This window comes from Sparus aurata, chromosome 9 (assembly GCF_900880675.1).
Source record: "Sparus aurata chromosome 9, fSpaAur1.1, whole genome shotgun sequence".
NCBI lineage: Eukaryota > Metazoa > Chordata > Actinopteri > Spariformes > Sparidae > Sparus > Sparus aurata.
In genome coordinates this window covers 23,845,053-24,062,733 of record NC_044195.1, presented here as the reverse complement: position 1 = coordinate 24,062,733, position 217,681 = coordinate 23,845,053, and the positions used below count along the sequence as shown (strand labels likewise).

Genomic DNA, 217,681 nt, shown 5'->3' with positions numbered 1-217,681 from the left:
TAAGCCTCCAGAAAGTTTGATGAATTCATTAATGAATTTTCTTATTTGTGCTTGCGTCATTTCTAGGTCTATTTCTAACAGTGGTTTTTAAAATTAAATTGAGATGTACTAGCAATAACACCAAAGCAAAGATTTTATCTGAGAGAGCCAGAAAAAGCAGCATAAAAGAAACAGTAATTGGAAATGTGACTGAATAACAAGACATTAAATTAGATAAAAAGAACAAAAGGGCTACCTGAAGAAGAGAGAGAGGGATGATGTCATTTAGAGCAATAAATCTTGGCCCATTTACTGCGGATTATGGCCAGCCTGGAAACCAGTCATCGTCGTTACTCACATTAGACTAAGTGCTCCACTTCTCAGGATCGAGGAGGGGAAAAAAGGCACGGAGGGAGAAATGGATGGGAAGGCCAGACATTTACTGTTGCACCCTGAGCTCATATGAGGGATGGGCTGGGCGGAGAGTCTCCACCCACCCGCCAGCGACATCCTTGCTCCTGTCCTTTATCCCTTAAGAGCCTATATCATAGGAAACTCTGTAAAACTAGTCTTCAGGTTATTATTCATAGTTTATTTGTCAGCTTTTGAAATCCAGTTTTGTTGCTTGACAGTTACAAGCGTGGTTTAGTCATGAAGCAAATGGCGGCTACTTAAGAGCTAAGCATAGTCGTTGCTATATCAGCATCAGCCCTGTCAGAACCGGAGAACATATTTTAATGAAAGAATAGTGAAGAACGTCACTGAAGGCTTCTCTGCATGCAACCGGCTTCAGTAACAGTTAGATTCCTCTGGTGGTAGCGCTCTACTGTTCATGTGATTGGTGGAAGTTAGCGTCTGATGGACGGTGATAGACAAGATGTTTCGTTTATCACCTGCCAAGCGTTTCGTGGAACTTCCTGCCCTTTTGCCTTGCCAGTTGCTGGCGATGCCTTTTTCCAGATGGTTCTGTGTAACAAACACACTCTGGCACGTCAGGTCACCCACAGTCCTGTGCACTGCAAGATGTAAGTCACACCCACTGAGCCACCAAGAGAGCGCAGAAAGACAACAGCTCACTGGCATCGATCAAAATTGCATACCTTGTCGGACGGACCAATGAGCAAGAGGGTCATAGCTTGAGACGCAAAATTTTGACAAAGTTATATGTCCCAATTGTGTTCTTACTGCGTGCAACAGTTTGTACTAAAAGTTAATAAGTGTGTTAAGGCTACACTGCACTCAAGTTCATTCTTTATTCAACTCAGAGAACCATGATTACAGAGGTAACCTTCTGACACGCAGACAACCTTGTCTTGAACTCGTCGAGTTCGGTCAGACAACTTTGAGCAGCGTCGAGCTCTTTCCTCCGAGAACTACTGTTACATATGTAACCTTACATGTTCACCCAGGTAACTCTGGCACTGTTCTATACCTTCCTCTGCCATTAGTGACAAAAAACAACGTATGAGTCAGTCTCACTCTCAGGCTTCTTATAATTCTATAAGCACAGTAAGCTGATTGATGTGTGACATGTACATCTTCACCATGTTACATAATACACCATCAGCTTTTGTTTCTTTGCTTGTGTAACTACCTTTTTGTGGTCAATTTATTTTTCATTGCATACACACACTCACACACACACACACACAGCCCCTCTGGCCCCGGGGTACATTTTATTAATGCTGGCAATGCTGTTGACAGGAGCGTAAATTATCAGAGGACTTATTAGAGCCGGAACTACGGCAAGAATATTATATCAAACTGAGACTAGGAACACAGACGTGTAACTGCAATATAGTTTAACTTCATTGTGTTCATTTTACATGTCATTTTGTAAATGATTCATCACAGAAATAGTTTTTGCTTCATACAAAATAAAGCTATAAGAAGAAACACTCTACCGACAATTGAAGTGTTGATAGAAAATACAGGCTATTTTTAATTTAATCATCCATATTTCTTTTTATTTTTCCCATTCATTTCTTCCTTTAGCATCTGCCTCGTCCACACAGTGGCCAATTTTTTTTGAAGACTATGCTACAAACACCTTCAAAATAAGGACGATCATTTTACTTTCTAATTCTTCTGATATCACGTTCTGCCTTTTCAGTCATTATTCTTGTGCCGAGAGAGAAAAGTTGTTCTCCTTCCTTTGGGTTTCAAAGGAGCTCAGATCTGTGTCATTAGCAGTCTGTGTTCAGTCTCAAGTGGGTTTCTTATTAGACAGTTAGCCACAACAAAAACACAGACAGAGAGAACTCTTCCTGACAATTAAACACTTTCCCTTGTGGTCCAACCTGCTGCATCATTTATTCTATAAAAAAAACACAGATTTCTCTACTCTGTAACATTTTTAATTGGCATTTTCTGATTGAAGTAATGTATCAAAGTAATCACATCTGAACCTTGTAAACATGAAAATTAGACTCTGCATTGTTCTCAGGGTTGATAATATCTAATATGTCTCTTCCAAAAGCAGGTTTATTTCCGAGAGAGTAATGAAATTACTCGTGTCATAAGGGGATCTGGATGTACTCCGGACAATACCTTTGGACAGGTACAGTTAGAACCGGGATAATAAACCATGGATAATATCAACTGGCTATAACTGAGTTAGCTCGAGCCATATTGATGTGCGACATCCTTTATTATAGTCGTGCGCCGTGCCACTTCTATACGCAGCCTTTTAAGATCCTTAGGTATAATTTGCAACAGTCGCAGCGAACAGCAAAAGATCTGGATTAAAGACAACACGTTTCCTGCATTGGATTATGAGGAGACTGAACATGTGGGTGAAGTAAACACTTTAAAGCTTGTTTGTTCAGGTGATATCTTGTTTGTCTTCATTTCTCAAGATCCAATCACTCATCAGAACAAATTTGCAAACATCACTGCGATGCTGACTCATACGCTTATTGATTCACTCACTCAGCTGATCAGCTTTAGAGAGGAGTTGATTAGGAAAGAGTGTGACAGGGTTGTGACTCAGGCTTTACAGTGACTGTTATGGTTGGAGTCATGTCGTCGTTTCCTGTTTTATTTTGCAGTTCTGCCCTCATGTGTCATGTTTTGCTTTTCATTTCCTCCCTTTGTCCCTTTGTCCCTTTTTGCTTCTCACCTGTGTTATGTAGGTTATCACCCCCCTGTCTATTTAGGCCCTTGTCTTCCCCTCTCTCTTTGTCAGTTCGTCTGTTCTGTTATGCCCTTGTGTTCCCAATCTTCCATTGTGTGATTGTGGCTTTTCGTCCCTGATTCATCGCATTGTTTTTTGCATGACTTATTTGACTTGTAATTCGCTGTTTTGGTTGTATTTGTTTTGCTTTTGGGTTCACTCTTGTTGTTTTGTATTTTGCATTTTATGGATTTGGATTTTTGTTATTAAAGCTCGCTTTTTTATTGAGTTACTTGTCTTCCTGTGTTTGAAGCACCTAGACATGCAAAGATAGTTGCTAAATAGGCGGACATATATAAGTCATTCGAGATATTCTACCAAAGCAGAGGCACCAGAGGCATGATTTTAATCGTTTGGTTCCAACTCGGAAAACCTTGTTCAATACCTGGACAGAAAATTAAAATCAACAAAAGCGATTTGTTACTAATCACAGCAGCATATTAATGTTAGGTGGAAGTAACCAGTAAAGTAATTTATTTACTGTTTTAATGGGATAACTAGAAACCGTGACTATTTCTCAGAATGATACAGGACTGAATAAATAATAATTGAATATATGTGATATTTGTTGAAACAATATGATATTAAGCTCAACAACATATTCACTACTCACACATAACTATTATATATTAGAAGGTTTTATGTGCACAATCATCAATCATGCAGACTGTGTGTAGGATGTATTGACGAGCCTGTCTGGTGTATGTTTCTGGACTTGTCTCTTCTTCGCCATATCAAGCCTTCAGCTGTCAGACCCACTGGAACTCTTCTCTTGTACTCTTTGACTTCTCTTTTGTTTTTCTTTGAGATCAGAAAAGAGCATGTCCCAAGGTATTCAGACCTTTGGTTTGGCCAACAGAACAATGGATAATGGAGCTCTTATTATTTGAAAATTAAAGGCATGAAAGGCAGTTTTTTTTTACATTTGCCATTTTTCAAAGAGAACAGTTTGCTCCTTTAGTACAGCCTCCACCTGGAAGCATTCCAGGAAAGCAATCAAGCAATTTTTTTGTTTTGTTTTGACAAACCACAGGCATTTTCATTTGTGAAGCCAAATCAATTGTTCTTTCTAATCTGTTTTTCCCCTGGTTGTGACACACACAAAATAAATGTTCTTGACAGATGACTGAAGCAGCATATTCCAAACATGACTTGATGTGATTGACAGAGTTCTCCTGCACATTTGACTGATACATTGCACCCATTGATTTCCTATCGATGTAACACTGTGAGGAAAGACCACCTCGACAACAACATATATCACGGGAGGCGTATGTGTGTGTGTGTGTGTGTGTGTGTGTGTGTGTGTTTGTGTGTGTCTGTGTGTCTGTGTGTGCTCACACACGTTTGCACATTTCCCAAAAGGTTAAACCCGTCTAGAAATTTTCTTCTTCGGTCCTCTTTGCTAAGTTTTGCTGCCACTTTTGAATTCACTACCATCAGGTATCCAGTAAAATGTCAATTGCAGTTATTCAGAATACTTATGGAAAATTACTATTGGCATTATGGACTATAATTCAGCTGCACTTCTTTCTTTTGACAGACTCTGCAGCCTTTCGTATTACTACTGCACTCATTGATTGCTGCGGGGGCTGCCTATGTATTGAACTGCAGTAAGTAATGAAAATGGTGTGTGTCAACTGTTGGTGCTCCTATTGATCCCATCAGTGGTAAGTAGCTTGGTTCCAATTAGGCCCTAATAGGCCTGAGGGAGAGGAGACAAACCAGATTCTGATTGTAAGACACTGTATGAAGTCTGAAGTTAAACTGTATTTATACATATATATAAATTACCTTTAAAAAAGAAAATGTTGCAAATGTTCCCTGAATAAACCTCAACAAAAACTAAAGAAATACTTTCCCTTCAACACATTTGACATTACCATTTCCCAATAAGTCAGTAGCTGCATTTAGATGGTGCCTGATATTCGGAATACGATCACAAGCAGAATAAAAGAAAAATAATGCATGACGCAACAATCACATTGCGCATGTCACACAGCTGGTCTGCTTAAACTGGCTGTTGCATTTAAAACCTCAAACCCTATTAATCCCATCCCACCATAAACAGTTCGAAAATCGAAAATTGGAATGATTTAAACTGGAATGAAGAAATACTGTACATGTAAACATGGCTCGTGTAATGAGCAAGGTGAAATAAACTGAGCTGCTTTACTCTGACAGCCAATCATTAAATCTAAAGTCTAAAGTGAAAATAATCCCGCTCTTGGGACAATACAGACAATTTATCTTATTATTTATGTGTCACGTTAGTCACAATGCAGAATCGATGATAATCAACTCCTGTTTCCTCTCTTTTGTCGCCGGTTTATACCTCCATTCACAGCCGCCTAAAGCTCGTTTCTCCTCCTTGTTAAAGAGCCGACAGGAGCTGACTCGCGTCACAGCACTGCTAACGTAATCAACTGATCACACACAAATTATATTATGCCACAGTTTGAGGGCTTGGGGGGGGGGGTCCTTGAGAGTGATTTAGTTAATGTCTGGACTTACCATGACTGTTGAGTGGGGGAAGGAGCTGCAGCCTTGAAGCCACATTAGACACATACAGTTAGAGTGTGAAGAACAAGGCTGTGCATGTGTGTTAAATGTGCGTGTGTGTTTGTGTCCACCTGTAAATCAGGTTTCTGCTTCACTGCTGCTGCACATCTGCCTCCTCCAGCAGCACCTCCTTTGAAACAAAGCAAAAAAGTAAATAAATTTTAAAAAAAAACATCCAAGCCTGAGATAAAAAGACAGAAGCTGGCAGGTGAAATGATGCTCCTACATTAATATGGAAGAAATCAAAGACAAGTTTCATCTCAAACTGAAGCTGTCAATTCCCATTTACTAACACATTCACTTGGCATGGACAGACGGATGATTCTTTATTCAGGCTCCACTTTGATGGGACTGATGAATAGCAAAATAAATGATTTATCCCATTTGAAATGATAATTTCATGCGGTTTATGTAAAAATGCCCAGTTGTGCCATTTTAGAGCGAAAAGTAAGCCTTTCAATCCACTCCACCCCACCGCTACTGATTTATTTATATGTCTTTTACTAGACCCCATAAATTCACTTTAGATTGAGATAACCTACATTTACATTTACATTTAGGGCATTTAGCAGACGCTTTTGTCCAAACAGACTTACAGTAATTCATACATACATTCATACACTGATGGAGGTAGCTGCCATGAAAGGTGCTGACCAGCACATCAGGAGCAGTTTGGGGTTCAGTTTCTTGCCCAAGGACACTTCGACATGTAGACCAGGGGAATCAAACCGGCAACCTTCTGATAACGTCACGCCAATAGCCTTTTTTTTTCCTGAAATGCACCTAACATGTGATTAAAGTGGCTATAATCTATATTTCTATACCACGAATAATTTATTCATCTTGAATGCATGTTTGATGCTATAATATCACATTAATAAAAAAAACACTTTAACTTAGAGGTTAGTTTGGAGAACTAATGTACCTGTTGGGGCCCAGAAATGACAGCTTGAGTTTTTGTCGCTGTCGGTTCGAGAATAAAAAGCTAACACAACAACACTGAACATAAAATGAGCCCAGCAAAATCATCAAATAGGCTAGATGATCATGTTTAACAATATCTCCTTACGTATATATGTTGAATTTCCAGTTGAAAATGACAACAGCAATAAACAAGTTTGGTGTTTTTACACATCTCCATACTGCAAACCAGCTGTCAGTTTTCTACCTGGAAGTAGGTAGTAACAAGTGTTGTTGTTAGCGCAGTGTCACAGAGGTTTGGTCGAAAATACAATAGAATATTTACAACCAAGACAAAATTGATCAGTTTTGGTATCAGTCAAACTGTATCTGTATTGTTTTTACCCCCCAGCTGCAGGGCACTTGTTGCCACAGGCAGGATGTGTTTCTGATTAGAAGTGATACCAGCTGCCGGTTAACAGGCTAACAGGGTAGAAACATTTATCCGGCTAACAAAGCCCTGGCAGGGCCCCTGTCCTCCACTCCGCTCGCCTTAATGCTTCACGACACTGTCATTTAAAGATGACATATGATAGGAGCGGGCTTCAGCTTGCCAATATCCCCCGTCGTCACACAAACACACACACACACACACACACATAGCTGCTGAGGAGGCAACGCAGAGAGGCAGAGATAGATGAGCAGCTGCTGTGTGTGTGTGTGTGTGTGTGTGTGTAGGTGCGTGTGCGTGTGTGTGTGTGTGTGTGTGTGTGTGTGTGCATGTGTGTGTGTGTTACCCACTGTAGTCTTGGTTATTTATTTGATTATTTTTTCCAGTTTTACATCTGTCATGAATCAAGAGGATTGGTTCGGTGTTCCTCTGGATATTGGCCATCTTCTCTATTTAACTATGTGTGTGTGTGTGTGTGTGTGTGTGTGTGTTTGTGTGTGTGCATGCGCAAACGTGTCTGTGCGCCAAACCAGCAACATGATGACTACAACAGAATACGGTATGTATGTGCCTCGGTGATTCCCATGGTCCCAAAAGTGATCTCTAATTGAACTGACACATTACTTATTAACTAATCAATTAATAATTGATTAATTAACAAGAGAAAGTGAGTCCATTGGCACAACAAACCTAATTATAGTACACAGCATAAAGAGCATACTGTAGTGTTACCATAGATAGATAGATAGATAGATAAAACACCAAAAGCATGTTTTTCTAGACAAAAATAGTCTAATTTCTTATTTTTTCCTTTTTCATGTTTTGAGTGTAGCTTGGGGGAGTAAAGATGTAGAGCACTGAGTACTGTGATGTTTTTGTACAATGACATTAATGTCATCTTATACTGTGGTGAGCCAGAGGGCCCTCCTCCAAGGACAGGCAAAAGGTTATAGATGTAACTATAGTTCTCTGAGGGACCTGACTATTTTCTCCAGTCAGTCACATTTCTATTGCGACTCAGTGCTCGTACATATGGAGTATTTAACTGAATAGAGAGATGCATTTATAACAATACAAAACTTGTGTTTTAATGCAGAGACTTAGTATCAGGTCATGTTTTTTCCACCCTGACACGACAAAACAAACATTTGTAGTGACAATGAGGTCGACTGTGAATGCAGTTTATTACGACCCACATTTTGTGTTTCTTGTTAAATGGCAACCTCTTGTGACTGTAGTAATTATTAGAGCAGCAAAGGAGGTCTTTAATTAGTCAAAGCTGAGTTATTTTATCTTCAGTGTCACACACTGAAGCTGCGTACGTGGGTATACAAGTAACAATTTACTTTAAGGAGAACTACAATATTTCCCTGAACCTAAGGACTTCATGTCGAAACCAAACCAAACTGTGAGTGTATGACAGTGTGCCACTGGTACCCTTCAACAGTCATTTTGTGTTTGGAGACGCTAACGATCTACTTCTTCAGTCACTGAGGTATGAGGACGTGTTGCCCTCCCTGATAAATGCCCACGTCTTGTCGACTCTACCACCCCAGTTTGTAACACAGGCTTTCTATTCTTTCCAACTAACATCTTTTCGGATAAAGTTAACTTTTCAAACTTTGGGTTGCTATATTTTGCTGCCGAATACATTTGTTGCAAAAGAAATCTAAGTATGCTAACACATCTTTACCGCTCTGTTTAGGGGCCATCCACATTGAAACGCTTTTGTGTGCAAATGCACGTTTTGCATTGTTTTGGCCAGCTTCTATTTTATGAGGACATTTTTCCATTGGTTACAACAGGCCTATTGATTTTGTAAGTGCATTCAACCAGGGAATATTCATGCGTTCCCTAAGTGATGTCTCCCATAATGTAATTGCTCCAAATATCTACCAGGAAAAGAGTTCCTTGTTTATGTGGAGAAAAAAAAAAGCCAGTGTGCATCTTGAGCTGCACTAATTGGACTGTTGTCATGACTGAATTAAACGAGCATCAGTGTTTTACGTAGAATTATGTTAGATGTTTAACGTGTGGTTATAAAAGTGATGCTGTTCTGTATTTAGTACAACTGGCACAAATACCTGAGATAAAGATAACGCGTGGACGCAGTTGTATATTTCACAAACTACTGTTTTTCAGATTTACTGCTGCTGTTCCGATTCATGTGTCCCTCCACTCTGTGCAGGAAGCAGCAGAGGGAAATCAGATTACCTGTTCTGAATGGGGAAAGATAATTAAATCTAACATGAGCTAACCCACTTACCAATTTAATGCCACTGTTACGGATTGGGACACCCTTTCCAAATGCAGAGGAATGGCTCTTAAATTGAGATCAATAAAATGTAAATCGCATTGTTTTAGGTTTTTATATTTTTTTCCTTTAATACAATTGCATTCACATGCGTATTTTATAAGTTTGATGCTGGGAAATTGTGATGGGTGAACTCTTTGTGAACACATGAAATGAATATGTATTATGTTCTATAGAAGAAGTCGTTCTGCTCTCTGCTACGAAACGCCGCCTTTCTTCTTCTCTCTCTGCATGTTTCTGTGCGCTCAATTTCTGTCAGAGTCACTGAAGTGCATCATCTGTGTCATGACAGAGGTAAGGTTTTGGTTCGGGGCAGCGAGAGTGCACAGCTAAATGGATAAAGCCCTGAAGACTGTGCCCAAGCTGGGAAAACAACACACACACAAACACACACAAGGTCTGAGACATCAGGTTTCTGAGTGACAGAGGCACAACACACCAGTAGTTTCAAAAGGACTGTCTGCTCTAGATACAAAAGCTGACCCAGAAGGGAGGCTGATGCAGTGGCACACAATTTGCATGACCATCGCTGACTGAGAAGGACGCCGTTAAACTGTTTGTGTAGTAGACAGTCTAAATATGGTGCATGTAGAGGATAACAAAGGTCTTTATGGCAATTATTTAATCACACGGTAATCTTTTTAATGTAAATGTAGTTACCAAAAGGATCTTATATAGACAAATAAGATGAAAAGTCCAAAGAACAGCTGGTAGCAACTGTTGGAGGCTGCACTTTTCATTACAATATTGGTGTATTGAAGTTTTGTTGTTGTTTATATCGTTAATATTGTTCTTACTTACTTTATCATTACTGTTTTAATTGATGTTCTCTATTTGTGCTATCCCTTTGCTGCTGTAATAATGCAAATCTCCCTGTTGTAGGACTATCTCACCCAACCTTACAGATATGGACAAAATGAACCAAATTATGAAAATGTTGCTAATATCTGAAGCTTACTAGTTGTGGGACTAAAAGTTCAAAGTTATTTCTCAATCATTTGTGTTTCTAAAAGTTTCTAGAAAAATCTAATTCATTTCTCATCTTTAAAAAAGAAATATTATTAGCTTGCTAATTCTTGAAAGGAAATGCTATCAGTTACCAGTACATTACTTATTAATTTAAATATAATACTCATCCTAAACCTGTCAAAGGTGCCCAACTCCAAAGGCGTCATGTTAAGTAAATTTTTCACCTTTAACAGCTTCAACATCATGTTGATGGTTCAGTGTCTTGTAACAGGGTGAATGGTGTCTCTGTCTCAGCCACCCCGCCCTCCTATCACTTGTTTTTACACTATGTATCTTCAGTGAGAGGGTCAGATCACAGCGTTACACACATGTTTACTTCAACACTTTTCAACACGTCACAATGTCATGACACAAGCTGATTGCATCAGTGACGGACAGCCATTCACATTAAAACAGAAACCTGTGGGGCAGCTGACTGCGTACATTACTGTAAATACTGAACCGTACATTAAAATACATTTCTAGATTAGCTGTAATTTTAAGAGATTGTGCTGCGAGTCACTGCAGCCTACACACAGATAATTGGCTCTTAACTGAATCCTCAGTATGTGCCGACAGCTAAACTCAATTAGTGATTCACCATCTCACTGTCTGATATTTTGCACAATGAGAAACTAGACAAAGATTTTAGAAATCGCCCGCTCGTGCAGCACAGACAGACAGAATGTGTTATAAATGTCACAATTAGCATGCAACCTTGACCAGGAAGGGTTTGGTGATTCTTCATCTTTCAGTCCACTTAAATGTTTTTCTTGCATTGATTCATGGACAAAGAGCGGGTCTAAAGAAAACAACAGGAGAAGAGAAGAGAAAGAGGGGGAGCGTGCATCCATTGACCCGTTCTTTAAATAGGAAGGATCTGAAGAGAGCGCTTTCCATCAATCTTCCAAATCGTGACATTTTGAACATATAAACAAGTCTGAACATGAACACTTCCAAGTCAAGTCAGTCTGTGGGACAGTGACGATAATGAATGAATACACCATTCAGTAATATGTCTATATCTAATCTTTGTTAATATCTTTTCTACATGCAGCAGGTGATGTGAATGACATCAGTACCAGAGATGCAGTAACAGTGTATAGTAACTCTTTCTGCAAAATGAAATGGGTTCCTCGAAGGAGGCGGAGAGGCTATTTGTCTCTAAGTCCAAACAAGCTGAATCTAAGTAGGAGATCGATACTGATACCTTTAGGCTGCTAACTGCTCCACTAATATATTATTGATGTCTGGGTCTGACTGGATTGAATTTGGGCTGCACACAGCAGTTCATCTTGATCAGCGCACGCAGGGGAGATGCACCAAGAATTCCCCTGGAAATGTGTATATGATGCTCATAAAGCGGCAAAAACAGAAAGGTATTACATGTTAGAGGAGCTTTCAGGGTGAGTAATGATGGAGGTTACAGGGCAGGATTGAAAAAGGCCATCACAGACTTTTGGTTTCATTTGTCTGATTTGCGATGTAGAGGCTGCTGAGAATGCTTACCCGAGGCCTCGGGGTGAGCGGAGCCACTTATCACTTACTGGTCACTCCGTCTTTGACCTCGCTAACCTGGTTAGTGGTTTTCCTGGTCATCAGCGATCACAGATCGGAGATAGTATGAAACAAAGCTTGTATGTCAAGCAGAAGATTTGCCAAACAGCTTGTATTCATAGGTCCTGTGTGCCAAGATACTGAAAATATAAAGAGCTGACTGAAGCACACACTGTGGCAAACTCAATAACTTTTTTAGAAGGGCCAGATATAAGATACTGGAATTATTTTATTTGACAGAACATTTGGTTTATTGATCGCTGCTGGGAAGTTTAAGTCTCTGAAAGAAAACTAGTCTCATCTATTTGGTACAACATGGACATGATTATAGTTTCTCATTATTAATATATATTATATTGGAGGTAGAGAAATACAAACCTAAATATGCAATATTTAAGATCTGAATCTAGATTCGGAACAGAAAGGCTGCAGCATTTTAGCAGAGTCACCGCTAATTGCTGCCAACTCTGCTGCTGCTGTTAGCTAGTGTGCTTGGTTAGCCATGCATCTTGCGGTCCAGACTGGGAGCTCAGAGCATGGGGGAGTCTTGGTGTTTACATGGCTAGCACAGAAGCTTTGGAACAGACAGGCTGGAGCTAACTGGTTAGCATGCCAACTTCGGCAGATATCTCAGCGACACAATACAATCATGTCATGATGCTAAAATTGCCATTTTTCACATACATATTGTACCTATAATTTGGTCTATAAAGTAAAAAGAGAAGATGCATATTCAAATTTAACTAGGTTTTTTGAATCTTAAGCTACTTTTCTCTCCAGTAATTGCTAAATCCCCTAATAAACCCATAATTTCTGTACATTCCAAATTTAACTGTAGCAACATGCTGTTGTCGAAGCACAGAGGCATCAGACGCCGTCCTCCGTTCAGCCCATCTGGAGCTCCTCGAGAAGGTCACACTGTAATTGCTGTTTCTGCCCTCCTCCGCCTGAATGTGCTAACTGTTCATTATTTACACCTCACCGTGGACTAAAGGGTTCAGCGGTGCTCTGAGGATCGGTCTTCTCAAAAATCTGCTTCAATCCGCTCAGTGAGTGTTTCCAACAAAAAGACATATCACAACTGATGGATTACCAATTAGAATTCATTAACTTCCCTCGTTTCCCCGTCTCTCTCCCTCTGCAGTGCTCTGGAGCTGTTGTAATTCCACTAATGGAGTGCCTACCATTCAGGGCCATTTTTCTGACAGTGACCGATGCTGCTTAATTGCTGAAAAAAATACAGAGTGGTTCCTAGCTGCTGTTAAATACGGCATAACTGTAGCTACAGAGAGGTGCAGGAGCTCTCGTCACGATAACCGAGACGTGTTAGGCTTAAGCACGTCCTGTTAGAAGTCACATGGGGGCCATATTAAATGCTGAACCAGGTCTTTTTCTATTTCTCATGAACAAAATGAGAAGCCATTATTTTTGCAGAGCTGTACACTTTAGCACTTGGTTAATGAAGAATTGCATTTCATAGTACAGCAAAAAAAAAAAAAACTTTTAAAAAAGAAAAAAAAAGAACTTTGTGTGAATATAAAGCCATGTTTTCACTGCAGATACTTTTCCAGGGAACCAGGAACTGTGAGGAGGAAATGAGTGCATGTCTTCCAGAGGGTCAAAAAATAAGTTCTGGGGATATTATTTTTTCCGTGCTCTGAGGGTAGTACTTAACGGGAACTTTTGGAACCAGCGCAGAAATTTTCTGATTAGTCGAGGTATTGCATAATTTATTTTGGCACCATTTTTAAAGATCTGCTGCTGCAAACCGTGCTAGTTTTTTTGACACGAAATGAGGAGTTATCAATGCAATACCATCTCCTGTTACCACAAAAACCTAAATAAAATGGGAGTGGGAGTGGAAAATTTACTTTGAAGAGCAAAAAGAAAAAAAAGAAAATCTCTGCTGCCATTTCCAGTAAGGCAACATCTGACTATCACAATATAAATCATGTGTTTTCTGTTTAAAAGGTACAAACATAGGCAGATAGGGAATCTTAGTAAACGCACCGACCTCCAGCTAATGGCTGATTTGTACTTCATTTATTTACACGAGAGGAGATAATAACATGCCTTTGTGATATCAGCAGAAATATGCAACAAGTAATCAGTGTTAGGCAAATTAGTTGCAGGCCGCTATCAGCTTACTCATCATTAGTCATCAGAGATCCTGAAATACTGCCCCAATAAAGTCTCTTATCTTCAATTTTACTGTATTAGTTATTATTTCTTATAATACCACAAACAAGTGGATCCTAATTGTCCTGGTAGTTCTTCCAAGAAAGTTTCAGACCCAAAACCAACTGCAAAATCACAGCAACAACCAATCTTTAATTTAATTTGGGGTTAAGTTTGCTTACATAATTCTTGGATACAAATTTTATACAGTGACTACATTGCTGCCTCTCTCTTCTTTTGCGCTGAAAAGATCGAAGACCGAATAGTTTGAATATACATAGATACATGATCAGACTGACTGCACCTCGCGTTTGGTTCATCTTTATTATCTCATCAGTTAATTAAATTGCCGAACGATAAATGATACGGAAACCGCTGCCGCATTGCTGATTGCAGCATTTTTAATGTAAGGGTAACTTTATAGTTTTACTGAGAGTGCTGAGCTTGTCTGAACCGACTGTATTACTGTACCACACAGTGTGTATGCACTGCTGTAGTTACGTGTGTGTGTGTGTGTGTGTGTGTGTGTGTGTGTGTGTGCTAAAGACCAGGGCTGAGCTGAGGCTGTTGGCCAGCACTTCCATTAGGTCTGATTGAAATTGAGGCAGTGCAGATGAAATACATCTAGTTAAGAGTCTTCCTCCGTACACACACACACACACACATACACACACAGTTACAGGCCAATGGTTACAGGCCACCGCTCCACCAGACTGATGATGAATGACAAGGAGCAGGGGAGAAAGGAAAAGATGGAGAGAAAAGAAGCGTGAGAGGGAGAGACAGAGCGAGGGAGGAGGCAGTATTTCAGTCACACTTAGCAAATGGCTGTCAGTGGCGAATCCAGATGCTTCATCACTCTGTAAACCGTCAGCTGCTGTGTTGTATCTCCGCTGCTGCTAATGAAATCAGCACCGGCCTGCTTTACGTGCGTGGGTGTGTCTGTGTGTGCATGTACGTGTTGGGTTGTGTTTTTTTTTTTTTTTAAGGAGCATGCATTAAACAGCGCTGTCATTTCAGGGGCTGCCTCACTAGGCTGAGTGAATGTGTGCATTAGCTTCCATTGTGACTGCACAAGAGAGTAATGTACAACGGGCCAGCACTGAAAAATAACAGGATCCATTTATGGTCTTTAAAGAAGCAAATCTGCAACAGCTAGTCCAGTCAATACAAACCCCTAGCACAGCTCAAAAATTGGACAGCATGAGAAACAAGTATAGGAAACTCTCCTCATCTTCCGTTTGTTTGTCATGTAAAACAGGTTCGGTGTTTTGCTCGATCGCTGCCATTTCACCTGGTTAAAGAAGCAAATGACAAATTAGAACGTTTTAGGTTGAATTAGGAATGAGGACGTCTTCTTCCAACAGAGCTGTCTACATCTGCATCTGAAAAGCGGCCGGAAACGTCTCTGCTCAGATTATATATTCAATTTTAGCATAACATAACACGTGAGCCCCTTTTAGCAACGCATACCGCTACTTCCATGACATTACTGAGATGGATGCATGTTGCAAAGTGCTGTTCCAATGTCTGAAAATATGTAATGACAAATGATCTCAAAGCACCACTTGCTTTAAATGAACCACATGTCATAGTCAAGGCTGAACTTCAAGAATGAGTATTAACACACAAGGGGAATCTATATACTCTGTAGTCTTGTAAATACATTGTATATCCCAATTCCTTCAGTAAACAAGAATTGCTGTTGTCCTGCAACAAAACATAAAATAAAAGAAAAGAGTGATGCTGAACATTAAATCATGTCAACAAACTATCGGACAAGCAATTTGTGGAAGCATTTTTGACTTCATGCCATTAGATGGAAGAATTGTGGATAAAAGCCAGATGTGACTGCCTCACAGTAACATTCACACAGCAACAATGTCGGAGTCGCCTGTTTGCTCGTTACTCAAGTGAATAGAAGAGCAATTCTCACCCCATTGATTTTTATATCTCTCTTCAGCTGTCACTGAAAAGCAGAAAAGCCCCAAAAAAGAAAATTAATGAAAAAACAACAAGAAGAAAGCAGTCACCATGAACACAACGTCAGGCTGAAACAAACTGACCATCTAGTCGGTTTATTTGGCCACAAAGCTTCATAACCTCCGCAACAGGAGGATTCAGTGCTGTCCAACTTGAAACCTGGGAGTCCATTATGTGAAAAGTATAAAACATAAATGCCGTTAAAACAGCAGAAACTCCCAAATTCAGATTATCAGCAAAGTTCTTGGGCCAGGGGTTATTGGTCTAACAACTTCTTGGAGAAAAGGGCCACAACAACCTTTTTTCAACTCTGCCACTGGAGGAAACAAAAATCTGTGAATCTACAACATCTGCGCAGGATGTGCGAAATGTGCTGTAGCATGAAGAAGAGGAGGGCAGGAGAGGGCACTGATGGGGGGGAGGAAGAGGAGGAAGAGGAAGACTGTTGTAATCAAGGCTGAGCGCTACTCGAAGTGCAGACGGATGCAGGTTGCGCCTGTGGTCCTTGATGAAGTGCTGTTCTCCTGCTGAGCCGCCAAACTATTTATACACAAACCACCGACAGCCTGTGGGCACGGAAGAGAAAACTGCTACACTTACTGCTCTTTCTCCTTAATCAGTCGATGCATCACCTCGGCCCCTCTGTACCCGAAACTCAGCAACAACAAAAAATACCAATCAAAAACAAATGATGCCAGTCTTTGGCTGTCACTGGATGTTATTGCCTCTTTTGTGGCGGACCCTGCCGCAAAAAGTCGGAACAACCGGAGAGTGAGATCAGCGCTGAGATCAAAGGTCAACTATGCAGCTTGGATTCATCAGATCAGAAGCCCTGCTGACAGGACGCGACTCTGACATCATCAATAATAGAGGAGCATCAGGATGGGGCCTCCACATGGGCACGCACAGATACACAATGACGGCAGGGTGCTGTTTATCCCCCTACAGAGGTGTGGCAGCGATGGGAGAGGGGTCAACCACATGTTTGCAAATGTATAAAATAAAAAATGCATCCAGCCTGATGAAAAGAAAATGTATATATTAATGATACACAACCTCTGACAGATTACCCTACCTTCAGAATATGACATGCAGACTTTATTAACCATTAACCTATTATGTTCAGAGCCAGCTCTATTAACAGCAGCTCCGAACATAATGGCACATTCTGTCATCTCTCGGAAGCATGAGCTTCGGTTATTTATTAGAAGAAAAGAAAAAAACACACACTCAGGGTCCGCAGTGAAAAGAACAATCTGAGAGGTTCAATTCCTTCATTAATGCATTAAAATGTCAAAGCTATATGTTAAAATGTCAAACCTATTAATGGTACTGCCAGTCCACGGAGGTAAAATGTCAGGTAGAAAACAATGCAGTGAACAAAATAAGGGGTGAAGCAGTGTAAAAGCTGAGAAAAAATGTAAAGATCTTATGTAAGAATCATTCAAACTAATGCAATTACCAATGTTTGACGAAGGCAGGTGAAAATGTATAATTACTACACAGGGATTTGGATAGCCCTAATAATGAAAAGTGTGAGGGAATTTAAAAAAACAGTATGTTACACTGAGGAATGACTGAAAAAGTTGGTATACTGACAGTCGATATGTGTATTTGCCTTCATATGTACTGGGTATTTGTACCCACAGTTGAATTCCTGTTGGTCAACAATCTATGACTCCATCTTTCTCGGCCTCTGCAGCGGCACCTCTGAGAGGCTTCAATCACACTGTAGGGGGTCGGTGACATAACCACTCTACCACTCCATCCCCAAAGTCACCTTTCACTGATTGGGTGGGAGGTCAAGTGTAGTGGAGTGGAGGAGGAGACGGGGAATGTAGGCTGGAGAGGACTTCCACTTCACTGTACCCCTCAGTACAGTGTTTCTGCGACTATGCTGATTAATGAATCAATGAATGGCTGAGACCAGAGGCGTGTCCAGAATGGGGGCCTGGGGTGGCACTGGTCAACACAGCCCATCACAAAACAACGTCTTTACGCTTTGTTTTTCTGTGCAAATTGAACAAATGAGATTCCGCAGGTTAATAAGTGAGCTTTTGTAAGCTTTGGACAGAGACAGGCTAGCTTTATTTTGTGTCTCAAATTTTTGTGCTAAGCGAAGCTAACCAGCGTTGAGTCTCCAATGTCCAATTCCATTGGGATTTTTGGGACATAATCTAGTGGGTCTGCTGAGGCTTGCAGGAACTTCTTTTGCTGTCTTAAAGCAAAACTCTTGCCAAAAATGCAACCTAGGCTTTTTGTTAGAAAAACTTTCCTTTTAGTAAACTCTGTGTACACAAACAATGTTCTCAATGCTCGTGTTCATGTGTAGAGACCCTGGTGATACTACAAGCAAAGTTTCATGTTGTGTCGAGCCTTCTTAGTGTTTTAAAAATAGTGATTTTGATGCTAGCGTAAGAGTGCCCCAGCACTCCATTGAAAATGAGCTTGCCCGAAAACGAAACTACGGTAAATCTTAAAAGTGCCTCTTTCTTCGTAATTATGCTTTTACACGAAGGTTTGACTCATATTCAATCACAAAAAAAGCCTAGGTTGCATTTTGGCGAGAGTTTCGCTTCAACTATTTATTTTTCACACGCACATAAAGCCTATGGAAACAATATCAAAGCATGCATTCAGCTCTTTTCAACATTTATGCAAGGCTGTTTTTTCACAGCAGAAGTTTGTCACCATAGGACATTTACAGCTTTGGTCCTGCAGCTATAGATATCCCTCTGATGTCACTTCTTAGCCATGAAAAAAGACAATGATGACACTCAGCGGTGCAGCAGAGGGTGACTCTGCAGAGATCCAGTGTTTGCATTAGTGTAGACTGGCATAAATCTTTTCACATGTTTTTTTTTAAACAGATAATTGCCTTTATATAAGCTGTTTATGATGATCATCATTTTTGCTAGATTTACATAGCAAAATATACAACACGTGTTTGCATTTTAAGTACACAGTCGAAGGAGCCTGCCAGATATTCCTTCATAACTTAAATCAGAGAGATGAGGTGAGAGAGAGAGAGAGAGAGAGAGAGAGACGGGCAGGAAAGAGGTGAAATGTGGAGACTGTTGAAGCAAAGCTAGCAGGAGAAAGTGAGAGAGGGACAGAAATAAAGAGAAAGAGAGAAGCATGAAAGAGTGTCTCCTCCTGATAGACCCAGCTAGGCTATTCATTACTCCCTGAACGCCAGCCAGTGTCAGTTATATTACTGCAAAGCCGTCCCTGACTGACGGCCACGAGTGGGGGGAGAAAAATGGCTGCAAAATGCTGCTCGATGCCCTGGGAGAAAACAAGGGAGGGGCCGTGATGGATGGGTGTGTTTGACCCAGGCGGAGCGGAAGGCAGAGATGGGTCTCTTCCAGAAGAGACAGGGAGTCGGCAGAGCCCCTGCCCCTCTGCCCAGAGCACCCCAGCCTTGTCAGGATGAGAGGCATCTCGCTAAGCTGCCTCCGTCAGTGCTTCTATCACTCGTGTCAAAACAGATGCTCTCCATATTCAGCGGATAAAACTGGACCTCACGTGACGGGAATACAGAAGCACAGCCAGGCCATCAATTGAGTTTGTGACAGGCCTGATGTCAGCATGAGGGCAGATACTTCCCCACCTCCCTATAGCAGTCCCAAAAAACAACATCATGTTAGCATCAGACAGCTTTGGGGTGATTTTATGCCCCATATGGCCTTCACACACTGTAAAAAAAAAACAAAAAAAAAAACAGAAAACAGTCAGTTGGTTTTTCTCAGCTGCACTGTCTGCAGCCATCCTATCAAACTCAATTATCATGCTGGGTCATCAAATGTGTTTCATCTTCATTAAAGGGACAGCACCCACAATCAAAGTAGTGCTATTTGTCTATGTAGATTATTTTGGAATGAGCTGCAGAGTTTTGGAGCTATCGGCTGTGGAGATGTCTTCTCATGATTATACAATCCAAAGACTTTGTTGTGAGCAGTTTCATGTAGGAACTGTTTTCTCTCTACCAACAGAAAGAAAATAGGTGATTTGGGGGTGAACTGTCCCTTTAACACATATATGATGTCACTGAGAAGTTTACATCTAACTCTGATGTGTTAATGCACAGTTCACAGGAAAGACACACTACTACGTCTCTGCCACATACACACACTATATCCAAGCTACTCCTTCTCCTATGATCTTGTAAATCATTGTATCATTGGATATTAAGTATGCACGGACAAGAGTTTGATCAAAACCTTACATCTTATGATACTGAGATTGTTTATGCAATGGTTGTGAACAGGCCATTACCATCTACATTTGACAACAAAAATATAATAATTTTCTGATACATGAGCTGTAGATTTTCAGGTAAATACACCGACCTCTTCTGCCTCGCTCCCAAGCCACTCACCCTCTCACTCTCAGATAACATGTGAGAAGCGTGAATTGTTAGTTTCATTCGTTGGTTTAAAGATCAAATATTCAAGTTTCAAGGAAGGTAATTGTCCCGCTCCAATTAACACCAAAGAAATTAACATATATGCTAATATTTTAGTGTAGATCAGTGGTGTCAAAGTGATCCAGTAAAGGGCCGTGTGGCTGCAGGTTTTCATTCCAAATGAAAACCTGCAAGCCACACGGCCCTTTACTGATCAGGTGTGTTCTACCTGGTGTAGATAATGGAAAACCTTGTGTGGCTTTGTGTGTTTATCGTTTTACTGTCAGTGAATTAGCCCTTTGAGTCAGAGGTAATATGGCTATACTTTCATTAGGCTCCAGTTGTCAGATGTAAACGATAAAATATAATGCCTATTCATCAGTGTAACACTTCTACTTATAACATATTTCATGTATTATCTGAGCTAATATTCCCTGTGGCAATGTGCCATAGTGCTTATTTTTCCCTCACTCTTTTACATTTAGATGCTGAGACATACTGGTCTATAAACCAGCTCCCATGAAACCGGTTAAAGGTGCAGTTTGACCTTTTCATCGCTCAGTTCTGACACATGCTGGAGGCCCTCAGACATCAGGTCATGCAGAGTGTGGTTGATAATTTTTTTTTCCTCCAAGTAACGCTAGAATGTAGATGGTCAGGTGTGTGATGCAAGTATAGTGGTTTAATACTGTTTGCTTGTTAGTTAGTAGCTGGGAACAGCCAGGTCTCCGAAAGGTGTCAGTTTAACCATATTATTTTTCATTTCCAAAATAAAAACAGATGATATATTTGTATCTGACGGCTCAATGTTTTTCAGTACAGTTCACATGTGTACAGTTTGCAAGGGACTGAAAAGGAAAGCATGCAACAACAGCAACAAAAAAAATGTGTTTCATGTTTATATCCTGTTGTGACGTAAATCAATCTGACGTCACTTGGTTGACGTTTGCGGAAGCAGGTCGCTGCTTTAGCCTGCTAACTCAAAACCAAAACAGAGGGGATGATTTCGTGTTAAACCTAAAAAAAAATCGGAAATAATTTCACATATCGCTTTAATTCTGTCCGGTCGACTTACCGGTTATCTCACTGTGTTTGTCAGACGACTGTGGAGCAGCTGAACACCGCTTGAGATGGAGGTAACGTTAAAGGTTCAGGGTCGAGGAGTTAGCTTTAGCTAGTCAGCCGCAACTTAGTACTACGTGTATGGCATCTTCATGTTAGCTAGTAATATAATGCTCTGTTGTTTGCAATTTCGGCGCTAAGCTGCTCGCGTTTAATTGTAAGTGGACTTTGAAACAGGGCTGGCAACACGAACAGCCCTCAGCAGGTCCAGTTACATATTATGCGCTATTATCACCGAAACTCACTCTTAACCCTGGTATTTAAATACTCTGAATGTCCACAATACGTTAGCGGCACTTGGTAATACATAAAGCTATATTTTCATGTGACAACATACGTATATCAACCATGTTACTATAGCATTCCGAATTTGATTAACACTGCTCGTCTCCTCCATCCAGTGCACTCGTGTAGTGTTGACACAGGGAAAGACTTGACTTTGTTTAAGCATACATTTAAATTAAAATACTTGCAGTTGGTTTATATGTGCCGAATTGAAGAGTGGCTCCTAATAAAACAATACATGTTTTTAAACATGTCCTGTCAACAATTTACTTTTGCTGGTAAGCAGAGAAACAGTAAATGTGTGGTTTTTCAAAGGAAATTCTGTGCTGACTGACTTTAATCAAGCTAAAGTCACGCTGTTAGATAAGAACAAATGCATACATCACAGTGTTTTTTGGTTATTATTATTATGATGAAACCTTCATTTAATTGGGTAAGTCAAATAACATTCAAATGACAAAATATGTTTTTTAAAGAAAACTTGGCTAAGATAGCTGCAATAGGCGTGCAGTGTTCGAAAAACATCCATGCAATCATTAAAAACACATTTAACACACTGGTCTGGTTTGTTACAATCTGCACCTTGTTAGATTTGTCATTTCTTCTTATTCCCTTTCACTGAAACAGGACCCTGGTGGAACCGGAGCGGAGTCCGTGGCTCAGTCACCAGGGGGTGCAGCCAAATCAAAGGTAGTGCACATCTACAAGCGCTCAAGGAGTCTTTTAAGATCTATATGTGTCTAAAATTGTATAAACATGATACATTGTTAGATATGTTTTGGTACGGATTAATGTACCTCCCTTTTCCTTGTATTTTATTTTCAGCTGGACACGCTGTCCAAAGATGACCTTATCAAGTTTGCAAAGAAACAGATGGCTGGCATGCAGAAGATGAAGAGCAAATATGCAGGTAGCTTAGAATGTACAAAAGCTTGTGTTTGCGTTGGAGTCTTTTGCTCTGTGGTCCATTTGGGTAAGAGTATGTAACATTATTTCCCTTCACAGATTTGGAAAAAGAAGTTGCATCACTCAAACAGCAATCCCAAAACCATAACAGCAGTTCAGATGACTCTGCTCTGATACAGGTTTGTTTACCTCATTATATTTCAGCTGTAAATATTCCTCTGTTAACATGCTGTAATTCATTTCCATACTGAATCATGCAAATCATGTGGGTGTTTGTGTGTGTGTAATAGGAGCTGACTGAAAGGATGGATGCCTTACTGCTGGAGAAGGCTGAAACTCAGCAAAGTCTTACACTGTCTCGTAAAGATCTAGAGAGGACTAAGCAGCAAGCCAAGGTGAAATACATCACATATACTGAATGAGGTGTAACACTGGATAACTGGCCAAATTGTCATATCACACATAACTGTTATTTTGTGCAGGATGATCTGGCAGCACTGCAAGGAGAGCTTGACCGTGTAATAGAAGATCACCAAAAGAAGATTGAGAGCCTAGAGAGCAGCATTGAGGAATCCAACAACAAACACCAAGAAGAAGTGGCTTATTTCCAGAACTTACTGAAGGAGCGAGAAGAAAGTGACAGGCAGAGGGAGAGTGAAAGAGAGAGGGAGCGCCTGGCTGAACGTGAGAGTGCAAAAGAGGGCGCAGAAGGAGTTCGCATTCGCTTAGAATCTCAGCTGGAAACTCTCCGAGCCGAACTTGAAGCGACCCAAGAGGGAAAATCTAGGGAGATTGTTGAGCTGCAGGAGAGCCACCAAAGGATGTTGACAGAGGCCCAGCAGGAAGTGGAGAACCTGAAGGAGGAGCTGGCCCAGAAGAGTCTGCAGCATGAGGAGGAAATGAGGGCTCTGGAGGAGGACTGTGAAATTGAGAGGGACAGACTCCTGTTGCTCCATGAGGAACTGACTGAGCAGCTCGCACTCAAAGGTAAAACTCAATCATGTAGACTTGAGAGTCTGGAAATGTTTTGTTTAGGTATCTTAAAAGTGCTTGATGGTTACTCTTAAGAAGCTTTTTGTGAAGCCTGGTGTGTGTATGTATTTACATCATCGATTAGATGGAAATTAAAACGACTTTTTCAGCTAACATCATCTATATTTTTGCAGACAGTTACCTGCAGGATGTGCAGGAGGAAGAGGAGGAACCCCCCCGTGGGTCGGGGATCGCCAAAATGCTGGAGTTGTCTGGTTGTAGCCAGGTTGACTCCAGCCATGGTGATCCAGAGGAGACAGAGACTGGGAGACTGAGAGCAGCCTTTGAAGAACTTCAAGCCCAGACCACCATGTTGCAGGACGAGCTCACCCTGCTCAGTAATGTGAAGGGGGAACTCGAGGCAGAGCTGGAGAGGATCAAGGAGGAGTTCCAGTTGGAGAGAGAAGAGCTGGAGTTCAAAATCAATGAATTGCAGATGAACCGAGAAGGCGCTCCCAATGATGCAGCCGTAACGCTGGACCCAGACCAACAGGAAGCACACAGAGATGCAGAAGAGACCCTCCCTTGTGAGTCCAAAGAGTCAGCAATCAGTTCTGAGGACCATTCGAATCAAGAGGAGCTGAGGGCCCAGTGTGAGACCTTGACCAGAGAGAGAGATTCTGCTCTGGCTGAGTGTCAGCACATGAGGGACATCCTGCAAGGTTTTGAGACGGAGCTGGGTGAGAAGACAAAAGATTTTGTTCAGCAGTACGAAGCCATGAAGGAGCAGGGGGCTAATAATGTACGGGAGCTCCAGGAGAAGATGGAACAACTGAACCAGGAGAGGGAGGAGCTGTTGGAGAGGATGAGAGAGGTTACAGAGGAGAAAAACAATCTAAAGCTGAAGCTTGAAGTTTCAGCTGGTGAGGACCAGAAACTCCAATCTTCTGTTGAGGAACAAACAACTTTAGCCTGTGAGCTGAAACAATCTGTCGAAGAACTGACCAGGCAGAATGAGGAGATCCTCTCCCGACTGCAGATGAGGGAAAAAGCAACTCAAGACCTGGAAGAGATGGTCAACACACTGACTGAAGAGCGAGACAAAACACTTTCCCAGCTTCAGCTCAGAGAAGAGGAAATGCAGAAGCTGGACAATGACAGAGCGAATGAGATTGAGAGGCAAGGAAAGGAGGCACTTTTGCAAAAAGCGGAGAAAGAGAAGGAGTTGAAAAGCCTAGAGGATGAAGTACAACATCTCAAACAGGAGAAGGAGCACCTAAAAGAGGAGGTGGACAGAAGGCAGGAGTCGCTTTCTGCCTTAGAGCTGACTATCAAAGACCTCTCCACAGAAAAGACTGACCTCCATCAGAAATTACAAGAGGCATCCTCTGAGCTCTCCAAAGCCCAGGAAATGGGGGAGATATTGGGCTCCAAGCTGGCAGCATTAGAGGCTCAGCTAGAGCAGGAAACATCTGAAAAAAATCACCTCGAGGTGAAGTTGAATTCATTGGCAGAGGAGGCAGAGCAGGCTCGCACCGCCATCAGAGCTCTGGAGGAAAATCAATCCGAAGCACTCAGAAACTCCAACGAAGAAGTCAAGGAGCTCCAAGCACATGTAGATGAGCTGGAAAAGGAAAGGAGCCTGTTGAGGAGTAGTCTTGAGGAGGCTCAAGGGGTAACAACATCAGAGGAGGTGCAGAAGGAGCTCCAGGCTCGTATCGCAGACCTGGAACAGGAGAGGAACATGTTGAGAAACAACCTGGAGGAGGTGGTGAAGGATACCGAAGGGCTGCAGAAAGACCTGGAGGATATGAAGGCAGTCAATGAGAGGATTAATGAAGAGAACAAGAAACTGCAGGCTCACATCTCTCTGGTGAGTGAGGAGAAAGAAGAGAAAGAGGAGAAGGATAAGGGGGAAATGGAGGGTGACATGGAGAAGGAGAGAAGAGAGCTCCAAGAACAGCTGACGGAGAAGGAGTCACTCATATCTCAGATGAGGAGCGAGATGGCAGCTCTTCAGGTGAGTGGAGCTCCTGATGTGTCAGGTTCTTCAGTGAATTTCACATTTAAGGTTGTCCTGATGAGGGATTAGCCAATATTTTTTTTCAGGGCGGATAGTCATTATGATTATTTTTGGAGCTAATAAACACTTGCAGTAAAAATACAATTCTGAAGTCAAAGTTTAGAATAAGTGTTGGAATGAGAGTATATCTGATTTTCTCTTCTCTACATTTTGGAGCCAATTATTGTACTTTTACCCCCCCCCCCCCCCCCCCCCCCCCCATTAATTTGAACGTTAACTTTAGTCAAGAGTTACTTTACAGAGTTAGGTTATTCATTAATTTCATCAACAATCAGTCAAAATTCTTTAAAGAAAATGTTGAATATTTGATCCAGTAATTGACCAAGCCCATTCCTAGTCCTGATTATTATTATTGATCATAGATACTGCTTCATCTTATTAACAATGAATTGTGACTGACCATCATTTTCTATGATGCTGTCTCAGTTTATTGACAAAATAATCTGTAGATTAATTGACAGATAATTAAATGTGTTTTCCAGCTCTAAAGGTATTGCACTTCTAATTTTCTCTGAATTGGAGAAGAGGTTTATGTATTGACTCTACTTAAAATGAAACTCTGGAGAAGAAAAACAAGTTCTTCTATATTTTGGGGGAATGTTTCTCTCATGGAAATGAAGAAAATGTTGAATAAACCAACAAAACACTTAATTTAAAAAAACAGTGGTGATTGACATGCAATGGAAGTGGCCTTTTTTCTCCTGTTTGCTGATTTTTCATCCTCCTACTTTTTTCTTTTTAACTTTCACAACAGTCTGCTGCCCAGTCTGCTTCCTCTGAGGGAAATGCCGCCAGTGAGACCAAAGACAAAATAGGTATTAAAGTTATTTTGCTAAATATATGGACCTTCAAAAACGGATTTAATTTGAATGCTCTTTAAAGCAGGTGATAAATTATAGATGCTCGATTCAGACCACGTTAACTGCTTCTCCCTTCAGCTCTACTGGAGAAAGAACACAAAGAGAAGGATGAGAAGATGAACAAAATCAAGGCAGTGGCCATCAAAGCAAAGAAGGAGCTGGACATCAGCAAGAAAGAGGTAAAGTAAATAGTTACCTGTTAATATAAGTTTGCTATCCTTTTATTTAACAACATGAAAATGTAATGATAATAAATACACAGGGATTTATGTTACAGTGGTTAAACCATTAGAACAGAACAGAACAGATGTTGATTCTCTTTAATGGTAGTAGGGAGTAGCAACTGTGCACACATTAATGTTTTATTTGGTTTTCTTCCAGGTTGCAACCCTCAAGGAGGAAGTAGAAACACTGAAAGCACAGAGGGAGAAAGTGAACAGCTCTATGAAGGATATCATTCATGGAGCTGAAGGCTACAAGGTAAGAGACACATTGTCCTGTTTATGTTCTGTTATATTTGTAATTCAGAAAGACTTTTATGTCAAGGAGTTGTTTATTTTGAGTAAGTGAACTGATGGGTAAAACCTGCTTTAACACACTTATGTGTTGGTACTGTATGAATCGTATGACTTATTCATATTGACCTGTGTGAAAATTTAAAACATGCAATATAGGACATGTGGATTTTTTAAAGTTGTGTTCTCTACAGCGGGAGCAAGAAACCACTATTCTAATAAAGTAAAAAGTAATTAGTAAATTACTCTATGAAGCAGTGATTATGAACTTTTATTTGCACAATGCGAAAGATTCATTACACAAGGCATTACGGATTTAGAGTTTGTGTGGTATTTTAGTGCATTGAGGATTTTAAGTAGGGTGTGAAGACAGTATGGGCGTGTCTCTGTTTTACATATTTATGAAAATGGCAGAACTGAACCATTAGATTTTCCTCTAAAGCGGAGCCCAACATAAGCTGAGACTTTTGATAGTTATACATCTGATTAATTGAATGCATTCCTAATGTGTTGCTAATTGGCAAGTGGAAACTGCTCACTCTGCAACAGACTCTTTGCCATGATGTCGCTCCCAGAAGTCTCCATAAACAGCCCCCAGACTGCACTTTGCTTTACGACTGTGTCTCCATTAGGGGAAGGAACCAGTCTGTTGTGCCTAATGAGAGTTTTGTCCCACGCTCTAATGTAAATGCAGCCAATATCTAAGATGCATAGTGTTTACCTTCACTGAGCTGTTCAGCCGGCTTCCAGTAATGAATGAATGTGTGCGTCTGTGTGTGTATATTTGTTTAGAACCTGCAGATAGATTACGACACGCAGATAGAGCAACTGCATAAGGAGCGAGAGAAGGTGGAGGCGGCGGAGAGACAGATTGCTGAGCTGACCAGTCGACTCAGCAGTGCCGTCACACAGGTAACACAGACACACACTCAATCACACACGCCCACACGTTACCTCTAACAAACACACACACCGCTCTCGCCCTCCAGTAAATCTGCGTAGTGCCACTTTGTTCGGCCATACATCTCACCAATACTTCTCGCATAACTCAGTTTCCCTCTGATTTACAGAGAGTCATTTCAGCCAGCGACACTTTACCCAGCTATGCTTGACAGCCCGGCTCCCACAAATAGCCCATCAGATGTGACTGGGTGAGCTGGGGAGAAATTTTGTTTATATATATACACTCCTCTCCCCGAGCTCATAACTGCTTCTTTCCAATGAAAGAACAACAGGCAGGTAAATGGAGCGGAGTATAGCTTCCATCTGCTGCGTGCTAGTGCTACACCATTTTCTGAGACTGGGGTTTATTCTTGTGTGCGATCATGGGTCTCAAGGGGGGAGCAGGCGGACTGAAAGCTAGTTGGAAATCTCAGAGTACGTCTGGATGTCTCTGTTTACCAATCATAGTTTCAGTGTTTGGCTGACAGATGATGGGACGAAACTGCTGCTGCTGCTGCTGGTTCAGTGTTCCTTATGGAGAAAGCCCTCAGAGGCTGCTGCTGTCAGTTTTGCATGAATGACTTTCAAATATACCACGTGTGTTGCCTACATGTGAACGTTCAGGTGAAAACCTTGAATCTGAATTGAGTAAAAAAGCTCTCTCTTGGGATCATTTAATATTCTCAATGAAACCTACCGAAGGGTGTCAAATCAAAGAAAAGAATAAACAGGAAGTGTCTTAGTATAGAGTCAGGATTCTACAGAGCTTCAGTATTCTTCCTTTTTGATACTTTACTGGAGGAATGAACCATACTAACGCAAGAACATATCTAACATTAATGCATTAAAATGTCTAAGATGAGTTCTGTTCTTGCCAAAATAATCCCAACAATGTTTAAACCCAATTTTCAACCCATTATTCAATTATGCGTTATATGTAGTTCATCTGTAGCTATAACTTTTGGGTAAACGCAAGATGATTGGTTACAGAGTAAGTCAGTGAATATGACTAAACATAACACGAATAAAACTTTAAAACATCATCTCGTCCTAGCAGTAGTAGTTGTTTAACAATGTAGAGTGTAACTCCTGCGATCCCTCACGTCTTTTGTTTTGTTTTGACTGAGAGACCCTAGTGACAGAAATTAGATATTGTATGTTAAAGTTAATTAATTAAAAAGCGCATAAAGCATCAGAGAAAATCACAGCTACATGATTTGAATTTTATCATTTAATGTTTAATGTTATGGAGATGGTGGAGAGCATTGTCTTATTCATTGGATTGTAGTTTGTAACTTGCTTCAAAGTTACAGGCTCATTTTAGTTTACCTGAAGAGTTTTTGTTTAAGATGCTCATGGGACCCTTCACCTGCCCGAGGAAAGGCAGATAATTTTTCACTTATATGATATGAGAGTCAAAACCTTGCCACTGTATAGATGTCATAATAATCGTTAAATCCCATTTTCTCTCTATTGGTAAACATCGAGACGTTGCCATCTTGGAGATGTACGTTTATGACATGATGGGATGGTAACACGGAGTATTTCTGTTTTTGCAGAACGAGGCAGTGAGGAGTGAGAAGGAGGACCTGCTGGCTGGTATAGAAACTGTGAGGAACACAGTGAGGCAGCTGGAAACCCAAAACCAGGAGCTGCAACGGCAGTCCGGCAGTCTGGAGAGAGACCTGGTGGCTGAGAGAGCTATGAAAGAGCAGAAGATCAAGGTAAGAATAAGGAGCGGTGGATACTCAGTATTACTGTTGTGTATTTATTGGAGGTCGTACTATTACACTCTTTGTTTTGTATTTTAGAGCTGATCTTGTAGTTGAACCACACACAGCAGGTGAAACTGGTTCTTTTAGAAATGCTTTAGGTATCCTCACATCCGACTTAACCACACTTAAGACTAAAACTGCTGTACGCTTCTAAAGATTGATGAAATAATATGAAAAATACAGTATATACATTAAAAACCCCTTTGTGTGTGTGTGTGTGTGTGTGTGTGTTGTGTGTTTGTTTTCTTGCTTCTCTAGGACTTGTCATCTGCCATGAAGGAGGTAGAAGAGCTGACAGCCCAGCTCTGCAAGCAGCAGCAGCAGTCTCAGCAGACTGCCCAGGAGCTTGAGCAACTACGCAAGGTACACACACACACTCACACTCACACTCACACACTCACACACTCACACACACACACAGTTTCTCAGACTCTAGTGTCTCAGAGGGCCTGTCCACTCAAGCGACTGGGCCGGTGATGGCTGCCCTGCAGCTACAGCAGCACCTCTCACTGAGACAGAGAGCAGTTCTAGCCCACAGCACAGGAGCTGCTGTTTGTTTTCCATTAGTGGAGACCTACAGAGTACAGCAGTGTACGTGGGATCAGCCAGGAGGTCTGACCCTGTCATGTGTCCACATTGTTAGTACAGCCCTTCAAACATGCTATTATTGAGGCTGATCTTGGAATTTTTGCAAAAACAAAAAAAAAAACACCTGTGATGACACTTTTGTGCTTTTCTTTTTTTTGGCAAAGATCCGAGAAATGTTATAAAAGAAAAGTGATAAAGATATACGTATACTCAGAAAATGTATCGAAGATGAACATTATTATTGGATTATTGTCAAACATAATGATATTATTATATACATGATAATGGTCAAACTTCACTGGAATGAGATCTTTTGAAACTGTAAAATTTGTAAAAAGAATTTGGCGCTTTTAAAGGTCAGGTCCTGAACTGCTATGAAAACCACTACAGTCCCCTTCTCATCAGTCACACACCCAGTTACAAAGGGAGAAGTTTTTTAAAAAACATGTCACAATTTTAATGTTTCTTAGCTAAATATATATTAAGCATGGCACCGGCTAATTGTAAACTAATTCGGCTCTGTACATGTATTATTGTGTAAAAATATTTTACGCAGGATAAAATGGGCTTTGAAATGTCGACAAGATAAAGTCAGTCTTTCTTTTTTTGGGCCTAAAAGTTTTAGATAATTGAGCTTTGTTTTAGCTTTGTTATCCATAATACTGCAGCACGTTTACTCTGCCTGTAGGAGGCGCAGCAGAGCTCTCTGCTGGACATGGAGATGGCCGACTACGAACGCCTGGTCAAAGAACTCAATGCCAAACTTGTAGAGAGAGACGAGTCTGCTGAGGAGTTAAAGGCCCAGATAAACACACTGAACCAGAAGGAGGACACGCTCAAACAGGAGATTGGTACGTGTGAGACATTCATGTACAATGTACATATGGTCCCCATTCACTGATGGTAAATATTTATTATTTCTTCACAAGCCGGATAATTTACTGGCGTGTAACTACACGGCCCTTTGTTGCATTTTCTGTCTTTCTACATGTTTGTTGTTTCTCTACAGTTTCAAGCATTGTAATTAAAGAAAAATGCTGAGAAAACTCGTTAACCTTAAAGCTTTCCAGTATGTATTTCACCTAAACCATTTTATTTGCCTGTTTTGTTTGTGTGTGTGGGTGTGTATTTGTGTGTCCAGAGTCTTTGAAGTCGCAGCTGGACCAGGGGGAGGAGAAGACCTCCAAGATCAAACAGATGCTGGTGAAGACCAAAAAAGACTTGGCCGATGCCAAGAAACAGGTCTGCTTCTGTGTGTCTTTGTGTGTGTCTGTGTGTGTTTGTAACCTCATCCCGCAGAATTTCCTATTACTGTGTGTAACATAGCTGCCTGATGAATGTAAATAGTGTTACGCAACCATGTGTGGGAATGATTGTAGGGGAGGCCTTGAACATGCTGTGAATAGTTAATCTTAATTTGTTTGTGTTGCCCTGTTTGAGTACATGGGTATATCCATTTACATTTTGTGTGTGTGTGTGTGTGTACGTGCAGGAAAGCTCCCTCATGATGCAGCAGGCGTCTCTGAAAGGAGAGCTGGAGGGCAACCAACAGCAGCTAGAAAGCTCAAAGGTAACGCAGCCAAAGCTTTCTAGGAAAAACAGTCTTTTAATGAAATATGTAGTTGTACAAAATCAACATTACAGTTCTACATGAGTCACATATTAAAGTGTCCATGAACGTGTTTGATCATTCAGATCGAGCTGTGTGAGCTGACAGCAGAGCGGCATCGTCTGCAGGAGCAGCTGAGGTCTGCGTTGGAACAGCAACAAAGAACCAGCAGCTCCCTGCAGCAGCGAATCAACAGTCTACAGCAGGAGAGAGACACTGCTCAGGTACACACACACACACAGACACACACACATACACACACACACACACACACCTACAAACATTTTTCACACACTGAGCAGCTCCACCAAAATGAGACAGGAGTAAAGTGCGATGCTAAAGAGCACATCAGCTGTAGTATTTGAGGCGCTGAAACTACAGGAGACACTTTCAGCTATTTTAATTATTTATCTCTAAATTATGTTTGATTAATAACTTCATTTTACAGTGTCAAAGAAATTTGAAAAAAAGCTTATTTCATCTTCCAAGTGCCCAAGGTGACAACCTCTAATTGCTTGTGTGCTTTGACCAACAGTTAAAAATCCAAAGGGATTTGATATACAGCGATATGCAGGAGAGAAAACCTGTGAATTTGCATAATCAGAGAAGTTGAAACCAGCATGTTGATGCTTGATAAGAACAATTAGGGAAAAACACAAAAAAGGGAATATGATTTACAGCCGTAAGATTATATGATGCACTATTTGAACCATTATTGGCAAAAAAGTTAAATTTAAGACCTTCACCATCAAAACAAGGTTACACTTAAGTATTCTTCATTATGTGACGACTACAACCTGCTCACCTTTCACTGTCAAACTCTTTTGCAGTTCAATTTCCTCCTTTCAGTGAGCAGAAACATTTTATGATCTACAGTAAATGTGTGCAGTGTTTCTCACTGTGCATCTCTGCTTAATCTGTGTGCTGATTCCAGGCTGAGCTCATGGCAACAACTGGTGAGTTCGAGAGCTACAAGGTGCGAGTCCACAATGTTCTCAAACAGCAGAAGAGCAAAACCAATTCCCAGAGTGATGGAGAGACTGGTAAATTAGAGAGGTAAGGACACTACCTGTATGACACACATGGAATATCAGAACTGGGATAACGCATGACAGATATATACACAGAGGGTGAGCAAAATTGAAAGTATATTGAGGTAGTCTGATTAACAGTTTGTGTCAGTCGACACTGTAAGAATGTTATGTGAACATAATGAATATGTGGTGTGTGTTGCAGGGAGCACTTGTCCTCTCAGGTGGACCAGCTGAGGTCCAGGCTGGCAGAGAGCCATCAGAGCCTCCAGAGCAGCACAGCCGAGCTGCAGCAGCTCCAGAATGAACACGACACTCTGCTGGAGAGACACAACAAGATCCTCCAGGAAACCATCAGCAAGGAGGCCGAGCTCCGAGAGAGGTGAGCTGGCTTTACGGTGTCTTCTTTAGAATTTACCATACGAAAATGCCCCTAACAATTTGCTGGACCACAAAGTGACATAGTTAAAAGTCTTGTTTTGTCTCGCCAGCAATCCCGAACCCCAAAATATTTGCATTGCTATTACGTTACTATGATGTAAGACCAAGAAGAGCAGATAAATGGACTTACATCCAACCGATGTTTGCATGAAATATGTTGTAGGTGCTTTGCTGACTGATATTCGATCAATCAACTTAGTATTGCAGCTTCACTCTGAATTCTTCCTCTAACTCCACCTCCAGGCTACTGTCAGTGCAGTCAGAAAACATGACTCTGCGGTCAGACCTGTCTCAGGCTCAGGCTGACTTGTCCTCCCAGGTGGACACCCAGCGCCAGACCTACAGGGAGCAGCTGAGAAAGCTACAGGATGACCACCGGGGCACTGTGGAGACCCTGCAGAGCCAGCTGACCCGCGTCGAGGAGCAGCTCTTCAACCTGCAGAGCCAGAACAGTAAGCATGGAGACGAACTACAAACGTTATGGTGATACAGAGATCCGTCAGAGTATCAAGTGTTAAAGAGAACTGAAGTTTTCTATCTTGTTTACTGTGTTTTTCTGAGAGGAATGATGGGTGAAATGGTTTGTTTATCAGAAGAGCAGCACTGGAAGCTCCTTCATCACCTCCCACACAGCTGTCCTCTGGAGTCAAACAGCAAATACACACATAGTAATGACGAGGAAAGGAAAGTGTGTGTGTGTGTGTGTGTGTGTGTGTGTGTGTGTGTGTGTGTGTGTGTGTGTGTCTCTTCTCTGTCACTTCATTATGGCCAGGTGTTGGCGAGGCTCCTCAGCTCCGTTCCCGCCTCTCAGTGGGGCAAACAGCTCACTGTGGCATCTGGAGAGGCTCATCATTAGTGGCTCAGACATGCACGCCAGGAGTCGCCCGATGAACTCAGCCAATATTACTGAAAGTCACATTTGAGCATTTTTCACCACAATATTTGAATTTAATGAAAGAAGAGTTGAACGTCAGTGTGTTTACTGGCCCCATAAGGCAGGCTGTTCATAAAGCTGCTGGACCCTGGACAACCTTCACTGGCATCGTATATGTTTTTTATGAATCAACTGTGAGAAACGGTAAAATTGATCTATGTTCTTTGACATGTTTTGCCCCATTTAATATTTAATCCAAACAATCAAACAGAACATTAACACAAACCATAAATATTAATTCTGAAAACGGCCTTTTACAAGAAACCGGCTGCTGTTCGCTCTCTTGCTCTGTGTCCAGGAAATTAATTTCATCTATGAATCAGTGCTGTCTTTAACCCTACAGCTTGATTTATCCTGACTCTGTCCTCCTGAGTGGTGAGCCTGTAACAGATTTGATAGATATGATCTGTGCAAATCCTAAAGCTCTCTATAACCAGGATTGTTGTGTCAGGAGAAGGATAAGAAGCTTCCTGCTGGCCTCGAGCCTTCAGGAAGCCATAGGCCTAATTGTTAATTATTCTGAATTGATCAGACTAATAAAATAAAAATGCAGTGACACACGGGGAATAAAACATGTACATGCTTGAGTAAGAATTCAGCGTCTTGCTCTTTTCACTCGGCTGCATGGGGAGAGGAGGTAGAGTACCAGACTGGAGGTGGGAAGGCGAGGGGATTGGTTTAGAGTTTGGTCCTTGGCTTCAGTTTCAGGTCCATTAATCACAATATTTTCTTTTGTCCGCCCACTCTCTCGAGCACCTCACCCTTCGCTTTACACTTGTTCTCATTGTTATTGCCAGTTGAATTGGGTTATACCAGAGTGTGTCTGGTGCCCCCTCATGTCCCAATGATGTAGGACTCAAGGAATGGTGTAAGATTATGTTGAGATACTGTTGAGTGTGGTCAGGGATTGCACTGCTTCAGCATGGAGAGTCCAGAGATGCTGACAAAATGTATTTGGATTTGTCTTTGTTATTTATTTAGCTTTCGAATCCCTCAACCTGAGAAATACCAGGCAAAAAAACTAATTCTGTACAAATTAAAGGTGCCCTCCTCATCAGATAAACAACCACATAGGACAAGTCTGTGGAGGTAGAATGGTAATAGTTGAAACTTAAACTTTAACCTTGGTGTGAAATGATCAAATCAGATTGACAGTTAATATTTTTAGCTATAATTATATTAAATTTTTTTATTATATTTTATTAGCTCCACCGAGAAGGTTAGGTTTTGTTTAAGTTTGTTGTTTGGTTTGTCAGCAAGATTACACAAAAGCTACAGAATGGATTCTGACAAAACTTGAATGGAGGTTGTGTTTCGGCCCAGAGTAGAACCCATTAGGTAAACATCTATCTCTTTAATAAACTATTTTCTGGGGGGTTTTTATGTTTGCATTAATCTTTGTTATTCTTTCAGGTTCAGTGGTGGTCCAGTCCAGCCGTAAGTCCCTGGCGTCAGACCCCCAGCGCAGAAACACAGATCAGAACTCGGCGGGGCTGGGACTAATGGTCCTCAGTGACCTCCAGTCTATGGCCAGGGAGGAAGGCGAGGGTATGGAGACCACTGAGACTGAGAGCCCCTCTCCTGTTCTTACACCCCTGCCCTCTCTGGAGCATCTTCTCATGTCACCAGACCCCAAACAAGGTGTGTTAGACGGAAGAAGTGCACCTTGTAACAGTTACTTTATGAAAGCAGCATGTACAGTGTTTCACCTGTCTCAAAAGTCAAAACAAGACGATCAAAATGAATGTTGGTTACTCATCCGCTTGCCATTTTTGTTTGGGTCAATTAATGGAGATTCAGAAAGAGGCCAGAATAAAACCTCATTATACATAATTTACTTATCTAGTTTTGTAGAAACAAGAAAGTAGACTTTTTTTTAAAAAAGTTTTTAATTATTTTTGACTGTGACTTATTGTGATCAAGACATGATTCCTTCCACGTCTTCCCCTCTGATTTTCACACAACATGATCATTTAACTTGCATACGACTTTGGTTTGGTCTGTAGAACCATTTGTGTGGACTGTGGAGCCAACCAAAGAAGAGCTGAGTCAAAAGCTGAGCACAGCCACCCGCAGTATGGAGCACATGAACAGCCTGCTGCACGAAACTGAGGCCACCAACGCTGTTCTCATGGAGCAGATTACCGTATGTATAAGCACACAAGTACACACACACACACACACATCCAAGCAGAAAGTACAGAGATGACAACCAGTTTAATTTCAAAGTTAATTAATTCAGATCCTTGATACTTGTAGACTTTATATAACTCATTGTATTTATTCTGACAGTATCAACAGCAGGGGTACGCCATGTTTGATTATGGGCATAAATTAAATGAAATAAGTCCATATTCGATCTGATAGAATTTGTTTGGCAGTCATGGAAAATCACATCTAGAGAAGCACAGATGAATCAATTAATATATTAGTTGTCAACTCTTAAATTAATTGCCCCTTACTTTGATGATTGATTAATCAGTGAGAGTATTCTTTAAGGGGTAAAAGTCAAAATGATCTGATTCCTGCTTCTCAAATGCGAGTATTTTCTGGTTGTGTTCTTCCTCTATGACACCAAACTGAATATCTTTAATTCCTGGAAAAAAAAAAAAAAAAAAACATTTTCGGACGTCTTCTCAGGCTTTGTGAAACATTAATGAACACCCTTAACCATTTTCAACAACAAAATTAATCCTTACAGTTGCGGCCCTGATCGCATGTGTGAGCAAATGTTCTTTGGTGTCAACACAGTTATGGCAAATAACTCAAACTGGTCTGTAAGCCCCAACAGTGATATCAAACAGCCTTGCGTTGTTCACAGTCCCCTCTTTGTCCAGAAGAAAGTAGAACCTGTGTCCTTTGACCCTGAGTGGGATGAACGAGGGAGACTCCTGTCTGTGAGCGTGACAGGCCACCTGGGACAGCGGGACTGTTAATTTGCGGCCTCGGCGGGGTCCCAAAGGTGACTGTGTGCACACTGTCACCATCCGCCCACCTTTGTGTAGAACCACCTGGCTGACAGAGCGCCGGCAAAACAGCAGCCCGAGCCCGGCTATCCCTCCTCCTATCGCCAGGCATCCCAGCGTGAAGCCGTACCTCCAGGTGTTGGAGCCCAGGTTCATCTCAAAGCTCCACAGCCCAGCCAGCCCGGTGGTGGTGGTGGGGGACACCTTGGCTTTCCCTGTCCCTGCAGCGCCCCCTGTGTCTCTGAGCTCAGTGAAGGCGAAGTGGCCCATGTACGTCCAGAAGATAAACTGTCCGCCGCAGAAGACCGAGAGGAGCCGGAAGAAGCGGGTCCTGTCGTGCTCGAACAGGGTGACGTCTCTGGAGAGCTGTGCGGCGGTGCAGAGGCTGCGGCGGGCAGCCAGCTGTGTGTGAGCGGCACCGAGGCGGCAGGTCGGGAGGAATAGCCTGCCGAATAAACCTGCTGCACATGTAACCCGGTTAGCAGTGCTGAACATGCTCGATGCAGTCTGTGAAGAGGCATTTTGAAAGACTTTCTGCTGAACATTCACGAGTCGGAACTGTCTGGAGTAACACTCCAGTGCCCCGCGTAACAAACGCTGTAAACCCATGTTTACACGACGAGAAATGTCTTAAATAGAATCACTGCTATCTGACCACAGAACTACGATAATATACGCGTGGAAGTCGTTTTCATAACTCGGGTATTAACGCTTCTCTCCCAACACTCCAGGGCGCTGCTCCACAGAGGGCGCCGCCATATTGTTTTGTGTGACGTAGGCGTCGAGTTACGGAAAGCAGCGCTGACCAAAATGACTCGTCGCTCGTGCAAACCCAATAAAACAATTTATTTTGTGTGTATTATTATTCTGTCCTGTTTTTTCTCTCACCAATAACAGCTAACGTTCTTATAAATAATGAGTGCCAACTGTACTACAAAAATTAAGCTGTCCAGTAAATACTGCTTCAGTTATAATCAATTTAGTGATTCATACAAAAAATATTCAATGTAATAAACATTCTATAAAAGACATAATCTCTGACTACAAGAATACAGGTGTTGGAGCAACAGTGTTGACACTCATCTCGCTTTATAGAGAATCTAACATTTGCAAAATGAATGAGAACATTCTATTAACTGAAAGTCTGTGAGGAAAACATTTCCTTTTATATCCCAGTGCTTGAGGGACACAAAAAATGTCCTTGATCTTAAACTGACCATGTTTAACTTTGTAAAATGATCAGTTATCCTTGTCATGGCATTCATTACCTCCACCTTGCCTGACATTAGTCTATTACTTACCTGTTGACTAAATCCTATATCCTGTTCTCAGTATTCACAGAGATTTAGTGTGTAAGCATGAAGTAACTTTAACAACTCCTCAGGTTTTTATGTAAATTGATTGTATGTGCTCCCTGCTAGTTGCTGAAGAGTGAAATACGCCGATTGGAGAGAAACCATGAGAGGGAGAAGAGCGTGGCCAACCTGGAGTATCTGAAGAACGTCCTGCTGCAGTTCATCTTCCTGCGATCTGGCAGCGAGAGGCAGGCGCTTCTGCCCGTCATCCACACAATGCTGCAGCTCAGTCCAGAAGAGAAGAGCAAACTGGCTGCCATTGCACAAGGTATTGTTTGATTGAAATGTTCTGCTTTGTGACTCACTACAGAACTTTTGCAGTGTACTCAAATATTGTTAAAAAGGTTTATTATATAGCTATAAATAAAATACACACAAAATATGTCAATACAGGTTAAAATCAATCTGAGCTCTGACCAAACTGCTTATAAACCCATGTTTTGTAACAGTAATATCCTTGTAGTGATAGTAGATCTACCATTAAATCTTTTAGATATATCACAATTGTCTGTATGTATTTGTCAGTAAATGCAGATCACTTTATTTACCAGTCAACCCGCTAGTGTGTCGCTTCTTCTGTTCCTACACAAATCAAATTTTTTTCTCTCTCAAGGTTATTGAGGTGCCACACCACATACTGCCAATAATATCTACATCATTTCTAACCAGATGTTCTTTGGTCTCCTTTGTGCAGGTGAGGAAGAGGGTTCCGGGACTCGAGGCTCAGGCTGGTCCTCCTATCTCCACAGCTGGTCGGGGATCAGATAGACCTGATGGTCAACCAATCCAACAAAACAATCAGAGGAGAAAGGGGGAGGATAAGATGTTACTGGGCCTTTTTCTGTGAAAACCTATACTTAGCAGTGATGCTTCACTTTCAGATAAGAGGTAAAAGTTCGAGGTTAACAGGGGCATTTACAAACATTTTCCAGGACACAGTTGAAGGGACCAAGGAATGTATCAGAAAGGAAATAAGAAGTGGGAGACACAACCAAAACATTTGACATGAAAATTGTTTTGAATTTGCAGTGCAATAGTTAGATAAGTCTCTTAACAATTAATATAAACTGTGAGAAATTTCTGTCTTCCTTACTTTTACTATCAACACACGTATTTATAACAGCATTTACTGGACATGAGGGTAATGCGTCCTTAAAGTGGAACCCATTAAAAGGCATTAGCACTATGAATTTATCATTTGTATATCGTGGTATATTCACACCGTATAATGCACAATAATGTGCAAAAATTGTAGGAGGAGGTTTTAATCAAGGGAATAACTTCTTCATTAGTGGCATTATATCACTTTCAGACTGATTATTTCTCAAGATTTTACTTCTAATGGGCTTGTACTGTGTGGCACAGTACTCTTCAAGAACCACACTAGAGTTTTAGATCTTTGGGTACAAATCACATATTCTTTGCATTTTTTTCAACAGTTTTCGAGATTTTCAATTGTTTTTACTTCCTTAGAGGCAGCCAGTTTTACTTGAAACTCACTCAATACATCAGAGTTAACATCGTCTCTGCTTTTATTTTTTGTTAGAGAAAAGACATTAAGAACCTGGGGAATTCTAGTAATTTGTAATAATTGTCGAGGACTTCTGTGATCTTAATCCAGTGCAAATCCGCCATGTCCATGACTTGTGAAGGAAAACTGTCATCATGTATTACCCACCATATGTCACGTGATAATATTAGTCTTGTGCGAATAGGCATGCTTTTGTAGTGATTTGGAGTTGTATTTAATTTTTTAAAACCTCAGTTTTCTGTTGTTAGAAAACTGAATGCTCGTGAAATTAAATCATGGCTCACAACATGTTTAACAGCCAGCTTTTTAACAGCTGTGCTTTGAGATTGGCTAAATTGACATTTAAAAGCGATGACTGTTAAGGTTGAGAGCCACCAAACGTTGTTATATTGAAATACAGCCACAAAGCATCTTTATCCAGATCTTAAAAGCTGCAAACACATGCAGTAAATAAAATAAAAAAAAACAGGTTTCCTGTATGTCTGTCATTATCTTAATTCAAGTACAAATAAGTGCATTTCTACATTCTCAGGTTCACCTGACCAACATGACTGACAGAACATCATCATAATATCATATTTATACTTTTTCGGATTGATTTTGCAGTCGTTCACTAATGCTTCACATTCTGCAATCAGAAGTGGTTTCTTTACATTTTAGTTTATCATATCCTCTAACAGTGGTTGCATAGTGACTCTGTTCAGGTTACTGTGTACTTTGTTGTCATTGTTTGTTGTGGTTGTTCTGGCTTAATACAAAATGGTTATTTTAATGCTTTCTATGTCTGTTTTGGTAAATACATTCTGGTTCCGTCAGCTGTTGTGCTGCTGTTTAATCACTGGATATGAAAGATTTGTATGCAGCTTTATCTGCTCAGCTGGCTTTTTGAAGGTCGGTCTCCGTGACAAGCAAGCACATCCAACCCTGCTGAAGTGTCCTTGAGCAAGACTCCCTATCAGACCCCTGGGTGCCTGACTGTGACCTCTGACCTCTCAGCGTGCAGAGGTCCCCCTCCGCGTAAATCACACATCCATCCTCGTTACACACATTTTTGCTCACATCGTACCAATGAAGACTAACTGGCTCATTATTTTTCTCATTCTGCCGGCAGCTTTTTTGTGATTCCTTCAGCGTGAGTGAATGTATTTGTATCTAAGGCTTTTATATTTATGGCGGTTAATGTTGGGAGAAGCTGTGAGAGATTACTGTAACTTTAAAATCTTGTTCTGTTAACTGGTTCAACTTATTTTTAGTTCAGTTCTTGATTTTTTTTGTGTGTTTGTTTGATTGATTTTTGGTTATTTTCAACTGTAAACTAAAATAAAGTCAACAGGGATGAAAATGTGTCTGATTACTTTACATGTCCATTTATTATAATTCATTTTGACATGAAACTTTGCATCTAAAGGTCAGTTTAAACCTCACAATTGGACCTTTTAAGTGAATTGAAATATCAAGATAAACATAAGAGCACAGCTAATAGTTTTTCAGTCCTTGGTTTTATTTCTCTGACATCAGAGTTTCTCATTTCTAGTCTCAATCCGTTTTGAAATGTGCATTGACACATCCAGAGTTTCTATGCAGTTGTGCATTTCTTTCCCTCTCTGTGAAAGCCCCCATCCCACTTGAAGGAGGGGAAGGGGCAGAGGGGCTTTCCTTTTAAGGACATATATGTGGTTTCCAGTAGCATGACGCAGGCAGGGGAGGAAACAACAAATAATAGCCACTTGAAGGAAAGGTAAACATGTTATTATCTACTGCTACTTCCACAGGGAAGTGGGCAGCAGCACTATCATTAACACCTGGCTGTTATATGATGTGTTTCTACCTACTGTTATTATTGTTATTAGTTTTAATCATCTATTATCTGCCTGTAGTAGAGAAGAGTAGTAGTCACAGGTAAATTCTTTCCTTCACTGCGTCTGTCATAACCTGTGGACAGTTTTTATGAAGTTCTTGATGTGGGTGAGGTTTCTTCACGTCACCCGCTCGCCATGTTGAACATCTGTATAGTTTCCGGCGACTAGAATATGAAAAAAATATAAGTCAGACTTTCCACAAATTCTGACCTGATGCTTCACATGTTAGTGAAGAGGAGCGTTCGCAGGATGCAGCAGCAGCCTCCTGCATCACTTTAATGATAAATAAGCAGTAGATAGAAACTCGTCTCGCTCCGGGCTCGCAGGGCGGGTCCTGCAGTTTTTCTGGCTGTAAAAACCGAAGTTGTAATCCTCCAGCGGCGATGGAAGCTCACTCACACACACACACACACTGAACGAGAAGCTGCCACACATTCACACAACAACAGTAAACAAGCGCCACGACCTTCAGAATAAAAGCACACACTTGTTTTATACAGTCTGCGAAACATGAATAAAAATGAAATTAGTGACATTAGACAGCAGGTTAACAGTTTTTTGTCAACAACTTCAACATTATTATTTCATCGTGTAGAACGAAATTAGTAAATTAAATATTGAAGGAAAGACAAAAAGCTTGGATTAAAAATGTTATAGATTCATGTTAAAATGTCTTCTGTGGAAAAAGCCTATTGTTTGAGTCACTCATGTGTTATCATTGTTCAGAACTGACCTCTGCAGATACAGTATACATATTGTATACACTGTACTGTATGTTAAATTGAGGAAGTTGTGTGCATGTCATGCAAATTCAAGGTTTGTTACACACATAATACGTAAATAATAATCGATAATACAATAAAGTGGTGGGAGGTTTAAGATTGGAGATTCAAGTGTTAGAATCAGGAGAATAAAACAAAGCATTAGAAATGAGCTATAGCATAGAAAAAAGTATTTAAGAGCAGCACAAAATGAATGGAATGGCCATAGGCCTACGACTATGAATGGAAAACCAAAATCATATTTACAAGGATGGCACAGTAATGTGTGTATACATAGACCTGCACAGGTACGCAATATCTGTGAAAATAAGTATATCTGCACTTCAACATTTTGTGCACAGCACACCCTTTTTTGTTTTTAAAATACTATTTTTTATGTTTATATTCTTTGTCCTTTTTATATATTATACATTTATACATAAACATCAGTGATGGTATGTAACTAAATACATGTACCGAAGTACCGTACTGTTTCACTCCCTACATATATTTTAATTTTTTTAGTTACTAGTTATTTCTAGATCGCCTGCTGTATTAGAGCAAATTAAGTGTATTTTTGAATTGATTTATTTTGTGAAAAATCAGATCAAAGAAAACTCAGATGCTTTTTATTGGATCCCATAATCAGCCTAGTGTACAATATTTACATACATGTAAATGTTTGATCTACTTCTACTTGTCATTTTGATACTTAATTACATGTGTTACCAGAATTTACTTACAGTACTTAGTCAGTATGTCAGTAAAAGTCTCAAAGTATCTCATATGTATTTCTTGTATTAGTTTGCCATCAAGTTGTAACAACAGCATGATGTTTCATTCAATATTTAGATGTTTCAATTAATTTTATCTAGTCAGTATTATAATTCAATTTTGTTTTTATTGTGTTTTTTTTTTTAAATTAAAATTCCACAGTTGAACTGAACTTGTTTCAGTGCACTTTAAAGAATCAGCTGCATGGTTTTACTTTGAAAGTGGTGAGCGGAAGTGGTCTCTTCCGTTGACGGTGTTGTCGGTTGGTGAGCCGAGGCGAGGCCCGCTTTCGCCATTCTGCTCGCTGTGTGGAGCTCAACACTGGGCGGCCGCACATCCCAGACTGTACCACATCTGGACATCTGCAGCCTGAAGTCAGAAAAAACACAAGTCCGGTCCGGGACAGAAGCGGCGAGATGCTCGGCATTACGGAAATGACTAATGGGTGAGTGATAAGTTTAGAAGTGTTTTCCTAATGGAGACATTTCTTTTTTTTCCTGATGAGTTGGGAAGTTGACAGATTTTCGCTGGAAGAAGAAAAAAAAAAAAAAAACGCAGCCCCGGTATGTTCCATTCTCTCATGGGTTAGTCAGTCCAGTCATGACAAAACCTCGTTTAAAAACCTTCCACATTAATGTTGCCATTCATTTACAAAAGCTAGCTATTTTGAAACCGAAAAATTGGTTTTGATAGGGAAAAGTTAACGCACTAATTAGCTTCGTGTAGCTAATGTACTTTAATGCTGCTTCAATCTCAACTTGGTCACTTTAGCTGCTCGCTAGCGACCTCCACCGTGTTATTATGTTATTAACAGATACTTTTGGATGCTAAACTAGTGTATTTCCAGAAGTAAACAACGTTTTCTTGATGTTTGTGCTGTTTGTGAAACGTACCTAACGCTGTCCAAACTGTCAGTGAGCGTATGTTAAAATGACAGAAATGTTGAATGGAGTTTGGTCTGTCAAGTTTAGCTACATTGAAATTACCAGTTTCCTTTGCTGTATGTGATTATCACCATGGCTCACATAGTACCCATGTGCCTCACAGCATGGCCTGCAGGTCTGAATATAATATAATATAAGTTACTGTTATTGTTGTTTCTAAATATGCAACAGCTGTTTTACGGATCATTGCTGTAGCACAAAATGTCAGTTTTAGCTAGTCAGCAACTGACAGCTAGCCTGGTCAAAAAGCTGCTCATCTGTTAAGTTAAAAGAACTAGAACATGGAGATACTTTTGTTAAACTGAATTTATCATCTTTTTATAATAATTATAAAGACTTTTTTTAAGACTTGGTCAAATCTCTCCATGAAGTGTATTGGAGGATGCAAACTTGATTTATTTTGATTTGCCATCTGAGATTAGTGAGTTTCTCATTTACTGTATATGCCATGTTGTATTATTCAAATTCAGTAATACTCTGATTCATTTGGTTATTTATCTTACTAATGCTACTGCTATCTAATTATCCCTCATCTCCTGGAAGGTAGCTTTTCATATGATATGGTTTCCTCCTGGTTTCGTTGGCCCACGCCAATTATCGGGGCCGATATTCAGCATTTTCTCATTATCAGTTTCAGTGATTTTTCTGTCTGATTGCTGTTAAAATCATAAAAAATGCACTGCTTTGGCCCTGATGCAACATCCTCACAGTGTCCCACCAACAACAATATCTGATTGATAACACATAACAATTTATAGCCTATAAACACTGAATGATCTGAATTTGTAGAGTACCTAGTAACTAAATGTATCAAATAACTGTTGTTGGGAGGAAGTATAAAGGAGCAGAAAATGGAAATACTCAAGTAAAGTACGTGAAAATTAAATGAAACAACCCAGAAATATAGTAAACTTAGCCTCTGTGTGTTGATAGATGTGGATGTGCAGAATGTTCTCTGTCATGAGGTTCTTAGTTAATGCTTCAGAGCTGATATTGTTTTCCTTTTTTCTCATGAACATATTTGTGATAAATCCACAGTTGTTTCAACATTATCTCTCAGTCGTATTAGATGATAATGATAATGAACTGCATTGGATTTCAGAACTTCTTCCTCACACATTTGTTAATAGAACCATACATGTTAATAGAGTCCAAATGATAGCCTGCTTGATATGAGGATATATCAGAAACTGAAGATATTGGGATATCGGCCCATACACACAAATCTTTCATAATGCACTGCAAATGTGGTTATCAAACACTTGTAACAAAGATATGTAATGGCAGCAGGATATTTTGGGGGTAAGCAATACACTTTATTGTCTAAAATGACATCAGTACAATACAAAACAAAATGTTTCATTTGCCACATTTCGGAAAATATATACAGTATACCTGATACTGATTTTATCATCTGGGCCTTAAATTGTTAACCAGTGTGCTAATTTAATTTCAGAGTTAAGATAAACAAATTTACCTCTAATATTTGCTTTCTTAAATTTCCATGCGTTTGATAACGTCCACCAAACAAATAATTGATTTAGCAGGTTTTCTGGCATCATTTCCATAAAAAGAATAATCCTAAGAAATATTCACAAACTCAATTTCGGAAGATTCCTCCGCTGAATATTGTACCAGACGGCTAACCACAGTAATTGCAGAGTTTTAATGTTAAAAGCCAAAATAACTTTGAGGCAGCTTAATATATTTGTGTCAACCTACACTCACACAGTAGACAGAAGTGACAGAATGCAGTGTAGTCATGAGAGAGACATTTTTAAAGAGGATGTTCCTCCATTTTCTCCAGATCAGCCTCCTCCCTACAGAGGAATGTCCACACAAGTTCACTGGACAGTAGTTATTGCTTTCTAACCCACTTCCTGACCATCCGTTCCCCGGGGACTGCTATTCAGAGCAGTGTTTTTTCCATCAGTGTGAATGCTACTGTGTGCACTGCACGGTTAATTATGGCTTGGGATGAATCTGGCTTTTATAAAGCACTCTGGACACTAAAAGCTGTATGAGGGCAAGTCTTTAAAGGCCCGAGGATTGCTGCATTCCCAGCGCATTACATTTTTATCTGACTCCACACTCTGTTGATACAACTGGAGCTTAGAAGAATGTCCCCGTCTCCAGTGTGGACTTGTCCTTGTTTGGAAGAGTGGTGAGCTTGTGTGGTGCAGGACTGGGAGTCTTTGCGCTGACTTGATGCATGTGGTGTGAAGTGTGGGTGTGAAGTGTTTATTGCATCTCACACACAGTGTAACCTGACGCTACACAGACCTTTAACATGAGGAATAATGGTCTTCTATAGTAGTTGAAATTATTGAGGTTTCATTTGAGGATGTGGATGTTGTGTGATCTTATGCTCTGGAAGCACAACATAGGCCTACGACTATCTTCACAGTAAAATGGATTTATTGTGAGGCAGACTCAGGAAGTCTTTTGTTGGTATCAATAGCAGCTTTGTGTGTCAACATGCTGTTGGTGCATACTACAGCAAATGCAGGAGCATAACGGAAAACAATAAAGCTTCCGGCTCTGACATTGCTGTTTGAGTGATATAATTACTGCTTTAATTGATAAATAAACTCATCTTTTTGCACAAGTAAGTGCCTCATATGCATGTGTTGGTATCACAGGTTTCAAAAATATGACTTCCTATTCATTCATATGAGATACTAAGTCATAATGTTCACTTGCTAGTTAGAAAACTATTTTTCATGTGTATTTTTTTTTTAAGGGTCGTTGCCAAAGATGGCTTTATGCCCAGTACACTGCTTAATGTCTGGGTCATCGTCTCCAAAAGTCTCAGTTTGTGCCCATCCACATTAAAGCGTAACTGTAGAGTTTTCAAACTACAACAAAGTCAGTAGCATTTCCAAAGGTTTCCTTTTTAGGGCTCCTAAAACGCTGGAGTAGGGTGGAAACCAGGTGTAAACCTAGCAAAAGCTATTTGTTCTAGTGTGAATGTAGCCTCTACAGCAATAACCATCTGTATGCACCACGAGAAGAAGTTAGAAGTTCAGTATCTTGCCGAGGGACAATTCAAGATGTAGGCTGCGGGGGCTGGGGATTAAACTACCTCTTGTGCCACAGTCGCCCTGATAGTAGCACACTAATGACAGACAAATGTTTCACTGATGCAGAAGGAAGTATGGAACAACAGGCTGTACAATGGTCCTCTCATCGTACAGCAGTTCCTCCATTGCTCTTTGTGTGCGTGTGTGTGTGTGATTGTGAGTGTAAAGGCACACTTTTATATCTATTTTAAGACACCTACATTATGTTTCCTTCATCTATATGACCAGAAAAGTCGGTCTGCTGTGTTGTAGGAGGATTTAACTGACTCATCTATCTGCAAAAGTTGCCTCACCCTTCTTATAAACAGTGAAGCTGTAAGAAAAAAAGAAAAACAGACAATTCTGGACTTGCATAAAATCATCCACAGTCTGTTATGTCAATGTAATAAAAGAAAATATGCACTTGATTCTTTTTATACTGCAGCTAGTTTGTACTGTATTTAAATGATAATTCTGCTTTCTAAGCCTGTGACCACTTTACAGTTTGCTGTGTTTTATTAACATACAGTCTTTTTTTGCATCAGCCAGTTTCTCTAACATTTTGTATCATGTTTTGTTAACAACACAGTTGCACAACTGTTGTCAGAGAGTTGCATTAAGACCTAGTGTTGCATAGTTCAAGGCACACCCACAATTATGTTGGATCATCCACACAGCCAATATAATATGTCAGTAAGTCAGTGTGGTTGGTAGGTTTGGCTTTTCACCTCCATTATGGCAGCTAGAGTGACAACCTTTACATGGCAGGTCTATGAGAACGCCTTGATTATCCATTCAGTCTGGTCACTGAAGGCTTCCAGGAAGTTCCTGCACCTCCTCGCACCTCCGTAGTCCTTCCTCCTCTTCCCTGCACCACCTTTGATCTCCTTCAGTCTGACCCCAACTCCATCCTGACCAACTGTCATGCAGCCAAAAAGCCTGAACCACACACACAGTGCTATAAGTACCTGTGTATGCTAGCTTTACATCTGCCCAGCCCTCAAAAACACACATACTGGCACATAGGCACAAGTGGACACAAATATTCACACACAGACACACACACACGCGCCACTGCAAACAGGAAGTGATGTGGCCATGCAGACTGAGATAACTGCAGGAGAAGTGTTTGCAGTGACAGCAAACGGACTTTTGCAACAACTGAAATATCCTCACTGCAGTTTGACACGAAACGTTGGTAAGATGAATTAATATTGCTGTTGTAACTGTTTGCAACTGTTTGCAACTAGGTGCCATCACTAACTTAATGTTGACGTGCAAGCCATGGTCTGTGTTTCTTTACAGACCTGCACATGATCTTAACATATCAGTGTACCTTTGGATGTTTTAAAAGCAAGTCAGCTTGATATCAGTGGTGTTTTATTGCATAAATTCTAGCTTTGTGGCTTGTGGCATATTTGGGCTGCAGTGTATGTACATGTTTGTATACTTCTTCATTTGTGTGATGCCAAGATTCCTATTAATTTGATGATAAATAGATCCAATGCAAAATGGGATACTTAAGTAGAGGAAAAGAATGGATACAATGTTTTAATTAAACCTATCATGCTCAGAGCATATTTAGAAAATTATCTTTTTTTATTGTGTCAGTATGGAGAATGCTACTATGCTGATCTAGGTGCAAAAGAAAATAATCCCACCATCAACTGTACATATAGTGTGGAATACATTTGAATCATCTCAGCATTTTAGCTGTGCACCAGATAAATGAGTAGAATAACTGTTGTACCAATTTTATCCACACAGTGGCAGTGCACACATGTGGCTGAGAGGTCGGTTGTGAAGTTTCCTGGGGCTTGTAGGAAATGTCTGCTCATTTTTAATGAAGTGTGTGTGTGTGTGTGTGTGTGTGTGTGTGTGTGTGTGTGTGTGTGTGTGTAGGATGAGTCATTTTTATTGGTTGTAAAAAGACAGCTCTCTCAGCACATCTATACCAGTACAGAATGTTTGCTGCATGCATCTTTAAGGCATATCATAAAGGATTTATTGCTTGTTATGTTGCAGGATCTTTTGCTCTTTGTAAACACTAAACTATTAAAAGGGGCAGTAGGCATTTCTGGAGAAAGGAACCTACTTTAAGTGGGTCATGAGTGGTGATTGAGAGGGATTTTTTTTGTAAGTCAGTAGTTTCACACACACAGGTTTTACTTTGGCGGGCCAAGCAGGTATCTTCGATGCCACATTTTAGCACTTTTTGCTTTTATTTTTTGTCCGACTGAGAAAACACAGAGAGAAAGATAAAACCGATTATTGAGATGCACCTCTGCCTGCTATTTGAAGGTGCCCTTACAAGCTTGTAAGTGCACCTGGTCATTGCAATGTTATTCTCTACCATGTTGATTTGGAGAGTTTCGACAGGCTACATAAATAACGACAAGCTTCCACCACATGTGCCTCACCTGCTGTTGTGAAAGTGTGGTCAGGGGTGAAAAAATCCAAAATGCAAGTTGTTCTTTTTTTCAGGCGACCTCATAAAACATCCTGCTGACGAAGAAAGTCAACAGGGCAGATACAAACTGGAGAATTAAAGCAAGACTGTGTAAGATGTAGTTGATATTTGAGTCTCATTCTCAGGTACATGGCCGTTCTGTGGGAAACACAGTTATTTTTTTAGGAGAATCATGGATAATATACCATTAAAGCCAAACACAATAATAGTTTTTAAATCCAACTGTGGTTGATGTGCCATTAAACACTTTGAACAGTGTTATCATTCTCATTTACATTTCAATGATATGAAATTAACCAAATTTGACTGAAATGCATATCTCTGACGGACAGATTTTTTTAGGTATGCTGATATAAACCCCTAAAACTATGACTCATCATGAATGCTCTGGCATACTCAGACACGTCAGCCCTCCGTGACCCTGCTGCAGCTGCTCCAGGATCAGATATTGAAGTTCAGCATTCACATTTTACGCTTCTGTGTTCGTCAAACCCATGTGGAATGCTGAACAGGTCAAGGCAAGCTGCTGAGGGTGAATCTGCAGAGTGTGAGCTGTTCACAAGGCACATAACTGTCAGTAGACATTTACAAGAGACATGATTTCTCTCAGGGGTTATTCTACTCACAGCTATTTAACACCCAACCTTCCCACCTTCATGGTATCTGTAAAGACAGGTACACGGGTGAACTAAACGAGCAGTGTCAGAATTAACCTGTGCATCAGTTGCGTCTTCTGTTTCACAGCGCTGTTTCTTCTGTGGACGATTGTTGACTTTGTTTGTTTGGTTTCACGGCCTCTGACTAATCTTTTCACTGCTTTATTGGTGTTACAGAGAAGCAACTTTCAGCTCCATCTGAAAATGTGCATTTGATGTGTTTGGTGTCTGTCGAGGAGGATCTCTTGTTCCCACGTAACATTGCAATGAATAATTCATAGATTGACATTTCCCCCATTTTCAATAGTTTGTTGTTTCTGCTGGGAAATAATTTCACAGTTTACAATGATGGAGCTCAAGTGGTGTCTACTTGAAACTTGAGAATATGACTCCATAGTGGGTGGCATTGTTCGGAAGAGTTCATCTTTACTCAGTCTCTGTTCCCAGCCTCCTAAACATGCTGTTGTTGGGACTGAAATGTGTCGACTAGAAGTTTTTGTTTTTCCTTTTTTACCCCTGTGCTTTTTAAAACACTGTTATTAGTCCTGGATAAGAATGAGTGATGACTGATGAGACACTGGAACATCAGGTTACTCAGTGCTTTATGATATGTGCCAGCTTTCCTTGAGGCTAAACACAATAATTGAAACTGTATGTTACACTTCAATTACATGAAATGCTATACTAATTCTAGTGTGACCTGCACTTTGGATAAAGATTTTAGCTGCGAACACTGGCTAGAGCTGCAACGATTTGTCATTCGGCAAACTTTTTTGATAAACATTTTCATTTTTCTAGAAAAAGGTGTCAAACTTTTGATTCAATATCCAGGTTTGCTGTGTTTCTGTATTCTCTGATAAAATAAGGAGTCTTTGGGCTTTTGGTTGGACAATAGAACCAATTTGAAGGTGTCACTTTCTGCTCTTTAATGTGATTTTTCCATTTTTTTTCTTACATTTACAGACTAATCCATTCAAAAATTAATCATGGAAATATTCAGGAGATAAGTCAATAATCAAAATAACTGTGTCTAATAATTGTAGCATGTTGTGTCATTATATATTTTGTTGCATATGTTTTGGACACGTCATTATATAAATGTGAAACAAGTTTTATATAAACATTATAAAACCTCTTTTATGAACATTTATATGAACATTTAACCCTTGTTTTCCCAATCCGTGTAAATACATTTTTGTTGTGTTTGTTTTTGCGCATAGCAATTCAGACTAATCTAATTTTCAGTGTAATCTGCTGGTTAATATTTACTATGATCTTTAATATTTACTTTTATCCTTTTGTCCTTTCTTTCTTTTTTTTCACTTGACCAGTTTCAATAATGACATTATCAGATTATCATAAATATATTATTTAATCCTATCACACATATCCTATTAATCATTTTTGCCGACCTCGATATTGCCTTGTTGCATTTCCATGCAGCCCAAGAGTCTACTTTATCTATTGTTTTGGTTGTGTAATTTGGTTTGGTTTATTTTACTGATGTTTTATTTGTTCAGGATTATTTTAACAATTCAATTCAACAATTATTGAAAGTTCCAATTTCAATGTCTGAATATTATACGCTATGCTGTATTACAATATTATTGTCACATCAGTGGCATAAAATGGTCTTAAAATAGCAGTGATATATCATTCATCACAATTATCCCTGACAGGAGTATCATCATGAATATAGGTATTAAAATATCAACTTTGGTTTGAGCCTCAAACAGCCGGTATCATTCTGGCTCTGATGCTGACCTCACCTGAGGGTGATTGGTGTGTTTTTATCTTCATTCGTTTTGTACTCTATTGTCTATCTCGTGCTTTTCTAAACAGAGAACCAGAAAGAAGTAGGAGGGAAAGGAGACAGTGGGAGTAAAGGCCAGAAAGGGAAAATGCCTCTCTCTTCTTCTGCGTCTCTTTCTCCTTTCTCTTCCTGAGGCGTTCCCCCTCTACCTGCTGCAGGAGGGGGAGGAGGAGGCGCAAGAAGTATTTGATAGGTGTGCAGGCTGTGAAACCACACCTCTATACGTGTCCTTCCTCAAGGGTGTGAGCCCTGGAGGTGTGTTATTTTGGAGAGAGAGAACGACAGCTAGTATTAACACACACACTTTCATTAGAGTATTGTTTCTGTGGACTGAGTGTTCTCAGCAGACAAGGGGTAGGAAGGAAGGAAGGGAGGGAGAGTGAGAGGCAAAGGGGAGATGAACTCTTTGAGGCTGAAAGAGTTGTCAAACTCAGACTTGTACAGACGAAGACAGGAGAGACCAGACAGCTATGGAAGTCTGGCAGGGGACAGCCTCAGGTGAGTTTGTCTTTGTGAAGCAAATTATTTATGAGACTTAACCGAAAAATGTTGATTCAACCCTACGATAACATCCGCTTATGCCGGGAATTTACCTCTGTTGTGTTGTGGATATTCTGCCCACCATTTTTATGTAAGTCAACCTCAATTTGTAGCAGACAGGGTACACCTTTTAACTAAAATCATCTTTCTAGTAGCCAATATATTTGGTTTTAAATGGCTCCAATAAAAAACAGTATGGCGTTATAATAATGAAGAAATTAACAATTGGATACTTGTAAAACTTGCCTTGCTATTTAACATTTTTCAACAACTTGTTTTATTTCGCCAGCTAAAATATGATTAATTCTCCATTTCCAATGCCCTTATTATTATTGTTAGTCCCATTGAAATAGAGAATATTCTTGTGTGATGATTGTTGAATTTTTAAAGGTCTTGTTTGGGTTGGTTTTGTTACCATTAGCCAGAGGTTATCAGCTTTGTTGTCATTAGCTGGTGCTGACGCTTCTTGAATCATGTAATGAATCAGGGAGGGTTTGTTTGTGTTGAACATTACCAAAGTACATTTGAAGAAAGGCCTCTTTTCTGTGTGTCGTGGAGTGACAAGGATAGATAAGGTGAGATTTGGTGGAGTATTTGATCAGTAAATACTGCAGCTGATGGCTGAATTCCTCTGAGTCGTGTGACCGACACAAGCTCATGACTTCAACAACATGTTCAATAACTTTAGTCACTTTTTGGATGTTCTTTTTCTGTCTTTTACAAATACCTCTCTGTCTCTCCGGTCTCTCTCTCCCTCTGTCAATCTCTCTCTTTGTATGTGTGTGTGTGCGCGTGTGTGTGTGTGTACCTGAAGTGATTAGAGGAATGTAGTAATGTGAGGAATGTAGACAGAAAGAGGAAGCTCTCTCATTAGAGGTGTCCCCAGTCTCCCTCCCTCTCATGCACCGCAACAATAATTTGGTGTCAGGTGGGTTGTTTTATATTGGCTACACACCATGTAGTTTGTTATAAGCACAATCATTGCACCATGTATCATTTAATGAAAATAACTTTTAATAATACATAATATCTGACCATTCAGGGTCCCCATGTGGGGCAAGCAAAGCACAAAACTCAGATATGTATCATCATCACAAACTGTTAGCTATTATGAGTGTAGTATTTACTGAAATCAGAGAATTATTTTATGCAAATATGACTGCAGTATTGGCAAGAGCTAAGAGATTTCTTTGATCAAACCCAGAATTGTATGATTTCTTTCTGCAAAGAGTAGCATCAGTAAATTACAAGACTGCGTTAAACCACAGATGGAGCAGAAAAGCAAGGCATGTGAGAGAGAGACAAAACACTGACACAGTGGGAAAAAGCTTTAAGGGATCAACAAAAATGAGTATGGAAGGAGTCAGAACCAAGGAAACCCCATGAGTGGTAAGAAAGAGAAAATGCATTTTACAATTCTGTTTATAGGAACTTTTTCAGATGAAAATCTGTTACAGTCAAAAATGCGTTCAGTTGCTCAGCTGATAGAGCCTGCACCCTATATACGGAAGCTGTGTCATTGCTGTAGCAGCCAGGGTTGATTCCAAACTGTGGCACTTGTGCTGCATGTTGTCCCCATTTCTCTCCTCAATTACTGTCACTGTTCATCTGTCCTGTCAAATAAAGCAATGAAAAGGCCAGATATCCGCCCGTAGAGTCAGTACAAAATACAGTATTGATGGAAACTAAGAAAACCAGTAGGATATACAGTCCAATGCCATACCTAATTGGTTTGCCTCACATGCTAGGATTAATTGGTGCTTAGCATGAAAACAATTGTGCTGTGGAATAAAAGCCGAAGACGAGGCACAACCGAATATAAGTGAAATGCACCAAGGTTTTTCGTATGTGAAGCAAACCAAATCATGTCCAGTATGTCTTTCACTAGCATAATTTGACAACATTAATGATGTTAATCAGCAGTGTGGGGTTACAGTACATCCGGGGGAACCTGTGAATTAACTCGGTAGCATTGGAAAAAGAAATTGCTGCTAACTTTAAAGCATGGAGAAAGATGTTGTTGTCCTAGTCAGTCCCGTAGAGTTAAGAGTGGAACTGGACCCTTGATTGTTCAGGTCAAACTGGGCATCTGGAACAAAAAGTGCATAACAAAGGAAATGTTAGTCATAAATTATGTTTACACTAAATCAACGTGTGTCACTACGTGTGTGTGTGTGTGTGTGTGTGTGTGTACCTGTGCCTTGCCAGCAGCCCTTATGACTGTGTTGTCATGGTTGCTGTTGACACAGTGCACAAGGGGGAGTGTGGGTGTGTGAACAGGGTGTGTTTGATCTGTTTCTTTTGCCTGAATCTGTTTACCTTGCACTGGTTGAGAGTCGGGGTCTTTTTCAGATATAGTCTGCAGACGGATCTGATCAGCCAAACCAAAGACAAAAACAGAAATATTATATTTTAATTATATGTGGGTCATTTTCACCATGATAACAACTGTGCATATCCTTTTCTATCATCATCTTTTCATGGAATTAGCTTTTATTTGGTCACATATTTAAAATTGCAAGGCAACAAAGGCTCCATGTTGTTTTTAGTCTTTTCTAATGGTTCGTTTAGCGAAGAATGGCAGATGGAAAATGTCATAGAGAAATGCTTGTCAGTGTCATTGGGATAAATACTTCTGACTGTGGGAGACAAGCCCACATGTACTGTTGAGAAGCACTGCAGTAGGTTATATGCACAAAACCCTCTCTGTTAGAAAATTAATGGCTCCATCTCCATAATAGCTACAGAGGTCAGTTCAGTTGGACAGTTTATTTCCTACCTCAGTTTATAAGGCTTTACCACGGGTGACCTGACCTCTAACCTCTCCAGTGATCTTTAATGGCCTGGTGAGGAAGTCTCAAAATCCTGTCCTGCAGAGGGAACACTCCAGAGACACTTTGTCGACTGCTGACAGTTGCTGTAGCCATTTTTAAGCTCAGGTTGGCATTTATATCGTCACTCACACTCTCTCTCTCTCTCTCTCTCTCTCTCTCTCTCTCTCTCTCTCTCTCTCTCTCTCTCTCTCTCTCTCTCTCTCTCTTAGGCATTTAAAACCTCTGCTCCTTTTGCTAAAATATCCAATTAAGCTTTAGTCTTGAGTATTGATCTGCAAGATGACAAAACAGTGTCACAATTCTGCAAAATCCAGTGTGTCAAGGATGCCTCAGTAGCCCATGAATCAAAGACTAGAATGTCACATCATCAAAACATCACTGAAACATCAATGATATCCAGCACACAAAACAAAGATGCCCCTTCCTGCCTTTAATATGACATAGATGGGGCTTAACAATTAATTAAAACATTAGCGAAATCACTTGACCTGTCATTATTGTTCATATTATTTCATCATTTAAAGTGATATTCACTTTCTTTTCTATGATGCTTAACATTTGACGTCAGTGGGAGCCTGAGTCCGTCCAACACTGTCATAACACTGCAAACTGGAAACTACTAACACAGCAGTGTTCGCTGTCCAAGCAGATGTTTTGCTTTGTTTTGTCTTCCTTTAATTTCATTGGAAGAAACCTTCCATGTTGTGCAACTTCCAATGTATCACTGTGTCGCTGCTTTTTGTTAGATGTATCAGTAAGTGAGAGAGATGGGTGTGCTGGAAACTTGCATTGAACAAACACAGGGGATTTCTGTCGGAGTGTTTTTCATTTTTGACTCAGCTGTTTGATGGACTTGAGTAGTTAATTCGAGCCGTTGTAGATGAGCATGGAGGTGAACGGTCGTGCCCTGCCACCCTCAATACCTGAGGGTGGTGAAGCCCCGGACCATGTTACTCATAGGGAGATGAACGTTTACCATCAGAGGCTTCAGAGTGGTGGTGGGGGAGAGGCGGAGGTCCCAGTGTCCAGGTCCCAAAGACGAAAGAGCGATGTCAAAGTCTATAAGTCTATTCTTTCTTTAATGGATGAGCCTTTAACCTGATGGTGGAAGTTTTCTGTCAGAGGCTGCTTCAAAAAGTGATTAGAGCTCCTACTTTGTGACTGAAAGGTTGTTTCTGCATCAAAATGACTTGATTTCACTCTTGGTGGTTATATTTGACAGATTATAGCCCATTTTTACCTGTTGAAATACCTTTAAAGGGCCAGTACAACTGATAAAAGGCAGTGTTTCACCTGCCACAAAGTGATTACACCGCTTACTGTCCCTGTTGAACATTGTTGATGAGCTGCAGTGCCGCTGGGAGCCTCAATCTGATTCATTCAACTCTTAATTTGACCTACATTTAAATATATTTAAATGCTCAATAATGTTCAGTGATTAAGTTTAATCTGTTTTAAATTAAAATCGGAATAATTCACATGTAAATATATTAATCTGGACACAAGAGGGCTAAATAGTTCTTGAGCTCTCATTTTAGGGCGGAACACCCTGCACCATGGCAATGTCTGTAATCAGCAGGAAAATTTGCAAGGGTTTCCTGTTAGGCACCCACCCTGTGTCCATTGTACCCCAGTCACTCAACACTTGTCCCAGTGAAAATCCCAGCAGAGCTCCAGCTAAGGACAGGTGACTTTTCCATAGTCATTGTTCTGGTTTGGATGGTGCCTGGTGAAATATTTGCCTCATTGTGTCATTCATTTCACAACCCAGACAGCCCCTTGATAGAGACTGAATAGTTTAGATAGGGTTTAAAAGTGAGGCTGAATACACTTCACAACAATACACCACTGCTTGTCTTGAAGCAAATTAGAAAAAAGTGGGAACATTTACACACAAACAGTGCAATTTAGATGGGAAAAAAATCACAAGAATGACTTTGGAGGTTAAATGGAGTTTGACTGCACATTTTAGTGGCCACTACTGCGTATTCAAACCCTCACACACACACACACACACACAAACACGCACACACATGTACACTCTCACACACATATACACACACACACACACACACACACACACAGACACAACATGGCAGCTGCCAGCACCTAGTTTGGAGTTGAGGCTCCACTAGGTGTCTATTTGTAGAATGATGGAGTAATGTAGAAGACCGTTATCCTGAAGGACTCAGAGACATGTTTCAGCTGGACAGACACAAACACACACACATACATACACGGACACATACATACACAAGCAGACACACGAACACATACACAGCCATTGCTAGAGGACTTTATTTATTATTTATTGTAAATCCCTCGGTTTTGCAGGATGAACACACAGCAGCTGTTCTCTAATGGAGCGTCTCACATGTTTATCTCACTGGAGTGTATTTCCAGAGCTGGCTTTATGTTGTTTTGATGGTTTGGGAAGTGGTCATTAATTTGAGATGCCAGTTGAGTTTAGCCACATAAAGAGCTATCATTTACCCAAAGGGGACACAGATTTGTGGGTTTAAAGGGAAATCGGAGGCTGAGACCAACATGGGATTTATGGACGATTAACATATCTTCTAATTACAGCTCTAGATAGCTTCAGGAGGATGTTTTAAACTGATATTCAAGCCATTCTGTAGGCTCACATAGCATGTTTCCAGTAGGGCTTGAGTTTTAATCCTGCCAGGTACCATTACTGCCAAAAATAAGCAGTCCATAAACAATGACACGACAAGGGAAATGGTGAACATGTGCAAAGAGCGACCAAGAATTCACCATCTAATCGGTTCAAATTTAGATCCCAACCCTTGTAGTGGTGATCTGTATCCCTGAGACAATATCTGGCTCTAATTTAAGCCGTTGTATGCCTCTGTAAACATACTGCTGAGGGATTTTCTTCTTCCAGTGTATTTATACAATGACTGGAACAAACAGCAATGTGTTCTGCTCCTGTCATTTGGCATCCTAACACTTTAGATTTTCTGCTTTCCTGTGTGACATTCCTATTTTGCGCAATACTGAGTTGGAGCCACGTTGTTATATCTTCCAGAAAGCTGAGAGGTCCAGCTGCTAAACACAAACACACACACGCAGATTAATAGCATGGGTAGATATTTATATTGATGCCCAAAAAAACCCCACTCAGGTTTGTGTTTGTGTGTGATGGCACAGTGACCTCTGGACAGGCGTCAGGGTGGGCTCTTTTATTTTCAGTACCCTACCCAGGAATAGACAGTGAGTGTGATAGGAGGGGAGACTAAGATTGTCTGTCTGTCTGTCTGTCTGTCTGTCTGTCTGTGTGTGTGTGTGTGTGTGTGTGTGTGTGTGTGTGTGTGTGTGTGTGTGTGTGTGTGTGTGTGTGTGTGTGTGTGTGTGTGTGTGTGTGTGTGAAAAAAGGAAAAAGTTGATGTGGGAGTGAGAGAAAGTGGGAGTGTGTGTATGGGAGAGAGAGAGGCAGAGTACTCCCAGCACAGTCTGACCAGGGTTTCGGTGTCCTTTCCATGTGGATTACAGCTCGCACCACTTACTGGATACTGGAGACTTGCGTTGAACAAACACAGGGGATTTCTGTCGGAGTGTTTTTCATTTTTGACTCAGCCGTTTGATGGACTTCAGTAGTTAATTTGGGCCATTGTAAATGAGTATGGAGGTGAACGGTCGTGCCCTGCCACCCTCAATACCTGAGGATGGTGAAGCCCCGGACCATGTTACTCATGGGGAGATGAACGGTTATCATCAGAGGCTTCAGGGTGGTGATGGGGGAGAGGCGGAGGTCCCAGTGTCCAAGTCCCAAAGACGAAAGAGCGATGTCAAAGTCTATAAGGAGTTTTGTGATTTTTATGCTCGCTTGTAAGTATACAGTTTAGAAAACATGGGTTAGAGCACTGTTAGAAGAGGAATCAAATTGTTGGAATTTGCTCCTTAGGCCATGATTATTATTATTGTAATTTTTCTTGCTTTTATGGATGAGGTGTTCCTACTTTTGTGGCATAAAAAGGCTTTACTTAGCAGCCAGTTTTAAACCTTTAACTTGATGGTTGAAGTTTTCTGTCAGAGGCTGCGTAACTCTCAGGGACACACCTTCTCTTTCAGTCATCATTCTCCTTCAAAAAAACATACTTATGAATTATTTCCCCAGAAATACTTAGTAAAATTTATGTATGTGATTGTAAAGTAATTGGAACTGGAATGTGAAAAGATTATTAAAATATCCCAAATAGATAAAAACATAATCAACATAAAATGTTCTCTCTGGCACAGTTAAAAAAAAACCTAAATAAATGTTATAACAATTGGCACATTCTTTAACAGGCTATGTGCTGTAGGCTAAATCCAGTGTTTGCCACTTTTTGTTGGATTGAGTCCAGTGTCATGTCTATATATTGATAAATCAATTATGAAATATCGTGACAGGTCACGATAGGTCATTAAATCTTCAGTGTAGTATCTCTGAGCACGTACAGAACGTAGACTGGGACAGGAGCTGTGGTATGATTTGGTTTTGTGTGTAATTGGTGGATGATCACTGGATTACCATCACAGATTAAAAATAAGACATTCTGGTAATTGACGTGCCAATACATCTGATGACGGTGCCGTGCTGTGTTGATGTTAAGGAATTCGGTCTGTAGGCTCTGAGCTTACTGTAGTGTTACAGAATGTGAAGAATTCTGATATTGTAGGAGCTGGCTTTACCAGCCAGTTTGATTTGCTTAAGCTGCCTTAGGTGCCATGTTTGTGCAGGGATAGCTCCGAGCGCTACAGCAGGGGGTGCACAAGAAGGGCTATTTTCATGCCAAGGGGGGAGTTGTTATGCAAAGTAGAATATGTCAACTGGCATCCCAAGTATGTGCACATGAGAGACAGAAAGGCTAAATATAAATGCTTTATTTGTGACTCATCTAGCCTCATTGTAGACTGCAGGGGACATGGACGTAGGGTCACCTACAGGTTTGTCCACAGGGACATTTTGAGTTTTCCTTCTCAGTGTTGGACACAAAAAGGAAAGAAGATATGGGTGAAGATGTAGTGTCATGAAGACATTGAACCCCCCATGTTTGGTATTTGAACATGTTTTATTTGTCACAGAAAGAAGAGACAGAAAGAGTCTTTGGCAGCTGATATATTCAGATATAAGTGCTGCAACCAAGCATCATTATTGATTAATCTGCCGTATATTGTCAGGATTTATTCATCTGCCAAGGAAGTTTTGTTTTTACCCATGCCCATGTGTTTGTTGGTTTGTCAACAGGATTACACAAAAACTACTGAACAAATTTCCATGAAATCGTATGGAGTATGTTTTTTAGCCCAGAATAGACCCCATTAACTGTCATTGCTGTACACAAACTTGGGCTTTAACTTCTGAGTTGAAGACAATGCAAATGTTCAATGGTCTTGGAGTCTGTATATGCCTAAATCGGCTGGGCTAAATAGTTATGAGTAAGAAAAAGAAGGGGTTGAGTGGAGCAAGAACTTTAAACTTGTCAGTTCTCAAGAAAGACATTTAAGTCAGACGCTAAGTTTTGAGTATTTGGATGGCTATCCGCAATATCTGGGCTCAGGTTTCAATAATATGGACATGAGAGAGAGTCAGTACCTCCAGAAGAAGTAGAGAATGTGCAAAAGAAAGAAAGTGGAGACCAGAAGAGGGAGGGTGGAGGCAACAGAAGGTATCCATAACAGAAGTGACAGACTGCATCCTTTCCATTTGCTGACAACCAGCCTCCATTTATAGTCACAGGCCAGCATGGTGGGGTTAACAGGGCTGGAAGGAGAGTCATATGTGGATTTTTCTTTTTCTTAGGAAACCTGCTCCCAACCTTCTTTCACATCTCTGGTTACAATGCCCTTTTTAAACGTATGTTAAATCCAAAACACATGTTGAGATTTATTTTTTATATTTATATAAAATTGAATGTTCCAATTCAGCCTTAAACTACTGTCGCTTAACTAAGTAAATTTAGCACACTGTTTGGGGAGCTTGGACAAGAGTTTGGAAACATTACCTTTGGCTTGACCCCATAGAACACAACTTACGGTTGATGGGAACCTGGTGAGGGATCATGTCCATCTTCCAATACAGACAACTCCCTCAGAGTAACTGGTCCGTCCAAATCCTCTGTTAGAGTGGGTGTAACAGCAATAAGAGCTGCTAGAATTTGGCATTGCAATAGGTGTTTTAATCAAATAAACCTATTTTGTTTCAGTTGTCCAACTGCTTGTAGGCTTGTCTCTCACTCACGCAGGGTACTAGAGGCAGATAGGAGGGTGGAAATGCCTAAGGGATGTATCACATCCTCTCGTAAATCCTTCGGACAGGGCAGGGCTGTCAGTGTGTGTGATATCAGGCCAGGCAGGGTGTTTTATAGAACAATATGTGTTTGATAAGCTTGTGAGGAGTGGACCCAGATGGAAGCTGGTTTCAATGTAGTTAGTGTTTTAAAGTGTATGCCAGTTACTGTTTTTTTGTAGTACAGATGCTTAAGAGAAACTGAGATGTGATTTGTTAGAATGATGAGTAGTTTAGAGTTATGCCTCTAAAAATGAGGAGTGATGAGCCGTGTGTCTGTGAGTTTTTGGAATTCTGAAAACTAATTAAGTTAATATGAACAGATGGCATCACTCCATTAAAATCCTACATGGTCTTGTCGTGTGTGTGTGTGTGTGTGTGTGTGTGTGTGTGTGTGTGTGTTGCCTGGATACACTTTGGTATTCTGACCTTTCAAACGAAGCAGGGAAGCGAGGATGGTCCAACCATTCCCTCTTCCCTTTCCTTTTCTCTTTTTCCAACATGTCGTCATTAACTTCCACTTTATTTTAGCTACCAAGCAGTCTAATATTATGTGTATCAGCTTTGGAACTTTTGTTATGGGTACAGTTTTGTTCATCGGACAATTTAGTTTTACAGTTGTTACAGATTTTTCTTTGTTATAATCATGGATGTTGTCTAAAGTTCAGCCTAAGCCTGAATGTGAAATAGAAGTAGGGTTGGGCAATGTGACGAAATGTACCATTAGAAATGTCCACTGTGACAGATTCTCCCCTCCCACATTCATCCATCACACTTATAAGTGGTGTGTTTACTAGTAGTATGAAGGGTTCTTGTTTTATTAGTGAATTAAAAAAATGTCATCCATGTGCTGTTACTCACAAATGTGACAGTGAGCAGGAAAAGGGTATAAATACTGTAAATAATTTGAGTAGTAAGTAGTGTTAACATTCGAATCAAATATCAAAACTAATTATCTAAAATGGTTTCAATACTCATTTTTGCCAGTATGGGTACTCCAGTACTAGCTGCGTTTTTTTCTCTCCTGTCTTACAGCAAGTTGACACATGAATGCTGTAGTGCCCACATAGTCCCTCCTTTTACAGAATTAAATTGACTTGGATACTTTTGTGCTTTACACACAGAACTAAAGTCTTGTTATATTTATCTAATAATGAAATACTGAAATTGTATGCCCATACTGTCAGTTTTTCCCTGTGGTTTCAAACATGGGTATATTTTAAGGTATAAGGTATTAAGGTATTGAAGTTAGAAATTCCATTATCGTGACAACACTCCTTGAAGCATCTGCCGTTGCCATGGTACTTACTGTTTAAATCAGATTTTAAAGGAAGGAAACTCAGCAGTCTCAAAACCTGAATACATAACACCCAGCATGGGAGTATTTCTGCTCCGTGTGCACAAATTAAAAGAACCCCCCCCCCCCCAGAGGCGAGTACAATGCCTGATGTCCCCCCTCCTGTCCTCGTGTGTCATTAGACATGTCTGTCATAAGTACAGTGATAACAGTATTTAGGTAAATAATAACTGTAAGTTGGATAGCGGGTGGCATGTTTCTGGGTGTGACCACATACTTGCTCCAGGTTCTGGCACCAGTTCCATTAATGGAAAAAATTATTAGCCGGGGGCCCTGCCCTACTGATATATCACAGATTTTGCAGAGAGGCAGTAAAACAATCCTGAGTGTTTAATTAAGGGCAGGATTGGCTTCATATGTAGTACTGCAGAAACAGTGCAGATTAATAAACGTAAATACAGCTTGTCTCTCAAAAAACAACACAGAGGTTCCACACCTCATTGATCCCCACACCCTGATACAGAGAGCCAAAATACACCTCGAACCAAGACATTATGTGTCTGCCTCCATGTGTTTTCATAGGCTGATAACCTCTTGCATCACATTTTCCCTTCTATCATCTCCCTTCTGCTTTTACTGATTACATGTTCCAACTGTTTTCATGACAGGAGAAACTCTAGAAAATCTATATTTGTGACAGACGTTAAAATATTGGTGTTGTTGCATCCCGAGACAACCCTGTTAGTTTCATGCCTGTAAGTGAACTCTGATCCTGACTCTGATATGTTTTTTCTTTTCAGCAACATGGCCAACGCTCTGGCCAACGCCATGTGTGAGCGCTGCAAGAGTGGTTTTGCCCCGGCTGAGAAGATAGTGAACAGTAACGGGGAACTTTACCACGAGCAGTGCTTTGTGTGTGCCCAGTGTTTCCAACAGTTCCCCGAGGGACTCTTCTATGAGGTAAAAGTTTGTCCTCACCTTTGTTTTCAGTGCGACTTTCATCAGCCAATAAAATGTGCATGATGCTGTAACTGACACACCTGGAGGGTGGATTTCAATAAACATGAGCACCGCACTTTTATAGCCAATATGATTCATTGAAAAAGACCCTGAATGGTTTAGGCATGCTTGTAAAAACACCTTAGCATGCAGCTCCTGTCTGCCATGCTAATATACACTAAATGTAACCACTGTAACACGTCTTTTTAGCTTAAAACGCATTCCAAATGGCAGCGATGGGTCAATGACCGGCTGTCTGTACAGGCAGTTAGATCACTGGTTCGTGCAAGGCTGTTGTTAGTGCACATTCCTCAGACAAAGAATCTAAACACTTGGCCCTGTTGAGGTAAATAAAGAGGAGCGAGCGCAACCTTAATGCAACATTGACTTATTAAAAGCCTGCTTCCAGTAAGCTGCTTGCTCACCAGCCTTGACACAAGGCCAAATGTCTCTCCGGCAGGCTCCGGAGAGCCTTGGTTCAGTCAGTTTATCAAAGAGAAGGTGTCTCCAATGCTGCAATCAATATACATTAAGGGCATTACATTAACCTTTAAGTCCCTGTGAATAAGTCTACTAACCCTTCTTTTTATTTATGTATGACTTGTTGATGTTTTTAGCATCACTGACTTATTATTGAGATATTAATGCTGCATAAGATACTGTCCTATTGGGGCGGGTTGGGTAGAGCTTGCTCCGTGTACAGAGGCCCTGTCCTCACTGCAGCAGCCTAAGTCCGACCCTTGGCCCCCCTTTCTCTCATCCCATTTCCTGTCATAACTCAAGCCGTTCAGTCAAATAAAGCCATGAAAAGGCCCCCAAAAAATGTACACTGTTCCATTGAATCACCTACATTTAAATTATAATGAAATAGGTGATTTAAATGAAAAGAAATAATCGTTTTCTCAATCTAGAAATTCTAAAGAGATGCTTTCTGACATCCTCAGTAGCTGTAGTGTATTATGCAGTGCTTTTGTACAGAAGATGTGAAGCTGTGGTGCACTGATGGCTGTTTGGATAACGACACTGTTTATACAGTGCATGTACTGTAAATAGCTGAGCCTTTACAAACTGGTATTACATGGGGAATTGTGACAAGGGACAAGTGATGTAGATATTTAACCCCATACCTGCATTTTGTGCTGCGCAATCACAGAAAGAGAAGATGAAGAAAATGTTGTACTTGTTATACAGTATGATACCATGTAGGTCATCCATCTTTCAAGGTTTGATTCTTTGTATTGGTCTGAGGCTGCTACTCCAAAATGCTCTGTATGCCGTGTCATCACTGAATATCAAGAAGCAACTCTCAAACAACCCGTTCCTCGAATGTTTTCTGCACTAATTTGATTCAGAACATATAACAGATCTGAATTAGCCGTACCAAGGTAGCACCTAGCCTTCCTGGCATCTACAAAGGCAAACATTACATCATGTCAGACAATTATGTTATTCAAAATCCAAGGCAAAAGGGAACAAAGAAATGACAACAAGCCCTGAAAACAACAGTAAAACTACTAATGAAGCTAATAACAACTCTGAATAAAAGTACCCACACTATATCTAAATAGTCAGTAAAACACTTGAGCTAAGTTAATCATTAACGATCATATTGTCAGATATAATGGAGCCCAACATGTCAGATTTGGAGAGGGGCTGGTGTTACCTGCCACGAGGCATTTCTTAAAACAGTTTTACTAGTTAAATATATCATATCTGATGGAAAACCACTCCTTTTCATTCCTTTGTACACAACATAAATTTTGCCTTGCATTCATTTTTGAGACAGGATGTGAAAAACAACCTCTTGCATGGCTACTGTAATATAGGTTTGGATGGTAGAGTACATTCTTTATACAATTAAATACTTCTCATATAACAGAGCAGAGAAATAACCTTCCTGTCCCTCAATAGTGACCAATGGATGTTATATGCAGTCTGATGATGTTACAGTTCAGAGTGAGTCACGCAACTCTATTCTGGACTGACTTGAATTGTTCCAAGTCTTTATTTGATGCACTTGACCACACTACTGGTCTGTAATCCCGATGACTAAGAACTAATAATTGAACAATGTGAGGAATGCATTGTTGTGGTTGAAATTTAGCACATCTGTTAATAATAGTCAAATCTCTGCAAGATCCATCCACTATCTGCAACGTTTTCTTCCGTCTACTTTGACCACTTCAATCTGCTGTCTGATGTTTAATTATAATTAATTGGAATTAACAAATATATTTAACCCCAAGCAGTTTGGCCCAAAGTTTCACCACCTGCATTCACAAAATAATAACTCACAACAACAGTTCTTACTGTGTGACAGCGGGCAGTTCTGCATTAAGATTCACTTTTTTCCACGAGAAAACCCGATGTTGTTCAGTTATATTGTGTGAATTTACAACTGCGTGCTTTAATCAACTTTGTACAAACCTTTTGAACAGTTTGAAGGCAGGAAATACTGTGAACATGACTTCCAGATGCTGTTCGCTCCCTGCTGCCACCAGTGTGGTGAGTACAGTGAATACCATCCAACCAAGTTTATGCCATTCAAACAATAAATATCCACGCCACTGTTTAAACGAGTTCTCCCCTTTTTTTTCCCCAAGGTGAGTTCATCATTGGGCGTGTGATCAAGGCTATGAACAACAGTTGGCATCCAGACTGTTTCTGCTGTGATATCTGCCAGGCTGTGCTCGCTGATGTTGGATTTGTGAAGAATGCTGGAAGGTCAGTTCCTCTACAACCAGTCACCATCATTCCACCATCATCATTCAGTTTAAGTCTACCTCTAGGAAGGATGATCATGTCTATGATGCTGTTTTATCTGGTATTAATGTTTTTCTACAAACTTTTATGCACCACTGTCATGCACTCATTGATTATCTCTACATCAGTTGTATTACACAGAAAACGTTCTGTTATTGTGCTGTGCAGGGGGAAGGATCCTTGAAGAGCATGTTATCTGTTCATGTATTCCTACTATTTGTCTTTTTATGTCGTTTTCCTCTCATTCTCTCCCATCAGGCACCTGTGTCGTCCATGTCACAATAGAGAGAAAGCCCGGGGCCTTGGCAAGTACATCTGCCAGAAGTGCCACGCCATTATTGAGGAGCAGCCTCTGCTGTTCAAGAACGATCCGTACCACCCTGATCACTTCAACTGCAACAACTGCGGGTAAACATGCGCACACTCAAACCTGAACAGCTGTGTTTTTAGTCCCACATTAGATTTTGTAAAGATAGAGGTCTTTTCATTGCCATGTCTGACTCACACTTTATGTATTAGGCAATCATGATGTTGCAAGGTTTATGCACACCTTGATGTTAGGATCCATTGGCTTGACTATATTGAGATGACATGGACCATCCATGATTACCGTAACATAAACATTTGTTGCAATTCTAATTCAGAAATAAAATCTATATATGATTAAACAAGTGAATAGTCTATGCAGACTTACAACAACATATGTAGCACTTCTGCCACAACAGTGATGGACCAAATGCTGCTCTCTGGTGGACAAACTAAGTAGTGGCACAGTTGTAAGTACACAAATGAGGCATCAGGTGTCTAATTACATGACAATCTGATTTTAAAAAAGTAAGGCCACTGTGTAAAACATAAATAAAACAGAAAGAGCTAATTTTCTAATCATCTTTGAGATGTTACGAAGAGATGTTATTTGTTTTTTCTGCAGTTTTTTTTTTTTTTGAAAAATGTTCGGAATGTTTTACTTACCATAAGCATTATTTTCTGCTAGACAACAACTGCATCAATCACTTACATATGTAGAGACCGTGCTAAGGAATGTGTTTTCGTGTATTTTGAGCTGATCTAGTTGTCTTCACCTCTGTCTCTGCAGTAAGGAGCTGACCTCTGATGCCAGGGAGCTGAAGGGGGAGCTCTACTGTCTGCCCTGCCACGACAAGATGGGCGTCCCCATCTGCGGGGCCTGTAGGAGACCCATCGAGGGCCGGGTGGTCAATGCCATGGGCAAGCAGTGGCATGTGGAGGTGCGATGATAAACTGTGCAACTTCAGACACAACTTTATGTCAACATTGCATTCAAACCCACATTAAGGAGATCAGTGTTCAGTTTGGTATTATATAGTTCCAAGTGGGTTTACAAATGACACAGTGTTTACTGTATGTTCTGTTTGACATGATTTTTATCCTGCGTTCATTCTGATGACTTCATTTTAACATGTGCCATATGTGTGACTCATACTTTTACCAGCTTTATCTCCACAGTTGTTTTTCATCTCCTCCCTGTGTACACCGCTCCTCCAGTTTCTGTCTGCCTCTTTGTTTTTTTTCTCTCTTGAGTCATTCCACCACCTACCTTCCATCTTTCCTTCTGTCTCTACACATTTCATGGTCTTTTTCTTCCCTGTCTTCCCTCCCCCACGTAGCATCATGTGTGCACTGTATGTGAGCGCCCATTTCAGGGCCACCCATTTTATGAGCGAGGTGGTCACGCCTATTGTGAGAGACACTTTGACATGGTGAGGGCATGAAGGTTCGGCCTGACATTGATTGCTGCCCCATGTCTCACTCCTCCCTGCCTCAATACATGGGTTACACTAATATAAGTTCACCAGTTAGTGTCTAGGGCATGATATCTTTACATTGTATTGGCCAGTTTGCCGCAAAGTAAACTCATATTTCATTTTTATATTTTCAACCCAGTTATCTTTTCCTAAATCAAAATGTATGTTATTATTGACGCTTTGGGTTGGTCATCTATCTTACAAAAAAAAAGGATAGGACAGGAGACGAAAAGAAAAGAGGACAAGTTAAGGAAGGGAAAGTAAAATAAATAAAAGAAAAGACAGGAAAAGAAAGGAAAAGACAAAAACGTATGAGTACACTGTAGGTCAAGTTCATGTTCTCACACAGCAGCAAACTATTTGGGATTAAAAAGTTGATTGGGGTGTGTGAGGAGTTATTGTCTGATGTAATTTAATGCTCTGTCAAAGGCTTTTTTTACACTACAAGAATACAGTTATGTGGTAAATTGTCCTTTATATTGCATATAAAGCTAAGTGAAAAGAACATTGAGTATTGGCTGAAAAACTGGCTATATTATTCGCCTTTAAAACCTCATATTGGTGTAACCCTACCCTGTCAAACTCATCCATTACGTCCTCGCACAAGAGGAATCCTCATCCAGCAGTATCAAAAATTAATGGTGATTCCCTCCCATTAATTCCTGACATGTCTGTCTGTATGTCTGGAGGACTGGTGCTGCCTCTTCTGTCCACCATCTCTACTCTGTATTCTGTTTGGACGCAGTAACAGGACATCTCGACTGGTCTGGTCCCACCTGATAATATCTGAGTCAGACTGTGCTGCAGCTGCCTGACTATGATAATGTTACTGACCGCAGGCTGGTGCTAACCATGTGCGCTTGGTTGTGGGTTTGTTTGCAGCATTTTGTGTGTGCTAAGTGTGAGAAACCCTTCCTGGGACACCGTCACTACGAGCGCAAGGGCCTGGCTTACTGTGAAACACACTACAACCAGGTAACACTCAACAGCGTTGGTAATGGTTTTGAATGCACAACATAGAAAAACTATGTATTGAATCTCTCCTCCTCTGGCTCCATTTATAGTACGTACTTGATTTGTGAGGTCTTATTTGCCACAAACATTATATTGCCAAGTAGTGCTGTACCTTATACTGACTTTAAACCTGAACCTAACTCACTGTGATAACCAAATTCCTACATACAACCTACTTCTGCATGGGGCCGCATATACCAAGTACATTTATATTTATGTATGATGCTTGAAAAGAAAAAGAAAAACATATTTGATTTCAGTTGAGTTCAAACTTATTTTGAAAAGGTCTGTTCGTCAGCCTGATAATATGTAAAGTACCTCACTGTTTTGAAACATTTTAGTCTATCCTGTCTTTGAATTGCAAATACAGGCAGGCATTTGAATACAAAAATACAAAAACAAAAGATATAACTATCTTTTTGGATGAATCACACACAGAGATTGTTCTGGTATATATAGGATGCTCCTGGGAGATATTTTACTGTTTTCCTGTGCATCTGTATAGACTACGTACACTACAGTAGTATTAGCAAAATTACACTCTCAAGGGTTTTCCTTATCACTACAATGCCTAGATGCAGCACCTAGGCTGGTTTAGGCACCACCCAGACTGATGATTAATGTAAAATCAATATGGAGAGCACCAAAACTGACTAAACGACCTTTTCCAGATCAAGCTTACCAACCTTTTTGTACAGATACGGTCATAATAATGGACAATAATGTGAAATTGCAAATTTCTCATTGCAAAATCTGAAGGGACCCTCAAATCCCCCTCCAAGTACAGAACATGCACCTATAAAAAAAGAGTAGTTACAGTTATCACCAATCACCACCAAGAAAGTTTTAAGAACTCTAACTAATAGAACAAAGAAAAGGTTCAGGAGTTAAATACATTATTTCTGTAACTTAACATTCTCTGTGTAAACTCTGCTAGACAGGAAATAATGTAATGACTCCACCTAGTGTTGTACTCTACAAAATGCCTCTGTGGCCTGGGCTTGTTTGCATGTTATTTGAACAAGGCATGTTATGAGCCCTTATAAAGACCGTCTGTGCTGCATTGTGTTGCATAATTTCGTAACTCATAAGGCGTGTCAGTGTGTTGCTCACCCTCTGTTTATCTCCTCTCCCTCGTCAGCTGTTTGGAGATGTTTGCTACCACTGCAATCGTGTCATTGAAGGAGATGGTGAGGAAACTTACTTTGATTGATAATACATTATGGCTTATGGGTGGAGTCGTCGTCTGTCACTCATTGTGCAACCCTCCTAACATCAGTGGACTGTAGTTTGATCTGTACATTGTGTGTACATTTTCGTGGCCGTGCCATTGATATGAGATTCTGAATTTCAGACTCAACCAGATATTATTAAATGTAATCATGTGATGATCATCAGTACCTCATGTGACTGTGTTTTCTTCTGTTTTTATCAGTGGTATCTGCCCTTAACAAGGCTTGGTGTGTCAACTGTTTTGCTTGCTCTACCTGCAACACCAAGCTCACCCTCAAGTAAGTAACACACAAGTGTCGAGTTGGATCAATCCAAACATTTTGACCTAGATTATATACACATTTGGTGTTAATTATATTCAGAAATTCACTTGCGAATGGGCCAATTTCTCTCTTTGCTCGTAATTTTTTCTCCTTCATAACTACCTTTTGTCTGTGACTATTTGCCTGTCTGCCTTTCAGTCCTGTTCATGTTCACCTTTCTCTTATAATCTCTGTGGGCCTGTTTCTCCCCCTCTCCTCCTTTTCATCATCCCTCTTCCTTGTCCTCCTCTTGCTCCACTTTTCCTGACCTCTCTCGAACTTTCTTCTCTCCTCCTCCTCCTCCTACCTTTTTGTTTTCCTTCTCATCCTTCTATTTCTTGCCTCCTCTTCTCTTCCCTGTTCTTTCACACCCCTCATCATCCATCTCTCCCTCCTCCCTGCTCTGTCAGGGAAAAGTTTGTGGAGGTGGATCTTAAGCCGGTGTGTAAGCACTGCTACGAACGCCTGCCGGACGACATGAAGCGCCGGCTGGCCAAGCGTGAGCGCGACTCGAAAGAGAAGAAGAAGAAATTGATACCCATGTGTCTGTGATCCTCTCTTTCTCCTTTCTCCTCACTTCCACTACTGTTCCTTTGGTCAGTTTTCATCTTCTTTCCTTTCTGATTTTGATCTTTTGCTTTTTCATTGTCATCCTGTTTCAAACATGCCCCACACAAACTTTGTCCCTCATGTCACTGTTATATCATATAAGCCAAAGGATAAAGGCAAGACATTAATGTGGGGGAGGATGCACAGATTTAACATATTTAAAGGTACATTTCAACCCAAAATCAAAAATATATATTGCTTACCTGTAGCGCTCTTTATTTTGGTGTGAGTTGCAGAGTTCTGGAGATGTCAGCTGTACAAATGTCCGCCTTTTCTTGTATATAGTGGGATGAAATGATACTCAGCTATTCAAACTGAATAGGCTTCAGTAAAAGATGTATCGATGCAAATCAAAGACTTTTGTTTGTAAATCCAAAAGGTTTTTATGTGAATCAAAGAAATATTAGCAAATCCAAAAGTTTTGCTCACAGTAAAGCTTAATCTTGTGGGCTAGACCTACGCTGAAAGGTATAAATACTGTAGGTATGACACATTTCTACAGGCTGTCTGCATAACTGTAGTCTGCTGACTTCCTTTTTCCACCAGTGCGTTCCTAGCAGTTCTCTGTTTGTTGCCACATTGTGTCCCTTTAAGTGACCTAACATTGGAACAGTTCTCAGCCTGAAAACACTCAGGATTAAGGCTGTTATGCTGGTAACCTCTGCTATGCAAACAGGAAAATCAGATCAGTCACCTGGTGAAGGGAATGCGTTGTTTCCTGGGTCTCCCAGCCTGTCTGGACGTAGAGGGTAAAGCCTTAATCATTTCCGGCAGCTTTCTGGCGGCAGCAGTGGAAGTGCCGAGGTCCCACTGGGTTTCACACGTGATCTGGTCCTGCCAGTGATTATCTGCTTTGGGAGGAAATGTCGTCCAGGACAGCTGGGGGGGGGGGGGAGCTTGCTTATCGGCAAGCTCCCAATAACACTGGGAGCTTGCGAGTGTTATTGAAATTAAAGGCATTTAATACAGAAAATAACCACTCAAAATCTCATGGAGGAAGTTTTACCTCTGACAAGACGTCACCACTCTGAAAGGTGTTATGTCTGTCAGAATAAAGTCATAGAGTCACAGAGAGAAATGGACAATCTCTGGATACATGAATGTTTTCATTCAAGCAAGTAGAGTAGTTAATTTGAAAAATTTTAAGAATGTTAAAAAATACCACGTCCGCCTGCACCCAGGTCCACACAAACACAAACCAACTTTTCACCAATTGTGCCTGAAATATGGGCCCTGATTTTATTCTAGCAGTGAACATTTGTTGCATGTCGTCCATTTCTCCACCTTGTTTTTCCCATGTGACCTTTCTGTCTTTTTGTTTTGTTCATCCAGCTAAGAGATCAATAAGTAATCTAAAACACTAGAACTATAACATGAAAAAGGGATACAAAATTTTGTTTTGAATGATTTTTTCCTCTTCATGTATAAAGAAGGCGCGGACAGATATTACTGATGATGTTACGTGTTACTAAAAGTTAAACTCCGCTCAGTTTGTGATGAAGATAATATTGATTGATTGATTTTCTATCATTTATGGTGTCATGCACACAAAGTTCCCCGATCCCCCCATGGGTTTACAAGACACCAAAGTAAAGTTATTTAAAATTGGCATTGTTGCAGACACATACTGAGAAAGATGAAATTTAATTTCTAATTGCAACTCTTTCTTCCACAGGAACAAGTTTGTGGAGTTTGACATGAAGCCAGTGTGTAAGAAGTGCTATGAGAAGTTCCCTCTGGAGCTGAAGAAGAGGCTGAAGAAGCTGTCTGAAACTGTCGCACGGAAGTAAACACACACAGAAATAGATGAGATGCCAAGGTGGCCCAGCAAGTCACATTTTCCAGAATCGCTAACAATCGTATAATATAGCAATTGTTTGTTTCACAAGATTGGTATTTTAAGTTTAGGTCATCATTTCAGCCACGGAGGAGCCTTTCATGGAGCCTGACACTGACGGATGGTCAGTCAGTCAGTAGGTTTAACATTAACCTGTTCAGTGCCTTTTGGTACAAATACTGCACTGCATATTTGTCACATGCTTGCCTTATCTATTAATCTATTTCACTATTAAACTTAAACACAGATGACGATGGTCCAGTGTTTCAAAATGACACAACGAGCTTCAAGAGAATAATAAAACTTGGCCTACAGTGACAGGCTGTTTAACTTTCCCAGACCATTTGTCCTCGGACTCATGTTACTGATACTCTTGTATAATAATGGAGTAAACCAAAAGGAAGTTTGATTGAATGTGTAGGTAAAATCTCTTATACTTCCTGTTTCCATCAACATGTCTTTGTTTTATTAATGTGTATTTCCTTTAATATTATGCAACATAAGTTGCTTAGTTGCTTTATTGACATCATACTGTCACTGCTTCAAAGCTACAGTGATGGACTCAACCATCACCTGTCCTGTTATATGCTGAACTGCCTTGTTACGTTCTATGCATTTTATGTGTGAAACAATCTATGTGTACTGTTTTTTGCAGAGTTACCAGCTTATTAGAATCAATAAATCCCAAGTTTATAACAGTCAGTTTTTGTTTTATCTACTCTAATTCAAGTAAATACATGAGGCCAATGTTACAAACATCTCTCAAAGTCCAATTTAACTCCATAACCACAGTACATCATAAAGATGACTATAAAGATGACGCAACACCTGTAGCTGAACAAAATAAGCCTCACGACAACAGGATTTATTGCATGGCAAATGGTAACTCTGTGCGTTACAACATGACGGCTTGTGGCATGTGCAGAGACCGGATGTGGGAGTAATGTTAGATGGTGGAACATGTGTCTCTGCTGTTTGTAATCCAGAGAAAGTGATCCTCTTAGAGAGGTGTACCGACTTCCTCAAGGCTCAGACCCTATTAGGAAAGAAAGCCAACTGTTGGGAATGAGAAAATGTTTCACTCGAGCAGTATTTTATTGTAGAACGCTTATCTTTGACATAGTAGTTTATTAGAAAAACACATTCCACTATTTCTTGGAGATACAAAGCGTATGTTGGTTTGTGGTGTGAATTTCGCCACACGTGCCACAACATTTCTCGTGTCACTTAGAAGTAAAACTATCCACCAGACTGTTCGTTGTGAAACAGAACTTCAGCTCAACTAAAAATAGTCCAGTGGAGAGTTTTATTTGTGATCTTACTACCTGGGAGACTGAAATGACTCCACACAGACAGACATTGCTCTTATACTGTATTTTATCCTCACAATGCTTGTCAAGAGACTATATTTATTCATGTAAACACACCAAAGTGCATGTTCTAGACTTGAATGGAGAGGGGTTTTTTTGTCATTATATCAAAGATAAGTCTGCAAACTCATCTGAATAAACATGTATGTCTGTGCCACCAGTGTGCATGTAGTCCTCTTTGTTTTCACCTCCTCCACCATTACATGACACCACTTGCAGAGTTAGGGTTTGTTAAGAAAGGAACAAAAATGAGCAACAGAATGTGAAAAAGTTGTTGACATTATGTCAAACACTTTGTATTGTGTTGCCGAGATAGCTTGCAAAGTAGAATGCAAAGTCATTAGCTCCGAGCTGTTTGTTCCAGTAGTATGCAAAACCAACACTCCTGCCGTGAGTGAAGCTCCCAGTACCAGCAGAATCAGGCAATAGGAGTGCTAACTGGACAGTTAGTAGCTAATGGCAGCTAAAGTTAGCAGCATTTGATAGTTACTCTGGTGATTAGGGATCCGTCATATGAGCCTGATGGCTTCTTGACCTCTGCTGACACATCTGTTATTTTTAATCACCTGATTTTATCTAATATGTTTGTGCAAATACAATATATGTACACTGGGCTATGTATACACTACTCAGAATTAGTCAGGGATATTGTGATATTTTAATATTTTGCTTGATTGTTTATTCTGTGACATATTTGAATTTCTATGTTGTGTTGTGTGAATATTTTTGGTCTCCAAAAACAATGCAAAACATTTAATTTGATTATAATGCATATCCATGATGAACATGAATGTATGCACCCATATTCCAATTTCCTTAAATCATTTTGAGTTGTTTATATCGCTTTAAAGGATAAGTTCAACCAAAAATAAAAATTCAGTCATTATCCGCTGACCCCTCTATGCCCATGGGAAGTTGGGGAAAGTTTTGTAGTCAACAAAACATTCCCTGAGCATCATGGGCGAACAGCATTGCAGCATTGTCCTAAACAACTTAAGTAGATGGCTCCATACAGCTTGCCATCCCATACATTTTTTTTAGCGGTGTATACATCCTTCCTTGGAAAAAGTAAATGGGTTGGGAAGATGCTGTGGTACAACTTAAACTGACCCTGATGGGATTTTCCTCTTTCACTTGTATTGTCAATTAATACACAAGTATTAATAAAAAATATAACCAACTAAGGTTGAGATTATGTATGATCAGTGTTACATAAAATGATCATATCAGTACAGGTATTGCAGAGTATCTGAATTATATCATAACATCATTACAAAGAGTGTGTGGTCCAGAGGGTTCACCCCAGCCAACCCACCAATCCTTCAAAATAAAGTGCGTCAGCGTGCGTCAAACGGAATACTCGTATTTCATTGGCAGAGGAGCCTGATTCAAGAACGAACCCTACCCATGTGACCCTCTGCCATTTGACGCCGATGAGACTGCGCAGTAGCATCATGGGGAGTTAACGTTGAGAAGTGACAGTCGTACCGTCAGTTTTTATATATATTGTGATTTCCTGGTATTCAACAGCGCCATAGTCAGTCGTTTTAGAAGTATTTGTTTTCGGGAGCCATGCGACGGAGTAAGGCTGAAGTGGACCGTTACGTTTCCTCAGTACAGACTTCGTCTCCCTCACTCAAAGAGGTAAGTTAAGCCGGCGGCTAAGTTAGCATGTTGCTGCCATCATGTCAGTCCAGCATGTGTCAGTCCAGCCAGTCCCGAGGAGACAACCTGAACACCAGGATCGAATGAGCACTTGTTGTAGTTGATTTTCTTAAGCTGCCCTTTAATCGGTTATCTTTAATTGTATGGTCTGTGTAACCTGTGTTACAACCAGCCCGAGGCTAGCGTCGCCAACGTTAGCTAACCGGCATGATGACGCCTCGTCGTGTCCTCCCCTTTATGTTGGGAAAATGCGCGGCATGGGTTGTTACGGCCAACGGCTAGCCAGTTAGCCATGCTAGGCAGCGTTCACTCAACTATTTCGTCTACTTTTGGCTACAGCTATTACAGCAAACATAAACGTGGAACAACATGGCTTCAAACCCCCTTCCAACCGGAATACGTTCAGTTAACTCATGTATAGTAGCTGCCACCAAACCTCACTTAGAAATAATGTAATTTAGCTTACTTGCCGTCTAGACTATCTGTAAACAGAAATTCAAGGTTCAAGCGAAACACTTTCTGAATCGATGACTGTACTAACGGAGGCCAACAATAATCTCATAAATGTGTGGTTTAGTTGATTTGATTAGTTGATGAGAATGAGACCACTACATTCTAAAGATTTGAAGAGAAGTGCCAGACTCTCAGTTTGGCTATCGTGTTTCTCGATGTGGTAAGGGTGCAAAAGTCATGGTGACTGGGCCACAAGACACCTTGTAAATCTATATTCTCACCGGTAAAGTAACTCAAAGTCAAACATCTGTAAAATAAGTGGAAATGTATCACATTCAAATTGCTTCTAAACTTTGAACTGTCCCATTATTAGATCCTTGTTAAAATTGGGGTAAATGCTTAGGTTACTTGTTTCAATTCCTGGGAACTGAAACAAACACAGAATGTTAAGGAGCCGGCAACTAGAGCTGCATCGATTAATCGGCAACTATTTTGATGACAAATCAATAAGTTTCAGTATTTTTTCAAGGGAAATAAAAATGTAAATATTTGAAAGTATTTTCTGGTTTCTTTACTCGTTAGTGAAAGGAAACTGAGTATCTTCGATTTGTCTACAAAATAAGGCAAATAATTGACAGATTAATCAACACTGATCAGCCCGATCTTCAGAGTAAGAGTTAGCCAAGTACCTTTACGCAAAACCACATACAAGTTAAAACTAAACCTTTCTTTATGTCGCCACTTAACATTTGTGTAGATTCAAATTTCTATTTATCTCGTCACAACACTGTGGGCCTGCCTTGTTTTAGGCACTAAAAACACTTGGTTAGGTTAGGAACATATCATGGTTTGGCTTAGTATAGCTTACTTGTTTTGGTCACTACAAAAACAGCTGCAGACGGTCCACGTTGGTGTGAAAAATGTAAGGCTTTAGTCACCAACAAAACAGCTGGAAATCTTCCTACAGGTCACCTGTTTGGCAGACTTGATGCTTGTAATAACACCACCACCATCCTCTTCATCTCCAAAATGAAAATCGGCTAATATACACATAATGCAAATGTGATATGCCATGTTGAGGACAGATGTCAACCTTGGACATATCTGTGGTTTGCAAAAACATGAACTATTACCATTATATCCGAGCAACTGGGCTACAATAAAATAATAGGTACAGTAGGTGCAGCCCTAAGAACAAGTAGCCTAGTAGAAAATAAACCACAGCCAACAAGTTGGAAACATAATTGTAATCAATAATTTGATTTTTCATGAATGGAGATAATCCTATAACCATGTTGGCTAACATATTGTTAACTTCTACCCTATCAGAACTGTCTGGCAAAATAATAATTCTCAATAAGACATCTAATTAATTAACTTGAAGTGATGTATAAGTATACTTCTGCCTGCTAGCTAACATAACAAGCAAGCTAAAACTTGATAAAAATTGTTAAGAATGTGGTTGATTTGCTAATAATCATTCTTGATGTTTTCATTCTGCAGAAGCCAGTCAAAGGGTTTTTATTCGCTAAATTGTACTTTGAAGCGAAAGAATATGAACTTGCAAAGAGGTAAGCACACAAACTTCCCCGCTGTTGACTGAGTGTGCTACTACTCCTCAAGAGGTCTCAGTTGTACTGATGGCAATCTTGCATTTTTCATGCTATTCCTAGACATGTATCAGAGTATCTCAAAGTCCAGGAGAGGGATCCCAAAGCACACAAATTCCTTGGCCAGCTCTTTGAGAGAGAGGGAGAAATCAACAAGGCAGTAGGATGTTACAAGGTAGGAAGAACACACACACATGTTCTTGAAATCAAAGCTCTTTCAGTGTTTTAAAAAGAAAGTGATCCGAGTCTGCCACAGCTCTGGACTTGCCTTAAACTCCTTATGTTTATTCAGTAACCTAATTTGACTCTAAAACACATGAGTTCACTGAGGTAAAAATAAAGTTTCCATTCTACTCGTCCTTTATTTTCTTGGTGTTGTTTTTGGAGCAGCACTTTGGGTAGATCACCTGTCTGACACTGGTATGTCTGCACTTCTTTGTTTGAATGCAGCGGTCAGTGGACTTGAACCCAGCCCAGAGGGACCTGGTCCTGAAGGTGGCTGAGTTGCTGGTCAGTAAAGAGGAATGTGACAGCAGAGCAGAGTTTTGGGTGGACAAAGCTGCCAAGCTGCTGCCAGGAAATCCTGCAGTCTTCAATCTGAAGGTGAGGCCCATATTTAACCAACAGCTGCCATGTCCCTCACTCTGTCTTACATTAAATTTTGTAATGTTCACTAAGGAGGGGAGAAGCAGATGGATATTAATCAAAGGAGGTATTGATGCCACAGTGACTCTTTGGTCTATCTGTTCCTCTCTGTGCAGGAATGTTTGTTGAGTCGTCAGGGTCAGCAGGGATGGAACCGGTTGTTCGACCTCCTCCAGGCCGAGCTGGCAGCGAGGCCAGCTGACGCTCATGTGAACGTGAAATTGGTTCAGCTGTTCTGTCAGGACGGACGGCTGGATGAAGCCGTTAAACACTGCCTGGCTGTTGAGAAGAGAGGCCTGCTGAGCCGCAGTCTGGACTGGTACAAAGTGGTGCTGCACACACTGCAGGTCAGCTGGGACGGGCGGTAGTGCAGAGTAGATTTTACAAAGCTAGACAAAGATGCATTTTGGGGGCTTTAAACCTAACTCTTTAAATTGATCCCAAAGCATTGGATTATCTTTGTCGCAGGAGTATCTAGCTCAGCCCAGCGTCTCCAGTAATGAGAAGCTGTGTCGACGTCTCCAGAAGGACCTGCTATTGGCCCACTGCAGCCTGCTGAGAATCACACTGTCTGACAGCAGCGTGCAGCCCAGCCTGGATGCCCTTAGGGGGTAGGTCATGCTGAGCTCCTATGGTGTTTGTATACATACACAATGGACACGCTGTATCCAAGAAATCACATCAAATCTTAAACTCCACTGTCTCATGTCCATGTTGTGATGTTGGAGTAATTTTCTTCAAGCTTCAGTTTCTTTTGTGTCTGTGTGTTCTGTGTAGTTTTGATGAAGCTATGCAGTCGCTGAGCGGCGTTGCTGGCCGCCACACAGATGATCTTTGTGAGATGTTTGTAGAGATGAGAGGTCATCTTTATCTGCATGCCGGCACACTGCTGTTGAAGCTGGCTCAGGATCACCAACAGACGTGGAGGGCCGTCATTGACCTGGCTGCCCTGTGCTTTCTGCTGGCGTACCAGGTACTGACTCACCAAGCAGCCGATCAGCTTCTGTTGTCCACAAATGTGATTATTTTGTAGATTATTTCCTGTTTAGTTGTTTTCTTTCCTTTTATATAAATTAAATCTTATTTAAAGTAAGTGACATGATATTACCTTGTACTCAAGCCCTTACTAAACAGAAGCCTTTTGGTTACTGTTTGTTTTGTTTGTCTTTCCACAAGGTCCCCAGACCAAAGGCTAAAGTGACCAAAAGAGACCAGGCAGCCCCACAGCCTCTGGAGCTGCTGGCCAACGACAGACAGAGTCAGGCCGGCCACATGTTGCTGAACCTGAGCACTGATTCAACCACCTTGATCAGAGAGGTTGGTCCATGTGTTCCGTTTCAGTTTGGTTGAAGGTTATAGTGTTTATAACCTGGAGTTAAAAGTGCACATCCATCATACAGCGTCAGAGATAGTCAGCACTGACAAACTGATGTTGAACACAATCATTTAATGTCATCCGTGTGTAGGTGGTGGAGGCGTTTGGGAACCGTAGCGGTCAGGACTCTCTGTTTGAGCTCCTGTTTGGACCACAGGCCTCCACTGGATCGTCCTTTATCGCCAGTGATGACATCCATTCCATTAACACCTCAGCTCCAGAGCTCTCTCAACTGGCCAAATGGGACGCAGGTACAAACTAAAAATCTGCCTGAGTGCTGCAGTAGCATGAAGAGCTCTTCAGTTTTGTTTTGTATTTTGTTTGGGTTTTGTTTTTAAGGTAAACTTTTATTTAACAGTTACATTTGGAATTAGATTAGCACTTGTTTAGGTTAATAAAGTCCTTCTGTATACATAATTGTTTCATCAGCATCAAGTGTTAATATATTATAAACTTAATAACTTACACGGGGTCCTTGAAAAACAGTTTCTGTATGTTTATTTAGGATGTAGGTCTCAGAAGTCTTAAGTTGTCACATAGTTGCAGCCCATATAGCTTCATTCTCTGTTAAAGGTATTGTGACACTTACAACAACTCCTAACAGCTACTCCTGCATTGTAGTAACTTTGTTTCCACCTCCACAGGCTCCATCCTGCTGCACGGTGGTGACCTGCAACATCTGAGCTGGCTGGGCTTACAGTGGACCCTCCTGGCTCAGAGAGCGGCCCTGCGGGACTGGCTGCAGCAGCTTTTCCCTAGACTTACTCTGGAAACTTCCAAACTGGACACAAATGCACCAGAGTCCATCTGCCTGCTGGACCTGGAGGTAAGTGCATAATACCTGCAGTTCTCTCATTTGATAAATGATAATTTTGCTACTTAATTCTTCTATAATTTCTGAATTTAGCATGTCTCTCAAATGTCAAACTCTCTGTCACTTTACTCCATTCAGGTGTTTTTACAAGGTGTGGTGTTCTGTAGCCACTGCCAACTCCAGGAGACGGCGAAGATTAGCAGTGGAGTGAACCAGCAGCAACAGCAGCTCTATGAGCCTCGCTGCCTTCCGCTTCCTCTCCTTCGCCTCTTGACAACCGTCAGACAGAGGGAGTGGTGGGACGCCATCTACAGCCTCATTCACAAACAGGCAGCGTGAGTAAAACTGGAGTTAGTTAGTTATTTAACTATGTCTGATGTCACTGTGAAAAAACTGGAAACTGTGTTCTGAAAGATTACAATATTACTGAGAATACATTGAATGCTGATCAAATGTTTGAAAGTGCGAAAACTCTTCATTTTTCTTAGATCTCATGCTGAGTAGCCACTCAGTGATAGTAACTCGTTCATTTAGGTGTAAATACCCTATATGCCATTTTACTCACTATTGTTTCCTTTTAGGCCTGGTATGTCAGCCAAGCTACGGATGATTGTGCAGCATGGACTGAACACTCTGAGGGCTGGAGAGAAAAATGGGCTCCAACCAGCTTTGGCCATCCACTGGGCTCAGTGTCTCAGCCAGACGGTACACATGCACACACACATGCATATACACAGTGCACGCACACACAGACATCCACAAGCTCAGCATGTGGCCAGCTAGACACAAGAAATTGGGTGTTTTCAATCTTGGTCCTCAGGTGAACAACATGCGTAACTCAAATTCACTCTGAACATGAGCTAAAATTGTAATCACCAACTGAAGCATCGATTTACAGTACACAAGTTCTTGCTTGGATATATTATGCAGTGTAAGTGCTGGACATCAATTACTAGGCAATGTGCAACTTTATGAAATTATTATGGCATAAAGACAAAGGACAACACAGTGAAGAGGTGGACAGCTGTACAGTATGTGATGCATGAATATCAACTTCCCTCATTTAAAACATTATTAAGATGGTTAGATAACGGGGCCAGATCAGTTGTGGGTGGCAGTAGTGCACATGCAGACATTCAGCACGGACAGTAAAATAGCACTTGCATATCTCAGCACCTTGCCAGATCCTGCACAGATACACATGCCTTTCCACCTGCTCCTTTCTATCATTAACTCTACGACTGTTAAATGTGATAAGATTGAGAGGTCCAAATGGCCACATGTGCTGGTTTCTCTGACTATGTGTCTGTTTGTTTCCTGGTAGAATTTGTAGCTGTCTGATCATGTTTATGTTGTCTGACTGCATTAAGCTAGTGTGGCAGGCTGACCTTCTTTCCTTGATGCATGTTTAATAACCCAGGGAGATGGAGTGAACTCTTACTACGACCAGAAGGAGTACATCGGCCGCAGTGTCCACTACTGGAAAGTTGTACTTCCACTGTTGGAAAGGATCAAAAATAGACGCAGTATACCAGAACCGCTTGACCCCCTCTTCATACACTTCCCCTCCAAAGACATTCAGGTTAATACTTTTATCTTGGTTTGCTTTTATTATATGATACTATAAATACTTTATTTTTAAATGTTTTGTTTTCAAGGTAAGAAAAATGCTTGAATGTGAATACAATCCTTGAAAAAGAAGCTTGATTTTCATCATAATCTAGTGTTTAATTTACAGAATCACTCGTATAACCAATCATTTTTTTTTGGCATTTGAAATTAAACGATCCTGTATTCATATTATTTTTTTTTGTGTTTGATCAGCTGGTAAAATTGCATTCATCATAAATAATCAAATATGATAATAAAGGCTTTGAAAGTCTGGATATTGTACCTGGAAAGTCCTTGGTTTCTGGTCTAAAATAGCTATATGGACCCTCCCTTGCCATTTATGTTTTGGGCTTTAATGTGCTTTACATTGTCATGTTTACACCTTGTGGCTTTAATTAGTTTAAATGTCACAGGTTCCAGGTCTTTGACATTTTTAAATCATTAAGTGGTTTTATAGCTCAAATGGCTAAGTACCTGTGATACTATTATGTGTTAAGAATGAAGTATTTAACAAGTATGCGTGTCTGTTCTCCTTCTCAGATTTCTTCTGTTAGGGGCTATGAAGAAGAAGCTAAGATAGCATATGCAGCTCTCCTCGACATAGAGGGCAAGACAGAGGAGGCCATCGCTACCTTGGAAACCATCAACAACATGTCATCCATTTGGCATTTGGCACAGGTAAGCCTTTTGCATAGATGTGCACCTAAGATTACTTTGTGAAGGTTAATAGAGAACCGGTTTATCTCACCCTCCCATTAGTCACATCTAGTGGTCCAACAGTCTTATAAAGAAGGAACGGTATCAGTAATTATCTTCGATCTGTCTTGTTCAGAAAATATAATAAACATTGTGGAAGGTTAGGCTTCTTACAAATACATTTGCCTTCTGTTTTGGGAGTCAGATCAGTTAAAGGGGACACTTCACCATTTTCAATTCAAAGTTGCAGTGTCTTGGAGATATCGGCCGTAGAGATGTCTGCATACTCTTGAATGAAATGGAACAAGATGAGACCCTGTTACCGCTGGTTGCTGACCCGATAATCTACAGGCCTTGTTGTCAGCAGTTTCATGTAGGAACAATTTTCTTTTTACCGAACTACACCCACCAAGCCATATCACCACACAGAAGGAACCCTTCATTTAGGTGGGGTCCTCCTCCCCTCACATCAGCTAGTCAACCTCTTGTTCATGAGTAGAGTCCCGCTGCCTTCTTCACAGTGATATGGTTGGCTGGAGAGAAAATACGTATGACAAATAAACTGCTCACAATAAGGTCTGTGGAGTATTTTGAATAACCCTGTCATGATTTCTGGAAAGGGACATCACTGTTTTTCTTCTTTCCTTTTTTGCCAAACCCAAATCTTAAATGAATAATAGCTCTAGAGGTGATTTTGCAGGAAAGTCTGCCTTTCTTAATAATGCAAGACAATCTCAGATTACCAAAAGAGTGCGAATTAAAACGTTTTAATTGTCTGTACCAGAAAGGGTACTCATTCACTTCTGCTCTATCTTTCGGTGTCTGCTGCCTTGTTACAGGCATTCTCTGAGCTGCTATATGGGGCGACTCCCTAAAAAAACAATATTATCTTGATCAAACTCCATTTAACCTCAAAATTTGTTCTGCTTCCCTTGGCAGATCTACCAGCGGTTATCTGAGGAGGCGACCAACGGAGTTGAGGAGACCCAAGACAGATGTATCACTTTTCTGAGAAAGTTCAGGACATATTTGTCAAAGATCTATAGTGCTAACGCAGATGACATTGACAAGGTAAGCTACATTTCTTGTTGCTCCAAGCAAAGTGAACCTCCAAATATATCAATTGTGATACATTTCTTTACAAAACAAGTTCTGCAGCTGTGTAACTATTTATTTACTGTTGTGTCCCAGCTGCCTGTTTCCATGGAGGAAGTTGTGGATCTCTTGAACGATGTGAACCAGCAGCTAGGGGAGAGTGGGGAGGCCATGGATGAAGAGGAGGAGAAGGAGGAGGAAGTTCGACTAGGACCCACTCACTCCAGCCCTGCTCATCCCACAGACACTTCTGCCAACATATCCCACATTAAGTTTTCCACTCCGTCTCCAAACAAAAGCATCTCTCCTTCAAAAAGACACTTGGTGGGTTCAGGTTATTTGCCATTTGAGATTTTGTAATGTCATCTATATTTTCAGTGTTACCCTGTATTCAGCAAAGAGGTGAACACAAATGAGTGACTTTTTATCATTTCTCTCCCCTGTCGCTAAGATGGCTTCCAAGACGCCACCACATTGGGTGGAGGACCAGAAAAGTCTCCTACAGATGTTGTGTCAGCAAGTTGAAGCTCTCAAGGTCAGAATAAATGATGAAAAAACGAATTTAACTTTAACTTTTATTTTCTATTTTTTCTTTAAAATCTTTTTTTGTTTCAGAACAAAGTTATTGCAATTTATGAGTGCTTAGAATTAAGATTTTGTTTTTATTGATTATTTTTTTTATTAATGATTTTTAATTTCAGACTGCTTCCCACCAACAGCAACACATATTATAGAAGAAAAGACATTAAATGATTAAGTAACAATGGGGAATACCATTATAACAATAAGAACTGTTACAATAATAGTAAGTAATAGAGTGAGTAAGTGAATGGCCAGGAAAAACAAAATCAATCAACAATTAATAAACCTGTTTATTTTTGGCCATAAATGTAAGGTGAAGAGACAAGGGGTTACCATTTTAAACTGGTTACACTTTTAAGGAACTAATGAGTAAGAACAGTGTTTAAAAGAGGAACTTAGTATGGTTTGCCTGTCTTCCTACTAATTATTGGTAAATTATGTTAGAATTAATCAAGTAAAATATGGAGAAGGTGTTTTGGTTTTCAGCAGATTTACTCAGATCATTTCTATAATGAAATGTATGAAGAAAATGGGAAATTACAAATGACCTCTTTGGAGGTAATTACAAGGACTCATTATATATTCTTTATATTCTGTGTAGATGTCAAATCACTCATTAAGTTCCTTGTTTTCCAGAATGAGGTCCATGATCTGAGACACAACTCTTCAGGAAACGCAGGCTCACCTCATCACAAGATGTATGGGGAGAGCTATGGGGCCGAGGGCCTGCAGGAGCCTTTTACCCCAGTCCAGTCCTACCATGGGGCCCCGCTAACAGGTCAGCACACTACATAGACTCAAAGGAGATAAATAGCTCCATATTTTTGTCTATTAAACAGGAATAGTTTATAACCTTAATATAATTGTATCTTTTTGTAGTGGCCACCACAGGCCCGTCTGTGTACTACAACCAGTCTCCAGCTTATAACTCTCAGTATCTTCTGCGCACGGCAGCAAATGTAACCCCCACCAAGGTAACTATCACTGTTTCAACACGTATTTACAGAAATAAAATTGTTCAGATTATACTGACTGACATGGTTTGTTTTTTTTTCCTCTTCACAAAGGGCCCAATGTATGGTATGAACCGTATGCCACCTCAGCCACATATGTACGCCTACCAGCCACCCACTCATACTCCTCCATTGCAGACAGCCCCGCCCTGCATTTACCCTCCCCAAGAACCAGTCTTTGGTGCCCCTCTTCGATTTGAATCACCAGCCACAAGCCTTCTTTCTCCATATAGTGAGGAATATTATGGCCAGGGTGTAACCCAGCAAACCACTAACCCTCCCCTGCCTGAACCTGGCTACTTCACCAAACCGTCCGTAGTCCCTGTTCAGCCTCCAAAGAGCATTGAGGGGAAGCCTGTGGACTTTGGGAAGCTCTCCTTCAGCCAGCAGGCCCCTGCTGAAGTCCCGAAAGTGCCTAGTTTTGGAGCACCAGCAGTCGCCCAGTCAACACCCTCAGCTGCTTTTAAATTCAACTCCAACTTTAAATCCAACGATGGAGATTTTACTTTCCCAGCGTCACAGGCCAAGCACAGTGAAAGTCTGCTTGGTCTTCTTACATCAGACATTCCCACTAAAACAGACCCTGTTCTAGAGAAGTCTCCGGCCAAGGAGCAACTTCCCAGCCAAGCAGGCATCTTCACCTTTGGTACTAAAAGTGCCACTCCCTTCTCTTTTGTTGATTCCACACAGAGCACCGGCACTGGAAGTCTGTTTGGAAAGGTGGAGCAGCCATTTAAATTTGGTGATGTTACAAAGCCAGTGTTTGGACTTGGCAAGACTGCAGCAGAAGAGGAAAGGACAGTGGAGAGCGATAATGACAGCACTCATGTTGAGGAGGATGAGGATGGTCCACACTTTGAACCCATTGTACCTCTACCTGATAAAGTAGATGTGAGAACAGGTGAGGAGGAGGAAGAGGAAATCTTTTGCAACAGGGCAAAGTTGTATAGATTCGACACAGAGACAAAAGAATGGAAGGAGCGGGGAATTGGAAATGTTAAAATCCTAAAACACAGCACTAAAGGGAAGGTCCGCCTCCTAATGAGAAGGGAACAGGTCCTTAAGATCTGTGCAAACCACTACATCACTGCTGACATGCTACTGAAACCGAATGCTGGCTCCGACAAATCCTGGGTCTGGAATGCCATTGATTATGCGGATGAAGAGCCTAAGCCGGAACAGCTGGCCATCCGCTTCAAAACAGTAGATGAGGCATCACTTTTCAAAGACAAGTTTGAGGAAGCCCAGAAAATTGTGCTCAAATCACCAGAAAGGCAGAATCAACCAGAAAAGAAAGAGGATACCCTAAACGTTTCTGAATCACTCGCAGCCCAGTTTGCTCCCAAAGAAGGGGAATGGGACTGCGCTGTTTGCTGTGTAAGAAATAAACCCACAGATGTGCGATGTGCTGCTTGTCAAACTGCAAATCCCAATGCCTCATCCAAGCCTGACATTCAGCCTGTTGTTGAAACCAAAGCAAGTCCCTTTACTTTCAAATTTGGCATTGATTCATCCAAACCCAGTAGCTCTGGCTCTCCATTTACTGGATTTGGTGCTTTTGGAGCTTCTATACCCTCCTCATTCACATTTGGCACCTCAAAACCAGCTGACACTGTAACCAGTGCATTTGGTGGCAGCTTTGTGTCTCAGTTTGGCAAGAAGCCAGGGCAGTGGGACTGTGAGACATGTTCTATAAGAAATGAGGCCAGTGCTGACAGTTGTGTTTCTTGTAATGCTCTTAAAGCCTCACCTAAAACGGCTGCAGTGCCACCAAATGTAGATGCTGCAGTGCAGCCCTCAATATCTGCTGTTGGCTCAGGGTTTGGCGCCCAGTTTATGAAGCAGCCCGGGCAGTGGGACTGTGATGTATGTGAAGTAAGAAATCAGGCCTCTTCCAACAGATGTGTCGCCTGTCAAAACCCCAACCCTGCTGCTAAATCAACAGAGGGGGCTCCAGTAGCATCAAATCTGCCAGCAGTGTCAGATTTTGGGGCTGATTTTGTAAAAAAGGATGGGATGTGGGACTGCAATAACTGCCTGGTCAGAAATGATGCATCAGCTGTTGAATGCATTTCCTGCCATATCCCACATGAACCTTCCTCTTTAGAAGCCATGTTTGGCAAGAAGGATGGAGAATGGGATTGTGATGCTTGTCTGGTGAGAAATGTTGGCTCTGCCAGTAAGTGCGTGGCCTGTATGACACCAAATCCAAATGCTAAAAGCACCACCAGTGCTGCTCCTTCAGCCTCCACCTTCAGTTTTACCTTTGGCACCAAGAGTACATCCAGCCAGCCTGCTGCAACTGGATTTACAATGCCTTTTGACACTGGGAAAACCTTTCAGTTTGGTCAAAGCAAAGATACAAGCTCCGCTGCTTCTTTTAAGTTTGAAGCTCCTCCATCTGGATCTAGTACCACAAGTTCTTCTGCCTTCTCTTTCTCAATGCCCACTCAAGCTGGTGGCTTCAAGTTTGGCTTTCAGGAACCCGCAAAAGAGACCCCCTCAACTGATGATGAACCTCCATCAGGGTCAGCCTCCAGTTTTCTGAAAAGTATAGCTGACAAACACAAGGAGAGTGAAAATGTGTCTACACCCTTAGTTGAACAATCCCAGGAAGAACAAAATCCATTAATTGCTGGTAAAGGCAGTGAATTCAGCTTTGCAGACTTGGCAAAATCCACTGGAGGAGATTTCCAGTTTGGCCAGAAAGATCCCAATTTCCAAGGTTTCTCTGGGGCTGGTGAACAGCTGTTCACATCATTACAGGCAACCCCCACCAAACCCGATGCCTCAAATGAGCTAGAGGACGATGGCATGTATAAAACAGAAGAAAATGATGACATCCAGTTTGAACCAGTAGTCCAGATGCCTGATAAGGTGGACCTGGTGACGGGGGAGGAGGATGAACAAGTTCTTTATTCTCAGCGTGTCAAACTGTTCAGATTTGACTCCTGCAGCAGTCAGTGGAAAGAGCGTGGCGTAGGAGTCCTTAAATTCCTGAAGAACAACTGTAATGGCAGGCTGAGGGTGCTGATGAGACGAGAGCAAGTTCTAAAGGTGTGTGCCAACCACTGGATCACCACCACCATGAATCTGAAGCCCCTGGCAGGCTCAGACAAAGCATGGATTTGGATGGCCAATGACTTCTCTGACGGAGATGCTAAACTTGAACAGCTGGCTGCAAAGTTCAAAACTGCAGAGCTCGCTGAGGAGTTTAAGGAGAAGTTTGAAGAGTGTCAAAGACTTCTCCTGGACATCCCCCTACAAACCCCCCACAAGCTTGTTGACACGGGAAGAACAGCACACCTCATTCAGAAAGCGGAGGAAATGAAGTCTGGTTTGAAAGACCTTAAATTCTTTTTAACAGACGAGAAAACAAAGATCAAAGACGACGACACCCAGGGAGACATCACAGCATCCGGCAATGTTTCAAGCCTTGCAATCAAGCCTCTTGGTGAAACAACTGGCCCCACCTTGGAGTGGGATAACTACGACCTCAGAGAAGAGGCTTTAGATGATACCGCTGACTCCTCAGTCTATGCCTCTCCCATTGCCAGCAGCCCCCTGCGAAAGAACCTTTTCCGCTTTGGGGAGTCCACTGGTGGGTTCAACTTCAGCTTCCAACCTGGCATCAGCCCCTCCAAGTCTCCTGCTAAGCTGAACCAGAGCAGAGCCTCAGTGGGCACTGATGATGAGCAGGATGTAACCCAGGATGAGGAGAGGGATGGCCAGTACTTTGAACCTGTCGTGCCATTGCCTGACCTGGTGGAGATTTCTACCGGAGAGGAGAATGAACAGGTGGTCTTTACTCACAGGGCCAAGCTGTACCGCTATGATAAGGAACTGGGTCAGTGGAAGGAAAGGGGTATTGGAGACCTCAAGCTTTTGCAGAATTATGACACCAAACGAGTGAGGTTGATAATGAGGAGAGACCAGGTGCTTAAGATCTGTGCCAACCACTGGATCTCATCAGCCATGAAGCTGGAGCCTATGAAGGGTGCAGAGAAGGCCTGGGTCTGGAGCGCCTTGGACTTTGCTGAAGAAGGAGAGGGTAATATAGAGCAGCTGGCTGTGAGATTCAAGCTGCAGGACACTGCAAACACATTCAAACAGGTCTTTGAGGAGGCCAAGTTTGCACATGAAAAACAGGAACTCATGAACCCAGTGACATCCAGGGTCGCTACACCTCAAGACGCTGGAGCAACAGGGTCTGCACAGACGGCTCCAACAGTATGTGGGAAGGCAGCCATCGCTGTCCTGGAAGAGACCACAAAGGAACGTACAGAGCTTTCCCCCGATAGTAAGCCATGTGCAGCTGGTTCTCCGGGTCCGGTCAACCCCTCAAAGACAGTGGTGTCACCCCCTAAGTTTGTCTTTGGCTCTGATAGCCTCCAGAGGTTTTTTGGCTCGCCTAAATTTCAGTCTGAGGAGTCTGCATCCAGTTCAAAAGCCAAAGATTCTGGACTTCCTGCCAAGGCTTCACCTGCAGCACCAGCCTTCAAAATCCCAGAGAAAGGTAAAGAAATATCCTAATATAAGTGCCATATATGTCTGATTTTCTGTTTTTTGAATGAGTATCACGACTGTTTTTGTTCATTTGAGTTTTACTTCATTGTCTCGTTTCATCTGCATCTCATTGCTCCTTCATCTTAGCTGACTGAGTCAAGACCCTTCTCAAACATTTCTAGGACAGAATCTCCCCATGTAGCCACTTTATATACGTCATGTTTATATTCTGGTGTTCTGTGCCTATAGTAAAACTGTTTGCAGTATACCAATGTGGTGCACCCTCAGAGTTTAAACACAATTCATTCACAAACAGAGTTTTTCAAATTTTGGCCTTGTTTTCTGATTATGTTACCAGCCTCACAATTAGTTTCTCTTCACTCAACAATCCATCATCCTTTAGGGCTGGATTTTAGGCTTTTCAAAGATAACCCAATGGCTTTTTGGACCAGCACATCAACCACCCAATTTGAACCCCCAGGTACTCTAATCACTGCAGTGTGTGTTAACACTTCTCAGCTGTCACCTGGCTGGCCCTTACTACCTGAAAGAAATAACCTGGATGCACGGAGTGGAAAAAACATTGACGCTAACTTGTTGCATGTCCAGTGTGTGGAGATGCGGTTTTTATTGTACAAATCATTTTAGTATTAGTAGTTAGTATTTATAGTAACACTTAAACGCATAGTATGTGTCTTCTGCCACTAGGGGTCTTTGAATCAAAATCAAACAAAAGAAATGAGCAAAGTGGGACAACGGGAGTCTTCATTGTTGAGCTACCATTGCTAATGAAAATGTGTCTATGCTACCTGGGCAGAAAGGTTCCCAGAAGTTAAATTCACCTTATGTTCAGTCACCTTCATGGACTTCCGTCCTCACCCTCTGATTCTCGGAGATGCTATGACATGCAACCAAAAGAAAACGCAGTTACCTTCAGTAAAATAGCAAAGGTAAAGTCATTTTTAGACAGTTTAATGTGCAAATATTGCACAGTATAATTTGAAATAGTACCAATGTTTCAAGATACAGGTGTCGCGCACAGGAGGAAAAATGCTTCATAATGCAGAATTGAAAATGCAATTTCCTGAAAGTAGTTTTTTTTTTTTTTTTTTAAATGGATAAAATCTAGAGTTTTCTAGTCTGAGATTCTCAAGTAGGTTTAGCTTAAATAAGCAAGGATCCCTGTTATTAAATGTATTGTCTTTCCATATAATTATGTCATGGTAAAATGTTAAAAAATGAACTCATGTTGATATTAAGGGTAACACAATATCACAATATACAACAACCGTGATATTTAAAAAATTAACTATTGATATGTTTGAAAAATACATGTATGATAGTGTCATGTGAATAATCAAATAAGTTAATCTGGTTAACTTTTAATTGTTCTTTTTGTGCACTTTCTTTACAGTTTTGTTTGTTTACTCTCTTGAGAGTAAGTCATTTGCTAAAATAAGAAGTCAGCCACAGTTTAGTTGTTAGTTTTTGCTTTTAACTGTTAATTTTGTCCAAACTAGAGCTCAGCTGATGTATCGGACAGACAATATTGGCCTTTCACAGATATATCATATCAGCATATATGTTGCACAATATGCAGCGATATGAAACATTTATTGATTTGTTTACTTTCAAGTTTATAATTTAATAAGATGCTTGAGGTGATTTATAATTATTGCATTTCAATTGAAGTTTCAGTGCAGTATACCCGAGTATCGGTCGGGCTTCAGTCTAAACTTTATTTCTCCACCTAATGCTCTAATAAAGAGAAAATGTCCTTCAGTTTTTGCATCTAGATTGAAAGACAATCAGAAGATCTCGTGCTGTTTTCACAGGCCATAGGGACTAAATGTTTTTGCTATATTTCTGCAGAATCTTGTGAAAAATTCCACATTCACCAATGTTGGGAAGTTAAAATTGGAATAGGAATGTGGTAATGAGCATTTACAGTAGCATGTTATGAATCAACGGATGTCAAACTAGAGTTTTGTACTGCAACAGGAGACGCATCAGTAAAAGCCTGATGTCTTTTGGAAGGTGAGCTGAGCAGATTCCACAGTGAGCGCTCAACTGTGCGAACGTCACACATGCCATTTTTAGTGCGGGATGTGTAGCAACAGCATGAAATGGAATTCCCCGTCTATTCTGGCATCTGCCAGTGAAGTGCATCTCAGCAATGGCTAATTAGAGTTAAAGCTCAGGTATTTAATCCTGTTTAATGCTACAGTACCATATTTCAAAGAGTCAGTGCAGAGTCGGTCAAAAACACAGATGTTTGCATACAGAAATAGTAATAGAACATGTCTCACATGTTTGTAAATCAGATGCATGCTATTCATTCTGCTGTGCATGACTTGTTTGTGCGTGTGGAACTAACACCTGAATCTATAAAGGGATTAAAGCAGCTTAATTTCTGCTTCCCTTCCGTACCAGCCTGACTCTGTATTGTTCTCCCATCATGTCTGTCGCAGGGCCCCCTCAGGCAGAAGGAGGCAGTGCAGGGTCAGAAGAGGACTCGGAGGTGGAGGTTGTGTATGTCAGGGAACCCACTGCTGAACAGGCAGCTTTAGCCAGGAAACTCCTGCTGCCTCTCACCTTCTTCTGCTACCAGAATGAACCAGGGTACGCCAGCGATGACCAAACTGATGGTGAGACCAAAAGTGGAAAAGTTTGTGTGCTTTAAGTAAACATGGTAACTGGGACCACATAGTAAATGTTCATGTTTTTCTCATTTTGCTAATGTTCTTTTTCCATTGATAGTTTGGTTATTTATTTTTTCTATTAATATTCAATCAGCTCATTTAATGAAACCAGAATATGACCGCATGCGTCTATGTAGAAGGCTGAAAAGGCTCCAAAGTGCTTTTATTAGTGCACAACTTTATCAAAGCGGTCGTTGCCTGCTGCCTGCATGATTGCTGTATGTACATTTGAGATAACCAGCCTGAATTTGAATGTATCGGATATAGGTGTATGGAAAAAAAAAAGAGGTTTCTTTTTTTTTTTTTTTTTTTTTTAGTCACTTTTTAACCAAACCAATGAGAACAAAATGTGATAAAGACAAAAAGGAAAAAAACTGAGAAATTAGACTGCATGAAAAAACAAGTAAACCCCCCAAAAATGCCCTGAATTTGGATTGGTTCTTTGCACTTTATTAAACCAGAAAATAACAAGAAAGTGTTTAAATCAATGGTTTAGATGTATAAAAATTAAAATAAAAACTTTTTAAATTAAAAAATTAAATCCAGATAAATGACACAATGAAGTCAACAAGCTGCATTAATATCTGTAAAGCTGGTTATCACTGCTAAATATTTAAAACATGAACAGTCATTCATGGAATAAACAACAGTCTCTGTTCAAGGTTAAGGGAACTGTTGAATCAACATCTTGTTAATGGCAAAAGAACAAAACAAAATGTGATTTAGGAGTTTTTAAACTTTTTTTTTTTTTTTTTCAGATGAGGACTTTGAGTCGGTGGTAAGAGCCTTGAATGGAAAGCTCTACGCGGATCCTCCTGAGAGAAAAGCTGCAGCCTGTGGTGAAGGTATAGTATTTTATTTCACATACATTTTTAGGGCTGTCGAAAAAATTTCAATTTTTCTCCACCATGTGATGAAAAGTATGTGGACTTAATCAAAAGTAATTTTATCCAGAGTCAGACTGCCAGGTGGTGTGGGAAAAGAAGCCGACACCAGAGGAGGAGGAGAAGGCTAAAAGCCTCCAGCTTCCACCCACCTTCTTCTGCGGCTTGAGCACCACAGACAGCGACACAGACCACGACAAGCAGGAAGACTTTGAGACAGAAGTCCGCAAGGCACAGCGAGACCTGGTAATGGACACACTGTAGATAGTCTCCTGGCATGCTTGTTTAAGTTACTGTCAGTCCGTTTATTCCTGCTGATGTCACTCCTCACAGTGCATTATCACATTATGTTGCTCTTTTTAATATACATTTTTTGGCTTAAGCAGGCAGTTTTTTTGGCTTAACTGAGTTAGTTTAACAGATGTAGTTTTGTGTCATCAAGAGTCCATCAGTATTACTGAAGTTTAATTCCAAACTTCTTTCAGGACGCCGAGTTAAACCAGGCTGAAGAGGCCTCTAGCAGCCATCCTGTAGCCCTTGAGGAGCCGTTGTCGACTCCGTCATCCAGCAGCGTAGAAGCTGCAGATGTACCGCCTGCAGCCGAGGAGCAGACCTCAGACCAGCCAGCAGAGACTCAGACTGAGGCTCAGAGCAGCAGCTCTCCCATTGACCTGTCCACTAAGAAGACCCCAGAGCCAGACTCCACCACTTGGACTGCAGCTGCAGCTCCTACAGCTACAACCACCGGTCAAGGTATATACCATTTCCTGTTCGTTGCTACAGTTGTGTGGGTCAGCAGTGAAACGTTGCATCTGAGAAAAAGCCGTCTTTGTTCAAATGTTCCTGCTAGCTTTATAAACAAATCTCTACAACCTTTAGAGGACCAAAACTACCAAACACAAATAACAAGTCAATCAAATGATCGGAGTGCTTTTATCTATTGCCTCAGATGAATTTATACAGTGTTCATGTTGTTATCTGCTGTAGTCCTGCAGATAGAAATGAGAGGAATAAGAAACTCTACATCTACAAGTATTTATTGATAACTGTGTTCCTCCCACTACAGACTCCTCCGGCTTTGGCTTCAACACATTGGGAGGCTTCTCTTTTGCTGACTTGGCCAAAAACACAGACGGATTTGCATTTGGAACAAACGGTTTGGACATTTTTATTGAGTAGGCTTTTTGACACCCATCGCTAGCAACACATTACGACAACAAAATGACATTTCACTGCATATTTATTGTTTTCCTCTGCTATTAAGACTCTAACTTCTCGTGGGCCAATGCTGGAGCGACAGTATTCGGGCCAGCGGGACCAGCTCCAAAAAACAATGGCGATGAGGAGGGCAGTGATGAAGAGGACGCCGCTAATAATGTGGACATTCACTTTGAGCCAATAGTGTCACTACCAGAGGTACATTTAATGCTTTTTAGACATGAGAGTAAAGTTTAGCAGTTGGCAAACGGAACCTCATCTTTGTGTAATAATTCCTCTCTCAGGTGGAAACGAAGTCCGGAGAGGAGGATGAAGAAATCCTTTTCAAGGAGCGTGCCAAGCTGTACCGATGGGATCGCGACCTGAGCCAGTGGAAGGAGCGAGGCATCGGCGACATCAAGATCATGTTCCACCCAACCAAACATTTCTACCGAATCCTGATGAGAAGAGAGCAGGTGCTGAGAGTCTGTGCCAATCACACGATCTCACAGGCGATGGAACTCAAACCCATGGACGTCTCGGCCAATGCGCTGATCTGGACGGCCACCGACTACTCAGGTACACAGAAGTAGTTTTTCAGGGCAGACATTAGCCAGTTACATTAAAACAGATTACTTTATGATGACCTTTACTGATACTCTTCTCTCCCTCTGTTTTACCAGATGGCGAAGGTGTAGTGGAGCAACTGGCGGCCAAGTTCAAAACGGCTGAGATCGCCGAATCCTTCAAGAAGACGTTCTGTGGGTGTCAGAGTCGCATGGGCAAAAGTGATGGCGATTCGTCATTTGCGTTCTCACCACAGATGTCAAGAGTTCAAGAGCACTCCAGAGACACTAACCCCCGGGTGTTCCTAAAAGTGACAGCCGACGAGGAAACACTGGGCACCATCACCATCGAGCTTTTCTCCCATATCGTCCCCAAGACCGCGGAAAACTTTAGGGCTCTCTGTACCGGCGAGAAAGGCTTCGGACTGCAGAACTCTATCTTCCACAGGGTCATACCATCATTCATGTGCCAGGTGAGGAGATCGAGATGTGAGACGTTATTAAAGCCCTAATGCATTTGTGACAACAGAGCTTGATCTAAATGCAACAAAACAAATAAGATATTTCAGTTTCAGTATCGCTGACTTATTCGCCAGTTTGGACTGACAGTTTGAATAATACATGTCACATGCTGAAAACTATCATGATCATCATCTGCTGTGTAAAGATTTTGAGGATTTCGAAGCCAAAGTGGGGTTCTGGGAGGCCTAACCCCTTTTTAATCCTCAGAAAACAAAGCAGAATAAGTCCCCTACTGTGGCATAAAGTCTAATTTATCACTTTTTATTCCTTCATTCATTTTTTTGCCCCTGAGAGACTCTGTGCATGCCACAGCCCTGTTTGTCAGCCTTTCAATGGTGACTGACTCAGTGCAACCTTCGTGATTGCAACATAGCAGATTTTATAGCCCCTTTCCTTTAAAACTTCTCTCCAGGGCGTCTGAAATGTGTTTGAATACTCTTTCTCTCTCCACCTCTCTGTCCTTCTCTCACTCAATGAGGAGGACGAGGCCCAACAGTACAGCAGCCTGCATGTTTTACAGTGCCAGGAAAAGGTTACGATAACTCAAAAAGTGAAAATTGTGGGAGGAAATAGGAGAGGGTAATGGAAAACTGCTCCCTGAGTTTGCTCTGGTTTAGAGTTGGTTTAGATGACTGCACAAGCATTTAGCACTCATTCACGGAAAATCTATTCTGAACAAAGTTGTAACACTTGAATTTGTTCACAATTATTTTAAAGGAAATACACACTTCACATTGTACCACTCATTCAACTTCATCCTGATGCATCTCCACTGCCTCACTATGATTTTTTTTTGTCCATCTTTGTCGTTGAATCTAAAATGCTTCCTCACATAACTTCTCAGATGGTTTGTTGTTGTAAATCTGTCCCGTTTATCTCAATAGTTTTTTCCAGAAACATGTTCTCTGTGGATAATTGTAATTTATCATACTTGGTTGTGGACAAAAACTGAACGGGACAGTGCTTTAAAAAGCTTTGAGGGGTTTTCTTTTGCATCACAGTTGTACTAATGTGATAAGCAGGTTTCCCAAATTACAAAACAACAGAGCACTACATTGTTGGGTCTCTGTCACAAAATACTCCACACTTAAGATGTTAGTGGGAGAAGATGATTCTCCGAGGCAAATAATACGACATACTTACGTAATCCATGCCGTGATTAGTCCCCAAAGCACTAATTTGATTGATGTTAATGTTGCAGTAGCATTGTCACCAAAACGAGAATTTCTAACTTCTGTACTGCGCCTTGAAAAATGTTGACATTCCATACCCCAGGGAAATATTGTCACAACATTTAGTGCATAAAGTTTTTTAGATTTTATTAACAGATAACAAAGCTTGTATGTGGACTCGTATTTGTCGCATCGCTGGCGGAGAGAAGAGAGAGCGAGAAAACGCAGGTGGTACTGGTGTTTCAATACTGTGGAAAATGAGCATTGAAACCATAATACTCAGAATCGATATGAATCGATATCTTTGACAACCCTCTGGCTGTCTTGGCCGCAGTGTCTTTGTGCTCGTTGGGTGAAGCAGACAGGATGGGTGGTGGAGCAGCAACGGGACGGCCGGCTTGTTTGCTCCACCTAATGAGCCGAGAGACACTCTGGCAAAAGTGGCTCCGGAGAATGAGTGAAGACGTCAGAGTGTTACTGCAGCTTAAACGCAGCTGAAAACAGACATTACCAGAGCATCTGTGTGAGCTAACAGTTTGAGTCGAGCATTCTAGAACAGAACCAACAAAGCCAACCAATCAGAAACGAAGTAGGGCGGGTCTTATGAGAAGGAGTCTGTCTTCTTGAGCAGTATGATTGCGCCCTCTGCTGTTCAGACTAATACAGTGACAAGGAGTGATCGTAGAAGGCATTCATACTGATTTCCCTTGTTAGAGCCATGAACTTAAGGAGCAGTATAGCCACATAGGTTGGGAGATATTGTCACAGTCCCACGATGGTATCGCAACATTGTTTTTATCGCAAAATTCAGTGAATCGTTAAATCTCTAATAATGACTGGATCTCACACAGTATCTCCATGAAGATTACTAACAAGCTCCTCATTGGTCTTTTAGGGTGGTGACATCACCAACAGTGACGGCACAGGAGGCAAGTCGATCTACGGCAACAAGTTTGAGGATGAGAACTTTGATGTTCGGCACACGGGACCGGGCATCCTGTCGATGGCCAACCGTGGGCGCGACACCAACAACTCGCAGTTCTTCATCACCCTGAAGAAAGCCGAACACCTGGACTTCAAACACGTGGCTTTCGGCTGGGTTCAGGACGGCATGGATGTGGTGTTACGGATGGGAGAGCTTGGCACAAAGGGAGGCCCGCCTACGAAGAAGCTCGTCATCACAGACTGTGGACAGCTCTAGCTTTTTAAATGTTAAGATCAAGATCGACAGTTTAGTTTAGGCTCTAAAGTGTAATGACTTTGGGTAATGCGTTCCCTGTGCAGTGTAAACCCTGAATCCATAGTCACAGTAGGCATCTGAGAGTCAAACTCCGATCACAGGACTATTGATTAATACCACTCCTCATAGAAAACCTGGCTCCAATAATCCGGGATTAGAAGTTATTCTGCTGTTTTTATAACACAGTCACAGCTGGGAAGCGTGGTGTAGAATGTGGGAGGAGGCACACGTGGTTGCACTTGGATCTTTATCCTCGTCTGTCAATAAATTCTCCTCATTTGTTTATTTTGTGTGTATAATTGTACATGAACTACTTTTTTAATGTTAATTTTTGTTCTTTTGTTCTTGCATGTGCTGAGTTTGAATGTGCTGTCCCTCTTCATAAGCTCCACTCGGGTATTTTTTCCCCCTTTTCTTTTTTTCTTTTTGTCTTTTTTTTTTTGAAGAAGTCTTAAATATAATTGAAAGATTGTTAATTGAAATACACCTATTGGTTTATAACTGCACCCCTGCCTTTTCTCCAAATGCCGCCTCTGTGTACTTTTCACTGCAGGGCTCCTATAGTGATTTTTCTTTGTGTTAATGGATTTCACAATGTGCAGATAATTGGATTTCCTTCTCAAACACATAAGAATTGAGTCATCTCACCGTGGACGGAGGGTGGCTCGATGATGACGACACACCTGGTTTGGATTTTATGAAGGCGTTTGAATATAGCTTGAGATTATCACCGAGTTGAAATGGTGCTTATTGTACCAAGATTAAATGCTGATGAAAGAGAAATAAAGTTGCTTTACAAGTAAGCAATGTTTGTATGAAAGGTTTTCTTTTGTTCTTGCAGACTATTGAAACGCTACAAACAGGTTGATCGATCACTTTTTATTTTACACAATCTTAAAAGTCTACTTAACATTTTTAATCATGCAGTTCATCCAGAGTATTGTTCATTAATAAATTGATTCATTTCAAAGATTTGGAAGAATTTGCGTTTAACATGTGATTTTCTGAGCTGATTGCAGCAGTTTTTAGCTCAATATATTTACTTTAAAGTCAAATGAATACTTGTATTCTGTAAGGCCACTGTAAGTATTTCACATTTAGTGCCTTCATGTTTGGAAAATATTGGGGAATACATTTTAAAGAAAATGTAACTACATTATTTACTATCAAGCTCTTAAGTGAAGTTATAACTTCAGTATTTCTAATACTGGGAGCAAAATTGTTGCATCGTCAAGTTGGAGACTATGGATACAGTAAGGTTCAACAACATACATATTTAGTTTTTTCCATTACCAATGATAATATCATCTTAAAAGTTTGAGTTAAAAGTTGAATCTTGAAAAATGTCCCTGAATTTCAGAATATCTTAGAATTATCTCTCGGAGTACTAAGCGTGATGTTTCGATCTTCTGATGCTGTGGTCACTTCAGGGTCTGCCTGATCGTGCTTTGGATGCTACTGATCCACTTTCTGAAGAACCAGTTTTAAGCGTTAGACACCTTGATAGCCATGATTTAATGCGAAGGAAGACCCAATTGGACTTCTTGACACTGGCTATATGTACAAATATAAAGTATGTGACACTGGTTTCAAGTTGCTCTCTACAATTTAACACAGCTCTAAGATCAATGTACAGAAAAGAAATAGAAAAAATAGACAACTGAAAACAAAGACAACGGGAACAACAAAGCTAAACAAAGATAAGACGGACACATTTTTTAAAAAAAACAAGTAGTTGTGTGTACATATAAAAACAAAAATGACCATCAGTCTAATGAGAGAAAGTCAAGTCTAAGACAGACAGTAGTACTATAACTTTATATAGAGAGATAGTTAATCTATCATGAGTATTTTTATTACTACTGACTGGTGAAAAGAGTAGTGAATATCTGCCTGCTGCAGAGTTTTGATTTTTCTTGTTTGTTCTCTGTATGTCAGTTTTCATCAGCCTGTTTTGGATTGGATATTCTCATTGGCTACAAGAATGCAGATGAAAGTTGTAATACACCCGAGTCAAATAAATTGCAGACTTTGAGAAACACTCCTAATCGTACGAGTACACAGAAAAAAAAGGACTTCTGAGTAACTAAAAAAAAGTGAGTCTGACAATGAATCTTGTTTTCTTTAAAGCTGCATGAAAAGATGCAAATAATGAACATGTAGATAGATAGATAGATAGATAGATAGATAGATAGATAGATAGATGGTGCAGTACCACTACCGGCCACTACGTCAGAGTGGCAGCAAATGTAATCAAACCCGCAGTGACGTCAGCAGGACGTAAATGCAGCGCCGCGCGGCCGCATCGCTCTTTTCCCTCTCATGTGCTGTTAGGGCGGTAGGCCTCTGCTCTGTCTCTGGAAGATCTCACACCCAACCGGCAAAATGATCATCTACAAGTGCATCATCACCCGTAAGTGACCGCTTTCTTTGTTCTTGTTCACGTTGATATGGGCACTTCGTGGGCCGCGGCGGTGATTTTAGCCGTTATTTTCAGATAACGGCCAGAGTTAACGTTACATTACCGCTAGTCAGTTAACTCGTGATGGCTAACTCCGGAAGCTAGCGCTAGCCCGATGCTAGTAGAGCGAGAGTTAGCGTGATGATGCCGAGGCCTGTTAGCTTTCTCTATTCAGCCATGTCTCGTGTGCCGGTGAGTTATTAAAAGCAGAAAAGGGCGACTCTCGTGTCCTCATGTCTGCGTGTTGAACCGAATAATGACACGCTCTTAGTTTAAGGTGTACGATAGGTGACGGTGGTTGATATACTTGCAGTGTTAGTCATGAGAAAATAACGCGGTATACGTGGCCTGTCGGCATCATGTAGCGGCTAGCTGTATTTATAGCGGATGTCTGACTAGTGAGTTTTTTCCAGAAGCATTAGCATCGCGACGTAGAAAACGTGGCGCCGCTTCTACCGTGTCAGACAAGATGGTTGAGTTGATTCACGTCCAGGCAGGAAACTAAGCCTTCAGTCGAGTGTGTTTTTTCTAAGTTGTAATGGCGCAACAACAGGGCAGGCCTCAGATTTGCTTTGTGTCCATTTAACCCTAACCCTGTGATGTCGCTTTTTTTTCCTCCCACAGAAGATGAGATGTTCTCGGACTCTTTCAAAGTCAAATTGACCGAAGATGGGATGTTTTATGAAGTTGAAGGAAAGGTGAGTTGGTGGGATGTGTGGTCATACTGGGTTGGGTGTTTCTTTCCACATGTTCGGCCTAATAAATGCGAGGTCACAACTGCAGGTACATGTCACTCTGCTCCACCAGCTGTTTTGTTCACCATCGGGCATACTATGTGATTTGAATAAGCCATAGGATGTAGAAGTTTAGGCATAGTGTTTTTTGAATTGCTTGCCAGAGGAGAGATGTTGACACCCAGCAAAGCTACTTCCAAGTAAAAACGCTCCACCTGATGACAATGGAGCTGCTCATAAAGCAATAACATGACAAATCTTCCTCACCCTAAAAAAAAAGTGTGGGACAAGATCACCAAACCGACTTCTGTATCCTCTGGCCATCAGTCACAGGTCTGTCTTGAGTCAAGAGTCCACTGACTGTCGGAACATCGGACACAACTTTTATTGAGTGGCAGGACAGTTCTCTGTCACAGTACTTGGCTTGCCCAACTCTTCTTGTAGTGATGTAAAAGGCGTGGTCTCTACATACCATTCAGAGCAGTCAGTGAGTGTAAATGTGTCCTACACACAAGAAGGAATGGAATCTGGTGAAATGAGTCACGGCCAGACGTTGACAATAAAATTACACCAACGCACTGATGATGATGAGGTGAGGTACAGTTGTATGTTGTCATGTGTTTTTACCTGTCCCCCTGTCAGTCGTTTAGATGTTTGATTTCACCATTTATTACAGATGGCAGCTCATTACACTGGTGACTCTCACGTCGGACTGTGTTTTCATAGAATTTCACTGCATTTTGCGTTTTTTTTTTTTTTTTCAGTATAACAAATATGAACGTTGATCTTTCTGTGCGAACTCATTGAAACAGCTTATTGTGAAGTCACTCAAAGATCCCTCATTCATACTTTTTAGGCTGTAATTATTGGACACAGGTATTTGATTTGTTGCTGCTTTAGCTTCCTTGTTCGCTAAACTTTCAATTCGAGTAGACATATTGATCAGATCAACTAATGCTAAGGGAAAATATCAATACATATACTTGTATACCATCATCTTGTCTGTTCATATTATTTAATATTGTGGAGTAAAAAATCCGATATTGATATGTCGGCTGATGTACACATTTTATACTCTGATCCCTTATAAGTGTTTTTTGCACACTTTGTGATAAAGATGTGTAACGGGCGGGATATTTTGCACTGGAACATTAAACGCTGTCTAAAATGATATAAGTGCACCGGCACAGTAAACTTCTTGGAATGTACTTATTACAATTCACTCCAAGCATCCTGCATTGTGTTCTGTAAGTGGTAGAAAGACTCGCTTAATACAGTTGCCCATTTTAAAGTAGTAAAAGTAATCTCCCCCAGAAATGTTTAAAGATGGCAGCAAATGCTTTTAGGGCTGCTGGAATCAAGTACATTGCTTAACATCATCCTTCCCTCATCATACAGAACGCAGTCCACCAGTCATAAAATTTCATTTTGTATTCACTGGCCATCACTCACACACCTCTGAGCAGAATTGAAAAGGTCTTGTTTCCTGTATAAAAGACGCGTAAACGTCTCACATGTTTGGCCTCGCTTTGCTAGTACAAGCTGCTCTCCCTTTTCAGCCATTTTTCAAACAGACTTAAACCAGCGGTGAGCCCAGCTAACAGTGATGGTAAATGGCACAAACACAACTGTTCTGTGTCCTTACTCTTAACTGTTAAGCTGTGTTATATGTGTGCAAGTCAGTTTGAGGTCAGTTTAACTGCACTTTACCACTGCAATTATTTACAATGATATGGGTTTTTGCAAGCCCCTAAATTGAGTCTGATTGAAATTGCACCAGACTAGTCGGCAAATAATGTATTGTGGAAGAATTGATAAGACGTATAATGTGATGAAACTGGTGATTAACAACCCCATCAGATGTCTTGTACTTTTGAAGGAGAAGCAAGAGGCCTCTTGCGCTTGTCCTCTGGTTTTTATGTCCTATAAAATGTACATGGTTATCCAGCCCAATGTGTCATGTGAAAACACTAAAAAATCTTAAGTTCCTTAGGAGGAGATGACTACTTGTATAAATAAACATTTTTGAAATGCTGTCGATTTGAATCGTGGATGAAGTGAAGCTCATCCCCACACCGTAAAGCCACATTGGTCACAGTCACTACATTTACTGTCATGTGCACAGCTGTCCTCACCTGCCAACTGTGTTTTCTACTCACTGTAATGCAACATAAATTGATGTTTGCTCCACTTGTCTGTCCTCTGTCGTTTCAAATGCATCCAGTGTGTGACCAGAACAGATAATATCGACGATTCTTTACTTGGGGCCAACGCCTCTGCAGAGGAAGCGTCCGAGGGCTGTGAGGACAGCTCTGTCTCTGGGGTCGACATCGTCCTCAACCACAAACTGCAAGAGACAAGCTTTGACAAGAAGGGGTACCAGACCTACATCAAAGGCTACTTTAAGGCGTGAGTAATGATGGCGGTTCACTGTATGTTCAGATTTTAAATACGAGGGCGGATAAATGGAGAGAAAGTTGGACTGGTACATATCCAAACAATACCTCTGGTGTGTCGGATCTAGTATTTAACAATATCACTCCGTTTGCTTGTTCAGTGTTAAGGTGTACCTGGAGGAGCACCATCCAGACAGAGTCCAAGAATTCATGGCTGGCGCACAAGGAGCTCTCAAGAAGGTTCTTGGTCAAATAAAGGACTTCCAGGTAGCTAAACAGAGCTGAGGGACAGTTTCTCACCTCATATAAATGCTCCTAAGTTAAAAGCTAAAGTATTTAAAACCACATTTATCTTGAACTAGTATCTGTTGAAAAAGACGTAATCTGACATGTCTTTGTCTCCCTACAGTTTTTCACAGGCGAGAGCATGAACCCTGACGGCATGGTGGGACTCCTTAACTTCCGGGAGGATGGCATCACACCATACATGCTTTTCTACAAAGATGGTCTGGAGGTTGAGAAATGTGTAAGTACTCAGCTGAGTCATGAAGCAGGTCGATTTTTGTGTGATGCAGCTGTAGACTTATTTGATAAGTCACTGTAGGCAAAGCACATTTGTTAAAAGGAAAAAAGAGGCAGCTTTAGTTGTTAAAACTATGACGGCACATTTTTCATTTTCAAGGTGTACTCAAGCAAGTTGGTATTCAACTTTGATAAAGTTTGCAATAGAGGTGCACAGATTAGAATTTTTTCTTTCTGTAAGGGCTATTATTGATGGCATAGGAAAACTCATTTTATGATCATAATGAATCAAATATATTAATAAATTAAAATATTACAATTTTGCAGCAGATTGATCTAAAAGCCTGCCTCGTCGTCAACTCAAGTAACGACCCCGTCTCTGCTCCGTGTATGTGGTCTCGATTGGTAAAACGCAGACGAGAAGAGAAAGACGTAGGAAAGCCCGTAAAATGATGCCGTGTGTATCTGACCAGCACAGAATCCGGTGTATTGGACACTGACTGGCCATTCATGTCTAAAACCAACCTATTCCTGTCCTGAGAGGTGGATTTCTGCATCCCTAGTGTGCAAGAGACAATTTCCCAATAACAAGTAAAACATTTTAGCAGCATAAAAAAAAAAGACAAATCGCCAAAAACACTTGATACTAAACTTCCCAGAATGCAGTTTTGCACTTGCATGCACTTTTAAGTTGTGCTGTGGAAACTACACGTATCACTTCATAAACTTGAGTTTGAGAAGCGTCTCTGGACATGCAGCACTGAGCAGCTGAAGAAGAGACGGAAAGCTTCAAGTCAGGCGTTTTCTGATGTCTTCAGCTTTTGTTAGACATGACTGAACTTAGTTTGTCATTGTCACAAGAAAACGACATGGTATTACCCACATTATAATTACACTTGGAACACAATGATTTGACATGAGTCATTTACAGGTGTGGCAGTGCCGTAGCCACTAAATGTTAGTGTCTAGATTAATTGTTCACTGCCCCTGTTGTCAGGAGCAGTGACCCTTCCACAGGGCCCATCTGGCGCCCTCCTGGACTGTCCTGCCTCAAACCATACAGCAGTTTTCATACTGCTAACAATGAGTGTATAACACTTGAACACTGACTTAAAAACGAAGCTCTTGAGAGAAATCTGGAGTGCACAGGAAGTTGAAACTGAAGAGATGGTTAGTAGATGTATTTTAATGTGTATTATTCTTTCTTGCAGTAACAAGCTGGAACTTCATCTGCTTCTGAATTGGCTGCTGCTTCCCAAATGGCCCCAAGAGCAGACTGAAGGAGCATTATTTTGCATCATGCCTGAACGGAAACATTCTTGTACAATTTCTTATCACATTACGGCCCCACAGCACCACTCCCAAGGCTGGGTGAATCAAACCTGATTGGTCACTGAATACAGTTTTTAACTTTTTTCTTTTTGGCTTTTGCAGTGTTTGTTTCCCTCCAGGATTGGCCTTGTTTTTGTGATTGAAAATTAAAAGGCAGGACAGCGAGTGAAGCTCTGACTTGAGACATGGTTTTTCTTCTGTCTGCGAACAGTTTTTAGCAATGATCCATACACACACACGTTGACCTCTTCAGACCTCTTTCTGTTTATGGTTCAATGATATTCCATCTGCAATGAAAAGACTTATGGTTTGATTTCAGAATAAAATCTAGTACCACCACATGTCCTGTATGTTTATTGGATGTTGAGCATGTCTAAACTTAAAATTGTAATGTCTGGATCCATTCAGTCACTCTTTGGTTGGCCAGTGTGAGTGAAGTGACTTAAATGAATGAAGAGCAGTCACTTTTATGTGCTGTCGCAGACTTGTCACTGCATTTCATTCACTTGTTGAACTCTGGTATTTAAAGGGCAACGCCACCAATATCGCACCTTGTGTTCATATGTTTTGGGGAGCTTAATTACATGTGAAAAAATAGTATAAAGCCTTTTGTGGCTCCAGATGAAGCTGCATTTAATCAAATGGATTGCTTTTACCAGTGGTGCATTGTGGGAAATGTAGGGAAGAAATCTTGACAGCAGTCTAATGGTCAAGCATTTGACTCCTGGACTCATTGTGGACAAATGATCAATAATGCATACAACAAAATAAGACCCTTTAATCTTTTTTTATGCATAATTGGTGGAATTACCCTTTAAGTGCTGTTTATTTTAAACATAAAACAAATTTAAAGTCAGTTTGAACATTGTTTTTACTGCAAATAACCAAAATCGCTTACTCTGTTGGACTACTACTTTCGATCACACATTCAGAACTAAACTATTAGACACTTGAGGGTGTCATCTTGGGCTTTGGGAAACACTGATCAACTACTCTCACTTTTTGAATTCATTTTAATTTATTCTGTATAGCCCAAACTAATCAATTAAACAATGAAACTAGTTGTTACTTTCAGCACTAGACCAAAAGGACCAAAGTTGAATAAAGCGTTTTTACATAGAACAGATGAAGCCTCGGTACTGTCGGTTCCACATGTGCTTCTCTTCTGACACAAAGATTTATCCAACTGAAAGTTTTTACAGCTTGGGGAAGGATGCAACAAAAGGTCTCTGATGCCAGGTTGGCTGTCAAGGTTGGCAAGATTTATTCAGTGAGGAAGTTCAACATGGACAGACATATCGGCATAAATATGAAGACGTGTCTTGCTCGAGTTCATCAGGCAGCAGGAGCTTCATGTCTTCTGAGTCCAAACATAAACATGTTGAAAGTAAAGTTTGGTCTAAATCAAACAGTTAAAGAATATGCAGAGAAACAAATGTATACATATGAATTATGCCAAACAAAAACATTCCCCAGGAAATAGCTGTGTAAGCGTGATTAAGGTAACAAATACAAAAATGTCTCCAAAAAATGATGAACTCAAAAACATCACACACTACCTGCATGTGTGACAAACTGCATATCTTTTGTGACATTTATACACAAGAAGACAAGTATCTTAACTCTGCTCTTCCTGCGTGAAGAGACTAACATCACTGAACAGTCCTGGTTGGAGGAACCTGCTGGAGCTACGCAGTCTGCATCTCCTCCTCTTCCTCAGCGGACTGGTAGTGTCGGTACTCGGCCTTCAGCTCCCAGGTGCTTTTGTGAGCTCCCTTGTTGTTGTACGTGCCAATTTCCTTCATGATTTCTTTCAGGTAGGTCTGAAGAAACAAACAGAAATGAAATGAAATGAAATGAACAGATTGTGCCAAATGACTGGATTTAGACCAATGTGTTGCATGTTTTTTTTTTTTTACATTAATGGCTACAAAATGCTACCAGGTTCACACTCGGTCACTGCGGTGCACCAGCAGAGATCTTAAAGAAATACTTATTTTTTTGCTTTTATTATATTTATGTCTGCGTTTATGTTAATGTATTATTGCCTCTACAGCAACGACTCTGTGCTGTATAAATAAAGTTAATTACTTTCCTAGGTTTTAGGAATATGCTTATTTACTCCTTGGTAGAGACTTAAGATGAGAGAATTTACACTACTCTTATTTGTCTGTTAAAAACATGGCTTCAGCCAACAAATAGTCTGACATGCAACCCTTTTACAGAGCCAGGTTAGCTGTTCCAGTCATTATGCTAAGCTAACCAAACCATCTCCTGGCTAAAGCCTTGTATTTAAACCCAGGACGTGTAGCTTGTATTTCTACACTTTACACAATCTATATTTGCTGTCAGTACTGTTCAGTTTCACAGTGGACATAAATCTAACACACCTCATGTCTAACACTGAGCAGGGGGGCTGTGACCCCCTCAGTAGTGCTGTATGAGTGGGAACATACTGCTGAACCACCACTGGGTGTCTCTGTTGCGCTTGCACAGACGTGCCCACTCTACCAGATGAATAACAGTTATGCGTTTCAAGACTTTTCATAATGGGCATTTCGGTTACTTTAGTTCAGTTAATTTGAGTGTTAGCCAAGTGCTTTAGGAGAGAAATGATGGTGTGGAGTGTATTGCGGCGTTTGACTCCTACTCAGCCGATGGTTATGCAATCAGATGCAATCAGAGGGAGAGAAGGACCTCAAGGTCTCATCAGCACCTACACATTGCTGTTCTCTGCGAGCTGGAACGAATCCACTGCACTGTATCGATTCATCCCATGTTTGTGTGTGTCTGTGTGAGTGTGTGTGCGTGCGTGCTGGCCCCAAATTTCCGCCACAAAAGACAGTGTGAACAGGCATGAACGTCATGCCGTGGGCGTTTTGTTCAAATTTAACAAAGAAAGGTGGATAGTGGGCAGGTGTATTGTTGTTTTTTTTGGTTTTTCCAGCTATATTGTTACGTGTTTGTTTTACGTGCGTGCGTGCGTGCGTGCGTGTGTGTGTGTGTGTGCGTGTGTGCGTGCATGCTGCTCACCACAGGTTGTTTGGTAATGTCCACCAAGTCTTTAACGTTGTAATATTGGTGCTTCTCAAAGGCAGAGAAGAGCATGTCCAACACGACCTGCCGTTCGGCCCTCACCATCTTCCCCTCGGACTTCTTCTTCTTCTCATGCAGCACCTGAGAATCAAATGGAATATTACTACTGCTGCTGCTGCTACTACCAATATCAATACTAATACTAATGACGCTTGAAATAACACCAAAGTGTGTTCATGATCCAGTGTCACGTCTTATCAGATCTAGTGTCTCTTTATTTCAATTGAAGTCTAAAGCACGTGTGTCCAAAGTCATTTTTTCCTGGGTACAAGTCTAGACAAGTCAGTTTGTTTCAAGTCAAGTCCTTAGTGCAGTCAAGTCTTAAGTCAGTTAACAAATGATGTCACTGAATTATAATTATTGATATTCAGAAACTAGAATGTCTGCCTCACAGTTTTGTGCCACCAGTCAAGTTGCTGTTCCTGAGCTATTGTGTTGAATAACGAGTAGAATATTATGATGTCACAGCGAAGTGGACCTTTGACTTTATTGATATTTAATGTCATCACATCACACAAATGTATTTTATGAGACCTCTGTGAAAACTGTTGCTGAAATTATCATTATCCAATTTGAAGAAATTCCATCCCTTGAGTTATTGCTTTCACAGGAATGGGACTGACGAATCACATCTTTTATTTTCTGACAAGTCAAATGTCACTAAAACAGTGACTTTAGTGCACATATCTGCTTTCTATTAGCAAAATTTGACGCAGGTCAACGTTGCCTTTACCTCAACTTGAAACCTTTTTGTGACAAGCCGGGTCACACTGTCTTTTTAAATCAAATGCACACACAGAGACAAACACACACTCACACACATAGCCTTTTTGTTTCATTAGTCCTCACATTGAAATCGTGGTTGGCCACAGGCTTGAAAACGGTGGTGATGGCTCTCTCCAGCTGCTGTGACAAACGTGGAGACTTGGTGGACTCTTTAATCTGCAGCCTGACACACACACACACACACACACACACACACACACACACACACACACACACACACACACACACACACACACACACACACACACACACACACACACACACACACACGAGAGAAAGTTTGCTTTGTGTTTTTGGAGATCTAACTTGATGCCTGCTGACAGACGTGCCTGTTGGCGTGGAGACAATTGTCAGCACCTAAACTTAAACGAACCAAACAAGTAATGGCAGCTGCCCCGTCCAGACAAATTTATTCTGCTTTCCATTTATTTCTTGTTGCTCATCATTCATTCTTGACACGTCTAGCCATGGCCACAGAACCAGCAGATATTAAGAGCCGAGAACACAGAGTACTGCCATAATTAGCACAATATAGTCGAACGATGAAATGTGTAAAGCTTGTAGATGCATTCAACACTATTTCTATCCCTGCATACTTTTCTTTCTACATTTCTTTGTTGATGAGCCGCATTTCATCCTCCATATGTTAATAAACACAAAAACACAACTGACTGCATCACAAATGAGTACATAACAGGATTAATAATGAGACTTCATGAAGAAAAAACACACACATAACTCTCTCCAGATAAAATACATGATGTGAGTTATATCCAAAGATGGGGCTTTTTTGAATCTGTCATCTGCCAGTGTGTTACATATAATCACTTTATCCACACAAAAGGACCATGTGGTGAAGCTTCCACCAAAACTGTTGAGTTGTGTCCACACACAGACACACGCCTCCATGACAACATAATGTCCTACACATCCTGGAGCCTGCCATGATGGAGAGACATTTGTCAGCTGCCATCCAAATGGGCGATTATAAAACCGGAGTGAAGAGTGAAGCCTTTCTAATACAATTGGACTGGGTTCAGTATGTACTCCACAGTGCATCACAGTACCACCATGAGAATCTCAGCCAAGACGATCAACCAGAAATCTGAAAAAGACGCTCTGTTTGATGCTGACAACAGCAACAGAAAAGTGTCCTTCATGTCTGCCATTAAGGTAAAAACTGATTTCCTGTTTGTGTTTTACTGATTTGATGGCTGACGCAGAAATGGCCTCACTCACTAAAGCAAACTGTGTTGTGGCATGTTGGCCTTGGGTTATACTGTAGCAGTGCATCTGCCACAGTGATGCAGTTGCTATAGCAATACAATCCACTAACTAGCTGGAATAACGGATTACAAAGAAGAGGAGACAGAAACCATTTGCAAAGGCAGAGTGGACTCGAGTGTTTGGTGTAAGCAAATTAACAGTTGCAGCGATGGCTCTGTCAACACGTCGCAACGTCTCCGCTCCTGTTTTAATTCCTGGTGCTCATGAATTAATTCACAACACTAGAACAGATTTTGTGTTGTCCAGGGTTAGAAAAAAACTAATTCAACAGCAGGTTTAAAAAAACAAATGCCCTGAGTGTTTGATGCATTTGTGTGTAGATTTTTTTCAGTGGGTGCAAGTTGAATGGAAAATCACAGTTATGATGATATGTTACAATTGTTAAGTTGTTATCCAGTTTGCAGGGTTTTTTTTTTGTTTGTCTGTTTTCTAAGGGTTTTGCCAGTACCAGTAATAGAAATGCCACCAATAGGTTTGGACCGATTATCAGCCCTGGCCGATTATCAATAAATAGTCTATAAACACTGAAACTGCAAAATAACTAGGAACTAAATGCATCAAATAAATGTAGCTAGAGAAGTAGAGAGAATAACTTCAGGAACATCCATAACATAACATCCATATGAGGTAAGTAGTATACAGCTGTCAAAGTCAACTCTTTAGTCTTACATTGTTATATTCATATGCAATACTATTTTTTCTCTACTATATACTATAAAAAACATACTATAAGTTATATACACTGTATCTTCTAAATACGTCCTAGTGTTTATATCTTTGTTTAACACATCTTTGTCTGTATCATTATTCGTAGCCGACCCAACAATGAGACACAGTGACATTGCACATTCACTGTTTTCTGAGCTCAACAAAAGTTCACTCACTTCTTCAGCTTCATGTAGTTGTCATTGACGACCGGTCTGCATTCAGCTCTGTGCACCACCATCCCCTCCAGACTGATTTCATCTACAACAAAGACAGTGACTCAGCCGCTCAATCATGATTCAGACACATGCACGCAAACACACCGAAAGACAATAAAGACAGGAAGAAAGACAGAAACACTACAGTAAAAGTTTTCATTTTGTTAAACTTCTCGTTTTGCTGTTTTATGATTTTTGCCATTAACCCGACAGACACCCCGCTCTCCCAGGTACATCCGGATTCCCAAGAAGTTGTGACACTGTGTACAACATAACTAAAACAGAATGTGATAATTTGATGATTCTTACTGTCATATTCAACTGAAAACAGTACAAAGGCAAATTGAATGTTTAACCTTATCACTTTAGCTGATTTTTTAAAATGTATTTACACATGATGCAAACAACATGTTTCAAACAAGTTGGGACACAACAACAAAATAAACAGGAAACTGCTCCAAAAACACCTGTTGGGAACGCTCCACAGGTGACAGGTGACAATATCATGATTGGGTATAAGAGGGACATCATCGAAAAGCTAAGTCATTCAAAAGCAAGGATGGGGCGGGGTTCACCGCTTAATGAAAGACTGCATGGAAGAATAGAGAAAGCTGGATGGTGTTAGCTTCTGATAAATGGTTTATCTAACAATAAAACCATTTATCAGCTTTCTTGCACTTGGTGTTAGAGGTTCAGCCATAAAAAACATTTCCCACCTAAACTTAAAAGATGTCAACTTATCAAAATATTAAAAACAAAAATGCAGCAGAATTTCATTTTTTGACACCTCAGATTCATCTTGAGAGCCTTTAGAGGGGTCCTACCCCTCAGTGGAGAACAACTGGACTAAACTGTATAAACTGTATAAAGTAGCTACAACTCCCTCCACCTTTTATTAGTGCCAATAATAAAGTGCTACTTGCACACTGATGCATCAGTATTAAAGTGAACCTCTCGCCACAAAGCAACCGAGGCTTTATTTGTGGTTGAATATGAGTCAAACCTTCGTATAAAAGCATAATTACGATGAAAGAGGCACTTTTAAGATTTACCGTAGGTTCGTTGTCGGGCAAGCTAATTTTCAATGGGGTGCAAGGGCACTTTTACGATAGCATTAAAATCGCTACTTTTAAAACACTAAGAAGGCTCGACACAGCATGAAACTTTGCTCGTAGTATCAACAGGGTCTCTACACATGAACACGAGCATTGAGAACATTGTTTGTGTACACAGAGTTTACTAAAAAGAAGGTTTTTGAACAACTCAGGATAGCAGTAGCACCTCCGGCGCGCCGCCATCATGGCAGACAAAAAGTGTCGATCCCCGAGTGTGACCTAACAGGTAGGAGGTCCACCATTACTATCCTGCCTGTTAGGTCGCACTCGGGGATCGACACTTTTTGTCTGTCTTGACGGCAGAGCGCCGGAGATCCAGCTCCAACGGTGAGTAGTTCCAAAACCATTATTTTAGAAAACTCTGTGTACACAAACAATGTTCTCAATGCTCGTATTCATGAGTAGAGACCCTGGTGATATTTCGAGCAAAGTTTCATGTTTTGTCGAGCCTTCTTAGTGTTTTAAAAATAGCAATTTTGATGCTGGCGTCAGAGAGCCCCTGCACCGCATTGAAAATTATCTTGCCCGAAAACGAAACTAAGGTAAATCTTAAAAGTGCCTCTTTCATCGTAATTATGCTTTTAAACAAAGGTTTGACTCATATTCAATCACAAATAAAGCCTCGGTTGCTCTTTGGCGAGGGTTTCACTTTAACAATTCATGTTACAGTCATGTAATTTCTCTGCAGACTGAGTGCTATACATCTGATACTTTAAGTACATCTAGCTGATAATATGTCTAAAATTGTAATCAGGTATGATTTTTATATACAGGACCTTTAACTAAATATTTTTATACAGTGGTACTGGTTCTTTTCCTTGAGTAACGGATCTGATTAATTCCTCCACCCCTGCCGGTCAGCCTCCATAAACCATTGACAACCCTCCTCTCAATGTGACATTTTTTGAGCTATTTCTGATTTCTAATTTGTTGCATTTATTTTTCAAGCTGTTCTCTCATAAGCCACGTCAGCCAATTATTCAACTGTCCAACACACAACCTTTTTTCCAAAAACCATTCGATGCCTCTTCTACTGCTCTAAAATCAGCACTGGAAGCTGCTTCATTGTGTACTGTCTCTTTTCAAATTTTGAATCGACAATCCAGGAAATGGTGGCATCCAGTTGGTAAGCGTTGGCGTTATTTTGGCAGGAGCTCAGTCTATTGTGCACTGTTGTATGATTTGGTATTGTTTGTATCTGGGCACATGAAAAGGTCTGAGGAGCCGCTACGTTTACCACCCATTGGTTACCAAAACCAGCAGAGAGAGAGACACTCAAATGGCAAATAGAGAGGGAATGTCTACAGAGAGCTGGATATGTCAACAGACTGCGAGGGATAGATACTAAACAGACTGACGGGCCCAGATGACATGTGGAGGAGGGAGAGGTTGTCAAACGTATTTTTACGTTTTCTAACATGTTCCATAAACAGTTAAGGATCCTCAGGTGTGAAATCCTGTAGATTCAGAGTTAGTAAATCCTCCCAGTACAGATGCCAATTCTCTCCCTCGTCCTCACACCTCCGTCACAAACGTCTTTTCCCTTTTTGTCTCTCCCACTTCAACTGTGGGGGAGAAATGTGAAAAAAAGATACAAGAAAACACGTCTCTCCCTCTCACACGTCATCCGAAGCGACGTCAGTTTCTGATGACGCCAACACAGCAGGATCACCTTTCAGTTGGCATCAGCAGCTCTGTGGCGTCTTCAGTTCCATAGTCTGTGTCTACAGATTATGTGATGTACTGTTTTTCAGAGTGTGAACAGATTAAACCACAAATAAAGTTAAAGCTGTTTCACTGCTCAGATGCTGGACGCACATGAGCCCTTTTCATGAGCAAAAGCATTTTTACCTCCGTCGAGGAGGTTATGTGTTCACGTGTGTCCATTTGTTGGTTGGCTGGTATGTCAGCAGGATTACACAAACACTACCGAACGGAGGATCAGCCAGAAAATACACCCCATTAACTTTTGGTGCCATCCAGATAAAGGGATGAATAGAGGAATTGATCTCTACTTTAACATTTTGAGGTAGCATGGTTTTTTTGACATTTTCGTTAAATCATCAGGAAACAATGCATGCAATAATGATTTTCTTTAAAATCAGGTTTATTTTTGCGGCGGTCAGCTGTTGACATCCCTAATAGTAAAGACTCAGTAGTTTGCTGAAACAGCTGGGCACTGTGGCTTCAAGCTAACATTATAGTTAATTGGCTATATGTTTGGGACTATTTTCAATTGTCGATCAATCCCCATTATGTTTATGTCAGTCAAGGACGTCACATTAAATCTGGACTTCGTGAGTTTTGAAGTCAAAAAAGCTCGACTTCCCAGGTAAGATAATGCTCTGTATTGGGCAGCCCATGGAGCATTTGCACTAAAGACTTCCGCCGACTTACTCCCAGTTTAGTGCCCGGGTAACTTGAATGGGGATAAAATAATTTAATCGAGCGGCTCTTCTTGACGTTTCCAAATTGTATTGGACTGAATGGCTCCAGTTATGACACAGAAACAAGTCATTGGAAAATTAATCCTGAGACGCTTCTTTCACAATGCACATTTATGGAATTAAGTATTTTTTGGTCCCCAGTTCATCACATGACAATGTAATGCAATTACACCCTTTGGCCACTACGAAAATGTTTGTGGTATTGATGACAAAAACTACAGTGCCCATACTGATTCAGCAAAGCATCTTATTAGTTAAGTGTTTTCATTACTTTAGTTTTTAGAGCACAGAGAAGTAAAATATACCGTATCAGGCTTAAGCTACAGAGGCAATAATCAAGTCAAAAGGATTAATTAATTGTTGTTGCTTTTTATGAAAAATGGAACTGGTTGGAGACAAAGCTATAAAACATCACCAGCTTCATCTTCAATAGAAACAGCCTTGATGTATTCAGCGTTAGCTAAAGCTGAAGAAATGCAGGTGCAACTATGGCAGTCACCATAGTAACTATCACATGCCACCTGACATCACATGTCATGCACCATCCCATCTAGAGTCCGTCTTTAATCTTGAGCCAACAAACGCTTTGCAGTACGTGTCACAGATCTCACTAATGTTCATCTTTGCCTTTCCAACAAATGGATGCAATTATGTGCAATTATTGGCTGTTGAGTGCCAGAGCACTTGCCAGCAACACGTCTAAAAACACACCCACACACAAGAAACATGTGTACATGCATGCACAAGCCTACTGACTATCCAACACTAACATCCCTGTTGTGCAGTAGTCATGGTCAAGAGGGGTCAAGGCCATACAGAAATAAGCTGCTCTCTCCAGGATTCAGATGAAAAAATCTCCCCGAACATGGAAAGACACATAAAGATAATAGAAGAAGAGAGGATCAGCATGGGATGTTGATTGACCACGGCATGTGTAGCTCAAGGCTTCTGTGTGTGGGAGGAACACTTGAGATAAATAGTAGACTACTGCATGTTGGCTTCACTATAAAACTCTGAAGTGCTAGCTCAATGTTTGGGTCCACATCTTCAGCAGACATTCAGTATCCTAATTCTCCTATGTTCCCATCACTCAGAGCTACAGAAGACCTTATTATGCTCCACTGTAGAGGTCAGAAACTACATTTATCCATGGGCCGTAATCCAAGTCGACACAGTGATAGTTGACTGACAAAAAAAATATTTAGGCTGGATATTTTCACTTTCTTACAACATCTTATTAGCCCATATCAGTGTGAACAGATTTCTAGAAAAAGGGTTATAACTATACACGTCATCAGAATACCTCCACCAAGGGGACAGTCAATGCCAACTACAGAACATACTAATTACCAAGTCCTTATCTAAACATATAAATCAATATAAATTCAGATCCCAGGAAACAAACAAAAATACTCATGTTGAGACTGGATGTAAGAGTCAATATGATGCCTTGGAGCAGTTTGACAGTGGGTACACAGAGTAGAGATGATGGAGTTGGAGAATAATCTGATTCTGTTAAACATGTGAAGGAGGAAATGGTGAGTTATGCTACATGCATCCATTTTCTAAATTCATTATAATTCTAAGGAACAGATGGGAAGCACTGGTGGGCCAGATGTGGCCCGCGGGTCAACAGTTGCAGTTAGGATGAAGAAAAGCGGAGGCTAAAATATTACATCAAATCACAAAAACTTGATCAATGCAGACACATGGTGGATTTCTACTTTGTTGAGCAGCTATTCCTGCTTTCATATATGGATATGTGAGATGCTACAGACACAATGGGCCTCATGCAAAAACATTCCTACTCTTTGATTCTTGAGTGATTTAAGAGAATTTCTCATCTACCATTTTTCTTTTAAAGTATGAGCACAATTTACAACTGATCCATGCAGTCTCCATCGGGTGAACTTCCTTGTGTGAATCAAACAGATAGTTATTAATTTTGGGAAATACAATTCTTGCTGGGGCTTGGGAAGATTGATACCATGCTCATGTCTGTCCTTTAAATTGACTGAACACAGGGGCCTGGTTTTGTCCAAAGTGTAAAAATAATCTGCCACACAGCAGCTCTTCACTGAATACGTGAAAAAATGGTTTCATGGGGGGTTATGCACCAATCCACAACCCTATTGTCACTATGAGGTTGCCAGGCAACCAGCTGAGACACTGTGCATACAAGCGAATAGGCATGTTTCTCAGAATAGTAAAACACAAAGTGTTAAATGCACAATGGCTTTCCAATTTACAGAAATGCTGAACATCTTTTTAAAATCAGCTGCTATAGGTTGTTCATCATGATAGCTTAGGTAAGACAATTTGGATGCCTAGTTATTAAGAAGTCTTACACTAACAGCTGCAGGTCCTGGTCCAGGCTGACATCCTTCATTAACAACTTTCACACATTTCTTTAGCAAATGTGGAAATGTTGACCTGATGGTGTTGAACGCCAGCTGCTAGCTGTGAAGCTCCTCCACCAAAAGATGTTTGGATGTATGTGGCATGATGTCCTTTACATGTGAACAACACCGTGTCAGAGCAGTGACAGCCTATATGCAGTTCACTGCTGACACACACACACACACACACACACACACACACACACACACTCACTCACTCACTCACTCACTTGCTCTCTGCCTGCCAATCATGTCAAACTCTAAATTATAGAGGTCTGAATTTAACACAAATCATGTCAAAACAGCAGCAAACCAGTGCAGACACATGCAAATATATACTGACTCTAGACTGTACAGGGTAATTATCCACAGTAAGAATAAGGCAACTGTTCAGCAATGTCTGCACTACATCAAACACTGGATTTCTACCACTGAGAGTGGACCTCTAAGAGGGGTCATCAAGAACATAAGGATCTATCCAAACTGCACCATAAGACATTTACTATTAAATAGATGAACTCATCGTCTCATGTCTCTATGAGTCACTGTATATTTTTTATGTCACTTTGTTTTCTTCTTCTTCAAGATGCTGTTTTCTGTGTTGATTATTTTGCCATCATTTTTGTTTCTTTGTTTTTCTTTGCTTCTTTCTGTAACACTTCTAAATGGACATTAATAGAAATGTCAAAACACTCCAAACCAAAAAGTTAACTCTGCTGTTTTCTTTTGGGCAACAATGATATTAGCATAAATTACGCCTTTGCGTCATCGAGGCCTATTTCCTTACGTTTATACACCATTATGAAATGAATGTATAAAAAAAGTCAGTAACAAGCCATTACCATTCAAAACAAACCCATATGAAAGAAATCTTCAATTCGTCTCCAAGTTTAACTCTCCAATTAAGACAAAAGAACTGAAGACCAGAAGATGCTGCAGTGAGCCCACAATTTATGGTGGTACCCACAGTGATTTCATGGTGATGCTGCATATTTTCTCTGCAAACACAAAAAACAAGCAGCTAATTAAAATTTGCAATATCTATACATTAAGGTCAAGATAAGACTACAGCATTCAATCAAAAATATTCCAATCTTATTCCTGAGTTTTTTCAATCTATTAATCGGCAGGATTATGGACGGAAAATCAGTAAAAAATAAATAGTGAGACTTGTCTTAACTGTATTTAAGACACTGAAATTCATTGAAAGACATTATGTTTAGCTAATTCACCAAGAAATGTGAAATATGGCGAAGGTAGAGGAAGAGGGAGACTGATGCGAGGGTGAGGAGGTCACTCGTCCACCCCCCACACTCATTTCTTTCTCTCCATCTGCTCTGAGGCCCTTTCCTCAAAGCTCTGACCTTCCTAATGTTAAACACAACAAACAGCTCACCGCCCACCAGGCCTCCATCTACCATCACTGTCTCTGGATGAACTCTCTCTCCACATCTCTGCTTGACCTTATATATCATCCACAAATACAGCAAGCCTACACATACTGTACTGAAGTGAGAGCAATGAATACAAATTTATCAGTCATAGACCTTTATCAGAATGCAACATGGATGCTCCTCTTCTGTAATGTAAAACCATCACAGCTTAACAGATTTTTTCTTTTTGAGGTTAAGTAGCTTTAAGGGTCATTAAGTGTCCGAAAAAAGAATTTCTTTCTTACAAACACGAGGTCCGACCCATTGTATAAGCTGCTTCTGTTCCTGTGCCTCAGGCTGCCCATGTGACCCTGCCTCTCTCTGCTCTGAGATCACTCTCCAATAAGACTTTTTTTTTGGAAGGGTTCAATGCTTTCCCAAAACATCACCCTCTTGCCTCTGATCTCGACTCAGATCTCATTGAAGCCTGGTGACCTCATGGCTGCAATGCCAAATGTGATTTTTTAAGTTTGAGGTGGTCAGGAGTCAGTTAAAAAAAATCTTTAGAAAGACACAGGGCCATGTGCCTAACCACGCATTACACCATTTCCCTAAATTAAACAGGTTTTGACTTTTCAAATGCAACGAGAGCAAGCACACCTCACACGTACTTCAGACCAAATGTAGACATGGTTTTCTTGAGCCAGCTGTATGTGATATGATGGGGTTGAAATGGAAAAATAAAGTGATAGTGGGAATCAAAAAAATAACATTGTTTAGGTTGTTAGCAAACTTTATTGTTGGAGTTCATGGGCAGACAATGCCTTCTAAAGTTTTAAATATGAGCAATGTAAAGTACATCATTACCTTTCTGACAGCCCTGCTGATGACGGTTCACAGGTACATGTGATGAGTTAATGATACGGGGGCTATAAAAAAACATGACAGCTGCTCTGGCCTTGTTGGAAAACCAGTGACAGGTCTAATGACAGGTATGCAAACTGTGTGCGCCGGCATCCATCTGTGGTTTGATAATATGGGTCAACCAAGATGTTTTTTCAGGGCCAATACTGAAACAGATTATTAAGAAACAAGGAAATTGATAACCAATATTCGGAACAAATATTCACTTGCAATGAATATCTAACTCTTGGTGTCAAATTTTAGAGAATGGAATACATCCAGGATTAATTTTGAGGTTTGAGTATTTCCTTTTCAACATTAGCACAACTTGGTCTGAATATGTCAATCTGCCTAAAAATGTGTATGCATATGACTGCACCTCCATCAGCTATAAAATACACAAAAAAGGTCAGATATACTGTCTTTCATCATCTTTCTCCTTTGCACTCACACACAGAAGTGACAGACCCTTATCTACACATGTTGACAACAAGGAAGCAATGGCAGGGAGGGGGAGAAGTCACTGATTGGATCTCCAAATATAATTTTCCATTAGAGCTCATCTCTACCAGGCCCAGAGGCTGCTTCATTAAGGAAATTTAATGATTCCATTCATTAACTTTGAAGTGATTTTCCGATGTCTGCATTCAGCCCACTCGTTTTTGACTTTTAACTAGCACCATCAATATGCAACAAACAAGCTTCAAAGTGCTACTAATGCAGATAAGACTGGTGAGCAATTTAATTATTAGTGGACAGTGCTGGGCTGGCTGTTTGCAGGTTTTTAAAATGGTGATTTATGTGGGTTTAAAAAGGTAAACAGAAAACAGGGTATATTTTAATTTAAAGAGAAAGTTTATCCTTAATCACAAGTGAAGTTTCTTCATTTCCTTGGTTTGTATTGAATGCAGTGTTTCCCAGCGAATTGCATACATTGCGCTGTTGTTGGGTTTGACTAAGTGCAGCAAGGGATTTGCATTTCCACTACGACTGGGCTACCTGCTTGAAGGTATGACTTATGCCAATGGAACACTTGTATCAATTCCTGCAGTCCTAACGATGAATCCCTGCTAACAAAGTGGCTCTGCTAATACAGTTACAAACAAGAGCATGTCTTTCTCTGCAAAACATGTGTGATTGACAGAGTGGAGGGGTTAATCAATAGTTTGCTTTCGATGCTATGCTAAAATGTGTAACCAAATATATCTGGACAGCCCACCCAAGTAAAGTCTATATGTGGGAAACACTGGACTGATTGTAGATCACTATAGATTTTACTACTGTATCTAAGGTACTTTTAAAGTTTTGTATTGAACCTAGCTACTCATATTTTGCACCGACATTAATGATTCACGTCAGTTTGTAACAATCTATGTAGACTATGTGACATTGATGATCCACTGAAACCCAAGGCAAAATGTCAAATATCAAAAATAAAACGCTGATATTTGATTAGCTTGTTCCAATTTGATTAACTTTACCCCCACACACTCCATATAGTAGACAAGACTTCCATAATGAATAAAGCAAGAGATTGACAGCTCTGAGCTCGTACAAGACCCTATTTTAAGTGGTTGCCATGCCAGCTTCACAGCAGTCAGTGACTCCATGTTACACCATAAGCTCTTAGAGCAGCTCTATGAATAATTCATCACCTTTGATAGGAAAGGAGAGTAGCTGCTACCAGCATTTTTGGGAAATGTAATTCAAACATCCTGAGCTGTTAGTTTGATAGAGAGACACAACAGCTGTGACAAACAGATTCTCACCGACTTTGAAGATAATGATTGTCCTCGATGAGCCAATTTTAATGAACAGGAGACAGAAAGCAGGTCAAACCTCCCTCAATCCTCTCCGCTGCATCTTGGCCTCGTTTGCAATTCCAATTGAATGTTGTTGATGATGATGATACCACTAATCAGTTATGATTAGAAAATCTCTGCAGAGAGAGAGGGAGCTGTCACTCTGGGATCTTCTCCCAGATAAACACACATACAAAGAAAGAAAAGCATCATTTCAGCACTCCACATCATTCGTTGCTGCAGTTCAAATCAAGTGTTTCAGTTCAAAAGGATCTTCTGTCATTTCCTTTGCTACACACCTCCATTTACAGCACCAGCTCGAGGTGCAGCTGGTTTTAAATAACCTGTTGAACAAATGTAAAACACCTGTTGCTAGCTGTTGTTTTTGACAAGAAATCTACAATGTGTCACTATTTGATTTTTTGTGTTTGTTGGGGAAAAGTACAGGGGCGAATATTATGATTGTGTCATATTCTAAATTACGATATAAATTGAAGGTTTTCATGGTCAAGAGCTCAGACAAGCATAGATATAGGTACATTAGGTGGTTTGGACCACAGTTTATCAAAGAGCTTTAAGCAACATTTTAATCAAATAATAGATAACAGCAGTGATGGGAATAACAGTGTTAAAATAAACGGTGTTACTAACGGCATTATTGAAGTACAGTGGAAGTAAAGTGGAAGTACAGAGACTACGTTAATCTCCTTGAGGTAAAAGGCAAGAACGTACAAGTGAAGTTTTCATTAACTTAATGTTCTTTTTGTTTTGTTTTTTAATTGTTTTAATCTTTTATGTGGATAGTGGCAAAAAAACCGTTGTTGACACTGTTGATGATGACAGAAGACCAGGTGTGGCTAACGTGAGTCCCGCTAAACAAAAGAGGGACACAGAGCCACACTGTCCAAGCAGCTAATGACGGAATTTTTCATGCTCCAGCTTCACAAGAAACTAGTGACACAGACTGAATTGGAGGTTCTGTGTAGGTACCTGTCTTTGCAGTTCTACTTTATGCAACTGGCTTGTGAAACCAGCTTTTAAGTTTAAATATATTTAAACTTAAAAAAAAGAAAATGTAACGCAATAGTTACTTTCCCTGGTAACTAGTTACTTTTATAGTGGAGTAATTCAGTTTTTCACTTTTTGTGAGAAGTAACTAGTAACTATAACTAAGTAACATGCCCAGTACTGGATAACAGTAAAAACCCTTCAATTCATCCTACTCACCAACTTAAAAGTAAAAGTTGTTCATCAGATTTCCTTTTACTTTAAAATACCCATTCATGAGAGCTCAGGAGGTCTCTGAAGTTGATTAGGAACAGTTTATTTTGGTCATAAATTGGTGCAACACAGAAAAATGAAAGGGAAAAAAAAAAGAATATACAATTTATAATAGTGTAGCGTTATCCTGCTGTACTACTACTAACAGCTGCTACTTTTTAACCTCCAAACCCACATTTCATCTACTTCTTACAAATTCTCTTTGGAGCATTTTGAACTGTAATTCTGGTAAGTTTTATAAATTCTGTCTGAATACAAATCTTCCTTCTGTTTTCATTTGTGTTGCTAAATGAACAGGTGCCTTTATTCCTACATCTGCTTAGTATGAGATCGGTCTGCTGAGAAGAGGTCTCAAGTGTAATCCAAAAGACTGGAAAAAGGCTGGAACATGGGTGCCAAGAGGCTGAATTAACATCAACACTGGTGGCTTGAAGCAGACAATAAGAAGTAATCAAACATTAACTGAACTATGAGGGTTTTCAAGAGGTTATTCTTAAAACCATTCTCTTTGAACTGTCTTTTCATGATGCACATTAAGTTCTGATACTAATGATGTTACTTTATACATCTTGTTCTGCAACCCTATTTTTAACAATAGAGCTAACGCATTTTTTCTTTCATTTTGGGTATGTGTACATGTATATAACCTCCCTTTACTGTACTCTGTGTTATTTATAGTTTAATGATGTTGTGAAGTAGTGTGGAATCATGGGAGTTGTTGCCTGCATTTTTGAACAACCACCATTGCTGCTGAAAATCAAATCAAGCAAAAAATGCTAACAGATGAAGTAATGTATGAAAGGTTACATCGTTACGTTTAGTCACGATAACCAACTTCCTCCTTAACTCTCTCTCTCTTTCTGATGTATCATCTCATGTTTCCACGAACAGCACAGCAACAGGCGACCAAATGAAACACAGGAATATGTGAATAAAATTACTGCAAATCAACATTTTTGATTTACTGGGTTTGAACATTGTTGGAAACATTTCAGATAATGTAACTTACCAACAAAAAAATATATATTACATCGGTGTATTCTTTCCAAGACATTTTATTGTGTTGCATATTTTACATTTAAGTTACATTTTAAGCAAAAAAAGTCACTGATTGCAGCATCTCAAATGAAATATTTCCTTTTTCATCAAGTCTTTCATGCTAATAGACTGGACGCTTCAGGTTTTGTAAAGACGGTTGGACAAAACAAGATATTTGAAGACATTTTATAGACTATAAATGATGAATCAAACTAATAATATGCAGATTAACTATTAAAATAATCATTAGTTGCGTACCGAAACCTTATCTCATCTCATCCTAGTACCCTGTGAATCACATTCAAGGTATTACCTGTCTACATACAACAATATTTTGAAATATTACTATTACTAAAATGTAAACATCCCTGCAAAGGCAGCCCATTGTGTGTGCTGCCCTGCAGTGAAAAATACTGCCACAATCCAGGTATTTTGTCACTGCCAGACTTCTCTGCAAGTGCTGATAAATTATGCAAATCGACTGGCATTGCCTCTCTGGTGTAAAAAAACATCTAAAGTAGGTTACAAACCATCTGGACTGCAATAATTCTACAACAGAATCGTGGTTGGGGTCAGAATTAAGCATAAACATAAATGAATGTGCTGTCAGGCAGTCTGCCTGAGTGGCTGTATATTTTGTACAGTGAGTTTGACGTTGCATTTGTTTTGAGCCATTTTCTACACATTCCCCCAACGGCTCTATATGTTCCCATGAAATGGTGCTTAAAGAAAACACAAGAAAATTGACGGTTAATAGGTGATTCACATGATCAAAGGTGGGCAGACAACTATACATTTTTTTAAAAAAATCCTTAAATCAACATGTAGTAGCTGTAGTAACTCAGCCATGTGATCAGTATGCATTCATTTTTCATTGTACAGTCTCTAATGAGCGGCACTCATACTCATACTCACCCTGGATACATAGAAGGTTTCCCCAAGAAGTTAATACACTTCTCTTACACAAAACTAACGGACTGTGCCACTTATAATACCCCTTACAGACCTAGAACAATTTCTGGGGCGCCCGATACTCCTGTTTTTATTTTGATGTTTCTTTGTTTATTCTACTATTTTAGTGGTCAGCACCAAGTGCCAAAGAGCATCTGATTCAGGAGAACCTTAAATTTAAGTCAAGCCTATTTAGAGTCACAATTTTATATTCGTTTAGTCAAAGAATGGATGGATTAACCTTTTTTGTGTGTGAATTTTTAAAGGCCAGTTTTACTGTGAGCTCTGCATATCTGCAGAAAGTCAGCATATCAAAGTATATGAATAAGATTAGCTGTTCAAAAGTCAACATTTTAGAACATTTTTTTTTCAGCCACTGGCACCTGCCTTGGTCTTTTAGGGTTATACAATAAGCAATAAGTTGCTGTTTTCCTAGAATAACATTCACTTAGCACAGTGTCCAGCACACTGAAGTGTTAGCACGGAGCACTGAAGCTTCAATCGCACACTGTAACCAGCCAGAAACCACAAACATTACACACAAAGACACAGACACACACACAGTGGTGGTACGAGGCATTTGTAGTCAATTACAAGACTCGTGCAGTTCCCTTTAGGGGGCTACAGCCAAAGCGTTAGCCAATTCAAAACCTGTGCTTCATGACCAGACCACCATTCACTGTAATCGGTCCATTTCCTCCACAGGACACGAAAGCCCGTGCACACTCAAGACACAACACACACACACACAACATACACACACACACACACACACACACACACACACACACACACACACACACACACACACACACAAGCTACACAAAATCAATGCACAAGCAACATTTGCCAAAACAGGGGACTGCTTGCTATCTTGTAAGAAAGAAAACAAGATATTTCCATAAATGCCTTCCCTGGTGCATTCATTTACATAAGTAAGACTAGCAGCCGTCTTCTTCCTGTCATAACCAGAGACAAGACAGAAAAAGCCTGCCAGTAAATCCATGAGTCAAACTGGATTCCTTTTCAAGCAGATTCCAGTTCACATCTAACGCTGTGTGGTAAACAGATGGATTTGGCTGCAAAAGGAGTTTCATATTCAGACTCACACGAGCCGAGACAGTTTCACACCACAAAAATTATAGAAGCAACCCCCTCCTCCATCTGGTGAGAGGAGGGTGTGTGTGTGTGTGTGTTAATTGCTAGAGCTCAGCTAGTGCTAATTGCTAGATCTCTGCTCTGTACCTTTTTTTATCAAAGATAATTAGGGAAAGAGAGCAAGAGAAAGAAAGAGCAAGCTCCTGGAGTCCATACTCCTCTGTTGTTTGCTCTGATATTCCCTCTCTCTCCTCCCTGAGAGTGACGCTGTCTACCCACCCACTCCCCTAAAGAGAGAGAGAGAGAGAGACAGAGAGAGAGGAGGGACAGCGAGCAGCACAGAGAGCCAGTCTGTTTCTAGCTCCCAGTTCACTGTAACTGCTCTGCCAGACAGCACTCAGCCATCCACCATCACACACTCTCAAACACATTCACTCTCAGTATACGACAGCTGACAACACCTTTTCGATTTCTCAGCAGCACCACACACTCACACAGCCAGATCAGAAGAGAATAGAAAGACTCGATTTGTGCTGCAAACACACCAGCTCCGAGGAAGCTGGGTCGAGGCTGGAGAGGGTGACTGGAGAATGGAATGGAACCTCAGAAGGATGGAAAGTGAACTGAGGCACATCAACCCGGACCTGCTGCAGCCCAGCAAGAGCTTCAAGAAGCCCTCTTCAGGCACCATCACCATCAATGTAGGGGGGTTCCTGTACACTGCTCACCGGACAACCCTTGCCAAGCACCAGGGTTCCTTTCTGGAAGAGCTGGCGAACGGTAAGAAGCCGGTACAGCACACTGATTCCATGGGCAACCCATTCATCGATAGAGATGGTCCAGTTTTTCGCCATGTGCTCAACTACCTCCGAACCGGAGAGCTCCAGCTGCCTGATGACTTCCGGGAGGCAGGGCTCCTGCGACGAGAGGCTGATTTTTACCGTCTGACTGAACTGGTGGAGGCTGTGGTCGAGTTTGAAAGCCAGAGGGCGGCCCTGCGAGAGGCTGCATTTCTCGAGGTGACGGATAGCCACGAGAGGTCGCAGGGCCTCAAGGTGTACTGCAGCGACTCCATCTTCCTCGACAAGATCAAAGCGCGGCTGGTGCAGATCTCCAAGAGCCGCTTGGACGGCTTTCCGGAAGAATTCGTGGTGTCGTCCAACGTTATCCAATTCCGACACTTCATCAAGTCGGAGCCAGGTTCGCGGCTTGTACTGAAGGAGGACAGCACATTCTTGTGCACACTTGATTGTCTGAAACTAGAGACAGTTATGCTAGCACTGAGATCCGGCTTCAAGCTGGTCACCAGCCTCGACAGCAGCAAAGGCTCTGTGGTGGTGGCTGAGGCACTGCACTTTGTCAAGTAGGATGAAGGAAAAGAGATGAGGAGGAGAGGGGGAGGCAGAAAGGGAAAAAGTAGTGCCTGATTCTATATCCATCTAATGTAAGGTATTGGTTGGGAAATATTGTAACGTGCTGAGCTGTAATGTGTCAGTGGGTAGGAGGAGGAGAACAGGTGGGTTAGATTGTCTCACAGTGTTTATATCTTTAATGCACAATGCTGGCTTTCAAACACAGGATTTGATCAGTACTCGGGTTAGATTGGGTAATTCTACGATTATTAGTAGAGAGGCGTTTTGGCATCAACCTTTACACTGCTTTGAAAGCTAGTATTTATACAATTCAGAATGATCCAGAACAACTTAGCATTTATGATGTGTAACCTGCATCTGATTAAATATCACACCACTCTTTGATATGGAGGGCAAGCGAAGAGCAAATCCTTCCATCGAGAGGCAAAGGGAACAAACTGAGATTCTGAACATCAACAGCTTTATCAGTGGATTTGTCTCTGCACATGAACTGCTTCTGCTGCTTTGTCGGCTGTAATAGCCTTCAAAACAAGCCATGACGTGCACTGTTGTGCCATTCAGCTTTTACTACAACCCGTGCGTGTGTGTGTGCGCGTGTGTGTGTTGCTATACACTGTGTGTGTTGTGCTAAGTTGGTTTAATAGCTTGTGTTGAAGTTTATTAGCCTCTCTGGAGCCTGAAGGAAAAACCACAGCGCATTCATTGTTGTTTTGTATGGATAAACAAACTCCACATCCAAATTAGTCCGAAGAAAAATAAACTCTTCCTCAGATCATGCCAAGATGACAAGTTGAGTTTATGTGCAAAGAAACGTGATTATTGTAAGGGCTTTGAATCTAGCATGATGCATGTGCACTAAATAAACTTTGTGTTTGCTAGTGCTGTGAGCCTCTGTGAAGTCAGTGCCCTAACAATGCCTATTACTTTTCAATGTGAATATTTTACAAATAAAAGTGACACTGAAACTACTGGCAGGGTTTGAAGTGTGTCTGCAAAAGTCGTACAGTTAAATGCCTGAGTCATTGCTTGGTGTGAGAAGCCTGTCAAATGCTGCTTGTAGTAATATTTAGTCTTGAGAAGTTATTATGCACCAATGACAACATCAACATCCCCCACATGGACATACAGTCTGTACAGTGTGCAACTGTTAACCACTGAGCCAGACGGGAGCGTTATTACTGTTAAGTTTCCTGAACATCCTGATACAAATAAATAGTAGAGACACACTGAACTGTCTCTCACTGTCAGCTTTATCAAACTAGAACATTTTCCTTGCATAAAATTAACACTGTTCCATTTCTCTGCATGTGTTAAACACCAATTTCATGTCTGGAAAAATCTAGAAGGTGTGCAAAGAATACAAGGATCACAGGGACAAAATTAACACTATGTACAGCATATTCTGTGCTGTTGCACATATGAGGTGTCAGAACATTATAAGGTGCCATGTTCCTGGGTTTCTGCTCCCTGAATGAAGACATCACGTCAAAACCCACTTTGGATGCCTAATTTTAAAACTGGCCTTAATTCATCAATGCCACTGAAGTATTATCAACTACAGGAACCACTTACGGGCTGTTTGATTTTAGTATTTAACCTCATGATTCTCACTTAACAAAAAAATCTTCATGTACAATTCATCTGTCTCTAATTTGCTGGGTTTACAAGACACTAACTAGCAACATTAGGTTTTAGAATATTCGCATTGGGTGTCCCCAAAAGGTGATGCAGGACATAGAAGAGTGATATTTCTGGCAGCTTCTTAAAGAAGAAACATTTAAATCGAGATCATAAATTAAGAAAATAAACTAGTATATGCAACATACTTACCCTGTATAGCTCTGAGGTTTTTTGAGACTGACAATTGGGTATAACGGGTATACAATGCCTGGCTATATGTTGGGAAAATAAAAAAAGAAAAATCTTACCCAAATTATGTATGGGTTGAAGTTGAACCACACAAGGTGGTGACACCGAAGTCAAAACTACTTTCCGTTTTGGATGGTCCTGCGACTTTTTCTGTTACTGATCCTGTTCTAAAGTAATTATTATCTCATCAGTGACTACAACTTGAGGAAGCATAAACACAGTTATCAACCTTTCCAAATGTTAAAGACCACTTTAACATCAGCTGTAAATGTTCTTTTTGTCAACTCCTAAAACCTCAAGTTCTTACTTAGCTGTAGTGACAGACTTAAACTTGGTGAAACAATGTTTTGCCTGGTGTGGAGTTTGTTTTTAAACTACACTGAAATTTGAACATTTGTGATACTGGGTGCTGATTTTCCTAGTTTATCTCGAGCAAAGAAACTACGCTGAAACAGCTATGGCATACAGTCCACTTACAACAGACTTGGTTTCCACATCCCTAAGACACTATGTAGCTTTTTTTTATATGAACTCAAGACAATGTCCTGAGAATCAGGCTGGCCTTTCACACAAGTTGAGCACAACAGAAGTATGTTGGATTTGTTCCCACCTGCTGGAAATTAGAGATTAAAAAATCAAATTTTTTTCACTGTTGCGATCTGATTCTGATACCTGAATTCAGATATCTACAGATACCAATACTGATGTGTACGGTTACAGTTCATAGAGCTGTGATACCCACACATAAAAGCACGCTGTGGAAATCATGTTTTCTTTCAATTTGTCTGACAGTTTCAGCATCAAACCCTACTGAGAGAAATTCCCAAATCTTGTCGTCTCCAATAATCACACATCTTTATTGCTGTTTCCGTGACTTTCATGATAATTCTTCTTCACCTTTGAATGTCTTTAAACTTCTGGTTTCACAGGAACCTTATGATAAAAAATGCCATCAACATATCCACTTGATTGCTGTGAATTCTCCGGAAAAAGACCTGCTCTATTAACATATGGCCTCAAGTCGGTTTTAATGTGCAGCCCAGCTTATTCGGACATTTGCATTCTGACAGGTAATGTCTGGGTAACTCTCTTACAGGTAATCAGCTTTACAAAAGTAGCAGCATTTTAAATTTGTGAAATTAACCCTACCTCCCACTGAGTCATCCAGCCACAGCTTCACTTCCCCTTCTTTTGTTTTTGTTTGCTGATCCAAAAAATTATCCAATTTGAATTACAGATAGGACACACATCTTTAGTTTGGAATCCACAGTATTTCCAATTACATTTTTTGGGGCAGGGTTAAACGTGCAAGCCAAGTCTTTATGGTACTGAAAGGAAGAAGTGGGTTCGCCATTTTGACTACACATGTATGTGAGGATATTCACTAGTCCGACAGTGGAAATTCACCACGATCAACTGCTCTTGGGTGTTTTTTTCATGATCTGCAATAAAATTGGATATTTTCCCATGGCTGCATCCCTATTGTAAAAAAAATCTCCTCTCACCTGCAACATAATGACAGTAAGTTGAACTGGCTCGCTGCCACTACAGTGCAGCATCTCCACCTGCAGAAGCCTTTGGGGAGCCCTTTCAAACCTCCCAGTTCCAGCATATTTGGTGTGCTGGCCAAAAGTAGGCCAGTCTGTGAGATAAATTCTGCACTTTTCCCTCAAGGAGGACCTCTTTTTTTATTTTTTACTTGCTGCATTGCACTTTGATGTGCATCATTTACTCAAGTAATGTACTTAAATTCCAAAGTCCTTTCTCGTCATGTCACTTTCTACTTCAACTCCACATTTCCACATTTCTCCAGTTTATTTGACATGTTTCCTTTTAATTACTTTCATCTGTTTTTAATAATTTTGAGCTCTGTACAACTGGTCTGACAAAAAAAACCAAACTGTTAAGGTGACCCTTTGGGATCTTTTTAATGGTGACGGCATTTCTCACTAGTTTCAGAATTTTTACAAACTGAACAATCAATCATTTAACATAGAAAAGAATCAGCAAATTTATCCATAAAGAAAATTATTAGCTAATGCACAAGTATAACATTCACGCATTTTTCTGAATTGATTTGACTGTATCATAATTAATCTCCCTTGTTAAGGTGTTGCAGGAATGCCCTGAGCTTATGACAACCTCAGTGAACTAGTTCAGATGAAAGAAAATGAGAACAAAGTTGACTTTCTGTGGGTGGAAGTGTTTTCCCCCCACTGTGATGTGAAATGATTGACTCTAGTTGCTGCTGCTGCTGCTTCGATTTTAACGAGTAAAAAACAAGTATGGTAGGCCACATGCGACAAAATCATTTGATACTCCTATTAGTATTAAAAATATCTTTTCTAAGGCTGCACTATTTCTGCGAGGATTCTGATGTTTAAAATAACAATTTGCCCTATAGACGTTACGATGTTTATTTCGTTTTTTCTTCTTGTTTTTGCCATGAAACAAAATCAGGACAAAAAATCTTGCACACTGTTCATCTGACTTGCAATCAAGTATGCATTTTAATAGTGTTTCGGTATGAAGACCTTCATAAGGTTATTTTCATCCTGATTTAGCTGTCTTGCGCACCTCTCGATCCATAGGTGTGCACAAGTTTTAATCTGTGAATTTGCAAGGAAACAAAGAAATCTTAAATTAAAAATCAAAAGTAATCATACACATTTAAGAAACAACCTTTAACAAAAGATGCAAACTCTTTTGAGCTTGCGACACAACTAGCTACTGAAAAGTAAAACATTTTCAGTACTTACATGTCATCACAAACGGATTTGCAGGGATGCCACAAGCTAGTAACTCATGAATGTGTCACAACAGATAGACATCAGTCACTGCTATCTGTGAAAGTCATCTTATTTGCCAATAGATGGATGCAGTCAACATTTCAAATCTCAGCCAATTGCTATGCTGGCCGATTAATCAATGTATCCCAATCTCTCCCTGAAATAAATTATCAGGGAGATTATGACATAACTAAAGACGTGCTCCTGTGATATATCAATACTCTATCAATACTACAATATCTAGGTTCAGGTCTTTTAAGCTCTTTCAAGCAATGCAAACTGAATAATATATTCAGCGTACCACAAGTCAATAGACTGATTATACTGGGTCACAAAAAAGGCTAACACTAGTGTGCAATGGCTGCACAAGTACAAATAAGCTGCTTTGGCAGTACATGATGCTGCCGGTGCCAAAGCAAATGTGAAGCAGGGATTTGTCAAGATCCATTTATGGAAATGTTTAAATCATTCCAAACACTGAGAAGTATTCATCCCAGCAGAGTGCATTCTTGCTAGAGTGGAAAAGTGGCAAGTCTTTGAAAAACAATTTACAGTGCAATTTACTTAAGAGCTGCCTTGACCACCTTTGAGTCACGGTGCATACCGACAATCAGCCACCTTTGAATGAGCAGCATCTCTCATTTTACCTCTAACTGAGCTCCCCCCCTCCATGGTGACTGACACCATCTGTCGTCAAATGGTCGGACCAGCCGCCACCACCCCCGTCATGACTCATACATCAACACCAACCTCTGACATCAGGCGGACCACATCCACAGCCCACTCCTCTCACACACACCAAACATGCGACGCACATACCCCGGTGTGCGATAAACTAAGTGTGAACACTTCTGAGAGGAAACTGAGTGAACCAGTGCAGTTCAACACCCTGATACTGTCAACAACATCAAACCTGAGGCCTTTTTAATTGGAGAGCAGCACCATGCATTTTTTATGACGATTACTTATTAGTCGCACGGTCAAAGTGATCCACACCTCATCAAAAGACAGCTTTGGATTGGTGGGAGGTAGAGAAAGCAGACAGAGGTGCCTACAGCAGAGAGAAAAGCTCAAATGATGATACTATAATCAAGCGTCTCATCTCAGTCTTTTCACCTGTTGCCAGGCAAACTCAACTCCTACATCATACACTCTCAAGCTGCTCTTTATCTCTGACACACACCCTTTCTGGTCGTGTGGTGCCGCTCAGCCAGAAAATGAGTAACATACCTAAGATTTTTATCTTTAAACTCCAGAAAGAGAGGCAGTGGAAGAGGAGGAGGAAGGGAGAGAGCAACATGGTAATGAAGAGGAGGAGGAGGAGGAGGGGAGAGAGACATGGTGATGAAGAGGAGAAGGAGGGGAAGGTCAGACCCCTTCCACTTCTACTCTCAGCTCAGACAAAAGATGTATCAGCAACCATTATTCAATCACAAAAAAGAGATGAGAAGCAGATACAGAGAGGCTGGCAGGGCACAATGAAATACTGAGATGTTGTTTTTTATGCAATAACATATTTTGCCATTTTAGACTGAAGCTGCCAATAGCTGATGCACCTTACATCTGAACTTCTTCATAGTAAATGATCAAAAACACAAGTGTTTTCCTTAAGAACTGTACTGTTTTCCTGAGGGTGTGAAAGCCTCTGAAATAGCATTTACACTTTAAAACAAGCTTGTGTCTTGGGAATCACTTTGTCTCAGATTTAAGCGAAAACCTTTATTTTTATTCAGAAACAGTCTCCTACTACTGAACTGAGATTGATCCACTTGTTTTCAGTGTTTCAGGCATTTTCTGGAAACAAATACTTAATCTTATGACATCTTCAAATTGGACAGAAAAAGGACATTAGCTATACTTATACTCCCTAAAATTACACTCGTTATAGCATTTTAAAACATCTAGCTCTAGAATAAATGAATTTATAACAGATAGAAACACAAAGGAACAGGAAGAATGGAAGCAGGTTGATCAGAAGGACGAAGATGTAAGGAGGATCTCCAGCAGAGCAGAGGCAGAGACACAGAATGAGGCGGGGGAGGACATCAGAGACAACCTGCCCTCCACCTTCTTACTGTACAGTATGTGTGGAATCACAATCTGCACCATTTGACACACCACCACAACGTGTATGTGTGTACATGTGATGGTGTGAAAGTGAAGTGAATGTATTTATTAAAATCAATACCAATATCAACAGCTTTAAATTGATCTGAATGATTCTGCTCTTATCTTTTAATTTCTGTCTTGGAGGGTGTAAAATAACTCAAATTCAATGTTCAACAGCAGATAAGGTTTATTTCTTTAGATCTGACAGCAGTGCAGATTATCTGGGCATACTGTGCATCTGCAGCATTTGTTTAGCATTAATATGGGCAATTTGTATGTTCTGCCATTTTGTCGCACATACATTTATTCCCGGTATGAATTATCAACCAGGCAAAGCATGAAACAGCTCCCAAAAAATCTAAGATCACCAGTCGTCAGTTGATTATTGGTGATTTGATTTGAATAAAATATCAGCTAATACAGATTTTTGGTTACTTTAGTCTCTAGGCCCTGCTTGTACAATGGGTGTGTGGGTGTGGTTTTGTTTTTATAGTGCTAACATGGTGCCTGTTTCTACTGTGAATTCGGACCCCAATGTCAAACTAAAACTGTATAATTTATCATCCTAATTTTCAAATGCACTGTATTCATTATCTGCTGCTTGGAGTCTTTCTATCAAAACAGATGCCTTTTTTGTTTTTTGCTGCTGCAGCTGCTCAGTCCCAGCTAGCTTTGAAGACAAGAGTCAGGTGCAAAGGCAAACTGTCTGAAGGAATAAACACCCAGAATCTCTGGCGATCGTGAGTTTAGTGAGAGTTGACCTGAATTCAAACACACAGACACAACCTTAGGGCATGTTGTTACTTGCTATCTTAAAATAGAGTTATAATCCTGCAGTTTGATTTACATAAATAAATACAACTAATCCCACGATCAAACTCATTTGGCTGATGAAAACACCCTTAAACAACAACCACTGCTGATAAAATCTATGTGAGCATAAATGTTAACCGACAACGCAATGTTAAAAACAGTGTTGGGGAGACTTAAACTACATGTAGTTTAACTACATAGTTTAACTACAATTTGCTGTCACTTGCTGGTAGTTAAACTACATTCATATTTTGTGCATATATATTCTTTTTTTAAAAAGTCCTATATAATATACATTTTAATCTATTTTTCTTTGATGACAAAGTGGATGAGCTGGAAGCCTTTGTGAAGTCACCAGATGAGTCCCCAGAAAATGCTTTCAAATCTCTATCCAAAATGTCCAAAGTGTTAGTGAAGTTCAACACTGGTGTCCCAGCCAGTGCAGCATGTGAGCGGCTTTTTAGTGTTGGTAAAGATGTTTTTAGTGCCAAACGGAACCGGCTGTCAGATAAAAACTTTGAGAGACTGCTCATGTGTCAACAAGCAATTCTGCCTCGGCATCTAGTTCTAGTGCCTCTGAAGTTCCTGTGATGTTGACCAAAAATGTCAGCTTTGGTTCTTTAAAAAATAAAACTTGAGTTGAGAGGCATATTTCTGCTGGCATGTGAAAGTTTTGTAGGCTATTATATATTGTTTCATATACACCATATGTTGATTTATTTAATGCCAGGTTAAATGGGTATAATGAGTATAAGTAGTTGCTAAAGCTACTTTTTTTAAGCAGTAGCTTTACAAACTACTGCCAGGCTGAACTACATGTAGTTTTACAAGCTACACTTGCAAAGTAAGTTCCCCAACACTGGTTATAAAGTTTTATTCACGCCAAGTTTACACTAATTCGCCGACTTCATTCCTCGCTATCTGACTCTATCCCGGAAATTATAGCAACAGGCGACGAAATGAAATGCCTCATTACTTTGAGTAAGCTTGTTGATTTCTCTGGGTCATCATTTTTACCCTGCATCAGCAGCAGCTGCACTATTTGGACCAGCATGGGGAAATCTGACAGCAGGCAATGCAGCACTTTAATGCTTCTTACGTAAACATATTTATGTTCTTTGATCTCACAAAGAGCTCCTGAAGACAAAAACAAATTATCAGCGGTCTCTAAAGTGGTGAAGTGCATACATGTAACCATGGTTACAAAACAATTTACATAATATACACAATGCTTATACACATATATAAAAAAAGACCATTTCCCAACCAGTTTGCAACGATTTAGATAGAGATACGTTTTTGAATTCATGCTAAAAATCAAATATCTAAAATTGAATTACTATTATAAATGTAAAAGTAAATTATTTTTTAGCAGTCTCAGTTTCAAATGCCGGTAGGAGTATGAAATATTTTTTATTTCCATCAAAATTATGACAACCTGGCTGAAAGAAAACCTGAGGCCACTGAGCTATCATGTAGGAGGTCTGGTTGATTTCTGTTTCTCTGAGCAAACAATGGAGCTGCCATGTGTAGTTGTGCTCTCTGTGCACTGTACTAAATGGGCCACGGGGTACATACACACAGCAAAGATGTGTGAGAGGAAGTGGGAGGTCAATATATATAGCAAACATTTACCCTACAGCTCTCTAAGAGGCTGATCCTGCCAAGTAGTGAGTGGATGTTTAAGAGTATGTGGCTAATTTGCATGTATTTTATAAGGAAGAAAAGATATAGTAGGTACTAGCGAGCTACTGATACATTTTGTTCAATGCTGATCTAGGAATAATTTATTAGTATTCAAGGAGCCGATATACATTTGCAGCAAAAACATCTTGGTATCAAAATTCAGTACCAACTTTTCGAGGGACTTTTCAGTATTTAAATTTTCTGCTGTACGTACTTCCACTCCACTACATTTATTTGAGAAAATTAGTTACTTTGCAGATTCAGAGTGTTGCTAGGCTATTACTCATGACGTGTAACAAATCATATAGTGACAGACAGAGAGACGACAGCTGCATCAGGGATCTTAAAAATGAATTTACTTGATCAGCAATCACAACAAACACAGATAATAGATGCTGAATATAAGCACTAATAATCGGCCAGGCAAATAATCAATGTCTAGTAAGTGCAATCAATAACCAGAACAATCTTTACCACTGTGACTGTTTCTCAAGAGGACATCATCCCTGTAAGGACATAAATTCTGCATTTTCCTTTTTAAATCATGTCTCCTGTCAAACTTGGATATTAACTCGCTGGAAGCTCCTGTAAGTCTCCCACCTACCCACAACTCGACGTACAGTATGCAACATTACTCATAAAACCTGACAGTTTTTTTCCTGCTCCATTTGGGGATTTAAGGACTTGCCTCCAGGGCACACAGCTGAATATGAGCATGACATAGCCAACTCAGGCCTGATTTTGACAATGCAAAACCATCCACTGAAAGCCAGACTAATGGTGGGTGAGCAGCGTATCTGCTTTTATTTTTTTGTGGCTGACTATGGCGAGTTTTGTTACTGTTGAGTAAAATACTCCCACACAACACAAAATGATTTTCTTGCTCAGACATCTCACGCAAAAGTAATACAAACATATGGACTGTGTGACCTGTGTGTGGAGGAACCGCCATCATATCAGATGTGGACAACACTGCTATTATTGCATTTTTAATAAAGAGCTAACATCCAGCCAGCTCATGCGCCGGTCTAACAATAATATGATCCTTTTTTATTCACGTGTCAGCGTCCATGACTCCCTACAGAGGCAAGAGCCGACACTAATCTACCTCTAAAAACCGACTGGTGTAGGTCAGCTGAGCTTCAGGATGTTAAATACAAAAATGGTCTGTTAGAGTAAATTGGATTCCTCATTTGTAATGCAGCAGTGATGGCAGGAAAATACAACAGAGAACAAACCGTACAACTCTCTCTGGCCCAAAAGATTGCTGAAATGTGAGTTGTAACACCAGTTTTGCCTTATGGAATTGCAAATGAAGAGATTTCAGATTAAATTTTAAGAAAAATTGCAGCATTTTTCCATGGTCTATAGTTGTCTTTCCACAGTTAATTTGATTAAATCTCGCCTTGTTTTAAGTCTAATGGGGGGGGGAGGAATTTAAATGCACCTGACAACAACAAAAAACATCAAACTAGAAGAAATACATGTGTTATCTACTGTATTTGCAGTTTAACATAATGGTCTGAGACATAGCTGCAAGGGTCAGAACAGAGACACCTCAACACTTTCCATCTGCAATCAACCACGACTGAAAGAGGTTACTTCCCCCACGTTTTCTCACACTGTACTTTACCATAACCTTTCAGCCTGTCAACAACCTACTGCCAGATCTGACATCGTGTCTACTGGCGACAAAGCATCACGTTTTAGCTCTCCATCATTACTCGGGTTGTCACGTGGCTCTTGTGTGGGAGCACAGCAGGGGTTGGACAAACCTTCATTTTCAAGAAGGGAAAACAGAAATGAGAACGCAGATGATGTCTCTCTAGCTAAACAATTGCTGGCTCACGCTCTTATTTTCACCTTGGGCAACAACAAATATGAATCTCTGAGTAGAATAGCAGGGCCTTGAGTCATGGTGATTCAGCCCTGCTTTACTGTGACTACATGGAAAAACAAATGTGACATTTGCATTTTTGAGACACCTGTGGGGTCTTTTTGAATCCACTTTTTAGACTAATGCGATCAGGTAAAAGCAGCTTTTAAATGCACTGAGAGGTGGGTTCAAATACCCGGAGAGCAGTAACAAGCCATCTTCCTGGCCTCTTTTTATGGGCAATCATGCTCAATCATGCTGGGTAGTGGAAAACTCAACAATCATATGTCCTTTATCCTTTTTCTAGGCGACAGGGGACAGTTTTCTGCCTGTGGTGAAAACACAAGTGACAGCTTCTCTTCCCCACCTCTTCATCGAGCCACCTTTGAACAAGACGCACAAATAAGAGTTTTTTAGATAGTAAAAGGCTGCTGTTTTTAGAGGGGGTGTAATTCTAAAGCTTTACCACAGCTGAATATATTTTTATCCTAGTTATCTATAGTTAATATGATCAATATATCCAGCAAAATGATGTACAGTTTCTATTGCTATCACACAATAAATTACAATATTACATACATTCAGTTTATTAGGTACACCTGGTTAGAGGCTGACTCCATTTGCGTTCTTTTCCAGGTTTTTTTAAAAAAGGAAACTTCCACTCAACTGTTTGCAAAAAAAGGAGAGTGATGAAAAAAAATTAGCTCAGAAGATTTGAGCTTGGAGCTGGAAAATAATGCTCTGTTTCATTTAACAGAATATTATGCAGAATCTGTTGGTTACTATTTGTAAAATAAGATTATTCAAAGTAGCCATTTTAACGAAGGACACACAGAGGGCATCAGTGGTCAAGTGAGCCAAAGAGTAAATGAAGAGAAGACGTGACATTAGTACGAACACCAGTGAATCCGGTAATTAAAATGTATCTTCAGATTGTTTCATAGTACTAATGTTCTACAGCACACTAACAACCCTGCGGGAAGGTGCAGATTTTTCTGTGAATTCAACTAAAGCAGACTCTTTATCCTGTCCGCTGTGGCCGGCTCTCCCCTCAGTGTGTGTGCATACTTCAGCCCCACAACTGGTCAAACGGGCACACAGACCTGCAACTCTTAGTCATGAAGAGGAGAGGAACATTCAATGGGCTAGGGGCAATGTCCTCATGCAGAAACCTACATCTGGATACCTTTTGAAGGGAGGAGGGGAAAATAGCTAAAAAACTTACTTCTTCCAAGATTTGAATTTTATTTTTGGATACATAATGAACAGTACTGGGAGGCTAGAGAATTAGATAAAAAACAAAAAGTTATTGACTTGCCCCAACACTAATGCAGTCTCATACAACAGACCTGCACTAAATCCTAAATAATAAAAACATCTGTGATGTTGCTAGGTTTCGACAGGTATTCAAAAATTTAGAGATCAAATTTGTTATTTCTGACTAATTGTGGTTAAACTCGTGCTTAAGTGGTCATAATCATGCTTATTTTCATGTATGTTAAAAATGTATCTGAAATTTAAACAAATAAAAAACTAATCCAAAATCTGAAAACCAAACACTAGCACATCTACGGCTGCCCCCTGAAAGTTGATGAGCTGTCAGTCAGAGACTAATTTGGTCAGTCAGGGTACAAAACAGGATAAAATATAGAAGCTTACAAAAATGGAAAGGGATAACATCTTAATGAGAATTATATAGAAAGGGAACCATGAATATACTTATATACTGATAAGAGAAGATGGAATTGGGCGGCACCAAATCTTAATCTGGCCTAGGGCCCTAAAATATGTCGCCCTGGCCCTGCTCTGACAGCACTGTCAGGAGCCTGTTAGGATTCTGCAACTTAACTACGAGCTACGAGCTATCAGCAGGGTAGGCCTACAGCCCAATTACATCATCCTGATACACTTGTCTACAAAATATAGTCTCCAGAACCAAAAAGCCTTGTCATGAAAGAACACAAAATCGATCAAAGCTGAATATTCTTGATGGTTAATTCCTTCACCAAATACCCAGTTTGTAGCTCTGATTGTGGGAATCTGTGTGTAAAGGATTGGTCTTTGTTGCAACAGAAAATGTCATCTCATGATGACTGAGGTATGCACACAGTGGACAGATGGTGTCTCAGCGGCGAATTTCCTTTTATAATTATTTCAATACGGATCTGTTGTTCGGAATTTAGCATTATCACAATCACTGTTCGTCAGCATAACAATTCAAGAGCATCACAAACGAAATTGCCCAGAATCATCACAAAACTGTTTCATTGGGCTGCTTTAGTTTTAGCTAGGTGTAACTTAAAGGCAGAAGAGATGAAGCAAGTCTCTCATCATTTCTACAGGCACTATATGTTCAATATTTTCCTTCTAACATAGTTCATTGAGTTGAACAATACAGCTAATAATCTGTACAATGGATAAATACATAAGGGCCTATAAAATTGATGAAATAATAAGAAACAATGCATTCTTTCACTCTTGATGTGTTGTTGCCAGTGTGAATGTGAAGAACTGTATAAACAAGAGAAGAGGAGTTGTTGGAAGAGTGCAGAGCTAATTTCCATAGATAACACACACACACTGCAAAGCAAATGTCAGGGTGGCGAAAAACTCAAACAGTACCTATGGTACTTATGGTGTGAGAAAATATTATTTTCTCCCCATGCAAGAGAACAGAGCGACAGGAGAGAGCTGACAGCTTCAACCAGCTCTGATAACAAGTTTGCACTAGGGGCTTTAGCTCTCTGACAGCAGGAACTCTGAAGCCTCCCATTGGATTAACGTAGGCAGAAAACAGTCTTAACTCCACTAACAAAAACAACAAAACTGCTCTCCTTGACGTCTGCAGCGGAAGCAGTCCAACCATAAAGCTATGAGTGTTCCGCTACCAGTAGAGCGAGAGGGTCTGCTGAAAGCTGGAGATGAACGCCAAAAATTCATATTCATACTGTAGGCCTGAGTCTTTGTGAATGAAGCAGGACATGGTCCTGAAAGCACATGTTGTTAGTGTCGTCTGACTACAAAGTCATGCTTTTTTCAAGAGGTATCCAGTCAAGAGATATTCCTCTTTAAACCCTTAGCGATTCATGAGCCACACTTTTGGAATGAACCTACAAAGCTAAGCCAGCCACACTCCTTCAATAAAACACCTACGACAGTCTGCCCAGGATCCAACAGGAAGAACAGTTCCAATGGTTTTGTACATGATGTTACTACAGAACAAGGATTTGAAATGATAACACATCAGGACAACAGCAGTTTTCCATTTCAAACAAACAGCACAAATATTACTAAATATCCGCTTCATGTATTTAGCCCCATTCCAGACCTCTAAATTGTAGCTGAAGTGGCTAGTCCCTGGTTTGAAAAACAGCTGAGAATTCGTCAGCGGGCTTGAATAGTTGATGACTCTATCAAGCTGTGTGATGGAGCCACATCTTAGGTATAGAGTAGGTGTAGCATTTTTCCATTTACTGTTTTTGGTGATTTTTCTGTCAGACTGCTGATAAAATTATCTAATTTAAAAATGTCATCTCCATCCTCTCACACACTGTACAACCCACAAAAATATCTGATTAGTAACACTTCAAAATGAATAGCCTCCAATGACTGAATAATCTGAATCTCCAGCTAGTAACTGAAGCTATCATATAAATGGAATAGAGAGAAAGTATAAAGTAGCATGAAAATTGAAAACTTTACTCAAGTAAAAGTAGCTGAAACTGTACTTCATTACACTGTTTTCATTGTTTGTTTGTTTATCAATTCTGAAATGTTTGCACCTCTGCCAAACAAAGAAACCATTGATGAACAGAGCATGAACAGATGTGACATTACAGTCAGTTTAGCTGTTGAGGAGTTGTTTGCTCCCAGTGCTGCATGTTGCTTCACTTTGATCAGACCACACAGTCCTAGTGAAGCAGACTAGCGGAGGTTTTGAGTGTTAAGCTCCAACACCTAAGGCACTGATCGCACCAAGACTTGTCGCTAAAGGCACTGCCTCTTGGGGTTGAGTGTGTGACCAAGCGATCAAATGTGATTAATGGAAAAGGCAGTGTTAGTCTGGCCCTTGTACTAAAAAATATCAAGCATTTTAACTTCTAAAAACTTCTAGAGAAACACGACACATGATGTAACAAAGGAGCACACGCCAAATGCGCCATACATACATCTCTAGTGATGTGTCTCTGTTTGATCAGCTGCTGATCAGGATGTATTTTTCTAAACTTAGAGCTTCACTGTTGCCTATTTACGAATACTTAATGTGAAACAGAAATACAAATTTGAAGGGCTTTAATCTTTGCTCACCACTAGCAATGCAACTAACAGAATTTTACTTTTCTTTTACAGACGTGGCTTGCATATTAAAAAAAAAACAAAAAAAACCACATTGAACCTTGTTTTCTATTAACGTCTCTCTCTATACAGATAAGAACATCTGAAATTTAAATTTAAAAACAAATTTGAAATGTCCTTATCATATAAAACAAGGAGTCGATTCACTTGGATGAGTCCATGTCTTTTCCATCTATCAATTAAAGAGGTTAAAACCTTTCACAGAGTAATTCAAAATTAATGCAGACACTGTGGTTTTGGGTTATTCCGAAGGACTGAACGACTGCAAAGTTTAAGTAAAAAGCTTTACAGAGGCAGCTGAAGGAAAAGTCATACTGCAACAGAGTGGTACATTACATCTGGCTTTCTGTTCTCCCCTGCACGCTTCTGTGGCAACTAAGCCTGTTGCTTAGCAACCTCTTAATCAATACCTGGTCCTCGCCAGAACAAAGCAGAACAACGAGAGAGGATATAATGGAGGAACATTTAGCTAGCAGCCTTACAGTACAAAAGCCATGTCAGACACCATTTGTGGGGGTATCAATCACTGATGGTCACCATTAGCAACCTCTGCTATTGTTGGCTCATTGAATATCGGTATAAGAGCGGTGGAGGAATGAATTATACAGAGTCTGAAATGTTTGGATTATAATGATTAGACATCGTGTGACTGGCTGGATTACATATTTCCTGACAAATGGACATAGATTGAGCTGGTCCAGCCCAATTTGGCTGTTCAGTAGGGAAAAAATGCTTTTGCTTTGTTTGGTCAAATTTTTTTTTAAATAGTTCTTAGATTGATAGTGTGCTATTTTAACAGTACCACTGCCATTATGAATCTACATGTCTCAAAAGCAATACAAGGAACCAGTATACATTTCATCTGAGAAACACATTTTTTAGGGTTCGTTTCGTTATAAAAGATCTGCAAGTGGCCCAACTGGCCAGAAAATGGCGCTGTAATTAAAGCCCAAAAACACAATTTCCGTTTGTCTGATTGACTTGAAATTTGACAAAAGTCAAGCTACAGTAAATGTGCTCTACCTAAAGCCTCTTGGTCCATAAAAGTCCACTAAGACAGGTTTTTGTTTTGTTAATTTACATAATGTGAAAAGCAGAAACGCGGCATCTGACTATCAACACCAAATATTGCATACAGCCTTGGATAACTATGTACACAATTCCACTACAAATGAGCCAGATAAGTCGAAAAACATGGCTGCCATTGACCAATAAATCTGAGTAAAAGGCAGACCAAAGCCTTTTGAGCCCAACCCATAGGCAGCACCACTGATGCTACAAAAGTGCACCTGAAAACCAGCTGGACAGAATTTCCACAATGTTTGTGTACACGCACTTGAATCAATCATTAACCAAAATCTTAAGTGCCATAATGACTGGTACATGTGCTGTCAGCTGAAACGCACTTCAGACATTAAAGTTGGCACCATAACTACCAATGATGTGTAAACGCTCCACAAAAAAGAAAAAAAAGATTCCAACAAGCCTTTTGCTGGTTTGATTTCATTAAAGAAGTTATCCTCTCAACTCAAAACTCAAATGACATCTGGAAATTTGGGGCGTATCTTAAAAAAATACAAATACATAATAAAAATACAAAGCAGAGAAGAAGAGAATGTGTTTATTTACCCATTATGTGGTAGTTGTACTGTATTAGAATAGTAGAAATACGAATGTAATTACAGTAGAACTACTTGTTACTTATCTAATACAGTTTTATTTAACTAACATTGTAGAATTTATATGCAAGACTCCGTATGTAAAAAAAGAGCCAATAGTGGTTATAAATTAGACATCTAACTACCTATTAACTGATTTCCTATATTGATTATTAAAATAAATCTAAAATACATATGGGATATCATTGCTTTTCAGTATATTTGGTGATAAAGCAATTACATAATCATTTATTCCAACAGATTTCTCACTTGTAAATCCAATTCTTTTAAAAGCTCTGCTCTGTCCGAGGTGTCAAGAACCACTGAAAATCTGAGTAGGTGTGATACGAAAGTGTGAAAGTGCAAGAGCAGATCAAACCAATGCAAGTGTGTATGTGCAGGTACAGTGGTGTTGGGAGGCTGCTCTGTGTGTGTGCGTGAGTGTTTGTTTAAAAGAGCGAGACTGTGGGAAAATGAGTGGGAGACGGGTGTCATACAATACACCTTCATGTGGGCGAGTGGGGGTGGAGCTCAGCATCGGTCAGGTAAATAGAGACTACACCACCACATCTCAGAGGACATTATCCTACTTCTTGTTTCCAGTGCACTTTCACAGACAAGCGAGCCATCTGGAGCACTGTCAGCTTTAAGAAAAAGAACAGGTTTTTTTACGCCTCCTGAATGGCATGTTTCAACATTCTCAAATACAAGAATATTATACAGGTGATGCTCTCTGACACGGCTTCACCCTGAGTAAGAATTTACTTTTTCACCCTTTAAAAACATAATTTTGGCCAGAGTTATCAGTGCAGTGTCTTTTGAAGTGTAGCTGTTTTTTGGCAGGTAAAAAAAAACCTTGAGGGTAATTGAAAAAAATTACTTGAAAAAGAGAGGCAGAGAAATCCATTATCACATGCAGGAGGTATTAATGCACACACGCAAGTGTGGGTGAAGCTAAAGAGCATGAGGGCGGTGATAGAATGAACTTGTGGCTGTAGGATATAACCTGATGAAGAGAATGCTTCGTTTTTGAATTTTCATTACTGTTCAGGCACAGTTTGCTGATAAAGACACGAAATGTAGCTGATGAGAAATCATCTGTTGTCCTGGCACTGACATACAGAAATTCAAAATTCCTTTCGTTTTGGCTGTAGTTATACACTCAGTTGCCAGTTTTTCTTTTTAAGTAAGCCTGGCTGACATTAATTCAGTTAAATGGATCTTACATTCATGAAGGTTATAATGTTCAGTTTTTGTTTAAACTGTTTTCTAGCAGAACTGATTTGACTGTATTAAACTGAAATTTACATTTATTTTTTACACCAAAATTGGCCTGTAAATGCAATTTATCTAACACAGGTTAACCTGCTAAATGTAGAAGATTAGCCCTTTTCCCACTGCATGTAGACAGTTTTGGCTTTTTTTTTTTATTTGTTTTTTGTCATCACGAACACAGAGGAAAAACAGGGAACAGTAGAAAGCACCAGATCATATATCTCATCAGACTACACCCAGAAGACGTTAAACTTGTTTTAAAAAGTCCTAATCAGTAAAATTTCGAATTAGATACAATCATTTCTTCTGGGGCTGATGATAGAAGGAGTGACACATCTTGCTTCTTTCTCATGTCTGTCGTGAGTTGCACATGCACAGCCCTGATCAGGCAGCTGGCAAGGTTTCGGTGTTGACTAAATGAATTTCAAGCTCTGATTGAACGGAGGCATGAAGAAAAGTACTAACCAGTCAGCATCCTTTACTTCAACACCCAGGTGTAGCGTTTTCATCACAACCAATCAGAGATGAGCTGATAAACACCCGTGACCACTGCAGTCATTGACGTTGAAGTGAATGTAGATTGTACCCTTTCACATTAAAGACAAAAGTCAGATGTGAGGGGATGTTTTGTCCAGTGTAAAGGGGTTTAACATGTTCTGTTATTTAGCCTAAAAGAATTAATATAAAAAGGTTTGACAGAGTAGCCTGTCAGACATTTACAAAATAATCAAAATGGCAACACATGTGAAACTAAACACATTTTGTTAGTTTTGTTCCGGTCACATTGTCGTCACTGTCTCTTGATTGGAACTTAGAGAAAACGCATCTTATCTAATGCTAGACTGTCAAAGGCGGACAGCGAGAGAGGAGACGGGAAGATTTATTATAATAAAAATATTTATTCATTATGTAAAATAAGGATCAATTATAGCCCTTGTACCAAATTTGACTCTTTTTACTCTCCTAATGTGTCATATCGTAACTCTACTTCACAATTAATTCTTTACTCCCGATTAAATTTCTGTCCTACACAGTTCAACACAAGGTTCATTCAACATTTTTAACGAGGACTGCATTATATTCTCTGATTCAAAATTCTGGAGGATATATTTATCCATTATGGGCGAGTAAAGCTGTGCAGGAACTGGGAACTGGTGGGCTGGATAAAAGAAGACTGAAAAAAGAGGTTGAAGGTTCACTTTTAAATATTTCTTTCGATTTGTTTTAATTTCAGAACATCCACAGTAAAAGAAACTCAACCTTAGTGAATGTCATTGTTGTGATGTTTCCCTTGCTACGTGCTGTGCTGCGAACAGAGATAATCTAATTAATGTGTCCCAGGTTTGCCTGTACCTTGTTTTGCCCTCTGCTCAGCCGCTCAATGGGGAAATTATTCTGAAATTATTTCCTGTTTCTCATAATTCCAATTAATGAGGTAGCTGATTAACAACAATTTCCCTTTGCTCCTTGTACAGCTTCACAGTGCTCTCATTTGTAGAAATAGGCCAAAGTTCGCATATCACACATCAAAGACTCCCTACTAGATTGTGACCCTCTTCAAGACCAGGCAACTTGAAACCTAGACAAGAACCTGCTTGCATCGTAGAGAATAAAAAGTGAAAACACAACGATTATTGTATGAAATGGACTCTATATTCACTAAAGATCTGAACCGCCAGAGTTGCACTTAAACACAACAAAATGCCTGCAAACAAAATAAACTTCAGACATGGAAATTCATTTTAACAAAGGACTGCACTGGCATCTGAACCTTACAGTCATTGAAAGGGAATCTAAAGTGGTCGACCACATCAGCCAGATCAATACTTAAAACACTCGAGGCAGAAAACAGGTCATTATCCTGAGCAGAAAAAAAATCTATTGTCACTGTCTGCCACATGAACCAGTTCTAGCACAGAACTCAAAGCATATCTCAGGCGAACTGAGCAGACTACATTTGTCTATTTAACCACTTTTGTTCTGGATCAAAGATGTTCAATTTATATTTATGAATTACTCTGAGCTCTGGGCAGTATAACGCATAACATCATGTTTTTGCTACCATCCTGTCACTCTTGCTCCATTTAGTTTCTCACTTTCCACTTTGGATAGAGTTTTGGTAACTTGCCACACAGTTTAAATTTGTGCATCAAACTAATTGGCCATGACTGGCTCATGTTTTTATACCAAAATCACCCAATTACACACACCCTTAGCAATGACTGAAAATACTGAGAGAAGCGGTTATTTCAGTGTTATTGAGCACCGGCACCCTGGGAGGAACCAAATTGCTTTTGACATTTTACTGATTTGAAAATTGTTCACACCTTTACCGTTGCACTAAATTAAAGTTTTAGCTGAATTAGGAGAACATTTTTTCTCATCTCGTTTCATTCATACCATTTTACTGACATTTGACAATGATTTAAATTTTTCTCTAATTACTCCTTCTATTGTCTTAAAAGAATATCAGGTATGTCATAATGATATGCATTTATACTCTACGAGAAAGTTACAGTCAAACTATGAACACCAGTTCGTAGACGTCTGACCATACAGTTACAGCTATTTTAAATCTCTGGGTCTGATGCAAATCCCTGCAAATCCCTCTGGCTCATGTATATGTATGACACATCATGCCTGGCAGCCGGTGTCCTCCAGAACCCACTCAGAATATCCTCATTAATTTTACAGTGCAATCAATGTAGGATCTATCCCAGCCATTTATTAAAGCAAGAAAAATACAAGAAGTAGGGAAGATTAAATCTGTAATGGCATGCGACACTATCATGTGCTGGTTTTCTCTTTTTGTTGCCTATTAACAGCTCCAGGATGTGTTCCTTTATCAAGTTTAATCAAAACATCTTGTCAGCAGGTAACAAAACATTCTTTATAGGGTATATCAAAACTTTTTGTCAGTTTTAGCAACAACACAAACTCTCTTTTCTAAGGCAAAGCTAATACATTATATTAACATGTAAAGAGAATCACCCAAATTCTAAACTCTGTCTTCTAAAATACCTCGCTCACTTCTCTTGTTTCAGTCTTTAAAATCCAGTTTCAGACATTTGTGCAAAGCCTCATTTTCTGCTCAGCTTCTTTAACCCTACAGCATGAGTCTTAGATTGTATCTGTCTGGAACGTAGACTTTTGTTTAGCTCACAAACCACACTTCCTTGTGGACCGTCAAATGAGTCACATACACAGTCAGATCTATTTCAGTTTGAACCCTTTAGCCACTATCAAACGTGTTTCAGATGAAGTTACCCAGGGAATAATAAAGAAACAGAGAGACAAGCATCTGAGCTGGAGACTGACCTGTGTCACTCTGACTGAAGACAGCCATGGTCTGTCCACCCACTGTGTGCATAGTGAAGGGATGCTCCCTTGGAACCTGCAGTGATGCATCCTTCTCCCCCACAGCACCCAGGGTAGTCAGCTCCTCACTCAGGCTGAAACTTACCTGAGAATCACAGCTGAGTCAAGGCCCTGCTGACTAGTCAGATTAACAGCCAATTGTCTGATTCATCAGACAGGGTCAAATATATGTTAAAATGTATCGATTGCTGTGAGGAAGTTGAGTCAGTGCATCAACAAACAGTGATGGGATGCCAGAAGGCATAAGAAAACAACAGAAGAAAAATATGGCAAATAAGCTGCAAAACAGGCAATATGAATGGGTGAAAACTATCATGTAAAGCTAATTAAAAGTAGGGCTGCACAATATGGTCAAATATCAGGATTGAGATATGATTCCTGATTAGTGGGAACGATCATTTCTGAATCACATTTTTTATTGTAAAAACAAATAATAATAATAATAATAATACTCCTGACAATGTGGCATCTGTTTGGGTCTGTCCTAAACAAACATGCTTCTTACATCTGGAGATTTGTAGACCAGGACATCTCTGCAGCACTAAAAAACCTAATCATAACGCTGTTTGTCACACATTTTACCTTTATCAGCTTCTTCTCATTTTTCCAGTCATGTTACAATCTGCTTACATATGGCCAATAAAAACACTGATTAATACATGTGAATCCCTACAGCTAGTAACACAGTGCCCCTTTAAAATGATGTCTGCATAATTTAAGTTTTTAAGGATAATATTGTGAACTGCATTAATTATGGACAGGATAAGTTAATAGTGATATTAAATTTTCCCTACTGTACAAGCTGTCTCACCTCTGTTTTGCCTTGCTTCCTGTCAAAGATGGATGAGAAAAATAATGATTTTCAGGACAGGATTTTACTACACACACACACACACACACACACACACACACACACACACACTCTAAAGCCTAATGAATGAAAATGTTCATAACATACTTTGCGATGCTTATCTTTCCAACTTCTCCTTTCTCTGTGGCCTTGCCCCATTGCTGTGATAAATACTTGGGAACCTGGTGACGAAAGATGGCACTTCTATTATTAAAATGGCCACTAACGGTTTATACACACACACATACTAACTTAGCATGTTACTGCACCACTGCTTTAAGGATGAACTTTAATCAGACAGTACATTTTTACACTGGTAACCTCAAGTCATGTTCCTAGCTAACGTTAGCTGAATTGATAAAGACCGCTAGCTTAATTAGCAAGGTTTAACGGTTACTTCCGGTGTCTTTGAATGATACACAAACTTATTTGGTCGTAACTCATCATTTAACAACTTTAAAAAGCAACATAATAAAAATGTTTAAATAAAAGTGTATCCTCTCGTTGTGTATCATAACCGGAAGACACCTGTAAAAGCCGCTTGGTTGATCTACCTGGTGTTAGCATATAAAAACAATTGTGTGAGCCCTAAATTTGATAAATTTTATACTCTTTCAGTGGACAAACCTTAACAAGCCACACGCCTTGACTTTGTTTGACTCCAGTTAGATTAACGTCCGCTTTGTCTGACATACTGCGACCTTAATATTGTCGAAACTTTGTATTCTCTCAATATAAACTCACAAAATGCGACTCCACGGCTCAATTTTGTCCAATTTCCGGTTAGTAGAGAGACTACAAAATAAAACGTCCGATTACTTCTGTCAAAATAAAAGTCCGGACGACACAGTAACAGTGACCTGGACAAAATTAATTCATCCATTCACACATGAAGACAACAGACAGTTTTTTAAGCGGGAATGTGTAATAGGATTAACCTTTTATTGTTCAAAAATAGTCAGCAGATGAGTTATACACAGTATTTCTAGTGATGGAATGTAGCTAAGTACATTTAATAAAGTACTGCACAATTTGGAGGTACAAATGGAGGAATATATTGTACTTTTTCATCCACTACATTTATTTGATAACTTTACCCACTGAGCAGAAACATGTCCAAAAGACGTCAATTCAACGTCTTTGCTGAGGTTGAAAAGACTTCCACTGGAGAGCCAGATGTCTTTTTAGTGTTCATTATTGATGTCCAAGTGAAAAACAGATATCTAAAGGACTTATTGTTGTTCAAAATGAAAGTTTTTGTGATGGCAAAATGTTATATCATCCAGCAAAAGCCATAGGATAGATTTTAACTGTGGACCTCAACCTCAGTAGCCCACAAGATTAATTATTTTATCCTGCTGAGCTTTTTATCAGCTTTCATTAATTACCTTGTTTTATTCATCCAACTTTCATCAGGTGGGCAAATATACCAAGGTTGGATGACCAGAAAGTGGTATTTAATCATTTGATAAGTAGCTCACCAGGTAAAGTGCAGGCCTCATATGCAGGAGGCTGAGGCTCAGGGTTCAAATCTACTGTACAGCTTTTGCTGCATGGAATAACATTTTGCCATCATAAAAACTTTAATTTTGAACCACAAAAGTTCTTTGGACGTCCGAGACTGAAGTTTTAGAGAAAAATTTAATTCTGGCTCTCCAGTGGAAGTCTTTTTATGGTCAGAAGAGACGTTGAATTGACGTCTTTTGGATTTGTTTTTGCACTGTGTGTGGTGATCAGTTACTTTGTAGACTACATGCTACATCAGAGCCAAAGTTGAAAAAAAAAGATTTTATGGGCAATAAGAGTTTAAAAAACAAAACAACAACTCTGATTATCAGAATAATGATAATATATAAATCACTTGACCCATAGGATACAGTATATATGTACATGTACATTTGTGTATAATTTACTTATACTTGTACTTGAGATACTTACGTATATTTAATATCAGATACTTTTACTCCAGTACTATTTGTACGGGTGACTTTCACATTTATCAAAGTATTATTTACACATAAAATCTTCACTTTTACTCAAGTCTAACCTTTGGATACTTTTTAGTACATGGCTTATATTTTCGTGCTTCTTTCCCTTTCTGCCTTTGTTCTAATAGCCGCTGCACTGACCCTTGTTTCTTATATAAAATTGCTGTGGGGCAACATTTTTTTTTATTTCTGTATATAGTTGGAAATGTACACAAACACATTTAAGTATGTGCTTCCCAGGTGTTTATTTAATGAAATTACGATGGTTCAGATGCCATCAGCATGTTATGTGAGTTCTTGCAACATCTTATCCAGTGGCAGTTGCATATACTGACTCATTTGAAACTCACTGCAGCTTGATAAATTTGTAATAACTTTCCATTCTTTAGAGAATCATTCATCCTTTAACTGTAGGACAAAACTATTGGAAACAGAGATTACGCAATGATAAAATATGTGGATGTGGTTTTGGGAACTGCAGGCTACCATTTAAAATTGCATGACATCCCATTATTATGACAATCACATAACTGTGTGCAGCAAGTTTGTGGTAGACATTTATAGCTATGATATTCTGCTGTAACACTAATCAGTACTAACATTTACATGACATCCACGGGGCCTTGAGGTGCTGCTTCATTACCTGAACCTGAGGTCTTTTCCAGTCAAAATCTAGCTTTTAGAGCTTCATCATTTCAGCTGATATGTGCATATATATATTTTATTTGTTTGTGTTAAAAAAATGCATTATTTCAGCAGACACACTGCAAAGAGAGGAACAGGAGGTTAAAAGGGGAACCAGCAGCTTGTTTTTGTTAATCAAACTCTGGTGGGCAAATTGATTTTTTGGTGTTGTTATTCCATCTGCTGCCCTCTAACAAATACTGTCATCATAATTTGCATTAAAATAGCTCAATATAACTTCTAAGACTTGAGATAGCCACCCACATCTCAGATTTATTCAGCAAAGTTAAACGAAATTGCACTTCAGTCTGATTACCGGGCCACTAAAGCCGGGGTCAAGCAGGGCCATGAATGCAAAACAGGTCCACACTGTGGCTTTTTTCTAAATGGACTGTAGCCCACAAGCTCGTTTCATTATTAATACTTATGATACCAAACTAGCAGCTTAAAATGGGATCTCACTCTGTGAGAAATTTGCAAATTTATTATATCATCTAATAGATTTCCTGCATCTTTTTAGAGTTTTATTCAAAGATTTATACGATACAGATACAACTGTCACACACAGCCAAAAATGAGCTTACATTTACATTCATATCAGACAAATATAAAACAGAGAGCTGACAAACGAGGCAGTGGCAACAAATCAAAAAGTCAATTTGCACTTACGGTTTATTAAATAGTCACATAAGCAGTTACTGGCAATAGTAAAGTGGTGAAGAAAAAAGATTTTGATTCTAAAAGCCATGGTGCACAATGAAATGAAATGTGTGTCAGCGTTATAATGTGACCCTCAGCAGTACAAACCACCGCTCTAAGTCCTTCATCACTGCTTATCAAGCAACTCATAACATTAAATGGCAGATCATTTCAGACTCAATTTTTGATAGGAACTATAACAATATGCAGCTTTATTGCAGGTTTTTGCTTTTCTAGTTTTGTCTTGTCTCTTCCCCTTGACAATTATCTTGCCTGTGAATTTTGGAGTTGTATGTGTTGATTATTATTTTATTGATTATAAATAATTTGTTCTATCAATAGCTGTCTGGATCTGAATACTAAAGATTTAGAGGTAGTAATACAATTTGATGATGTTTCGTGTTTGTTTTCTATGAAAAAATACAACTCTGATTTATTATATTGATCAAATTGATTTGCATTTATATACTCCTGCCCTTTGACATTTATAATTCTATTAGAAAAAAGGTGTATTGAAATGTATTTCTTTGAATGGAAAGGTTTTTAAACGGAGACTGGTAGCATCACCATGTGGATTGATGAAAAACCTGCATTCTTTTACAGTCTGGCAGCAGGACCGGTCTCCATCCCAACTCAGTATCTGATATCATGATGTGTAAACCTCAAATATTATTTAACATGTTTATTTCAATTAAACATTTCAAATGTCTCATAACGACCATCTCCACACTCTCATACCATCTCCGCCAATAAGGAGAATAAAACATTTATTCTGACTGTATAAAAACATTGTACACCCATTGTGTTACAGTAAATGAGAGTTACTATCCAGCCACAACTGGTACAGCACATGACTGTAGAATTGAAGAAATCAAAATTGAGTCAAAGAACACTGAACTATTTTATTGAAATGTGTTTCTTCATTGCAGTCTTGCTAAACATTTGATTTGATAGCTGCTTTTGAGAACAAGTGAACAGCAGTTTGGAGTTTTTCCCACATCCCTGAAGATCCCGTGGTTTTGTCTGAACCGAGATCATCTTTGGAGGGAGCTTTTCCCATCTCTGAAGTTCATGTTCAGAGTGAAGAGCTGTTTATAAAAGAATGAGAGCAGAGAGAAGCATGGATTATCTTAAAGACAGCATCTTTCTTTCTCATGTAACTGAATACTTTAAACCTTCTCCTTTATCACTGCTTATGATTTGTATGTATTGCCACCTTGTGGACATCTACTAGAACTGGACATGCTGCTACCGGATGAATGAATGAATGTATGAATGAATGAGTGAATGAGTGAATAAGCAAATGCGTGAATGATTGAATGAATGAATGAATGAATAAATGCATGGCCTCAAATTTTACTCTTCTTTTTAATATGCTTCTTTGTGTGGAATTATACTGTGCATACATATGTTGCGGTGATATAAGCTGTGGTCTTACACACAGGGTACTTTGCCACCTTTGTCATCAGGTATGAAGCAGATAGTTTGATTTTTTTGTTGTTTCAGACCAGCTCTTTTCAATGTATCCTCTTCTGCCTTCATTTAAAAAAAAATGTGTATCCTCTGCATATTTGTGACAGACCTGTGTCAAGGATGGAAAAGTCAACTGGATAATTAACACATTTTATCCAGCACTTTAGAATAAGACTAGCCAAACAGCCACTTTGTATTTATGGTCCTCATTGTCTGTAGGACACAGTTACCTTTGCTCTGGTTCCACCATCAGGGTAAAATGCACCCACCAATGGACTGAGGTGTTAAGTTTGCCAAGTATATTTTTGCAAAACCACAATTAAATCTAAAGCTTTATGGTTCTTTTTTTTGCAACTTTAGGTCTGTTATGGTTCAATTTAAATTTTTCTCTTGTCTCAACGCTGCGCCTATGCTCTGGTTGGTTTCAGACTCAACAAAAACACTTAGGCAACGTTAGAAAAACACCATGGTTGGGGAGTAAAATAGAGGTTTTGGTTGCAAAACAAACACGGCTGGAATTTGTCCTGAGTTCTCCTACGTCCAGTGGTGTCAGGCTCACAAATGTTGAAACTCTGTGGTTACTTGTCGAAATATCCAGTAGTCACCTGTAACTCCACCACCGCCCCCTTTTCATCTACTAATGTGAAAGTCACGTTATAAACATGTCATGTGAACGTACTATGACACATTTTGTACAAATGTCAATATTTAGCCTATGAGAGGTGTCTGTGGTTTGCAGAAACAGCTACTGATAACAATATAACCTGGCAACTGTGTTGTGAGGTTAGGACATTAATCGGTACCTCAGAAAATCTCCCTCTTTCTTCGGCCATCACACTATCAGTTAGATGATAACATCAGCGCTAATATCCTTGAGGTTTACAGCCTTTCGTATCACAGTTGCACTATCCACACAGTTTTAAGATTCTTCAAACAGTGGTGTAGTAGAACCAGTGTTCGGCCTTGACGAATGACAGTGACTATAATGCATTTTTTGGATAATAATAGGCAGCAGGGAGTTATGTCAATTGGCACTGGTGTCTGGGTTTGGATCAATATAACTTCCTGTGCCCTAAATGGATCTCTCAGCAGTGGGACTGGGAAAAAAACGAACCTGTGCAACACAAAGATTTCACTCAGAGTGACCAGCCGTCAGCACATTCACATAAAGCGTAACACACACAGAGAACTCTTGTCTACATCAGGACATCAAGACACAGCGTCCAGAGTGTCCCAGCTGCTGGCAGCAGTTTATCAGCATCATTGAAAAGTGTTGAAAGTGTGTGTGTGTCGAACAATGAAGCCTAACTTCCTCTTATTACCCAAGTTTGAAACTCTGTGAAATCCTCTATCAGTCCTCTGCTGGGTGAAAGATTCAGAAACCTCTTTTCATCAGGGATAAAATGAGCTTGGCAGCGACTGGCGAGTGGGTTTTGGCTTTCCTCTCAAGGTCGTCCTCGCTTAGAGGCAGGCATTTTTTTTTTTTTTTTTCCTACGGTCTGGGTATATTTCAGGGGCCAGACTAGGGAGATAACTCAGCCACAAAATGAAATGTCAGCACTCTAAGTCCACTGACAAGCTCTTTAGATGCTAAAAAAACAGTCTCACATTAACACCGTCATATTATTTTGAAAGCCCGCTCAAGCAGTTGCCTGAGCTGAAATGATAATTCCTCCGAAACCTGACACAGTTTGGCATTGATATAATATTAAACATGATTCACATTGTTGCAGTGTCTTCAGTAAGAGCTCGCAGTGAGGGCTGTTTCCATGGCAGCTCCTGGTTGGCAAATACAGTTATCACTTTGAAACAGGACAGGAACAAGAAGAGAACATTTCATCCAGTAAACACAGAGATATTTTGAAAGAGCATAATGACCTGTTGATTACGTCCTGATAGATTTAAATAGAAGTACTGTATATGATACTGGTACTGTGTAATATACCTAATACCTTTAAATGAATTCTTATCCTGCTCACTGGTTGACCAACAATCACAGAAGGTGAATTTCCTGTGAAGAAAAAGGTAAGTTTTTATGTTTACACTGCCTCATTAACATGCCTCTCTATCAACACAGTTGTTTGCACCAAGTAGGAGACACTGATTTTGCTGTGCTGTAGGCAGATGTGTTGTGTTTTGAAGAAAAAAGGACCCAAATGCAAAACACCAAAGCAAGCAGGTGGAAAAACAAAAGGCGAGCTTTTGTAATAAGAAGCTGTGGACCAAAGAAAATTAAGGGAAGACAACAAAGGGCAGGCAACAAAACTGACAAAACAGGCTGGAGCAAATCCAAAAAACTAAAGAGCAGTATCCAGGGCACATACTGTAGAACTCAAACCAATCTGAGGCTTTTTTCCAACAAACTGGCAACCGTTTGCTGACAAAACACGGATACCACATGATACCAACAGCGACAAACCTTGTTACAAACTGTCAGAAATAAACAAAACAATCATTTTGGATCATTTGGCATTTTTTTCAGCAAAAGAGATTTATTCTGCACATTTCTACAAGCTCCGTAGCTCTGTGGAAAAGAAATGATCAATATGAACTGATGACTGATGACTAACTGAAACAGGTCTACACAGAAAATGGCTGGGGGAAAAGACAAAGACAGGAAGTGGGATGTCAAAATAAACATATGGGAATAAAATTCAAAACTAATAAAAACCCAAAACAATGACAAGAAGAGCCTAAATTCTGCATTTAAGCAACATTATGTGGAAAATGGCATTTTGTGCCATTCAGTGACCCCCATAGTTTTCTAACATCACTGTGGTAACTACAAATCCAAGGTCTGTAATGACTTGTCAGATGTAATGTTGGTGTTAACTACAAACAAAACTCATTATGTCATAACAATGTTGTGTGTTGAACACTTGTATTGAAGTAAACATGTATGTAAGTCACCGTGCAGACACAAGTGATGGGGGAGGAGTGGCTGAGACACAGACACCATTCACCTTATTACAAGAAAACTAAACCATCAAAATGATTATATTATGTGGTTATTTCAAGGTAAAAGAAATAGATTAATCCAGGTTCCTCTGGGATGTACTGTATGTCCATGCTAATTTTACAGCATCAGTCTTATCTGATCTCACAGTCGTGCTGCTTTACTTCCTCCCAGAGGTATTCTACTGCAGACTGTGGAGTCTGCTATCATAGAGTGAAGTATCTGTCATGTTCCTGGAGCCATGCTGAGGTGACTAGCACTTTGTAATGTGGCACAATATCAGGCTGGAAGTCCCCACTGAATACACTGCAGGTATACTGCAGGGGACCAAAAAACACTACAGACGCCACATCACCACAGGCAGAGGCCATTAAAAGAAAGACAGATCCAGAAATTATTATTTTTTTAATACCTACAACAAGGACATTTGAGAATGGATGTATCTGATTACGATGAATTCATTCATATAGTCAAGTTGGTGTCTACCTAGATTTTTTTCCTTCTTTCATTTCTTTTTTTAAAAACATATTTTCACATTTCTTACAGATATTCTTGCACGTTTTTCCATTTTATACCTATGTCAAGGATATTACAGAACACATCTTGTCATACAGTTGTCTATATGATTGTGTGTTTAAATGTTTTTCCTATTTTATTGATTTCATGGTTAAATACAATATGTTTATACTGAGTTGCTACCACACAACACCCCGAGCTGGAAGTTTGCTTTTAAGAGTGCTAAGAGTGTTTGTCGATGGAATATGTTTCTTTGTAAAGTTGAATACTCCACAGGATTAATTACCTGGCTTGTATTCATAATGAGACTCTTTGTTTGAGCACTCAGCAAATATTCTTTTTATACACACCTGTACACTAAAGAGAGGCTCCCTCAGGTGGGAGAACTGCTTCTCTGAAGAACTGTGAATAGTTTGTGTGAGGTGGAAGGCCATCTAACAGATTTAGCACCAAGCTGGAACAGTTCCTATATATTTCTACATTCTGCTTGATGTAGACAGACATACCATGGCTGCAAGATTCAGAGACAGGAAGAACTGTCTTCAAGTCTCTCTTAAGATCATGTAAATAAATTAACAGTTTCATATTACTGATGTGTTTGCACCCTTATTTGTGTACATGAAATCTTCTTACTGTCTCACTGTCTCACTGTTTAACAAATACACTCATTGGCCTGATGGGGGTGCTATAACTAAAGGTCTTTTCCTTGCTATATCACAACTTATGGCAGGAAACTTATATTGTTGGTACACTTGATGAAGAAGAAACCTCGCTGATTGCTGCAGTTATTAAAATGCTGGGATCTATATATGTGACTTGCCACTAAATTAGGACGCACACAGATCCTTTAACCAACAAACTGTACAAAAATATTCTCATTATCCGGCCTATCACTCTGCCCATTGTGCTCCCGTTATGGGAAACAATTAATAATCAGGCATCAGTCCATACATATTAAAAGAGCAGCTCATATCTTATATATAAACATATACACACATAGATACATACATGCACACATACATACAGTATATACTTATATACACAAATAGACAGTACATATATGCATATATACACATATACACATATATATTATACATACACACACATAAATACACATTCATACATTCAACACATTCTCTGCTAGAAAAACCTGACAGGTCAAATCAAACCTCATGAAACCAAACCTTGAAAGAAGTAAAAAGTAGCATTAAAAAGAAGTATAAATTCTAGATATTTGTGTACCTGACTCACCAAATTTAGTTACATTCCACTATTGTTTGCATATATGTGAAATTGAAGCAATTGGAAAACCTCAAATCATGTTTTTTTATACCGTGTCTGATCAACAGGATGTTCTTCTACAAGAAAAACGATGACATCATTCGCACAGATATATTCTCAGACACTTATTAGAAACACATCCCCGTGCCTCCTGGCAAACTTTGTTTCTGTCGAATTGAATGTGGGTCCGTGCCATCTTAGATTCTCTCCTCCATTATTGAATACAGTATTTCCAGCAGCTGCTCTCACATTTCCCTTTCACTCATCAGTCGGGCATGCAGATCTAAGGTTACTGCTTTGATTAATTCATCGTGCTCACTGTATGCTCGCCTGTCGATGCAATGATGAATTAATAAACAACCATTTTATGATAACATGGCTTCTTAACATTAAAAGCTGTAACCCAGATTGCATGTTTATGATGAAGGGGTGTTTCACATGTGGAGCCGTTAACGGAACTGTTTAACCTCATTGTTTACCATCATTCCACAGCATATGAAGGAAACACCATGCTGTAATATCACACAGTGTAAATTCATACCTCAAAAAACAGTTGATTCAGTCTCTAGATTTAACAGATGTGACAGTCAGAGATCAGATCTTTATCTACGAAGGCATATTATGCGAGTCAGCTGATTGTTGTACATAAAGAACAAGTCCTTGTGCCTTTACCCTCATTCAGCAAGAAGACCAAAACAAACACTGAAAGGTTATGTATAAGACTATACATTCCTGACCGTGGAGGCCTCCAGGTGACATTTACCTGGAACATATGCAAGGTGTCCTGATGCACAATCTGTCACCAAAACCTGTGATTTTAGTATAAATATTTACGAAAACGGATGCAAGAGAGGAAAAGATGCAACTGCCTCAGTAGATTACAGCTGATATATCTGGACAACAGATGATGTTGTGTTGAAGTGCCTCTGTAAACCTGTGATGAGGTACACAGAAATAGGCCTGTGACTTAATGTGTGACTCATCAAGTATGAACTGGGAAATGTCATGCTTTTATGCTTTCGGCATGCCCTTCAGCAATCCACAAAACTGATTACCCGATCACAAACGTCATCTCGACATGCAAGAACTGCACTTGGATGGAGGATTGAGGTCTAAAAGAAGTTTACTTGGTATCTCGAAGCAATACACATGAGCTGCAGTCGGTGGAGCAGACAAGGTGGATGAGTGGAAGGCAGAAGGCAGGATACAAAAACAGCCTGAAACAGCAAACTTACAGTGGATCAGACAGAAATCAAAGTCCAAACATGTTGTGGTCGTACACTAAGAGACTACTAAGAGAACTAAGACCATCAGCTAAACCAGTATGGAACAAACTGGAAATCAAGACGCTACAAAATAAACAGGAAGTGAAGGTGACTGGGTATTTTTGACTAAATGTTTATATATACCTAAACGCACTTGAATTATGCATTGTAAAAAAGACAAAGGAGAACTGCTCAGAGCTCGGCAAATATATATAACAAATGTATCAACAATGACGGTACAACCACATAAAGAGTCCTCAGAAATATAACAAAACAAAATAAAATGCGTGATTAAAACATATAACAATCCTTGTATTATTGTGCTTAAAAGAAAATCTGGAGCAACGAGTGGCTATACAACACAACAGAGTTTTTCAGTTTTGTTGTAAGCTGGAAACTGAAGAGCGAACTGGTTTTGTAACCTTTTCTCAGCGTAATACTAAAGGCCGTTGGAAAAGGTGACACCACTCAAAATGTTAATTACAGGGACTGCATCTCTCCAGGGGAGCAACTGATGGTCACTTTGGCAACAGGCGAGTTCAAATTAGGCAAGCTTGATCAGGTCAGGGGCTCCACATGGCTAATATTAATCATATTTAGATTTTCTTGACAGACATTGCGATGTGAGCCACGATTCCTGGGGCTGATCATTTTAGCATAGCAATTTCAATTTCTCTGGAAAAGAAAACTATTAAAATCGTCATGAGGTGACATTTGTTGTTGTCTGTATCCCAACATGTGTGTCTTGCGTCTGGAGAACAACTCATCATAATGCTGTTTGTCACACAGTTTAGCTCTCTCAATGAACGGCATCTCCTGTGATTTGAATATTGTGCCCGGCCATATTGCAATTTCAATACATTTTCTATTCATTTTTTTGATACACAAACTTCAAACTTGGACCAAAAATGGACTGAACATGTCAAATTTGACCAGATATCTCCAAAACATTCGAGAAACTAATGACACACCAGAGAAACATCTGTTGTTTGTCCGTTTGCTGGAGAATTTTTGATTGGTGTACCATGGACAGATGTTAGTTTTGGCCGTATTTACAACTAAGTCAGTACAACAACTTGTCACATCTTTGTTAAGCAATTGGGGAGGCCCATTGGTTTAAAAACATTGCTGTTGTTTTTCCAATTTAATACACTTTCATCCACACGTCCCGCCATTTATGTTTGTGAGACTTCACAATATTTCCTCTTTCTTTTTTACAGTAAGGTACGGCCGTGCCAAGTTGGGATTGTGTGGCAAGCAAAACTCATGAATGAAATTGGTGGCCTGGGCATTTAAGCATCTAGTAACCCACACGGTGATTCTTATGCTGTTGGAGGGGGGGCAGCTGTCCAATAAAAATAAAGCCAGCATCTATTCTGGCCTCCATTCAGAGCTGGGAGGCTCAGTGGACACAAGCCCCAGACAGAGACACAGACACGCTGCCCCGCATCACTTGGCATGACCCATGTACTCTGCACGCCCAAAGCCTCTGTTGTTTCAGTAATTTTAGGTTGGTTTCACCACCGTCCTCACCTCTCCGCTCTGACAGGTCTGTCTCTTAACTCAACGACTGCTTTCCATGGCTGATTGTTTGGATCCTAAAAAAACTAAAAATACACCACATACAGTAAACATGTTCATACTGGAGAGTTTCCTTACTTACATAAAAGTACCAACCCACAATCTAGAAATGCTGCATTACAAATGTCGATGTATCGAAAAGTCAATTATAGTAACGATGTTGCAATCACCGGTCAGTGTTAGTTTTACATAATTTATATAGTGTTAAGTACTTACAAGGTGTCATATTTTATAAAGTCATCATACATTTTTCTGCATATTATATGGTAACTACAGCTGACTGTGGGAGTAATGAGTGAGATATTTTCTTCTAAAATGTTACAGTTGTGCTGTCAAAACGGTAAAACTACAGAAATTGAAATACTTGAAATATTCAAAACTGTGCTAACTTGCAATATTTGAACAACTGCTTCATACTTCAGTTCCCACATTGTTTTGTGGAAAGTTCTATTCTTCATGTGAAAAAAAGCACAAATATCATCAATGTTCACAAATGAATATTTGTAATTCACATGTGAAAATGTAAATTTCTTATGGGGAAATTTTCTTTTACTTTATTTTGAGTGAGTTCATATGTCCTGTTTGGTTTCCACATCTGAAAATTCCAATCTACAAAAGGCCAGTCACATAGGAAGGTAATCCATATAAAAGTGTAAACTGTATATGAGGAAATATCCATTCACATGTGTAAAAACAGAAATCTGTGACATTATTTTGTTTAATTTTTTCACATTTGACATTGTCCTAAGGGTAGCACTTACAGCACTTTTCATGGAACAATTTATTCCTCTGATAATCTAAATTGCACATAATAACGTGAACTTTATTCGTCTGGATGAGTGTCTTGTCCGTGCAGCTACACTGAGCAGTACTCCTTGATTGTGTCAACATACTTCACAGATAAACCTGACTCTAATTCAATGAAGAACACCCCTAAAATAAATTGAAATACCTTTTTTTGAAATAGTAAAACATTTTAAAAACACTATATAGAAAGAGAAAATGTAAACATTTGTCACAGTTTTTGTCCCGTGACAGATTGTGTCTTTGTAATTACCGACTGTGAAGCACATACACTGACAGTAAATAGCACATTTTGAATTATGATTTTATTTTGAAAGGAAGAATATTAGCCTTTGTAACCACAATCAATACGGACACTGAGGATTAGGTTTGATCGTCTGGTAGCTACTTCTGCTCATCTAACAACTTCATTCATTTTGCCGCTTTAATCCAAAGTGACTTTCAATTTGATTAGAAATGAAGCGTTCAGTGTCCTGCTCAAAGACTTATAGACAGGAGGAGCTGGGAATTGAACTACCATCCTGGGGATTAATAGCCGACCTACTGTCAGGGCAAAACGCTCCCCTGACTACCTACTTGTTCTTGAATTAAATCACAAACAAACAATATCCAACAGCTTTATAGAGAGCATCCAGTTGTAACTTCTTTAAATGAATAGATTATTATTTCCACTCAGAGCAGAACAGAGTGTTTACAAAATGGAAGCAGAGTCCAGAGGATACAGTCATACAGTACATTGGTCATTATTGTAGGGGCGGCGGCACAATGGTGCTGTGTGTTTTTTTTGTTGTGGAGTGCCAGTGTGATTTAAAGCTGCTGACAGCACCAGACGCTTACACTGCACCGGGCTCCTGCTGCCTCTCGTCCTCTATCATTTGTATCGATGGGTACAGCCCGTCTGCTGGCCTGACAGTCAGATCTCTGCTCCTCTTCTCTCCCTTCCTCGCTCCTCCACCTCCTCCACTAACCTCCGCCGCTCTGGCCTTCCTCTCTGTTTGTTACCTCGACTGGACCTCTCCATGTGTCTCCCTCAGCTGTTCCTCTTCTGTTCAAGGCTTTCACAGACATTCATAAGATACACACACACACACACACACACACACATACACACACACACACACACACACAAAAACTTAACGGAACATCTCAGATTTTTTTGGGATTTTTTTTACTGTAAATATAAAAAAAAAGTGTTTTTTTCTCATTCTAATACTCACAGTGATACAACCCTCTGAAAGGAGCCACTCTGGACACAAGTACTTCTGCGTTCATAACTCAAGCATGTCTTGTTGATCATACCGCTGTACTTGAGTATATTTGTTATTGATTTGATATTTACATTGTGATGTTACTAATTGTACTTGTACACCGTGAATACTCGCAGCTGATGGGGGTTTATGAGTTTGTTCCCTGTAGATAAATCACCTGATGAAAAGATAAGACACATTTTTTTTTAATAGACATATTATCAACATATTATCAATTAAATCCTTTCCTCCTGAGCGTTTGCAGTGGATCGAGCAAAACATCAACATCACAACAACAACATCAGTGTTTCTGAAACAAAGGTAGACAGAGAGCTGCTAGATCTCTCTGCAGACACAGGTGTTAGCCACACTGAAGGATTATTCTACAAACAGGTACTGATGGGGCCTCTCTCTCTCTCTCTCTCTCTCTCTCTCTCTCTCTCTCTCTCTCTCTCCCTCCCTCCCTCTCTCTCTCTCCCTCTCTCTCTCTCCCTCCCTCTCTCTCCACCTCTCTCTCTCATGAGGCTGAGAGAAAAACATACACATGTGTTGGTCTGTAATGTTACCACTCCAGGTCAGTGAACTCTGGTGTTAAATGTCTCCATTTTCTCTGTTCTGGTCATTTCTGATCACCTCTGGATATAAAGATCCTGTTTCTAATTCGAATCCTGTTTATTCATATTTTCTCTTCCCTTCTCTTCTCTCCCTCTTGTAAAAATCCTTATTACAGCACCGCAATCTCCGTGTCAATATCAATGACATTGTCTTTTATGTTGGGGGCAGCAGAATGGTTTAATATTTTAGGGCCTTAACTGGTAAAAAAAAAAAAAAAAAAAAAAGTAAACGCTTTAAAAGTAATGCCAAGAGATCCCCAAAAATGTATCCCCATCCTCTTCAGTTGTTCAGGAGAACGGTGCAACTCTTTTTCTACTGTGAAGCATCAGAATTGTTTTGTGGACTACACACCTTTATCCAACTTTTCATTGTAAATGGGTGAATAGATAACAACTGAATTTTCTTTTTGGGGTGAACTTATCCTCTGATAGCAGGAGGCAGACTCAGCCCTTCACCCGGTTCCTCAGAGATAAAACATCCACCTGAAGATGTCCGAAATTGAAGCTACTGGCTCGATACCCATAAATGCATCATATAATTGTCAGTCACAACAATTCCAAAGTTTTAATCAGTGATGGAAATTAATCAAATAAATGTATGTAATTTAAGTCACAGGTTTTTGTACTTTGGTGGTGTATTTTCATGTTGTACTATTTTCTACTGGAAATTTTCCACTGGAAATATTGTGCTTTTTACTTTTAGATTAGAATATTCATACCAAATATAATAACGACATTGAAACCACGGTGGAAAGTTAATAAGTAGGTATACTTCAGTACAATTCTGAGATACTTGTTCTCTACTTGATTAGCTACCCTTTTGTGCCCCTTTATACTTGCAATCCACTACATTTTGGAGGAAATTATTGCACTTTTTACCCCACTACATTCAATTTGATAACTTGAGTTACTGTTTTTCTTTGCAGATTCCATACACCAGAGCCAACATAGTGTATTCAAACGTAAAATAATGTTTTTTTTTAGATTAAAAAAAAAAAAAAAAAAAAAAAATGTGTCTTAAAATCATGAAAATGCAGAAAATCAGATCTGATAACCAGTAGACACAACTATACTCTAAGACTGTCACTCAAGTACAATTTGTATGGGTGACTTTTATCTATCTATCTATCTATCTATCTATCTATCTATCTATCTATCTATCTATCTATTATCTCATTTGAGGGAGCGCCCCCTCCTCGGCGCTTTCCGGCCTTTTCCGGTGATGTTGATGTTGTGTTCGTCACCGCCTCTCCCAGACTGCTTTATGTCTGGCAGCAGAGACCATGCGCGGTCGCCATATTACGGAGCACCCCTCCCCTTCAGTCCCGTCACAGCACAGAGCCACAGCAGCGGTGCGGGAGGCTACATACTGAACAACGCTACCGCTGGGGAGGACCAGTGATACAGCAAAACCAAGAGCAAAACGAGGACTCAGAGGGATGGATTAAACCTTTGTACGCCGCTGTTAAGTGATTGTATTCGGTTTTACATCTCTGCGCACCGGATAAAAGGTTGCTCCTTTTCATTTTCTTTCCTTTGAGGAGATTCAGCAGCTAAAAACGACTTCACTGTAGTCTGTGTTTAGCTAGCCGGTGATGGAGACTGGCAGCTAGCTAGCTGACGTTACTCCTCTGTCAGGCTAGCATCCAACATAAGGCTAACTTACTCAGCAGCTAGTCCGCTTTCAGTGCGAGCGGCGGTTACAGCACAGCATCTCATTGGGAAACAACACAAAATGTTAGCTCGTGCTTAACAAAGGCGCTTACGGATAACACTGGTAGTTAGCCGGCGAATTACAACTGGCATCAGCTGACGTTAGCTCGCTAGCTACTCAGCAAAGCGGTCGCTAGCCTCTTTTGCCTCGCTAACTGTCACAGGAGAGTCGTGTATGAGAGGCTGTAAATATCGGCACAACTTTGCCTGATATTTGAGAGCAGGCGAGACTTGGTTAGGACATTTATTTTTGATCGTGTTGTCTGTTGAGCGTAGTTTTGTCAAGACGGCGCCGTTAACGAACTGCAACCTTATTGCGTACTGTCAGAGACAAACTACCCCCCGGATTCTCTCGAAATGCATCATCCGGACCCTGCAGGAGACTCTGGCAGTGTTAGAAAGATGGCGCACCCGGCTGTCTTTCACAGAAGGGGTAGCAATACAGGCAGCGGGAGCGGCTCCGCGCTGTCAACGCCGGTCAACCCGGTGGTCAATAACAGCCACGTCCCGGCCGATGATTATCAACCTTCCCTGTTGATTCAGTGCCAACCCCCTGCTGGTTCATCCTCCCCGGGTCCCCATCATATTCCACCCCACAGCCTGAATCTGCATTCCCAGCCCCAGCCCACACAGTCTGCTGGAGCTCAGATAAAAAAGAAGAGTGGTTTCCAGATCACAAGTGTGACTCCGGCACAAATATCTGTGAGTACCAACAACAGTATTGCAGAGGACACAGAGAGCTACGACGACCTGGATGAGTCCCACACAGAGGACCTCTCTTCTTCTGAAATCCTGGATGTGTCCCTCTCCCGAGCTAATGATGTAGTTGGAGCAGAGAGAAGCTCATCAGAGGAGACGCTGAATAATTTCCACGAGGCAGAGACCCCTGGAGCTGTCTCCCCCAACCAGCCCTCACACCCCCATGCCCTGAACCAGGCGCAACAGCACGGTGGGGCCATGGTTAACGGGACTGTGCACCATCAACATCAACATCCTCATCATCCTAACCATGCCCAGGTCTACCCTCTATCCTCTGGGTCTGGGAGCACCCCATCTGCCCTCGCTTCTGGAGCTTTACCTTGTGTCACCCAGAAAATGCCTTCTAATGTGGGGGTCCCTCAAGAGAATGTTTCCCAGGCTGCACCTTCAAGTATTGCCGCTCAGCCTGTGGGGGTTGTGGCCCCAGGATCTGTCCCTGGAATGCACAGCTCTGCTACAGGCACTACAGTTAGCATAGTTAATCCCCAGACCAGCAGTGTTAGTAATGTGAATATGTTGACCTCTGCCAACGTGCCTGTGAGAGGGGGGATCAGCACGAGTGCTAGCAGTAGCAGCGGTGGATTTCCTCTCAATGTGATAAGCAGCAGCAGTGGAGGGAGCATAGGTGGAGGTGGTGCTGCGGCAGCTAACCTTATAACAACCACTAATGTTGGCATGAGCCAGCAACACCAAAACATCAACTCCAACATCACTATGACGACTACGGCTTCTGCTGCTGCTGTTGCTGCTGCTGCTGCTGCTGCTGCTGTCAGTGCCTCTGGAGGGATGGGACTCTCCAGTGGGATCCAGGGAAGACTTGGATCTAATGTGCTGCAGCCTGCGAGTGCCACTGTCACAGCTGTGGCCACAGCTCCTGTACCATCCACTCCTGCTCCAGCCCCTGCAGTGGCTACCACCAGTTCTCGCTTCAGGGTGGTGAAGCTGGACTCTAGCTCTGAGCCCTTTAAGAAGGGCAGATGGACATGCACTGAATTCTATGACAAGGAGAACCCAGCCTCTGCTCCCAGCTCCTCTGCATCTGATGCTGGGTCTCTCAGCATGCGCCAGTTTGTCTCTGAGAGCTTTGCTGGGGCCTCAGAGAGGGAAAGCACAAGTGGTAGCTCTGTCAGTAGCACTATGAGTACATTGAGCCATTATACTGAGAGTGTGTGCAGCGGAGAGACTGGGGGACCCCCAGGGCCCCAGCATGCCCAAGATTACGCCTCCCCTCCTCAGGGCTATCAAGGAATCCTCCCCAGTGGCTTAAGCATGGGAGTGTCTCAACCTCACATGCACCCCCAGGACATCACCCATTCACATGTGAAGACTACTGTGGCCCCCTCGGCTCCCACAAACATTCATTTGCCTGCTGCCATGTCGGGTCACCAGACCACCATTGGACTCACTACACCTGCTTCACACCAGCAGCTCACCTACGCCCAGGCAGTTGCTAATCAACCCACAGGCTCCACACAGGGCCTAGTTGGTGTTCAGCAACAGAAGATGGGCTACGCCCCCATGCCACAGCAGCCATCTGCTACCCCCCAAGCAGCCCCAGTGCAGGTGAGGCAGCAAGAGTATACCCAGACCCACCAAGGTATCCCCCAGGGCGCTGGTTCTCAACCTCTGTCCAACCAGGCTGGATCAGCTCCCTCTGGGCCAGCTAATGGATCAAATCAGATGATGGGGGCCCTGCAGCAGTCACAGGCACTCCTTCACACACAGTCCCAGCAGCCCGCAACCTCCAATATGCCCTCTCACGTTGGAGTACCAGGTCTCGGTCAGCAGCCTCAGAGCCACCCTGGTCACCTGGACTGCCAGCAGCAGAAACCACAGTCACTCCCAACACAAATACAAAATGCGGGCCTGGGCACCCAGCTGCCCACAACAGTCCACCAGAGTCAAGTATCTGCACCAAGTGTGCCTCCTCCCAACCCTCAGAGTGACCCCCAGGCCCAGCCGCAAGCCCACAACACTGGGAATAGTGGTAGGATGCCCCAGCATGGTGTTCCTCAGAGCCAGCTGACTTGTGTCAGCTTGTCCCAGGACCACAGCAGTGCCCAGGCCCTGGCTCATGCTGCCCAGGCCAGTGCCCTCTATGCTAGCCTGCCAACCTTCACCACCACCCAGCTGCAGGACGCCCAGCGGCTGCTCCTACAGCACCAGTCGGCTTTATTGGCGCTGCCCAAGCTGTCCGGAGGGGAGGCTGGATCTGGATCCAGTGCTGGCCAGGGTCAAGAAGCTGAGGGCAACACTGCTGCCACCAGTGCCTTAACTGCATCAGCTGGTCTCAAGACTGTGGATGGAGAGGAGGATGGGTAAGAGATGCTTTTTTTTTGCTTTTTTCTATTTGTTTGATGTGTTTTAACACAAGCACAGACACATTTTAGCAATAGTCTGGAACTAAAGTAGATGCATCCTGTTAAATGGGTGTTTGTGGCCCAACTCAGTATTCAGCGTCTGTTTGAAGCTGGATGATTTCACTGGTTGCTGTGGCAGCTGTGAGGGAAGAAAAGTGTTATTGTTTTCCTAGATAGCCAGCAGACAGAGGCCAGGCTTCCACAGTCTGTCTGTCCTCTGCCAGGGGGACACAGTGCAGGGCTCAGCTGGACTTGATGTCTCTTGTCTTTTATCAAGTGGCTGCAGTGATTCGACATTTTACCTAGACTGCCCCCTTGCTTGTATTGCGGCTGTCTGCCTTACAGGGCACAATTTCTGCTGGGTGCACAGTTCCCTGTACACACTCTCAGCACATTTGTTGTTTTAAAGCAGGAAACAAGCAGTGGTTGTATGATTTTAATTAGAGATAGAGGAGGCAAGAAATGTGAAAGAAATGAACTAAATCGTCCAATTTTACAAATGAAGCAAAACATTCCAGACAATATTTGATTTTGGTTGTGTGGCTTAAGGTTAAAATACTCCCTTTACCCTTTCTGTGAACTCATGAGGAAGAGACGGCGGTTTACTTGTCGACATGCATGTAGCGCCGTAGTCCTTTTGCTTCACTAAAAGCTTATTGATTTTTTTAATCTCTCTTTCTCTTCTTCCTTTTGCTCCATCTCTCTTTGTCACTCCTCTCCAGTCATTACACTTTGCTAGTGGTTTATGCAGTAAACCAACTATAAGTCCAGAGGAAGTACCTCCAAGTAATACGCTTTTAAGAACTGATTTTCAGGTCACCAGGAAATTTAATCACCTTGCAGCAGCAGGAAATTGCTTAAATTGTAGTCATTCCTTGCAGATTTCTGGAGATGTTGCTATTATTACCTTGACTTTTAGGATGTTTTGCATTTCTGAGTTATAAACAGTTAGGGAGGAGAAACCAAGATGAGGTGATTACAGGACTGGTTCTGTAACATGGGTGTTATGATGTTTTCTTTCAGTCTGTCTTTATAGGCCAGTTAGATGGATACCGAAGGATGGCTACTGTTATCACATGACATTTAACTCTGAGGAATGTGAAATCTATGGGGATCAGGTGGATTATTGTCTTTGATGATAAGTAGCATTTGGGTGAAACCAAAGCCCTTGGAACAAATGAGAAGATTGTCTTGGCGAATTAGGCTCACGGCTCATTTCTCTCTAGTTTACCTGCTGTCACACAAGTGCAAGTAGTTGACACAGTGCCTGCTGAAGTCGTGCGTTTTCTTGCTAATGAAGGCTGCAATTTCAACTGTCCATTCTTAACAAACTGACCTCAATTGACAAAAAACACAGAGATGACAGCACAGCCTCATCAGCTAATTCAAACCACACTAGCTCATGCAGACTTAAGACCACAAACTGCTTTTCTGAATCAAGCTTTTTCCCCCAGATTCAAGCCATTTAATGTTTGATGATCTGCTCATGCTGAATTCAACTTTGTTATTTCTATATCTGAGTGCAGATAAACCATAATGTGAGTAATTGTAGCATACAGCACATTGAATAAGCAAACTGTTCCACAGGGTTGTTTACATTCTGTAAAACACTGTCAAGTCATTTACTTGATTTACTTGTGATAAAAGTTGGATTGGAAAAGAAGAAGTGATACATTTTAAATGTAGGGCAGCTTTGCTTCGGTTTTTGAGATTAGTTTGTGAGGCAATAAACGGAAATGGCATAGTGATTTAAAATGCGATGGTTGTACACAATCTAATTAGCAACACATATATGTTGTGAAGCCCGTTAAAATTGAGTTTTAGTAGCGTAAAAGACATGTTTATTAAACTCTGGAAGTTTTTGAGGCTGCTTACTAGAGCCCGACTGATTAAGGATTTTTAAGGCTGATACCGATCCAAATATTTGGTGATTTAAAATCCAATATTCTGATATATCGGCCGATATATATTAAAAAAATAAATCCAGAAAAGCATCACAAAACGTGAACAGATTTTCGTAACATTAGTTATTTGTAGTTATTTATGAGTCCTCACTGAAATAATATAAGTGTTTGTTTTATTGTCATAACAGAACAGAGGAACATCAGAATATATTATAGGTTTTGTGGCGTTCTAAACACGAGTGTTGCTAACAGGGACGTTGTAGAGCAGGGGTGCCCACACTTTCTTAGCTTGCGAGCTACTTTTTAAATGACCAGGTCAAAATGATCTACCTACATAATAAATACATAAAAACATCTACTTATTTATAGATACACTGAGTATACTTTATATAACACAATGCATAACTGATTTTGAGAGAGTAATGTAACCCTTGGTATTGCACATAAAAATTGACAGTAGTAATGCACATAGGTGACAAACAGCCATCAATATTGCGCTTAATTTACACACCTGGGAGCTGGTGGTTTTTTCCATGAAGTTTTTGAATGCCTGAAAAATGTCCTCTCCCCGCATGCGTTCTTTCATGGGCAGTGATGTTAATAGCTCCTCTTCTTCAGTCATAGTTGTAAACACCATTCGAATAAAAACACACAGCTGGGCTGTATCGCTGGTGTCCGTAGACTCGTCTAATTGCAGTGAGATGTCTCTCCGAACCTGCTGTGTCAAATCCTCTGCCATTACTTCACAGCGCTGTGAAACTGTACTTCTTGATAGCTGAAGAGCCTTGATTGATGGTAATATTTCTGGTTTGTTTTTAAAATCCCAAAACAAGAAGTCAGCTGCCTCAACGAAGGCCACTTTTATCACGTCTTCATCTTGGAAGGACTTCTTATGCTTAATGATAGAGTGACTCACCCGATGCTTCGGTGTCAGCCTTTGCGTGTGGATTCCGCTGTGTGAAAAACGACTGTTGTCCTATTAACTGTGATTTTAGATCCCTCACCTTTCTCTTTCTCACCTCGCTTTTTGAAGGGAGGTCAGTGTCGTACTTTTTATGAACAGTTCGAAAGTGCCTCTCAACATTCACTTTCTTCGGAATAGCGATGAAGGTGCATTATAAATGCCGATACCGATAGTTTGGAAAATGCCTAATATCGGCCGATAATATCGGTCAGGCTCTACTGTTTACAACTGGCAAATGTTGCACCAATGTTCACTTGTGTTTAGGTGGAACTTCACCTAGTGTTTACTGCATAATGTGTAGTTCAGTTTGTTTAGTGGGGCATTGAACCATTTCCAGCAAAAACACCCCCCCATGCCGTTAAGACAGGTTGATATTTGTCACTCACCTTTTTAACTATATATAGTTATGACTCGACCACAAATTTTGTGTGCATTTTTATTTTCTATTTGCTTTTTTTGGACTACAGAATTTTGAAAGTTATGACATTATATATTCATAAAATCATGACATCATTCCACTTAAAGCTCATGCCCAAAATTATTAACTTATTGCCTTAAATCTTCTGATAAAGGAATGATTGGTATTGATTACTTTCACTTTCCTGCTGAAAATGATGGTCATTTTGTGCAAAGAGGCAGTAAAGCATAAGTAATGTCACCTTTAAAGTCACTTTAATGGAAGCGTTTCTAAGACCTGTGACCTTTTGTCCTTTGTGTACTAATTGGAGAGGAGCCAATCGCTCACATAAAAGCGGATTTTTTCTCTATGTGGACGTAATTTATTTACAAGTGTGCTCTAGTTGGCTGTGGCCCATGTCAGTGGTTGTACTGCTCCTTTGGTTCCTGTACGGCTCCTGTCAACATATTTTCAGGTTTTAATGTGTTGGATGACCCCACCTTCATAAATCAGCACCTAAGGCTCAGCTGTAAAATGGTAGAACCTCTTTAGAGTGTCAGTAGATGTGCACTTCTTTGAATGAAGGAGGCTGTCAATGGTGCATTTTCTCTATGTGCACTAACAAGCCATTAATGGAATATGTTGAAGATGGGTGGGTGGTCCTTATGTGTGTGTGTGTGTGGGCAGACTGCTCGGGTTTATAGGCCATTCATGGTAAATCGTTGATAAGAACAGTGTGTGAAATGTTTAATGGTATGAGCAAAATGTAACTAGTGTGAAAGCATGAAGTCTCATGTAATCTTATGTGGGTTTTTCTCATGCACGACTCTTGAATTTTAGGATGTGGTTTTGTGCAGTTAGATCATGTGCAACTTTCTGTGTGTGTGCATGCCGAGTTAAGTTCTTATTTCAAACCTTCAGTCTGAAGACATGATTTTGCAAGATGGGTTGATTGTAGAGCTTGAGTCTTGACTCTGTTCACTGACATTATTGGCTGATATTGGCCTAACACAGATATATGGCTATATGTTGTCCGATATGCGCAAATATAAGTTGTGTTTTTTGTTTTTTGCAGAAAATGCATGTGATGACTTACAATAATTAAATTGATTTTTATTTTTTTTATTTTTTCAACTATAAGATATCCTGCCTTGGTTACATGTTTTTGTCACAAATGTTTGATGAGCGCATTTGATGGATCATTGCAAAAAATGTGTTAATGGTTCCAAGCCTATGTTTGGGAACCAGAGTCCCTATGGACTGAGCGACAGCCGCCACTTCTTTAGTGCATGTGGTCACTACCCTCTCTGCACTTTGACATAAAGATAAACATCAACTTAAACGTAGTAATTGTCATTCCTATACGTTTTGTTCATTATTAGATATCTGGCTGTGAAGGTATTTCAGTTCGGTTCTAATGGACCAATTAGATATTTTGTTTTTGAGTGTTTTGAGTTTTCCAGTTTCGCATCCTTTTTCTTTAAGTCACTCCTTGTGTCTCCATTTATGTGCCATCTTCCTTCAGCTACCAAGAATGTCCACTTGCATGTATTTGACTGGCCTACACGGTGTCAGTGATGATGCACTGTGGCAAAAGTTGTGGCAGGTAAAAAAAAAAGAAAACATTTTTTTACAAACCAGCCTGCATCTTTTTGTTGCTGTGGTGCCAACGCAATACTGTCATTGAAATGAATGAGGATACTGCATATTTTTGACACAGTGCTATTGTTGGTTTGAACACAGCGTGTATATGTGTGTTTGAGTGTGTGAAGGCTCAGGGGAATGTAGGCTGGCGGGCTGGCTGGCTGGCAGCATGATGGCTATCTCTGCTGCTGTCTGTTTTGAATGTAATCTTCCCCCTGGCAGCGCAGGGACCCAGTGTGTGCTGGGCCCGTTGCTCATTGTGTGGAGATCAACGAGATCCCCAAAATTCACAACGCGCAGAGGAAATGACCCCACCTGACCTAACCCAACTTAGTCGGGTCTACTGAACCTCGTTGAGACCACTGAGGACACGGCAGACTGGACCAGATGGAACCAGACTGAGTAGAGTTGTGCATCACTGTTTGAGCTTTGATAAATCCTGCTATTGTGTTGCTCCACGATGTTCTTCAACAGTGTGCTCTGTGCATGGTTTATATGAGCATTGGCTTGGGGGAGGTTATATCACAGACTCGGACATACCTGGTGTCAAGATTTTCAGTCTGTCATTGTCCACATCTTGGTTTCTTGATCTATCAAAGATGGTGTTCCTTTAATAACTAATGACATTTGGGACTGTATGTTTGGTAATACTAATGTAATCATACTCTAAATATTGTGTATTTGTAGTATCGAACACTCATTCCCTGTAGAACCAAAAGATGGCTGTAAAACATTTGTAGATTTGTCCTACCAATATTGGCTTCCAATATTCCACTTCAACATCATTAAAAATGTTTTACAGAAAAAAATTCACCTTTTGCATGCCTTTTCTTAAAAGTAATATCGCTGACAGTTGATGGAAATCACTGGTTTCGTCACATATTAAATCTATTCTTCACACAATGATGCAATATTAGCCAATATCACAAAGTCTTTTTATTTTGATTCAATATTATTGCAGTAGGGAGAATTGGGTCCTCTCTCTCTGTTGACTCGTCCTGTCATCAAAATCGAAGCATTTCCATACTGCTGATTTTTCCTTTCTTTCCCCAATAGGGGAGTAATTATCATCATGGTCTTGTTCTTTGCTGGCTGCTATTCCCACTGTTTGTGGTGCTGTTTGCACGGTTTAAGATGAGGTGCACTTGGACAAAGTGCCACAGACATGCCATGGGAATTTCAAAGTTAAGACGCATCTTAAAGATGATAAGGATTGATGCTTTTTCTTTACATCAATCACATCAGATCCTTGATCATTCACTAATTTCTAACTTCCTTTGGTTTATTTTCTCACATATATCTGTGATTTATTTGTAATTTTCAACTTTCAACACAATTTAAAGAGGTGAATATAAAGTTGAGATTCGGGTTTTAAATGATTGAGTTTTCTGCTTCGAGGCATAGTTGTTCAAGAGACAATCCCAATGCGTCCAAGAATCCATTTCACCCCCACAGTGTTGGGCGGCTACTTTGCTTAAAATACTGTTTAGTTCAATAATGTTTGTCCAGGCCAGACTTCAAAAAATGGCTGCTGAGTCACAATTATTCCTATGATTCAAGCAATCCTTTTGTAAAGCCTTTCCATCAAGCCTTAAAAATATTGAGAGGTTGTTTTCTAGCCTTATTTCCTCAATAATCTTACAAAATTGGCTGGAAATGAACCACAGGCTTTATAGGCAGTCCAAGGCTGGACAGGTGCTGTGTCTTTTTTAAATCGGTGAGAATCACTTATTGATGTCCTGACAAACGCTCAATCTCAAGTTATTTTTTTTGTTTAAAAAAATACACCAATATTATGGCAGCAAGGGTGTGAGCTGTTGTCTTTTTATACATAGAGCTGTGGTTTGTCCATAGTTGCACATCACTAAAAGTAAACAGCATTTGTTATTTGTTATGCTGCTGACGCCTCCCCCAGTCCTGCCACACAGACCGAGCCAGAGAACACCAGAACACAGCAGAGCGGCAACATGCTGTGTGTGAGCGAGGAGAGGGAGGGAGGTCTCACTACACGCTACTGAATATTTACTATGTCTGTTGAAGCTGAGTGGTGAAAACATGAATGGCGGAATGAAGCTAAACAAGGAGCAGTTTACGTGTGGATATCTCTCCATAAACCACCCCACGTTTTTCTCCCTTTGCTTATTTGTATGCTTTGTGCAGATGCGTCATTGATTTCATGTTCTCTGCCTCCCTCTTTCTGATGGTTTATTTTTCCATCAATAAACAGGATTGTTTCACTTAAGAGTGCGGTGGGAAAACTAATGGCTTGTAATGGATGATAATGCATTGTGTTTTAGCCTGCCTTTCATCTACGAGAAAATTGCCCTCCCACCCTTGAATGCATGCACACACGCACAGTGCCATGATGGTCTAACCCTGACGAGAAGCTGTTCCTGCTGTTTTTATTTTGGCTCTTGATGTACCTGTACAACACAGGCAGAAGCAGTTGTTCATTTGTTCATCTATTTATCATCATTCCACTGAGGGCTTCATACTGCATCAAAATGAGTTGACTTTAGGAACTAGAGAGGCTCTTGGTCATTACAAAATAATGCTGCAACAATTAAGCATGTAGTCGATCAAAAGAAACATTTGTTGCCAATTACTTATTTTCAGTCATTTTTCTAGTGAAAAACGCTTCATAGTTTCAGCTTCTTAAGTGTAAAAATGTGCAGCTTTTCTTTGTCATATACGATGGCAGATGTAGAGTCTGGATTTTGGACTGTTTAGACAAAATAAGCAATTTCAAAGATGTCTTTGTGTTTTTTCATAGACAAAACGATAGGGCTAGGTAGCTTTTTAAAAAAATTAAAAAATTCAATACTGGTACGAATAATACCTTAAACCTTGAACGAGAACCCTTTCTCGTGTTATTTCTGCAGCTAATCACCAGCACTATTAGATCTTGGCACAACAATCATGCTGCATGCTTATTGGCCCACTGATGCTGGTGAGATGAACTCTTTAGGTATTGAAATTTGGTATTGAAAGACATTTTTGGATATTCAGTAGGATCGAGGCAATATGGTTGGTTCAAAGTATTGTGGTTTGATACCCGGCCCTAATTGGCGGAGTAATGCATAATGAAAATAATCATTAGTTGCAGCCAATGTAACCATACAACCATGACCAGTTGACTCATTCACTTTGTCACACTCAAAATTGCCTGTCCTCCTTTTGGGTTCATGAGGTTCAATGTTTGCCTCTATCTCATTTCTTTCCCACCAAATTGTCTGTGGTTCTTGAACCACTTCCATTCAGGATTCTTGAAACCCGAACCAGGCCACGTTTCCACCAGTTTTAAGTGGAAGAAAGCCATACTTGCAAGATGTCAGATTGCAAGCTTTTGTTCTGTTAATACAGATATTAGTTTTTATCCAAATAATAGGCATGTAACTTATGATGATGAATGAATGAATGAATGTGTAGACTGCTTATATGTTCAAGACAAATGGCCTTCTCCCTCCTTCCTTGCCAACCTGTAGCACATCACACACCCACTGATGTTGTCATGGTTCGCACTTCAAGTCCAAAGAACTTGGAAAAGAATGAAGGGTCAAAACATCACTGAATCTTTGGGGCAAGACTGCTGTTTTGAAATGCACAGAGAAACACACTTCAATCTAACATATCTACGCTGTATTACTTCATATGAAGAAAGGCCTCCACAAAATAAGAGAATACACTTCTGAGAGTTTTTCACCCCCAAATCATTGACGAGGCTGATAATTTGTGATCAAATGAGGCAGTTCAGACTGATTTCCGCTGACGAGACTGCAGACTTTCCGTAGAATGCACTCAAATTTGAGGGATGAACAACGTGTTGACAGATGTATCAGTGGTAAACCCACTCTCTGAAGTGTGGTCTTTAATTTTCTTCAGGCATTTCTTCATCAGAAGTCATATGACATTAGCTATGTTTTGTTTGAGTGCGTTTCTCCATGCATCTCCCATTGTCTCCAATACTGCTGACACCACAGTCTAGCTGCAAAGTGAGATTTGGTGATGAAATGACACTTATTTTTCAAGTTCCTTGAAAACCTGCCAGAGCCAACCTGATCCATGTTAATGAAAAAATGACAATCTCTGTTTCTACTGTGAATTTGTTGTCTTTTTTTCTGAGATTCGCACTGTTTCCATCCCCCATTTATAAATCTCTGGTGTCTGTCATTGATTGTCTGATCCAGTGCTGAATTCTATGAGTATTTTGTTGTGGCTGGACATTGAGTGAAGTACCTTCTATAGGTGTTTTACGTTCTGCACAGAAAGTACTTTTCTCATTCACACCTGCTTGATTTTTATAGCAACAAAATACATTTTGCTCAGGAGAATAGAGACCTTCAGAGGGAAAGCGGTGCTTTTTTATTTTTCTAAAGATGTTGTAAATATGGAGATGATTTTATTAGCCCTAGTACGAAGATTGAAACAAGAATCGCCTAAGACCTGTCTTAATGACTAAAAAGATAAAGTAGGATTCATTATTTTGTAGCATGATATTTGTGAAATGTATAACACTATGAATTGGTGCTGATCGAGGTTTAATGTTCAGCCACGCATTTTTATATTTAGGCTTTAGTGGGCTGCCACTGTCATTCCCCTAAACATGCAGGCAATGTGCTGAATCATGGTCGGCATTCCTGTGGCCAGAACACTGTCCAGTCAGCTTCAGGAGTCACACACACACACACACACAGACACACACACACACACACACACAGACTCGCACACGCACACACACAGACTCTCACACACACACACACACACACACACACTCAAAGAGAGAATGCAGTAGATGACTTTGCTATCGGCTTTTTTCTTCTCCATGTCTTTCACACAATTATCTCCATCTCTCTCTCTGTTTGGTTCATTAAAGGTGTGCTTGTTTTTTTTAGCCTGACGGGAATTAATCTGTAGAGGTCATCTAAGGATATACACATAGGCAAAGTAATTGATCAAAAGATAGTGCCATACTTAATTCACCCCACTGTTCTCATTGCTGATGTGCTGACCTGACCAGACCAGACCAGCTGCATTGTTTTTGTTATTTTACTATGAGGATGGTGTCCTTTTCGCAACAATGATAATTTGTCTACAGCTCCCTGAATATGGGTTCAGCCTTATTCACTAAGGCTTGATTATTTTCATGCCATACATGTTGTATGTTGTCGAAAGGGTGAGGAATCAGCTAGGACTGCAACAAACTTCTTTTTTATTTTCATAAATTATTAGTGTAATGATTACTTACTTGATTAATCATTTGGTCAAAAAGTCTGGGTGGCTTCTTAAAATTACTTGTATTTTATTTACAACTAGGGTTGCAATGGTATAAGAAAGACCGTATGTTAACATCTCTGAATATATTGCAGTATGAAACAAATATTGCTATCACTGTCAGTCACAAATACCCTTAAATCAAAGAAAAATGTCAAGTTCTCTTAGGGTTAAAAAAAAATGCTTTCCCACAATTTCACCAAATATTAGGCCTATGTCCTGGCAGACATGATACCTGATATAAACATATATATTTGTAATACCTCAAAATGCTAGATTTTTATATCGTCTATCAACAAATGTACTAATATGATATGAATAATTTTTATACCAAGGTAAACCTTAAAACTGGTCACTACAACATGACATTTAGTGCAAGGGAAGGCTGATCATCGTAATGTTGCTGATTAATTGACTAATGTGTCGGCTCTAGAATCATTCAATTTATGTGAACACGGCTGAAAAAAATCATCATCAAGGCCCTGAATCTTGTTTTGGTAACTGCAAAAAAAATTGAATCGTTATTTAAAGGTGTAGTTTGACATGTTGCGAAATCCATCGCTTTTAAAGAAAAAATTTAAATTGGGTTAGAAAGTGAGATGCAAAGAATTCTATCAATCTCATGTCTGTACTAGACTTGGGACAGGGTTAGCCTAGCTTAACAAAGATCCTGTAAGCAGGGGGGAAATGATTTTCTCTGTTAAGAAACATCCTTAAAATAACGACTGCCTTGGCTGATCTTCATGAAGTGTCACAGGGGGTTCATAGGTCCAGCTTGCTCAGGTTGTTGTAGTCTGATAGTTTCAGCCTTTCTGCTCAGCTGTGATGACGTGAGAGCTCTCACCAGTGAGTGTCTTTTCCCATAGGGTTTGATATTCATTCTTGCTTTGTGTGAGCTAATCCTCTTCTCTATGCTCTGTGGCTGAATGAGAAAGGCTGCTGGAGGGAGAGGGGGTGAAGCTTTTTGTTTTTATTATTTTTCTCTTTTCCCTCTCAATAGTCTAGCCAGCTGCTTCTCAAGCACAGAGACGCTCTTCGTCATGTCTGTGTCCGGTACATCAATGTTGTGTGTGTATTGTAATCACTGTTTCCAATATATTTGATTTATTTAGGTAGCACACCAAAATAGAACATTTTCTGTAATATTTAATATCTGCACTTTACTTGTTTATATGTCTATGTTTAAATGCATTTAAATATGCGGATTTGTCAACAAAGCTGCAGGAATGGTGCCTTTACTTGCAATTTATTTTGTAAGGCTTTTGAATGTAACACTATTTTGAAGCAGACTGTGTGTGTTTTGTAGTGCAGCTCACCCACTTCTATCTGACAACTAATCTCTTAGCATAACACACCTCTTTTGGTCTTTTTTAGCACAGTCACTGTAGCATTAAGGCCAACTATAGTCTGCCTACAGACCATTTTGAGTTCTGAACATGGGGCTGTACTACCCCCTGCTGGTTGGCAAGCTATGGACACACATACTCAATACACATTGCATGTACTGTATGTATGTGGGTCATGTGATGGTCCAGATGCCTTTTTTAGGCTTAAAGGCACCATATTTTTCAAGCCCTCAAAAGACTGTCTTAAAATTGACTGGTCAGATGACTGTGCGAGAGTGCTGAAGTACCGCTGCTGTTACTGCTTCCATTCAGACAGGCTAGCCTTGATGCTCGGAGGGAGAAGTGAAACAGCAGAACCACAATTATGATGCTGGAAGTGGAGATATGCTGATAATTTTTCTTTTCCTGTTTCTGATATCTGAGCTTTGTGTGTCAGCCAATAACAAGTATCAATCCAATACCAGTGTACCAGAAGTACTACTTTTCTTGCTGTGGATGTGCTTACACAAGATTACCCAAATGGCTTGCTATTTATGGATATTGGTTACTTACAGGTGTAAGATGCTACTGGCAAGTAGTAGGGTCTCGTGTCTAATGACTCAGATAAAAGGAAGTAGTACTTGATCAGTATGGTGACTCGTGTAAACGCATACTGAAGCCAGCATTTTATTGGAGGTATCACCATTACTGGTATTAGTTATGAAAAAACCTTGACTGTAAACTAAATTAAAATCTGTATTCACACATGTAGAATGATCTTTTTCAGACCAAACAATCGTGGTCCGTTGTCCCCTCAGTTTATAAGAAAAGGCACATTTCCTTTTTAACCTGTTTGGACTTGTAATGACACATCTTGATGATCTTCTTTGCCATAATATTGCCCTTTTTTCATATCCTTTTGTATTTTGTGCATCTTAAATGCAGCTGTTGTGTTTTCATCTTTGTACAAAGGCGTGATAATCAACTTTTTTGATTTGTTGGGGCATATTTCTGACGGGAAGTTGGGACATCTACTGCCGTGTTTGCACTGACAGAGGGCATGTTTTCAACCAGACATGTCCATCTGTGTTTATGATGACCAAAAACAAGTATCTTAAGCCAAAACAAGATCTTTGTGTTGTGCTGAAGTGTTTTTGTGCCTTGACCTTACTAGATAATAAGCACAACATAGTTACAAGATACAATTGAAAATTGAACCAAAAAGAAAGCTAAAGTTGCAACATAAAGAAACATACAACTCCAACATTTATTCTGCAGATTTGGTTGTCCATTGCTGTAATCATTAAAAGTGCATTTTTAATGTGTATTGCTGCAGTTGAAAGTGAATCGGCTGTAAAGGTTTTTGCATTTGTCGATGCTTTCATGTTGTTGGGCGCAAGATTTTAGGGTGAAAGGAACTCAGTGTTGCGATCCATTCACAGGAATCAAATCAATATGAGTAAAAAAACAACAGATAAATAAATCAGCAACCATACTTGAATGCACAGTTGAAAAAGGAAAATAGTTGGCCAGTGAGTGTCTTATCTCAAAGGTCCAGATAGTTTGAGCTGGTGGGGTGTTTACTGCATCCAATTGGAGGTTGGGACTTTAAAGTGGGACCTGACATGAGCCACAGTCCTTCCCAGGGTCCAGGCAGGATAATTAGCGGTAAAATGTCACACTCCTTAGTATCTTTTTAAATAGCTGTTTCTGCAGAGTAAGTCTTTATTACTTGGTTGCTTTGGAGCATCGGAGGTATGACAACAGATTAAGAGGTTGTTTAAGGTTGTTATTTTCTCACAGTGACATTGAGCTGCTCTCAAATATACACTCACTAATAGGAATATATACTTGCATTAGCGTGAGGACTTTTGCATCCAACAGGGCTAATTAATGGGAATATTGATGTGATTTCTTTGAGGTAATTAGACACATTTAATTAGCAGCAAGCTGTTAACATGTCTTGACCTACATGGTGAAAACATTATTTAGTTACGCTGTCCTGGCTGATAGAAAATATTATTAATATGTAATTGTTAAGTCATTGTTATTATGTCAGAAGAAGAAATTATTTCACTTCTGACGACAGCTTGCTTTCAAGTGTGCTGCTATTGTAGGCTGACATCTATGACTTTTTTTAATTGTGGCACTTTAAGCTGAATTTAATACGTTATGTGATTCTTGTATTTGTATTTTAAGCCTCACCAATTGCTTATTTTTTTACTGGATTGGGTTGAAATTTATCCTGAACATCCAAGAAGATGTAGGGATTAATGATTTACAACCTGTATTCATTTGAATAGTGGTTGCACGATATACCCGTATAAGAATCTTTCATTTCAAAATATGAAAATGAATATATAAATAAAACCTGTACTAGTTGTCACTTTCTTGCAACCAAATATATGGTTCTGTGTAATATTAATTACAGACTATTAATATACAAACTCCTGCTGTCTAATACCAGACAGAGATGAAAGTCTGCTGGCTTAATGAGGCTTTATGTTTCAAAGAAAATAAATGAGTGACTCAAATGGCTTGCTGAATGACTTTTTATGACATGTCAGACATTTCTCTGGTCAGCAGGCACAACAAAGACAAAGAGGTGTTAAGTTTAGGTTTAATTGGTGGCATTCGGGCAGAAATTTGGTACATAACAGGAATTCACCTCCTACAATCCTTAGTGGAAGTTTAGTTGGTAGTGAAACATGGCTCTACTGTGTACCACCAGATGGCAGTATGTACCAGCCTACTTCCCTGAAGTCTCAGTGCAGCTTCTAACAGCCAGTGAGATGAGCATTTAGAGCCTCACAATACAGCACTGTGATAAACATATAATGTTCAAAGAAATCACATGAATTCATGTGAGTGTTTGCCCTCTGATTTTTAAATATAGATAAAGTGCAATGATGGAGCATGGTGCCCCACAATGTTGGTCTGTGACTGAGTCAGCTGCTTTATTTTATGTCTGTTTGTTATGTGTGGACTCTTTCTTATAAGTATGAAAGGAGATTAATTCTAAAACAAATGTTCCATTTTTACTCCCATTGTGAATCTATCAACATTGCACTGGTGACTGGCAAATGTGTACGGTTATTTCCATCTTTACTTAAAGTAAAGACAAAGTGTTTACTTCCTGACCCCCTGGTAGGCTGTCATTAATTTGTTTTTCTTTTTTGTCTCTTTCATGTTCTCCTGTGGTCCTCCATTTGCTGTAACAGGTAAGACTTGTTTTATTTTTTTTGTTTTGACTCAGGATAATCCAAGTTTCAATTTCAACAAGTGTTAATTAGAGCAGCCTAAGGTTTTTTTCATGTTTCTGTTGCAGTTAAAATCAATACTAATTCTCATATGAACATTCACAAAAAGCCTGATTAATTGCAGATTCCGATATGAGTAAAGAGCATGAGGCTGCATCCTATTTATGGAGACCCCCATTTAATGTTAACATCAATTTGATATGAAATTTAATCCAACTGTTGTCGATAGTATAAATCTAAGTTTTAAAAACTGTGAACAAAATATACTTGTTAACTTTTGTCACCAGAAGAGGGCGATGTGCACTGCTGTTATTAATATGTAGTGATGGACATGTTGGATCCGATTTTGGCAGTTCTTGCCACTTTTGAGCAAGACTTTTTTTAATATGAATGTACAAACGGCTTTTTTCATTTGTGGTCACCATTAATGTTTACATCCCGTGCTGTCTCGAGCCTCTCGTCCATGTGTATATGCAAGCTCACTTCAGTGCATCGGTACCATAGTTCAGTAGAAAAGAAAATATTTCCTTCATGAAACTTCTTACAACAAGGTCTGTGGATTGTCTTTGGTAACATCATGATCTCTACAAAGAGAAATTGTTGATAAAACAGTTTTTCGGTGCTTTGAGCATCACAAGCCAAGTGACATCTGGATCCATTTATTCAAGAGAAGGGGGACACTCTATGCTAAAGCTCAGCAACTTGCAACAAAAACTCTACATGGATAAATAGCACTACAGGTTAGAGGAAAAATATGTATTTTTGATTTTGGGGTGAACTGTTCATTAAAGGTTTACCTAACTTACCTAATCCTGGCCTCTGCATATACATGCAGTGAAACATAGACATAAAATTAGAGTATGCTTAATATAAGAGCAGAAAAACCCTGAGGACAAACCCTGTTTGACAGTAAAGCGGAAAAACAGTTTTTGTACGTTGCTAAGCTGTGCTTATGATAGCGCTGCTGTCGTCAGAGAATTAGGCCCTGATGAAGTCATCACTTGTAAATCCACTCAGTGCTCTCTCCTCTTCTCCCCACTTGTAATCTTGCACATGCACAAACAAATGAGAAGGCAGGGAAATGGGTCAATGCTTGGAGTGTAATTGTCTCACAATTATTGATCTCATGAACTCTCGTTGACTTGTTTCAACAGCTGATTCAAAGGCAAAGAAAACAGATGAGGATCTTGATTCTTTTCCAGTAAACACTTGATTCATTCCATGAAATCTTTTGTTAAGGCAGACATTAAAAAAAAAACCCTCTGTTTGCGTACTGTTACTAACTATGATACCAGGAAGAGGATAAAAATAGATTTGCTCTGAGGCGTCATCCGGATACTCCGAAAATTTTGGAAAAGCTGAAACAAACTAAGATCGACAGTAGCATTCTCCATCGATACTTGGCTGGTCAGTGACAGATCAATACTGTCATACCATGGCCCTTTAGGGACCTAGCTCAGATTAGGATGGAGCAGAGCAAATCAACTAAGTAAGGGGAAGGTATTTTTACATAGTGGTGTATATTTAACAGATGAAAATTAACCCTAATCCTAACCTAAAGGAAACTGGAAAACGTATTGAGAGAATTTGAGGAAAGATGGGAAGCTTTGAGAAATTTGAGCCACTTCATAGCAATCTTTTTAAATATCTCTACCAGTTCGTTTCATATATTAATAGCTTTAGCTTTCCATTGACATCCATCCTTTTCTATAGCAGCTGAATTGTAGTGAAAGCTGTACTTTGATAAGTCAAATTTAACATGAGTTTTAGTAATTGAAGAGTTAGTCTTTTTTTTTAATTTTTTTTACTGACCTTGCGTGAAAAGGGAACTTGCTGACACTTCAGAGGCAGGAATGGGTACAAACCGGATTGATCTACACAGACACCATGTAATTAGATGACTGATACTGTGTGTTAAGTGGTATTGAGAGGGACTAGTCAAGGGAGACCATAATGTATACCTCATCAACTCAAAAATAGAAACACTTCTGCTGATGCCGTTCATCTTGTCAGCCAAACAACCGTATACCATTCCATCCGCCCACTGCTCAGACTGATTTGGCTGAGAGACCTGCCGATTGTGTTGGAGGAAGGTTTGTTGGGATGTAGACTAGGGCATGAGAGAACGATGACTCACTTTTGGTTCTGTGGAGTATTAAAAGAAAAACAGCCTCCCACCAGCCAACACAAACACACTTGTATCATTCTGTTAGAGACAAGGTGGTAGCAGGCATGTGTGCGTGTGTTGTAAAGCTTTATGACCCAGACATTATGGTGAGTAATCGTGCCTCCTCCATCAGCCGATAAAAGATAACAGACTCGGAAAGAAATAGAGGCTCACTCACAAACTGAAGAGTTTCCATTTAACACGTTATAAGCAAGGACATCTATACAATATAGTTAGATATGGGGATCGCTGATTTTTTTTTTAATATAATTATATGTAAAAGACATTCAATTTGAGAGATGTGATACTGACTTGAATACAAATCAGATGTTAAGTAAAACTTAAACTGAACAAATTGTCTCACTAAAGTGCTGTGCTCAAGTAGAGTTGTTTGTAATTCACCACTAATTCGTTATTTATCTAATTTGCTTACGGCTTTAACTGTTTTCATGAACAATATGAACAGTTGCGCTTGTCTTTTAATTTAACTTGGTAATCGTTGGCTAAAGTTGGACTCATGGATATTTGGCAATGCTGCTGAAGAGTCATTTGATTCTGGAAGGAATGCCAGTTTTACCCTTTCCCATTGAAGACAAAAGCCAGATGTTAGTGGGTGTTAGTGTTTTTTTTGTCCATTGTAAAAGGGGTATTAGATGGAGTTTAAACTTCAAAGTTGTCAAAGATGGAAATAAACCAAAGCTGACTTGATAAAGGTTTCTCTGAAAAGCCTGGGGCAGAATGAGAATATGTTGTTTTGACTTTACTGTTGCTATCACAGTATTCCTCAGTGGGTTTTATAACTTTCTTAATATGAAAATATGACTCGGCTGATGCTATTGAATACATGAACAAAGCTGTGATATGTTTGTTGCAAATTTACATTTTTAGTTCGTCTGTTCTTTAACTTCAGATGCCAACAAGCTACAAAGTAGGTGTTATTTGATTTCGGATCATGACGTCGTGCAGGTTACTCTTAAATACTAGAGTTAAAAGTGAAGTGGACACAATATTGCAAGTAAGGTTACATCAAGACAGGTCTGAATTAAACTGTTGATGTGTTTTAGGTGTTTAATTAGCAGGCACATCCACTTGTAGATCTATATTAAGATTACTATAAGGAGACATACAGCCGCCCCAAACTGTGTCTTCTCTGCTGCTCTGTGTTGCTGCGGTTAGCATCATTCCTGTCCTCTGTAGTCTGGACCTGGAACGCTGTGTGTTCTTTGGCTGCTAATCCTGTTAATGCCAGGTTTCACTCCACATTACTCAAAGCTGCTGCTCACACACACTTATGTAACATGGGTCGTGTGTGTGTGTGTGTGTGTGTGTGTGTGTGTGTGTGTGTGTGTGTGTGTGTGTGTGTGTGTGTGTGGGTGTGTGTGTGTGTGGGTGTGTGTGTGTGTGTTTACGAGATAGATTGATGGAGGGTTTGGACGTGTTTTGGAATGGGTTACTTTTAGTAAGACTTGTGGTGTCTCAATATGCAGTGCAGGCGTTATTTGATGAGCAGTTCACTACAGATAGCTTTTAGTCTTGTATCATGTAATGGATGTTTGAGAACCACGCCTGTGTTTGCTTATGCAAGTTGAGCCCATTTACAGGATGTATTTTACACATTTTACCTGCGTTTTAGTGCAGAGTCATCAGTTGTGCGAGAGGTTGTGTTTCCTTCCATGACGTCTTACAGTTTGCTGTTTAAGATGTATATTGTAAAAGAGAGCTGCAACAGTTAGTTGATTAATGGGTGAATCTGTCAAAATAAAATGACACAGAACATCAGGTTTGAGAGTTAGATTAAATTATCTGAGACTGATCTGATCAAATATCAGTCTTTGGTGCAGATAGTGACCTGATTCACTAATCGGATTTTGAACTGATATTCAACTGTCCACGTCCCAATCCAGATTCCATAGTCTAATGTTTCTATGACTTAGAAATATTTAATAATGCAACTTTAAGGCTGTAACCAAAATGTTGTAGCCCAAATGAATCAATAAATTGGTAATAAAGCTATTCTACAAAGATATCCAGTGGTCTCCATATGTTTTTGTCTGCTTGCACTGGACCATAACATAATGTAAATTGAAAAAGTCTCCCACTGAGTGAGGGAACAGTTGACTCACTCAACATGTTCTCAGTTTGGAGATGATTTAGTCTTAAAACAGAGGAAATCATCAGTATCGGCTGATATCCAAATTCAGGTATCGTAACTGGAACTGAACTGAAAGTGGATTATGCATCTCTAAAGTATACTGTCTGAACTCGGCTGCCTGCACAATACGGTAAAAGAAAGAAAAAAAAAATCATATTGCAGTTATGTTCACAGGTATTCCGATGAGTGGGCACGATCATTTTTCACAATTTTCATTTTCACTGATAGTGAATGATTTGGAGAACAAGATTTGTAGGTCATGGCATCTCTGCAGCATTACAGTATTTCATGATTATGCTGTTTTTTCACACATTTGACCTTTTGTCAAGAATTGCAGCTTCTGTGATTAGGATATTGCTCTCCGACATATTGTGATTTCAACAATATTTTGAATAATCGCGTAGCTTTAATCTGAACATAGTGCATAAAAGAGTCAGTCAGACCATATTTGAAACATTTGTCGTTGCTCTCTCTTCTCCCTCCGTCCATGACGTTTTTGAGACAGTACTAATGCTGAGGCGGTGGATCTAGGCCATTCCAGCTCTGGTGTCTCTGGCTGACTCTCTCTCCCTCCTTCTCTCCCTCCACCTCTCCCCCAGTATGTGTGAGTGAGTTTCGTATACAGCGAGCACTAAGGACTTGCTGTTGTCAGCCCAAATGCTCCAATAGCACCTGTCTCCCTTACGCATGGACGCCAAAATGGCCACTCATCATTCCTCCCTGCCTCTCTGACTGACTCACTCAGTAGCTCTCTGTCATTCTCCATAGTCAGGGTGTGACTATGGAAAACCACTGCCAGGGCTTACTGGTAAAGTCTGTGTGTGCTTTCCACTATCAAACTACAGCTCAGCCAAAAGCCTTTACAATTCAGCAATTCAATAGGCCTCTTTTTTCATCGCTGGGACATGCCAGGCCCCTTTTATTAACTTTTACAGATTGCATTTCTCCTGAAACACAGCAGATGTGAGCGTAGTTCCTCTTCCTGTGAGTAAGACACATTTAGCTGACAAGCTGGAATTACACCAGAAACAAAACCAACATATTAGAGTACAGCGAGCGCTGCAACGATTAGTCGACTGATCAATTACCTTATAGACAGAAAATAATTGCCAAATGATTTCCATAATCAGTTAATCATTTAAGTAATTTGATATGCAAAATTAGCAAAAAGTTGCACTTCATTTTATAGGTCTAGGTCTAGAAAATTTGTCCAACTGTCATGTTTTACCGATTTTTCAAAATTGGATGCAAGGACTCGTGTTTGTTTGTGCACTTAGCCACCATTGGGTGAACAGGTATAAACAGATATAAATAATCTGTTTATCTAGTTATAATGGAGTGTGTAGTGTGGAAGTAATCATGCTGCAAAGATAAGTTCACCTAAAAACGAAAGTTCAATCATGATCTTCTGGCGTTGGTAGAAAGTCAGGTGAAGTTGTATAGTCCACAAGACATTTCTGAATTTTTACAGCAAAACAGCGTTGCAGCATTCTCTTAAACTAGCTGCCAAGCCAAAAGCACAAGAGTGCACACCGTCTGAAGTGGGTGCATGAGCTTGAACGCACCTGAAGGGTGCGATTATGGTCTTTTCATGTCAATTTGGGATCTTGGGGCTTCAGGAGACTTTGATCATGTCGTTATGCTCCTGTATGGAGCATTTGTCTTTGTTTTAAGTTTTAAAAGAAGTCCCCATCTGCTTCATTTGTTTAGGAAAATGCTGCAATGCTGTTCTGCAGAGAGAAACATTTTGTGGAATACAAAACATCACCAGACTTTTCATCATACTTGTTGTGAAAATGGTGCTGTGCTGTTCATTTGGCATCAGACAAACTAATGTTATGATAAAGTTATAACATTTGTGTAACATCAGCTGCTTATGAAAAGGCTGTTGCTGAGACCACATGCAGCATTCTGACACTGCAGGTACATCAGGCCAATACAATGCCACAAAGGCAATATTGCACTTGTGCTTTTTTTTTAAACTTGTCACTCAGTTGATTAGATAAAGCAACGTTCTGTGAGCAGGCTGCTGTAGGAGTGGATGACCCTCTCAGAAGTCATGTGATGCACTGCAGCACACACAGTCTGTTAGGACAAGTGAAATCCCCCTCATTGTGCTCACCCTTTACCTGTTGTCTCTTGACCGGCCGTCTCTAAGCCGGTGGAAGCTCTGTGAGTGCATGTTGTGTTTTCTGTCTGTGGAGGCACTAAGCCATCTTAAAGCAGCTTTCAATGAGAAATGACAAGATAAGACCCTGAAGCACAGGGTCTCTTGTCTATCACGCAGAGGGGTCAGCATTTGAAAACTAAGTCAAGCTTGGTTTTGAACATGATAACTAAATCAACAAGTTCAAGACTGTCGGAGCTGCTTTTGCAACTTTGAGGGGCACGACCAAAAACCCTGATAACAGTGAATCTGACAGCCTTTTTATGTGACAAGAAAAATATGTAGTCTCTGTCACCCCAGATTTTTGGGACAATCTGTACTCTCTCTCTGTACTGCTACATCACATCAAAACTGAGGCTGCAACTAATGATTCTTTCACTATTGATTAGGAATGCAAATTTTAAGCAATTTCTTTAATTGGTAGTCGGCCGCCTCAATAAATTGATTATCGGTTTAATCATCGATAGTATGTGAATTATTTTGCTTTAACAAACTGTTTCAAGAACTGATATATGATCCATGTTTGATGCAAAAATCAGATATCCTACTTTCAAAGTTAAAAACAGAAACTCTGAGTTACTTGAATGATAAAACTAAATAACACAAATATAAGCAGGTATTTGTAATTTGTGAAAAGATACTTTTAGTTTTTTTGTACCATTGCTGAGGTGTCATTCATTCTCTTATTAAACAACATTATAGTGACACAAAATCTATGCTGATCAGTATCAGTATTCTATCTATCTATCTATAAAGACTGATTATAGTATTTAGGATGGTAGAGGCAGATAGTGCTCATTGTCAACTACTTAGTTAATCTCCTGCTATTTTAATAATCAATCAATTGGTTTGATGTATTTTTTTTATATAATTCTAGCTTTTTTAAACTTTGAATATTTTCTGTCTCTTTGGGTTGTGGACAAAATGAGACATTTGAGGATTTCATCTTATGTTAAGGCTGATCAGTGTTTTTCTCCATTTTCAGCCCTTAATGAACCAAACATTTAGTGGATTATTCAAAAAAGGAATCAAAAGAATCAACAATGAAAATAGTTGTAATTTAAAGCCGTTCATGGTGAGATTCAGTGATGTTGAGGAGTTGAAGTTTAATTGTATGTCCATGTCTCAGGCTATAGAGGGCAGAGGGCTGTAGGAGCGGGGAAATCACTGGGCCACATGCTAATCTCTGTTGATGGTTTATGTAACTCCCAGTATCACATGATCACACGTCACCACCCGCCCCGCTACTGTCTGTACTCGGTAATTCACTCACTAGTCAGCCATTCAAACACAAATGGATGACATCGACAGAGCAAAAATGAGGAGCACACTCACACACAGTCATCATAACCTGGCACGCTGCCTTTGATTCCCCTGCAGCTGCACTCACTACTGCATCCATAGGCCGCGACCCAGATCTGCTCACTAGATTCAAGACGGCACGAGGGGGTGTCAGAAAACACTAAACAAAGAAGCTTGGAACGCACCACTCAGTTATTTTGGAGCGCATATGATCCCCCTGACGGACGGCTCCATGAGAGTACGGGGAGTACGGGTGCAGGGCCATGACGAGATGGCAATGAAGCTTTTGTTCTGGGAGCTGGAGCAGCATCTCAAAAGGTAAACTAAAGAAAGGGAATCCCTGGGGAGTTAGTACAGTGTGGCGCTGCTTGAGCCAATCATTACAGTAGCTGCACACAAAGGGCTGCGTGGCTATATTGTCCTTTTCATTCAGTCATTCATGGCTTCAGGGGCAGCATTAACACTGAGGGATACTTCAAGCAGATACTTTAAACTGGCTTTTAAGTTCAGTTAAATGTGATATCTAGAGATAGGTGTAATATTAGCGATGGAAAAGTGTGGGCACAGATGACATACATATGTGACATCAATTTGTGCCACTTACTAACATCTCCAGGGGAGCGTGAGTAATTAAACCCACAGCATGTTTCTTTTTTTGTCACTGAATTTCTTGCCATATTCTGCTGTTTTGTAACAGCTCTGTTGGTCCATCTGGTCCATGATTTCATATAAAGTCACCTTCTCTACTACAGATGTACAGAAATACCAGTGTACTTATGTGTGTCTGTATTAGCAGCGAGGCACATCATGTAAAGTAAATACCACAGTGTACTTGTTTACAAGATGAGCCTTGCCGCCGCTTAACAATATTTATTTTGTGACTTATTTTTTTGCTTTGTTTGTAAAGAAACAGCCCTGAAAGCTATACATTCTTCCGTTTCAGGAGGTGCTACATACCCAGCAGTTTTTTTAGATAAACCTGTGCAATTTAACTCAACTGAGCCCTGCAGAAAATCTAAAAAATATGTGTTTGTGTCATATCATTTTTGATTTGACATGTCAATTGTAAGACCGTTGTTTGTGGTTAAAACATATAGCTTTATGTGTGTGACAGTGTCAATGTTATATGATATAATTATAAATTATGCACAGATGCAATGCATATGTTGTTTTGGAGTGAGGTCTGTCCTTAAATCCACATAACGTCTGTTCTGGTGTGCATACACTTTTGGGTATTTGTTTCTTAAGAAGTGTCAGTAGGTCACTGGGTTATATTGTTGTTTCACTGCAAAGCCGGAAGGCCATCAGCTAGCTCATCTACCTATATAACGCCGTCTGCTTTATAACAGCTAAGACCTCTGTAATGTTCAGTTATAAATCAGGTACGTGTGCTAGTGACACTGTATTTTTGTGGTGTTAGCATCTCTACTAAGCTTCACAGGAAATGTTTTGTCTGAAAGGAAAAAAATTAGAATATAAACCTTTGTTTACAAACTGTACTCATGTAAACAAACCATCAACAGCATCTGAAAACAGTTACTTCATTTGTTGTGAAATGAAGTAACTCTGTATTTGATGTTTAAAGCATGAAAATCCCACCCTTGACCAGTAACAAATTGCTTTTTCTTGGAACGTCATCTAGTTTATTTCTTGTCAAACTGCTTGATGAACTGAGTAAAGCCCAATACTGAGCCTCCGTTTGCTTTTCTGTGTATGTGACCACATAAGATGTGAGCTTCATTCCTCAAGAGCTGCAGTCGTGCTGGCTATTTGGGTCTGGATAATTGGCTAAACCTTCTTCCAGTCAAAGAAGGGACCGGAAGAGATAAGTGTGGCTTAGAGCCTCTTATTGGGCTTCTTGTTAAAGTGTTTGACTGGGATCAGAGGTGAACAGAAGCTGACATGAGTATGAGTACTTCAGAGGCTGTGTTTGAGCCTCTGTTCAAGGTACTGGCTCTTAATAAGGCAGGACTGTGCTGTGATATCTGAATTAGCCTAAGCCCCTGTTTTAAAGGTGACTACTGAGTTTCAAATTACTTAGGAGGATCACTAACCTGAATGCTGTGTTCCCAGAGTTTGAATATGTCTCCTGACTGACGAAGTTTAGGCCCTCAACGCAACAACTATGCATCTGTTGTAGTAGTATTGACTTCTTTATAGTTTTTCCTTCTCCCTTCCCTTCTGTCCTCATGTTTGCTCCATGACACACCTGATCACTTTAAACCTCTAAATTGTCCGTTCCTGAAACAAAATCATGATATCTGTATTTCTTTTGTGTGGGAGAGAGTGTGATCAGAATTACGAATGTCAAGAGTGTGTACACACGATTTTGAGGGTTTGGGTGTAGCTTACTGGAATGTGTGTGGCCTTTCAGTGTGTGTGTTGTGTACAAGATGTCTGAGGTGGGAATTTCTGTGTTGAGGTGTTGTCTTGGGTGTGCCTGTGTGAACATAGATACTCCCCTCTTATGAGGTGTTGTGAAGACAGTTGTTGGTGTGTGGCAATGTTGTTATGAGGTCAGATTGATGAAGTCAATCTCCCATTTCTTCCATTGTCTCAAAGACGAATATCCCAGAAAAAAGGTACTTATAGCGTCAGGTAATTTGTCAACCACTGGTCTGGGGACCCATGGAGGGGAGTTTAAAATGCATAAGAAATGTTAATTCAAGTCAAGACAAGTCCAGGCACGCAAATGTCTGGAAAATATGCCTGTTGCATTATTTTGGATTCGAGGTGATGCTGCTATTGTTTTGTTCTGCCAAGAAATGCCTTCTAACTATTTTTCTAATACTTTATTTTTGTGGTTTCTGTTTTAGAACACAAATACACAGAAAAAACTGAACAAATGGGTCACCAAGGGTAATAAAACTCATCTATTACCAATAGTTATCCTTAGTCAACGGTTACTTGTGCAATGTTCCCAGGAAGAGAGAAAGGCCTAAAAAGACGGCACCAACAGGCCTTCCAGCATGAGTCAGCTGAAGTCCATATGAGTCCATCCAGTCCGAAAAGGAAATTAAAACGATTAATGCCTCATTACTTTTACCTGGCAGACACTCATTAGAAATCCAGTGTAAAACTACAGAACTAAGTATTTCTCCTCTTTCTATGTAACATTCCGGTTCATCTTTTTACAATTTTTTGTATCAGTTAAAGAATAAAATAAGTAAAATATCTATTAGGCTGACAGACATTCGAGTAGGACCGAGTTCACCCACTGTGCCCACAAGTATTTTTAAATATTTGAACCTTTGCATCGATTTGTATTACAGATATACTGATTATCTGCCTTGGACTTTATCACTGCCAATATTGACCATTTTCCAATCATCGGCACATGTGATTTTTCTGTCAGATTGCCAATAGATTAACTAATTTAAAGAGGTGCTACGTTGGCGTCCTCTCACACAATATCCTGCCATCACCAGTATCTGACTGATAACACATCAAAAATGAATAGCTTATAAACGCTAAATGATCTGAATCTCCAACTAAATATATAAATATTTATAAATATAGTACGCAAATCAAATACCTCAAAATTGTACTTAAGCTGCATTTAAGATAATTGTACTTTGGTAGATTCCATCACTGGTTGTTATATATTTTGACATGTAGATTTAAATCTTTACTGCAAATGCATATCGGTTCCAAATATTGTTTTTCAGTCTCCTTGATTTTTAATAACGGGTATCAGCCCTGAAAAAGCCGTGTCTGTGACCCCTTACGTACATGTACGCCTCTGATGGTACTAGTCTCTAGCTTCACACTTCAACATCTACGTTTTGCTCTGCCGCTTCACTTTGCTTGATTTTGATCCTGGGAACACTGAGTGAATCTGTCCCAGGTGGCCTCAGGAGTACAAGTAGATCAGAGCTGTATTCAGGCCCAAGACCATTTAGTGCTTTATAGACTGGTACTAAGACTTAAAACAGACTTTGACACACAGGAAGCCAGTGCAGTGTTTTAAGGATTGGTGTACTGCGTGGGCTCCACTTTCTTTAGCCCTGCAGTGCTGTGTGAGGCCACATGGGGGCAACATTTGTATGGACATGACGATGGCACTATCTGGACACAGCCGAGGCATTTATATTGTTGGGATAAAATGCAGTTGCTACTGCAGATGATAGTATATTGATTATTACCAGACGTGTGTTGAAAAATCTGATTTTTGGCTTCTGCATAATTACCGTCAGTGTTTGTCTTTGTATTACTTTAATCCTACCCAAAACAGAGCTGTTCATTTGACTGAAAGGGCTGTAGTTTATAAAGTAGTTGTGGTGAGGAAGGTTTCACATTCTTACACCCCTGACATTGAGGGAAAGGGGCCTAAAATGGCATGTACTATTTAGTCATTTGTGAACAAAATCTCCCAAACTGCTCATATTCACTAACATAACGAATTTGCAGGAGTATAACTCGCCACATGTCATTTTGTAAGCACGATGAGACCCATCTATTCTCAGAGGGATTCCTTGTAGTGTAAATGTTCCTCGGGGTTGAAAACACATTTGCATCGGGCTGAATTCCTGTGTCGAATCAGGAGCTGGTGGATGTCTTTTGTCGCTGTTTGAATCTTGTCCTTCCCCTTGCCTGTTTTTCACCACTACAGCTCTTTTCTTTTTCTCTTCCCATCCGGTTTTCCCCGGTTTCATCCACCTCCTCTCTCGCTCCTGGTATATTTTATGCAAAAGCGCGTCAGCTGAGCGGCAGGTGGGGGCGTTCCCGCATAGATTATGCAAACAGCCTCCGTCTCGACCAATCGGCGGCCGCCCTCTAGGTTTGTCGCTGGATAAATTATGCGCGCTCGTCCCGAGCCGCAGATTCATGTTGTGGAGCCGAGATGAGCTGACCTTGGATTGTATTTGTGCCGCTGCGGTCGGTGCACAAGCTTTTTCTACTCACAATATCGCCTTGTGGATGTGTCTCGCGGAGCTGGTCGCGTGGAGGTCGAGACGGGATCTGTTTGTGAACGGACTGTAAAAAGAAAAAGAACAACCCCCCCCCAAAAAACAACATGGCCAGCATGAATTCGCCGTGCTACACCGTGGCTATGGATCTTGGCGTCTGCCAGCTGAGAAATTTCTCTATCTCGTTCCTATCTTCGTTACTGAGCGCAGAGAGCTCGCACGTCAAGCTCGACAATAGGTAAATACTATTATAAAGCCCCGTAGTGTCGTTTTACTGTGTTCACCTGCGGCAGTAATGTCACCTCTGTCTGTGTGTGTGAGATGGAGGCTGAGTCGATGGATGCTACTCTCACAGGGCCACACCGCTTTGTAGGAATGAGGAATTGCTCCACAATGAAACCAGGCCGTTGATTTTTATAGAAATTTCCAGAGGCTTCCTGTAACGACCCACATTTCTATAAAGGGAGGCGGGCTGCTTCTCTGTAGGGCTGCGGCTCTGCATTGATTCTGTTGGTGTTGCAGTACAGATCGGCTCTAAACTGTTTTTTTAATTTATCTTTCTCCTATGTTTTTTGCAGCTCGTCAGGAGCCAGCGTTGTGGCCATTGACAACAAGATTGAACAAGCAATGGTGAGTTTTTTTTAACCTCTAAACCCTCACAAAAAAAATCTGCCTAATTGCTTTTATTACAAACAAAAGGATGTTTGAAGAGGGGGCTTCATTATAACAGGACATTGCGTGATTTGTGTTTTTATCTGCGTAGTTATGTGTTTTTTTTTTATTTAAATCTCTGGCACAAAAAAACAAAAATAGGCTGTAGACTACAGTGAACGTCACATTGTATTGTTCTGTGGTGGTCATGTAATTTCATACCCGTAAAGTTATTTTTGGGCAAAAATAAAAATACTGTTTATGCTAACAAGAAAACTATGCTAGTTAGCTAGCTTAAAAATAAGTGTAACTAGCAGTTACCTCAAACCAACCGCTCACACAGCTGGAGACAATAAAGTATTATTTTTGAATGCGGTGTGATACGTTTGTTGGCTTAATTGTGCTGTTTGAATATAAAGTTTATACATCCAGAACTTTTTTCTGCCCAGAAAACGAAACCTAGGTTTATTTTCTGTTTCACTTTAGTCTCTGTTGTTGTCGCTGCTGCTGTCAGTCTTGTTGCTAGGCAAACTGCAGGGCTCACACGCCTGGTTATAAATATCTCGGCTTCTGATTGGCCCAGGTTTAATGACGTCGCACTTTGGGAATAAACACGCTCACGTTTTGTCTTTATGGTCTGTTTAATGTGTTTGAACCTGATTATTAATGATCTGGCATCACCTTTTTTTTTCAACTTATGTCATTATGTTTGTAATATTTTAGGTCTTTATGGCTCCTTTTTTTGTTTGTTGTCAGGCATTTCAATCACACATTGATTTTTCTACATTGTGAACATATTGGCAGCATTATGTAGAGCAGTCATTTATTACATAGGGTTGTCTGTACTCCAGAGACAACCCTATGTAACCATTAGTAGGACTGACATTGACAGTAAGAAAACTTTTAATAAAAACACAAAAACAAATTTTTTTAAACTTATTTTGTGTTTAAATTGTTACACACTCTGTTACACAAGCTGTTGTGTGGCAGGGTTTGCCAAATATAAACAAAGTAAAACTGCAAATTGATGTTGTCTTGCTAAGGTCAGTTTGTTTATTAAGTTTTATTCATTCATGAAAACAAATAGGGTTTGTTTATTAATTTATTATTGTTAATATGGAGATCTTACAATGTATTTCCCAAAACGACATGGTGCACCTTCTAATGTGAATGTGTTGAAACATTCCAGTCATTAACACTGATCTCTCTGTCTATCTCAGGACCTGGTGAAGAGTCACCTGATGTACGCTGTGCGTGAGGAGGTGGAGGTCCTGAAGGAGCAGATCAAGGAGCTGATCGAGCGTAACTCCCAGTTGGAGCAGGAGAACACCCTGCTGAAAACGCTGGCCAGCCCGGAGCAGATGGCCCAGTTCCAGGCCCAGGTTCAGACCGGTTCCCCGCCTGCGCCTCCGACAGCTGCCACACCGGGACCCCCGAGCAACGCCACCCTCGTCCAGCCCACCTTGCACAGCTCCGGCCCGTCGGCGTAGCCTGGTCTGTACACAGACAAACTGACTGACATTTTTTGAGTTCTGCTACAGCAGCAGCAGAGCTCCACCTTGCCTTCTGCAGCAGGAGGTTACGCTGTTAAGACAAGAATTTGCACATATTTATCTCTCAGAAGGATGCAGCTGGTGGGACAGGCGGTGCAGTGCTTCACAGCGCAGCAGGGGGTGACAATCTTGAAGACGGTGTATGGCGGGATTAGTTTCAGAGCAAGATTGAATCATCGAACATTTGCCAAATAACCCTTGGACATATCAACTAGAATGTCTTACCAAGAAGAAACAAAACAAGTCATCAGTGGCGACAATATACTTAACTATAGATTCAAAAAAAAATCACTGTGCCTGTGTCTGGATTTTAAGTGATGTCGATTTTACTGATGAGGGCGGTGGAGGAGGAGGAGGAGGAGGAGCAGCAGGAGGTGGAGGATTGTATTGGTTGTTACCCTTTTTTTGCTGAATGATGTAAATAAAAAGTTGTTCTCTCTCAATGCTGAATCCTAAAGTTACAAGGTCGAGAGGTTTGAGAGAGAGAAAAAAAGCCTTCTCAGAGTGACAAATGAAGAATGTGAGCAATTATTACCATGACAAAGTCCCCATCTGGAATGGGGGAGTTGGGGGGGAGGGAGGGAGGGTATTTTGAACAACACTTGGCAGAACTGGTGACGTTACTTCAACCGTGGGTTGTTGGGATGAACAAAAAAAAATGTGGTTTCTTATGGAGATGATGATATTCTATTTCAGTATTTCTCTTTCAAAGCTCCTCATTTTTGCCCTGGACAAAGCTCATCATTGCTGTTCTCTCAACCCTGCAGTGGCATGTAATTTAAATCTTATTCGACAGGGTTGAGACATTTGGGCTAAGCTGCATTTTCTCTTTTCGTAATAAAAAGTTTGATGGGCAGAAGATGATGTATATTTCTGTATAGTGTAAGTACAATGTAAAATAGTGAGGAGAGGGAGGGAGAGAAACAACAGATGCCATCTTGGCCACACAGATTGAAGCGGGTGAGCGAAGAACGTGCTGGTCTTGCCCGAGTCTGTGTCGTCTATTTTTATTGCTGTATTTTCAAGACTGTGGACGGACGGGAGTTTAGGTTATTTAACTTACAACAACACAGCCAACAATGTTGTCCATATCTCTTTACTGCTACATTAACTCTTACTGTAAAACCATTCTCACTTGCTCTTTTTTTTCTTTCTGGAGTATTTGCACCTTTTATGATTTTTTTTTTTTTTTTTTAAGTTTTTGACAGTGATGTACTTCTGGATGAACAATATCTTAAAACTCAACATTTAACAAAAAAAAAAAAAAAAAAATACAAACTCTGGAGATGTGTTTTCTTTTTCATTCTGTGTATCAGTTGTATGCTCATGTTCTGTGCATGTTTCTGCAAAAGACCGGATGAGATATTGTAACATACTTACCACAATTGCACTTGACAGCTGCACTTCACACCTTTCAATAAACATGCTTAAAGAAGAATAACCACCCGATCGCATCTCTGTCCTGTTCTTCCTCGTGTTACCACGCATAGTGTCTAGTATGTTGTTGAACTAGTGAGATTGAAGCCACAGTCAAGTGGTATTTCGATTGAAGCTACCAGGTGATCTTTTCTGATTTCATTCAGGTTAGGAAACAGTTTTGAAAATTACCACCATTAAAGGTGAAGTATGTTGACTACCGGTCAAATGCATAGTCGAAACAAATATGTGGCCGCAAATCATCAGAGTATTTGCTTACTGCCAGTCACTGTGGCTGCCGTTAGCTAGTTAGCTGTGCAGTCTAAGTAGTCTTGGTTTAGCATTAGTTAGGGCTAGCTTGTTAGCTTGTTAGCTTGCTCACTTAGTCATCTCTGCAGCTCAATACATATATATCATGGTGCCACAACTGCTGTTTCTTCCAATTTTTTGGATAATTTAAATTTTTGAACATTTCTATCTAAAACTCTTACTTAGTGCCACTTTAATAAAAATGGTACTTTCATTGTTAATCAAACTATACTTAACAGTCATTGCTTTATAAAACATTTATAACCTTTAACATCAGTTAACAAATGATTAATAAAGCATTTAATTGTTAACAGTGAAATAACTATAAACTTAAGTTTAACTATCAATCATTTAATTAATCTTCAAAGAGAGTTTTCCTCTCCTATTCTAGCAGTCAGCATCAGTACCAAACATCATCTGGTTCAGGATGAGCGGTTTGTTCGATTTAAGAGTTTCTGTAGAGTTTCTGTAGAGTTTCTGTTGAGCTGGTGGGGAAATTCAGACAATATTTAGTTTGGGCAATAATTTGTCTCAGGACAATCCTACCCTGAAAGACAAGGCATCAAAGCTTTCCAATAAAAAGTAAATGTTGAATGCATTTTTAGAACCAAATTACACACTTTTCAAGGCACGCGTAGTTACAAAGTATTAGATATACTGGATCTGTGATATAAAATTTAGTACATACTCCAGTATGTGTTCTGTTTTCAAACCTGAAGCCTCTGATGAGACTTTCCTCCTTGACTACAACCAAACATTACGTTGTGTGTGAGTGAATGTCATCTACAAAAGCAGAAGTAAAACTGGAGGCTTCCTAAATGCTCAACATTTATTTGAAAAAAGATCTTCTCACACGTCACAGACAAACACTTACACAGACAGATATGGCACATTGTCAGCAGGAATCACTGGCCACACACACTCTCACATTAACAGTCACACCTTCACACACACACACACACACACACACACAAAGGTGCCAAGTGAGTGATGACACACGCATGTTCTCCAGCCAACGTGGTTTTAGACTGTCCATAGAAAAGCTTGTCAGTACCACAGACTGCAACACTGTAAACGCTGATCGGGGGCGGGGGGCGATCTCCCGGGGAGGGGCTGGTGGAGGAGGTGGTGGCGGTGGTGGTGGTCGGGGGAAGCTTCACTCTGAGGTCTGCTGGATCCGAAGCTTTGGCGTCAGTCTCTGTGCCTCTGGAAGGGGGCGGGGGTGTGCAGGTGCAGGCTAGCCGGGCTCAGTGAGGGCAGGGGGGAGGGGAGGGAGGGGAGGTGGTAGTCCAGAGGCTCCTTCTGGATCACATCCCCATACGGATACTCTGGATGATCTGAAATATGGCTGAGAGACACAAGACACACCATGTCTTTGTGTTAAAGTTTTGTTTTTGGTTGCTTTTATACAAAATATTTTTTTTTTTCTCCAGGTTAATTATTTCTTACTACATTAGTCTACTGCCATATTAGCATAATCAACCACCATAATGGCTATATTACCTTATTTTGATATTAGTTGAATTACCCTGATATTAGCTACACTAGTTTACAACCATATTAGCATAATCCACCATTGTATTAGCATAGCATTTTACTAGCAGTATTAATGTATTCCATAGCTATATTAGCTACATTAGCTTACTGTCATATTAGTGTAGTCAGCCATGTTAGCTACATTAGATAGTACCTTATTATCAGAATCTATCATTGTATTAGTGTAATCAACCAACATATTGGCTACATTAACTGCTTATCAGTGTGATATACCATCATATTAGTGGTATTAGCTTATTGCTATATTATTGGTATCCACCATTATATTAGCTCAATGCCATATTAGCGTAAAAAAAAACACAGCATCAGCCAAATTAGCTTTCTACTTTATGAGTGTAATCAACCACCATTAGCAACATTAGTTTACTTTTATATTAGTGTAATTTAGCAACATGTTACCTACAATAGCTTTCACCATCTAGATGTATTAGCTTACTCCCATAGCTCCCTTAAGTACATTAGCTTGTTGCCATGTTAGCATAATCAACAACCATTTTAGTTGCAATAGCTTTGTTTAAAATGAGCATCATCAACCACCAAAATAGCTATATTACTTCCTGCCCGCTTACTGCTGTATTAGTGTTAGCAATCACAAAATTAGTGACTTTAGCTTACCACTATGCTAGTGTAATAAACCACCATTGGCAACATTAGCTTACTTTTATATTAGTGTAATTTAGCACCATGTTACCTACAATAGCTTACTACTGTATTAGTGAAACAAACACCAAATTAGATGTATTAGCTTACTCCCATATTAGTGGAATCAACCACCAAATTAATTACATTAGCTAATTACCATATTAGTAAGGCACATGAGATTATTGCCATATTACCCTGATCTACAATCATAAAAGCTACTTTAGTTTATTAACATATTAGTGTGATAAATCCTCATATTAGCAGCATTAGCTCACTACCTTTATCCTGTTATCCACCATTACATTAGATACATGATCTAATTGCAATATTAGCTTGATCTACGAGCATATTAGCTGCGTTAGCTTACTAACATATTTGCCTAATCAACCACTATACTAGCTACGTTAGCTATCTTCCATGTCAGTGTAATCGACGTCCATATTTTGATGTCATCAACCAGTGTGTTAGCTACTACAAACAGAGGTAAAACCATGTAAACACACATTTTCCTCTGTAGGTGTGAAAGAAGCATACCTGATCCACACACAACAAAGACAAAGAGTGCAAGCAGCCAGGGACCCACAGGATACTTCTCCTCTTGTGGTCGCTGTGAGAAACACACACACACACACACACACACACACACACAGTACATTAGCATTACTACTACAGCAAAAATTGTGACAGACGCTGCAGAGTTAAAGTGAAACAGTTTGAACATGACTAGATTTACAAAACGGTGTCACATTTCTAACACTGCTCAGGCTGTTGCTGAAGCTGCTTTTGTGCTTTGTCACCTTTTCGTTTCCTCTCCTGGAAACCTGCCACCACACATTATCTTGTTTTGCATGGTGGGTAAGATGAGATGGAGTATGTTGCTTGTCAGAGTGTCCACAACAACAACAACAGAGACTTTCTGGTGGCACTGAACAGACCGGAGCGTCTGTCTAATCATACACTTAAGGTTGCTGAGTTGGCGTTTTTTTTTTTTTTTTTCAATTGCGGCTCGTGTGGAAAAGAAGAGTGGAGCGGCACGAGTCGTCGGTCTAGACACCGATGTAGGGGGGAACACGTCTGCAGCTCAGGACATGTGACGTGTTTTCATCTGCTGTTTTGTGAGGGAAGTGGTTACAGTCGATACGGCGATGGTCTAAGTGATGCTGGAGGTTAGAAGTGGAGGTTATCTTTCACAATAACAACAGCAGTGTGGGTGAAAACAGCCTCGATGTTTGACTTTTACGCGCCTGTTTAAAGCCTGTTTAACAGAGGAAAGAGGAAGTGGAGGAGGGAGAGCCGTGCGAGGTCACAGTGCACCACAACCCACTAGAGAGACACGACGGCTGCGTTCAAATCTCTGGGGTGAAATACTGCAGCATAAGCGTGTTAATGCACCAGTCCAACCGTCAGTCTCATTCAAACCTCGCAAAGTCCACTTTAATTCTCCCCTGTTGGGCCCCGCGGAACCGCCACTGCCCTGTGGGCCCCTCACTGTACACCTAATTACAAAGCCATCTTTACTGCGTGTGTCTCATGATGATGAAATATTATAGCAGAGAGGAATCGGGTGTTGTAGTGTTTTTTCCAGTCACAAATCAAGAGTTGCGATTTAACTCAATGTCGACTTTAACAGATCCAGAAGAAGGACGGCTCATACTTTCCACCATAAATGGAAAAATGTTCCTTTTCTTTCGGAGCTTTTCAATGTATCGCACAATCTTCCTTAACTTTGCAGCAGCCACGAAACGAACCTTGAGGTGAGGGGGTTTTTTTTTATGTCAACGGCTGTTTCCAAGGTGAAGCGCGAAAGTCAATCTCAACTTTAAAGATGAGAAGTCCTTCGGAGCGCTCGGAGGAAAATGTGACCGTGAACAAATTCCGTCTGCTGAAAAAGAAAATGTGCGATGCAATCAAAAGTGAGATATTCCCCGGAGCCGAGATAATGCCTACAAACTGTAGCACAAAGAACTGAAATACATTCGTATCCAAGTGCTGTACGAAGGCGACTGGACTCGCTTGAGCTTCTCTTCAGTTCTCAGCCTCTTGGAGGTTAAACGTCAGCAAGAAACTCAAACCTTTGCCTTCATACAGCACTCAGATAGACCCTGACCTGACCTCACAAACCCAAATATGTTCAGTTTACAATGACGTGAAACAGATAAAACGCTGAAAATCATCACATTTGAGAAACTACAACCAACCAATGGTTGGAAAGCTGGCTTGATCAACATTTCACAGATTAATAGTTTAACTTTCTCTCAGCTGACTAATCGAAAACTCGACCAAATGTTTCACCACGAGATGAGACGTAGCACTTTTATTACTATATACTACACATAAAGGGCTGTTCTGTTCTGTTTTCACAGGACAGACATACTACTGCTATTATTTGATGATTGTGCACAGTATAATGTAACTTTATGGTGTATAAGTTACATTAGCACAACCTTTATCAACTACAACAATAAATAGTAAAAAAAAATAATCTGAAAAATTGCATAAAAAATTAACAATGACCAATTTTTCAGCAGAATGAGTATTTTTACACGTATATATTTTAAAAGCAAGTTTTTAAACGCAGATCTTTTACTCCACGATACAGCACCGTATAAAAATCTAAGATTATCATACCGTGTACATTTGTTTGTCTTATTCCGATATATTTGTGCTGTTAAAAAATACATTTCTAAGTTTATATCCGCTATGTCAAGTTTGATGTCTGTCAGGACATTATATTTACAGAATACAACTTTTGGTTTTTTAATCATTTTAATGTTCATTATAATAAAGACACCACCTGTAAGTATTTGTTCCATGTTCCGTCTAAAGTCCCATTAACCAAATTTGATTTCACAGAAATATTTGCTATCAGATGCAAATATTCACATTTGAATTGATGAATTTTTGTGATTTTTTTTATTTTCCTCTGTAACAAATCAAAACAATGAATGAGTGAATTGATCATCAGAATATATTAGCAATCCATCCAAGCTTTAGTCTCTGGTATTTATTTACACTCCTCACAACACCACCTGCTCATCCTCCACCCTCACTAATGCACTCAGAAACAAAGTAACGTCAAGTTACTCTGCGGAGGGCGGTAACGAGCTGAATAAATTACATTAGAATGAAACAGATCAGCTCAAACGTTTCCCTGAACATCTCCCACAGAGGGCTTTAAAACATGTTGCTGTGTGACAGGAGACACATACACAACCAGCTGACACCACCTCCACCTCCACCTCCTCCTCTACCATCATCATGCTGCTGTATCCATACCGGAGTGAACGTCACCTATCTGGGCTAATGTCATGCTGGCGTCTCGCTGTCAGTTAACGGCTCACCAGCGTCTTGGCCACGTTTCCTCTCTGCGTGATGTTCTTGCTGTGTTTCTCGTTGGCCATGCGGATCCTCTGTTTCGCCACCATCTTCCGGCACTATTATAACACCCGGGATAAATGAGTCTGTCTTATTTTGTGAGGCTGCGGGCTGTCGACAGCACCTCCTGCGTCAAGGTAGCACACCTCTGACGCGACCACACCGGAAACGCGCTCGATTCGGCTTTCAAAATACGAGCGTAGAACTGTTAACTGGAGCATAACTGGCTTTTAAAGTGCGGGTGCTGAAAGAGATTTTGTCTTTAACAACCAATAAAAATTGAATCCCTTTTCTCCAAGTTTTTTTTTGACCTGTTTGATACAAATTCCGAACAGCTTAATGTGAAATATTGGCAAACGCTTTTAATTTGAAGGGCATCACAGGAACTGACAGGCTTCGTGTTGGGGTTTTGTCACACAGCTGCTCTCTGCACCTGGAGAGAGGGTCCAGTAATCGATGATGGATTTAATTGATCACATTTGGGTGAAATTGAAAAAATACAGACAGGAAGAAAGTATCTGTTTTGTCACAGGATTTTGTTGTCAGAGTTTTAGTGAGACGATGCTGAAGTCTGTAGGGACTGATAATAAAAAAAGAAAAAAAAAAAAGATTGATGAATACTGTGGCAGCTAAGGCAGTAAGGAAAAACAAGAAACAGACTGAGATGTAAGGAAGTATTTACAGATATATATATATGAAACACATGAATAAAGACATTACATTAAAAAAGCTACACACAAAGAAATTGTGGAAATATTTGTGCAGTAAGTAAATGCAGAAGTTTAAATTGAGGCAGGAGATCAAATAGTTTATGTTTTGTTTTTTGAAGTCATCTCCTCTTCAGGGAGGATTTTCTTCATTCTAACTGTTTTGAAACCCAGAGATCAGTTTGTATCTGCGCACATCTGGTTAACTGGTCTCAAAGTCAACAGGTTTTTTTAATTGGTCTATGGTTAAACGCCTGAAATAATGTCTGTGCTCACCACAGGCTTAAAAATGTTGACACAGTTTGTCCTACAACATAAAAAACATCATTAAATGTCCGACAATTCATTCACATAGTGTATGTGTGTCTTAAAAATGGCAGTTGCTAACAAGTGGCTAAATGAGACTACAGAAGTCACTCACTGGTCCGTCTTTACAGGTGGAAACTTATCTACTCTAACTTTACAGCTTGTAGATTTAATGTAGTCTGTTTATAGCCAAACATTAGCTTCTTACTACTAGAGATTATATTTATGATTTGAAAATTACAAAATCGTCTTCGAGTAAGTATCATAAAGTTCAGTTCAACACAAAACATATTTTAGGCGATATTCCAAAACTTAATTTAATAATCTCATTGTCTTTTTTCAAGGGAACCACAGCGATGCTAACCTCCAGGTCAGCCTACAGAAATACATCACCACTACACCACTCTATTGCTGCTAGTTTTCTTTCTTTTCTTTTTGATTGAACTCTCTAGGGTCATCTGAGTGTTGTTGGACTAACCAAGAAGTTTGTTAAAATTTTTTGATTCTTATTGGTGTCTCAAACTTAAGCGTTGAAGGTTCCTTCTCTGTACATATTTATTCATTGTACTATACGGTTCTGTTATTTGATATGAATTAGATGAGATGTCTATGGAAAAAGTTAGCTAAATTAGCTGACTACCATCTTAGTGCAATCAACCACAACATTAGCTACATTTGTTTACTGGCATGTTAGCATGATAAACCTCCATATTAGCTATATAAGCTCACTGCCATCTTAGTGCAATCAACTAGAATACTAGATTCATTAGAAGCTTAGAAGCATTAAAAACAGCATTCATTAGCATACAAAACAGCATATTTGCTACATAAACTTACTACCATCATAGTGTAATCAACCAACATATTAGCTATATTAGCTTATCACTTTATTAGCATAATAAACCACCATATTAGCTACATAAACTTACTACTATCATAGTGTAATAAACCAACATATTAACTATATTAGCTCACAGCTATATTAAGCTAAGATAGCAGTAAACTAATATAGCTAATATGTTGGTTGATTAGCTAATATGGTGGTTTATTATGCTATTTTAGCATAATAAACCACCATACTGGCTACATTAACTTACTACCATCCTAGTGTAATAAACCAACATATTAGCTATATTTGCTTACTGCGATTAGTCTAACCAACCAACTAAATTAGCTAGGCCTACATTAGCTTTCTGTTATATTAGCGTTATTAGCTAAACCTGAACATTATAATCTTCATGGGGTAGGATTCCTTTCAGGGCTGTTTTATTAAACTGCATTTGTTTGAAGTAGGTCTATCGAGTGTCGCCATCATGTTTTTTGACATCAATTTAAGAAACAGTTTTCAAGGGTTAGGATTTCAAGTATACTGTTCTTATTGAAGAACACAACATGTCAAACTTGCTGTTAAGTAAGAAACTACAGCCTTGGTGCAGTATTTTAATTAGACAGAATAACTATAAAGAATTATTCAAAACCATATTTCTATTGAGATAGTCCTAATTCCACATGCTATGGGCACAGTCGGAGGCACTTTTCGCTCGAAGAGACTTGAGCCTCTAAAGCACCATAACTGCCTGCTGGCAGGATCTTTTAAGGTCAGGGTGATAAGCTGCCACTTTCTTCCACAAATGGCTCGCACAGTGACGTTGTCTGGCCATGTTAACCTAATAAAAGCAAAGAAGAAAAGGACCAGGCTACAATTTAAACTGGGGCTAACATGATGAACGACGACTCAGCTTTACTCAGAGTGACTTGCACATGTTTCTGAATCTGTTAAAGCTGACTTACATCATTCTCTCCATCTGACAAGACAGCTAGCTGGCTGCTCGGAGAGAAAGGAGGGCAGAGAGAGAGCAGAGGTTGCCTAGCAACTGCATCAAAGGGTTCACTTGGGGAGGGACGGACGAACTCCACCAATAGAGAGGAGGAGAGAGGCAGTCCGACGGTAAACAGATAAATATCAGCTCAAATACAGTAAGATTGTCAGTTTATTGACTGGCTGAACATTTGCTTACAATTTATTTCCATTGGGGTCCAACACGTCTTGTTGCATGTTTAACTGTGTGGATACATCAAATACAAAAACTCATGTGGCCCTCATCATATTTGATTTTACAGTTATCTTCTGTTATTTTGTTTATCCCGGTGCATGGTAGGACAGAGTCCAGAAACTTTAAAAGCATTGTTATTGCAGAACCATCCTAAATTACTAATACTTTCTTAAGTTATGAATCCAAAAATGAAATGGCAAATCCAAGACAAAGGTAATAAAAAAAAGGCAGTTAGGTCTTTATGACAAAGACAATGAAGATCAGGAACAACATGATCACAGAAATACACTGATTGAAAGGCTACTCAAATCATAATCATTAAAATAGCTAACTCTCAAATTAGCCTATTAGATAAGCTGACACTGATGTTAGCATATTGAAAAAAGCTAACACCAATTTTAGCCTGTGGAGAAGCTAACAGTGATGTTAGCCAGTTGAAGAGGTTAGCACAAATGGTAGATTGTTTAAAAAGCTAAAACTGATGTTAGCCTTCTGGACAAGCTAACATTTAAGTTAACCTGATGAAGGAGCTAACATTGATGCTAGCTTGTGGAAAAAGCTGGCATTCATGTTAGACATTTTAAGAAGCAAACATTTATGTTAGCCTGCTGGAAAAGCTAACACCGACAAGTGAAGTAAGATGGCAGTTGTCATGGACACAGGAAGCCTCACATGCATTCTAAATACAGAACTGGGCACGACAGAACGAGCACCAGTTAAAGAATTGTGTTTATAATTCTAGTTAAGATTTCATAAGGCAAGATCTGAGGTCTGAGATCGGATAGTAAACAGAAAATGTTTCTGTAATATGAAGATAGGATTTTTCTTGTTTTCAAAAATTAAGATAGGGCAAGCAGTTATTAAATTTTCCTGTAATAAGGCCTGTGCACTTCCCACAACACTGGACAGGAGTTCAAGTTCCTCAAATTCAAGCATCTAATTATATCTCATATTGTTGCCATCAGCACTGATAATTATAAGTGAAGACGGAAACAAAAATTAGCTGCATTGTCTAATATAGCTCAAGTTTTTTTGTTTTTGTCATATCTTTATTATTTAGCCCACACAGAATGAGAAATGGGTAAACAGCAATTATTTATTTTTAGCCTAAGTTTCACGTTGGGACTTGACAAACAGCAGCGTATCCATCCTCCCAGAGCTTCTGAGCAGCGTCTCTGGCTGCAGCCACCGGTTCCCAAGAAAACACCAAAAGCATGACGACAAACAGTTTTTGTACATCGGCCTTCCATGTGTGTGTGTGTGTGTGAGAGAGAGAGACAGTGGAATTGCTGTGAGGAAGTAAACAGAGGTTCTGGCTGCAGATCAAATGTCCTTGCGCGTTCAAAGTCACCATCAATGCATGACCTGGATTTCAAGCTTCTCTCTTTCCCATCCCCGGGGTCTCCATTGTCTGTGTGTGTGTGTGTGTGTGTGTGTGTTCTACACTGTAGGGAAGAAGAGTATCTGTAAACCAGGAACAGAGTGGGTACGAATGAAAGAGAGGGTAATGAGATAGTTGTTTCTCTTCTTCTTTCTGTGTGAATGCAGATCCTGAGCTGTACTCTTGCAGGTTCGTGTTGTCTTGTCTTCTTCCAGGTTTCCATAGCTCAGGTCTAGTTTGACGATATTCCCCCAGATCTATATTCTTCATCTCTGTCGACAGTTTATCTATAATTTTGACACCCAGATTGTCCTGTGAGAGGGATCCCTCCTCTGCTGCTCTTCCTGAGGTGTCTTAATTAAAGGGTTTCTTGGTGGAGTTTTCCTTTTCCAAACAGAGGGTCTGAGAACAGAGGATGTCATACGCTCTTCTTCTTCCATGTCATTATACTGTCATTATCACGTTTGCCTCAAAACTACTGTTCTCATGAGACATTTACTGTTTTTTTGTTGCTTGTTTCTTTCATATCTTTAATCAGTCTGTATTCTCTTGGTAGATATCCGGCTGCTCAGTACAGAACTTCTTTGCATGGTGTCTCGATGGTTTTGATCATTTTTTGTTCATCAAGTGGCTGATTAATTGAGACTCACGTGTAACTGTTTATGAAACATGTGCCATTAGCGTCTTGTGTTCCTGTTGCCTGGTGTTTTAAATCCGTCAGATTCTCTCCGGAGTGCGTTTTGCTTTTTTTTATTTTTTTGGTCGCCCCATAAATTATTTCTTTACAACGTTCACAGCGTCACATTTTGCGATGTTTTCCATCAGTCAAGAAAAAAGAAAATACCTTGGGAAAGAGGAAGGACGATTCTTCTGTCAGTATTCAACCCACTGGTTCCTTTGAAAATCAGCCTTGAAAGATAAATTGATTCAGGCGATAAAATGCCGTGCGTGTGTGTGGACAGCAAAGAAAAAGGCAGCGCCAGAATGTGTAACTTTTTTTTTCTTTTTTTCAAACCAGACGTGCAGAAATTCTTCATCTGTTCAAACACCGTGTTTTAAAATTTACACATGGAGATAACAGAACGTGCCACAAGTAAAATACCGATGTAAGTACAGACTGACCTATATGTTTTTGTGCTTTTAGGTAGACCAAGCAGAACGCAGACAGGGGTGGGGAGAGGCTGTTTACAGCTGCCCTGGATGATAATTATGCGAAAACGTCTGCAGGATGGTGAGCAGAAAAAAAAAACATTCACAGAAACACTTGTGCACGTGTTACACAACAGCTGTAGTGGACTTTAACTACGGAAATATCTGAAATGTCTGAGAAGTCTCTCGTATCAGGGGAATGACAGTTATGACCAGAAACACAAAGCAGGGCAGGAGATACTAAGACAGTCGTAACATAAAGGTGAATTTCACCAGTGGGCTCAAAGTTACCCGTCCTCCATTGTTACTTCAAAGCACCTTCCCTCATAGCCGGTCTGTTTTGGATCTGTTTTCAGATTGTAACACTGAGACTATTTGACCTAAATTCTGTCTTGTTTACCTCAAACCTGCCCCGTTAATTATAGTCAAAACACACCCTGCAGAGCAGAAAACATGCAGTCTGCCTGCTGCATGAGAGCAGGGTCAACAGTCGTTAAACGCTGGCAAAACAAACCAGAAACGTGAGAGAGGAGTTCAGGTGAGGAGGGACGAGGGTGGAGCGCTCGCAGGGGAGGGGAGGAAGTGTTTGATGCCTGCGTGTGAGGGTGTGACATAAACAAATAAAAGCCCCGTATGAAAACATATAGGCGGGTTGCGAGGGGTTGAAAGTCATTACGTCCCGAACAGGCCCCCCTTCTTTCCTTTTGATCGGCGGGCTCGTTTCCTCGCCTCTCGTCCCCGCTGACCCACTCCCACCGGCCTCGATGCTGCAGAGCCGGACAGAGCTTCATCTGTGATTTCATATACAGTAACTCACTCACACACACACACCCTGCACACTCCAACACCAGCAGCTCTGTTATGCTCAGTCCATTTCATGTCAGCAAGCAGGGATGTTAATTCTCACTGCTGTCACACTTTTTCCTGCCACATAAGCGCAGGTCTCTGGAAGCCAAAGAAAGCTTTCACGTGCAGGACTTCCACTCCCACAGAAGAGAAACCTGCCTGTGACAACATTCACCTCAGGCTACCACCCAAATTCTTCGAAAAAAATACATGTTTTGGTGTGAGGATGTGCTGGAATCATTCACATTACCAGGGAACGTTTTCACAACCAAAATTCATGATTGATTACGGTTTTCTATGTTTTTATTTCTCTTGATCACGTGTCATTTATGTCATTGGGATGACAGCGACATCAAATCTCTGCTGATCAGCTTCTGCTGGTTTTCTTATTAAGCAATGTGACCTCGGAGACGAGACAGCTGAGGACAGACGGAAGAGACAAGTCATTCATTTAATGATATGGCGGTCACTAGGTGTTCTCCTGTCGAAGTGAGTCACTTATTACCTGGTTAATGATTTAACACTCGTAAACACTTGGAGAGAGAAAACTGTACAAACTTTGATCAATACTTCTCCAAAAGGAGGATTTCATGGTGCGTCACAGGAAGGCACGAAATAAGAACGGTGAATCATACGTTCTGAGGAGAAGGTAAAAAAAATAGAAAAGAGCTTTGGTTTGAAATAAAACATGTCGATAGATACACCAGTCGTCGAGGGAATATTCAGAGACTCTGGTACGAATACATCTGGTTCTTCATTGAAAATCTAAATTCAAAGTATAATGAAAATGTCCTCCTGGTCCCTCTGACTGTTTTTGTACATATTACCTCATTTTATTGTTAGTGTATTGGTGTAAATGTGGGATTTCACTGTCAGCAGGTTGAGTTGGAGCTCATTTTAAACTATTTTGTGTAGGACAACAAATGATCATTTGATTGATTGTTCGGTTTGAACGTAGTGAGAAATGCCATCATAATCACACAAAGCCCAAAGTGACAGATTAACTGTGTTCATCCAGCCAACAGGCCAAACCCTCAAAATGAGAAAAAAAGAAGAAAAAAAACTTAAAGCAAAAAAACAAACAATAAATCCAGTAAAATATTTGGAAAAGCTGAAACCATAAATTGCTTTCGCCTAAAAGAAAAATACCAAAATAGTTGCAAATTTTCTGTCAGTTGACTATCAAAACACTGTTTTTTTATTTCTATCTATTTCTTTATATGTTTCCTATGCATAAATCTTAACCTGTAAACATTAATAAATGACTAAGCGTTCCAATAAATGTAGTGGAGCAAAAAGAAGAAGATCTGTGAGTAGAAGTCGAACGTGACATGAAAAGACGGGAGTCGAGTACAATGTACAACGTACCTGGTTAGATTCCACCACTGGCAGATTCTTTTGTGACACACCTTCCTCTCCATACAACTCGTGCAGGTTTTATTATGGGAGTGATTTCACCATGAGAGTCAGAATGAATCCTGGCATCGCATTTACCTTAAACTGGTTCAGTTGCCCCCCCTGAGACTGAGAGAATGAGGTGTAACAGTGCCGTGCACCCAACCCCCACCCTCTTCAGTTATGTGGCCCACTTTGAGTGCCAGACTCAAGGACTGCCTCTCCCAGCCCTCCAGGTCTCGTACGTACCGCACACATAAAAATCCACCCCTCAAGATATAGAAGAACTATCAATTATATAAGATTATAAATAACAATAATTAACGGTTATAAAACACAAGAGATAAAACTCAATTAAATGTTATAAATCAGTGAAAATAATAATGTTCTCAGACATTTTGTCTTTGTCTTTTGGATTTGGAAGATGCTTTTTGTTGCAACGTTGTGTCAAGATTTGTTAACATTTTGTGGAGAATTGTTTTGTTAGAGTAACATCACAGCATTGTTGGAAATATGCAAATTTTTTCCAGATTTACATGATCAACCAATGTCAACCGATAGCACCTCTGCTGGTCCAGGACACTTTTTATTCCGGATCGATTCTGGACACCAACGTTTGAGACGTATGACACCAAAGTGACCTTGTTTTCTATCTTTATATCTTTATTATGGGTGGTCATAAAACATGTCGTCTCACGTTCACATTAAACATTTATGACCTGCTGCAGGAGGTGAAGGTGTTATTGGTGGATTTACAGGCGAGAAGGATGACATGCTTGTGACTGCAGGTACGCATCAATTCCCAGCTGTGTTTGTGGCAATTTTTATTTTATTTTTCGTGGCAAGAAGTTGGGATGTCTCCGGCAGAGTTTCTAGTGACCAAAACAGATATTTTGATGTTTTCCTAACCTTAACCAGGTGGGGTTTTTTTGCCTAAAACCTAACCTGAACATAAGTATAGCCATGTCAC

General features: G+C 40.2%; 9 protein-coding genes and 1 long non-coding RNA gene across 20 annotated transcripts; 6 read left to right on the top strand and 4 right to left on the bottom strand.

The window, feature by feature from the left end:
• The first annotated feature begins 21,458 nt into the window (after nucleotides 1–21,458).
• Nucleotides 21,459–41,776, top strand: gcc2 (GRIP and coiled-coil domain containing 2). Its single transcript, XM_030428720.1, has 24 exons — nucleotides 21,459–21,651; nucleotides 22,550–22,612; nucleotides 22,748–22,832; nucleotides 22,928–23,007; nucleotides 23,119–23,223; nucleotides 23,311–23,815; nucleotides 23,995–25,820; nucleotides 26,638–26,698; nucleotides 26,822–26,922; nucleotides 27,125–27,223; nucleotides 28,051–28,170; nucleotides 29,760–29,924; nucleotides 30,234–30,338; nucleotides 31,252–31,414; nucleotides 31,705–31,805; nucleotides 32,056–32,133; nucleotides 32,259–32,396; nucleotides 33,107–33,228; nucleotides 33,409–33,585; nucleotides 33,888–34,096; nucleotides 35,992–36,219; nucleotides 36,585–36,724; nucleotides 38,966–39,167; nucleotides 39,594–41,776. Exons 1-24 carry the CDS (start codon nucleotides 21,646–21,648, stop codon nucleotides 39,665–39,667), a joined length of 4,953 nt encoding a protein of 1,650 aa, XP_030284580.1. The 5' UTR covers nucleotides 21,459–21,645; the 3' UTR covers nucleotides 39,668–41,776.
• tmem223 (transmembrane protein 223) lies at nucleotides 36,777–38,351 on the bottom strand. Its single transcript, XM_030428748.1, has one exon. It carries the CDS (start codon nucleotides 38,151–38,153, stop codon nucleotides 37,344–37,346), a length of 810 nt encoding a protein of 269 aa, XP_030284608.1. The 5' UTR covers nucleotides 38,154–38,351; the 3' UTR covers nucleotides 36,777–37,343.
• A 2,305-nt stretch (nucleotides 41,777–44,081) lies between the features above and the next one.
• LOC115588265 (LIM and senescent cell antigen-like-containing domain protein 1) lies at nucleotides 44,082–75,800 on the top strand. Of its 6 annotated transcripts, none has more exons than XM_030428746.1 (11): nucleotides 44,082–44,269; nucleotides 64,533–64,692; nucleotides 67,170–67,236; nucleotides 67,335–67,455; nucleotides 67,753–67,902; nucleotides 68,591–68,741; nucleotides 70,161–70,253; nucleotides 71,434–71,482; nucleotides 71,728–71,803; nucleotides 72,238–72,423; nucleotides 74,112–75,800. In XM_030428746.1, exons 1-10 carry the CDS (start codon nucleotides 44,241–44,243, stop codon nucleotides 72,377–72,379), a joined length of 1,038 nt encoding a protein of 345 aa, XP_030284606.1. In that variant the 5' UTR covers nucleotides 44,082–44,240; the 3' UTR covers nucleotides 72,380–72,423; nucleotides 74,112–75,800. The 6 variants fall into 6 exon arrangements, with proteins under 6 accessions (XP_030284606.1, XP_030284607.1, XP_030284605.1 ...); XM_030428747.1 differs by lacking the exon at nucleotides 44,082–44,269 and adding an exon at nucleotides 49,008–49,028; XM_030428745.1 differs by lacking the exon at nucleotides 44,082–44,269 and adding an exon at nucleotides 53,122–53,267.
• On the bottom strand, nucleotides 54,306–73,225 carry LOC115588271 (uncharacterized). Of its 3 annotated transcripts, XR_003985301.1 has the most exons (5): nucleotides 73,131–73,225; nucleotides 72,640–72,710; nucleotides 55,629–55,680; nucleotides 55,306–55,398; nucleotides 54,306–54,922 (listed from the first exon to the last, which is right to left on the bottom strand). It is a non-coding gene; the product is annotated as an uncharacterized LOC115588271 (long non-coding RNA). The 3 variants fall into 3 exon arrangements; XR_003985300.1 differs by having other exon boundaries at nucleotides 54,306–55,398; XR_003985302.1 differs by having other exon boundaries at nucleotides 54,306–55,398; nucleotides 72,640–72,705; nucleotides 73,131–73,217.
• Nucleotides 75,801–77,062: 1,262 nt separating the features above from the next.
• ranbp2 (RAN binding protein 2) lies at nucleotides 77,063–100,798 on the top strand. Of its 2 annotated transcripts, XM_030428711.1 has the most exons (30): nucleotides 77,063–77,287; nucleotides 79,265–79,332; nucleotides 79,435–79,546; nucleotides 79,822–79,974; nucleotides 80,133–80,363; nucleotides 80,485–80,627; nucleotides 80,794–80,989; nucleotides 81,193–81,333; nucleotides 81,483–81,642; nucleotides 82,036–82,217; nucleotides 82,344–82,540; nucleotides 82,787–82,910; nucleotides 83,626–83,787; nucleotides 84,357–84,494; nucleotides 85,452–85,583; nucleotides 85,704–85,931; nucleotides 86,059–86,142; nucleotides 86,826–86,967; nucleotides 87,069–87,163; nucleotides 87,257–91,718; nucleotides 92,112–92,189; nucleotides 94,180–94,356; nucleotides 95,169–95,255; nucleotides 95,365–95,540; nucleotides 95,780–96,047; nucleotides 96,361–96,450; nucleotides 96,559–96,710; nucleotides 96,797–97,070; nucleotides 97,175–97,530; nucleotides 99,647–100,798. In XM_030428711.1, the coding sequence occupies exons 1-30, from the start codon at nucleotides 77,216–77,218 to the stop codon at nucleotides 99,950–99,952; spliced, it is 9,186 nt and encodes a 3,061-aa protein (XP_030284571.1). In that variant the 5' UTR covers nucleotides 77,063–77,215; the 3' UTR covers nucleotides 99,953–100,798. The 2 variants fall into 2 exon arrangements, with proteins under 2 accessions (XP_030284571.1, XP_030284572.1); XM_030428712.1 differs by lacking the exon at nucleotides 92,112–92,189 and having other exon boundaries at nucleotides 77,216–77,287.
• A 1,447-nt stretch (nucleotides 100,799–102,245) lies between these two features.
• tpt1 (tumor protein, translationally-controlled 1) lies at nucleotides 102,246–107,777 on the top strand. Its single transcript, XM_030428752.1, has 6 exons — nucleotides 102,246–102,404; nucleotides 103,077–103,150; nucleotides 105,411–105,595; nucleotides 105,744–105,849; nucleotides 105,992–106,108; nucleotides 107,316–107,777. The coding sequence occupies exons 1-6, from the start codon at nucleotides 102,377–102,379 to the stop codon at nucleotides 107,316–107,318; spliced, it is 513 nt and encodes a 170-aa protein (XP_030284612.1). The 5' UTR covers nucleotides 102,246–102,376; the 3' UTR covers nucleotides 107,319–107,777.
• An 899-nt stretch (nucleotides 107,778–108,676) lies between these two features.
• LOC115588268 (general transcription factor IIF subunit 2-like) lies at nucleotides 108,677–152,771 on the bottom strand. The gene is made up of 8 exons (XM_030428750.1): nucleotides 152,595–152,771; nucleotides 152,076–152,149; nucleotides 151,929–151,947; nucleotides 151,058–151,202; nucleotides 113,490–113,571; nucleotides 111,382–111,481; nucleotides 110,470–110,613; nucleotides 108,677–109,259 (listed from the first exon to the last, which is right to left on the bottom strand). Exons 1-8 carry the CDS (start codon nucleotides 152,658–152,660, stop codon nucleotides 109,125–109,127), a joined length of 765 nt encoding a protein of 254 aa, XP_030284610.1. The 5' UTR covers nucleotides 152,661–152,771; the 3' UTR covers nucleotides 108,677–109,124.
• kctd4 (potassium channel tetramerization domain containing 4) lies at nucleotides 128,228–130,308 on the top strand. The gene has a single exon (XM_030428749.1). It carries the CDS (start codon nucleotides 128,526–128,528, stop codon nucleotides 129,300–129,302), a length of 777 nt encoding a protein of 258 aa, XP_030284609.1. The 5' UTR covers nucleotides 128,228–128,525; the 3' UTR covers nucleotides 129,303–130,308.
• Nucleotides 152,772–168,336: 15,565 nt separating the features above from the next.
• Nucleotides 168,337–203,020, top strand: LOC115588256 (TSC22 domain family protein 1-like). 3 transcript variants are annotated; one of them, XM_030428721.1, is made up of 3 exons: nucleotides 168,337–171,865; nucleotides 199,949–200,000; nucleotides 201,242–203,020. In XM_030428721.1, exons 1-3 carry the CDS (start codon nucleotides 169,146–169,148, stop codon nucleotides 201,509–201,511), a joined length of 3,042 nt encoding a protein of 1,013 aa, XP_030284581.1. In that variant the 5' UTR covers nucleotides 168,337–169,145; the 3' UTR covers nucleotides 201,512–203,020. The 3 variants fall into 3 exon arrangements, with proteins under 3 accessions (XP_030284581.1, XP_030284583.1, XP_030284582.1); XM_030428723.1 differs by lacking the exon at nucleotides 168,337–171,865 and adding an exon at nucleotides 193,562–194,778; XM_030428722.1 differs by lacking the exon at nucleotides 168,337–171,865 and adding an exon at nucleotides 194,815–199,608.
• A 1,090-nt stretch (nucleotides 203,021–204,110) lies between these two features.
• Nucleotides 204,111–209,030, bottom strand: serp2 (stress-associated endoplasmic reticulum protein family member 2). The gene is made up of 3 exons (XM_030428753.1): nucleotides 208,840–209,030; nucleotides 206,033–206,105; nucleotides 204,111–204,647 (listed from the first exon to the last, which is right to left on the bottom strand). Exons 1-3 carry the CDS (start codon nucleotides 208,921–208,923, stop codon nucleotides 204,607–204,609), a joined length of 198 nt encoding a protein of 65 aa, XP_030284613.1. The 5' UTR covers nucleotides 208,924–209,030; the 3' UTR covers nucleotides 204,111–204,606.
• Nucleotides 209,031–217,681: the final 8,651 nt, after the last annotated feature.

Coding starts and splice junctions, on each gene's coding strand:
- gcc2 (XM_030428720.1), top strand. Junction 31,806..32,055: donor TGGCCGATGCCAAGAAACAG/GTCTGCTTCTGT, acceptor GTGTACGTGCAG/GAAAGCTCCCTCATGATGCA. Junction 32,134..32,258: donor AGCAGCTAGAAAGCTCAAAG/GTAACGCAGCCA, acceptor TTGATCATTCAG/ATCGAGCTGTGTGAGCTGAC.
- tmem223 (XM_030428748.1), bottom strand. CDS start 38,153: ATGGGTTTACAGCGTTTGTTACGCGGGGCACTGGAGTGTTACTCCAGA.
- LOC115588265 (XM_030428743.1), top strand. CDS start 59,781: ATGAGTATGGAGGTGAACGGTCGTGCCCTGCCACCCTCAATACCTGAG. Junction 68,742..69,140: donor GCAAGCAGTGGCATGTGGAG/GTGCGATGATAA, acceptor TCCCCCACGTAG/CATCATGTGTGCACTGTATG. Junction 71,483..71,727: donor TCGTGTCATTGAAGGAGATG/GTGAGGAAACTT, acceptor TGTTTTTATCAG/TGGTATCTGCCCTTAACAAG.
- ranbp2 (XM_030428711.1), top strand. CDS start 77,216: ATGCGACGGAGTAAGGCTGAAGTGGACCGTTACGTTTCCTCAGTACAG. Junction 79,975..80,132: donor CTGCAGTCTTCAATCTGAAG/GTGAGGCCCATA, acceptor CTCTCTGTGCAG/GAATGTTTGTTGAGTCGTCA. Junction 97,071..97,174: donor GACGGCCACCGACTACTCAG/GTACACAGAAGT, acceptor CTGTTTTACCAG/ATGGCGAAGGTGTAGTGGAG.
- tpt1 (XM_030428752.1), top strand. CDS start 102,377: ATGATCATCTACAAGTGCATCATCACCC. Junction 102,405..103,076: donor CTACAAGTGCATCATCACCC/GTAAGTGACCGC, acceptor TTCCTCCCACAG/AAGATGAGATGTTCTCGGAC. Junction 103,151..105,410: donor TTTATGAAGTTGAAGGAAAG/GTGAGTTGGTGG, acceptor AAATGCATCCAG/TGTGTGACCAGAACAGATAA.
- kctd4 (XM_030428749.1), top strand. CDS start 128,526: ATGGAATGGAACCTCAGAAGGATGGAAAGTGAACTGAGGCACATCAAC.
- LOC115588268 (XM_030428750.1), bottom strand. CDS start 152,660: ATGTCAGACAAAGCGGACGTTAATCTAACTGGAGTCAAACAAAGTCAA. Junction 111,482..113,489: donor AACTACATGAAGCTGAAGAA/GTGAGTGAACTT, acceptor TGTGTGTGTCAG/GCTGCAGATTAAAGAGTCCA. Junction 109,260..110,469: donor ACATTACCAAACAACCTGTG/GTGAGCAGCATG, acceptor TTGTTTCTTCAG/ACCTACCTGAAAGAAATCAT.
- LOC115588256 (XM_030428721.1), top strand. CDS start 169,146: ATGCATCATCCGGACCCTGCAGGAGACTCTGGCAGTGTTAGAAAGATG. Junction 171,866..199,948: donor GTGGATGGAGAGGAGGATGG/GTAAGAGATGCT, acceptor TGTTTTTTGCAG/CTCGTCAGGAGCCAGCGTTG. Junction 200,001..201,241: donor ACAAGATTGAACAAGCAATG/GTGAGTTTTTTT, acceptor TGTCTATCTCAG/GACCTGGTGAAGAGTCACCT.
- serp2 (XM_030428753.1), bottom strand. CDS start 208,923: ATGGTGGCGAAACAGAGGATCCGCATGGCCAACGAGAAACACAGCAAG. Junction 206,106..208,839: donor GAAACGTGGCCAAGACGCTG/GTGAGCCGTTAA, acceptor TGTTTCTCACAG/CGACCACAAGAGGAGAAGTA. Junction 204,648..206,032: donor CTTTGTTGTGTGTGGATCAG/GTATGCTTCTTT, acceptor TGTGTCTCTCAG/CCATATTTCAGATCATCCAG.